At 44.6% G+C, this 288,358-nt stretch overlaps 4 protein-coding genes across 4 annotated transcripts; 3 read left to right on the forward strand and 1 right to left on the reverse strand.

Moving 5' to 3' along the window:
- The first annotated feature begins 36,102 nt into the window (after positions 1–36,102).
- On the forward strand, positions 36,103–227,515 carry nlgn3a (neuroligin 3a). Its single transcript, XM_083785889.1, has 8 exons — positions 36,103–36,254; positions 69,467–69,616; positions 138,312–138,497; positions 205,309–205,484; positions 205,746–205,919; positions 206,251–206,690; positions 224,453–224,743; positions 225,135–227,515. The coding sequence occupies exons 1-8, from the start codon at positions 36,149–36,151 to the stop codon at positions 225,739–225,741; spliced, it is 2,130 nt and encodes a 709-aa protein (XP_083642015.1). The 5' UTR covers positions 36,103–36,148; the 3' UTR covers positions 225,742–227,515.
- Positions 227,516–257,514: 29,999 nt separating this feature from the next.
- LOC310873537 (regulator of cell cycle RGCC) lies at positions 257,515–262,804 on the reverse strand. Its single transcript, XM_083785985.1, has 5 exons — positions 262,615–262,804; positions 261,308–261,478; positions 260,188–260,268; positions 259,259–259,321; positions 257,515–258,248 (listed from the first exon to the last, which is right to left on the reverse strand). Exons 1-5 carry the CDS (start codon positions 262,757–262,759, stop codon positions 258,241–258,243), a joined length of 468 nt encoding a protein of 155 aa, XP_083642111.1. The 5' UTR covers positions 262,760–262,804; the 3' UTR covers positions 257,515–258,240.
- Positions 262,805–266,676: 3,872 nt separating this feature from the next.
- pcdh20l (protocadherin 20-like) lies at positions 266,677–270,402 on the forward strand (the record flags this gene model as incomplete). Its single annotated transcript, XM_083786203.1, has 2 exons — positions 266,677–266,730; positions 267,871–270,402. The coding sequence occupies 2 exons, from the start codon at positions 266,677–266,679 to the stop codon at positions 270,400–270,402; spliced, it is 2,586 nt and encodes an 861-aa protein (XP_083642329.1).
- A 7,658-nt stretch (positions 270,403–278,060) lies between these two features.
- plp1a (proteolipid protein 1a) lies at positions 278,061–287,610 on the forward strand. The gene is made up of 7 exons (XM_083785316.1): positions 278,061–278,165; positions 282,668–282,854; positions 283,998–284,154; positions 284,518–284,686; positions 285,697–285,770; positions 285,864–285,929; positions 287,079–287,610. Exons 1-7 carry the CDS (start codon positions 278,162–278,164, stop codon positions 287,157–287,159), a joined length of 738 nt encoding a protein of 245 aa, XP_083641442.1. The 5' UTR covers positions 278,061–278,161; the 3' UTR covers positions 287,160–287,610.
- The last annotated feature ends 748 nt before the right edge of the window (positions 287,611–288,358 follow it).

Genomic DNA, 288,358 nt, shown 5'->3' on the forward strand with positions numbered 1-288,358 from the left:
GAGTAGCCTACTTTTTTTCCACCACCACTGGCAGAATGAAAAGAGAACTAAGAGTTGTGTGTAGCTCGCCAACTCTATTTGAGTTCCTTGGCCATCTCACACGCTTCATCGAGGCCTTACCAATTTCAGTTTCGGTTTCACAGGAGTTTGGCGATGTGGGCGAACACACAACGCCCGAGGCTAGCCATGCAGGGCGCTCTCGTAATCCTTTAAGTAGCATCGACTTGAGTGCTCTGCCACATGGTGTGTACCGAAATCCATAATCACTTGCATAATATCGGTAGGATAAGCTTTGGAAAATAAATAATGAAGTGCTATAGGTAGGTAGATATAAAAAGTGATTCATTGTCTCCACCAGGCCGAAGGCATGGGAAGAGAGTATGTTTTGCCCTCCGTGTCCGTCCATTAACAGCTAATCTCCGGCACCGTTAACCCGGTCGATGCCAAACTTTGCACACACACTCCCTGGATGCAAATGACAAACCTCTGCCCCACATTTTCCAGGGCGGCCTGTTAAGCGCCACCATGAGGCAGACTTTCACATTTTTACCTGTAACTGCACCGATCTGCATGAAATGTTGCATGCACACTCCCTAGAGGCCAAGGACAAACCTTTGACCTGCATTTTTCACATCTGCCTAATGCCTATTATAGTGCCACCAGGAAGCCGACTTTTGTAAAACACTTTTTTTTATATTACACCTTCAGAAACTGTCCAAAAATCCTGCAAATCGTTACACATTATCTCTATAGGCATGTGCTCAAGACACATCTGTCTGACATTTCATATTCCATCCTTCCTGACGAAGACCTACAAGGGGTCGAAACGTTGTCATCCTTTATTAAATAAAAATTCCAGTGGGAGCTACTCAACAGTGTGCGGACATTCTCTCCTTCTCCTGTACGTATCTTTTTGTTCAGCACCTGAACGTTTTTTTTTAAGAGATGTGCGTACTTTCCTTTGGATTCGTTGGATCCATTTTGAAAATAAAAAAGCCTCCAATCATGAACGCAGTGTGCAATTTGCGTGACATTTTTCACGCATCTTCCTACTAGGCTGAGGAACAAATCCCACCCTTTTCACATTGGCGCCACCAACAGGTGAATCTTTGCAAAACACATTTTTGTAGCAAAATGCCTCAAATCATCCAATTGCCATCAAAGGTGTAAGAAGAAATGGCACCCTTTTCACATTGGCCTAATTTAGCGCCACCAGGAGGCCACAACCTGACCTGGCCTGGTGGAGACCTACGTAGTTCTACATGTGATGGAAGTCAGGACTGACTGACAGGACAGCTGGGTCATACGCTTAGGCCGCATATTTATTCATACATACAGTATCCTTGCAGCAGGCAGGATGGTTTCAATGTAGCTGTCTAGTCACTCGATACAGTGGCCCCTTTGGACTCCAAATTTCATCCAGGATGGTGAAGCTGAAGAATTGAAATATATATACGTTGGATAGAGAGACGCTTTTGTGGAAAGTAGCTGGAACACGGAGAGGATCAGAGAGGATAAGAGCAAGGATGGAATGACGAGAGGAGGAGGAAAAAAAGAAACAAGAGGAAAATGGTCTGGGTGGAGAATAGGTAAGCCAGGATGAGCCAGTTGACAGTGAAGAACCACTATGGAGAAAGCCTGTCAAACACAATGTTTTTCTCATGTTTCTTTCTCATGGTTTTGGTATTTTTACAAAATAACAAGGAGAATACAAATGCTACTGAGCTCTAAAATGTGAAAATGTTTCCTCTCGTGCATTTGGGTCTTTTCATCGGAATGTTTCTGATTTGACTGTGTGTCTCCGTGCCTTGTTGAAAATTGCTAAACGATTCATCATTTTCTGGCACGCTCCAAATTACTGACAATCTCATCTCCCATTCTCTTTAATCAGAAGCTCTTTCATAATCAACCTGCTTTAGACAAATTTGGTGCATTGTTAACACCTCGCAGTATCCAAGCTTCAAAGCAAGAAAAGGTTGACAATAACCATTTGTCGTTGAATATTTTTGAAAGCCTGATTCTTGATAATATGCAGACTAATGTGCAGATCCAACGGAGATATTTGCTCTTCTTGTCAGTGTAGATTCAAATAATAATTTGTCAAATAGGATACAGAATTCTTTAGCATCATATTATTGAGTATGTGATACTATCAGTATCAAGTCTACACATTGCAATAGTACATCTGTAGTGAACTATTCTGACTATATCATTGATTTGACACTGTGTGTGTGTGTGTGTGTGTGTGTGTGTGTGTGTGTGTGTGTGTGTGTGTGTGTGTGTGTGTGTGTGTGTCGGGGAGGGGGTTATTCTCGTCCTCCTCTGGGTTGATTCTAATGACTCACTGTGGATGTTTTCCAACTGACCTGCTCTGGACAGTGTGTGAAAAAGGAATAAATACATAACTGCTGTTTGTTTCCTGCTGGGCATTTTGAGACAGGAGGAAGAAGCACAAATTGTGAACGTTATCACCACACGTAGATGCCTAATAACATGACACATTTCCTGGCGGATGATTGGGCTGCACTTTGTGGCCCACTTTTCTCATTGTGCACAACATTGAACAAAACACACAGACTTCCGTCCACTCAAATGTATTAGCAAAGGTTTGGGCCGGAGGACTTTGGTGACTGAAAAATCCCCCATTGAGGCCTGTTGAGTGTTTTCGTATTGAATTGTTCAACACAGTGTGAAAGAACCCGTCAAACTGAGCTCTCTGTTTCCACTTTAATCTGAGAGTTGCACCCCAAACACCCACAAAACAATACAGCAGCTGAAAGATAAAAGGCAGCCAAAGCAGTGGGGTATTGATACAGTGCCGGATGGCTCATAGAGGGATATTTATGTAATCTTGGGGCACCAGGGCTGCCTCAATCCCGGACTCAGAGTGGCTGTTTCGTAGCATGGGCCCAAGGACAGTAGCACATTTTCTAAATCCCTGGTAGGCGCTGAAAGTTAAGACAAGCAATGCAGCAATAAAACAAAGCCCATCGCATTTATCTGGGCAGCCCACACAACCTCTGGCCGAGATTTACGGCCCCGCGCGCCCAGTGCTACCAAATCTTCGAGCAGCCGTCGCTACGGATATTGATAGAGAGTGAAAATCCCACCCCGGTGGGGTTGGGGCGTGAGATGTGGGATTCCGACGACTCCAAAAATGTCCTTCCCATATTAAGCCATGGGATCTCTCGCCCGCACACACAGCGTAAAATATCGTAACTGTGAAGTGGTGATGAGACTGTCAAATGATTAACCACTTGACCCCAGCATGCCTATTCTGGGGGGAACATTCGCCCAAACTAGCTGATCTACAAGCTTAGCTCAGCTTGTAAATCGGCTGATTTGTGGCCCTATATTTTTGTCAGTGCCTTACGCCTTCTTATCCCTGAACTTCATTTTACGATTTTGAAAAACATTTGAAAATTAGCCGATCTACATTGACACATTGTGAGTGTGTAGATGGGCTATTTGAACTATTCAAACATGTTTATCAAAATGGTAAAAAGAAAAAAGAAATCCTGTGTGAACTGGTGCAACTATACATGTATTGTTATAGTTACTGTATTGTAGTGTACTGTACGTGTGGGAGTCCCCGGAACATCCAGACCCCCAGGAACGCACCAAGGGCTCGTACTGTAGTGTACTCTGTGCCACTTTACTCTGTGCTGTACTCTACTGGCCAGTGGCCACTTTAGGTGTTGCAGCTATCCATGCTCAGACATACATACAGACACAGAGACAGACGTATACATACATGTATACACACATTGCTGCGTAATGGAGTGGTTAGGCACCCCTCAAAAAGGCAAAGACGTTTAGGGATAAGGGGTAAGGCACTGGCGAAAATAAGGCCATTGGTGTAGATGGGGCGGAAAAAAACGTTATCCAAGTGTTCAGGGGCATAGCACCAAAGTCTGGGCCCTCGGAAAAGCATTCACTGTGGGCCCCACACACTTTATTGTCTCCACCAGGCCGAAGGCATGGGGAGAGAGTATGTTTTGCACTCCGTCCGTCCGTCCGTGTGTCCGTCTGTGAACAGCTAATCTCCGGCACCGCTAACCCGGTCGATGCCAAAAGTCAATTTTGCACACACACTCCCTGGATGCCAACGATGAACCTCTGCCCCAACATTTCCAGAGCGACCTGTTATAGCGCCACCAGGGGGCCGACTTTTGAAAAACACATTTTTTGATATTACTCCTCCAGATTCTGTCCAAAAATCCCGCAAATCGTTACACACTATCTCTATAGTCATGTGTTCAAGATGGATCTGTCCGATATTTCATATTCCATCCTAATTGGCTTTCAAAGTTTGCAGGATTGGACCTTTTGAAACAAAATGCATCAAATCATGAACGCAGCGTGCAATTTACGTGAAATCTTTCACAGACTTTCCTACTAGGCTGAGGAATATATCCCACCCTTTCCACATTGGTCTGTTATAGCGCCACCAACAGATGGATTTTTACAAAACACTTTTTTGGATCAAAATGCCTTAAATAATCCAATTGCCATCATAGCGCCACCATGAGGCCACAACCTGGCCTGGTGGAGACCTGTGCCCCGAGGGGCTCTTTTTCTAGTTTTTTAGTGTTTTTTATGTGTAATCCAGGCTTTTGAGACCCGCACACCCTGAGGCCCTAGTAAGTGTGTCCCACTTTTCCCCGAAGAGTGACGCCCGTGCAAGTGTTGTAAGTAACTCAGGTCAGTTTTTACTAAGAGGGTTTATGTGGTGACGTGGAAATCCTTGCATAATTTATGGTCTCCAGTCTAAAAGACTAGCGGTGCTGAAACTCTCAAAAGATCAGAAAAACCTTGACTCAGATACTAAGTTAAAGGACGACTTCACCACTTTTCATATACTGTAATTGGTCCTCACTAATGTTCATGATAAAATAGCAAAAAAATTTGAATCTACTCGGCATGTGTCTCATAGGAGGGCTGTGGGCAGTTTCGAAACCCATCTTCCAGTGACATCATCGTTAGGCAGAAGATTTTTTTTTAAGCCTGCCGTTTCTATTAGCTTGGATTCCCCATCGATGATGTCACTGGTGGACGGATTTCTGAACTACCCACAGCCCTCCTATGAGACACAGACCGAGTAGAATAATAAATTGTGCCATTTTATCATGAACCAATTATATGAAGATAGGTTGAAAAGTGGTGAAGTCATCCTTTAACTGATAATAGAAAGATTTATTTACACAGCATACAAATATCTCCGGCACCAGCAAAGCACGCAGACAATAACTGACTCCATCTTCCCCGACTTCCCTGATTATAATTGGCTACAGAAAAACACTAAACCACTTGATATCTTCTACTGAGCTGTGTGAGTCGTTAGACAAGGGCTCACTCTGCTGCCGGCAGCTGTGTGACCTGTGACTGTGAGGCTGTGACCTGTACTCCTTAAATCCCGGAGCTATCTGAGTAGATAGCAGACTGTTGCTGCGTTCACGCGGGCATGACGCACAGATGCACAGATGCAAAGATCACAGCACAATTTGTCGTATAAATCGTCGCATAAATCTGTTACTCACACGTCGTGGATGTCATCAAGCGTGCGTCCGTAGTGACGTGTGTCATTGCAGCTACAGTTGTAGCTTTGCATCTGGAAGTTGAACTCAGCTCGGCTTCAATGTGTAGCTTTGTGGCTTTTGCAGCAGCTACAAATGTTGGATGCGTATCTTTGCAACTTCATGTCGCTGGCTTCCATTGACAATGAATGGTCGACTGTACAGTATCTTTGCATCTTCATGTCGCTGGCTTCCATTGACAATGAATGGTCGACTGTATCTTTGCATCTTCATGTCGCTGGCTTCCATTGACAATGAATGGGCGACTGTACCTTTGCATCTGCCCGTGTGAACGAACGCAGCATAAATCTGTGTTTCTCAGCTCACAGCATTTTAACAAAACAAGTTCAATAATATAAATGTGCTTCATCAGTGGTTACATTGATTATAACTCCTCCTTAACTGTGCTTAGTATATCTACCTTTAGTGTGTGTACTTGGTATCTATTCTAGTGTATGGCGGGACTCGGGAGCAGCAGTTGTGTGTGAGGAAGCCAGGTCTTTGATGAGCACTCAGGAGGCTCAACATGGCTGCAGTTCCATCAAAAGGGGGGTGGGGGTGGGGGGGGGAGACTGTTTGAAAACAATAGATACAAGCCCTCTCTCATCATCGGATCTAAAGCACTTAAGCCTGCACACAGGCAGATCTTCCCCCTCACACACTGACTGAAAAGCTTTTATTTGTATCCAATACGCATGGATTTTTCTTTGTGCGGTCCAGTATGTATGTCTGCATACCAAGTCGAGGAGGCTATGACCTCAGGATACAGCCAGCTGATAGCACGGTATACATTTGTAGATCGGTGATTCTCAGTCTCTCAAGGGACCCTCAGATTGATAATTATGCATTAATTAGGCCAGCGGTTATCAAGCGTTTCATCAAGGATATCCAAAATGAATATGTATTTGTTCCCCCATTTGATTGTCAAGCTGACAAATCTGTCAGTTTGACAAGCTGTTCAAATAGCAGATCTACAGTTGGTTTAAAACTGTTTTTGATGCAATATTAACTAATTTAGGTGGGGGCCCCTAGATCCCCCTCAGGGAACCTTGGGGATCCCCCTGGGAAACCATTTGATACAATTTGTTTCATCTCTGTTACCCCAATCCACACTGTAATATCCTCAGTGCTATTTAAAGTTTGAGAGTGTTTAAATGAAACCCACTATAGCAGAATCAGAATACGGTCTGTTTGCTATAGGATCGAGCTTACCAGCACTCCACTTGCCTCCCAACTTGCCCCAGACTATTCATAAGTACTATGCCTTGGGTTTAGGCTTATTATCCCGCCCTCAATGTCTTCACATATGGTACAGTTAATATAAAACACATTATTCAGGCACATTAACTATACTGTAACTAGTCAAGGACACATCTCCAGGCGATCTGAGAGCGGAAAATATACAAACCCGGGATGTTATCAAGGTGCCATATTTGAGAAACAGTGTGATAGATAATAGCTATTAAGACAAATGTAGCCTTTTCTGTCACTGGGATATTGTCAGGGTGCAGGGATGTATGAACCTATAGTTATTAAAAATATATATATACTAGGGCAATATTTGTTCTGCCATTGAAAAGGCGTCAAGTTGCGGAACAGTGCATTAGTAGTAGTAATAATAACCAAAAGATGCTTTTTGTTGTCACTATAAACCTAAAGCGTTTTGCAGTTTGATACTGTTGCCTTGAATAAAAAACTCAATTTCGCTGTGCAGAGTGAAAAGGTCTTCCTTGATTTATCTCAGCATCGTGCATCTCCCTGAACTCATAAAACATGCAAAAGACAAGTGTGCGCACATGCACGCAAATGTTAGTGCACGCACGCACGCACACACACACGTGCACATACACCCACACACACCCACACACACCCACCCACACACCCACACACACACACACACACACACACACACACACACACACACACACACACACACACACACACACAGAGCTACAGCACACAGACAGGTGGACTTTATGTACACTGTGGGGTAAATAATGATAATAGGTGACATGGCATTTTGACATTGGAGGTTATTATATGCCTCTGCGGTGCCTATGAGAATAGTAGACCTTGTAATGTAGGCACATCATCATGCATTGTTTACAGAGGGTCTACGGTGACATGTTCATTGCAGCGCTTGTTCCAAAAACAACAATAGCAGCAACAGACTCATTATTTTGGTGTTGTTTCTTTTATCTCGTCTTGTGTATTCAAACCTGCTAACAGCGGCGTAACAACAGTGGTGGAAGGTAACTAAGTACGTTTACTTAAGTACTGTACTGAATTTTGAGGAATTTGTTGTGACCACTATGAAAACCTGAAAAACCCGTCCTTCCTCTTCGATGTCTCCCTTTTGACAGATTTATTAAGCAGGGACGCCCGCACGACTCCAATCTGTCTTAGTTTCTCTGAACATTCTTACTGGAGTGCGCGGTCGAGGAAAGTTAACTTTACAAGAAATTCTCTAAGGAGAGAATACCAGCACTCACGGACATGTCATTTGGTTTAAGGCACTTTTTATTCTTTTATAATATGCACAGTATGCTGCAGAGCAGACAGCACAGCGTACGTGTTTCTGCGTATAGCCTTCGTCAGCGTTTGACTGATACCTGTTTCTAGACGGGCCTGTATAGTTCTCTACAGGCCCGGCCCTACCTGGGCCCTCATCAAGCCCTGTACACTCAAGACACTGCCCCCTCTGCCACCCTTAGATCTCCATATATGGAGCTAACCTGTTCTGACATTCCATATGTTGATCTGACCTCATCAAACCCTGTACACTCAAGACACTGCCCACGCTGCCACCCTGGATCTGCTATGTGTTTTGCTATTTCAAAAGATTTGAAGACTTGTAATGGGACATTCTGCTCAACGAGTATTGATACTTTTTACTTTTGGGGCGGGAACCCCTTTTGGTGTTTATGTTATGCTTTAGCTATTGAAAAATAGCAGATCTACAAGCTCATAGCGCGCCACTACGAGCTTGTACCTGTAGGTCTGCTATTTTTGAAGAATCGTGAAAAGTGACATGAAAGTGTTTGAGAACGACTGACATAGAAACATAGCTTTTTCAAGAAAACAGTCAGAAGACTGAGTACTTTTTCCACCACTGAATAGCGGCGACAACAACAGCCTCATTCCTTTATTGGTTGTTTTTCCCTCTTGTTTTGTGTATTCCATTAGCTGCAATCATATCAGCTGCGGTTCAGGCAGCAACAGAGGAGCCCTTTTCACAATGTCACCGTTTACTTTAAATGCTTCGTTTGGATGTCGACGACAACAATAAATGGATAAATAATATGTTACCCCTCGGGTTCCATTTCCTTTCATGCCACTGCGGAACGCACCGTCAGATGATGCTGATGATGATGTTAAGTTACGGCTGGCACGATAGTGAGAAATGTCACTTGACGTTTAATTGTCACACAAATAATTAGCGATTAACGATTTAATTGTGTTTTGGGCATTCAACGTTGGAATAAAGAATACATACACGTTTGACTTTTAGGCTTCGGAAACTTTGGAAATTGCACAGGGCAGATATAACAACTGAATTCTTGGTATAGTCCAATAAAGGACAAAAATTTGGCCTGTCACAATTATTAATGTCAACGACAAAGATGAATAAATAATATTCCCCCTCAAGTTACATTTGATGCTGCAGAATGTCATCCGATGTGACATTTGGAGCGCGAGCCTCCAGATGTTAGACACATTTTCTGAAATGAACACACGTTAGATAGATGCCTCTGAGAAGACTGCCTGGGAACAAAATATATCTATTTGGGGGAGGGGGGGGGGGGAGCTAGTGCTCCCACAAATATGCTTTTAAATGGAAAAGAGAATAATCAGAAGAGTAGCTTTGTCATAGGTCAGCGGTTTTCAACCCTTTTCATATCAAGATCCATTATTTATTTGGCATTTGAGCCACAGACTAGAGCCACAGACTAGAGCCCTGCGCGGGAGTGATTTATTGACCCCGTTCCCGCCCGCTCCCGTTGGATTTCAGACCAATCCCACCCGCGCCCGCAATGATCTTATTTTTGACCTCCCGCGGTGACTGCCTGTCCGCCGCTCCCGCCCACAACAAAAAAATAAGTCCCATTTAGTCCCGCAATTGTATCGTTTCGTCCCACTAAACCAGAAATATTTCCACTGGGATTGGGGGAAAAAGAGAGAGAGAGACTGCAGGTGCGGCCGCTTTGGGAGCATGCCTGATGATGTCTGTTGGAGAAAGTGAGACTGACTCCACGGTGCTTGTCCAGTGCATGGAAATTATACGTTCTCATCAGACATTCATATTTTGCTAAATTGTAGGCTATATAAGCACTGTATTCTGGTTAATTGCGGGATTCGCTGGTTTTATCTTGACCGCTCGTGCCCGCCCGCAAGCATTTTAATACCGCCCACACCGCCAACATTTACGCTGGGTCCCGCAGGCCCGTGGGCTCCCGTTCCCGTTGCAGCGCTCTACCACAGACTACCATTTGATGGGATTTAGCCTCGCAGACCAAAGGCTTGGAATATTTTTGTTATTGTTGCTGGAAAAGATTTTGTCCACAATTCCATGCTCTAATTGTGTAGACTTCTTGTAATTGAAGTGATGCAGATGTTTAACAATACTTTAACTCTTGATAGTGTACAATGAAACCAAAGGGGCAGTAAGAGTCTATTTGGTTACCAACTCTCCATCATATAGTTGAGGACCACCTGGAATCGCCCTCAAGGACAACTGGTGGTCCCCGGACCATTGGTTGAGAAGCACTGGTACAGGTGACCGGTGCAAGATAAAGTGCTTTTGCTTTGTATTCATATTTTCTAGCAGTGGCCAAATATTGTAGGTTGTTCGGAATATGTTGTGCATTATCATCATTTTATGTGTGTGTGTGTGTGTGTAACAGAGACAAATAGTGAGTGCATAATCAGAATTACAGAATGAATAAGTGAATGCACATTGTACGGTAAGAGTACTGGCCTCCGTCCCTGTGGGCGATGTTGTTGCTGTGCAGAGAGATTGAGAGAGAGAGAGAGAGAGAGAGAGAGAGACAGAGAGAGAGAGCGCGATATGGAGGGGGGAAGGAGAGAGTGAGAGAGGGAAAGACAAACTAAAAGAGAATGTGGGGAGATGAGAGAGAGAGAGAGAGCATCTCTTAGTGCATCTCTTTGTGTGTAGTCTTTTAAGACGTGGAGATGGGCAACCGTAATGTGCCTGTAGTGTTTTCTCTCCAACGTGCATGGCCTACTTTTTCAGTGTCCAATCATTAACGTGGTCTTCCTGTACTCTTCTCTCTCTCCCTAAGTAAACACGTGCTATTTGAAGTTATTCCATTCCCGCCATGTCCTGCTACGCTACTGTACTGCACTGCACTGTATACCGTATGCCAAAACCAGTGGCGTCATATATGTATATATATATATATATATATATATATATATATATATATATCCCACAATTTTGTAACCCACCTGGCACCAATGCCTAAGCTGTAATCCTGGGTGCTACTCTCTCTCTCTGCCAACCTGGGGAGAGCCCCGAACTAAACGAATGCTTCCTTCAATGCAGTCCAAGACACTTCTTTTCACCTGACAAGAGGGAGTTTCACCAGTAGGACGTAAATTAGTGCGTGGACGGAAAATGTCATTTTCACCGGTTCCATTCCCCTCCATCAGGCGCCGTGACTGGCCAGGGGGAGGCGGTTTAGAGACCAGGATTACTGTATATTTTTGTGAGGGTATACCAACCCTATAGGGGACACGGGGAGAACATGCAAACACCACACAGAAAGACCCTTTTGCCAACCCCACCTATAGGGTATGGGCGCTGATGGATGCATTGGAGGGAACACGCCCACAGCGTCACCGGTGGAAATCAAACCCGGGACCTTCTATAGCTGTGAGGCAGCCGCCGGGCCTCCGTTAATTCATCCATTTGTTTTCCACTTTTGAGAGTGTGCACGTTGGAGGGTGCGCTTGTTTCCACTGTGTGCACTCTCAGAGTGAAATGAGCACTCAGGATATTAACCGTGCATAAAGGTTTACGGGGCCCAGCAGTGCACGTGGGGGACCGCTGACGCCTTTCCAGTTTGACCTTGAGTGCCCTCGTTAAAGGTCGCATCATCCGAGTAAATCTGTACGCTCGCTACCGTAGTATAGTGGACGGCTCCTGTACACACAGTGCCTGCACACGTGAGTGCATGCGTGTCTGCGTGTCTCTGTGTGTGTGTGTGTGTGTGTGTGTGTGTGTGTGTGTGTGTGTGTGTGTGTGTTTGTGAGTGAATAATGTCCTGCAGGAGACACTGTAAGTGCAATGTCTAGGACTCAGGCGTCAGCAATAATACCAGGGCAGCCTCTCCTCTCCTCTCTCTCTCCCTCCCAGTGCACACAGCGGGCCGGCGTGAGCGATATCACAGCATTAGAACGCATGCATTATAGGTGTGCCATTAGCTCAATGTCAGGATGTGTGATGGACAGATGACACACTCCTGATATACCGGAGTTCCATCCGTCCGTACCTGGAAGACAGACAGAACCGGGGCAGCGACGAGCGAGGACAACAGGATTTGTTTTTTAAGCACCCCCCCGTTTCGTGCATACTGTTGGATTTGACTGATACCTTTAAGCCGCCACCATTTTTTTTTACCCACACAGAATAACAGCCAGATTGAATTAGGAACACAACATTTTTTTGCCGGGAAGTGCTGTAAAAAAAAGCTTAAGGCTGTGTCACTGTTGTGTGATGTGCAGGGGCAGCTCATGCTGTCACATGCAGGTATTGGAGATAAGAGCCACACACGCACGCACGCACAGTCGCACACACACACGCTCGCACACACACGCACGCACGCACGCGCACACAAAGGAAATGTTAAGTTTAGAGAGAAAGGATATAGGGGGAAGGGCAAAACGACCAACTGGTGTGCCGATGACAAAGGAATGCATTACCTAATAGATTTGGCAGAAATACAGGGTCCAGGGGCGGTCCGATAAAGCCGGGTTACACTACTTTAATCAATCAACCGGGAGGAACACCAGCCAATTCAAGGAGAGGCCCGTGACATCCCAGATAGGGCTCTCAGACGGGATTAGAAATAGTGAATGGAGAGTCGACACATCTGCCAAAAGAAAGCTCGCCACCGCCGAGGAGAGAGGAACCAATGTCAGGTCACAATGCCCCTGCTCCCCCCCCCCCCCCCCCCCGTTCCTTCCCATGTGTGATGTTGAGGCACGGCCGGTGCAGTACTACCCCACACACACACACACACACACACGCACGCATGCGCGCACACACACACACACACACACCGTCGCCACCATCAGCTGCAGCTGCCCGGTGCATTACTAAACCATTCTTCCCAGTCTCTTTAATTTGTCCCCTCAGCTACGGCCGTCTCAATGAATGCTGATGAGATGTTAGTAACACAACAACAAGGCACTCTGTCGTCATTCGTCCACCGCTGTTTGCTCTCCCCCCGTGGAGAGAAGGCCACGGTCGTTTGAGGATGTCCCTTGGAGCTCATCATCGTCGTCTGGACTCTCGGCATGGGCCTGCTGCTGCTGCTGGGTAATAAGATCCACAGCAACAACAGCAGCAGCAGCGGTGCTAGACTGTCTGTGATGGAAATAGGCAACACAAGGGGGGGGGGGGGAGAGAGGAGGTTGTTGTCTGTCTCACCCCCCTCCCTAAAACTGGCAGGATGATAGAGGGAGCCGCGGGTTTAAACATTCTATTTTCCTTCCTCATTAAATCCACCGTTTCTGGTTTCTGTCTCTTCCGCTTCCCCTTCCACCCCACCCCACGCAGCCTCGTAGCTGAATGAACACCAGACAGACGTCGTTGCTGGATGTATTCATTTCAGATTAGCGGTTTTCTCGTGCCACTCGTTCCCCTCCGCAGATACGGAGGCCGAGCCGCCGCAGAGCCCCGCACTTTGCTCTGCTCTATAGTCCTTGTCTGGCTGCGGCGGGGATCAATGAGGAAGGCGGCCAGGGCTCGCGATGGCGGCGGATAAGGCCTCGGTTCAACAGCGAGGGTGATTGATATCAGCCCACTAATCCCCCGTACATCTCCTCTAAATCCACCTGGCTGCCGCTTCCAACAGGGCTTTAATGGGATGAATTAAGATTGAGATCCACAACCCGCCACACACATTTACATTTCAGATGCTTTTCTCTTCAACCCCCCCCCCCCCCCCCCCCCCTCCCTCCTCGTCCGGTCTATTGGTAATTCTTCGGTGGTGGACTTTACAGGGCGAGTAAGTTGACATTTAAGATGTTTATGGTCGCAGGTCTATTCACATTCGCCCCGCGACGCCGTCACTGTGCTCGCTTGGAGAGTAAAGGTTCCCCCCGTTGCAGTAATCAAAGCACAACACATCTCCTCTGAGTTCAAGACCGCCGGGAATACGTCTCGACCAAATTGCACAGATGTCAGGGAGCGAGGGCCAGAGGGCCCCTCTGTAATGTTGAAGGACTCTTCATGATGTCATTGGGAATATACTGCTCATTAACGTTTGATCCATGCGAACGTGTTGTTAGAGCGAGTGCGTTCAGTTGTTGTCGCTAGAAGACGAAGGTCACAGCCTCATTAGCAGCATGCGTCGTGGCGTTGTTGTGATATACATAGTAATCACGCCGGGGCGCGCCATTTTGCTGAAAGGGCCATATTAACATTGAAACCCCTTGATCACTGGGTGACCTTTAGTTAAAAGCATTCCAGCGTCTGGCCTCGTGGGTTCTAAACTTAATTATGCTCCCATGAAACTCCGGGGCATCAAATGCAGTGGACAGAGCTCATTTTCAATCTGCTGTCATTAGCGTGGCCGTAACCCCCCCGTCCGTTGTACGAGTGGAACCCGCGCCACAATGATGCATGATTCAATTATACGTTTGTTACATTTATGCATGTACAACATACAGTACTGTATGCCATGGGTCTTTCGTTGTGTCAAATGCACTCATGTACACATCTCATCTTGCAGTTGTGTTTCTATGATAAAAAAGAACCGTGTTTGTCACACAACGATACTCTTTGGCAGCAGCACTCACTTCTCACCTCTCTGCAACGACACCGGGCATTTGCATGTAAATAGCATCATTCTGCCGTCGTGCTTTTGTGGCTATTCTGAAAGGGGAAGGCCAGCAGAGTCGTGTACTGTGGAAAATGGAAATATCAAATAGCAGGGTTCTAGGGGGTTTGACAATACCACTGCAGGTTAACTCATTATCGCCAAAATTGCCTTTTGAAGCCTGTTTTCCAAAGGCCCCGGGCGTAGAAATAGCCTTTGGACGACTATTTCAATATCAATTGATTACAGTGATCAACTGTGTCCTGTATGCGGTCATGACACTCCGAAAGAAACGAAAGAAAAAAAGTTTCGCTGGCTTAGGCTGTCTATGGGGACGCAGCGACTTAGGCTGTCTATGGGGACGCAGCGACTTAGGCTGTCTATGGGGACGCAGCGACGACAACATCTCTGAATCTTATTTTAGGGTCAAAACAAGCTAGATCCATCCATCCATCCATCCATCCATCCAGTGCACGCATGGCGAGGAAACGACAAGGCAATAAAAAGAAAGTACTCACATTTGTTAAAAGTAAAAGTTAAAAGTATCAATTCGGTAACTAGTAAAGTTTTCAAATAATTGTAGTGGAGTACAATATCTGTCTCTGTGCTGATGGAGGAAAGCGGAGCCAAGGTTTGGAATGGTTTTGGAATCGGAATGAGTGAAATTAGGGCTCTCTTAACACACGGCATGAACATCATGCTGGTCACTGAAAAAACTGAAAGAACAGGATAGTGTTACTGCAACTGTGTGGATGGCTGCAAATGCCAAGGATCCTCATCGCTATAATTAGCTTCATAATTTTACTGTTAACATCTGGGTCATGGTTCTGTTTTTTTCCCTTCTCTCCCCCCAGAAACAATTATTCAAATGTGTCAGTACTCTTGCGGTTACGTTTTTCAGGGGGCTAGTTTCTCACAAATTTCACTGGGCACTGCAACCCACTTACCTGAAATTATAGCTGTCATTTGGCTTATTAAACCGTGGAAATCTCCCCAGCACACTTTCATACTGTACACAGTCAGCCAAAGTATGAGCACAATGCATGTCATTGTGGTCGCCCCCAAGGCCTTACATGTTATTGTAAAATAATTACATTCATTTCATATTCTTCTGGGCAAAATTATATACATTCATTCAATTATATATTCATCTTTGTCTGTAGGAAATACAATTCAAAAGGCAGCGGATAAAAGTGGTGAATTATATTCACTCAGCTGAAACATGAATGCATTTTGAAATGGTGGTTAGCTACAGTAAGCGTTGTCCTTAGAGCAATCAGGACTTCAAAAGGCCTGGCTTTGCATGTTTTACCAGAGGACAAGGCAACAGAAAATAATTTACACCAGCGCAGCGCCTTCGGTTTCATCGTCAGATTCGTCGGTTCAAATGTTTAACTTTAATATACCGTGGAATTATTGCGCACATTATAATTTAGCCACATATAGCAGAATCTGCAAAATAGAAAATGCATGCTCAATGCTCTTTACGGAACATAATTTTGTCATAATCGTGCATAATCAGTTCATAATTTCAGCTCGGCTGACTGAAAGAAACCTAATTGAAATTGTATCGCTCACCAATGAGTCACAGTAGGGTTGTAATAGGTCATCAGAGATTCTCAACCAGGCCCGGGCCCACTGGTGGGCCATGACGAAACTACAAGTGGGCCCCCAAATAATTGGCAAAAAAACACTTGTAACAACAACAATGTAACTGCACATATTTTATATTTCAGTAAAACCTTGATACATGCGTTTTCATTGTGACACCCATAAAAGGTAACTCAATGTACACGACAGCTCCATTGATCCAGCTCCCACAATCGATCGATCGATTCATCATTGTAAATAAACATGCTCTGAACATGCTGGCCATTTGGCCTCTGTTAGTGTTGTGTGGGCCCTGGTCCAGAAAAGAAAAGGTCGAGAACCACTACTGAATACATACAGTAGCCTATAGGTCTACATCTGCATATTGTGTACCTGTTTTAGAAATGCTTCTATTTAGGCCAAGGACGGCTGTCTGTTGTGTTTAACCTACAGCTCCAGTAGAGTCAGTCGTAGCTGGAGGAGACGATGCTTCTGTTAGTTTACTGTGCAGAGCTCACAACTCCCTGGTATAATTACATCAGCCAGACCTCAATTAACTCACAGCAAAGCGGAAGTTCAACCATATAAGCCTACTGTATAATATTATGCTGTACATCAAGTGGTGGTGAAAGTGCTCACATTTGTTATACTTAAGTAAAAGTATCAATACTGCAATGTGGAACTACACTCCGATACAACAAGTACAAGTCCGGAATTAGTAGAGTAGAAAGTAGAAAGTATTGTGAGCTTGTAGATCGGTTATTTTCAAAGGGTCTAAAGTGTTTAATTTATGTTTTAGTACAATATTTGGACTAGAATTAAAAGTATTGGAAATTGTATTGGAAGTAAAATGTACTTAGTTACTTTCCACCACCACTGCAGTGTGCACGCGCAAATGCACAGTATATCATATATCATGTACATATAAGAAGTATGAACAAAAAAACACTGCAAGGATGCAACTGGGACGTATCCTCAGTGATGTATCCCAAGGTCATCACCTGGGACGTATCCTCAGTGATGTATCCCAAGGTCATCACCTGGGACGTATCCTCAGTGATGTATCCCAAGGTCATCACCTGGGATGTATCCTCAGTGATGTACCCCAAGGTCATCACCTGGGACGTATCCTCATTGATGTATCCCAAGGTCATCACCTGGGACGTATCCTCAGTGATGTATCCCAAGGTCATCACCTGGGACGTGTCCTCAGTGATGTATCCCAAGGTCATCACCTGGGACGTATCATCAGTGATGTTTCCCAAGGTCATCACCTGGGACGTATCCTCAGTGATGTATCCCAAGGTCATCACCTGGGACGTGTCCTCAGTGATGTATCCCAAGGTCATCACCTGGGACGTATCCTCAGTGATGTATCCCAAGGTCATCACCTGGGACGTATCCTCAGTGATGTATCCCAAGGTCATCACCTGGGATGTATCCTCAGTGATGTATCCCAAGGTCATCACCTGGGACGTATCCTCATTGATGTATCCCAAGGTCATCACCTGGGACGTATCCTCAGTGATGTATCCCAAGGTCATCACCTGGGACGTGTCCTCAGTGATGTATCCCAAGGTCATCACCTGGGACCTGTCCTCAGTGATGTATCCCAAGGTCATCACCTGGGACGTATCCTCAGTGATGTATCCCAAGGTCATCACCTGGGACGTGTCCTCAGTGATGTATCCCAAGGTCATCACCTGGGACGTGTCCTCAGTGATGTATCCCAAGGACATCACCTGGGACGTATCCTCAGTGATGTATCCCAAGGTCATCACCTGGGACGTATCCTCAGTGTTGTATCCCAAGGTCATCACCTGGGACGTATCCTCAGTGATGTATCCCAAGGTCATCACCTGGGACGTATATTTGTGATGGTATTTCGGTACCCCTCCTCTTGTCTGTCATCCTAATTAAAAAACAGTTCCAAAGGGGACGGCGACTGTTTCAAAATCTCCCAGTCTTTGTGAGTGTGACAATAAGTAACTTCTCAACTGTTAATATTTATAAAAGTCCTTTGAATCGAATCCAAATCTATCTTGTAATTGAATAGAGAGAAGATGAGAAGGGCTGAGTGGTGCATAGTTATCAGTAACTGAAAACAGTTGTTCATTGGAGAGGGTTGAATAGTAATAGGTAGGTAAACATATTTAACCCATTTTGGGCAGGAACCCCTTTTGGTGTTAGCATTATGTCATGCTTTAGCCATTGACAAATAGCAGATCTACTAACGATACCCATTCCTAATCACGACGCCTTTTGCGAGCTTGTAGATCTGCTATTTTCGCTGTTATTATAAAAATGATAACGGCATGGCCAAATTAGGCACACACAAATATATAAGGGACGCCAGGTTGAACATGGGTTAATGAACATTGTAATTAGTATAATTAGAACATCAATCAATGTTAATTTAATGTTAGTATAATCACTGGAGTCAAAACGGTGTCACACGCCACTTCGCTGGCTTTCTTGTTGCCGACTGCTTCTGCCAAGTTGGGTTGACGTTATGTCTGCTGTGTGGCTTAAGAAGCCAAGAAAACTGCTATGGCAAATTGAGAAGTTACAGTAGTGCCTCACAATGGGATTTCCTGGCAGAGTGTGTGTGTGTGTGTGTGTGTGTGTGTGTGTGTGTGTGTGTGTGTGTGTGTGTGTGTGTGCGCCCGCGTGCGTGCGTGCGCGTGCATGTGTTGGGGACTGGAGGGTTGTTTCCCTGGCATTGTGTGTGGTGGAGGTTGTTTCGCAGACCTCAATCAACCTTCAAAGGATACACATTCTCACTCCCAACTGCACATTGTTGTTGGATCAGCATTAGCCTCGGTACCCATGCAGGCTTTTATTTGTCTTCGAAACTTTGGCATAGGAAGTGGGAGTCAACCTGTATATTTAGCTAACGGTTAGCGAAATATATGATGTATGATTTGGGGCCCTAAAGATGAATACAAAATCAATATCAAAACATCTTAATACTGTCCAATACTTAGATAGGGAGGGGGTGAAATTTTGACAGGCAGTTGCTGTCAAAATATGACAAACAAAAAACACTTTGTGTTTGAAATAGACACTACGTGCTTTCTAAGGTGTGATTTGGGGCCCTAAGGATGAATACAAAATGAATATGGACATCCTACTGTCCAATACTTAGATAGGGAGGTGGTGAAATGAATTATGACAGGCAGTTTCTGCTGTCAAAATATGACTCCCCAGTCAAAAACTCAATGTGTTTTAAATAGACACTAGTGCTTTCTAAGTGGCTAACCAATAACAGTGCAGAAGCGCGTCGCTCCAAATGTGGTGACGTAAGTGTCCGGGCGCTCAGATCGGTGAACCAATAGGGATCCACGGCTTGTTTTAGACCCGCCCCTCTAGACCAGAAATGGAACAGGCTGGGCCGGGATAGATCAGCATTGCTGCGAGCTCAGTGCAGACACTGCTGCTTGTTGCAGGGTTGCCCTCTCTGTGTAGGAGGCACGGCACTTGATCCGAGCAAAGAAAAATAAGAAAATGTTTAGTGTTGTTGGTTCCTCTGTGTCCATACATACTGCCTACTCTGATGAGTATTATAAAACAGGTAGTTTCGAGGAAGCAATCTGATTTGTTTTAATAGCCTATATACCCGTGCTTCAAGCGATCATGACCTAATGAAAACGTAAAAATCACACCCATGTTAAGTGACACTCTTATCATCCTGCATCATCCATTCATGGTCAATGGGAATTTAATGTTTGTGTAAGACTAAAATCTACAATATAGCTGAATATAGGAGGGGCTAGCGGCCCTCAAAAATCAGCTGTGCTGATGAGATGGAGACTCGCAGAGAAAAGCCAACCAAGAGGCTATAGGCTAGGTCGTAGTGGCAAAATGGGGCGGCTGTGGCTCAGGAGGTAGAGCAGGTCGTCCAATGATCCATGGGTCGGCGGTTCGAATCCCGGCTCCTCCTGTCTACATGTCGAAGTGTCCTTGGGCAAGACACTGAACCCCAAATTGCTCCCGATGTGCTGGTTGGTACCTTGCATGGCTTCCGCCACAATCGGTGCATGAATGTGTGTGTGAATGGGTGAACGTAATGCACAATCTATGTAAAGCGCCTTGGATAAAGGCGCTATATAAATGCACCATTTACCATTTACCAAAATCTTGCATTAAAACATATGAATTTCTATCAAATATTTACAATGAAATTGAGTTGGCGTGGTTTTTTTAGGGTAACTGTTGAATAATGGAAATGTACTCGAGGGTGTGCTTTATCTAGATTATTGGCACTTCAGTGACGATTGCGGAACTCGGCTAACACTGTAGTACCAATAATCATGGTAAAACACACCCTCTCTTGCAATATTGCTGAATTCTACCACACTATCTGAAGCAACGTACGGTGATCCCTGAAGCGGAGCCATGGCTCATGTTGCCAGTTCAGTGCACAGAGCCACTGATTGGTCCACATAACTCCAAGGGAAGATACAGTGGCTGACCAATCAGTGCTGCAAGCTTATCTCCCACCTTGCATATTACTTCCCTCACCGAGGGCTGATGAAGTCATATCATTCCTCTATTAAAACCTATTACTCCAAGCATTGCCCATCTGGATTCCTGCCTCGTGTTTATGGATTGATGACTAAATTCATATGGCAAAAGAGGAAACCCAGGCCAGGATTAAATGGAAAGTGTTAATTTATCAAAATAAAAAAGTCAGGGGGGGCTTAATCTTCCAAATGTAATACCAGCTCAGCCGAATGGATTGACTGAATGGATAAAACAAGATACAGATGCCCAGAACGGAGATCTCTACTCTGTCTGTTAATTTTATATTTGTTTGATATCGGCGAGCGACACATTACATTCTGTGAGCAACTCTAAATCAGCATGTTCGAACTCCATGGAGTACAAGTGAGTTTTCAAACGTGATTTAAACCCTCTAACATGAGGTGGAAGTTCATTCCACAGTGTGGGTGGGCACTACAACGGAAAATGATCTACAGTATCCCCCCGGGATTTCAGCTTTGAGTTAGGGACCTTAAGAAGTGACTGGTCAGTCGACCTCAGGAACCTTGTTGATTCTTTGGGAGCTATACAAGTCCGATATGTAGACTGGTGCCAACCCATTTACAGACTTAAACATGAACATTAAAATGTAAAACTGGATCCTGTAGCGCACAGGGAGCCAGTGTAGGGAGAATCGGGGAGATGTGGTCAAACTTCCGTGTCCCTGTTATGAGGTGAGCGTTCACGTTTTGGACTAACCGTAGTCGACCCAGGCAGGCTTGGGTAACGACAACATGATGTCAGCCCACTACCACAAGGATTTAAGGAACTTAAATATGTTTACCTACCTATTACTATTCAACCCTCTCCAATGAACAACTGTTTTCAGTTACTGATAACTATGGACCACGCAGCCCTTCTCATCTTCTCTCTATTCCATTACAAGATAGATTTGGATTCGATTCAAAGGACTTTTATAAATATTTACAGTTGAGAATTTACTTATTGTCACACTCACAAAGACTGGGAGATTTTGAAACAGTCGCCGTCCCCTTTGGAACTGTTTTTAATCAGGATGACAGACGAGAGGAGGGGTACCGAAATACCATCACAAATATACAGCTGCTTGCAGAAATACAGAAATACTAGTAGATGAGGTATGGGAGGAGGTATGTGAAGGGAGACACAAAATGACTAACAGACCAGAAATGGAAACGCTTTATGACTTTATAGGAGGAAATACAAAATGTGATATTTTAGAATACCTTTTCGTTGTGTCCAAATGTATACAGTAAACCCCCAAGGCACACAACAAATGCCTTGATAGGAGCTTTCTCCACTCTGCTATAACAATATGGAACAGCCTCCCCCTGCAGTTGATGGAGACATTACACCAAGTACAGTAGTGTTCATGTCCTCAAGAAGAGTCTGAAAAAATACCTCCTCAGTATGTGACAGTAATCCTACGATGCTCAAGGACTTTTAATCATCCAACATTCAGTTTATATACAGCTATACTGTACATAAACTATATATATACTGTACTGACTGAGTAGCTGCAGATCACTGATAGGCTATATTTTTCTCAGAGCCTGTATCTGCCAATACAAAATAACATAAAATACACAGGATACAACATTTGTGCTGGAGGCACTGCAAGCTGAGATTATACTGACATTTCTGTGCATTATTAGAAAAGTTATTAGAATACGTACAGAACTATTGGCTATTCTAAACTTAGATTTACCCTTTAGAGCCAAGAGTGTATATTATTGGAGCGGTTCCAGAGAGGTTGGCAAATAAGCAAGTAGTCTATTATTATGTTAGCATATTCTTCTTTTGGTGGAAAATTTACTTTATTCTGGCTTTTAGCGCTATTGTAGCGCAAGGCCTACAATAGTCAATAGCATGAGGGGTTGCTGTAATGTGTAATATTTCATTTAGATTTTCCGATGAGAATGTGTTTTTTTTTGTTTTAGTTGTTTGACCTATTCTCTTTTTGTATGATAATGAGGGTGGTGTGAGGTTACTTATGTAAACATAATTGCCATGCAAATGTATGTATTTTTTTGAGCCTGCATACATTTACATTATTTAATTTGATCTTTTGAAGTTGTAAATTGTAAATCATTTTGTTTTGATTATATATTTAATTGTATTTGCTGATACAAAGACGTTGAATGTTTATTGATGCAGAAAGGCACATAAACATAACATATATATATATATATATATATATATATATATATATATATATAAATGAATTAGATCTGTTTTATGTCAAATATACAAGTTTATATACCACAGACCAGTGGTTCCCAACCCTTTGTGGATCAGGGCCCACTTGAAAATCTCAAAACCCAGTCATGTGACCACTTCAGATAAGTGTAAGTATTTTCAGACCATGCTTATTTTAATGATCATGATCAATTGTGACCGTTTCTGCTTGAGGCTAAGTCATCACAGGGAATCATAGCTTCAAATTGACATATTGGTTGTTCAGTTTGACCCACCAGTTTTAGAGATATGGCTTATAGAGTAATGTCTTGAAGAAAACGGCGAGTTGAGAAAACAGGCTTGAAAGGTTCACTTCTGTGGACTCTAACATTACACCTAGCTACATGTTTAAGCATTTATTTCATATTTACATGTTGATTTCAGCTCTTACATTTATTTTTGTGAAGAGTCTACCTGTGCTATTAACTCATTTTGGATAAAAATGAATAAAAATCTGTTTTTCTCCTCTCCTGAACGGTTAGTCATGCCGCCATGACTGTCTCTGTATCAAAAAGAGTCACAATGAATCGATCATGTTCTGGCTTGGACTAATGTAGTATACTTTAAGTTTACTACATTAGTTTTATATTAGTTTCTTTAATTTCTTTAGGCCTACATGTATTTTGGCAATTATTTGGGGACCCACTTGCAATATCCTCACAGCCCCCCAGTGGGCTCCCTGCACACAGGTTGGGAATCGCTGCTCTATTAAAAGCCATTACAATTTGCACAGGATTTGGTTTCTGTCAAACGTGCCACAGACAAGACAGTTAAACAGAGATCCGTCCAACGGTCACTCTTCTGCTCGTATATGCAGAGGTTATTGTAGCAGTGTGTGTGTGTGTGCGTGCGTGTGCGTGTGTGTGTGTGTGTGTGTGTGTGTGTGTGTGTGTTGCTCGTATGCAGAGGTTATTGTATAGCAGTTTTGTTGGTTCCTCTAAAACATCTTTGATGAATAACAGCGGGCTCACGTACACGCCGATAATAAACACGTCAATCAGCGCGTGCGGCAGGAGCATGGTAGTCAACAGTGGTGGGAAAAAAAGTCCTCACATTTTGTACGCGGGTAAAAGTAGAAACACAAAGTAAAAGTCCGGAAATTCAACATTTAGTTGAGTAAAGGTATTAAAGTATTGGCATCAAAATGTACTTAAAGGGCCCAGGCCGTAGCGTAACGGTCTGGGCACCGGACTGGTAATCCAGTCGCAGTGTGCCGCGGGTTCGACTCCCGGACCCGACACGGCCTTTACTGCATGTCATCCCCCCATCTCTCTCCCGTTTCCTGTCAGCCTACTGTCTGTCCCTTCAAAAATCAATAAAAGGCGTAAGCCGCAAAAAAATCTATCTTTAAAAAAAAAAAAAATTTACTTAAAGTACCCAACGTAGAAAGTACTCGTTTCTGCAGAATGTCTCATTTGTATGAAAATCTTTAGATTTTTTTTCAGATCTACAAGCTCACAATGCGTCGCGATGCGATGCATTGTGAGCTTGTAGATCTGCTATGTTCAAGTGGTCAAAATGTATATAGGGCTGAAGTGGGTAATGCATGTCTTGTAATAATAATAATCACAATCTGCAAAGTAACTAGTTACTAGCTATACTAACTAAAGTTACCAAATAGATGTAGTGTTGTACAAGTACAATATTTGCCTCTGAGATGTAAAAAATATTGGAAATTGGAAATGCTCAAGTAAAGTACAAATAACAAAAAAATTGTACTTAAGTACAGTACATGTACATATTTACTTTCCAGTTTCCACCATAGTCAACAGTGAAATTGATAGGTGTGTAGAAGACAGTAAATTGATAGGTGTGTAGAAGATAGTAAACTTTGATTCCCCATGAATGCAGCATCACGGAGGCAACCTTCATTTGCATGCACTGCAGGAATTTTACTAGGGACGCAGTGACAAGGGAAAGAGAGAGAGAGAGAGAGAGAGAGAGAGAGAGAGAAAAGATCACTGCCTCAGTCTCTCTCTCGCTCTCTCTACTGCGAGCCAGAAATTTTCATCTCACGGCGCTATGTTCCCTGCAGTCCCAGTAATGCCGAAATGAGAGGAGCCGTACTTAAAAAACATCACCCCGAGTCACCCTGTCCCGCTGTAGCAGTGTGTGCATGTATATCTCTGCAGGAATTCAATAATATTTGATGAGGGCACAGCGGAGTCCAATCCAATGCCTCGCTACCGCTCTAATATATATGAGATGACTGGTCAATCGACAGGGATGGAAGACAAACAAGAGCCATGTATAAAATAATAACTTCTTCTACAAACATTCAAAATTCAAATAGGCTGCTGGGTGACTATAATAATGCATAGTGGCCTGGCCACACCTAGGCTACAATGTATAGCCTGACAGCGCGTCGCAGGTTCGAGTCTCGATCGCGACGGCCTTTGCTCCATCTCTCTCACCATTTCCTGTCAGCCTATATTGTCCTTTCTAATAAAAGGCATAAAATCCCAAAAATAAATATTTAAAAAAAGAATGCATACTGAGTGCCGAGAACTGAAACATGTCACCACTGTTTCCCAAACGAACGCCGTCCTCTCTCTCTTCCCTGCTTCATCTTTCTCTTTCTTGTGGGTTGTTTTCCAACAGGGACCCCCATAGCAGCAGTGTTAGAGAAGGGAAGTTAACAGTAAAGTGTTTTACGAGGGGGCCCCACCCCATGGTTTATACTAGGCTGTCAACTGTATAACTGTAATGTTGTGGCTTTAGTGTTATATGACCTTTTAATACAGAGACCTTGCACTGTTTTGATCAGGACAGACATGCAGTGGGAACTGGGAACCCATAATCAATGATGTAAAATGATAGCCTAATGTGAAAAGAAAATGCCCAAAGGAGTGGGTACTATTCTAACCACTTAAACCGCTTCACCGGAGTCCCGAGGGGTCTATGCAAGGCTGCCTTCTGTTATACCCTCTAGAGCTTGCCTTGTACAGTATAAAGGTTCACTCAAGAAATAAATCATTGATCTCAAGTGACTACCTGGTAAATTTAAGTTTAACCGAATCTGTTCCAAAATGAGATAATCTTGTGAATAGCTATTGTATCCAACTGTGCCAACCTCGAGATTACGACATTTGATTCAAAATGATTTAGCATCTGTTAGCTTCCGCCTCTAGCATCCATAGGCCTCTCATTGTAGAAACAGCCTATGTGATAATCTGCGGTACACGTGCATGGGGTTATTAGTGTTACTTATGCTTAGAATGGCATAAAATGCCATGTTTATAGCCTGAGCTCGTTGGTCATCATGGCTGCTCTGGGGGGCCTGGCCCGTCCGTTCCATAGGCTTACACTACAGAAACAACACTATACATCACTTCCAGCACGGGCAGAAGTGACCCGTCATACTTATTTCACAGATTTATCTGGCACTATAGCGCCACACTCTGGCCTGGAGGGCTGGGAGGGAATGTGTTAAACAAAAACAAATAAAATAGAAGCCACTTTCCATGCCACTTCCCTAGCATCACACCTCTTTTTTGTTTGCAGTCTTCGTTTAAGACCACACCGGCGCGCTTTGTCGAGATAACGACGGGGCCCATGCACGTGCACGCTGCGAACGAAATCAACAAACGCATGAGGGGACCTGGTTAATAAGTATGCCACAAGTAAAGCTTTAATGTGTTTACATACGGCTAGATTAGAGACGTATCCAATACTGGCCCCTGTGGTTTTCCCTGTGCGTCCCTGTGGGGCTACATGAGTGATTAGCTACTTTGAATATTCTTTAGGAGTGTCTTGTGGGAGCCACTCTGCCACGGATCAATAGCCGTCAGGATGATGAGCTGCTGTGGAGGAATTTTTCTATTTTGTAAATCGTCGCCGCGGGCTGGGAAACTTGTATGTCTAAAACCGCTATACCCATTTACAGTAGACCTGAGGCCGATTAAAAAAACATATGGCTTCTAAATCATGTTTCTATATCAGTGGTGCTCAAACTATTTCATGTCAAGGACCCCCACAATTATCTGTGTTTGGCCGCTGACCCCCATCTGAAAATATGTTGTTGTCCCGTCCCGTCCCGTCCCCAGATGCAAAGATTTGAGTTCAAAACGCTTGCTGTGATTAAGGATATATATTCAAAGATTTGCACACATTTCCAAGATTTTTCAAAAATAGCAGATCTACAAGCTTGTATAGCGCGACAGATCTTTTTGATGTATAAATAGTAAAGTTTTATGGCAGTTTGATAGGCTACTTTTGATGGTCTGTAATCTGTATTGTCATTTACAGTATGTAACTCAATTGTATTTTGTACATTTTACTGTGTTACAGTTTCACAGATCAGTAAAAAGGAGCAAGACGCCTCATTATCTTTTTTGTATGAAGTTTGGCTGGCTGCCTAATTGTCGTTACAACACCTCAGTGAGGGCAGTACAGTACAGTTCCCGTCCTGAATGGGTTAAAGGAAATTTCGGTGGTCCTGTGTACCAATGGAACCACTGTGGTTATTATTTACTCACAAGCTGTTGTTGATACTTTCATTGATTTAAATGTATAAATCACAAAGACACTATACGCCGCGATGTGACCCATTGTGAGCTTGTAGGATAGTTTTGCTATTCTATGGGACACCCCTGCATGAATAGGGCATTAAGAAGCTATAGAAGGTCCTGGGTTCGATTCTCGCTGGGGATGCTGTGGGCGCTGGCGGCGTGTTCTCATCAGTCATCAGTGCCCATGCCCGAGGCGGGGTTGGCGAAAGGGCCTTTCTGTGTGGAGTTTGCATGTTCTCCCCGTGTCCCCTAGGGTAGGTACCCTCACAAAAAACATGCAGTAATCTTGGTCTCTAAACTACCTCCCCTTGGCCAGCCGGGGCCAGGGGGACGGGCCTGATTGAGGGGAAAGGAACTGCATGGTCAGAATAACGTGTTCCTTCCACACGCTACGTCCGGCCGGGGAAACTTCCCTGTCAGGTGAAAAGAAGCAGCTTGGACTCCTCATGCATAGAAGGAAGTATGAGGTCAGTCTGCTGCCCCCCCCCCCCCAGGATGGCAAAGGAAGTGTAGCGCCCAGGATTACTATTATATTATATTATATATACGATTATATTAGATAATTGACACTGGGTGAAAAAAATAGGCTGCAAAATCGTGGGATAAAAATGATAGAAATGAATCCTTGGATCCTTGTCTTCCCCGTATAGTGCAGGCAGTGAACTTTGATGAATTTTCCAGCATGTTCCTATACTGTACCTCTACGCCGTTTCATTCAGTATACCATTATTATGACAGAGTTGGTGTCAGTGTGGAAGACCACAGACCCAAGATCAACACGCCTACTGTCTACCGACCACACACTGGAGGCAGAGATAGAATGGCAGTGGTGGGAAAAGCACTCAAATGTTTTACTTATGTAAAAGTATCAATACAGCATTGTATAAATACACACAATACAAGTAAAAGTCCGGAACTCAAAAGTACAAAAGTATTGACATGAAAATGTACTTAAAGTACTCACTATGCAGAAGGTTTCTTTTGAAAATCTATTTTCAAATGGCCGTGATGACGTGATAAACGTATGTTTTCTCGTAAAAATCTAAATATACAAAGTAACTAATAATAAAGTTTCAATATAATTGTAGTGGAGTAAAAGTACAATATTCGCCTTATAGATATGGAGTAGAAGTAAAGGTACTGAATAGGGGTGTAACGACACGTATCACGATATACATGGACGATATTGGTTCACTATGGCGATACCATACGATACGATTCAATGATTTAAAATCGATACAGTAACTATTTAGCAAATACATTAAATATGTGTGAATAGTGCAAACACACAGTGATTCTCTGGCAAATCGATGGACATTGTATTTGAACACAAATGGACAAACCCACGCCTTGACACGAACACAGAGAATACCCACATTTTATCGATTGACCAATTGTAGCTATATGGAATGGAAAAGTAATTAAACCCATCTTTTTCTTCTTTTCCTTCTTAAAATTGCTAAATACAATACATTATTGTTACTATATCGTTACACGCCTAGTACTGATTCTACTGAACATTGGAAATACTCCAGCAAAGTAAAAGTACCTCAACATTGTACAGTACTTACGTAAAAATATGCTTACTTTCCACCACTGCTGGACTGTCAGAACCCCTCCACCGTGTCAGAACCCCTCCACCGTGTCAGAACCCCTCCACCGTGTCAGAACCCCTCCATTGTCAGAACCCCTCCACCGTGTCAGAACCCCTCCACAGTGTCAGAACCCCTCCACCGTGTCAGAACCCCTCCACAGTGTCAGAACCCCTCCACAGTGTCAGAACCCCTCCACAGTGTCAGAACCCCTCCAGTGTCAGAACCCCTCCACCGTGTCAGAACCCCTCCACCGTGTCAGAACCCCTCCACAGTGTCAGAACCCCTCCACCGTGTCAGAACCCCTCCACAGTGTCAGAACCCCTCCACAGTGTCAGAACCCCTCCACAGTGTCAGAACCCCTCCACAGTGTCAGAACCCCTCCACAGTGTCAGAACCCCTCCAGTGTCAGAACCCCTCCACCGTGTCAGAACCCCTCCACCGTGTCAGAACCCCTCCAGTGTCAGAACCCCTCCAGTGTCAGAACCCCTCCACAGTGTCAGAACCCCTCCACCGGGTCAGAACCCCTCCAGTGTCAGAACCCCTCCACAGAGTCAGAACCCCTCCACAGACAGTATACTATACACACCAATTCTGCTCCCATCACTTCAGTCAGGAAACACAACAGCAGTTGTTGATCCGAGCGAGCCCAGTCAGCAGTTAGAACTATTTATGCCGCACAGTGGTTATCGGGTCCGGCTCAGCAAGGGGCCTTCTGTTGGAATCTGTCTTTATTTGGAACGGTGTCTGGCTTGGCCTTGGCGGATCATGGCAGCGTCTATCCACTGGCCCAGGCCGGGGGTGTGTTGGGGGGCATAAGCAGCTATATAAGAGGCAGCTGCGACATCATCTCTCCTCTGCTTCTTAAAAAAAAAGAAAAAAACGTGTCAGCATGGCGGTGAGGTGATTAGCAGCCAGACTGCATTGCCTCTCGTTGTCCTTGTTAAGATGCCAGATCTCCTAAAGTAATAATGACTGAATGGGCTCTGTGTCTGACGAGACGATCCAGAGGAGAAGAGGAAGGGGAATGGGAGGGGGGGTGGATCCTCTTCGCTTCTGTCACAGTCGCACAGACGCCCAGCAGGATCTTTTTATACCAAACCTCCATTTGGTTTTGACATTTCCTTGAATGTTGTCTCTGAAGCGTGCCCGTCTGCCCGTGATTTAATACGCCGTGCCGTTGCTCGTCAATCCCATCAGCGGCTTATGTAAAGGGCACGCCGAGAAAGGCAAGTGTTGTGTACTCGTGCACATTCCTTATTATTGATTCTGCCGCAATGAAATCCTTGTTTGCCCGTTTGTGGGGGAAAAGAAACAAGCCTGTGCATTACTGTCATATACTGTAACTACAAGCTCAGAATGCGGTCCGGTGGCCGAGCGCTGCAATAAATCTGTAGCTTTCTGCAACACAAAAATGGGGAGGGCTGCCAACACTCCTGGATCCTGCAGGTGTCCCCTGTATTTGACCACATCTCCTGTATGACTCCTGCATTGGTTTCTCCTGGATTTGTTATCAAACTCCCCAAACTCACCAGAGGGGGGGGGGGTTCTGAGGCTACAATTTCCGTAGGCCTACCTTTTGCGTTTTAATGGCTGAAACTGTATACCCATCATTGCCCAATGCTAGTAAAGCAAGCACGATAACTCCCCAAAAATCACCAGAACACAGGAAATTACATCTACTCTGTTAAAAGGAGTGTGAGGAGATTTTTCCGGGGGTGGGGGGGAACAATCTCCATGGATTCTCACAGTCCAGTGTCTGGCTGCCCTGAAAATGTGAGGTGAAGCTAAATTAACTTTCTTTTTTTACAAGTTGGTCCATGGCATTTTAACGAGGCCAGTGCGTGTAACCCCCGAAGACCTGCGTCTTTTTCTTCCCGTCTTGTTACTCGGCCCCTTTTATTATGTAACAGCAAATTCCACCTCGACCCAGAGCAACTGCACAAAGCGGCATTTGTAATCAGAGATTATACGCTCTCTCCCAGGTTGAGGATGACTCACTCCATTTGAAGTCAGATGTTCCAGAGCATACATGGGCAACTGGCGCCCCGGGAGCCACGTTCAAAAAGTCAACTATAACCATAACTAAATTAAATTAAATGTTACTTTTCAGGATTCCAATTAAAAAATAGCGAAAATGAATTCAGGATTTAAATTAAAATATAGCAACAACAAAAAGAATTGCTACGACAGTAATATGCAATGTGGCTCTCTGGAGTGAGTGTGCATGGAAATATAGTGGCTCTCTCCATGGTCAAAGTTGCCCACCCCTGTTCCAGAGGACGATTGTTATAGCGTTTGCGATGGGCCTTTTGTTGCAGGCCAGCTACTGTAATAACACAGCTGGGTTTGGAGAGGGTTCAGAAGCTCTGTGTCCTGCGCTGCAACAACCTCCTAACTGCTTCCTTTTCATGCAAGTCCATTCAGCCCTCTCTCTCTAAGGAACGATGAGTAGGTGTATATTTGACATCGTATTATTGCGATGCAGAGATCACCCGCACAGGGAGGGCAGTCAAGCAGACACGCAGCTGCGGGGCCAAGGGGCCGAAAACCGAGAGGGGTTGTATTTCCTCCTCGCTCGCGTACAGCACCTGGCCTTTTTTTTGGCCTGTATGATGCTACTGTACGGCACGGCTGCTGCCCACTGCTGCTGCGAGTCCTTTCGAATGGCTGATGAGCACTGGGTGCACATGGGATGAAGCAGAATTCCTAGCGTGGGTCCTATTCTGAATCATGAACCAAAAGGGAGATTTTGGGTATAGGAGGGCATTTAACGGGTTTGTACACGGAGGACTGGCCATCCCCGCATTAAGGACTAATAGCCACCCTTATACAACAGCCCGCCCCCCGTCCCCCTCCTCCTATATTTATTACAGTCTGCAAGGCCACCGTGATGAGACGATCGATATTTCTGGGATGATGGCGGAGAACTCTTGCAGTCCGCCTCTCTCCACCCGACCTCTTTCACCCCCGCCCGCCTATTCTCTTCTCTGTTCTTTTCTTCTCTCTTCTCTTCTCTCTCCAGCCAAATGAGTTGGAGATCTATGAGGGTCCATTTGGTAACCAAATGGACCCTCATAGATCTTTAACTCTTGAGCGCATTTCATCGTACGCTCTCAAGAGTTCAATTATTGTTAAACGTCTGCATTACTTCATTTACAAGAAGTCTACGCAATTAGTAGAATAATTGTTATTTTTGATCAACGTTGGCCTGTTATATCTTTCCTAATGGTACCACATCAATACAGCATGGATGGAAATACAGACAAACTCCTATCCAACGACAACAGCAGCATATTCTAACTATAAGTCTTGGGTCTGAGAGGCTAGATGTCATAAATGCCAAATAAATAATGGAGCTTTGATATGAATATTTGAAAACCACTGCTCTCTATAGTATATCCTCCTCTTTCACTGCCCCCCCCCCCACACACACACACACACACCTCCCTCGGCGGCGCTTGGGCAGGTGGAGTGGACATCAAAGCGGAGAGAGGACCTCGTTGGAAGGGGGGGTGGGTGGGGGGGTGGGTGTGAGACTGATGAAGTCCTCTGTGCCGCATGATGTCCTCTAAACACACACACACACACACTCCATCACCGTGTTGTCCCGTGGTGTCCTTGCCGTGTCCTGATTAAAAAAATAAGTTTGACCCGATATTGTCTAGTCTGTCTCAAACAAGAATTAGTGTGATCACGCGGTGGCTCACAGTCAGTGTTGCTGCTCCCCATGCACCCCCCCCCCCCCCCCCCCCCACCTATTAGTAGGCCTACAGTCTTGCAGCAAAGGCTTGTCAATATCTGAAAACACAAACATAAAAGGGAAGAACCCTTTTCTTGTACAATTTGTGAAAAAAGCTAAAAATTATAATAAAATAAAGTTGTACGGTTTTGTATCAATATTTGAACCCACACAGGAGAAACCCTTTACCTGTACTATGTTTGTGTGTGTGTGTGGTTAAAGCGCTCAAACTTTCTTTTTTTCCTGCCTTGATCTCATTATCCCCCCCAAATAAAATAACACTATGGGAACTATGCACAAAAACAAATGTCACCCACTTTTTACCTGTAAAACTGTGATGTGACAATGAAGCCGATTCTGATTCACACACAGTTTTATTCAAAAAGCCATTTCGGACAAAGTAATGTTCCTTTCAGATGGGGAGCGATCCGCGCGGCTAGTAGATGCGCTGAGAAGTTCAGGGGGCGATTAGGCAAACGTATTTTCGTTGGCGGGGTCCCGTGAAATTGACACACGCGTTTTGTGCACACGCCCATAGGCGACTATAGACTTGGATTGTGAGCTTATTTTTTACATTACGGGTCCCGCGGCCCTCATGAGCAGATCTGTGTCTGATCCAGATCTGTCTCTGATCCAGATCTGTCTCTGATCCAGGCGACAACTCCTGCATCACACACTCTCCGTCTGAAAGGACACTAGGAGTTTTGCGAGTCCGGTACCGATTCCGGTTCTGCTTATCTACATATACTATATATACTATAGTGATCTGCATGTTCGGTTCGGTGCCTGATTGGTCCAGAGGTTCAGAACCAACCCCTACTTGACACTGAACGCTGCATGTCAGAATTTCAACTCCCTGCTGCTGGTTGTGGTGGTGTTGGGTGGGTGTCATTATTAGAAATAGCCACCAGTTGCTCACTTGCAGCCAGACAGAACTGCTGACGGTGGAAGGAAATGTGACATTATCTATCTGTCACTTTCGGTGGTAATAACTATGATTCTGTGAAACTTTGACTCACTGGTGGCCACCACCGTTGACTGAGGTTGGGCGATTTTCATGCAGTATTGCTGAGCAAGTGCAATGGCGTGTCACTTCCAACACCCAACACGCACCGACTCAGCTGTCCACCACCACCACACAAATGCCATTGGTATTAATTCCACATGGTGTATGGGGCTTATCTACCGCATATTCATGACAGGGGAGCAACTTCCACAGTGTGGGTACGTTTGAGCGAGTGGGTGAGGTGGGGAGAGGATGGGGGGTGGGGGGGGCACGGCGGTTCACCCAAAGGCTTTGGGGCTGAGCCTCGCCATGCCTTGCGATAACGGCACCTCCAGGAAATGTCAGGATTGCTCGGTGCCTCCAATGGCATGCTGATACATTATAAATAATTTACGCAGTCATTTTCCGAGCGCAATATCCCTGCTTGCAAAACGTCACCCTTTTTTTTCTCCCCACCCCCCCCTCCCCCCTCTTCTTCTCCATTGTTATTGGAGTGAGCGTGGCGCGGTGAGCCCGAGAGAGAGGGCTGAGGAGGGGGGACCCTCTAAGCCTCCGAAATTGAAAATTGATCAGGCTGCGAGGGGAGGTGTTGCAGCCGTGATGTGGCTCCCACTGGGGACTGTAGATTAGCATTTACAGTGCTGTTACTGTGGGAAGCTCCCACGCTGCTGCCTCTATACCTATAGTATCTCCACCCCTCCCTCCCTCCCTCGTCCATTTGCCTCTCAAAATGTGATCTATTCAGACCGCCAACGAGGGAGATGTAATTGAAAATACGTACATTTCACACCCGCGCCCTTATCTGTAGCGTAGGGGGGGGGGTCTGACATATGTGACATGACAAGAAAAACGTTATCGTGATTTTTAAATGCTCCTTGAGAGTAACTGTGTTTTGTGTCATTGGACTTTTTTGCAGGCGTTCTCCCCCCGTAAACAGGAAGGGCTTGACAACATGCATTGTTAATGTTAAACATCTCTTTGATATAGAGAGGCTATGTTTATATATATCGACATCCGCTGCAAGCTGCGTTTCACTTATTCCGCAGCCCTCATTAGCATGATAGGAGGCACGGCGACTGCAAAGTTGTTCGACAGTCGAGTTAGGGCCACAGTCCTTGATTATGTGGATTGATGATAGCATTAAGAGCTGTGTCATGTTTATGCGAGCTATTTTATGTCACGACAGAAAAAGGACTCCACGAGTCAATAAAAAATGAGAGGATAAAAAAACGGTAGCAAACCGGGGGGGGGGGAGGGGGGGAGGGGGTGTGGAGTGGGGGTGCTGTCAGGGAATTGCCATTAATCCATTAACACCAGGAACGCATCGGTGTCACCATAGCGTTGAACTACTTTATCCATTATTTTAAACTTTTGCTGTTGAAAAATAAATAGCAGATCTACAAGCTTGTAGCATGGCACTGAGTGCCGTGCTACGAGTTTGTATTTGCATCTGGGGGGGGGGGGTCCCTGGTACAAAACATTTTGAGATGGGGGTTGGCGGCATAGTTTATTCCAGAAAACCGCCAGGATTTAGAAGTCATATTTGTATAATCTGCAGGTCTCAGATATTAATGGCTTAATCTTCCTGTCCTCTCTCCCCCCCCTCATACAGAACGGGATAGAAGAACCTGACGAGCCCAGAGCGAGAGGACAGTGAAGGAAGACCCAGCCCGGACCGGACCGGCTCTGGGGGAGCTCGCACGACCGACCGACTGCGTCACGTTTCTCTTCATCTTCCTCTCCGCGCGGCCGCTGTGCTCCAGTGTGGCGGCTGATGACTGCCTCCCGGGGGGCCGGACTGCAGGGCTGAGCGAAGGAGGGAAGGCGGCGGCGGCTGTGCTTGCGGGGAGGAGGGGGGCGGGGAGCCCCGGCGTGCACGCTGCAGGTCACTCGCGGTCCCCGCACTCGCTCACAAGGACCATGTGGTTTTCTTCGCCGAGGAGAAGCCGAAGTCTCCCGTCGCAGAGCTGGCGCAGCAGCGCTGCCGCCAACCTCGGCGACGTGTCCTCGTTGTGGATATCGTTGAGCTTTTGTTGGTGCTTTGCGGCCGTGGCGCGGGGCCAGCATTACCACCCCACTGTGAACACGCAGTACGGGAAGCTCCGGGGGGTGCGCGTGCCCCTGCCCAGCGAGATCCTGGGGCCCGTGGACCAGTACCTGGGCGTGCCCTACGCCGCCTCCCCAGTGGGGGAGAAGCGCTTCATGCCCCCGGAGCCGCCGTCCTCCTGGTCGGGCATCAAGAACGCCACGCACTTCTCCCCCGTCTGCCCGCAAAACATCCACAACGCTGTGCCGGAGATCATGATGCCCATATGGTTCACCTACAACCTGGATATAGTGGCCACTTACATACAGGACCAACATGAGGATTGTCTCTATCTGAACATCTACGTTCCCACAGAGGATGGTGAGTGTGTCGGGTAGACAAAGACAACAAGGATGAGTCCTCTCTTCTTCTTTTTCTTCCTTTCCCTTCTGTCTTTCTCTCTCTCCCTCTCTCTCTGACTTTGTGTGACCTCTGTGTCGTGTGCGGAGCATGACCTGTTGTCTGGCGCATGCCGTGTCCGTGTCCACCATCTCTCCACCTTTCCATCTTGACTTGATCCATTCCACACAAAGGTCTTTTCATCAACTCTCCCCCCTTTCCATGCCACTTGTTAGAGGTTCCTCTTTTGTGTTTACGCAAAGCAAAAAAGAAAGAAAGAAACTAACAAAAACTAAACTAAAGTAACCCCGAAAAAACCCACACAATTGACTAATCAATCAATCAGGAAATGAGTCTGAAATCAAACCCAATCAGGCCAGGAACGGATTGGAACAGGTAGTACTGTACTGTAAGCCATCTCGGAGCACTTCCGCTTCCCTCACTGTCTTGACTGTTCTGGGGGTATTATTATTAGCCATCATAGTGATTGACTATCCTGATTCATGATAGTGAATGATCTTCCATAGGGTTGGTGAAATTCGATCTGGTACACAAGAGGCCTGTGGCATCCGCCTGACCTATGTAAGACCCGTTACTCTCCTTGGCTCAGGCAGAGCTCGTCTGTCTGTGTACACAAAGAGATATGAAAGAACGTTGTCTGACGCCTTTCACCGCAAAGGCAAACATAGCATAGATTACCATTTTTATTAAATTGAGAGACTAAAATGTTTCGCAGGCAACGGCTCGACTCTTTGAAGAGTCACTCCCAATGTTATGTTACCACTGCAAGGAGACCCACACAGCAAAACGAGATGAAAATACCTAAATTGCTTTCTAAAAAATGTGGGAAAAACGCTAACACTTCCGGTTATTTGATCTCGTCCGGACATACATGACACAGACCTAGGCAAGCTAGCTGTGTGGCTGTTAACGGGTCTTATATAGACGTGCATGTGAGTATGGGCTTCCTGTGGCCCAGAATGCAATGCAGCAAATTCATTCCACCATTATGGAATAATTCTGCAGCAACACACCCCAGCTACCCTTTTCTCAATAGGGTCTCTGATATTATGTTCCGTTGTTAATGACCCTGGGATGGGTAAAGGGAGGGGGGAGGGGTGTTAATAGGAGGGTTATACTCAGATTATTGAGTTTGTTGCATGTCACCTACGGTCCTTTGCAGAGCCTACTGTTATTTCGTAGTTTTTTTTTTATTCATTTCACAGTCAAAAGAATATCCAAGGAATGTGCCAGGAAACCCAACAAGAAAATATGTAGAAAAGGAGGTATGTAAAAAAAAAATGAAAAGAAAAGAAAATGAAAATGAAAATGAAAAGAAAAGAAAAGAAAAGAAAGAAAGCCGACATGGAACATACTGTGAGAGAGAAACTGAAAGAGAGAAGAGAGCGAGTCGTGGTGGGGTCGGGTGGGGGGGAGGTGGGATCTCCCCCCCCCCCCCACACACACACACACACAGGACCCCAGCCTGCAACTATACCAACCCTCACAATCAGAGCACTAATTGGAGTGAACGTGAAACTTACGATTAACGCTGAAACACAAGGAGCTGTATGAGACGGGCGATTGAGAGTGACGGCTGTGTATGTGTGTGAGTGCGTGCATGCGTACGTGCGTGCGTGCGTGCGTGTGTGCGTGCATGCCTGCGTGCCTGCGTGCAGAGCAGTGGTGGAAGACATGCTCCGATTCTGGATTTAAGTAAAAGTAGCAAGACCACAATGTAGAAATAAACAGAAGAAAAATAAGTAAAAGTCCAAAATCTTACTGAAGTCAAAAAGTAGAGATGTAGACTAGATTCTAGACTGAGCATCAACAAGCAGAACTCCTCAACATTGTACTGAAGTAACAGTTCCATTCCTCCACAGGTCTGGAGTGTCATTCTGGAGTACTTGATGCCAACACTTTTGTACTTTTACTCGCCAAAAAATTGGAATTACGGACTTTCTGCTTGTATTTCTGCATTGCAGTATTGATACTTTTACTTAAGTAAAACATTTGAGTACTTTTCCCGCCACTGTAAGAGTGCATGGTGAGGAGCAGGAGTCAAGGAGATGTCTGCCCCCAGTAAATCAGGTTCCTGAATAATTAATGAGATTTTGTCAAATGACAGACAGTGCTGTGTAAGACTATAAGAACTGTGATTACTCTTTTTTACGACAGCATTGCATCCAGGCTATACAGTATATCTTATGTGTACACAGTTTTATTTTTATTATTTGTTACTAAATTAGATAAATGTTTGCATGATGTTTAGATTGTGGATTGACCCAGAAGCAAAATTGCTCTAAAGTGCTAGAATATAAAATTGGAGGCGAAATGTTCGCTGAAATTTTGGTAATGTTTCAACTTGCTTTGACGGCACTTAAGACAACCCGGGCTTATTGGAAGAATTTGTCACGCACGACATCTGAAAGCATCGCGGCCTCCGTTGATTACATTTGCGCTGAAAAAGTGGAAGGTCTTCTCTACTCCCCTGAAATGTAATATTCACAATTGTTCAGATGGGGACAACTATTTGACTGGCATGACAGCTTTCATCCATCCAAGGAGATGATGATCTGAAACCCTGTGCCATAATAAAAGTGCAGTGCAATTTTCTATTACCGACAGGTGAAATCTGAATGCTATTAAGAGACAATTCTTAACTTGTCTAAATCCACCAGAAAACTGGGCAAGGAGCTTTAAAGGGAGAAGTGTTTTTCTCTATCCGGGCAGCACTATATCCCATCGTTATTTCCATCACACAGATCGGCCAGAAAAATGTTCCACCTATTTTTATGTTCAATGTTGAACTTTTAATGCTGAATCACCACATTGCACCACATTGCCTTATAGACGTAGTCCTTTTTAACAATGTTTTTTTCCCCCACGGCGTGGTTTCCATTAAATAACTTACAGTAGTTCCCCGGTCCCCGTCAAATACCTAATAACAGCCAATGCTCAAATGTAACTTAATGGATAATTGGAAGTGGCATTACCTCTGTAAGGTGTGTGTACTGTTACTGTATGTTTCCCCAGAGGATTGTACAGTATTTGACAGATGCACCGAACACTATTTCATATAGGTAAAACAAATTCAACATTACAAGGAAACGACCAGGAAGAAAATGGTTTCTCAGGTTGACTTATCCTTTAAGACTCTGAACATTTGTAATTCCACAGAAAGCATTCCGTTTCAGCTCGGAGGCCCTATGCTGCCCAATTCCACAGAGGCACGAGGCCACCATTGGCCTCTCTCTGGCGTGTACACTCAAATGCTTTGGTAAACCAATTTTTTATTGAAGTCTGACTAGCCCTCCGGGCACTTCTGCTTCTGAATAAGTCCCTGATTGTGGAATGTACGTGTGGACATATCTCTTTAATATTCCCCTCCGCTTGGAGTTTTTCAATTATCTTTCACATGTTTCGTAATGAGAAAAATGGGTTCTATCTGTACTGTACGTTGGTTTTTACTGACACTCTGTCGTGCTGAGTGGTGATTGTTGCGATGCTAGTTATTTCCTGTAAGCATAAAGGCTGCATGTGATTTTCAATCTCACAATGTGGTCAGGTGTAAACCTTGCATACAAACTTTCTTTTATGGATATAGAAGATCCAACGGATCCAGTGTAGTAATTATTTAGCCGATGTACAATCTCACAACACGTTGCGTTGTGACGAACTGTGAGCTTGTAGATCGTAAAGTGAGCTTGTAGATCGTAAATTTGTGTTACTTTTGTGCGACAACAAAATAGGGCATTCATTTATATATATACACAGTATATTATATACCGGTATACGCTTTACATAAACATAAAGTATATAATGTTTATATTTATTTATTTTAATCTACTGCAGCATCATATATGTTGAAAGTTAAAAACAGGAAACATAATTCATTCATTCCAAGGCTATGTAGAGATTATACTCGTGTTTTATTTTGGATAAGAGGCTATATATCACACCAGAAAGTTCATGGTATCTTGTTTGACAACTTCAAAGTGAATCAAAGAACTCTTAAACAGTTTAACAGTTCATCGGTTTCCTCGTTAAGGGAGTGGAAGTGGCTGTATTTCTGTCTGTCATTTTCTCACGTCTTCCATAGAAATGCTTGTTCATTAATAGAGTGATCTGTTTCCTATTATGCGTTCTGAGGAGCCTCTAATGGAGGAAGGCTACACGACAGAGTAGAGTCATACACACTGGGAATACTGGATGTCATGTCGCTGTTCAGCTGTTCAACGTCTAAGCTAAGCATAGACCATGCACTAAAACACTTTCAATTTTAGAACAGTTATATAACCCATTTTTAGACAGACGTCTAATAGCCGAATATTGCTCATTGGGTGTGGCACCTCCAACGGTGCCCATGGTGGGTGGACTATGCCTGGCCTCTTTCCCTGAGCCAGGCCTAAACCTGACCGCATACCAAACACGGAGCTATTATTTAGTCACAAGCTCTTCTTAATACTTTTCATTGATTCAATATATATATATATATATATTAATATATATTATACATATACATACATACATATATATATATATATATATATATATAATCAATGAAAAGTATTATGAAGAGCTTGTGGCTAAATAACAGTAGACACACCTTCACTTTCAAATGTTTTTCAAAAATATCAAAAGAAAAAACTGTCAGGTGAAAAGAAGCGACTTGGACTCCTCATGCATGGAAGGAAGCATGCATTGTTGGAATAACGTGTTCCTTCCACACGCTACGTCCAACCTGGGAAACTCCCCACCCTGTCAGCGGAAAAGAAGCGGCTTGGATTCCTCATGCATTGAAGGAAGAATGAGGTCAGTCCGTTGCTCTCCCCAGGTTTGCAGAGGGAGTGTAGCGCCCAGGATTACATTAGATAATTGACACTGGGTGGAAAAAATGGGCTACAAAAATTGTGGGATAAAAAATGTAAGAAACGTCATTGTGAATGTGACGATGCGTGGTGAGATTGTAGATCGGTTAGTTTAGCTACTTTAATTTACATAAAAAACCTTAAAAATAATAGAGAATTGGATATAAAAGGTTTCAGCCCCCCTCCAGTGACGATATCTACCACATCTCCATTTACGGTTTTATAAAGTCTGTATTCTCGGTGAGCACGGTTCCTCTGGAGGAAAAGGGCTGATTAATTTTCAGAAAGAAGTGCGCCTTTTGACTCTTGATGAAATTGTTTTATGACTGTTGCCAAGCAACTGTATGTGGTCATGACAGGAGAGCGCAGTGAATGGTCCCCCCTTAGCTCTCACAGAGCACTTGTGTCAGGCCCACCGCATGAATACAATAACAATGAAGCTTGTTATATACTGTATGTACAATGTGTACATCCCACTCTGTACGGAGGGAGCAAAATGTAAATCTATTATGATAATATGCACAGGAGTATAGGCTTGTAAGAATAAAGAATATAATATGTGACCAGCTCCAATGTTTTAAGACACTAGTCGGCGCTAATGGAACTCTTGGAACAATTGACCAATACATTTGATTTCGTTTTTAGCCATATGAACACAGTTCGAATGTTAAAGAAGGTTTTTATTCCAACAGACGTTTTAGAGTCATTAAATCATTACTATTACATTGCAAAAATGCCTCTGTTTTTACAGTTTATTTCCGTATTTTGGGGGTGTGAACATTCCTGCACGTATTTACATAGTATGGTTTTGATTGGCCATAGCTATTGTTCTCCAGTTTCACGCAGCCGATCACTGCCCAAAGGTAGCAACGTGTTTCAGGCTGTGAGTAAACACAACATCATTCTTGTTGTGATGGCTAGTAACTTTGAATCAGCATGCTTGCTTAACACTTTGAATGGAGGAACACAAGACAGTCTCCTGGAAGGATTTATTTTGGAATTCATACACGGTGGCAGTGACTTGGATTTAATCCCAAACCACACCAAAGGGTCGAGACGGTTTTTATGCGTTGTCTCTGCGGTGTGATATGTCCTGTTGTGCGTTGACGCGTTTGGACCCAAGGAGTTGCATGGTGACCCTTTGGTGTGGTTAGGGCTTTAGAGCTCACGGACAAATCTGACGATGATGATGAAGACCATGGCATTGTTTTTGATCAAATCAACAGCAGTTTGTGTTGTGATAACGAGGAGGACAAATCTGGTGGGACAGCTGGCCCGGGTGGCGTAAAGGCCGGCATCGCCTCGCTTTTACTTTTACCAAATTGATAATGGTATCAATTTGAAGAGTGCAAGAATATGTATAGTGTAACAGAAATGGATACAAAATACAATATATAGTTTTACTAAAGCCCACCGTGTAGATACTGAGATTACTTTAACCCATATTTAGACCTGATACCGGTTCTAAAAACGTCTTCTACAACCTACTGTAACCTAACCTAATAAGGTTTTCTGAAAAACCTTCAAATTATTTTCTAAAAAATTCTTAGAAATGCATTTCTGCTTTATTTATGATGTTGACAGTAACAGAGAGGAAGGGCAGGTCGTATTTAAACCCAGTTTTATGTACGTAGTATATGTGCACGCTTATCAAAAATTGGTGGTCTGTGGCTCAAATGCTGAATAAATAATGGACCTTGATATGAAAGGGGTTGAAAACCCTCTGACTGTACTGTATGCTATTGCACGCAGGCAGCGTGTGGTACATTTGCATCAGAGATGTACACAACAGCTCACGTTCCTCCTGGAAATGACAGGAAAGCTCTCCGACCATGAGCTGTAGCTGTGTTGTCCCCGCAAAAAGATCAAAGACTGATTGACTCTCATGAGCCACTGCCGGTCAGACAGCTCAAGACTTAAATCTGCTTGCTCTCCGGGCCAGACAGATGTGCAGATGTTAGTCAGTACAGCTGCTTGTTATTCAACGGATGGCCAAGTGCCATGGGGAGACAGCAGTGAGCAGTGACTTGCAATCAGGTCACTGGAATATCTTTCACCGTCTTCTGCATCTTCCATCATACTATTTCGTTATTTTGACGCAACCATTTACATATAATGTTGGGGGTCCTTGACATGAAATAGTTTGAGCACCACTGATATAGACAACTCATGATTTAGAAGACTCAATGGGTTTAAGTCAGCGTTGCCTAACTTGCCTATGTAATTCTAATTCACGAGAGCGGCTCCGTCCGTGTCTGTGGTGGTCACACAAGTTGTCATTGAGTGAGCACCAGACTCGACCTTCCCCTTGTTATTCCGGTCACACCGCAAAGTCCAAAGCGGGGCGAGCGGCGGAGGTCGCGTGGAGGTGGCCCAAACCTGCAACATCAGCACGGTAAACCACAAACAGCCACCGCTGGCCCGGCCGTGAAGGAGCATTATTGTCCCGCCACAGGACACGCAGTAGAGTGGCAGGGAGCCCCGAGATGCCATGGCCTCGGTCGCGTCGCTCACGTTCAGTGCTGTTAAGTAACTAAGTACATTTACTTTAAAGGACGGCTTCACCCATTTTCAACCTATATCTTGTGCTCATTAATGCTTTAATTAATGCTCTCATAGGAGAGCTGTGGACACCCGCCTTACCAGTGACATCTTTTGACATATATATTTTTTTGATAGCCCCTCCTATATCCATTCATAGTGTATGTTCACAAACTATAAATTCCCATTGACAATTGAACGATCATAATGTCTGAGCAAATAGGCATATTTTCTATTTTACGTCATGATGATGTACGATAATAAGAGAGTACCCCTTTTTTTATTTGTATTACAGTGAGAACAATGGCTTCCATTATAGCATGCTAACTTTCCAGGAATAGAAAAGCTGCAGTTTTGCTTGGATCCCCATCGATGATGTCATTTGTAGGCGGGTTTCTGATCTGTCCACTCCACAGCCCTCCTGTGAAACAGATCGTTACTGTCCGGGAGGAAACCACCTAACTTATTTTTTAGGTTTCCGAGGTATTTTTTTCATAAATCAGTGCTATTGAACACCCGTTCTGTTTGTGTGTTGGTTAAAAAAATATTGAACCAATGCAAATTATTAAAAGGCGCTTCGGACAAAACCTCTTAACTCCATCGGACCCTTGTCTAAAGAAACTAACTCCACCACCTTTCCCCCTCTCATGTAAGTAATTGACAATACGTAAAGTCACAACACCAACTTTGATGAGGCAGTATTGCATTGTTTTCAGAATATAAGGTTTTCTTCATTTCACGAAAAACAAATTTTTCATTTTCTGAAAAATGAACATTTTGGAGTTGGTGCAGTAGGTGGTTTCTCGGTTTCTTCCCGACAGCAGAGATATTATATAATCAGCGTTAGTGAGGACCAATTATATGAAGATAGGTTGAAAATGTGAGCAGTGCAGAGATGATTTGAATCCAATATTTAGGAAAAGGCATGGAAGGGGAACCTTCTGAGAGCTTCGCGGGCAAAGACAATCAACTTCAAAACCTCAAAATGGGTCAGAAAGACCCATTTTGAGGGGGGGGGGGGGGGGGGGGGTAATTATGTGCGGGGCGACACAGCTAAGCACTATTCTGTCCCTCGGCAATAGATTGGCTCCGCGACGGCGGGTCAATTTCAGTGGTGGAGGGAAACCCTGATGAGGTCAATCCTTATCTTCCCCCAAAAAGTTTATACCTCCTTTAATTGATTTCTTGAACTTTAATAGAGATCAGTAAACTCGGAGATGGGCTTTGATGAGCTCCTCCTTTGTGGTGAAAAGAGTTTGGGGTGGTCATGATAAGGTGCAGGCTACCATGCTGCTTAAGTTTATCTTTTCACATTATCTTTGGGCTGGCCTGGGTTTACTCTATATGTCCCTTTTTTATAATGCACCTAATGTCCTCAAAGCACCTCACGGCGCTTTCCCTTCTCTCGTTTCTGAGAGACAGCGGGGAATCGACTGTAAACACAGCGCTCATCACTGGAAGTGCGGGAAAAATCTATGGAGGTACATAAATCCATGTACCTCTTGGCTTGATTGTGGTGGATGTGCGGGAATATACACAGAGGCGGCCATGCTGCTGCGTGTAATAATGCTGCAGCCACACAAGGTGCCAAACCTGTAGATTAACGACCCCAGCAGAAAAAAATGGGACAACGTTTTTTTTCTTTTCCTATCCTATACCCGGAGGCTGACCTCCCGTTACTGGAGAGCTCTGAAAACTGCAGAAAGATGCCCGTTCCCTGTTTAGACTGTGTCCCGGCCATGGCACGCTATAACACACTGTGCTAATCCTTTTGGATGGCAAAACTCAACCCTGCCTGGGGGAAGAGAGAGGGCTGTGGGGGTGGGGGGGCGTTGGCACCTGCGTGCCAACCCCAGGGCAGAATCCCGTTTTCCTCTTTTTCCCCACCATTTTCTCTCATCAATGAAAAGCAGTGTAACTAAAAAGAGTAACTAAGTACATTTGCTTTACTACTGTACTTAGTACACTTTTGACCTGATTTTTTATACATTTGAAATCATGAAATGGAACATTCTGCATAACGAGTGCTTTCTACTAATGGTACTTTATGTACATTTTGATGCCAATACTTTTGTGGTTTTATACATGTAGTACATTTTACATTCTGGTCTTTTACTTGTAACGGAGCATTTCTACATTGCAGCAGGCTATACTTTTACTTAGGCTAATGCAACAAAAAAAACAAGAATTGATTAAATCAATGAATTACCAGCTGCATTATTATTATCTGCGGGGGTCCGCTATAACTGTCTCTGTGTCAGTTTCAGCGCAGTAGTTTAGGTAGGAACCAAAATTCTCTATTGGCATCTGACATTTCATTTCCGCCCGGACATATTTGCTGTGCGCACAGAAACAGTGCATCGGTTTAGCCAATGAGAAAGCCAACTGGACTAGCACAGCGACGTCAGCCAATGAGAAAACCAGCTGGACTAGACTACTAGCTTGCACATCGATGATAGACTGAGCTTGCTATTGCATAGCAGCTGGTATAAATTGAGTACTTTTTCCACCAGTGATGAAAAGCCAAACTAATGTGATTGTCCAAATAAGCGAGGATGTCCCTGTTGGCCTGTTCCATTTGATAAATCATCATCACCTTTATTTATACTCGGAATACAGTTGAGGGCAAGCCCTCATTTTCAATGTAGCCGAGGTTACAATACACAAAATACAGTAAAAAAAAAATACAGTACATAAATCAGGATAAATTACAAAGGAACTTTATACAGAACAACCATCAGTATAAATAGATCAATTGAAGCAGGAGCAATCATGGTGAAAAATGTTCTGGAGCATTCCTTTGAACTGACCGAAGGATGGCAGGGAGCTCAGTTTTAAAGAGTTTGGAGTTCATAAATGAGTGCCGACCGTCGTTGTGAAGTGAAGTGGATCTTCACACACACGGGGCCGACGAGCCAGAGTTGGCCCCAGCCAAGCAGACAGCCAGGGCTCCGTTTATGACAACTTAAGATGCAAGACGCGGCTTAAGCAGGAAGTTCCCATTCAGCCACAACCTCCCCTGCGGCTGCTCTCTGGCCAACTCTCTCACTGTCCGCCCCGAGACAACCCTCGTTGTTATCCCCCAGCCAAGGATGAATAAGAGAACATGTTGGTGCACAGCCCGGAAAGTCTTACAAAATAAAGCCAGCCATCTTCATGTTAAAAAGATGCAAACATTTTGTTTTGGGGGATGAAATGCAAAACCTTCTGGTAAAGTGGCAGAGACACAAATTTGTTTTTGTACTAGTGACAAAGGCGACCCCCCCCCCCCCCCCCCAAAAAAGAAATACAGTTTATGTCTGCATGTTTTCTCGCTTTGAAATTGAACTCCTTAACTAAAATAATTCTCCTGCTTTTAAGCGTTTATTATAGCATCATTGTAGGCGTTACGACCGGCGTGAATGGGTCTGAAATAAACCTTTACAAAATGCAGAACATTATTTTGTGTGAAAGAGACTTAAATTAAGGAGCTTATAAACGTTGGTGGCTCATGAGTGGGTTTTCAGAAACATACCAGTGCACTGTGTCTATATTATATTCCCTTAATATGCGGAATCTAGTAAATATCACCAGGGTTAAAGAACAACACGCATCCACGCTGCCATGATTACTGGAAATGAATCCATATTTACACTAAATATCTTCACTGAAAATCACACGACGCGTCTGGTTGACAGACGGCAGATCTATCTATTTCCACCGAACGCTCATGCTAGGGTTCACAAGGTTGAAATCTAAAGGAGCCTCTCTCTCTCTCTCTCTGCACAGCAACAACATCGCCCACAGGGACGGAGGCCAGTACAATGTGCATTCACATATTCATTCATCTATTATTTTCACTCTCTATTTCTCTCTCACACATGCACACGTCACACACACACACACATACAGAGACTGAAATGACAATGTACTCTTCCCAGTTGTGGTATAGCAGTAAGGGGGAGTGAGGTACAGCTCGACTTTTTCTCTCCTGTCTCCTGTATGTGTTGGAGGAGCATGCATGGTCGCAGATGGACACCTTGGCTATAGCCTTTTATGGGGCGTGTGTATATTTCGGGAGCAGCTGAGGCGCAGTGTGAGTTTTGGCTGTCCTTTACGGCGGGATTACTGCCTCCTTAACCTTTTAGCTGCATTCTCCATCATTCTCTCTTATGTGCGTCCCTCCCCAAGCTGTTCCATAACCTCTAGAAGGCATACTGACAGGACGACAGGAGAGAGGAGGAGACTGCAACACTGTGTAAATATGCAGTGGTGGAAAAAGTAACTCGATTTTGTAAAAGTATCAATGCTGCAATGTAGAAATACCTCTGTTAAAAGTAAAAGTCCGGAATTCAAAATGTGCTTGAGTAGACGTACATAATTATTGCTGTCGAAATGTAGTTTGACGAAACCGGAAATCAACACAGGCTGTGGGCTGCTAGGGCTTCTGGGAAATTGAGGCCAATGCAAATGAACGGGGTACAACGCCTAATGGAGGAGGGTCTTGTGGTGCGGTCTTGTGGCGCACCAAGATGGCGGGTGGTGCGATTGTTCATAACAAACGGACAAAAAGATTTCGCCGGATTTTCATGGATCAAAAGCCCAAATACTTCAGCGTATGCTCTAAAGGTAATAAAACAATCTCGGCAGCGTAGCATATTCGATTAAATGGGGGTAAAGCGTGATTCGCAGTAGAACTGTTAAAGTACCAAAAGTAAAAGTACTCAATATGCAGAAATGTTCCATTTCACCTTTTCAATGTATAAAAAAAATGTAGGCTATATACAGTTGAATATACAGGCTGAAGTGGTTAATGTATGTTAGTAACTAAAGTTTTCAAATAAATGTAGCGAAGCAAAAGTGCAATACTTGGATTTGAGATGTAGCGGAGCAGAATTACTCATGTACAGTATAAATACCTCTACATTTAGGTAGGGTAATGATATTATAGTAACTGCATTTCAAGAATCGAACATTGATTAAGCAGATAATCGATTGTACTATTAATACTACATTTATGTGCGTGGTATTTAGCAATTTTTAGAGGAAAAAAGAAAAAGAGGGGTTTAATTACTTAGTTTAAAATAATGTCATGTTAAATAGTTACTAATAGATCGATTTCAAATCATTGAATCGTATCGGATCGTATCGCCATAATGAACCAATATCGTCCATGTATCGTATCGTCAACCATGTATCGTGATACGTATCGTATCGCTGTTAAAATGTATTATTACACCCCTAGTTAAAGGTATATTCAGTGATTTCACTAAATTCAAATATCACTTTTTTTTTTGGTGGGTGATGATCCTCGATCCCTACTATAGAGTGTGCTGACCATATAAGGAGTTCATCTCCATACCCAGTTAACCGTAGGTTTCGTTTTTGGCCAGAGGGCCCATCCAACCAGGATGAGAGGGGCCTTCCTCCAATCATGATTGAGTGGGGGCGGGCCTTGGTGCAAAGGCTGTTGGCCTGTTGCACGTCCCCCCACAGTAGAGCGTGTGCATGTGCACATCTTGTTACCAGGGCGGGCCGAGGGTTTTCCAAATCACCCAAATCACTGAATACTCCTTTAAGAAAAGTCTCCACTGGAAATATGATCACCTGAGGATTACACATGCTGAATAGAACGGCTCCAAATTGTCAAGGTTGGAACGTTTCACATTTCACCGCGAGTCCCTTTCCACACGTTGACCTTTCTCCTGTTTAACTCCAAGGCCCATCTATTGTCTGTGAACTTCTTATTTATTATTTATTTAATTTTCTTCAAAAGGACAGACAGGCAGTTAACATTCAGGCCCTCCGCGACGTATCGAGTGAATTGTAGATTCAGTCAAGAAGACTCTGGAGTATTACAGCTGTGTGTGTGTGTGTGTGTGTGTGTGTGTGTGTGTGTGTGTGTGTGTGTGTGTGTGTTCGTGTGTGTGTGCGCGTGCGTGCGTGCGTGTGAGTGCGTGCGTGCGTGACATCAATTCACAATTTAGGCATTTAGCAGACGCTCTTAATCCAGAGTGATTTACATAATCTACATAATCTTACATAGCAAGAACAACACCTGGTAATACAAGTGCATAGAAATAGTCAACTAGTAAACTATAGAAGCTATCATCCGTCTGACAGTAAAATATCCATACATTGAAATTATAAACACTATAGCATGCTATAGAATGCCAGATACATAACGACCATTCGTCTACATTGTTGTTGTTGTTGTTGTTGTCGAACATGCGACACTGTAATTGACATGCACAAGTCCAAGGCATGCTCTTCCTTCCAACTGTCCCATTATTCACAGTTTCCTGCTATTGAAATGTTAATTTTCCTTTTTCCGAACCGACCGCCGTCGCAGGTGAGCCCCTCACACGTGGCGTCTTCCAAAACGGAGCTGATGAATAGAGCCATTTGCTAGAGTTTGTTTATCAGGGCTGCATCAATAATCGCTGTTATGCTGATGGGGGCTACGGGCCATTATGAAGCGCTGTTAATTATCACGTTTGGAAGGCCTCGTGGGAATAATAACAGTGATGTTTTTCTTTCTTTTTTAACATGCTCGTTTGCTGTGTCCGCCGCTCAGCTAGCAGCTCAGCTTGTTTAAATGTTACTTTAATACACTACCTTTAAGTAAATGTACTGCATGTACTTAGTTACTTTCCACCACGTCTGCCATTTCTATTTCAGCTCCCAGATGTGACGCAGACAGCCAGACGGGGTGATTCAAAGTGACATAGTATCCTGTTGACATATGCCATGTAATTCATACCTGTCTGAAGTACTATCGCTCAATACTGTACTTAATCTGGCCCTCGCTCTTTCACAGCATTACCGCACAACCCATTTCAGAGCCAACACTCGCTTAATAAATCATATTGATTTTTCCCAAAGCACATTGACTTAGCTCAGTAACGGTTAAAATTTGTATGAAACGTATTTTATTTATTAGACATTCAGAGATGGAAGGGCAGGCCTGCATGGAGTTTAAAGTCAAGTAGCCTCGGTACCAGGCTTTCATTTTTGTTGGTGCAAAAATTGAAAGCCTGGAGGAACGCATTGGCCGCTCTGGTCTAAAAGTGGGAGTCAACCCTTCCGGGTGGGCGTCGCTCCAAATGATGTGACGTAGCGCTGCACTAGGGGGGAGAGGAGGGGCCGGGGGTGACGGACAGATCGATGAGATCCAATCAGGGTGTGCGCAAATCTGAGCCGCGACCCGCCCCTCTAGACCAGAAACCTAACACGTTAGCTCAGGCTAAAAGTCAAGTTGAAAACATGAATTTGAAATGTCTTATTTCCTCCCGTGCCCATGATCTGTGAATAAAAACACAAATATTGAGTGTAAAAAAATACTGCTTAATGCTTATGTTTCGCACCCAGCGATTTGTTAGACCAACATTCAGAGATGGAAGGGCAGGCCTGCATGGATTTTGAAGTCAAGCTGAAAGCATTATTTTTAATTTTCTTCTTCCCGTGTCCATGATCTGTAAATAAAAACACACCACTATTGCGTGTAAAAAAATCTTCTTAATGCTTATGTTTCACATCCAGCGATGTGTTAGACATGGTGCAATTAACACTCAAATTGCCCGGGGTTATTTAATCCATTAAATTATAGCGTCCAATCGATTTATAGCAACGGAGCACTTTTACCAACGGACCGGATGTTATGCCGGAAGTGGCTTTAGCAGCTAAATGTAGCCAAAACACTCTCGATGCGATCGACAACAACGGGAGATAAATCTATCGCTACTAGCGACTGGACAGCGGGGGCCCATCTAACATATGATCTTTTCTTAGACTTGGACGGGATGATTTAGATCGCGAGTTATTAACGTTTTAAGATTTTCATTGTCGTCGGCTAAACAGGGGGGGGGGGGATTTTCGATGACGTCTCACTGTTGCGCAACATCGAGGATTGCGCAACAGGCGCTCCTAAGCTGTGGAGCGATCCGTTTTCAATCAATAAACTTCGTCTTTTGGATAAAACTTCGTCTTGGGCAGAAAGGACAGTGAACTTCGTCCTGGGCGATTGGGGTGTTAACATGTGCCTTGTACTCCATATCTGGTACTGTTTTGTATAATCTGACACTTTTGCATTAAGATGCATCTCAAGTATCCTCATAAATTGGATTGCTCTTTCATTTGCAAAGTACTGTAAATAGAAATCAGAAGCATGACAACTTCCCTCTGCAATTTAATGCAAATTCCCTAGAGAACACAAATCAGTCGAAATGCCTTTAATTACCAAGCAAATATACAGCAACCTGCGTTTGGTGACACTGCTGCAGAGATAAATTGAAAATGTACCAAATTAATTAAAGATTCAATTCACTCAGCGCTAATCTTTTGGCCACAGCATATTTATTGTAGTCAGGTGTGCCTCTGTCAGAGCCTATAGCCTATAGTCTAGAACAGGGTCGCTGTTTCTGTGGGCGTGTCCGGAGTTAAGCTCTCCAACCGCTGCACATTGTGCACACTGCCTACCGTGAACCATGGGTGCACCTTGTGCACACTGCCTACCGTGAACCATGGGTGCACCTTGTGCACACTGCCTACCGTGAACCATGGGTGCACCTTGTGCACACTGCCTACCGTGAACCATGGGTGCACCTTGTGCACACTGCCTACCGTGAACCATGGGTGCACCTTGTGCACACTGCCTACCGTGAACCATGGGTGCACCTTGTGCACACTGCCTACCGTGAACCATGGGTGCACCTTGTGCACACTGCCTACCGTGAACCATGGGTGCACCTTGTGCACACTGCCTACCGTGAACCATGGGTGCGTTCGGAAATGCGCACCGGGAATGTGCTCAGTTTTTGGAGTGCACTGGGCAGTGACGTCATAGAGCGCACTGAGTGTGGCTTATTTTCGAATGACCAGTAAAAACAACACACCTTCCTGTAACATTGAAAGGTAAATCATACCATTCGCCTACCTGCTGTTGGTCTACAAGTTGATGTGTGTGTAATAATAAAGCTCAAAGGACCAATTTCCCGCCATATCCAAGTCATACAGTCATACAGCATAGATACAGTATGCCATTGATGACTGACGTCATAGATAAGGCTATAGCCACGTGAATCTGAGATCCATATCGTCTCTGTTTGGATGGAAACCGAGTCGTATGTCCAAAACTGGTACTTTTCAGGATTGTAACGTAAAAGTAGAAAAAGGAGCAGACCCACAAGCTCAAAATGTGTCGCTTCACACCGTGTTCCGAGGTTGTGGATCTTCTACTTATAGGCATGCTGTAGTACGATCAAGTAGGGCATTCATTTATGAAAACTCCAACTTGTGTGAAGTAAGGGGCGCCCACTGTATGTATATCGGCCACATGACGTCTTATGTCGACATTTAGTGCCATAAACAAAGTCCATAGACTTGAGTGGCAAACGATTGACGGCATAAGTGCTCTAAAGAAATCCCATAGACTTGGCTGCCATATGACATAATCTTCAAATGCCCCTCAGAAAACATAATTGGAGCTATGCCATTCCCATTTAAATCCAAAGATCCACATGATTTTTGTACATAATGTAGCCTACAATAGATGGGACGAATGTAAGTTCAAGAGAAAACGTCACTTGTCTTCTGTGTAGTTCTCAGAAAAATGTTGATGCATTTGTTTCACGTAATCGGGCACACAATCTGTATGCCGGATAACGTGAAACAAGTAACACCGTGTCTGAAGTCATCGTTTCACAACATCAACATTTCGTGGAGCAATACGCAGAAGACAGGGTACTTTCTTTGCCACACCAATACAATATTGATCTTCCCACATCAGAACAACACGATTTAGATTAGAAATTGGCAGCGTGTTTACCTTTAAGGACAGGTGGGGAATACAACACAAGTCTCTAGATGGAATTAAATGTGCGATGGTGTGATACACACAGCCCAGGAAAAGTGTGGATAGTCTTCTCTGGGTTCAGCTTGAGGTGGTGGGAAGACATTCCACTGTGAGATATCAGCCACACAGTACTTGAGGTGGTGGGAAGACATTCCACTGTGAGATGTCAGCCACACAGTACTTGAGGTGGTGGGAAGACATTCCACTGTGAGATGTCAGCCACACAGTACTTGAGGTGGTGGGAAGACATTCCACTGTGAGATGTCAGCCACACAGTACTTGAGGTGGTGGGAAGACATTCCACTGTGAGATGTCAGCCAGACAGTATGCAGCCTGATGCTCTTCAACCTGAGTGCTAGAGGGAGGGGAGGAGAGAGGAGGTTGAGTGTACTCAGCATAACAGTGATAGCAGGAGAGCAACACTGCACTAAACAATCACAAGCTATAACACTACAATCATATAAACTGACAAGAGTAACATTTGATTTGATTTATTGTCTTTTAGTATGATTGGCCATAAGAGCCCATAGTCTCTAGAGGAGGGAAAATACGTCTGAACCTGAACGTACAGTATGTGAGCATTTACTTTGAGCTTTTTACGTGGATTGAAAACACAATAGGTTTGGCGATGCCCCTGTGAGGCTTTGGGTGATTGCAGTTCTATTCATCTTTTATGTATTTATACATGAATGTAAATACGGATTAGCTCTATCCCACTGCCAGACGAACCTTAAAGGTGCCAGTTGAACCGTGCCCATACAAAAAGGTCAAAAAGCCCTTTGGGAATCCAGTTGTCTTAGATCCGATCGGAATCACACGGTCAGACTCCTCTTGTGAAGCTCATCATATTGGAGTCTATCGTTAAGGCAGGACCAATCGTATATTGTTTAGACCTTTGTAAGATGGAGGTAGAAACAATTGGATCTGAAGGGTTTTCCCGTTGAATTCCCAAAGGACTTTTATGCAAGGATAAGCCAGTGATGTATGACTCTGTTCTCAGACATGGACGCTGCTGCCTGGGTAAATTATTATTCTGTTTTGTTTTTTTCCTCTGTCCTTTTTCTTTTTTTTCCACAATAAATGTTAAGATTTAGTGCATCTGCTATATACTGTACACTTATATGGTTATTGTTAGGTGTGTTGATGTGCACACTCTGTGCAGTTCTCTCAGATCCTATTTGGGTGATGTTTATTTATTTATTTGTTTATTTATTAATTTCTTGCGTTCAATTCTGCCCATGTTTCTTTCTCTGGTGTACCTGCTCTGTATGTTAACGCATTTAGGACTGAGAACGGGTTCTACAAAATGTAGTTTCTGAAAAACCTATGTTTCTATATATCAGTGGTGCTCAAAATTTATATGTAATTGGCCGCAGACCCACATCTGAAAAAATGGTGTTCCAGGGAGGCCACCCCCCCCCCCCCCCCAAGAGCAAAGATTTGAGTAAAAACCTCGAATTGCGCCACATTTTCAAGTTTTTAGTAGATCTGCTATTTTTCAATTAAGTAGCCTATAACATAATGCTTAAAACACCAAAAGGTGTTCCCGTCCTGAATGGGTTAATGGGAAATGTCCTTTTATTTAAAAAAAATCATAATGGGATTCATGTATTCAAAACCAGCAGCACAATTGCTATTCACATGGCGGTGTGTGGTAATGTTGTATAGCCTCTCTTCCCGACCCCTGTGCCGCCAAACATGCTATTTTGAATGTTCCTCTGTGCCTCTCTGTGTCTCTCCCATGCTTCAACATTAGGGGCCAACGCAAAAAAACAGGGCGAAGATTTTTCGGATAACGACGGTGACGAAGATGAAGGTATTTTCCATGGTGAACGACGACAGTGCATGCTTTTTGGTTTTTCCTTTTTACTCCGTTGTTTCTCTGATCATGTTGTATTGTTGACTTTTATTTTTTTATTTTTTTCATTCTTATGTCATCCAACCATGATGGATATTTTGTGAGCTTGTGTGTGTGTGTGGGGGGGATGGGGGGGGGGCAGTACGTTTCCAGGTACTGCACAAACCTGGGGCTCGCAACTCACTTTTGAATGCTCCAAAAATAGCAGCAAAAAATATACAACGTTTCGACCACAAGGTCAAATCAGTAATCATAAATTCATAAAGACCTCACGGTCGAAACGTTCTTTTGACATTTATTTTGCTGCTGTGTCGCTAAATACAGATTTTTGGAGCATTCAAAAGTGATTTGTGAGCTTCTGATATATATATATATTTTTTACAGTTTGGCTCAGCACCAAATATTGGAGCGTGCGTGTTATATTTCTCTCTTAACCCTAACCCGGGCACTAGGCTAGCTTTGCAGATTCTGATGGATCCGGCAAAGTGTCTGATATAACCAGCCCCCGAGGTTTAACCACTTTAATAACCTGCACGTCGGCTGAAGAAACTGTTATTACAAGGGCAACGGCAGGGAGAGAGATCCCTCTCTTTAACGTGCGGCTGGCAGCCGAATTTGGGCCGATAATGGGAATGTGAGGTGGTGGTGTAATATCAGAAGGAGGGAATGTGAGGTGGTGGTGTAATATCAGAAGGAGGGAATGTGAGGTGGTGGTGTAATATCAGAAGGAGGGAATGTGAGGTGGTGGTGTAATATCAGAAGGAGGGAATGTGAGGTGGTGGTGTAATATCACAAACGTTCAGCGGGTCTTGGAGGAGGGAATGTGAGGTGGTGGTGTAATATCACAAACGTTCAGCGGGTCTTGATGGCGAGGTCTTAATGGCGAGGAGGGAGTGTGAGGTGGTGGTGTAATATCAGAAACGTTCAGCGGGTCTTGATGGCGAGGTCTTAATGGCGAGGAGGGAGTGTGAGGTGGTGATGGTGTAATATCAGAAACGTTCAGCGGGTCTTGGAGGAGGGAGTGTGAGGTGGTGATGGTGCAATATCACAAACGTTCAGCGGGTCTTGCCAGCCGATTTAGAGAAGAGGAGGCCCGCCGGTTCAGGAGGCGTGCTGCTGGAGAGGATTAGAGGAGAGAGAGGGGGGGGTGGGGGGGAAATTGCTGCTCAGCAAATCGCATTGTTCACTTTCCATATTTATCTTGGGATATTCCTGGCTCAGGCTGGATCGCTTGCTGAGATTATAGAAACCAAAGAGACGATTCTGTCGCTGTAACAGAAACAGCTTAAGTCTCCCCTTCGAATCCAAATATCAAGCTCTCTATGCCCCCCCCCCCCCCCCCCCCCCTTCAAAGCACTTCAAAGCAGGTGACACTGCAGACGGAATGTCAGACGACAACCTACTGTAAAGATCCCACCCTATACGGCAAGTGTTTATCTGGCGTAGACATGGATTTGTGTGTATTATGTGCGATGGTGCCAAACAGCATGCGTGAGCAGAACGTGCTTGCGTTCGAGTTTTGTCAACACATGTTGCAGGCATATGGATCCTGCCGCGATGCCTTTTGGCATCCTTTCTGTGTGCCTTAGCCACGTTAGGTATAGGACTAATCCTATATCACGTAATCATTGCTGTCGGGCTGCAGAAACCTTGCATCTCCCTATATTTCAACATTTTTGAAGCCTTTTTTTCCATAAATTTAGTGAGTGTCACGCAAAAAGTGGCGGAAATAGCCGATCTACACGTTATTTTGCCCCCCCAATTCATGAAAAGCAACAGATGTGGGTTTTTATGCCCTTCAGACTATCATTGGCTTAGGAGGCAGCCAATCATGACTATAGGTCGCTATAGTAAGGTCGTCTTACAGTCGAATAGTAGTGGTGGGTGGGTGCAAATGTAGTCCAGGCGCTTTCCAAGCACCTGGCAAAAAATCCCACCACTGTGTGTGTGAGTGGTCCTTCTCTCAGTGGAACAGACCAGAGGCCAATTGTGCTGGAGGTCCTGCTTGGAGTATACGGTGTTTGGTGCCCACACTGTGAGAGGCCGGCTGGCCACAGTGGCCAGGGGAACAGCAGGGTTGTTAAACAGCCTGCAGTGTGCTTCCAGTTCCAGCCTCTTGCCAGTGGTCGGTCTCTCTCTCTCTCTCTCTCTGTCTGTCTCTTTCTCTGTCTCTCTCTCTGAAGCACCATGCTGGCCTCGACAGGAAGTGTTTCCATGGCACCACTTTGACACGCAGGTGTTTTCTTCCATTTAAGCCCAACGGCAAGCTGTTGCCTCTGAAGCCAAATCGCATTCAGTCGATATGCCTTGACGATGTTTGTGTGTGTGTGTGTGTGTGTGTGTGTGTGTGTGTGTGTGTGTAACTTTGTTAGGTTACTGGATTACTGCCATTACAAATAATCCGTTAAGATTATCCACTGAGAAACTCGCTAGATTATTTTTTTATTACTTTTACGTTACCGGACTATTAAAACCCATTTTCAAATGTTGTGCAAGTTGGTTACGTTGTATTACTGCCTACCGTCATTGCGCCGCCTGATCACGGCCCTGTTGGCCCACATTAATTAACTCTATGGTTAAAAACAAGAATGATAGCCTATAAGTACACACCATAGACAATATCCTTTTTATAGCTCTTTCTTTATTAACGAATATAATTTGCCACAATCGCCAGCCTATATACACGTATGACTGGACAGAGTACAGACAATATGCCATGTAATGAGGCCAATCAAGCCATATAAGCTACAACAAATGCAACGCGTACGCCTATTTCAATGTAACGGTAAAATACAAATAAATTAAAGTTAATTATAGGCTTATAGCCGACAGAAACCGAGGGTAGGCCTCTCTCGACATTCAACAGCACTCTTGTGCACGATCTGAGCGCAATCAGTGCAGACTCAGAAATGTTAACAGCTGCCTTTAGTCTATGAAAATACAATAAAATGTCGACAATGAGGACATTTCCACATTGGTGACAGTCACAAATTAAACGCACAGAACCACAATGTAAACTAAATATAAAGGCTTAGGCTTACAATAAAATAAGTAGCCTGACTTCTCAACGTGCCTATAAATAAAATGCACAGCTCAACAGCATACATACTGTAAGGCTGTAGGCTGTGCAGAGGCTTCAAACTTCACAGCATGCATAACAACAAGTAGGTGCATATGGTTTTCAAAACTATTAAAGTGTATAGGCTTCTCAAAGCATTCTCAAATCAAGGCGCAGCAATACTTGTTTAATCCAATGTATCCAAAGTGGTGATTGCAACGGAGGAGAACAAGTTTTCAAATCAAAGTAATGCCTAAATATTACTTTTAATACTTTTAGATGTGTATACAAATATTAACCAAAATGAGCCATATAAAACCAGAACTATTCACTATTAAATTAGCAAGTAAATTGAAACTTTATTGAAAGTAAGTACGCCATGCAGGGTTTATGTGTGGTTAATACATTCATAGGCACCCACAGAGGGTTACACCAAGCCTGTTCAAACACTCAATGACACAGAGAGAGAGAGAGAGATAGAGAGATGCATGACAGCTAAGTGTACTTCATTGCAGTGTCGAACGAGGACACACAACCAAAGTGCTCCCGTAAACTAATTTCAATCTCCTGTCCCCTCCCGCTCATCACGTTGTCCCAAAGGCCCCAAAAGCCTGGTGTTTTGGGATGTCTATAGCCGTGCCAATTATTCCCCGGCCGTCACTGCAGGGCAAAAAGGGCAAAAAAGAAAAGAAAGAGACAAAAGAAAAAGAAAAAAAAAGAAAAGCCGCACTCTGCTTTGAAAGGCTCAAATGATGCCCTTGTGGAATCGGCCATTAGCAGCAATGCTTATCTTAGGAAGGAAGCCGAGCCGCGGCGGCGCTCCAAATATCTCTCCTTCATAAAAATGTGCTTCAAGGGGGCAACGATTCCTCCTCCGCCACCACATTAGAGAGAATGGCATAGTGGCAGAATGGGGAAGAGGAGCAGTCAGTGTGTGAATTGCCCCCATTGTGGATTCATTTCACTTCTCTCTCTCCAGGCCTATAGCCTGAGCCGCTGCATGCACTGGATGGATGGATGGAGGGATGGATGGATGGATGGATGGATGGATGGATGGATGGAGGGATGGAGGGATGGATGGATGGATGGAGGGATGGAGGGATGGATGGATGGATGGATGGATGGAGGGATGGAGGAATGGATGGATGGATGGAGGGATGGAGGGATGGATGGATGGATGGATGGATGGAGGGATGGATGGATGGATGGAGGGATGGATGGATGGATGGATGGATGGATGGATGGAGGGATGGAGGGATGGATGGATGGATGGAGGGATGGAGGGATGGATGGAACCAGTGGAATTAATACCCGGACAGGTGGAGCTCAGCTCACAGAACTGGCAACGGCACCTCTCAGAGGGTGCAGCGGGCTAGTGTGTGTGGGTATGCGTATAGATGTGTGGTATACAGGGGGATTGGGGGATGGTTAGAGCTGGAGTCTCAGAATGCCAAATGGCACACACACACACACATACGTATTCATCAGCTGTCAGAGAGGGCTGAGGCTGTCTAGGCCCGTGAGACTCTAGATTCTGTAATTCATGAAATATCTGCAATATTCAAGGCAATGTGTGTGTGTGCGTGCATGCGATTATATGTGTGTGTGTTGTGGGGTGGGGTGGGGGTGTCTGCCTCGCTCCCAACTCTGGGCACAGCACATCGGTGCCGCTGCCATTGCCCATTCGGCAGACGTGGCGGAGAACACAGACCCAACTGCTGTATTTACATGTTGGCGTTTATCTAGCGGCTACAGGAGGCTCTCTCTCTCTTTCTGCTACAACGCCGTTAACACAAAAACGTGAGCCTCGATTGTGATGCTGTGGGTGAATCACTGCAACCCCCCGGCCGGCCCAGAGTGTTCGGACGGAACCAGAAGGGTCCACTCGTTTTTCTTCTACTTTTTACTGTGTAACCGGGAGAGAGGGGCAGCTGAAATATGGCGGTGCTAGGAGCAAAATCAGCCCAGGACGGCCCGTCTGCCAACAGAGACAGCATGGTAATGCTGGGCTGAACAGACCGGGGAGATGGAGGGCGATCAGACGCGAGACGAGACAGGAGTCCGCTAGCCTGGAGGGGAATAATGTGGGCATAATATAGGAGAGAGAGAGAGACGGTTTGGCTAAAGGGACGGGCGGAGAGATAGTGGAGGGGAAATTGCATATGCTACCGTTCCATTTGCCCTTTATACCTTTGGAACACAAACGTTGGATTTACCCCGGTAATGCATGAGGACGTTTATACGGCAGACAAGAATCACATTTGCCTAGTAGAGAACGCTGTTATTTTCTGCTATGTTATATGATCACTGGGTTGTTGCAGCGCAGGAGGGAAGAGAGACAGCTTAGTGGGGACTTTATGTTGTGCTCCGTGAACACTGAACACCATCCATTCTTTTATGGCTGATATTTCTCCTCATTGCGGTTCAGTGGTTATCTTTGTGTCGTGTGTCGTTTGCGTGTCTGTGTGCGTGTGTGTGTGCGCGTGCGTGTGTGTGTGTGTGTGAGTGTGGGTGTGTTTACGGGGGGAGGGGGCCCTGGATGACTTCCATGCTGGCTGTGATATTCCAATAAAGACACGTTCTCCAGAACAATGGGAGTCCTCTGGATCGCGGTCGACGGTGGACGGCCAACAGTGTCTGTCACACATGCATTAGGCACGGTGCGGTGGCAGAGATTTGGCACCGCGAACCGCATCCATCGTGCTTCTGTGCCGATGCTCGTCGGTAAATGGCATTAGTTTCGCTCGGTAAAGAATAGACTCGTCCCGTTTTCTTTCCCTGGGGCCAGCCTTGCACAGCGGCTTGGAGCGCGAGCCACTGGGTCTGCGTGCAGAAGGCCCGGCAGACAAAGGGATGGGAACGTATTGTCAGTGGTTCTGAATGGACTTATAGGGGCTGCACTCTGTGACCCTGGCTGTGTGTGTGTGTGTGTGTGTGTGTGTACACACACACACACACACACACACACACACACACAGCCAGGGTCTTTCTATACTCCAGTGTTGGAAGAAATACCGGTACTCACATTTGTTGGTTAGGTAAAAGTATCAATACTGCAATGCAAACTACTCCGATACAAGCAGAAACACCTTACCAATACCAACTGTACCAATGGATTCTCCCAGTGTTTGGTAATGCGTTCTAATCATAGACTGTAAAAAATATGGACAAAGCGTTCTCCGGGTCTAACATGAACGTAAAATGAAGCCTGAAATCGCTTCATTGTAAATCGCCATCTTTCTAGATCCGTTTGGTACCAGCTGGCCATTGGCTGGCTCCGTTTTGGACCAGCTGGCCATTGGCTGCCCAGACAACGAGGCGGGACTTCCCCCCTTCTTCTCCGTTGGTTTTTATTTTGACTCGAGTGGGAGGGGAATCCCGATCATAGACTGTAACGGTAGCCACGCCCCTCAGAACATACGCGATGTTTTTTTTTCTTTATGGTCATTTTTTTAATTAATGGGACCATAATTTTCCAAAAAGAATATTATGACATTAGAAATGAGACTTTAAACTAGTGACTGGAAGAAGAAAGTATTCATGACCATGTTTATTAAGGTAATACAGTCTAGGTGAAGTTGGGCCAAAATACATGGGCCTCTATGGAGCTATGGGGCTTTTTGGGTCCAGTCCAGCGCCACAACAGGCCATTATTATGAACTACCGATTTCAAATGAGGCTTCACGAAATATCTGGCTGACTGCCCCCCTGGTTCTAATCCGAAGTAACTTCGTTAGGTTACTGGATTACTGCCATTAAAAATAATCCCATTACGTTCCAAGATTTCCCACTGAGAAGTAAGTCGTTAGAAATACCTTTGGATTACTTTTACGTTACCCGTATTAATGAACCCTACGGTTCAAAACAAGAATGATCCTCACTCGACATTCAACAACACTCTCCTGCGCGTGATCTGAGCACGGTCAGCGCAGACTCAGAAGTATATTTGAAAGCTGCCTCTAGGGAAATAAAACACAGACTCATACAGTGGGCCAGTGGTTCCCAAACTACTACCAGACCACCATAAGAGAAGCTGTTTACGGCTCTAGCAGTGATTGTCAACCATTCAAGGGCACCCGGTTTGACCATTAGTCTATGGACCCCCATTTAATTTCTATCTCTGGGACCCCAATCTATATTGTGGAATCAATGTTAATTTAACTTTGAGAGTGTACAAATGGAACCGTTAGGGTCCAGCATTTGGTTCAATAACTCTCTGAGTTATAGACCCATAAGGCTCCATTTGGTTACAAACTATCATTTAGCTGGGTACCTCCTGGAACTCCCTCAAGGATACCTAGGGGTCCCCTGACCCCACTTTGGGAACCCATGCAGTAGGCTGTCGCTGGTCTCGTGTTCGCCGTTTCGCTTGAATGAATGAACTACATGTATAGCCGGGGCTTCATTATTTTTTATCTTGCCAACAGAATGAACAGGGACACATCACATTAGTAACGGTTGACCTTTTTTGGAAACGTAACTAATTAACTATAACTACTAAATTCCTCGGTAGGTTATTCCCTTACCACAAAAAGTATTCTCGTTATATAACGGCGGTATTTTTAACGCCGTTACCCGAACACTGGTTTTTCCCATCACAGTAACGTCATTGAACCAAACAATAAATACATACTGAAATCACTACTTTTACGGTCGAGCATCAGTCGCTTTGTCGACAAATTGTATGTTCACATGGACAGTACACAGTGCAGTGCATACTTACTGTAGCCTATATACAGTACAGTATATAAGAGAGTGTGTGTGTATGTGCGTGTGTGCACGCGCATACAACAGGATCCCTTACGACTCACAGCAACGTCTGCAGGTTGAGCCTGCAGGCGTAAAGGGCTAGCCTCTCGCTCTAGGGGGGGAAACAACTGTCTCTGGGTCTTAAGGAGAGTGACAGCATCTCTACAACCACGTCCTCTCGTCTAGATCCACTGCAGCTCCGGGGAGGCTTTGTCTAATGGCCCTGCAGGCTTCTATAGCCTTGTGTTCTCTTTCATTTTTGCTTAGCCTATATCTATCCCTATCTCTCTTTCCTTACACCCCCCCCCCTCCCTCTCTCTCTCTCTCCCTCTCCCTCTCCCTCTCCCTCTCTCCACTATCTCCCTTTCATGTCGACTCCCTTTGTGGAGGTGTAGCACATCTTTGCGGTGCAACGTCAAATCTTCCGTCCGCTGTGCACTGCTACCTATACCAACATCACATTTAATGCAACCAACAACATTACGGACAGCGAACAGCAAGGTGTCACCTTCACACAAAGGTCATTGCTGGCATTGCATTTACTGCAGAGATGTCAAGCGCCCCGCGCGAGCACACAACACACTCGCGAGCCGTGATTGCAAACGCGCTCGCTGCACCCGTCTCTCATGGGCGGCTCCCGGAATGCTGCGGTTTTTAGATTTATTTTTCAGAAGGCGCGCATCTGTTTCTTTCAGAAATGTCAAGTGTTGTAAGGGGAGGGGGGAGGGGGGGCGGGAGGTTGAGATGTGACATGGTTGAAATAGATCCGCTGTAAGATGTTCTTTTCCTGCCCGGCCCCATCACTCCTGCTGATATGTGCTGGCGGCAATGAAGGTCCGCAAGGCTTAAAATAGCAACAGCCGAGCGGCAACAGCTACTTTTTTTAAGGCCTTTGCCTCGCACTGTCTTCCCTGGGTCTGAAATAGGATTTTTTTTTTGTTATCCTGTGTGAGTGTTGTTCCTTCAGATCAGCCGTTTCTTTCTTTAAGCAACCGGTAGTATAGTTGTTGTCGGCCTAAATCACGCACGGCGCTAGTTCAGTGGGGGTTTTCGCCGCAGGGTTTTATCACGTAGGATAGGATCACTTGTGATTTGTGTCCTGTGTGAAATTCCGCGCGTGATCGTAGAGTCAGGTGTTCTTGTGGTTTTCTTGTTCGTTTATTGGGGGGGGGGGGTTACGCATGGATGTCCAAAGGTAAATCAGTTGTCATTGTCTGGAAATGGAGCCATGAGTCCAAGAGCACACCCTGAAGCCAAACGACAGTATGGGTACATTTCATGTCCTATTACAGACCCCCCTCCCCCTCCAAAATACCCCCACCCAACTCAGACCACGCTGACCGCCACTGACATGGGCGTCTTTAGCCAAGTGGTGACAGGGTGAATGTCGGATGGCACTTATGTCCAATTGGCTCTCTGCTACCAGAGTGACAGTCAGTGGCGGTCCCGGAGCTGACATCAGATTTATGACTGACTGCTTTCAGCCGAGGCAGAGCGACCATGACAGCGGACAGAACGACATGAGGACAAAAATGTGGAGAGAGAGAGAGAGAGAGAGAGAGAGAGAGAGAGAGAGAGAGAGAGAGAGAGAGAGAGAGAGAGAGAGAGAGATGAGAGAGAGAGAGGAGAGAGGTAAAAGGGGATAGAGAGCTGTCAGCTAGCCAAGACCACCTGCTGCAGCTCCTTGATGAGTTACACCTCCCACCGACACTGCAATCACTCCATGGCCTCTGTGATGGGACCAGGACATTAAGGACCTATAGCTGCCCCTCCCAGTCGTGTTGATTATGTATAGGCAGCAGCAGGACACCATTCTCCAACCCCGTCCACTTGGAGACAACCTAGACACCTATGTTGTTGTCACCTCTGCCAGACGACCGGAAGGCCTGGAAGTATAGAATAAAGCAATATGCCACAGGAGGTGTGAGGTCAACCTTTTATAATGGGTAATGAGAGGCGTGGGCGTCGAGTGCCTCGTTTCCATTGCATAAGTAACCTATAGTGGTGATTATGGGTTGATAACATTGGAAGCGGGTGACCCCCCACCTATTGGTATATGGCACTGCTTTATGGAGTTCTGATGGCTGCATCTGCTCGACTTACGCATTACACACTACAGTATATTGTAGGCAACAAAGCCTGGCAGAGATATGCGCTCCTCAGAGCACGCCTGATCTATTTGCCGTGGTTGCTTCTCTTTGTGTGTTCTCTACTTCTATTCTTCGCCGTCGCTCTGCTTTAGTTCACAGCGAGGCTGACAGCGTACAAGTTGTACTAGGGCGGTCGTGGTTCGCTGTACTGTGTAAGGTGGTGCATGATCTCGTGTCAGGGTGAATTATGTGGGAACGGGATGCATTATGTATAACCGTACATGCATTATGGATGTTTGAACCATCATGCCATTTCCCTCTTAAGTTTTATTTGTGTGCGTGCACATGTTCATTTGTGTTTATTTTTTTGTTTGTGGACGGGGAAACTAATTTTCAAATTCCTTTGCTTCCATTTTTTTAGGGGGGGGGGGGGGGGGTGGGGGGGGTGTAAATCATATCATACCATGCATGTCGGGAGTTCTATTGCAGATGTGATTCTTTGCCATAACCAATGTATGTCTCTGTTTCTCTTTCCAGCACTGGGCTCTCTGTGTGTGCACTCCGTTTCGGAGCAGTTTCTTATGCGTTTATTTATTAAATTCTTTACATAATGATGTTTGCCTTGGAGAGAGAGAGAGAGATAAACGAATCGATGCTCGGCTTCTCAAGGTAGATTCTTAGTCACCCGTTTCACTGGAGTCGCTCAGCCACGACAACCTGAAGCTTCGATCTGATTGGTTCGCGACGACGCTCGCATCGTGACCTCCGAGGCGCGCTGCGCTGCAGGGTGGCCAATAGAAGACCACCCTTTCCCAAACAGTGGGTCGGGACCCGTTTGTGGGTCGCAGACACAGTTTTATGGGTCCCTTTATTTTTGGTTTCCTACATTTTGTTTTTAATTACTGTATTATTTCTAAACAACAATCAGAAAATTTCATGAAATAACAAAAATCCTTCAAATTCATTTTTTTCAGAAATGAAATAAAAATCTAAGAACTTTCATGAATTAGAACAAATATTTAAGAAGTAGTAAAAATAGCTGATCTACAAGCTCACAACATGGCGCGAAGCGACACGCTGTGAGCTTGTAGATCTGCTATTTCCACTAGTTTGGTTCCCGGGAGAATGTCTAATGTCGGTTTTGGGTCACGGGCTAAAACGTTTGGAAACAACGTGGCTTCGACGACACGGATGACAAAATAATGATGCAGTGAAGAGATGCTCAGTCGCACAGCAGGGTTACTTTAAGTGTGAAAATTGAGTCCATTTTATTTTTGTTTAATTCTCAGAGTTAAATGATTGAACACCAAGGGTTTGGCTGAGTCTGTGCTTAAAGACTAAAGATTTGGCAGCATTGAGCATCACATGCAGAATCAGAGTCGGCTGAATCAATGAATAGATTAACAACAGGTGTGTAGATTCGGTGTTTTGTATATCGCTCTCCCTAAGGGACGTATATAACCGTTGCCATGGAGACAACATTATGTGAAGCTAAACAAAAGAGGTAGCTGATAACATTAACATGACTAATCGCTTCTTTTTTATTCATATTCTTCTCCTTCGTCGTCGTTGCCATTCTCTCTCTTTGTGTCCGTGGACCATTTGTTTGAGTGTTTTGTGTCGGCTCACGATGAAGGGTCACTCTCTCTCTCTCTCTCTTCCTCTCATGTTCTCTCACCACATTCACCACCCGCCCCCCCTCTCTCCTCCTCCTCCTCCTCCTCCTCCTCCTCCTCCTCCTCCTCCTCCTCCTCTGGTGTGAGATAAGTGTGTGTGCCGAGTGAAGTGCCCGGGTTATAAATCACGTGTCGGCGTTGTATCGCCAACCCTCTCAGATACCAGCGCGAGATAAAGAAAACCATAAATAAGGCGCATCATATGCAAGTTATTGCTCCGCTTCTAACGGTAACCGAGCCATGAATAACCAGGGGAATCACGAATAAAGGGCCGTAAATCAAAGCGCTTCGCGGCGCTACGCTGAACGCTATAGGCGCTAGTATACGTAGAGGAAGCCTTGGCTCTTACAAAATGCATTTAAGTCTTGGTCTCTGTGGAGCATGCTAATGCGGTGTGGGGTTGGGGGGGGGTTCTAACCATGAGCAGAGCAGGCAGATGGATGCAGATTGTGGCTGCTACGCGGGACGCTAGTCCACGATTAGCCGGTTTCTTGAGGATTCAAGAATTTTGGCTCTCTGTCGCTATAGCAACCACAGAATACAATACGGCAGTTTTGAATCCGAGCCTGGCCCGTGCTTCTCTCACCTCTCTCTCTCTCTCTCTCTCTCTCTCTCTCTCTCTCTCTCTGCCCCTCATTCTCACCACTTTCAAGGCTTAGGGAGAAGGGGAAAAAAACGTGTTTGGGAAGAGGAACATGGACAGACAGGGGAGAGTCTGTGAGTGAAAGAGATACAACATGAAGGAGGGGAGAGCCACCATGAGCGAGAGAGAGAGAGAGAGAGAGAGAGAGAGAGAGAGAGAGAGAGAGGAGGGGGGAGGCTTAAGAGTGAAAATAAGAGAGTTTCTTGTCTTGTCTCCCACAGCTCAACCGCTAGCCTGTCAGTAATTCAGTGTGTTCCTCCTCACAGGGGATTTTAACACACAGGCGCGCACACACACACACGCACACACACACACACACACACACCTATCACCACCCTGTGCACCCCCACCGCCTCTGGACACACTTTATCTGGCTATAGAGTGTCACACCAGCTGGGTATCAAACCTTGGTCCAGGGGGATAAAATAAATACCCCCTTTTTTCTTTTTTACAAAAGCTAATGCGCAAAATTTCACTGCCTTCAGCAGTGCCAAGCAAGCGGCTATAGTGCAAACAAATGGCTGCCCAAAGACAGGCCTGTGTAAAGAAAGGACGGGGGAGAAAGCATGGAAGCATTGTGTAATTAGCTGGTGCGTTTTCCCCCTATCACTGTCAGAGCGGATTAGCCTGCTGCCTCTCGTTCCCAGATATGTCAGAGTACCTCTCTCTTTATCCTGCCTAATGGCTTCCTGCGGGTCTGTATTGGTGAAATGGGACCGCCTATCTAGGAGGAACAAAAAAAAACACAAACGGCAAATTGAATCCTAATAGTTTAGCTCGCGCGAGGTAAATAACGGCGACGATTTCAGCGCGGCGATGCCCAATTACCATAATACATTTCAGCTTGTTGCGTCGCTCACCGTGATGAGTGGACATTCATTTGTTGCCTATCGAGCAGATGCGATGTGTAAAGTACATTATTCTCCCTCTCCGCGTGTCCGTGTGTGCGCGCGGCTAGCGGGCTGTATCCCCGCAAGCTGGTATCTGGGGAGGTGATCGTCTGTCTGTCTGTCTGTCTGTCTGTCTGTCTGTCTGTCTGTGCATCTTTCTTTCTGTCTGTCTGTCTGTCTGTCTGTCTGTCTGTGGTGCGTCTGAAGTGTGCAGTGGTGGAAAGTACTGTATACTTAAGTACAATTTTGAGTTTTTCCGATTTCCAATACATTGCAGATCCAAATATTGTACATTTACTTATTTACTTACTTACTTATTTGAAAATGTTAGTTACTAGTAGTTAGTAGTTACTTTGTAGATTTAATTATTACTGAGACATGCAGCATTACCCACTTAGGCCGAATATAGATTTCGGCCATTTGAAAACAGCCGACCTAGACGCTTTTGCGACACATTGTGAGCTTGTAGATCGGCTATTTTCAAAAGAAATTGAAATGTTGAAGCGGGACATTCTGCACAACAACCACTTTGCAATTTTTTTTTTACTATTTTGATTATTATTTTTCAATAGTTCATCTAGCCAATACATCAACACTTTGTTAGCTTGTAGATTGGTCTATTTTAACAATAAAAAAATGTAAAAAGAAGGTAAAAAAAAGGCAAAGAAGTTTAGGGATAAGGGGTTTAGCATGGACGAAAATAGGGCCTTTAGTACTTTAAACACATCTCCATAGCAGCACTTTTGCACTTTTTAACGAATCCCGGAACATTCCCTCAGTATAGTAACAGTGTTTATTTCTACGGTGCTGCCGCAGTTTTGGTATACTTTCACTTAAGTAAAAGACTCGTACTGTTTCCACCACCGTCTGTCTGCGGTATACGTGCCACCATACGTCTGCTGCTGTGTGTGTATGTGCGTGTGCGTGTGTGTGCTGACGGGCCAATGTGGATGTGTTAACAACATGGATGGCCACTCTTCTCTCAGACATCCGCGACAGCGGCGCCAAGCCGGTGATGGTGTACATCCACGGAGGATCCTACATGGAGGGCACCGGCAACATGATTGACGGCAGCGTGCTCGCCAGCTACGGCAACGTCATCGTCATCACCATCAACTACCGCGTCGGAGTCCTTGGTAAGTGCAGTCTATAGCAGTCTATAGTCTCTCTCTCTCTCTCTCTCTCTCCCCACACTAGAGCATGTTTGAGCGGTGCCGAACTGCTCCGATGAACGGCTATGTGTGTCCCTATGTACAGTATATGTATGTCTCCATGTCTCTATGTACAGTAGCTATACAGTATGTCTGTTTGAGTGCGGACAGCTGAAATACGGCTGGAAGACTAAAGTGGCAGTGTTGAGCAGCGTGGCCGTGCGTCTCCATGTATGTCCCAATGTATGTATGTCTGTTTAGCTATAGCACTTACACACATGCGCGCGCACGCACACACACAGCACCGCTCAGTTCAAATGTCGGTGTGAATTTCTCAGGCTTTTAGACGTCTAAAATACGTCTAAATGTTCCTTTCCCCTCCATCAGGCGCCCCGGCCTGCCAGGGGGAGGCAGTATAGAGACCAAGATTACTACATGTTTTTTTTGTGAGGGAACCTACCCTATAGGGACACAGGGAGAACATGCAAACTCCACAAAGACAGAAAGGCCCTTTCAGTGCTCCATCTCTCTCTCTCTCTCTCTCTCTCTCTCCCCCCCCCCCCCCCCCCCCCCCACCCCCCCTTGTCATTTCCTTTTGTCAAGGACATTTTTCTGGGGCGTTTTTGTAGGGCAGCTCACTGTGACAGACAGGCCCTATCGATTGCTGTGTTCTTCAAACAGAAGTACAGAAGGCATACAGTTGTACAGCGAATACACTCCAGGGGTGACTTGCACACTAGTGTCTCTATATATTCTGGGGGTGAGCTTTGGGGGTGAGCTTTGACATAATAGTGGGTTGACAAACTTGCCATGCATTTGAACACTCTGGATGTTGTTGTGTACCAGGGTTGAGGGTTCTCAGGTGAAGAGGATTCGGTCGCTGATGTGGAAGTGAATAAACACTGGTGTACTGTCTGGAACCAGACCAACATCTTATGGTTGGTTGTTCAGATAGTTTCAGAAGTGGGAAACTGCTAAGTTTCCAAATTCAGTACGGACATTCGCCTCAACAGTCATTCCATCATCAAAAGCCTAGGTCCCTATTCTGGACACGTCACAATAGGCAAACATCCTGCCAAAAATAGCAGGCAGTTCGTTCGTTCGTGTAGGGCTACACAGGCAATTTGGACATCAGCCAAGAAGTGGCATCATCGTCCAGTTCAATTAGGCGACTGACTCCATGTGGTGACTTGAAGATTGGGCATTCATTGATGATGTGTTCAACAGTCTGTGGTTTTCCGCATTCGCAGAGATCAGTGGCAGACCCTCCAATCATGTGCAGGTAGAGTTCGGTCTTAGCTACTCCAGAACCTCTGTTGAGGTTGACCCAGGCATTCCGTGGCAAGTCGCACCCAGGAGGGTTGGTTGAAGGAGAGTTGATGAACTTCCTCAACGTAGATTTGGACCATTGGTTGTTCCAGCAGTCAAGGATCCATCCAGGGTGTGGAGGGCTCGTGGTATAGAGTCTCCTATAGCCTCGGTGGAGAAGTGTTTGCGTTTTAGTCTCTGGTTGGCATATTCAGAAGGCGGGGGGGGGGGGGGGGGGGGGGAATCAGGCGTGTTGGCTCATCTGCACTCTTGCAGGCCAGTTTCAAGGTCAAGACGTTTTGACGGAGCTCTGGAGGTGGGATGCCACTCATGCCAGACAGCATGGGGAGAAGCTCGACAGGGGTTGATGGCAAGGCACCACTGATTAGCCTCATGGCGGTGTTGAGAACAACATCAATAGAGGCTGTATGTGGCTGCTGTGCAGGCAGCGACAGTAACAGAATGAGTAACCTGTTCATTTTGGGGGGGATCAACAACAGCCTGTTGTTGATGATGAATGATACTATGAAACCAAAGTGTTTAGCCTACATTGTTTAAGTCAAAGACGCATATATGCGGTTTTTATGAACTTTGGCTAAAAGCATGTTGTCATTATCATTCCACCCAGCACTTCTAGTCAGCGAGACATGACTGTCATGGCAGCTGGCTACAACCGAAACAACTTCCTCTTCCTCTTCAAAATAAAAGCTACTTAACAATACTTTTATTTCTTAAGTGAACTTAATCACAATAGACTCCGCGGGCAGTCGGGGCTTTATTTATTTTTAATCTTGCCAACAAAATGAACAGGGACACATTATAGTAACGGGATAACTTTTTTGGAAATGTAACTAAGTAACGAACTACTAAATTGCAAAACTAACTAGTTAGGTTGCCGTTACACCCAACACTGCTGTTATGTCTCCTAACATTACCAACATCAAGACAGCATGGAATTGTGGCCAAAATCTTATCCAATGACAAAAACATATTCTAAGTCTTGGGTCTGAGAGGCTAAATGTCATCAAATGGTGGTCCGTGGCTATAGGCGAATTCATAATAAAATAATAAAAATAATCATTTTGGATGTGAAAATGGTTGAAAACCACTGGTTTAATGCAAACGTCCACTTCTACTCATCGCTGTTGTGAAAGCAAGCCGAGCAAACGACCAAATAAAAACCGTTTCTTTCAGGACATCCATTTTGTCCTGACCTCCTCCTCCATGCCCACGTTGAGCGCTCTGGGGTACAACTTGAGAAGCGGGACGTTTCCAAGACACACAAACTTCCCGGTCTGTTCCCACTTGGCCACACTGCACCACCACCAGCCCCTGTGGCTGCATGCGCAGGACATTACCAAGTGTTGTTGTCAAGGAAACATCGTTACCGTCTTGACCTCATTAGCTAAAGACCTTGAGCAAATAATACACGGCGCTGTTTTCCCCAGTGTTACAGTATACTTGGCGGTGTGTGTGTGTGTGTGTGTGTGTGTACAGTACAGCAGCATCACCGGCAGTAAATGCCAGATGTGTAGTGTTTGTCGTGACTGACTGGGGTTTGGAATAAATGGAGGAATTATTGTAATGAGGGTTGACAAAACACCACCACAAAGTGAGATACTAGAGACAGGCTGATGGAGAGGGGGAGCGTGCGTGCATGCGCGTGTGTGTGCGCACACACGTGTGCGTGTGTGTGTGTGTGTGTGTGTGTGTGTGTGTGAGTGAGAGAGAGATGTGATGTGAAATAGAGGAGAGGGGATGCCGAGTATCTGTTGGTTGAGGATTGGCTCACAGTTGACTCTGTGTGCGTGTGCGTGTGCATGTGTGTGTGTGTGTGTGTGTGTGTGTGTGCGTGTGTCTGTGCGTGTGCGCGTGTATGTCAGAGAGAGAGAGAGAGACAGAGATCGCTCCATAGTAACAGCTGCGGCAAAACAGTTTGTTAGCACACTAGCCAATTTGTACCTTTTGCGGTTGATACAGTTGAATCGTCCCTCACACATATTTACATTTAGAGTGATTGCATATAGCCTACAAACAGCATGAGCGTGAAATGATATATGGAGTTTGGTATTTGGAGTAGGATATTGCCTCACAAAAGCACACTTTTTTCACATTTCATGGAGTAAATGGTTGGCAACTATGTTTGCTCTACATTGGTGACTGCTTTTCGGGGCAGTTTTGTTTCTCAACATGGAGTCTTAATATAGCTTCAAAATCTGCGTGGTATCACAATGCGACACATCGAGAGCCCGCTCTTTAAAAAGAAAAAAATCTTGAAAAGATCTTTTGAAAGAAATCGAGTTATTTTGAAACATTTTAACAACACAACTCTTTCATGGAGGTCCCCGCTACACAAAATATTTTCTGATGTTTGTTCTGTGGGCAAAATAAGTATATGAATTGACACTGGAAAAGTTTGAGAGCTCAACAGCTCAGGATACACCGACGAGACCCAGAGGAGCGGCGCATCCATTGTATCCTCCCGGGGATGTATTGAGATGACTGAATGTCTCGGGTGCGACTCGCTTCATCCCCCCAAGATGTGCACTTGATGGAGACGGGAACGCTATGGCCTATTGATTTTGTCATCAGGACTGTTCTCTCTCTCTCTCTCTCTCTCTCTCTCTCCCCGATTGTGCTGTGTCTCCCTCCTGTCATATTGTTTTTGGGGGTGTATTATTCACTGTGTTGCAGTGGTTGGGGGGAGGGAGGGAGGGAGGGGGCTGATGAGCATCCCTCTTGGCGGCGCCTCGGGGGTTAATGAGGGGTGTGTGCACATTGCACGGATTCACCGTCATATATCTTTCATAGCACTCCACTTGTGAGTCAGATGTTTTCACGTCTCGCTGCGGCGCTTCTCGCTAAATGTCATTCCGTATGCACGCACGCCAACGCCGTGTCCGCGCGTACAGTATGTGCCACACTGGAAGAATACACACTATACACAATGGCGAAACACACACATTCGTAAACACGCACGCACACATTCGCAAGCACGCACGCATGCACGCACGCATGCAGGCACGCGCGCACGCACTTTCACAAAGCAGCTCCCCCTGTGAGCTCTCTAAAAGCTATTCAGAGCGACGAGCAGACAGGATGTGATGCATGTAGTTCGGCGATAATGTCCATCGCCGCTGCTGCGCCATGATCTGATAATCTCCCCGCGGTAAAGGCTTTCAGACGTTATTATAGAGGCACTCATATAAAGCAAATAAAAACCACAAGACCAGAGAGAAATTAAAACCATGATGGGCCAATTAACGCTAAGCCGTTTTTTTATGTCGTCGAAATGGGAATTGCCGTTGCTTTTGAACGTGCAACAGTATGGCTGCCATATCTTCATGTTTCATCGGAGTGCCTTGAATGAACATGGCGTCAGCCTTAATCGTGTCTTATCAGGATTAAGTTGAGTAGCAACATAAACCATATAATAAAATATATTACACACAACACATGGCACTACAATCCCGATATCCACGTGCATCGGTATATAGCCTCGATACCCAGGCTTTCATTTCGTCTGCGCGAAAGATGAAAGCCTGGAAAAAGCCGTGGGCTGAACCAGTCTAAAAGTGGGAGTCAACCCTTCCGCGTAGGCGTCGCTCTAAATGATGTGACGTAGCGCTGCACTAGGGGGGAGAGGAGGGGCCGGGGGTGACGGACAGATCGATGAGATCCAATCAGGGTGCGCGCTTTTCTGAGACGCGACCCTCCCATCTAGGCCAGAAATGTCTCTGCTTAGGTCAGGCTAATCGGTATATAGCGCTGACACAGTGCAGTAGTAGCGCACAGCGAAATCCCACAGGTCCATTGTTACACCGAAAAGTTAAACTGACACTCTGGAGAGTACTCAAGCACCTGAAAGGCCCGAGGCTCGGCCTGGCCCTAACAATTACCATATACTTTTAGGCCAGAAAACCTGAAAAGGTGTAATTATGCGCTTATGTCCTCAATGTCACACATCCAACTGAGCAGATTGGACCTTCCGTTCCAGAGATGATGGCCAAATCATCTTGAAAACACTTTTGCTGATTATCGAATTGAGTTTTGGCCATTGTCGCACGTTTTTCTTTAATAACACAGGCCAGGAACGTCGGACCGCGACCTGGCCCGATCCGTTATATTACTGTAGCTACTTTTTGAGCAGTGCCTAACCGCTCCAATGAACAGCTATGTGTGTCTGTCCGCATGTCTATTTGAGTATGGACAGCTGCTGTACCGCTGGGTGACCTAAAGTGGCACTGCTGCACTGCTCAGTTCACACGTTGGTGTGATTTTTTAATAGGTGGTTAAACACCTTATAGACGGTTAAACTGCTCCTCATTTCGCTGCATAGGACCCCATGGGACCCCCTCAAGGACACCTAGGGGTCCCTGGACCCCACTTTGAGAACCCCTCGTGTAGGGTTCTGCGCTTGCTTATTGTACTTGGGTTATTGTACAGTATGGTTTTTTATTTGTATTCACTCTAAACTGAATCTATATATCTATTGTTTAGCCCCTCTGAGTGAGAAACTAACAATCAACAAAAAGACAATCCTAGACTTACAGATCTCACCCCCAAGGACCACAAACTCCCTCATTCCAATACTGGCACAACAAGCAGAAGAAAAAGAAAACTATAACAAACTGCAAAAAAAAAGAGTCGCTTATAGATTCAAACGTGCAATGAAACAGATTCAAATGGAAATGGCAGAAATAAATAAATAAATACATAAATATTAATGAAAAAATGAGCGCTCTTTTAATTAGGCTGCTTAAAGGGATGAGGGAATAATGGAGGCTGAGAGAATTAGACAAGATAATGAGTTTAAAGTGAAAACAGACAAGGCAACTCAAGCTATGCTTTCTCATGCTAATAGCTCTGCCGACGTCCCTGGGCAATCTGAATATGGTATTAATAATGGAGCAAACACCTTTGACTTACACGCGCACACGCATGCACGCGCACGTGGGCGCGCGCACACACACACACACACACACAGTGACACACACACACGTAAATATTTAACTGTTTGCATGATGACAATGGTTGCAATCTATTAAACAATGCAGGCGTTGCAAAGAAATTGTAACAAGGCTTTTAGCTTTTAGCCATTTAAACATTTGAAGCCTTAAGTTAAAACACTTCTGTGATGAATGTTTCAGTTAATACCTTTAAAAATATATACTGATATTTAAACATTTTAGACCAAGAAGTACTGCTACAAAATGTCTGTTTAGCATTCATTGTAAAGACAAAAGATATATATGCTTTTGGAGAGGAGAGGATAAAGCAGGAGAGAGAAGAGGAGAGGAGATGAACTGTAGAAAGGTTGGCACAAGAGAGAAGGGGGGGGGGGGGGGGGGGTTGGATAAATTCTATTTTAAGACCTCCTCCCCGTTCCAATTAAGGCAGAGTCCACTCTGTTTCTAGCCGTGTTCTATCATCTTCGTGCAACTCATTGCCCCCCCCCCCCCGCCCCCCGCAACCGTAATTATTGCTTCAATGTCTGGACCACAAATCTCTCCGGGGCCGCACCGAGAAAACTTTCATATCTCAACCTTTCACTATTTAGATGAATGGGAATTCATTACACGTTTAATCTTTAATTACTTATTGAACAAGTATGATTATCCGGTGATAAAATATATCTCTTGCGCAGATGGCGGTACGCATGCCATGATGTCACCCCCGCTCATGTCACGCACCCGCCAATCACAGTTTCCATATGCGTGCGTGACTGTGTTTGCGCATGTGGTGCGTGCAGTGTTGATTTTGTCGACTAAAACTATGACGAAAAATGTTCGTCGACTACCTTTTTTTCACGGACTAAATGGACTAAATGGAAACTAAATGAAAACTAAGCCATGAGGACTAAAAGTAAAACTAAATATTTTGGCAATTTCGGCAATTTCATCAAGGCCCGCCAAAATACATTTTCGTCGACTGAATCAACTGTAGATTTAGTCGGCTAAAATCTTATAATAATAATAATAAATCTTTATTTGTATAGCACCTTTCATGACATGAAATGCAGATCAAAGTGCTTTACAGAACAATGGAGAATAAAAGAAAAGCAAGGCAACAACAGTAATGCAATACAGTGAGGACATGAATAACAAAAACTAAAAAAACAACAAATAAAAGATCAATTAAAAGCAATGTTATAGAAGTGGGTCTTGAGCTGAGCTTTAAAAATGTCTACAGAGGCTGCCTGACGAAGGTACAGAGGGAGCTTGTTCCATGCCGACGGCCCGTAGAAGCAAAAAGCTGCTTCCCCGTATTTTTTAGTTGCCATTTTTTTAGGCAAAGCGAGCAGGCCAGCAGTGGAAGACCTTAGGGGGCGGTTTGGGATATTTAGTTGACTAAATCTAGACTGACACAAACATTTCAGGTGTCTACAAATGTGACTAAAGCTAAATGAAAACTATTCAAGAGACTGAGTAAAACAAAAATCTAAATTTGCTGTCAAAATCAACACTGCGTGCGTGCCGGTTTTTGAGCGAGCATCTTAGCGTGCATGCATATTATGTGCGGCACGCGCGCACGTGTAGCCGCGCCTCTCTAATGAAGCGTAATGAGTCTCAGTCAGGGGGGAGTATCTTGTATCACTGCTCTTTACAAATATAATTACTCACTGGCTCTCCAGAGCATGTCAATTTCCTGCTCTGTTGGGGGAGGCGATGGTGGGGGGGGGGGACTTAATTACAAGTTTTCAAAATGCTATTAAAATTTAACAAAGGGCTGCCTTTCTTGGCCAAAACTTCAAGGTGAGACTCTTGGGTCGCGGCTGGCCGGCGAGCGTTGACGAGGTGAATGGCAGTGGTGTAAAGTAAGTTAACTTAAGAGCAATGTTGAGCGAATTTGTGCTTTACTTCATTCTTTATTTATTGTTTCCAATTTCCAATACTTTTACTTCACTATATCTCGGATGGAAATACAGTATTATACTTTTCCTCAAGGGCCTCACTCACACCTTCGCAACAGACTGATGTATGCTTGTTGTATACAAAGGGTGTGATACATCTTGCCCCAATGCATTTCCAATGGGAGTCACATGGTTTGACACAACATTTGTGTTGTATGAGGGGGAGGGGGGCAGTCGAAACACAGCCGAAAGCCATACAACAGCTTGTAGTCCAAAATGTATCAAACCATGTGACTTCCATTGGAAATGCATTGGGGCGGCCATGACACTTACATCTTGCTTACATCTAGCATGCATCAATCTTGTATGCTAGATCGAAAGGTGTGAGTGAGGCCAAGAACATTTTTAATTCCGGCCATTTACTTGTAACGGAGTAGTTCTACATTGCAGTATTGATACTTTTTACCCCCAGTGTAGAATGGGCGGAGTGCAGTCTGCTGCACAGCGGCACAGAGGTTAGAACGTTGGTTCTCCTCCACTGGAGTTTATTTGTGCTCCATAGATGTCTATCTCTCGTATCTGATCGCGGCCGCTTTGTGATGGAACCGGCTGCATCCGTCCCCCCCGGAGGTCAGACGGATAACTGGGCCTTTTTAACAGCGTACATTTTTTTTTAACCTCTGCTCGAGAACGTCACTGTACTGTACTAGTGACAGGTTATGTCAGGTTATGTCCATTGGTGGGAAAACTTTACTTAAGTAAAAGTATCAATATTGCAATTTTGAAATCCTCCCTTACAAGTAAAAGTCCCAAATTCAAAATGCACTTCCACAGAGTATTGGCGTCAAAATGTCCTATTATATGTCCTATATATTCTTTTTATCATCATTTCCACACAACAACTAAAATAGTTGAATGTTGAAAATTCCCCTTTAAGTAGCCTACATTATACTTAAATATACTTAAGTAAATGTACTTAGTTAATAGTTACAGTACCTTCCACCACAGGCTATGTCCACACGTATTTACTGCACAAGTGTGTCTGTGACTAATACTGTACATTATGATGTTCTGTTGGGGCCACCATGTGCCAATATGCTAATGTTTATGCTTATGCAACGCCTGTGCAGGAGGGCACATGATGTCCCTGTTCCTGAGATCCCCAGCATCGTGCATCTATTCATTTCAAATAGAAGCCTGAGTAAAAAAAACTCCTCGTGTCAATATTGTTTATCAGTCCATCAAAGGCTAAAAATTGGAAATGTGTCTTGTTGTGTTTATAGCTGACTGTACCAGAGAGAGGGACTGTATGACAGAATTATTTATCATACATCAATTATGTACCAATTTGCCCGTCTGTCTCATTATAAACCTACCTCTTTCAGAATAGAACAGGAGGCCAATTTATCCGGGTTTAAAACTTGCATTGTGTGAGTTTTATGAGAGCCATGGTTATATGGTTTGTTTAGTTTGTTATTGTCAAGTGGGTGGGGGGGTTGTGTCACCCAACTCATCCTACGTACATGCCTGTCTACAGAGGTGTAAAGGTCCTCTGTTCAGTACTTGACATTAATCATTTTTCTGCCATCTACAAACATATTCGGACCCCCTAGGCAAGGGTACGGCATCAGCCATCTACGAACATGTTCCCCGTATACTCCATATATGAAAGCGGTGACCATCAATTTACCTATTCGGTCCATCGCGCATCCGATGATCGGATTTCATTTGTGACTTTGTCTCGCATCGCTCTGGACCGTTTCTGACGAGAGGTAAGGAATATGCGCTAATGCTAACGATCACTGCTCAACAACAACAGCCCCCACCTCCCTGATAACCCGGAAATGAAACGGAGGCTCATAGAATGGGACTCAATGGCTGGCAAGGCTTAGCTGTGCTTATTCTATACACCTAGCGGGCAATAAAAGAGTTAATGCGGACCGTTTAATAAACCATACTGTGGTGTTTTTGTTGTTTTTTGTCGAAGCCACTGTGGATTCATTCATTTCAGTACGATATGAAAGTCAACTTGAAAAGACTTGAATCGTGTTTGACATACTGTACTTGCCATAATCATTTCGGTTATCATTTAAGATTGATTTGAAGTCCAGTCAAAGGAAGTCCCTGGAGAAGAAAAGATCAATTTACAAACCAATTAAAATGTGTTTGGGCCAACACTGACTCAAATATTCAGTTATGTTCTTCGATAGCAATTGACAAAAAGTAACCTGCTGTGTCCGCGAGCGTTTCTGCTGAATTAATAATGTTGCAGAGGAGGCTCATCTGGTCATGGGGTGGCAGGATGTTAAAGCTACAATCCGTAAATGTTGTCGTAAACTGAAACATGGGACCAAACCGGGGGTGGCTCAGGGGTAGAGTGGCCGCATATACGGTAGGAACCCAAAGATTCCCAGTTCGATCCCGGGCCGGCAAGTTAGTGTCCAAGTTTCCTTGAGCAAGACTCTGAACCCCCAAGTGCTACCGATGTGCAGGTTGGTGCCTTGCATGGTTTCCTCCACCTTGGGTGTATAATATACACCCATATTCACACACACATTAATATACACTGTATTAATATAATATACACTGTATATTAATGTGTGTGTGAATGGGTGCATGTAATGCACAATCTACGTAAAGTGCCTTGGAAGAAAGGCGCTTCATGACATTGGGCTTATATGAGCTTTGAGCAGGGCTATACTAATCAACCAGTGACCACATTTCTCAAAGAAAGAGAGCGGGAGATCACCTCCGACCACTGCACATGTACTAGTTGCATTGATTCACGTAATACTCTAAGGCTCTACAAAGGGCTTGAGTTGTGCGTAGGTAGCCTCTCTTATTGAAAATACAATAAGACAGTCAGTGCTATTGTAACTCTGATAAAATGTCAAATTGGACTCAGATAGATCCTTTGGGTTCCAATTTGACAGTTGTGCCGAGTAAAAAAAACCCCACAGAGGATTTATCTGTGTAAGACGCTGCAACAGCTTCCCAAAGCTTGATCACCTTCTTGAGCAGCCATTATTTATAAAATGATTTCGTTCTATTTTTCTCTTATTATTTAAATTTGAGCACAGGACTTAATCCCTTTGCGTTGGTACATCCTTGTTGTTATGGAGGAGGAGGAGGTGTTGGTTGAGGAAAACAAATGGCTCTGTAAGTAACTACACAGTGTCAAATCCTGCATGACAGCCCTGTGTGTGTGCGTGTGTGTGTGTGTGTGTGTGTGTGTGTGTGTGTGTGTGTGTGTGTGTGTGTGTGTGTGTGTGTGTGCGTGCGTGCGTGCGTGTGTGTGGCGAGGCTGAACAGAGTTTAAAGAATAATCCGTCCTATAAGACACCAGACAGCCTCTGCGTTCTTATACGCTCAGCCGTGGCAGCAACAAACAAACATCTGATACGAGCACGGCCAGGCCACTGATAAGACCAGCGCTTCCTAAACTGTGGGTCGGGGGCCCACTATACTTCTACTACTACTACTAATACTACTACTTAGATTTCTCAAACTCTACCCGAACCCGACCGGGTCATTGAAATGTTTCCGCTCCATATACTTCTGTGATAAGTGCGATCTTTGGCCGTGTTTTTCTCGGAATTGAGGCTCCGATTGGTTACTGCCACTTCCGCCATTAGACTGCGCATGCGCCCGGCAGCCAATGTGTAATGATAATATAATAACATTACAGTAAAACCCTGCCTGCCTCCAATCATCAGCAGGCGGAGAGCTGAGGCGTATTTATGATACTAAATGTTTTGGAGGAATTCATCCAAATTAAGCAGAGAACAAAAACATGTATTCATCCTATTAATGTCAAGAGTGTGAGGGATGTGAAGTAATGGCGTTCATGCTCCAGTCTGCTGCCGCTTGTTGTTGACGACGAACCCCCCCCCCCCCAACCCCCAACACACCCGACGTCCCCCCAACACATCGCTGCCAGGAAATTAACTCTTGAAGCCGCTCTCTCTCTCTCTTTCTCGTCAGACGCACAGCGCCTGATGTCTGGCGCTGCGAGGCAGCAGGGATGAGGAGATGGATTATTTGGCATTCGTCAGCCTTTTCACTATGGCATCGTGTACCCCACACCCCCACCCACCTTGCAGCGAGAAACTGTTTCCATTCTTAGTTGAAAGTGTTTGGAAGGTGCCGATTAAAAGCGAGACGACATCGTGTCCTTAGAAACAATAGACCAGTTTCTTTCAAACGGGGTTAGAAACAATAGACCAGTAGCTTTCAGACAGGGGCTTATAGAATTGCTAACATCCTGTTCACACTTTGCTTCACACGGTAGCATGTTGCAGGGTGAAAATATAATGTGCCTCATCATGTAAATATAGTTTACTGTAGCTAACGGGTTGCTTTTTTTTTGCCCGGTGGATTTGGAGAATACGTTTCCCAGTACACTGAATACGCAAATGTGGCTCAGTGAGGCCTGACGGCAGATAGTAGCTCCCCTGACTCAAATTATTCCAATGCACAGGCAGAGGTGGTCCTGAGGGGGTGTCGATAAGCTGCAAACGTGTCTGATTGGATGAATTTAATCAGTGGTTTGGGAATGCCTACCAATTGTTTCTGAATCCAATATGTGTCACCTTTACTCGCGCTAACGTGAAAATGCCTGGATGCCTAATTTCCAAAAAATATTTTTAAATCAGCTCCCTGTTGCAGATTTGATTAAAGCATCTAGGACTAAATTATATGAAAAGTTATGAATTGCAGTTTGTTGTTTGAAATCTTGCATGTATTCTCTTCTGTTCATAATATTTGATTGTCTAGCCAGCGGCTTCGGCATCTGCCAAGATGATGATGTTTTTTTTGGGACGTGCATATGATGACTTTGTCTTCACGTCTTTGTTGAAAATCCAAAATGTTGATTGTGCCTTCAGTAAACATAGGAAATGTCTGAATTTAATAGGGTTTTCTCATGTTCCACTGTCCTAATCGTGCAGCTGTTTGAATCAGCACCCTGCTTGGGAGTGCCACCTGGCGTGGCTGGTGTTATTGCTAATGAGAATGGGTCCCACACTCATTCATCTCACAACAAAGACAAACAAGAACAGTAGTGCTCATTATGTTTCATAAGCACATTTCGGAGAGAGCGTGACATTAAGGAATCAATTTCTATGATAACGGCAGAGCTTTCCACGCCGTACAGAACAACAGTCTTTCCTGGAGTGCTGGCTCGAGATGAAAGCGTGTGCGGTATTGAAACGTTCACAAACACCAACGGTGAAACATGGGCTCCCGAAAGACATCAAAGAGGAAAAACACTTGACGACTGCTTACATTATTTTGGGTCAAGGGCCTCTGCAGAACCCCCACGTAACAAATAGTGTTTGGCGGTAAGACGGCTATGTGAGAGGGGGCATAGTCTGAGCCGCGGTTCGGTAAAGGAAAAGTTTGAACCTATACAGTACCGTGTCAGATTTGGTTTGTCAGCCGCCTTGTTGTTTCGTTGTGTCGAGTGTTTGCTGTACGTGTATTTTTGTGCATTTCCTTCTTTATGTATGGTTACGGTGCTAGAGGGGAATGAATAGCTCTTCAGACAGCGAGAGGCAGGCAGGTGTGAACTGGCATGTCACAATGCCACCACCAAAATAAATAGCTTTATATTTACACTTGCACTCATATTCACGGCGACAAACTTTAGTCTTCTGTTCGAGTGGCCCTTACATTGAGTATCTTTGAGACTCAAAGGTGTATCTTATTAACATGTTCCACGACATTTATTCCGTTTCCACACATAATACGCTAAACCCGCTATTTGTTTAATTTGCCGTTGTTAGATGGTTATTATGAAAATCCGCTTTTGTCACAGACAGAGTTGGGGTCCATTATTCAAAAAAGTAATACACTAAACTTTTTTTTCTCTTTTTCTTTTCAGTTTACCAAACTATAATCCACAAGTTAGTGACGGTGTGAGTGCTATGGTGAATACCCTTGCGCAGCCCGAGGTAATTAACGCCAGCTGCAAACGATCTTTCATTGTGTGAATAATGGATTATATAAAAAAAAAATTGGGCCAAATAACCAATACAATACTGGGCGTTGGGGGTGTGTCAGCTTGGTCAACGTCAAAGTCCTCCACATCCCCAAAATAATCATTCGTGCCATACTCAGCCTATATGCACAACCGATTGTTTTAATTCAAAGTGGTATATTCTGTGAAATGTGTATTGTCATCCCGTGTTAATTAAGTGTTAAGTGTTAATTGCGTCCACATGCATGTGAGATTGTGAGCTTAGTAAGCAGAGGTCCTCACTCCTCACAAGTATAGGTAAAACATTGCCACCACAAAGTCCACAGTGCAACATCCCGTAACTCGTGACATACTCAGCCAATCCTCAACCGATTGTTATAATTCCAAGTGGTCTATACTCCGTGAAGTGTATATTTTCATTGGGTGTATAAGTCATGTTTTTATATGCCATTATCAAACGATATGGAGAGAGATGGTATAGGGTAAGCACTAAGCCTATTTCATGAGCTGTGGTGGCTTGTTAGGCCTGCACTCTCTCAATTTGGGATTTTCCCAGCGGTTAATTTCACTGATGTGTACAACCTTTATTCAAATAGTTGAAAATGTATTCATTAAAAAAAACTGAGCACATGTATTTTTTATGTACCGGTATTAGGCCAAACCTCATTTGAAAGAATATATTCAGAGTAAATGACAGCCTTTTAAAATGTTTATAATATTATAATCGTACACAGCTGTGCTACCAAACTAATTACATCATGTCAGTCTGTTTGCACAAATCTGGGTCAAATCAAAAGACTTTGCCTGCTATATGTATGTTTATCATACCTTTTAATTTTGCACAAAAAAAAAACATGGGAACTGTAACCAAATAATGGCCTGGTGCAGGCTGGTGCAAAAATAAATAACAGCCTACTGCAAATAGCAGCCTAGTTCCTTATAAACGCCCGGGGTCCAAATCGATTTAGCATTAACAACCAGGGTTATACTATTTGGAAAAATACGGTATATATACAAACATCGTTATTGGCTATCGGCTAGATTCTTTTTTTAACATCGGTATCCGTATCGGCCAAGAATTTCCACATCGGTGCACCCCTAATTAGTACTGGATTAAGAACCAGAAACTAGGCCCATGTGGCTGACTGAGGAGTAGGCGATTAGAGATTTAAGGTCTGTTTGACGTAGACAGATTACCTGCCACGCATGTCGGGAGCCACGGGTTAATTGTAACCGGCCGTGCATGTCGGGAGCGACGGTGTTGTCGGACTAATGCCTGTCTAATCTCTAACCAACGTATTCATCACATCACTAAGGTATTTGGCAGATTCGGCCACGAATGTGCCACGCGTATACAGTGAGTAAAAATTACAATGAGCGCAGCGACAGCCCGATTTCCACCTTTAATAATGTACAGTAGCATTGGACAGAAGAGGGATTTCCCAGCATGCCTCTGGGCGTGCACACATTCTTGTTATTGTTTTATTGTCATTTAATCAAGTTATTATTTGCCATGGAAATGCATTGGGAGGGGAATGAACGTGTCGTATTGTGTTATCATTTATTTTGTATAATGTAATTGCAGGGAGCACCATCTCCATTCTATTCTCAACATACGGTATGAGTGAGTTGCTTGGAGACACATTTCCGTGTGATGTTACAACTGGAAGAGTGTTCCTATCAAAGGTCAATGCCATTGCCTTTACAAAAACATCAAATCAATAAACTAGATTTGACATCCAAATAATGAGCCACACTCCGACCGTCCCTCCAGACGACAGGGTCGGAACTTAAAATGTTGAGGTGATCACACATCAAATTTAATTGCCATTATGTTTCATCAGTTGTGCCATCATTGCGCTTGAACTTTGAACGAATTTTTGAAAGCGTGGGTGGACTTGAAAAGTCTAGCTGAAGGTGTAGTGCCAATGGAGAAAAGATTAATTCACAAACTAATTTCAAAACCCACGTCGTACTTTGCATTCAAAATGCTGAATTTGTCAAACAGGGTTTATGGGTCGTTACTGGAACTAAAAGGCTGAGAAATACGGGAAAGGGGGCTTTCTTTGTTCACCTTTGTTTTGGTATACTGTAGCTATTAACGCCGGCTCCAAGCCATGTGTGGACTTGTTTGGCCTGCTTCTCTAATATAAGCCATTAAGACCCGAGACCGATTCTAAGAAAAATAAAATTCGACATCCTAACAGTTTGGTTCTATGTCAGTGGTTCTCAAACTATTTCATGTCAGGGAACGCCAAAATGATATACAGTATATTATATATATATGAATGCTACAATATTTAGTTCCACAGAAGCAAATATTTGAGTTAAAAACGTTCGCTGGGAAAGATTTGAATATTCAAACATTTTCACAAATTTTTACAATGTAAAAAAAAAACAGATCTACAAGCTCATAGCACGGCACTCGGTGCCACGCTATGAGCTTGTAGGTCTGCTGTTTTTGAACAGCTAAATTTTAAAAATAACTGTTAAAGTCGTTAAAAGCCAAGGCGACACAGGTGTGTTCCCGATCTTGATGGGATAAAGCCAGTGGTCTTTTCTTTAATAGCTGCACCTATAAAAGGTAATATAAGCACTAGTGGAGGGGCTTCGGCTCACAGCTGTGTTTGGATTGGTTTATTGCCAGCCGGCAGCTAAATGACCTTGGACTGCATGGGATGAATTACACATCCTTCCCACCTTTACCGTGTTGTTATATGCATATGCTAATGTTTTACATTACATATTATAATGATTATATTTGGTGTGTGTGTGCGTGCATGCGTGCGTGCGTGCGACCGTGCGTGCGTGTGATATTTGGCTTGTGCTCTCTGTGGTTCATATTGCACTAGGTCTATATCAAGGCTATTATAATGAACTAAACAAACTAAAACTAATAATTACTGAAATAATATGTCACTATGTTAGTTTGTCATACATACTGTATGCCTACAGGGTTTTTGGGTGGATATGAAAGTTTAAACCATGTTGTAAAATGAAATCTACAATCTCAACTCCTGTGAGTTTGTAGATCTGCAATTTTCAACAGCTTGTTAAACCTTGCCCCTGACTAAAGTACATTACAAAGATAATCTAAAACTAACACTATAAGTCAAAATGTAATTATGAACAATGAAAAACTATAATATCTTCTTAATGACAGCAAAGCAATGAATGATGAAGACATCTGTTATCATTAGCAAGCACAATGTAAACAAAGAAAAGAAAGTATTACACTGAGAGGAGTGTTACGTAACGTCACAAACGTCTGTTCTTAGTCAGTGGTGTAAAGTAACTACGTACATTTACTTAAGTACTTAAATTAAGTACACTTTTGAGGGATTTTTACTTTACTTGAGTATTTTCTAATTTCCAGTACCTTTACTTCTACTCCACTACATCTCAAGAGGTAAATAATGTACTTTTGCTCCCCTACATATATTTGAAAAGGTTAGATACCATTTACTTTGTAGATTTTGATCATACATTAAACTTCAGCCCTGTATACATTTCGGCCATTTGAAATTACACAATCTACAAGCTCACAATGTGTCGAGGAGTTTGTGAGCCTGGTACCGACTTGTTTGCTCCGCTACTGGTGAAAATACTTTGGTACTTTTACTCAAGTACATTTTGAATTCCGGGTTTTTACTTGTAACAGAGTAGTTCTATATTGCAGTATTGATACTTTTACTAAAAAACTTTTTCCACTATACTGTTCATATTGAAACTGTTAGATTATTATTAATGACGCGAAGAGTGAAATCAACTAAATGACAACAATATAAATCATCGTAGGATGTGTTGTGGATATGTCTCTGCCTTCGAGATAAAACGTACAAACCCACAGATTCATATTTATTATCTGGAAGCCTTTTTTAAACATCGCTCCGTTCCCAACACAATATTGAACTTTCTTTGTTGTTTTTTGTTTGAGGAACAAAGAAAAGAAGATGTGTGAGAGGTGATTCATCGCCTGAACACTTTACTTTGTCTTGCCTCACACTAGTGCTTGAGGACAGAATACAGTGTCTCTCTCTCTCTCTGTGCCTGTCCTTGAGGGATTTTCAACTTCACAACCAACACCCCCCCACACACACACACACGCACGCACGCACGCACGCACGCTCTTTCTTCCTCAGGGCCAGACGCATACAGGTAGCATCCTTATCGACTGGAAGCCAGCCAGCATGTGTACCCCCTCGCTCCCTCCCGCCCTCCCCAGGTGAGGAAGTGGCGAAGGAGACACAGTGTGTGTGTGTGTGTGTGTGTGTGTGTGTGTGTGTAAAGACCACCGCCACTAGGTTTGTTTGTTCCCAGGCAGGAGTGATGTGTGTAAGCACAATACTGTATATATACCAGGCCAGGCAGGTGGAGATACTTGCCTCCTGTCTTGTAAAGACATTAATCACGGGGGGGAAGGGGAGGGGGGGGGGGGGGACTCCCCCCTCCAGTCGCCAAGGTCAGCAGTTCTCACATCATGTGTGGGAGCCAATGACCCCCCCCCACACACACACACACACACACACACACAAACACACACACTATTGGTGGGCATTGTCTGAAACCTCACGATAGATACAGAAGCCACGATACGATGCATGTCCATATATGATGCATATGCTACTTAATACAAAAATCTATAAATTGACCCAAAACACAACACAACGAGGTATTTCCTGGTAATGAGAAAAGTATTCTATAAGTTTCGTGCTGGCCAGCGTCCGCCCAGTTGCAGCACAGTCAGAAAACAAGGAAGTGAGAATCCATTTTCAGGTCTATTTTTCTAAGAAACGTTTGAGAGCAATGTTTAGCTGTAAATGACATTGTGTGTGTGTTCACATGGCTGTCATGTTGGAGACAGCAGTAAATCAGCAGGTGCTCTGAGGCTTTGATTAGACATCGACCTCTTATAGAGCGGAGCGGTCATTATCAAGAATTGTGATGATTATCTCAAATAACTGCGATTAGGCGATCATGTAATAAAGGCCTATAAGCTCAGTCCCATACTGTACATACTGTACATCCACTCGGTGATGCTGCATGAGCCCGTCGTCACCAAGGAATCCACACGTCCTCTCTGATCCCTGTCAAGCGTGAACCCGTTTACTCCTGTATTAATGACCAACTGATAGGCAGCGTCTGTGAGACGCATTTAGCCCGCGGCAATTTAGTTCAAATGAGAGCTATAGGCACGTCGTCGCTGTCTAACAGGAATGGCAGATTGGAGACGACGTGCCATGCTGACTTTACCAGTGGTGGAAAGGAACCAAGTACATTGTATTTTTGAGATATATTTGTACTTTTTTTCCAATACTTTTACATCTACTCCACTACCTCACATCTCAGAGGCAAATATTGTACTTTTACAATTACTTAAAAACTTTAGTTATCTACTTTGTAGATTTTGCGACTCATTGTGAGCTTGTAGATCGGCTATTTTCAATATGTTATTGTATTTGAAGAAATTTCTTTCCTTTTTTTTTACCCAGGGTATAGTAGCTGAGCACAAGTGCTCATTTTCAGCAACGCCCTGCACGAAATGAGACATTCTGCACAAAGAGTACATTCTACTTTTGATACTTTAAGTACATTTTCATGCCAATACTTTTGTAATGAAAGCATTCTATATTGCAGTATTGATACTTTTACTAGTAAAACAATTGAGTACATTTTCCACCACTGCTGACTTTTCATTACAGACCGCATATGCGGAGGCGCTGGCAGTGTTTACACTGGGCTTTGTTCGCAGCGCAGCTCACGTACAGTATATTATTGCTGACATGTTGGTTGTACTAGCGCCTGTAACGCCCGTGTCAAGCTGGGAGAACAGCATGCCAGAGTGTTGACTTACGACTTTACCGGTGAGCCGAAATGATAAGCACTTGAACCCTATACTAGCGGCCCCTATTCTGAGGTGCGAAGAGAACTGGGCCAGTCAAATACGTAAGCATTAAGGGCCCTGTTTTCATCAGTTCTAAACCCCTTATCCCTAAGGGGATTCCGGCTGTTTCTTATATGGACGTTAGCGGTTGCTATAGCGACAAGGCTAAAATATGGTAAATACAATTTTTTTAAACTCTGGATTAAGGCTAATTGATCAAATCTCGGGATCTCGTCCCCGGCGACCTGTGCATTATTAATTTAATATCAGGGTCTCGGCTACAAAGGAGTAAATTTTGATTAGAAAACATACATTAACCACCAACTAAGACTTATTATGTTGACAATTTCGCCAACAAATAACTAGACTAAAACATTAGGAAGGGACTAGTGGACAACAGATACAGTATAAGTTAAAATTGCATGCTGATCTGCTATTTTCAGCAAGTGTAAAATCAGCCATTACGACACCCTCCATTATCAAGGCCCGCCAAAATACATGTTAGTTGACAAAATCAACTGTAGATTTAGTTGACTAAAATCTTATGATATTTAGTCCGACTAAAACTGGAGTTAACATTTCAGATGACTAAAATGTGACTAAAACTAAATTAAGTTTCATTCAAAAGATTATGACTAAAATTAAGCTGTCAAGATCAACACTAGCATCTGACTCCTAACTCCACCTATAGCTATCAGCAGATGGACAACACACGCGCACGCGCGCACGCGCACGCACACACACACACACACACACACAAACCCTGAAGTCAAACGCCCTTAGACAGCTGTATTTGTTATCCCCCCGCCTCTCTTGAAAGGGCAGCGGCCATCCAGAGGCGCGATGGACTGCGTATGTATGCCGTCTCAACCTTTTCGCCTGGGCTGGCCAATCTAATAATGCCAGGTGGCTGTGATGTGCCCCCCTGTGTGTCACAACCCACCCCCCCGGTCCAAGGTCACTCCTCTCCTCCGTACCGTAACGTGGCTTGCTTATAGGGAGAGGGGAGAGTGAGTACAGAGGGCAGCAGAGAGAGAGAGGGAGAGAGGGAGAGAGAGATCTGATCCTAGAATCGCCGAGCTCATCGATGGCCGCATAATGCAATTATGATCGAGAGCGCGATAAGATCTGTGTCATTTACACAAGTTGCCAGCGTGCAGGTGACACAGCACTCTTGCTTAAAGCACGCTGCAAAGGGCTTGGACGGCGTTCGCGTTCCATATCGCGCTTACGCCGACACAACGAAATGACCGCCAAAGAGTCGAAAGAGATGAAGAATTACCTACTTATCGGCCCCGATCTTATCGGCGTGCATGGTGACGCGAGGACGCCGGTCTCAACTTTCTTCTGCATGCCGACGTTCTCTCTCTCAACGCGAAACGATAATCACGGCCGGCACTCGGTGGAAAATATTATCCAGTACCCGAGTCCTCTCTATCTGTTTTCTGGGGGACATGTCAGAGGCTAATTGTTAGGAATTGAGTTATTGAGCCGCATGCCCTTCCACAGCCCCTGAAGGTCTCGCTGCCATACAAATAGCTTTACAAACTCCATTGGAATTCCACGGGAGTGCTCCCCGACTTTACCCCAGCCATAATATTGTTCTAATAATTGGGAGCTCACAGGCCATCAAATATCATGCCAGTTTGTTCAATTGATTCGGACAGGCTAAAGGATGGGGGTGGGGGGAGGGGGGACACATGCATTTTCAATCTTCCTATTTTGTAATCGGAACGGCATTCCTCAGCTCCATTTTTAATGAGGGAGAATTCTGCAGGGGGAAAGCGTTTTATAATTTTCGTCCTCCGACTAACTACCGGTAAGCTATATGTAATATGTAATGTGGCGGTGTGTGCGCACACACACACACACACACACACACACACACACACACACACACACACACACACACACACACACACACACACACACACACACACACACACACACACACACACACACACACACACACACACACACACACACACACACACACACACACACACACACACACACTGCTGGGGCTTGGACAGGGAGACTCACTATACAAGCGCAAATGCATAAACCGCCTGCACAACAACAAAGCTGTATCATTTAGCTGCAAGTGCACAAAAACGTAATGCATTTAATTTCCATGACAAATGTGGAAATGCTCTGGCAATGCAGTGGCACGCGTTGTTTACGACTTAAAGCCTGCAAACACTGCATCCGTATGGTGTAAAACGTGGCGGCTGCATTCTGATAAGATTCGCTTCAAAGGCGCAGTAATATGCAATATTGGACGCGGCAGCGCAGTGTCAACAGCCTCGCATGGTAAAAATCCTCAGTGCTCGTTCAATTCTGACAGTGTAACAATTTAACCAAACGGAACCCTTACGGGTCTGTTCTTTTTATTAGCACTCAGAGTTCAACAGCATGCAGGTTGCCGCGCACATATCCTGCACAGCTGCTGCAGCATTGAAATGATGAGGGCTGATATCACCGTCCATCAGGAGAGGAACCGGATTACTTTTTTTTTTCCCTTTTTGGGTGAGAGAGAGACTGCTGACTTGGCACGCACGTTTGACTGAGGCTGACTGAAGGGGGAACGGTGGAGCCGGCTGATAATGAGAATAGTTGTGATAAAGACGTAATGGATGTGAGTGAGAGACGGCTGGAATACACTCATGAATAATATCAGGGGGAGATATGCGGAGGCAGACGGGGATTGTGTGTGTGTGTGTGTGTGTGGGGGGGGGGGGTTGAGGCTCTTTAAAATACATCCCAGCAGAGTTCTCTTCAATAGGACCCTCTCTTATCACCTACTTACAGGGCGGAGGCGACAATGTAACCTATCAAACACACGTGTCACTCTCACGGTGTCTGCAACACATCTTAGAGCGTTCCTAATGCACCGACCCTTTAATTGAGAATCGATTAACATGGCGCCCGCTGGCCGAGTGGTCCAGGCGCAACGCCACATGCTTTGGCCTGACAGCAAGTCCCGTTCATGACGACCTTTGCTGCATGTCTCTACCCTTCTCTCTCCCTCTTTTCTGTCTATACCTTCACTTGATACTATCAGTAAAGGCAGAAAAGCCCAAAACTAATCTCAGCCCACAACGACGGGGTCTGTCCCGTGATATATAGGAAGCCGTAGGTGGAGGGGGGCAGTGTTGGGGCGGGGGGAGATAAACCCAGGAAGAAGTCTAAAGGCCTTTTCAGAAGGAACAGACGAACAGCAACAGAGTACAGTCAAACACTCGGTCCAAAAGGGGATAGCACCAAAAAAAGTCCTTGCAGTCTTGTTTCCATTTTGGCCCTATATATACAGTACACAATCAATTCATAGACATGTCAAGTTTTCAAGAAATACAAATCCGTCGTGCCGACGAGAAGAGGGCGATAACGAAACCAAACTATATGCAGTCTATGGATCCACGCCGGTGTTCCTTCTATTGTCAGTCAGAGTCTAACATTCTACCCCACAGTGATAGATGAGAGCCTGTTAAAGGCAAAGCGATGAGACTTCGGGGCCCCACACGCCACCACCACCACCTGATTAATTACCACTGAAAACACAGCGCTCAAGTGAAACGCGATTTATTAAACCTGATGAGGGCCAAAGCATGGGGAGGAGGAGGAAACTAGCTTTACTCACACATCAGTTACACCCCCGACAGGAACGAGCGAATAATGAAGACTTCAAAATGACATCGACATACGTAGCACGGGGTTAATAGGAAAGGTCAGGGTCGCGGACGGGCAGGCGAGTGTAAGGGACGGGAGGGGTCAGGGGGGGTCACCCGTCATCAGTGTTGCAAAAAGTACTCAATTGTTTTACTTACGTTAAAAAGCATCAATACTGCAATGTAAAACTATACTCCCGTTACAAGTAAAAGTCCGGAATTCAAAAAGCACAAAAGTATTGGCATCAAAATTGAATTAAAAGTATACCAAAAGTAGAATGTACTCATTATGCAGAATGTTCCATATTTCAAGTTTTCAAATGTATACAAATCTTTTGAAAACAGCAGATCTACAAGCTCACATGCGTCGCAGTGCGACACATTGTGAGCTTGTAGATCTGCTGTTTTTCACTATAGTTTGGGTCCCGGGGCAAACATCTCATTTCTCTTTTGGGTCATGCAGACTAAAACGTTTGGGAACTGAAGTATATTTGTTACATAAATGAACCAGCCAACAGTCTAAACTATAATATTAAGTTGTCTCCCCTAAAACTTCTGCTCTGACAAACAGAGTTTGGGCAGCTGCAGGGGTTCTCAGCTGGCATTATATGCTAAATAGATCTAGCTTTCTGATAGTGAGCAAATGGCCAGGGGGCTTAAACCGTAGGGGGTCTGTTTGAGCCTATTCATGTGTATTGTGATTGACTATCTATAGCAGGGGTTTTCAACTGGTTTTGACCCGGGGACCACCATTCTGACTAGCAGCAGCCTGGGGACCACCACTGTTGTGTCGGGTGGGTTCATCGTAGATCTATGATGGACCCACCCGACACAATAGTGGTGGGGCATTCATGCACTATGGGTTAAGATTGTTTTTGTTTTCTTCTTAATTGTTACTCACTAATCACACTATCACAGGCTACATTCATGAGCTGGACAAAATAAACTATGTTTCAAAGTATTTTATTATCAAAAGTTTTACTAAAGTGTTTTTTACTTGTACTAAGCAGGACTCAAAATAAGTCTCAAAATAATAATCCATTTCAGTTAATCACCCAAACACTGAAGACACATTTGACACTTGGGTGCATTTGACAGTCACAGTAGGTTTGTTTCTGACAACCCCCCCCCCCCCCCCCCCACACACACACACACACACACACACACACACAAACAGAATATATATTTTTTATCTTATTCTATTTTAATAATCTTCTCTTTATTTTAACCAACCTACAACCTGCATTACATTTTACTATAGGCCTTATACAGTACCTTTCTAACATACAGAGGGAACTGTTCATTGTGTACCGTCACTTTAAAAGCGTAATGTATACATCATCGTACGACGGTGTCACGCACCAAAAATAGCCAATCTACAAGCTCACACCGGGGCTCCACCGGGCGCGTTGCGCCTCCGTCGTGTGCGTCAAAAAACGAACCAGCCAACCGGGGCAATTTTAATGCAGTCACGCAACGCAACACAACGTGGGCAGTGAAGCCACCCTTCATTGATTAAAACGGGAACATTCCCTGACGGAGACGCGACGCTGACGGGCCCGGTGGAGCCCGCACCTGGTTGCATCGCGTTGTGAGCTTGTAGCTCTGCCTTTTTGGCAACGATAGACTGAGAAGTTGCACGTTGAATAGTGAATACGTCACGTATTATGTGAGACTATTCAATCGATCCGTGGCAGATATTATAACTCTATGGCAGGGAGATTTGACTTTCCCAAACGTATTATTATGAATTGAATTAATAATTTATGATACCGACTTACCGTGCTTGCCTTGGGCAGCAAGCATGGTAAGGTTGTTGGGTGGAAGAGCAGGATGGTTGTTCCGCTGGCAGCTGATGACTCCGTCAGCTTTTCTTTTGGTTTATTTGACACCTTGAGCACTTGACTTTTTGAAATGTTAGATTTGACTTAAGTTATTAAGAAAAAAAAGGCAAAAATATAACTTTTCTGAATGCCATATGCCATATATAATGCCAACAATCCTTCCGCCCGGCCTCTCCCTCCGAGATGGCAGCTGCCAGTCTCATAGAGATATCTCCAAGAACGGCAATGAGCCGACTGCCGAGCCATGTGACTGCTGCACCGGGTATGTGAACAGTATACTGTATAGCTATACACTTTTATTAGCCGCGCTGCCTCGTGTTGTAACGGATGACAGAAAGTAATACGCTTTGATATGGAGATCTATACGCCGCGCGCCGCCCCTCGTATCTAAACAGATGTAGAGCAGACGAATCCCGACGCGAGAATAAGGAGGCGGAGAAATCGAGGTGCAGCAACAGTACAGTATGCGTTACACAGAGGTGGTGGGAATTTCAGCGAGGCACTTGTATAGCGTTCGAGCGAAGTGAGATATTAGAGTGTAGCAACCGTGCTATTGTAAATAATGAGGAGAGAGGGGTGGAGAGAGAGAGAGAGAGAGAGAGAGAGATGCACTCGGCTCTAGAGGCCCAGCGTTGGTTGACAGGCAGCTCCTTGCGACAGAATGTCATCCAGTACCTGAAGCCATGCGGCTCCAACAAGACATTCAGGATATATGTACACGTTTCAACGCTATTATTCACCAGAGACTGGCATTCAGCCTAGCATCAATCCCTGGCGCCACATTTAGCCCATTGAAACCCGAGAACAGATCTTCTAAATCATGACAGTTTAATGAAAAACCAGTGGTGCTCAAACTATCTCATGTCACGGACCCTGACATTATTTTGAAATGGTTGCCCACCGCCATCTGAAAATAATGTTGTTCCAGGGACCTCCCAGAAGTAAAGATTCACACATGTTTTTGCGATTTTTCAAAACTAGCAGTTATACAAGCTCATAGCGCAGCACTCGGTGCCGCGCTATATGAGCTTGTAGATCTTAAAGTAAACTTTTAAATAATGGTTAAAGTGGTTAAAAAGCTATACGGCGACACAGATGCGTTCCAGGTCTCAATGAGTTAGGGCAAAAAAATGCCTTGAACTTCTTTCCACCTCCGAGGAACACACCAAGCCCTTTTTTTTTTTTTTTCTACCATGAAATCTCAATCTCTGGCCTTATTGTTGAGCCGGAGGAGTGTTTATTGGGTATATAACTATACACCGCCATGCATGACCGCAGACACACGCAGGCCAGAGTGGACACACTTGAAATGGTGGAAACGGGAGAGACATCTGTCGCAAGTAATTGAAAACCCCCGACTTTTTCATCTTTGCTCGATCTGCACAATAGATCAATGAAAGTGCAGACCTCAGTGAGAGGAGAGTAAAACCGATATAATATTTCCTTTAGCAATTGTCAGATACACACAAGCGCATGTATTGCATGCACGCACAAGCGAGGGCGCGCACACACGCGCATATGCACACACACACACACACACACACACACACACACACCATAACACAGCTCCACTCGCTTTGAACCTAACAATGCTGTTTTAATTAGGTTCATTTTTTCCCCTCCTCTCCATTTTTTAATTAAAAGTTACACAGGTATGATATTTTCCTTCTTAAAATGAACGGCTAGACATCGATCATCTCTGCGTTTTGTCTGCAACAGATTGCGGGCATGGCAAATTTTATATTTTTCATCGCCCGGCTTTTGACGCGTCCTCTTGTTACGCCCTATTGGAACAGAAGTGGAATGAAAAAGTCATCCAATACAATTTCTAACTAACGGTACATTTTATTTTTTTACTCACTATAATATTATTGCATTATGACCATTTTACACATTTTAATCCAGTCCCATGGGTTCTGTTAAGACAACCCATGCCAGTACACTACAATAGAAACGCAGACCAGTGGCCAGCGTTTCTATTATTATTAATTATAAAAAAAACTCGGGCAACATTCAATGTTATTTTCGGTTGGGACGTCATCCAAAATGTCCCCCCCCATTTTAGTGGATGAGAAAACGTGAATAACTCTTGATCTAAAGCAATCCGTCCAATTCTAACCAGAGATTATGTTTTTGACAGCCTATCGCGGTCCCGGCGCTAGTCATGTTAGAAATCATCATACTTCCCTTGCTCTCGTTTACATTATATTGCTAAATATTCGTATTTTGAACGAGAGGCAGATGAGAAGTCAGAAATGAAGCTCTTATTATATCCATCAGATCATAACCACGGAGAGCGCCCTGGATTAGCAGATATGAGGCATTCTTTCTGCCGCGCTAACAGCTAAGTGAACGGGACGCTGATATGAACGTACGGTGGCCTTAGAGTCTCACAAAATAAACCCGGGGCAGACCAAGGCGCAGTTGGAGGAAATACATCGACTCTCTGGCCTTGGAACGTCTCGGAATCCCCCAGGAGGAAGTCACTAATGTTGCTCGGGAGAGGGAAGTCTGGAGCTCTCTGGTGGAGCTGTTGCCCCCGCGACCCGACTACGGATAAGCGGTTGAAGATGGATGGATGGATGGATGGATCTTTCTCTCGTCTGATATCATTGAAGATGCGCTAGGACGTGTAACCCGTGGGTTGGATTCCCTAGGACGTGTGGACACGTCGGATTTTGTACTTTCCAATATCCAATATGTTTACTTCTACTCCACTACGGATCGAAATATTGTACTTTTACTACACTATATTTATTTGAAAACTATAGTTACTAGTTACTTTATTTGGATTATTATTACAAAACATATCTACATTAACCACTTCAGCCATATATATATGAATATAGCAGATCTACAAGCTCACAATGTGTCACATTGTGAGAATGTGACACTGAACTAAAATGTTATACTGTATGGCACGGCGGCAGTTCCAATACATCCTTGCAGGCAGTGACAGTGAGTAACAGTACTGTACTGTAGCCTGCTTGCCTACCTGTTAATGTTTTGGGCAGCTGCTGCTGCTGATGATTTCACCAGCGTGATACTTTTGCAAATTAATTATTGCCGCCGCCGTAGAGGTTCCACTTCCATAAACTTTGGCTAAAAGCATGTGTTTAATCCACCACCACCATCACTTCTAATGTTTACAGTGCCAGTCTGTCAGTCCCTCCCTCCCGGCATCATAATCTGAAACACAACTGTCTGTCATGGATGTAGGCTACAACCGAAACAGACTTCCTCTTCCTCTTCAAAATAAGAGTAATACTTGTAATGATTAGTCAACACTAGTTTTATTTCTTAAGTGAACTTACAGGATGTGTAGATAGATGTGTAGCGCCCTGAGAGATAATGCTTTGAATGGGTATCTGTCGTGAGGCCCCTGGACACGGGCCAATTTGACACCAATCGCGGCTCCTAAATACAGAACGAGATGAAGTTGGAGCGCAGCCACGACTGCCTTCATTGTGAAGTATGAGGATATATTGCACCTCTGTTCATAACCACTGTAGAAAAATGATTATTATTACACACACACACACACACACACACACACCAGTGCTGGACCACGGGCCTGATATAATACCACACACACCTCAGGGTTTACGATGTATTCAAAACCACTTATGACCCGCAAATTAGCTCCCGGAGGAGAAATATGCGATGCCCGCTACCACGATGTAATACAATCTGTCAAGGTCTCTAATACAAGCAAGTCTGTGCTTACTGTGTGCGTACGTTCGTGCGTGCGTGCGTGCGTGCGTGCGTGCGTGCGTGCGTGCGTATACAGGGTTTTAAACACTGAATACGAGAAAAATGAGCGGCTCCGTAGCTCATCCTGGACTGCTACTGTATGTGTCTCATTGTCATCTGTCTCAACCACTCACACCACACCACTAGTCTTCTTGATCTGAATAATCACAATTCACACAACTCCCACACAGTGTGTGCCGTTAATGGGAATATTTTTTATTTAAAATAAATACAAAACATTACCTCCCCCCACTCCACAACAAACACCCCAGGTTCCTACGGCAGCTCTGTGTTCCGCCCACCGCTGTCACCCGACGTCCCACTCTGTCCCTCTTCAACCGCTCTGATCTAATCCATTATCCTAAAAACGTCCTCCTACATGCCTAGGCTGCCTCACTCACGTCCCGAGGACAGCTCTCTCTCTCTCTCTCTCACACACAACAATCTAACACACACCTTGACCGCCCTCGCCCCTCGCCCCCCCCCCCCTCCCCCCCTCCCCCCCTTAGTCTTCAATCGTCACGTTTTTGTCCTCCTCTCCTTGACTCCCACACACATGCACTTCAGCAGCAGTATACGTACAGTACACTCCAGTGGTGGAAAGCGACTGAGTACATTTACTCATGTACTGTAACTTCTGTACAATCTTGAGGTGCTTGTAGTGTACTTGACTCGGCCATATACTTTTATATATACTCATCCAAATATTGTAAACGTTAAAACGTTATTTGAAAACTTTCAGTATAGTTACTTTGTAGATTGTGATAATTTATCATTACAAAACATACATGAACCACTTCAGCCTATAGGCCTATAGATTTTGTCCCTCTTCGTCCCTCACCTCACATCACGTCACGTCGATCTGAGCCTCAATTCAGAGAAAAACGCTGCTAAAGATCCCGCTTGTAATGCACTCAGGTCTCAACGGGTTAAACATATTTTGTATATTCATGTTCTCTCCTGGAATACATCCTTCATGCTGTATCATGGCTCCGGCGGAATAAGCTGCATGTTGTGACGGAGGAATCGCGCTCACGCACTACATCAGTACTATACGCCATTAGGCCTGTGATTGCGTCCTTGATGTATGGTGCCTGAGAAGGGACATGAATCCACTAGGTCGGATGGCGGGGTCGCACCTCTGCAGCTCAGCTAAGGCCTGTCGCGATTAGACATTTAACACAATACCGCCCAGCCCTCTAGGGGGAAGTGTTGCGCCGGTGCCAGAGAAATGCGCAAAAAAAGCTGTGCACGCGCTTATTAGACCTTTTTCTGCTCAAAATGAGACAAACTAGGATCTTGGAGCTTATAAAACATGAAAAAAAGCTAAGTTAATGATGATAATGCTGCCGGACGATTGTCCCCCTCCTAGAGCAACATCACATTACAGCTGTGGAGGCCTACACTTCCTGGTTGGTCAGAGGGCTCTTCTTCTACTTTTTTTACGCTTTTTGGCACCGGTGCAACACTTCCCCCTAGAGGGCTGGACAGTATTGTGTTAAATGTCTAATCGCGACAGGCCTTAGCTGAGCTGCAGAGGTGCGACACCCCCACCCCCCCACCCCCCCGCCATCCGACCTAGTGGATTCATGTCCCTTCTCAGGCACCATACATCAAGGACGCAATCACAGGCCTAATGGCTAGTACTGATGTAGTGCGCGAGCGCGATTCCTCCGTCACAACACTTATTCTGCCCTCCGCCGGAGCCATGATACAGCATGAAGGATGTATTCCAGGAGAGAACATAATGTACAAAATATATTCCTTTTTAAATTAATAAGTCTGTTTTCTCCCATTTTAGATTTATGGGTGCATGTGAAATATGAGAGGTGGCAGAGGGGAGATGAGTCTCACAACGCTTATGATCAGCATATATATAATATATATATATATACGGTGGGGATATGAATTATCGTAAAGGGTTTAAGAGCAGGCGGCATGCAGCATCCCAACAGATTATCCGCGGACTCAATAATTTTAGAAGGTTGTGTCACCCCGATTGGGTCCAATTCGATCACGGACCACCGGCGGCATTTTAAGCATGAATTATGCATCAGCCATCATCACCATACACCGGTGACAAATGACCGACTGCATGGCTAGCGACCCGGGAAGTTTTGAACTCTCGTTTTGGCATCTAAACGGCGACGCTATACCTATAAAGTAACATTTTTCATGCCGGGATTATAAAACGCTTTCATAGCGGCTGCATTTGCATTTCAATGTAAACCCCTCTCTAATTACAGTACATGGACTAAGACCAGCGCTTGAAATTGGAATGCTATCAGCAATGGAATGTATTGTTTCAAGATGATTTGAAGAAACACTGTAGGGGGGGGGGGGGGGGGGGGGGTGAGCTTGTAGATCGGCTCTTTTAGATTTTTAATTTAACATATTTACAAAAAGAACATAAATTAACAGAAATTACAGATATTAACATTTTTATTTTCTTTCTTTTTCCTCGCCTTTCCAATTGGCCTCCCTGGTGGCTTCCACTTTGAAAAGTTTCTTAGGTAATTTACTATTTGCACTGTGCCACCCTCCACTCACCCCCCTGCCTCATGCTAAAAGACTAAATTATCCTCCTCAGCAGCCACATTAGCAGCGTTACACAGCTTGCAAAGGCCATGCTTACATTTCCCATGAAACACATAGTCAGTACAATTTAAGGGTCTGATTTTCCATGTCTCACAGTATTAAAACGTAATCTTAGATAGATAGATAGATAGATAGATAGATAGATAGATAGATAGATAGATAGATAGATAGATAGATAGATAGATAGATAGAGTATTCACTTTGTGTTTTGCTGGCTCTTTGGGCCCACATTGGGCGCTATAATACCTTCAGTGAGATTGACAAAACACTTTCGGAGATACGATCGGCGAGCCAATTTGCACTTCAAGACCACTTTGACCCGGCGGGCGGGGCGACGCTATACACCCCCGGGGTCTTTTGTTTACCTGCTCGTTGGCAGAGAGAGGGGAAAACAAAGAAAGGGAATCAACACGGGGGGCTCTGGTGGTGCAGAAACCCTACCCCAGACAAAGACCCTGGCCCCTGCTCTGCATTCTGCGGGCAAAATGTTCAGCCTCCGGAAAATAAGCGAGACGAGTTGTGCGCACGGATTAAACACCAAAGGGACATTAGGTGTCTGCTGTGTTCTGGCCGTTCGCTGAGACCTACGCGGCTGGAGACCAGCGTGCATCAGACTGTCGCCGTCACTCGGTGCGCAGGCTTTTTTCTGTCCAAATCTAAATGTACTGGAGTATTTGTTTTTACAATATTTACCTTTGATATGTAACCGGTAGAAGATAAAGTACTGGAAATTGGAATTGCTCAAATACAAATATACTTAAGTAATTGTACTTTGTTACTTTACACCAGTAAAAGGAACCTGTTACAACTAAACTATATATGGTTATGTCAGGCTACTGTCAGTCATATACAATTTTGTTTTTATATTTTATATAATCACACCTAGGCTTCAATGAAGCAGTCGGGTTCGAGTCCCGATCTGGACAGCCTTTGCTGCGTGTCACTCCCCATCTCTCTCTCCCCGTTTCCTGTCTGGCTTCACTTCACTATCAATAAAATGGCATGAAAAGCAAAACATACAATAAAAATAAACAATGGAGAAAATCGACTTACCCATTCCACATAACTGCTGCAGAGATTAAACCCTACTATACCCTATACCCTATACTACAGTATATACTTTGTTGGCCAGAGTCCCTCAGGGCTCTACAATAGATCCTCATAGCATTTGACTACACTAATAATCTTCCCCCGAAAATAGCCGATCTACAAGCTCAGCGAGACAAGTGACAGCTAAACAGATAGTCTAATTTCTGTGTTGGGACACTAGGGTCAAAGTGACCTAGCAGTGCATCAAAGTGAGACCTTTCTATTGTACATCCCCAGGCCCAGAGAGCTCAGCTCGGTCCTCTCTCCAAGGGGTTTACGACCCGTCCCCCCAAAGGGAGGACCATACATTCAGGAGGAACGAACTGGAGAACTCACGCTGGAACTGATCATACCATTCTTGAGATTCAAATGCCGAAATATAACAAACTAATCCTAAACCTTTCAAACCTTCGGGGTCAGTGCTATAGTTTTCCACGGCACATACGTAGCTCTGTCAGAGCGAGGCATGCAGCAACCGCGTATAGACAGAGACACAGACAGACGGACGGACTTCTCTTGGCAACCGACGCGCCGCGACACGGGAAGCGAAGTTACACCATTCACATCCACAGGAAGTGATGTTACTGACAGTGAGCACACATGTAGCCCACAGCCTGCTGGCCACTTATACAGGAAGCAGAACAGCGGCTATGTGCACCTGTTCTCCATTGTGGGGAACTATGTATTGTGCTGAGCTGCCAGATATAGCTACCCTGTCAAAGAGACAAGAGATTGTCGTTGGCATATGGCTTAATAGCACCACGGAGAGCATTAATGGACATTAGGGAGCATTAGCCACAGCTCAGACAGTTAGTGGACTCTCAAGTGAAGGGGTGGGTGGGTGGAGGGGGGGCTGGTTAGCGTGGGGGCATGATTCAATCAACCGTTATTGGCTTTATTTCGACACCGCACCTGCTAGCTGTTAGCTACGTGCTGATGCTCAGATGATCAGTAAACCACAACCCTCCCCCCTAGAGACTTGACTCAAACAAGATGCCCCTGTAATGAAAATCTGGGTTTTTCTCTTTCTATTACGTGACCAGAAATGTCTGCCTGTTCATTTCCTATTGTGGCAACTATATGATTCCTCCCACAGACCTTTACGCCTAATGAACATCTGCAGTTGGCTGATCTACAAGCTCACAACCATTCACTCTCTACAAGCCCATCTACAAGCTTGTATAGATCGGCTATTTTTAACCTTTTAATGACATGGCCAGAATAGGTACATGTATGCCAAGTAGAAAGTGTTTTCTCTGAAGTCTGAACCTCATGGGTTCTTTTCTACACTAATGGAGTTGAATTAACACTCAGGGTGTTGTTGTCTGTATTGTCATTGGCTTACTGTTTCATCATTGCTTTTTCTGTCTGGTGGACACATTTCCTATTAATAAAGCCAGCCAGCCAGCCAGCCAGCCAGCCAACCAACCAACCAACCAACCAACCAACCAACCATCCAGCCAGCCAACCAACCAACCAACCAACCAACCAACCATCCAGCCAGCCAACCAACCAACCAACCAACAGCCCAGAAATGGCAACCTGGCTTTGACAGACTGCACATACTATACAGTAACTGCTGAGACATTGGTCTCTCTGTACTGATCAAGCTGAGGTGACAACACTGGAACCAAATGCTGCTAGAGCAACACAACACATAAGCCCTATTTTATACTTTCAAAGGCCCTTTCCGTATCCGCCCTATACCGGATCTGCCACCTGCAAGTGCAAAGTGAACTGAGCCTCAGTCTGGTTTGTTGCGCACTCATGCATGCGCTGACACGACTCACGCGAGTGGACTAAACTTTTAAAAAGTACCACCGAACACAGCACGGATTACGCAGACTGACACAAACTCACAATTCAGAAGCACTTTATTAGGACTTTTAACTAATAACACTTGTGTGTGTTAATCTGATGTTAGTAGATTATGTGTTCTTGTTGGACATGCGTTTGTGGTTATTTAATATGGGATATGGGACAGCTGTCGTCCCCCTTTCTTAACGGCAACAGTGTTCTAGCCGCTGAATATTTTACCGGAACGTCACTGCCCACTCATGTACATGGAGTGGGCGGTGCCCAGGATGGACCCCAGACCCTTGCCTTTTAAGAGCCAGTGAGATGTGAGCGTTGGGGGGATCGGGGTGCCATTAAGGACAATGTCAGACTCCGTTTTCAGTGGCCAGGCGTTTGACCTCTTTCTGCCGAGGACGACGAGAGCTTCGTTAAGCGATTCCCTCTTCCCTGGAACAAGCTCTGCTGAGGCTGCACAACATCCGAGAGCATCTAAGGTCTTTGTGGCGCCGAATAGTCCGCTCGCCATCCGTCTCTTCTCGTGTCTCTCATTAGTGGCCGACGACTTCACAGGGCCTCACCTTTGTGGTCTCTGCACTTTTGCTCAGTGGTGGAAAAAGTATACTCAAAATGTAATGTTTTACTTAAGTAAAAGTATAAATACTGCAACGTAGATGTGTCATTTTGTTCACATTGTGAGGTTGTAGAATAGCAATTTTCAAATGGCCGAAATGTATGTATAGGGTTGAAGTCGTTAATGTATGGTTTCTAATAAAATCACCAAAGTAACTAGTAATTCAAGTTTTAAAATAATTGTAGTGGAGTAAAAGTACACCTTTTAACTCTGAGAAGTAGAAGTAAAAGTATTGGAAATTTGAAATACTCAAGTAAAGTACAAATACCTCAAAATTGTACTTAAGTACAGTACTTTATGTACTTAGTTACTTTACACCACTGCTTCCGCTTACATGGTAGCCTATACTTAAATTCCATAAAAACGTATATACTGTATGTTAATGTCCGCGAGTGAAACGAGCCGTGGAATATGTGCTGCTAATTAGCATACGCTCACACACAATGGATGCATCTGAAACCAAGTGCATATGAATGTTTGATAAATGCAGCAGTTGTGGTTTTTGTAATGAAAAGAAACGTGCGTGTTTATGAAATTATTGATGAATACCGCCTCGTCGAACATACTGTCGGCGGCGGGATCGTCTTTAGCCCATTCAGGACGGGAACCCCTTTTGGTGTTTAAAGCATTATGTTATAGCTTGAGCTATTGAAAAAATAGCAGATCTACAACTCATAGCTCGGCACTCTTGAAAAATCGTGAAAATGAGGCGCAAATATTTGAATATATATTCTTTCAGAGGAGGGGAGGGGAACTACATATTCTTTCCCTGGAACTACATATTTTCAGATGGGGGTCGGTGGCCAAGGGGGTCCTTGACATGAAATAGTTTGAGCACCACTGACATAGAAACAGTTTTTTTTTTCAGAAAACTCATGATTTAGAAGATATTTGTATAATCTTGTCTCAGATCTAAATGGGTTAGGTTGCACGGATACTGCGTAGGAAGCCACAGGATGTATGTGTGTATGTATTTGTACATGCCCACAGTTCTGTTATCTTCTATACCAAGTCACTAGGTTGCGTGGCATTATTTTCTGCTTGGCAGATTCCTTTGTTGATGAAAACATGGCTGTTTTCTCACCCCGGTTGAAAACGCACGGAAATGAAACGTAGATGAAAAGCCTTTGATACGGAGCGTTTGATCAAACAGAACAGGAAGTGCATCTGTCGAGCATCGTCAGCCATAACGAGGAGGGCTGCCCGTGACAAAGAAATCACTTGGAAGCAGTGATGGAAAGTAACTAAGTGCATTTCCTCAAGTACTCTAATTAAAGATGGAGTGCCGTGATTTTTTCCCACCCTAAAACATGATCCTCAGGTTTTATTGTTATATAAGGAGGTATAATTTTTTCAAAAAAGTGTACAGTATTTGTTAAAATGTTGTTTTTATGTGGGCACACCCACCAGTTCATTAAGTATGCCTGGTTTGCCTGGTGGGTGGTGATGGGTGGTGATCCACCTGAACTGAAGCCGCACCCACAGCTGTAGTTGTATGATAAAGGGGGAGAGGTTAGGGGAGGGGCTGATAATGTGATGTCACTATATTACTTTTTATTTCATTGGCCCGTTTGACTCTCAAGGGTTCAACCTCCAGGAAGAAACCCTAAATACAAAGCTAATACACCATTGCACATAAAAACAACTCCAGGGTGTCTAATGAAGTACTGTCACCTCAGACACATGAAAAACTGGAAAAATACAAAAATTGTGGCACTCCATCTTTAAGTACAATATTGAGGTACTTGAAAATACAAGCCTACAATGAGTCAACTTTTATACATTTGACTAAACAACTGGTACTTTTAGTTGCGTAAAACATGTGAGTACTTTTTTCCACCATTGCTTGTAACCATGGAGTCGTAACAGTATGGCTACAAGCCAGCGAAAAGGAAATATTATCCTTTTATTGTCCTCCTTTTCAGTCGACATTGAAGTCCCATCTCCACTGAGGGTGTTCCCTTTTTATTTCACTTCGCAACGCCTCCTTTTAATCTAGCAACCACTCGCTTCAGATCTGGCTTTCTGTTTTCATCTTCTTGGTCTCCTCCGATCCCCAAGGACGTCTCTCTCTCTCTATGCTCGTCTGTGCCGGCCGGCCAGCTGGATGGGCGATGGGAGATTGTGCCAGGGCTGTTTGTTTGGCTTTGTGTGCACGCACGCACGCACGCACGCACGCAGTTGTGGAAAAGTACTCAATTGTTTTACTTAGGTAAAAGTATCCTTACAGCAATGTAGATGTACTTCGTTATTCAAAATGTACTCAGGTAAAAGTACAAAAGTATCGGCATCAAAATGTACTTCCAAATGTGTACAAAATCTTTTGAATATAGCAGATCTACAAGGTCACAATGTGTTGCATCTATTTTCAAATGGCCGAAATGGACAGTATATAGGGTTTAAGTGGTTAATCAAATTTAAAATCTCCAAAGTAACTGTAGTAACATAAAGATAATAATCAAAGTACGAGTAGTGGAGTAGAAGTAAAAGTATTGGAAATTGGAAATACTCAAGTAAAGTACAAATACCTCAAAACCGTACTTAAGTACAGTACTCAAGTAAACGTACGTAGTACCTTTCCACCACTGCACGCACACACACATGCACACGCGCACCCGACACCACCCCTCCTCTCCTCCCCCTCCTCTCCTCCCCCTCCCCCTCCCCCACATTGCACTGAAATGTGTTTGACAGTTGGGCAGCGTAGCTCAGGCCCCACGGGAGCTACCGTCAGATAAAATGTCACCGTGTCTTTGTTCCACGCGTGCCCTATAGCCTGGCCAGACACAGCGTATACGCCTAAGAGTCACCACGAGGTCACACCACACAGAGGGGAGAGAGAGGCTATACAGACAGAGAGAGAGAGAGAGAGAGAGCAAGCAACGGACGTTATCGGCAGGATGGAGGGATGTCAGTCTTGTGAATCATATTGTCGGTTCCACGTTTTTGCCCGCTAGCCGCTAGGGATGCTCTGACCGGGGTTTTTGGGACCGATCTCGATCACCGATTGTTTTTTCACACGATCGGCCGATACCGATCTTGTGCGTAAGGGACAATTTGAATATTTCCAAAATCATTATTATAATTATGCCAACACCCACGTCAAATACTTATTATTATACTACAGTAAATTGACTTTCATACCACTTCATGGTATTAAAAATCGATTTCTCCATGGGTAATATGTAGTGAATATCGGTGAATATCGGCCGATCAACGATGCGTGGCCGATCGATCGGAGCACCTCTACTAGCCGCCTCCATTGTATCTTTATCGACGCATAGATTAGAGCAGAGGATTTAACCTTTTACCGCATTATACCCCCAAATTGTGGTGAGACGGTATAATAGCTGCATGAGAGCGCACTGCTGATCCCTTTTGCCACCACTTGACTACTTTGCTGCTCCTCGGCAGCCAAACGACAGCACCACTTCTGTGCCGTGCCAGTATTGTTTGTCATTCTCCTCGCGGCAGCCCTTGAACAACCCGAACCCCGCCCCTCGTCTCAGAGCCGCCCGCATACAATTGTCCTCGACTCTCGTCTCACCTGCGAGGCCCCCGGGGCTGAGTGAGTGATGGCCCGGTCCCCTCCTCGCAAGCCAAGCGCTATAGGGCGGTGTGCCGCTGTCATCTTCTGTTAGCTTATAGCCGCCGTCGTCCGTCGGTGCAGCGTTTCAGTGAACTTAAACACGCTCCCCGGAGGAGCACAAGCACCCCCACCTCTCCCCCTTCCAATAAATGAATAAAAGTCGGATCGGGGCTTTCACAGGTAATTTCATTAAACACGACAACCCCGCTTCAAAGCGTGCGGCTGACGAAGCAAAAATAAGACAAGACGTTGTCGGGTAGAAATTGTCACTGTGCTCATACATGACCTGAAACCCCAGCAGCTCCTCCCCCTCCCCCTCCCCCTCCTCCTCCCCCCCCCCCTCCTCCTCCCCCTCCTCCTGCTCCCCCCCCTCCTCCTCCCCCTCCTCCTCCTCCTCCCCATCCTCTATCATCAGCAGCATCACCGCTGGGCTCCATCTTTCAAGGGCATCTCTCAATGTGATTAGACGAACCGCACTACAGTAGTATATATATATATATATATATATATGCTCCTCCACACACTACTGCGCTTGTCAGTCAGCTCATTTCGACGCAATCCCCGGCAGATCTCTCCTCCTTAATTGACTTCCTTTTGAGTATGGAAGTTCGTACGCTTGTGTTTGATCCCAATATGATTTAAAGATGGTATACGGTATGAGCTCAGAGGACGCAAATCAATTTAGCGGCAGAGGGGGGGGAGGGGGTTCTGTTTTTCTTGTTAGAATAAAAAATGTCCGCACGCGCGCGCGCGCACACACACACACACACACACACACACACACACACACACACACACACACACACACACACACACACACACACACACACACACACACACACACACACACACACACACACACACACACACACACACACACACACACACACACACACACACACACACACACACACACACACACACTCCCTCTTCTATTTAGCTATGTGAGTTATATAGGAACGATAAATAAATAAGCGGGCAGATCATTGCGATCTATCTCTGAATTGCATTCGATGAGCTTTCTGAATATAAGGCAGAGAGCCTCAGGACTCATGAGTCAGTCAGTCACGAATGACTGACTGTGCCTGAGGAAAATGCTCCACTCTCTCTCTCTCTTCAACTCCATGTCATCTCTTCTGTCTCTGCTCTCCCGTCAGGCGTGACAGACCTGGCTGCAGATGGTAGGGTATAGGAGTTATTTGGACTGCGATGTGTGAGCAGGACGATGGGGAAAGCTCTCATTACACAGATTACTTTGAGACATTTCCGGTGCAGTCGAGACTGAAACAGGCGATAAGGGTTGCCCAAAAAATAAAACACTTTCGGGCAGGTGCGGCATTTGCTTTCAGGTTGCCCGACCGTCTATAAACACAACACGCGATGTCTGTCTAAAAACCAGAGCGCTCTGTCTGCTGGTCTGTGGAATGTAACATAAGAGCACCGTTTACCTATAATGTGCCATTTTCACTGTTATTAATACACTTACAAAATAAAATAACAAGTGCGAACCGCATAGTCATGGGCGATGCAGCTCAAAGTGAACTTTACTCAGGTATGAACCTGTCAAATACATTGTGCCGTATACAGCACGCTTAGGTTTTATAGTTGAAAAGAGCCATAAGATGGGGATCAAGTACTGGGTGGGAGCTGACGTTATAGATGGGCACAAATCCCTGGGATCTGGGATTCACATTTCAGATTGTTATTCTATCCCCTATAATTATAGTGCATTAAACGCCCTCATTGTTCGGTTCGACAATAAGACTTTATTTTTAGATGTTGCAACGTTTACGTTTTTTGTCCATAGCCATTTAAACATCATTGTGTGGTTAATAAGTCAGGGATGTTTTAATGTCCTCTATAAATCATTAATTTCTCCCGGGATGTTTCTTTTGGCACAATTAGTAACACTTAAAAATGCATTAAAATTCAACAATTATGTGACATGGACAAGAAATAACTACACTGTGATATTTAGTGTGTTAGTTCCAAGTATCTTCAAGTTGGTTTTTCAAACTGTACAGAAGTGAATTGTGAATACAATGGCTTCTCGTAACATTAAACAACCCATGGTATGCCATTGGAAACTTGGAAAAAGCACTACAAATACTTTACCTACATAGCTTAAGTAAAACTATTATTACTGCAATGTTCCAATGTAGAAATACTGAAAGACTGAAAGACTGTTGCAAGTAAAAGTCCAGAATTCAAAATGTACTTGTGTAAGTACAGTAAGTAAGTACAGTACTTAAGTACATTTACTCAGTTACTGTCCACCTCTGCTATTTATGCACACCACAGTACACTGAGTATGAGTAATGCAGTAAAATAAATTCAAAAATGAGGCCATTAGCAAGATTTGAAATCTACAAACATTCACACTCAAGCACAAACCACAGAGTAAACATGTGGGCCAGTACGCACTGGCAGGACTGTTTTAATGTCTCCCTAATTACCTCTTGACAATGCATTCATTTTTACTTTCTGCATCAGCTGAAGAGTTTCTAACGTAACATGTAGCATCGCAGTTTGAAAACGTCGGGCTGTAGCTCACACGACTCGAGCTGTCATCTCACATCTCCGCGGCACTTTTGCAATCGTAGACCTTAATTGGCTCATGATAGATGGTAAAAATAAAAATAACATGGGCACAGCAGTGTTGATTTAGAACAACTAAGCTATGGTGACTAAAACTAAGACTAAATATATTGACAATTCCGTCAAATAAATAAAAGCTAGACTAAAATGCTAGTGGAGAAGAGATCCAGTAGAACTAAAAGACATTATGTTTGGTTGCGCTCCGGTGTTGCAAGCTCATACGAATTGTGAGCTTGTGGTTCGCGTATTTTCAGAATGCAACCAAGTGTAAAATCTGTCATTATGATGCCATCAAGGCCTGCCAAAATACCTTTTACTCAACTATTTTTTTTTATGTCACAATCAACAGTGGGGCGCAGTGTCTCATTGAGACTGTGCTGCCGGGGTAGTTGTGTGTGGGTGTGCACTGTGCTGCCGGGGTAGTTGTGTGTGGGTGTGCACTGTGCTGCCGGGGTAGTTGTGTGTGGGTGTGCACTGTGCTGCCGGGGTAGTTGTGTGTGGGTGTGCACTGTGCTGCCGGGGTAGTTGTGTGTGGGTGTGCACTGTGCTGCCGGGGTAGTTGTGTGTGGGTGTGCACTGTGCTGCCGGGGTAGTTGTGTGTGGGTGTGCACTGTAGTCGAGTGTTTAGTTGGCCAAAAGCGATGGTGGAACTCTTTTAATTAATGCAGTTACACACAATGGCGTCTCTTGGTCTCTCCCCGCTCCCCATTGTGAGCGTATTAACCTCCATGCTACTTCCACAGTCAGATGAAGAGCTGCGGAGCGTCTGCGTTAAATTGGAGCCCAATCCCTGAGCGGTTCTGCGTAAATCCCCCCGGCTCACATCGCTTTCTCTCTGTGATGCATAGTTTAACCTGGAGCCCGGCCAGCTTTTTTACAGCAAAATGGGGTTGAAGAAAGAGGAGAATGGGCGAGAGAGGAGCGGCGAGAGAGCAAAAAGATGGAAGGGGGAGGGGAGGGAGGACGGACGGACGGACAGATGGACAGACGGACAGACGGACAGACAGACTGAGACAGGAATGCCATTAGAGGTCAGTGTGTCGAAACAACAGTCTATACCGGGTGAAGTTATCGGGGACACAGTTAAGCACAGGAAGAGGAGATCTGAAGAAAAGAAGAATAGAAGAGGTGATTGGTGGCTAACTTGGGGTCTGTCATATGCCCGTGTAGCGCGTCGAAAATAGCAGATCTACAAGCTCACGGCTCATTGTCGCGAGCTTGCAAATCTGCCGTTTTCGTCTATAAATCGTGCTTTAAAAAGCTGGAGCAGATGAGGAATGGTGACGTAATATGACAGGTATAATTTAGTCATCCACGCACGGTGGAAAGTTCACTACCTGACAGAGAGACAGGAGCTTTGACACGGCTTAGCGTATAGCGTTTCGCCTGAGGGTGACGGACACTTCGGAACGGCGTTCTCGCTTCCTATCTTTAGCAGCCTTTTGAGGCGGGGATGTAAACAGTGAGTGAGAGGGTTAGACCGTGTATACCTCAGCTCTATACGGTATGGTGTCAGGAGAAGGACCACAGGCGGCGCTGAGCAGCTCTGTCTTTCAACAGCAAATTCCTATTGTAGCCTCTTTTGAACACACACAAAAACCTTAGTATTTTAGTCCTAGTCTTAGTCAACAAATATTAACACTGCCATAAAGAAAGTAACCTTAACCTGAGTAAACTATACCAAAACCTAACCTTAACCTCAGTAAACTATACCAAAACCTAACCCTAACCTCACTGTAAAACTATACCAAAACCTAACATTAACCTCAGTAAAACTATATCTAACCCTAACCTCACTGTAAAACTATACCAAAACCTAACCCTAACCTCAGTAAAACTATGCCTTCCCGGGAGCCAATCAGACACATGGTTATTAAGGCGGGTCTATCCTGGAACATCGGTGGGATTCATAATCGCCCGTCTGTGGCATCATACTGTACCACGCTCTCATCGTCCTTGTTTTGTTTACCCTCTAGTCTCCACGTCCGTATCCCAGAGCAAATGCGCGCTACTTCCATTAGTCCAAATTACCGCTATAATAATGCTATCTTTACTGCACTCCATCAAATTGATATTGCCGGAGGAGGAGAGGGGGGGGGGGGAAGGGGGGGCACATTGGACAGTGTCCGGTACCGAGAACATAAACACAGCTGAACTCGCTGCCAGCTCCCGCTGGCGCATAGACCTAGCCGGGGCTGGGGTTATGTCTTTTTTTGGCTGTTATAATGAACGGTAATGAGTGACTGTGGCTGCTGGGCTGGAGAGAGAGAGCGCGATGCTGTCATAATTGAGGTAGATTAATTCCGGGAGGTCTACAGTACCGTTCTATTCCCACGGATCAGCTGTGTCTCGTTAGAGGGGGCTCCGCCGCGGGGTTGGTTAGGAGGACGTGGGGCGGGAGGAGGAGGAGGAGGCGGAGAGAGAGGGAGGGGTGGGTGTGGCTGGAGGAGTGCGTTGCGTTTGCTGCACGTACGAGTGTAACCTGCAGGGGGGGGGGGGGGAGAGAGGTGGGGGGGGATGTGGGGTTGTGTATAGTGTGAGGAACTAATTGAAATGAGAGGCGAGATGTGCGAGGTAGTCTCAGCCCAACATGGCCGGCCCCCATTTGTCAGGGTGACATCACTGCACTCACACCTCATCCATCTCCGCTCGGCGCCACATAGCGCCCCATGCTCCTCCTCGTGATTAATATCCATACCTCCCTCGCCGTGGTGTTGTGCGTGCGCGCGCCCGCCCGCCGCACCACAGCACAGCGGCCCTGCCCGAGCATGCACACACACACATGTGCTTGCGCTAGTGCATTCACGCAGTCAGATGCGCACACACACAGCTGGATGCACTCCTCCTACTGTGAGCCTTTATATTATGCACACACAGTGACACACACACACACACTCCACTCATCCACACTCTGGAACATGTGTGATTGACATGTGCTTTCTGTAGAGCTGGAGGGGGATGGCTGTGATTGGAGTGGTGCACGTTGGTGGCACCCTACTGTATGTACTCACACACACACACACTTTCTTTTCCGATACATTATATATATATATATATATATATATATATATATATATATATATATTTTTTTTTTTTTTTTAACAATGAAAATTTTATGAATGTTATAAGAAAACAAACAAACAAATGTAAGAAATTCCATGAATAAAAAAAGAATAATAATTGAGACGTAGTGAAAACCTCAAAACTGTACTTAAGTACAGTACTTAAATAAATGTACTTAGTTACTTTAGTCCTCTGCCCATCCCCATGTGTCCATTGCCTCTCTCGTGGACGCGTACTCCAGAGAAGCCTGGCTAAAGTGCAGCGAGAGTAGATTTAAAGTACTGGATTACACAAACTCGCCATGAGCGCCATTGCACTTCCTGTCAAGCAAGTTCAAGTGGAAACGTTTATTCTCACCGTTGGAACGACCTTTGAATATTAAACAATAGGACTGGAGGCATGCCTTAGACTATGCATGTCTGTCAAACTTCCCAAGATAATGCGACACCCAACAAACACAAAGTGCAAACACAGTGATTTTCAACCATAAACAATGGGAGGTTTAAAAGTAATGCTAGGCTTAACGAAGGCATATTGTTTTTAATGGCTTCTTAGTTCTTCAACATGCATTTGTGTTTCGATTTGAGAGTAAAAACAATACATATGAACACATCTGAAGATTCTGAGCAGGTGTACTGCAGCTTCACCCCTTCCCCTAATTCTTTGTCTGTCTGGCATACATTTTATCATTTGCGTTATCAGCGGTATACACAAAATGACTATCACATGTGCATGGACGAGTTTGGAGCGTAATGCATACAGTATCGTCATAACCGGTTTAGAAACGTTACGTTGCCAGTGGAACGCACCAATCAGAAACGTTAAATTATTGTCTCTGTGTACGGAACGAACCGATTGAAAAGAATATATACGTTCATGTTTTAAGCCCTGGCCTCGGGAAAAGCGGATATTCATCTAAATTGCTGCTGCAGCTGCTATTTATAATTAACACTGGTTGAGAGTTTTGCATAATGTGGGAAAAGCCAGGATTAAAACAAGGCACAGCATTAGGCATGGCTGAGCCCGAGCCGGGATATTTTCACAAGTTCTCTCGTGGGCAGGGAGTCAGAGGGAGAGATAGATATAGGCCCCCCCAAATAAGCTCATTAGGGCTGTGCAGGGTAAGAGAGTATATACTGTAGCTCAAACCTGGGGTGCAACCAGAGAGTCTTTGTGGAGTCTTTGAAGATGCTCTAAATGATGACCTTACGCTCCACTACTCTGCTGATGTGCTTTGATAAGCCCCTCTCTGATCTCATTCTGAGGGTACCAGAGAATCATCATAGCCCCCCCCCGACCCCCCCCCCCCCCCCCCCCCCCCTCCGATCCACCGAGCACACAGGGTGGCACTGCACGGCGTTAAACTTTCTCACCGCGCCCAACACATTACATCACCCGCTTCTTCAATGTGCTTCTTCACACTATACGCCTTTGAACTCCACGCGCTGGCGCCCACTGAGAAATGCCATGCCACAAGGCAGCCGGGGGGGGGGGGGGGGGGGGGATGGGGGAATTGGGGAGAACGTGACATCTGAGCTGCTACACACGCTTTTTGTTCTTTTCTTTTTAAACATGTAATCATAGAAGCTAAAAACTAACGAGTCACACGACCGTTTTGAAGTTGAGGAACTGAAATGGAGAAAAAAATGATATTCTCCCAGTGGATCATTCTATAGAATGATCCACTGGGAGAATATCATTTTCATATGATGAATTTGGTCTCCGTGTGCAGGTGGAACCCAACGCGCTGCTTCATGCTTAACCCTCACAGTTGTGACGCTCTCCGACACCCGTCCTATAACCCCCGTCCCTCTTCCTCCTCCTCTGTGGGTGCGTGAATGCATAACGACCGCCTCCGTGCCAGCTGCGAGATGCAAACCGCCGCCACTCAAAGCAGTAAAAGCATTTCCCTGTCTTCCACAAGCCCACTGTCTCCACCACTCCACAGAGAGAGAGGGGGAGAGACATAGAAAAAAGAAGAGGAGACGGTGAGAGGAAGCGAGAAGACAGAGTATACAAATAGAAAGAGAGAGAGAGAGAGAGAGAGAGAGAGAGAGAGAGAGAGATTATTCCTGTATACTATCTGCAGTGAGTGACCTCAGTCTAGAGTCGGTACATATAAATTGATTTATAAATGGTAAATGGTGCATTTATATATAGCGCCTTTACCCATTCACACACACATTCATACACCGATGGCGGCGGAAACCATGCAAGGCACCAACCTGCATGGCACATCAGGAGCAATTAGGGGTTTAGTGTCTTGCTCAAGGACACTTCGACACTAGCCTCGGTACCAGGCTTTCATTTTTGTTGGTGCAAAAATTGAAAGCCTGGAGGAACGCATTGGCCGCTCTGGTCTAAAAGTGGGAGTCAACCCTTCCGGGTGGGCGTCGCTCCAAATGATGTGACGTAGCGCTGCACTAGGGGGGAGAGGAGGGGCCGGGGGTGACGGACAGATCGATGAGATCCAATCAGGGCGTGCGCAAATCTCAGCCGCGACCCGCCCCTCTAGACCAGAAACCTAACACGTTAGCTCAGGCTACTTCGACACTAACTCTGGGGGAGCCCGGGTTCGAACTGGCAACCTTGCAGTTACCAAACGTTTACATTTGGCAATGTAAACGTATGTATTCTCATGCCAATAACAAAGCCCATTGACTTGAAATGGAGTTTTTTTTATCCCACGATTTTGTAACCCATTTTTCTTTCAACCAGTGTCAATTATCTAATGTAATTCCGGGGCGCTACACTTCCTCTGCCAACCTGGGGGGGCAGCGGGCTGACATCATGCTTCCTTCTATGCACGAGGAGTCCAAGCTGCTTCTTTTCACCTGACAGGGGAGAGTAGAGAGTTTCCCCTGAAATGGAATTGAGAGAAATAGCTTCAAGGCAAATGGAGGCGTGGAAGGGGCGGGGGGGAGCGAGGAGGGGGAGGAGAGAGGTGGGAGGGAGACGAAGGCCAACGGACGCGGACAAGGTGTGATTGATTGAGAGGCTTTCACTCACCTCTGGGGTCATGCATATGCAAACGGCTCATTTGTAGTTGCTCGGCAGCGCTGCGCTGCTGCCGAGCGCCACGAGAGCACCTCGTGGCGCTCGGCACCTGCCTGACCAAAGGCGCGCGCACATCCTCGCACAATCACATTAAAGCAGCCCCAAAGTCACGGGCAGGACAACCAACAGCTGGCGTCAGCCGCCGCCGCCACACACTCGTGTGACTTATGGTACCTCTTTTTCATCTGCTTTCTCTGAAAGGGCCCTCACTATCTGTCCACAAGAGGTCTGCAAATTATGGGTTTTTACAAGGCTCCATCGCACGCGCGCACACGCACACGCACACACACACACTTTTCCACAGAGGTGGTTCAGAGTCAGACCGTGTAGCCCTGTGTCTTCAGCACTGCTATGGCTAGCTAACAGGCTACAGCTAACAGTTAACAAACCGTAGAATGGCATTGGCTGACGTGCATGCTTAGGCTACTTTGTATCATAGCCTCTTTGAGGCACTACATTGTTCTCTCTGCATACACTCTACTCATGTAGTGAGTGCATAGAGTATATATGAATAGAGAAGACACCCGAGTTCTCCTCCCATCCACTTGCATTAAGTTGCTCAAAAGCGCATGAGGCGACTTCACTCCTCCTTCCTGGTAGGAACAGAGTGCATTCTGGGATGGATTTGCCTCAAACACATGAACGCGCTGCCGTTGACTATCATTGTGCCGTTTGTGCGCGTTCACGTATGAAACATTCGTTCACGTGTCATGGCCTCAATCACATGAACGTGCGCAATGATAGTCAACGGAGCAGCGCTGGCTCGAGCTGCAATGACAAATTCGGCCACTATGTCAATTTCGCCTCAGGGTTTCCTCTGGGTGCCTTCTCTATTCATATATACTCTAAGAGTGAGTGCAGCAAGCTCTTCAGCTCGTTGTTTATTGATTAGAGTTCATGCCAGTGGTGGCAATTTGGCAAAAGTAGGCAAATGTTTACTTAAAGGGAATACCGGCCAAAACCTTTTTTTTCCCCTACCATTTTCTGAGGTTATTATATCCCCTACAGCAGTGGTTCCCAAAGTGGTGTCCGGGGACCCCCACGGGTCCTTGATGGAGTTCCAGGGGGTCCCCAGCTAAATGATAGTTTGGAACAAAATGGACCTTTGCGGGTCTGTAACTCTGAGAGTGTACAAATGGAACCAAATGGATCGCAACGGGGCCATTTGGTTCCATTTGTACACTCTCAGAGTTAAATTAACATTGATTTTACAATATAAATTGGGGGTCCCAGAGATAGAAATGCCATTAATGAAATGGGGGTCCGTAGCCCAATAAACAATGTAGTGTAAAGTAAAATCTTTACTTTACACTAAGTTGTTTAACTTGTTTATTGACTAGAGTTCCTGCTTACTCTGTTTATTCCAATCTTGCGAATCGCTCTGGATGAGTCGAATGCCAAAATATTATATTGTGTGCTGCCGAAGTATTTATCCAAGAGAAGCTGTGTGTGTAGGTTTCAGAAAGCAACCCATTCCCTCCAGCTTTTCAACCAAGGCCTCGCTGCCACCTTTGCCAGCCCGTTGTTATTCAGCGTGAACTGCCGGACCATTCTCGAGGCGAGTCCTTGAAACATCAATAGTGAACTTCTGTTCACCTGTCGAGGGCGGCGTGTTTAATTATTGATTTGTAACAAGCCTGGCGGGAATCAGGATTTCATGCATGAATTCTCTTTTCAGCTGGTTCTAGGCCAGACTTTGAGGTTATATTATGTTAAATTTGTGTTGAAGATGCTGTGTCGACAACGCAGTCAGAGGAGGAGAGAGACCTGAAGGCACTTAGCAGCTATTTGTTAGCTTTTTTATGTTGTACTGTGTTTCACTATGTGACTTCAAGCCTTTATTTTCTCCTCTCCACCGGAAACAAGGATGAGTGAATGGCCTTCACTGTTCAGGCGCTCATAAAGAGGCTCTCTTGTGCCTGCCTGAGCCCACCCCCCCCCCCCCCCCTCTTTCTCTCTCTCTCTCTGACTCTCTCTTTCTCTTTGACTCTCTCTCTCTCTCTCTTTGCGTCATGCCCCTCGCGGCTTGTGAGCTTGACAACCACCCTTACACTGTGGTAATCTTTTGCATATAATTATACAGTCTTAGTAATAGATATGAATTATTTTGCATAGCTTGAGATGACATCATCATATATCATATTCATAACAGCATAATAGCTGTTGTTTCGATTGAGTACAAAATTGAGTACAATTGATTACAAAATGGAATGGAAAAGCCTTAATAGGCTTTCTTGGGTTTAAATCCTCCTCAATCAATAGCTTATGTTTATAAGTGAGCTTCCATTTCATATTTCATAGGACTGGCTTCCATATGGGTATATGATGACTTGAGCGATCAACAGAAATGGACCATGCACAGAGCATTTAGCGCTATACTTTACGGGAAGAGAAGGGGGGGGGGGGGCGTTGGCTTTTGTCGCTGTGGATTCTTAGGGGAGGCTGTCATTGCTGTGACTGTGTGGCCCTTTCTTTTCTCCCCAGAGGAGGGGGGGGGGGGGAGAGAGAGAGAGAGAGAGAGAGAGAGAGAGAGAGAGAGAGGAGGGAGGAGGGAAGGGGGAGGGAGAGGGCAAGACGGAGTTGGGGGTGGAGGGGTGGGGAAGTTGAACCCAAGGAGAGTTTTTGGACACAGACAGCCTTGTTACCCGGCTACCCCAGAAAGAGGATGAGAGACACAGAGAAAAAGAGAGAGAGAGAGAGAGGGGGGGGGGGGGGGGGGGTTCCCAACAAACTTTCCCTCCTCCTGTTGCGTCATTGCTGTTGTTGTCGTCTTCCTCATCCTCTTCCTCCCTCCCTCTGCACTCCCCAGTGGTGGAAAAGGAAGGACATTTTTTTTACTTAAGTAAAAGTATCAATACTGCTAAAAGGCTCTGTTACAAGTCTGGAATTCAAAATGTACTTGAGTAAAAGTACAAAAATATCGGTGTCAAAATGTTCTTAAAGTACAGAATGTCCCCATGAAAAATGTCTTGCGGCCCAGCGGCCTTGTATGCAACACATACACACATTTGACACATAGATGACGATATTCTTTAAAGAAAAATAGCAGATAATCAGCAAGCTCACAATGTGTGAGCTATAGATCAGCTATTTTCAAACAGCCAAAATATATATAAGACCGAAGTGGTTAGTGTATGTTTTGTAGTAATAATCAAAATGTATACAAAGTAACTTAACGTTTTCACATAAATGTGATGTAATGGAGTAAAAGTACAATATTTTGGATCAGAGATGTAGTGGAGTAGAAGTGAAAGTATTGGAAATTGGACATGCAAAGTACAAATACCTCCAAAATATACTTAAGTACAGTACGTACAGTATAAGTAAAAATGTGCTTCGTTACTTAAGTTTACACCATGACTGATCCTCTTCCTCCCTCCCGTCTGTCCCTGTGTGACATGGTTCTTCTGCTCAATAATAAGCTCTCTCTCTCTCTCTCTCTCTCTCTCTCTCTCTCTCTCTCTCTCCCTCTCCCCCCCCCCCCCCCTCTCCCTCCCCCCCCCCCCCCCCCTCCCTCCTCCTCCTCCCCCTCCCTCCTCCTCCTCCCCCCTCCCTCCCACTCTCCCCCCCCCACCCCACTCCGCTCCTCTCCTCTCCCACCACCCCTCTCTCTCTCTCTCTCTCTCTCTCTCTCTCTCTCTCTGCTGGTTCTTTACACACATTCCATTAACCAGGAGGCCGGCGGGGCTTAAGAGAGATGTCCAGGGCCGCGGCGATCATTATCGTCACCTCCTCGGCGCGCCGCCATGAGTTATAGCTCGCCGTATTGGAAACAGACATTTAAATCATAATCAATAGCGGAATATCAATGCCCTGCAGAGGCATGGCCTGAGAGAGAGAGGTAATGACCGCTATACAGCTCAGCTGAGCCATGTGGGGGGGGGGGGTGGCGTGGGGGGGGGCCATGCAGAGAAATAACCACACTCATTTATTCATTAAAGGATATTTTAGCCTAAAGAAAAAAAGGCTGCGCTTTCAACAGCAGACATTTTTGGGGCAAGATAATATGGTAGATAAACTGCTTGTGAAATGGCACATCACTATTTGATGTTTTGCACCATGCATGGCATCGCGACCGGCGGATATTTTCCCACGATGCACACTTTATTCTTTCCGTATACCCTTCAGAGAAAGCCTGCCGGGAAACCAATAGGAAACATCCGGAGGTGTAAGCGATTTAAATGCTTGTTTCAACCCGCCAGTTAGAGAGCAGGTATAGCCTTTACTTCTTGGATACGATGTGCGGAAAAAGGTAAGAATTGTGCTCCGTGGAAAATATCCGCCTGGCGTGACCGGTGCCGGTACCCGGCTGTGTGGGACCGCATCTCGGAGCTATACATAGCGGAGGGAGAAGTTCCATATGGGGCGATAGGGCCGCTCCCGCGTATATACCCACACTTAATGAGCGCTTACCGTTTATTCTGTGTTGTGCATAGCGGAAAACAATGTGAGGTAATGGAGAGAGAGAGAGAGAGAGAGGGTGCTGGGCGTCGGGGGCACGTGTTTGGTCCGACGTACTAACTGTCCGAGTCCGACAGGCATTAGTCCGACACCCTACCCAAAACCTTAACCTAACCCTATAACCTCACAGGAAGCCACGGGTTAGTTTTAATTGGCCACACATGTCAAGAGCCACGGGTTAGTTTTAACCGTCCACGCATGTCGGGAGAGACAGTGTTGTCACACTAATGCCTGTCGGACTGTTCATAATGTCTAACGTACGTACGTATATGCATTATGCACCCCCCCCCCCCGGGGGGGCTGTCCACTTGCCCCGAGGCATGAAGGGTAAACTCGCGTACATTCTGTGATCCTTTATGCACGCTGCTGAATGTGACCGTGGCCCTGATGCATGCTGGGACAGGGTGGGACCTGACCCGTCGCTGACCGATGACAATGTCATAGCAGCACGTCTGCTGTGATCAATACCGCACTGACAGGTAGACACAGTGGTAACGTGAGATATGGAGATGCATTGTGCGCGCGCGTGTGTGTGTGTGTAGGGGGGACACAGCGTGATGCATTGTGAGCTTGTAGATCTGCTATTTTCAGTGTAAAGTGTAAAATCAGCCATTACGACGGCATCAAGCCCCGCCAAAATAAAATTTAACTGTAGATTTAGTTGACTAAACTCGTATATTCAGTCGACTAAAACTAGACTGATACTAAAACATTCCAGGTGACTAAAATCTGACTAAAACTAAATGCAAACTATTCAAAAGACTATGACTAAAAACAAAAAATTGCTGTCAACACTGCTCTATTGGCATGAGAAAACACGTACATGTATAAACATACGTTTACATTGCCAAAGCAAAAAGTGGAACAATACACCGACTGATCTTGCTGTCTTTCAATACAATCAAAACAATACAATCAATTCCGTTGCTCTCCCCAGGTTGGCAGCGGGAGTGTAGAGCCCAGGATTACATTAGATAATTGACACTGGTTGAAAAAATCAGTAATCCTAACTCCTATCACAGCAGCTCATGAATCTTGCTGCTGTGTTTGCACATGTTCTTGTTCTTCTCCCAGCAGATGGGAGTTTCTTTAGTCATGTTTTCAAACTCTCCCCATGGTAATCTCCCTGGTAATCTTTGCGAGTCTGATGTCTTAGTACAGTGGACAGACGGTTAGGAAAAGTAGCTCAGTTTCCACTTCATTTTGTGTGCAGTTGGTGCATATAGTCTGTCTTCTTTATAGGGAGACAGGTCTGCCTATAACGGCCGTTCTCAATCACAAGACTGTGCTCACTGAGTCTGCACCTAGTCAATTTCTTTTTTGTCGATTTTTGTGTTGGTCACAGTGCTCAGATATTCTGCCACAGTGTTTAGGGCCAGATAGCATTACTCATAGTTTACTCTGCTTTTTGGGTGCTTCTTTCACGTGGCTTTCCTTTTGTTGTTTTATGGTTTGGTTTCGTCCAGTGAGTTTTCTATCTATCTGGTGGCTCTTTGTGTTAGTGAGCGTCAACCAGCTACATCATCGCAATGTCCCTGATTTGCTACCGGCTGAAGGTCTGTGTGTGTGTGTGTGTGTGTGTGTGTGTGTGTGTGTGTGTGTGTGTGTGTGTGTGTGTGTGCCCGCCCCTTCAGTTCCCTGTCATTCTCTGTAATCACTCAGTAAAACTACATGTGCAAAGCACGTTTATTTTATTTGCAATAGCACATTTCTGCAACCAGGCAATTCAAGTATAGTTGAGCCGTGTAAAGCTTATCGTCTTTCATTCGGGATAAGGTTGTTTTTATTGCTTATTCTTTGGTAATAATCGTTCAGCCGTGCTACATTTGAATTTAATTGGAAACGACTTGAAAGACTGTGTGGGGACGTTTCTTTAGAGTGCCGTTAACAGCATTAAAGCTGCATTCCAGAACTTATTCTGAATTAAATGTTTGTTTTTAACCAATCTGTATGTTAATACAAAATAACTAGTACATCTGTGTGGTAGAGTATGTTAATACAATATAACTAGTACATTTGTATGGTAGAGTATGATAATACAATATACTGTAACTAGTACATCTGTATGGTAGAGTATGTACCAGTGGTGTAAAGTAACTAGGTACATTTACTGTACTTAAGTTGTACTTTACTTGATTATTTCCAATTTCCAATACGTTTTACTTCTACTCCACTACATCTGGGATGCAAATATTATAGGCTACTTTTACTCTTTACTCTACTTTTACATTACATTTATTGCGACCATACTAGGTCGCAGTTTACTATGAAAACCGGTCGGTCACGCCTCCATATATGGTCACGCCTCGTGACATCACGCCTTGTGACACATCACGCCACGATATATGCCGTCTCCATGTATGAAGACACTGACCTCATCAAACCCTGGATAACCATACATGGAGAAGACTGGATTATCACCTACGTAGATCTGCATATATGGAGCCGGCCGCCAGAAACTCCACCTCAAACCCTTAGATCTCCATATATGGAGCTGACCTGTTCTGACATTCCATATGTTGATCCATCCCCACCCGTCCTTCCTCTTCAATGTCTCCCTTTTGACTACCTGAGCATGCATTCAAACTCTAGATGTTTGAACCCTAAAGTTATTGTGCAGCCGGCGAAAACTAGAGTTCTCAACAGGCCCAAAGATTAAAGCAGCTATAACATGAATTTTAAAACAGTTTTTCATATTTAATATCATATTGTCTGTGTCCCTCAATTTTATTTCTAATGGTTTGAGCCTCAATCACCACTCTGATATAACCATGTCCATGGCATCTCCTTTTTGCTTCTGAAGCTGTTTTAGCTGCAGTACCACAATGTGGTGGGGGTGCTGATGCAACTTATTTAATATTGGAGTCATTATAATAGAGCACCGAAGTCCTGACGTAACTCCCTGGTTCGCGGAAGTAATTTCTCTATGGAGAATAACATGGGGTGATCTTAATATCGTCTACTATAAGCGTTGTGGTCCAAAAATAAACAAGCTGTCTCGGCGTTATTGTTAGGGAGGTGTCTCTGTATCGTTTGCAACAGTCAGTCACTCATATATGATACAGTCTGCTTCTAGCGAAAAATCTAACTAATTCAGCAGCAGTAACATTAGCGTTTCCTCTCAGTCAGTTGATTCTTCATATCCATATGAGTGAAGCGGCCGGGGTGACATATTTTTCAAACACAGTTGTTATAGGAGGCGATCTAAAATTGCCTCAATGGGGATTTCAATGCAACTAAACAAATACATGAACCTGGTGACTGACGCCCTCTACTGAAAGTGACTTCAGACTTCGGTGCTCTATACTGATGCTAGATAAACACAGGCTTGTTTCCATTCCATGCCAGCTTGGAAAATCAACAATGGCGGAAATGCATTTCCACTTTGTTTACAGTGTCCGCCATTGTTGATTTGGAACTGAAGACTGAAGAGAGGGAAGAATTATACAAAGTAGGGTGACATTGATGACATCACAAATACGACCAAATCAGTTGAGCTGTTCCTCAGAGCAATTTCCATAAAATGTGATGAGATTGTTCACAATTGCATAATTGTTGGGATAGAAAATACAGAAAGTACATCTGTATGGTAGAGTATGTTAATATAACTAGTACATCTGTATGGTATGTTAACACAACTAGTACATATGTATGGTATAGTATGTGTTAATACAACTAGTAAATCTGTATGGTAGTATGTTAGTACAACTAGTGCATGTGTATGGTAGTATTTACTATGAAAACCTGAACCGTCAGTTAGTTAGTCACCCAGGCCTCCGTATATGGTCACCCCTCGTGACATCATGAAGACCCTTAGATCTCCATATATGGTTGTCAGTCCATCACGCCTCGTGACACGCTCCAAATGTCAATCTGACATCATCAAACCCTCTACTGGATAACCATACATGGAGAAGACTGGATCATCACCTAGATCTGCATATATATGGAGCCGGCCAGCAACTCTACATCTGACCTCAAACCCATAGATCCCCATATATGGAGCTGACCTGCTCTGACATTCCATATGCAGTCTGCCATCTGCCGCCCGTCACCCAGGCGGATGCGTGCACGCAACCTCGCCCGCTTCCCGGCCTCAGGGCGTCTTATTGGTATAACTAGTGCATTGGATGGAGGTGGTCCCTCTCTACTCTTCCATTGAGACATTTAGTCTGGTGTGTCAGGTGCTACACCACCCAGATATACTCTTCCATTGAGACATTTAGACTGGTGTGTCAGGTGCTACACCACCCAGATATACTCTTCTATTGAGACATTTAGACCCTGGTGTGTCAGGTGCTACACCACCCAGATATACTCTTCTATTGAGACATTTAGACCCTGGTGTGTCAGGTGCTACACCACCCAGATATACTCTTCTATTGAGACATTTAGACCCTGGTGTGTCAGGTGCTACACCACCCAGATATACTCTTCCATTGAGACATTTAGTCTGGTGTGTCAGGTGCTACACCACCCAGATATACTCTTCTATTGAGACATTTAGACCCTGGTGTGTCAGGTGCTACACCACCCAGATATACTCTTCTATTGAGACATTTAGAGCCTGGTGTGTCAGGTGCTACAACACCCAGATATACTCTTCTATTGAGACATTTAGACCCTGGTGTGTCAGGTGCTACACCACCCAGATATACTCTTCCATTGAGACATTTAGTCTGGTGTGTCAGGTGCTACACCACCCAGATATACTCTTCTATTGAGACATTTAGACCCTGGTGTGTCAGGTGCTACACCACCCAGATATACTCTTCTATTGAGACATTTAGAGCCTGGTGTGTCAGGTGCTACAACACCCAGATATACTCTTCTATTGAGACATTTAGACCCTGGTGTGTCAGGTGCTACACCACCCAGATATACTCTTCCATTGAGACATTTAGTCTGGTGTGTCAGGTGCTACACCACCCAGATATACTCTTCTATTGAGACATTTAGACCCTGGTGTGTCAGGTGCTACAACACCCAGATATACTCTTCTATTGAGACATTTAGACCCTGGTGTGTCAGGTGCTACACCACCCAGATATACTCTTCCATTGAGACATTTAGTCTGGTGTGTCAGGTGCTACACCACCCAGATATACTCTTCTATTGAGACATTTAGACCCTGGTGTGTCAGGTGCTACACCACCCAGATATACTCTTCTATTGAGACATTTAGACCCTGGTGTGTCAGGTGCTACACCACCCAGATAATTCTGCAATGGATTTTTATTAATACCCCAATCACTGAATTTGACTCTGCATATATCAGGGCCGACTCATGACCAGGGTCATACTTGGATCTGGTTTTCACGCTGGGTCTGAACATCAATGCGTGATGTATAGATGATTTATTTGTTTCTGACCATAAATACATTACTTTTAACTTAGATTTTATCCCCGAGACCCTGCCCATACACGGCCAATCCGTTCCCGATCACGGCTCTACCGACAGATTTTCTTGTCTTTGCAGACCTCAGTAAGGATGGGCCAATTCTAATTCCAACTGATATCAACAACCTGGTCAGCTATTTTAATCATCTCTGTCGGTCCGCCCTTGATTTAGTTTCCCCCTCAAAACGAAAAAGATAACTGATATTTCATCCCCCTGGATTAATGATGACATTCGGTCACTGAAGAGGGAGTGCAGAAAAGTTGAGCGCGGTTGGAAAAAGTCCAAATTATCAGTACACTTCAATCAAAAAAGAACTGCATATTTTTCCAATCTGATAGACAAAAAAATAAATAAGCCAAAAGTTAATGTAATTAACACCCTGGTTAATCCAGCTGCACCTCCTATTCCCATTTACTCTGACAACGACTGTGAGCTATTTTTTATCATTTTTCCTTGACAAAGTAAATAATATTCGATCCAACATCTTCCACCATAGCTGTTCATCCTCCACTAGTTCCTCCTCCAGTTCCCGCACTGTCTCTCAACTAAATACAATCTCCTTAGAATAACTCATACTGAATGTTTTACACATGCATCCATCCTCTAGTCCAGTTGACATTATCCCCACTTCACTTTCACTTAGCCCTTTCATTCTGTACATCATTAACAGTTCTATTTCCTCTGGCTGCGTTCCTGATTATTTCAAACATGCAACTATTCAACCTCTCTTAAAAAAACCTAGCCTTGACCCACTAGTCCACAGTAACTACAGACCAATCTCCAAACTCCCGTTCATCTCCAAGGATTTGGAAAAGGTTGTCTGTAACCAATTTTGCACTTTCTCAATCAAAATAATATAGTTGACAAGTTTCAGTCCGTCTTCCGCCTAAAACATAGTACTGAAACTCTAGTCTCTAGTGTATAGTGACATCATTATGAAAGCCGATGTCGGAGAATGTTCAGTGCTGCTACTGCTCGATCTAAGTGCAGCGTTCGACATGGTCGATCAGACTATCCTTCCTAACAGGCTCCAACAGTGGGTCATGGGGTTAAGTGGACTGGCCCTGAAGTGGTTCTCCTCCTATTTGTCGGGGAGAAGCGTTGCTGTAGTTGTCAACAGCTTTGTCTGCTCCTCTGCTCCTTTGACATGTGGGGTCCCCCAGGGGTCCATCTTAGGTCCAATGGGACGGTAGCTATAAAGCTACACACAGGACGCATAGTGTGTTTGTTTACAAGTCAGATAGTCGGCCAGCTGTACCAGTTTACTGCTATGTGGCTTATTTCTACCCTATAATGTTTTCAGATACATATTTTAGCGTGATGATTAAGTTTAAACTGAGTAATACACTGTCTGGATGTTATCTTGAATGGGAATAAAAACAGAAGATTTCTAAATTCTGTAATCAGTAGCAGCTGTGTTGGACGGACGAGCAGATATGGGGAATCAAACGGGTGAGCTTCATTTTTATTGGCTTTTATTGGGCCTCGACACGTCATCACGCAATACGTTTTAGATTTCAGGAAGTAATGATTGTTATGGACTTTTGATATAAAAATACACACAAATTTAAATGTACCCATTTTTTTGGCATCCATTGTTAGGTATGGTCATAATGATGACCAAGGATGTGGTATAAAAGTGTGAAAAACATATTTTTCATTTCACTACACCTTTAATATCATTGGCCCCGAAAGTATCTCTAATGCTATTCGGCTTTCCTTGGGCCCATTGGCATCTAATATTAAAGATTCTGCTAGAAATCTGGGTGTCTTCTTTGATAGTCGCATGAACTCTGAGTTTCATGTAAAGAAGGTCCCCCAGTCTTGTTTTTACCACCTACGCAATATCTCTAAAATCAAACCACTCCTCACTTCTCAAAATTATTCATGCTTTTATTTATTCCCGCCTCGTCTACTGTAATGGACTCTATACTTCCCTCACCGCTTCTTCTATTCATCAATTATAGTTAATATACAGAACACGAAGCGCAGATCACATATCACACCGCTGCATGCTGCACTTCATTGGTTACCCGTTAAATACAGAATCAACTTCAAAATTATTTTAACCACATATGACAAGGCATTACATGGGCTGGCCCCACTCTATATCTCAAGCGCAAAGCCTAATGTAAGTTAGATCACCCCGATCTTCAGATAAGGGCTTTCTGAAAACTCCTGCTACTAAACTGGTAACTAAGGGTGACCGGGCATTTGCAGTAGCTGCTCCCACACTGTGGATTGCCCACTTACTTAATTACTTACTTACTTACTCACTCCTACAGTACACCTAGTGTACTGCCTGAAACTCATATGGAGAATATCTCCCCTGGACAAGCAGGGATTGCCTCTGGTTGAGCGGTAGATGTGGGAGACGAGACCCAGGTTTAAATGCCGTTACAGTTGCAGTCTCTCTCTCTCTCTCTCTGCCGGGGAGTGAGTATAAAATGAACAGATTGCAGCTTTAACGCTACATAATGATCACTTTTTTAGGTCAAATTGAACAAAATGTTTAATTTGGCACCCGTTACTTCAGATCCAGTCATTTAAAGAAAAAATAGCTTATTTGCATATTTCCTACGGTACATTATTGCACTTCATTTCAGAACACTATTATTCTTTGATCCACTATTTGTCTTTGATCGTGTCTGTTAAGTTTAATAGATGATAAAATGGCTCATTTATCAAGGGAAAGGGAAACCAGTAGCAACACTATAACTTTAAGACATTAACAGTATGTTGCCTGTATTGGAGATAGTCTTCCCCAAAGAGATTCCAGAGGGATTTAACCGTATGATATTAAAATTAATTAACGGCAGTATAACGATTATATGCCGATTGCATTATATAAACATAATGCTTAGACTAGAGTACAAAATGTGGAGAAATTAAGAGGTAGGTCGGGAGTGGCTTATTGCCGGTAACACGCAGTAGTCTGTCCCCGTTACAATGCGCATGGGAGATGGATTGCTGAGGTGTAGCGCCCAACACCTACCATCAGCTCCCAGTACTCCCGCACGACTTGCCACACCCAAGCCGTGCTACTCATACGCCGAGTTGGCGGTGCCCGGAATCGAACCCATGAACTTGTGGTCCGAAGGAGAGCGCTCTACCGACCGAGCTACCTGGACTATAAAGCAACGGGCACTTAGTCATGTCTCTTGATTAAATAATCAGAAAAAATAAGATGTCTTACTGCGGGTAAATCCTTCTACAGTGAAGTGTTTTGTTCGACATATTACAGTGAATTGAATTATCCATTACGTTTATTGATGAGTTATTAATAAGATAATTGTTATTGTGAGCTGTGGGTGCAGGTGTTTTTGATTTTTCTTTGTTATATTCAACAGAACATACATTATTGACAAAAACTAAACGACGCAGTGCACTACCATTTGCCAAACATCAAGTTTGTTGAAATCTTGATATTGATTAATTGCCCAAGGAAGTAAGCCCGGAATTATGCAGCATGTTTTCACAAGCGAATTCAATCAAATATTTATACAGCTCGGTACACTGTATAAATTAAAGAAAGAAAGAGTTCTCAATATTAGGGAGATTTGCCGTGATTTGTAGTGCAGTCAACTGAGTCAAGCACCAATACTTCCACTCTGGAACACAGTTCTGTGAAGAAAGAAGGACAAGGATAAAACCAGGGTCAGACCAGAATCAGAAGGTCCAGCGTAGGTATAAGTTGTGAACAGAGAGTGAAACGCCTCTGAACTATGTTTGAGATACAACGCACAAGATCATAAAGCACTCACATGAGCAAAAGTACCAATACAGCATTTCAAAATTCAAAATGTACTTGAGTAAAAGTGTATTGGCATCAACATGTACTTAAAGTACCAAACGTAAATGTAAATAATTATACAGAATATCCCATTGCTAGTTTTCAAATGCATAAAAGTAAAATAGCTGACCCCCAACGTTGCGATGCGACGCATTGTGAGCTTGTAGATCGGCTATTTTCATTGGCCTAAATGTATAGGGCTGAAGTGGTTACTGTACGTTTTGTAATAATAATCTAAATCTACAAAGTAACTAAAGTTTTCAAATAAAATGTAGTGGAGTATAGAAGTATAGAAGTAAAAGTATTGAAAATTGGACATTTTACTCAAGTAAAGTTCGCATACCTCAAAATTGTACTTAGGGATAGTTCACAATTTCTTAATTTAAGTTGTATGAAATACTAGCCATTGATATAGTGGTTGCAACTGTATTAATTGATTGCCAGAGTCCCGTGGTGGGAGTTCTGCTCTGGTTTTGAATATTAACAAATCCACAAAACTAGCATCATTTGTATTGTTGACTTATTTCTTCCATATAGTGCAACTTTCGTTCAACTTTGACCCCTTTATCACATGGAACTATTTTTTGGGCGTAGTGATATGGACACAAAAAACATAATTCCGTGTGATAGAGGGGTAAAAAATGAACGAAAGTTGCACTATATGGAAGAAATAGGTCAACAATACAAATGATGCTAGTTTTGTGAATTAATTTACTTTTAATGCGTGGTCCCCTGTGTCCCCCACAAAATGAACGGAACTACTTAATATTCACCAAAGAGCAGAACTCCCACCACGGGACTCAGGCAATCAATTAATACAGTTTCCAACCACTACATTAATTCCATACAGCTTAAGTTCCAAAATTCGGAACTCTCTCTTTACGTGAATGTACTTTACACCAGTGCCGACACCAACACGTTGCTGCTCAGAGTGGAATCATCTCCTGAACGTGGAAGGCTGTGCATAGCACACACAGCTCAGCCTCCGTGGGGAGAATACACGTCCAACAAGCAGACACGGGGTCAAGCTATAGCAGTGCAGAGTGTAGTTGATGTTGACCGCGCGTCCTGCCACATTAATGCAGGGTCATGGTCTGTGGGAGGCAGCACTTGCACGTCCGCTTGATATTTACATTAGCCCGGCGGTTACAGTACGTTGTAATTCCAGTGGCATATATATATATATAGAGAGAGAGAGAGAGAGAGAGAGAGAGAGAGAGAGAGACCAGAGGTGAACAATGCACTGGCAGCGCGGGCATAAAGAACTCGCCCTTAAAACAAAAGGGAGACAAAATGCCTCTTAAGCGCCAGTGTAAACACAACGGCGTGCCGTAAATGTAAATTCCAAAATAGCCACGTGCATACAAAACAATTACCCCCCCGTTATCTTAATTGCATTCTAAAGAAAACACTCGCTGCCACCTTTCCAATTAAAACATAACCGGTGGCTATATTAAAATGTATTTTTAAATGGTGCCTGCAGCACGGTCTCGTTGTCTAAAAAATGCGTTAGATTCCAGCTCCACACTTTAATGACCGGCTTGGCTTCTCGACGCGGAGGCATCGACGGCGGGTATGTCACCCGCATGTGCAATGCTCATCCCACCAGCCGCGGTTATCCAACTCTCAGTGATTTGTGTTTTGTCATTCAACACAGTATAGACTGCATAGCACGCTCCCCCGCCATGCCATCGCTCATGGCATTCGATGTAATCTTTTGATGGGGTTAACCGTTGCGGAGCGGCCTCCTATACATGCCAGGCCTCTTTTTTTTTTTTTTACATATACGCTGTTATTGGTCGAGTGCGAACCCTCTTCCATAAATCAGGGTTATTCTGGGAGAGTCACATCTGCTCTCAATCCCCCAGCACCCCAGAGGATCAAGGAAGCTGTTGTCCTTTGGTTATTATGGGGCTACACGCCAGGATGAGAGAGAGGAGAGAGAGAGAGAGAGAGGAGAGAGAGGAAAAGAAAAAGCCCTTCAACTGAAATTCCCTCTTGTTCGCTTGTTGTGCCCCCCACCTCTCTCTCTCTCTGTCTCTGTCTCTCTCTCCCTCTCCGCATGCGTCCTGCTGCTCTGTCATCCGCAGGGATGCGTGTGAAGGGGACCATCTGTTGATCCATTTGTTTCTTGCTCTGCTTCCTGTGTCGCCAGCGCCACCGCCTCCCTGCTCCTATTGGTGATCAGCGTGCCCTTTCGCCTGCCCCCGCGCCCCATGTGGCTGCAAACAGGCAGAGGGCGCGGCATGGGGGGGGAGGTGTCTCGGGGGGCGAGGCGCGAGATGGCCGTTGTGTGCCTATACCTCTGGCACACAGCATGCTGCTCGACGAGTGAATCGGAGGACGCGCACACGGACGGACGTGAGCGCGTGGCGCACTCTTCGAAAACAGCCGCCGTATAAAGCGGCTAATTTGCCAGCTGATTTCTAATCAGGGTTTATCTAAGCCGAGAGTGTCGCCACGCTGACCTTAATCAAAAGCTCATTGCGGGGAGAGAGTCTGCCTCCGTCTCTCTTTGCATTGTTGATATCCCCAAAAGCATGCGTGGTCCTCCCCAGGGACGGATACACTCACATCGCTTCTCATTACGCAGCGCCGCAGACCATGAAATGGACGAGGGGGGAAACGATGGGGAGAGACAGTGAGCAAGCGTGGCATTATTGAACAGGCAGCTATACTACACAGACACAGCCACGTATACGGCCTCTGAAATGTCAGGCTGCTAAAGAGAAGGGAGGACGGGAGGAGGGGGGGGAAGGGGAGGGGAGTTCTTGGATTGAAGGCGCGTGTCTCCGAGGTGTCACCTCGTGTCCACATTCAAGGGTTTGATGGACACCGAGTCCGCCGTGGGGACCCCTCATGGGTTTTTCGCCTTTGATCTATTTGTGTGACTCCGACGATTCAGCCATCATTCAGTGCTGGGGCTGGCGTGTTAACATCATGAGCCCTGATGTCCCCAAGAGAGGCTCTGTACTGTCCAAGGCACAGACGTCAACTAGACGGAGATTACACAGGCGAGTGTGTGGATCCATGGGAGATGGCATTGCGTGTACAGCTGGGAGAATGCATGGCGGATGTACAGTCCTGTATTATGTTCAGAGCGAGAGACCCTATGACGTACAGCAGTGGTGTCAGAGAGGGACGCGGGGAATTGTAACATGATCCACCTTGCGGAGTCACACTGATAGGACATGTAATGAGATAGGACATAAGAAGGCCATGATTCCCCACATTGTATTAATCCCTTGAATCTCTCCCTCTCTGTCTCTCTAACTGGTTCTCAAGTTGGGGTCCAGGGAACCCCATGGGGAGTTAATGGCTCTGTAACTCATTCTGTACACATGCACTGAGTTACAGAGCCATTTGAGTCACTGTCACTGTGGACGTAATAGCATAGATTTCAGTATCAAAAGGAGGGCCTAATGGATGTCAAACCGGGAGTCCTTGAATGAAATGAATAAGGTTCAGACACCGCTCTCTCTCTCTGACTAGCTGTCTGCCTGACTACTATAGCTCACTGCCTTGGTCACAAATATTACATCGTCGTCTAATCGCAATTATTTCAGATAATAGATTTGTAGATAATAGCCATTTCCAGTTTTTATAAAGTTATTAAACACAACAGTAATTTTTTCGCAACTACTTGAGCGACAGTTAGTCGTTTTGACAGTTAGTCAAATTTCATAATCGCTGACAGCCCTGTCTCTCATCTCTCTCTCTCTCTCTCCCTCCCCCCTCTCATAGCGTTTTCATAGTGCATGGCGCTCAGCATCATGACGGCGGCGGGCAGGTCAATACACCTGATGATGTGTGATCACCTGGGGAGGCTGCGGCGCATTGATTTCCCATAAGGGTTCAGATGACATGTGGTCACACGCACACCCTCTATTTTACCAACAACCGCCGCGTGCTGTCCTCCAATACGTTAGGAATTTACCGACGCTGTCCCCGGCTGGCCTGATTGTTCTGCGGCTGTAAAGAAGGTTGCCTCGAAAGCCATTTACGTTACAGATAACATAAATATAAATTACGCCGGCCTGCAGGTAATATGTGGGAGGGGAGAAAAACCGAATCGAAAATAGAACTGCGGTGACTCCGGCAGGCTGTGTATTGACAATATAATACGTGGATGCGTGTGTGCGTATGTTTCTATGTTTTTGTGTGTGCGTGTGCGTGTGCGTGTGTGTGCGTGCGTGTGGTCAAGAGGTGCATGTATATCCACAAGTGGGCTATTTGGATTTGTTCTGGAGCAGAATAGATAATACTGTAAAGAGTCAGAAGGTTCCCACGCCATCTTAATGCTCCCCAAAATATTAATTAATTTAGCTGTAAACAAACAACATCTCTGCGGCCTTCGTCAGGTCACCAGTCGGTCGGTGGTGAATGAAGTAAATCTCGTTTTCAAAACCTTTTACGTGAGTAATCTGCAAAAGTACTCCGTATGCAGGAATATCATTTTAATAATCATATTGGATTGTACTCAGTAATGCATTCATGTGTTCATCATTTTAACCTTGCACCTGGAAAGGTCGAGGGATGATTTTAATTAATTGATGTGTTGCTGGGTAGCTTAACATATAATAATAATAATAATAATACTCAAGTACAGTACTTGAGCAATGAGTTCACTTCCACCAACGGTATTGCATTGACGATGATATAATAAGGTATACTTGACATTACTGCAGAGTGCCAACAATTTCCAAAGCCAGACAGACAACTTGCTACTAACTGATGCTTTAATCTTCAGGAGAGAGAGAACGCCGGTACTACAGAGCAATGCTCCTTAAATGTTAAAAAATATAATTTTGTGACATTTCTTGTTATTTTAAAATGTCACAATGACATTCCCATGCGTCAATAATGACACTAGGGTTTTTTAGCTGGTTTTTGGGTGTCAAATGCAAAGAGATTGCCATTCTCTCTCTGGGCCCCCAATGACATGCATGTCAGAAATACACTTCACCAAGGTGTCAACGCAGCTGAAAAACCATCTGGGGATACAGGAATCTATAAGTGGGTGTCATCAGCATAACTATATGAAAATCAATTTTGTGATTTCTGATGACACAGCTGAGTGCTAACGCATAAACGTTGAAAAGAATATGGCCCAAGATGGAGCCTTGGGGAATGGCCTACTTAACAAAAAGAGAGAGAGAGAGAGAAAAGAAACATGGTATGCTTTAGAAAATGGCTCCGTGAGCTGTAGTCAATGGGCTAAACATGCCAGACCACCGATTCCGATAAAGTCCTTTATCCACTTAAGGCATTAAAGCTGGGAAAGCAACTGTATTATTTTCGATTTTTCGCTCTACATCATCATCATTTTTAGAATCTGCCTCATGTCTTAAACCCTTATACTGCTCTTTTCCTCTCTATAAGATACATCTTTGCCGAAAATCTACTCATAAACTTGTAGATTTTCACCGAATGTTCGACCCAGAATAGGGAGACTATGGGTTCATGTGGCCAATGCAGCACTTTACAGCAACACTTTACAGCACCATCAATAGATTAATGATAAAGAAGTGGAGTTACGGTAACAAGCTGTTTTTTTAACACTTCCTGGCATGTTATTATCATCATTATTAGCTGTTGTGTTTCTAAACAAGGCAGCTCTTGTTCCTCCTCCCATGTCAAGCTCATCCCTTTTGTCTATCAAAAAAAATTCACACTCACACACACCTGACAGACACTACTATACACTACAGCAAGCTTAAAGTGAGACAAACTGCCGGCAGACTTGTCAGCTGAGGTAGTTTAAATGGATCTAGCAATTAAATAGGCTATTCCTTTCCTGCACAGATACAGATCTTAGTAACAGCCATTCAGCCCCGAAATGTGGTTAGAAGTAATCATCGTGCACTGGAAACACTGCTGTTGCAGGGAGGAAGTGTGGGAGTCTGGGTGAGAGGATTTTTAGAAGGTGCAAAGATGTTTTTTATAGACGATGCCGAGGTGTTTCAGTAAAACCTGTCAGGAGATGGTGATGAGGCTATTTGTCACAGATACACGACGACGTCTATAGGAGTGATAATACTGCTTGTCAATCAGCGACTGCCTCGGCCTGCTTTTTGAAATGTCTCTGTCCGTGGTCCTGAAGAGCTCTGGTCTCTGTAAACCGTACTGAAGAGCTCTGTCCATGGTGCTGAAGTGGAGTGCCCTGCTTCCAGGTGCACTCTAACATAAAGCCATTGCTTGTATGCTCCCTGAATATATTTGTTCCATGATGGAACTGAACAATAGAACCTATCAGACCCGCTCTAGTGATGTCTTAAGGCTCAAGGTTCCTCAGGCCCAGACGGAGTTGGGCAAGACAGCCTTTCCTGTCAATGGCCCAACTTCGTGGAATGAACTCCAAAACTCTTTCAAACTGAGCTCCATGCCATCCTTCGGTCAGTTCAAAGGAATGCTCCAGAACATTTTTCACTGTGATTGCTCCTGCTTCTTGCATGCTGATCTATTTTACTGGTGGTTGTTCTGTATAAAGTTCCTTTGTTATTTATCCTGATTCATAATGTTGTTTGATGTATTGTTTTGTGACTGTATTTTGTGTATTGTAACCTCGGCTACATTGAAAATGACGGCTTGCCCTCAACTGTATTTCTTAGTATAAATAAAAGGTGATGATGATGAACATGCAGTGGTGGAAAAAGTACACACTTTGTACCAGAATGGAAAGAAACTAAATACATTTACTTAAGTAATATGTACTAAAGTAAAACTTTGAGGTATTTGTACTTTACTTGAGTATTTACAATACTTTTACTTCTACTCCACTACATCTCGGATTCAAATATTGTACTATAACTCTGCTACATTTATTTGAAATTTGTAGTTACTAGTTACTCTGTAGATTTTGATTATCCATTTGAAGATAGCCGATCTACAAGCTCACAATGCATCGCCACACATTGTGGGCTTGTTTTCAAAAGATTGGGGACATTCTGCATAATGGTACATTTTGATGCAAATACCTCTGTACAGAGTACTTCTAAATTGCAGTATTGATACTTGTACTTAAGTCAAATATTTGAGTAATTTATCCCCCACCGCTCCCGTTAATAAGAATAATAATATACATGCTCCTGCTAGGGCTTTAAGGAACTAGAATAATAGAATAATAATATACATGCTCCTGCTAGGGCTTTAAGGAACTAGTCCAGGGGTTCTCAACCTGGGGGCCGCGACCCATCGGGGGGGTCACCAAATTATTTTATTAAGGTATTTTTTTTTTATGGCTGGAAAATGGAAATTAAGAGTACATGCATAAACTTTCCTCAATGATTTGTGTTTGTGTGTGTGTCATATAGGGTTTCTGAGTACGGGCGACCAGGCCGCCAAGGGGAACTATGGGCTCCTGGACCAGATCCAGGCCCTGCGCTGGATCAGCGAGAACATCGGCTTCTTCGGAGGAGACTCCAACCGCATCACTGTGTTCGGCTCGGGCATCGGAGCATCCTGCGTCAGCCTGCTCACCCTCTCCCACCACTCTGAAGGTAAATGACACCCCATGCACCTACAGTAGGGTTGCCAACTAACAGCCATGACACACCACCTAGGGCTGCCAACTATCGATGGGTCGTCTTAGCCAGTATTCCAGTGTGATTTTTGGCAAATATTTCTTTTTCATAATTATTGATCGGTTGATCAATGAATGATGAATCACTTCTGGATTTACTAGCCGGAATTAATGCATTGTCTCACAAGGATATTGTGTAAAAATAGTTGATTTACAAGCACGCCACCGGGTACAGGTTTAATGATTTGTTGTTGTTGCAGCCCTTACAGCCACCCCAGAGCATTGCTATTGTACAGTATGTGCGTAGCCGATGGAGAGGGATATCGGATGATTCATGCTATTGTATAGCACGCCATGCAGGATGATTTAAGAACAGGTGTTGCAAATTAAATGGCCATGATTGCCTGCTCCCGTAACTAACTTGAGAGTATCTGCGGCAACTTTTAAGGCTGTGTGTGTGTGTGTGTGTGTGTGTGTGTGTGTGTGTGTGTGTGTGTGTGTGTGTGTGTGTGTGTGTGTGTGTGTGTGTGTGTGTGTGTGTGTGTGTGTGTGTGCGCGTGTGCGTGTAGCTGTACGTGGCATTGGCACATATACTGCATTAAGCATGGCGAATGTTGCTGTGCCAAAAGCTTTTGTTTCTGCGGCAACTTTTAAGGCTGTGTGTGTGTGTGTGTGTGTGTGTGTGTGTGTGTGTGTGTGTGTGTGTGTGTGTGTGTGCGTGTCGCTGTACGTGGCATTGGCACATATACTGCATTAAGCATGGCGAATGTTGCTGTGCCAAAAGCTTTTGTTTTGTAAGGATGATAAAAGAGGACATGCTGTACCTGGGGAACGTTTTAGTAGCATCCACTGTCATGCTTAATGGAACATATCCCCCCCCCCCCCCCACACACACACCCACACACACGCACACACACCCATCATGAGCAATGTTGTTTATCCTCCGGCTAGCCTAATGCCACTCCATGATGATTTACTGCCCACGACGGCCATGTCCTTAATACTAAATACAGCAATGCGGGTTTAACCTGGACATGCAGGCATTCATCCCTCATGCTCATGTCCCTCCTTAATGCGTGGCGGGCATTAAGAAGACGGAGCCCTGCCGCTCCCGCGTGTGTGTGAGAGCTCTGAGAGGATATGTCTATACTGATGCCCAAACACACGGAGGAGACGGCCATTTGCCGCGCGGCTCCAATAAACCATCGTCAGGTTTCCAAACTGCACCCCACGGAGCCAAATGGACACGGCATCATCATTTACTGAGAAGTATTACAGGCGCTCGTATATTCATCCATCCGTTTTAAGGCCGGCAATCCGTTTTTGCCTCTAATTGATAGTGTCGCATACATGGCAGGATATCGGATATTAGGATATGGGGAGGGGGGAGGGGGACTCCTGTTAGATACCCTGCCTGGTTTCTACAATGTTCATGTGGTGCTAATGCTCCAAATGAGGAATATTTACACAGATCCAGACTTGTCCACCATATAAACTGTGATTGTTAACGAGCCGCCAACATGTTGATTTGGACGCACATGTTTGGCGTTAAGGCAACAGCAGTTGGCATGGCTGGAATTGCATTAAGGGAATCACTCTCGCATTAGAGGGTTAGTCATGTAGGCGACACCGCAGTCAGGAAACTATTAACAGGGATAATTGTACCCCACCCCCCCCACCCCACCCTCGTCTCTAGGCGAACTAGAATCCCCTGGATTCTGGGAATTTTGATTAGGAGACCACCATGCATTTGAAAGAGGTCATTTGAGCTCCTCGGTGTTGATTCCCATTACAATTCTGTGGATTTGCCAAGTGCTGGCGTCCTCCAATTTGCATTAAAGTGTTACTAATTGCCTTGATTTCCTCTGATGACTGATGACTGCTTTTGGATTGATTTTTTTTTTTACACAAATGCCTTTTTTATTCACACTCCATAATGCCACGCTTCACGTAGCATGTTAGTATACTGCCAGTGAAACCATCGCTTCTCCCTCCCAGTAAATTGGATATTACCGAGGGTGTGTGTTTTTTTTCCCCCCCTGAATGGAAATGTATGCCCCGCTGATGGGATGAAAAAAGATCCCTTGTAAAACTTGCAGCATCCTAGGAAATTGAAACAGGAAGCCTTCTATCACACCGGGACTCTCGCTGTGAACATAACCAATGGCAGTCTGATTTCAACACACACGGTACTCTCTCTCTCTCCGAGTACAGATTCTGGTAATTATGAAATTTAGGACTGAAGTGGGCCACAGGCGACCGGAGAGGAAATGTCTCTCTGATTTTTTTCTTCCTCCTCTCGCACACCATGCCTTTGCAACCTTGAATCTGCCGCTCCCTCCCCTATGCCGTCTCAGCAGCGAGACTTGAAATCTGCTGTTGCCAAGACAACACTCTCTAAACAAGGTAGAGAAATCAAAAGTGCCCCGAATCCGATGGAGAGGTGAAGATTGAAGTAAAAATCCATAATCAAATGAATTATAAACCGTGGCACGGCACACCTGGTTTCGGTGCGGTGTGTAATCATGGATTTCTGTAGCGATTTCCTATCCGTGTAAAGCTGTTGCATCCAAGGAAATCGCCTTTTATTGACTTTCCTACTTTGCACTCCGAATGGAAATCAAGGCAGGAAACAAGAGTGTCAACAATGCGGCTTTTGTTTTCGACCAACGTCGAAAACAACCGTTTCTGATTTTGCCTATGAATATAAATGGAACAGCAGCAGTGGGGGGGGGGATAGACAGACAAGCAGCGGTGTCACACGGAATGCAGTCTGTTCCAATTCATGGGATTAGATATGATGCAGACGAAAAATGTGCACACGCGCATACTGTATACATTGCCTTTCACCCTGCATGCCGCTCAAGACGCGGGGATAATGAGGTCCAGGTGCAAGATAATGGGAGTCGTCATTGACACACTGTTCCGGAGCTCCCCTGGTGTGTCTGTGTATTTAATGAGTGTACTCGTACTGCCACTGTACACACACTGTCATCATCACCACACACACACTGCACTGCCTGCAGTCAGTATCTAGACTCTCTCCATCTGACGGAGGCTCCCCTTTCAAGACGCTTTGGTGGCGGAGTGGCAACAACTCTTCACAGAGCTCCAAGAAAGTATCTATAAGTACATGTATTTAAGTACAATGTTGAGGTATTTGTACTTTGAGTATTTCCAATTTCCAATAGACCTAGTTCTCCACTATACATCTCAGAGGCAGATATCATACTTTTACGCTACTGCAATTATTTGACAACTTCAGTTACTATAGCTACTTTGTAGATTCTGATTGTGGTATTACAAAACATACATTGATCACTGCAGCCCTATACACGTTTCGACTACCATCACAGTGTCAGCTATGGGCCTTGGAATAAACCTTGTTTTGACAAGAAATGCCATCTGGGAAACGGATAGAGTGGGTGCAGGTGCGTGCAGCGATCAAGATGGCGTGCTCCAGTGTTATTGACAACACCAGCTAGCAAGCCAATGCTAACGTGGGTAGCATTACGACTTGATCGAGCATTATATGAATTGCCGTTGATCTAAGCGTGGTATTCATTAATTGCCGATCTACGGTAATGGCAGGAAGCGTGTTAACTCATTCAGCACCTCCTGCTTGACACCAAAGTGTAGAGGTTGTGCTTTTTATTTTTTATAAAGTATTTACATTTCATAGCACAATTCTGGAGATATAAGGCAGCCACTGGTAATTAACTGATAATTGATCAGTTCTTGTTTTTAACTTAACAGGATGTGTCGAGGTGACTCTGTAACTGACAGTGTAGCCTTAGCCTACTACAAATGGAACCAAAGGACCCTTTTATAACAAGAAACTCTGATGGAAATACAAATGGGTGGGGTTCCGAATGTGTATACTGTTCTGTAAATCAGCGGGTGTGCTCCGGTGTGCTCTGCTGCTCTGCTTTGCTGTGACCGTTTCGACTATGGCATTAAACATCTGGTTGCATCCCCCCCTATGGGTTTCGTAGGAAGGCAGCCAATCAGAACTACGCGTCAGTATGACGATATGTCAACTCCCGTGACGAAGTTGTCATGCATGGGTAATCCATGGGTAAGACCAGTGCTTTTCAAGCCACTGGTAAAAATGTGAGTAACCAGTTTGGTGGCAGAGTGACGACAACCTCCTCCTGAAGCAATAAGCTGAGACCTCCTATGTCATCCCTGCCCCACAGCAAGAACCACCCCCCCCCCCCCTCCCCAACCCCCCCCGCTCTTCCCTGATTGCCTGCTTCTGGCCTGGCCTTGGCGGCGTGTCCTGTGTGGGCGGTGCCACGGGCCTTCCAGTCTCACAGGTATCCCATTAAGTCCTGGAACGCATCCGTGTCACCTTATGAAGAGCTTTGAAACACTTTCAACCATTATTTTAAACTTTAGACGTTGAAAATCTAGCTTGTAGATCTGCCATTTTTGAAAGATTGTGGAAAATGCGCCGCAAATCTTTGAATATATTTAATTTCCCGGCGAACGTTTTCAACTCAAATCTTTGCTTCTGAGGGGGGGGGGGGGGGGGGGGGGGGGGGTCAACTGGAACAACATATTTTGAGATGGAGGTCAAATACGTATCATTCTGGTGGGGGGGGGGGTGACATGAAAAGGTTTGAGCAACCACTGATTTAGAATATGTAGAAGACATTTAGTAGAATCTGCATGGTCTCGGGTCTTCATGGGTTATATCCATCAAAGTAGCCCTCCCGTCCGCCCGGGCAGGTATTCTTCTGTGGCGTGGGCAAGATCTGAGAGAACGCCTGGCCCCGTGCTCTGCCCCCTCTCCATCTAATCTCACCCTGCTGCATATCCATCTGTCTGCTGCCTTCACAGACAACAAGACTCTCGTCTCTCTCTCTCTCTCTCTCTCTCTCTCTCTCTCTCTCTCTCTCTCTCTCTCTCTCTCTCTCTCTCTCTCTCTCTCTCTCTCTCTCTCTCTCTCTCTCCTCTCTCTCTCTCTCTCTCTCTCTCTCTCTCTCTCCCCACCCTCCTCTCTCTCTCTCTCTCTCTCTCTCTCTCCCTCATAACCCTCTGCAGCGTGCAGTGTGCTGTGCTGCTGTTAATAAAATGGCCGACTTGTCTGCTGGGTGACGCAGCAAGTCATCTATAGCGGCACATCCAAGACTTTGAAAAGCAGAAAATGGTCATTAAAGCGTAGTCTCTCCCAGCAGCACATCCAGCCTATTAACTGGGTTTCAACAGTTGTGTGAGGGAACATCTCTCTCTCTCTCTCTCTCTCTCTCTGGCTTCAAATGGGTAAAGAAGGTCAGAAGCGAGGACATTAGACAACCGCGTGCATATAATCATCTATCTGGCATCGCCCATGCAGGCACTAACTTAACATGCAGATCTGCATTGCTTTTCACTCTCCTAATAATCGTTATGACGTGAAACAAAGAGAAGGTCTTTGAATATTAAAGAAACCGATAAGGCCATGGCAAGACACTGATTTCTCTTTACGTTGTCAGTTTACTGTCTGTTTGCCTATATGGGGCGGCGGTGGCTCAAGGTTAGAGTGGCTGGATGGTAACCGCAAGGTTGCCAGTTCGAACACGGGCTCCCCCAGAGTCAGTGTCAAAGTGTCCTTGAGCAAGACACTGAACCCCTAATTGCTCCTGATGTGCTGGTTGGTGCCTTGCATGGTTTCTGCCGTCATCGGTGTATGAATGTGTGTCTGCGAATGGTTGAATGTAATGCACAATCTATGTAAAGCGCTTTGGATAAAGGCCCTATATAAATGCACCATTTATACAGTATGTGGTGTTTGTCTTGGCACGGTTGGTGCATTATAGTGACAGTATAAAAATATATTTACACAGTTAAGTTCTACAAAAATGTACAGCATAGCCAAATATAGTAAGGCAGAGTAAACAAAGCCCAGAGAAAAGCACTGCATGCAAATACCTTGGCAGCCATTGTGTGTGCATGTCAGATACTGTGTGTGTGTGCACAGCATTCATATACTATGTTTGCATATGTGTTCTGCATATACTGTTTGTTTGCTAGTGTCTGTCACTATGTGGGCGCGCACACACACACACACACACACACACACACACACACACACACACACACACACACACACACACACACACACACACACACACACACACACACAGCTAGTCGGGAAGGCTGTGAAGGTCGTTTGGTTTCTTTCTCTTTTTTCCGCTCTCTCTCTCCCTCTCTTCCTGTAAGTAATCAAGCTAAAAGCTCTCCTTCTGAGGAAGTGCCCCCCTTTTAATGGAACGGCTCGGACATTAAAGACAGCCACTGTGGAAGATCCCTCATGCTCATGTCAGCTTTCATTTTTATTAAGACTTCTGGGTTATTGAGGACCGTAAATGTGCATGCTAAATGCCTGGGTTTTATTACAGAAAAAGCAATGAGGAACCCGAGGCTGTTGTAATGCGAGGCACTCGCTGCCTCGCAAAAACACAAGACACCCCGAGCACAATGGAGGGCAATCTGACAAAGCCCTGTCGATTTTGAACCTGCGCTAACCATTTTAAGCCCTGTGTACCGCATCGCTGCTGTATTTTAGCAATTCTTTAACAAAATATCATAATCTGGGACACCGGGGTTTATCACATGAACTATTCATAATAATAATAATAATAAAACTTTATTTGTATAGCACCTTTCATGACATGAAATGCAGCTCAATTTGCTCAAAGTGCTTTACAGAGAAATGGCGAAAAAAAGAAAGCCAAGGCATAAAACATTAAAATAATAGCAGTAATGCAATACAGTGAGGACATGAATAACAAGGAATTTAAAAGAAGTATAGGTCTTGAGCTGCGCTTTAAAAATGTCTACAGAGGCTGCCTGTCAAAGGTACAGTGGAAGTTTGTTCCACGCCGTCGGGCCGTATTAACGGCCCCTATTCCAGCCCAAACATTCTGCCAAAAGCAGTAGGGTTGGGACCCGGAAATGGTTCTTCAGGTTCTTCTTCTTTCTGGGAGCGGTGTTTATCACACCGTCAGAGCTGGTACAGATGTGCCATTATATAAAACGTGGATTTTCAGAAAACCTTCAGGAAAAGATCCTATAGTAATGTTTTTTCAATGGCAGTGCAGGGAATGAGGATGGCAAAAGAGCTCACGGCCACTGACTAAGAAGAAGAAAGTGGAGGCATTATTACTGTTTGGCAAAAACACACAATGTACAAATCAGACCTCACGGCCTCGGGCATCACACTGCTTGATTTCCTGCCCCCGGCTTGACTGATGACGCATGGCGTCTTAGAAAAGGATGTGATTTCAGTATAGTGCGATCGGATGTACACAGTAGTGCCTTTTCTAAAGTTGATTGTCATGTCCTGTCCTGCCATTGGCAATAGGCTCTATGCACACATGCCATTTTGGAAAGAACTTGGGCCTCTTCCCTACTTCCTTCACAGGTGTTACAGATGATACTAATGAAGGCTCTGTTCCATTCTGGTCAAACACAGTCAGGATGCTGCATGTTGGCTCACTGGAAACACCAGTGGGTTTCACAGTGTCCTTGAGTGGGTTCCAAATGGCCCCGTACGGGTGTGTAACTCTGAGAGTGTACAGTTTTGGGGGTTATGGGGGTCTACAGTTATGGGGGTCCTAGAAAATAAAACATTTGAGAACCACACTAAATCGAACAGAGCCTTAATTAGTATCATCGGTATTTGGTAACACCTGAGTAGGGAATGAAGCTCGGAAGTAGGAAGCTAAGAGTTATTCTGTCTGCATATATCCCATTCAGTGCATTGTCAGAAACAGACAATTTGCCAAGGTGTTATATGTGACAAGATTTGACTGAGGGACTGCCATCGGATTTTTTTGAAATTTCGTTTCTTCATGTCATATGAAAGCAGAGAATCATAGCTTCAAATAGAGATATTGGTTGTTCAGTTTGACCACCAGTTTTGGTGATATTGTAGCCCGGGTTCCCCATTCCAAACGCACAGTACGTTACCAGTCAACTAAAGAGCTATGGCCCGATAGGCAAATAGTAACGCCGTGGCTTACAATATGGCTTATAGAGTAATGTCTTGCAGAAAACAGGCTTGAAAGGTTCACTTCTGTGGTCTCTAACATTACACCTAGCTACATGTTTAAGCATTTATTTCATATTTCATACATGTCGATTCCAGATCTGATATTTATTTCAGACATGCTCTAGTTTGTGAAGTGGTTGTGAAGAGGTGTTGGCTGCCCATGCTATTAACTAATTTTGGATATAAAATGTATCATTTCAGTTATCTGTTGAAAAGCTGGAGGTTGTACAATGGCAGGCTCTCAGTCAAATCTGGTCACATATGTTCATTCTGTTCAGATTCCCTGAATAGAATGAGTTCCTCTGCTGGACACTTCTTTTCAGTAGCAAAGCAGTAGAATTAGCAAGGCTAATCACTGTAATCAGTGAATAAAACCTGCCGGGAAAACCTTTTCAAAAAACCTTCAGGAAAATAACCTAGTAATACTGACGACGGTGGGAAGGACCCCGGTCAGTATTCAAATGGTTAAAGATGTTTTTTCAATGGCAGTGCAGGGAATGAGGACGTCAAAAGAGCTCATGGCCAGTGAATAAGAAGAAGAAAGTGAGGCATTGTTACTGTAATGTACAAATCAGACCTCACGGCCTCGGGCGTCACACTGCTTGATTTCCTGCCCCCGGCTTGACTGATGACGCATGCCGTCTTGTGATTTCAGTATAGTGCGAGCGGATGTACACAGTAGTGCCTTTTCTAAAGTTGATTGGGTCAGAAACGGCATCCGACCGTGTAATGTCATTATTGCCACAATCAGTGTCCCTCATAGCAGGCCACATAACCTGTACGGCCCACTTGGTGGATGCAAGGGTATTGCAAGTGGGTCCCCAAATAATTGGCTAAACACTATGGGCTCTATTTTCGTCCATGCTAAACCCCTTATCCCTAAACTACTTTGCCTTAAATAGCCAATCTACATCGACACGTTGTGAGCTTGTAGATTGGCTAATGTTTTTCAAAATAGTAAAAAAAAAAAGGCAAAATAGTTGAGGGATCAGGGGTTTAGCATGGACGAAAATAGAGGCCTATGGGCCCTAATTTCGTCAGTGCCGTACCCGCTGCCATTAGCCGGTGCCCGCAAATTACGGGCAGGGCAGCTTGCACTGTCCCTAAATGGTATTTTGGGGTCGCACTACAACTACATGCATTATACCGACTCCGTTATTTGTGCCTGGTGGTGCGGCCGTGGGCGCGTTGGCACGCTTTCCCCCCAAATTGCTATTTTGGCCACACACATTTGGGAAAGAGCATAGCGATTTCTAAAAGCACCCATAAGCTGTAATGCCAAATTCGTTTGGTAGAGTGCTTTTCTAACGCTACTCAAAGACACTTTAGCCTACATGTGTGGAGGCCAGGGGATGTTATATGGACAATGAACCTCTTGTAATTTACATTCGAGCCGGGACAAAAATGTGTGCCAAAAAAAATCACCACCTTCAATGTGATTGCATTCTTTTATTTACTTTAATTTCGCCAATAGTACCCCTCCCCTATAGCAAATAGTCTAACATTTAGACTATTTAATAGTCTATTTCTCTTCAGAAGCGTTAATATGGCTATGGCCGATCACGTGACACGCGCGTCAACACAGTGCAAGGCATGTTGGGATACAGGCGCATGATGGGAAGCCGTGTTATTATTATTATTATTGTTAAGATTATTAATATTATTTTTATTTAAGCTAGATGTGAGCGTGCCGAAGGCACGTGAACTGCTATTTATAAGTGTAGCGACAATGAAAACTAAACATTATAATCGGTTTCACTAATATTTTGAATTTCTCTGACCGAAAGTGAAAGGCTTCCTTTCCTAGGACCCACACTCTGCTGATCATTGGGAAGTCAAGTGTTTACTGTGGTTTGACTTGACACAGACTGGCTTGACGAACATGCCAAGTCAAAGTCACGGAAAATCACTGAGTTCAACAAAAACGAGCGTTAATCTGACGAATGGACATAATCAGTCAAGCTTTTCATACGGAAGGCTTTAGGCAGCATGCTACATTAAGGACATTTCAGACCACGCTGAGTAATTTATTTCAATGAAATAGAATGAATAATGGCGAGTGCAGATCTAAATCTATTTATTGAAATTTACTGAATGTTCTGGCACAGGATACAATCCTCTACGCCAGACTCAATTGCGACATTCACATTACACAATTCATAACGTATACTACCCAGCAACCCACCCACCATTAAAATGTGAATATTCGTATTCGTTGGGATGGAGCATTACACCATTGAAAACACTGACCTTTATTGCGCAATTTTAGTTATTTTGTATTTATTGTTTTTAGAACATGCCATCCTAAAAACAGTTGGATAATGGTATTATTACTGATTGTTTAATAATCCCATTGGCGCTGTGTGACATTTAGTGATGCGATGGCCTTTAGTGGTCCTCTCCTTTGACACACAGACGTACTTATCAACAGTGGTGGAAAGTACATTTACTTAAAAGTACTGTACTTAAGTACACTTTTGAGGTATTTGTACTTTACACAAGTATTTCTAATTTCCAATGCTTTTACTTCTACTCCACTACATCTAAGATCCAAATATTGTACTTTTTACTCCACTACATTTATTTGAAAACTTTAGTTACTAGTTATTTCTTCGTTTTTTTAAATATTATTACAAAACGTACATTAACCACTCTTTATACATTCCGGCCATTTGAAAATAGCCGATCTACAAGCTCATCACAATACGTCGCGTTGTGAGCTTGTGAATCGGCTATTTTCAAAAGATATTTTTTTATACATGTGAAAACTTGAAATGGAGTAAGAAAGTACTGCCGAAGCAGACAACCCGCAGCACTCCAGGTTAGAATAAAGTCCTTACGGTGCAAGGCTCGAATATACAAGTAGAAATGAAGAAAATGCCAGCACTCATTGTATGTCCTTTTCATATGAATTTATTTACCTCTGCGTGTTTCAGCCTGTGTGGCCTTCGTCAGCGTTCATTATCAACTTCAGTGGTAAATAAATTAATATGAAAAGGACATTTTGATGCTAATACGTTTGCACTTTTACTCAAGTACATGTTGATTGATATACTTTTACTTAAGTAAAACGTCTTAGTACTTTTTCCACCACTGCTTATGGTCAGTGTTTTTTGGACGCACCAGTCCAGTCCCATCGGGTAAAATGTCTGCCTTGCCTTGTCTTTAACTCCCGACATGAAGAGGAGGAGTAGTAAGACTGACAACACCGTTTATTAGGCCTTGAATCAATCTGCCTCCGTCAATCACTCTGATACCATCATCGTTACAGGTCTGGACGCAGCCGTGTTGCCAGAAGCCGCTCACCTCTGCTCTGACAATCATTTATCATAATATATACCTTACATATATAACTGTATATATATATGCAGAAGCTGTGGGGGGAAAGACAAGCAGATACTACAGCACGGCTCTTAGGATGCTGTTAAGCCTTCAGCATGTGTGGCACACATTAGCTCCCCCTGCAGCATGTTGACATACCGGCTAACCCTAATAAAGGCGGGCTCTTTAAACGTTGCCCCATTTCACAGAGTAGAGAAGGAGGACATAAGGGCCACGTGGATGAAGGCTGTGCGAGCGTACAGTACATTACTGCCTCAACTGTAATGTTACGTCTGGCTTTGACCTTTGAAAATGACACACGTGTACGCGCGTGCGAGTTGTGTTTCCTCGCCGCAGCGAGCGAGTCCCAGGGGAATCCCTCTCCTCATAGCCTGAAGGCTTCGCACTCTCACTCCATAATGTCACGGATACTCAGCGTTCGCAATACAGAAATCGAGATGCATATCTATCTGCAGCAGCAGCAGCCGGCGTCAATTTCATTTCATTGAGTTCAGGCTTCTGGCCTCGGCATCACACACCCATCCATCGTCTGTGAAGCACACACATCAAATAAAGCCTCACAGCATTGCTAGTCTGAAGGAGGCCCGAGGAGGCGATAGCCGTGGTACACAGCAGCCCCAGGGTTGTGATTTATACACGGCATTGTTGTGCAAATGGTCCGTGATGGAGAAAGACGGGGGACAATTGTGGGAACTGAACAGCCCCCATTTCTGAGGTGTCAAAGGCATTCAGCCACTCGACACTGTAAACTTACCTGGCGCGTTTGAGGGTAACAGAATGTCTGCATCGGGAGGTTTGATGTGGTTGTTTGCTGGAGGGTGTCTGAGCGTTTCTCTGGGTGTGAAAGCAGTCTATGAGCGATGAGAGAATAGGGACCGCTGCTCGTCAGGTGCTATATTCTTCCACCTCAATTGACAACAGCGATAATTAAACCAGGGGGTGGGGGGGTGGGCGGAAGGGAACAACAATGCTCCTATAGAGTGTGTTTACGCTGACTAGTTATTTTGTTACCAGCTATACTGTAGCGCCTATTGTAAAGGGAAAAAGAGAAAACCACTTTTCACAAGTGGCCAACAATATGGCAATATGTTTTTGCATATAGTACTGTATATTCGTATGTCATTGACTGTTCTGATGAATTGAAAATGGAGGACCCCATAATTGTAAACAAGCCATTGTGCTATTCTGGGTATCTCAATCCTCTTAGCAGACCTTGTGCTTTCCTCGAACTGTGCTTACTCTAACAAACTGTTAATAACATTTTCAATCATTCAATCAATCTCCTCTGTTTGAATAGCCTTCCCTCGGACCAGTGCCGGCCCCAGATTTCCCGGGGCCCCCATAACCGCATGCTATCGCTTCTCTCCAGAACTATGTCATTTGCTAACAGCAACCAGCATGTATAGCAAGACAGTGTGCTTTACTTCCCAACTGTCAATACCAGTCCACTACATTCAATACTGCCTTAGTCCAGAATTGGATGCATGATATGATATTGGTCGTCATATCGATAATTACTTTTTATCTGTATGTGTTAAATGTGTTATCAGTATTGGAACATCCTCATATCAGTTCAGGTGGGGGTGAAAGCCTTACCTACAAGCGGCAATGTCTGCCATGTGGAATTATTTCAATGGCTCCGAAAGTGACAGTTGCAAATGACCCGTGAGTCTTGCTAGGAGGGAGCAAGACAATTATTGTTTAATACCGATATCGTAATAAGCCATCTGCAGATCTGACATCTCGAATTATAGCATTCCTCTGCACCATGCACCATGGTGCGGAGGTGCAAATTTGCGGAAAAGCGTTGCCTTCATATTCCACAGAGAATTACTGTAAAAAGCAATACATATTGCAATCACAGACCTGACAACCTTTCTCTTTGAACGCCACTCTCACCTCCACAGAATCGCATATAAACATACAAACAGCTTTTTATTCTGAGCAATATTGTGTGTGCGTGTTATTTTCATATCAAGGTCCATTATATATTCAGCATTCGAGCCACAGACCACCATTTAACCTCTCAGACCCAAAACTAAATAATATTTTGTCCACAATTCCATTCTGTATTGACGTTGGTACCATAGGAGAGATAAAAGGCAAATGTTGATCAAAATAACAATTCTTCTACATTCTCTAAATGTGTATAGACTTCTTGAAAATTAAGTAATGCAGATTTGGTTACAAACTCTTATTAGCACAAATTTCAATGTTGTGCATCACCAGCTGTAACTAGATCTTGACTGAGAGATGAGCTAATCGTTGTTTTTGTGTGAGCCTATGATGAGTCCAGCATTGCACCCATTTATATATAGTCTGGACTGGTCCTGCTGCAAAATCGCAGTTGATCTATTCAACGCTGTTGCCGGTCGGCATTTATCATTTTTATCGTTTTTTCATGTCACGTGAAAGAAGGGAACCATAGCTTCAAATTGACATATTGGTTGTTCAGTTTGACCCACCAGTTTTAGAGATATGGCTTCTGTGGACTCTATAACATTACACCTAGCTACATGTTTAAGCATCTATTTCATACATTTTTCATTCAATTTCAGCTCTGACATTTATTTCAGACATGCTCTAGTATGTGAAGAGTCTGCCTGTGCCATTACCTCATTTTGACTGCCTCTGTATCAAAAAGAGTCACAAATAGTCGTATTTCACTCTCACGTTTGTCAGACACACAGAACACAGTGGCTGGCAAGCGAGACACAGACCAAAGAGAGATTCACTAGTATGAGCTATAGCACATCAATTTAGCGTTCCTGTTATTCGCCGACATCAAATTCGGAGAGAACACAATTAGTTCACCTGATTATTGTTCCTGCAATTAACTCTCAAGTTGTTTTTCCTCTCTTCATGAGCAGAAGGATAGTTTCGCTTCATCCTCCCGTCCAAGTTGTAAACATTTAACATGGGCTTTGATAGCGACTGCTCCGGCCCCTCCACTAACACATGTTTACTCTGTTTATTGGGTCAGCAGTGGGCAAAGCCCTTCCTTTGACTTTGGAGAGCAGAACACATTTTGCAACTTGAAAGAAATTGTAAATCATCTGATACAATAGTGGTTGTTTTTTGAGGAGCACTAGCCTCTCCAATGGCACACAACTGTGATTTTTTTGCCACTCCCTATTGTTAAATGGAAAAAGGATAAATGATGCCCAAGCTACGGTATTGGAAGTATAATAGAGATGGGGGGACTGAAGGAGGTGAAAAGCAGGAACGAAGGCCCCACAAGGCAAAACAAAAGGGACGGCGGCGAGGGGACTATATAATATACCGCAAGGATGGATGGGTAGTTGGAAAAATAGAAAATAATATCCAGCCGGGGTGTCCGTCAGAGGTAACCAGCCCCACCTCTCCTCTGGCGGCACCAAGAGTGGAGGAATGAAGAATTGACGAATGGCTCGACGACAGCAACGGCAGTTCATTCAAAGAGTACAGCCATCAGTCTGTCTCTAGCGTGCAGCAGCAGCAGCAGCCAGTCGAGTCCATAAAGCGTGAAGCTCTGGGTTTAAGAGAACAGATCACAGAGCGAGAGAGATAGAGAGAGGGAGGGAAAGAGAGAGAGGCCTTGTTTATACTTTGTCGCGCGACGGTGACATGCGCCAAAAATAGCCAATCCACAAGGTCATAACTCGCCACAGATGAGACACGTTGTGAGCTTGTGGATCGGCTATATCGGAGAGAGAGAGTAATAGCTCAGAGAGTTGCATATACAGTAGTACCTGTAGTTACAGTACAAACACACACAGCTGTATGAATGCATGGGCCTCGCCCGCTCCAGTGACATGTGCTGCACGGGAGCTGTCGCAGCGCTATTTCCCGGAGACAAAACAATAAGAGACACATCTGGTGATGTATCGCCGAGATTACCGTTGCAATCTAATCGCGCTTGATGAACGACGTGACTACGAAATGTGTCATCCGGACGATGGCCCAGAATCCCCGACGTATAGGAGCCCGCCACTCATTAGTTCAGGTAGATGCACGTCGATGAATCATTGTTTATAAATCATTGTCGAGGAGGGCCCATTCATACGCTTCCTATAACCACGGTTGACAGTGACAGTGGTGATGGAGGGAAAGGCCAGCGACTGCAGCTCCCGTGCGCACACAAACCGCCTGCCTGCACCCCCCTTGTGTTCCATAATGCAATTAGCCTGGCAATCAATTAAGCCAATCACTGCATCATATTGCTCCCAGACCGTCTTGTCTGCTTCCTCCCCCTGAATGGACAAAAATATATTTTGTGGCGCAGTCTGTCTGCCTGTCCGTTCATCCGTCCGTCCGTCTGGCTGGCTGCCTGCATTGACTCCAATGCACTCCTCCGCGGTACTTTTTGTAGCTTCCATCCCGCTTTCCCCTCAGTTATTTTCCCAAAACCCCTTGCTCCCCCCCCCCCCCCCCCCCCTCTCTCTCTGGCACTAGAGTAAAGCATCCATTATGGAGGGATGCAAGGGTGTCTGTGTGAGAGAGGGCGACTTGGCACACATCCTGCCCCACCTGCAGAGGAAGCGCTGACAGCTGAGAGCACTGGGGGCTTCATCTCTCCTCCTCCTCCTCCTCCTCCTCCACCCATCTCCACGTTTCTGCTGACCTCCCCTCCCTCTCACACCTTCCCTCTCCCCCTCCCCCTCCCACTCTCTCTCTCTCTCCTGCCTGTTATTCCTTGTTGTTCCACTGTGGATTGGCCCAATTTTCATCCAAGCTCCTTTTCCCCCGACCTCCTCCTCCCTCCGTCCACCTCTCGGGTCGTTGTTGTTTTTGTTGCATTTTATTCCATGTTTCTATATCATTCCGTCAGCGCATCCGGGGGGGCCTGTCCCTGCTTCATCCTATACTATATATGCACACGTTTGTTCTTCTTTGCTTCACATCAGACCTTGAAAGCAGACCGTTCCACCCCCGTCCCGTCCCCCCCTTCTCTTTCCCTTCGTCGTCAATGAATCGTTTGTTCGTGTATAGGATCAAGAGGAGAGATTAACTCTGAGACAAAAAAGAAATCCAGTAAGGAAAACTTTGATTTCTTCTACAGCATATTTCAATATATTCTATATCATTGTTCTATGTCCAACTAAAGGGTCTATGAATCCCAAGAGAAGGGACCGATTTAATATTTATGTTAAGAGTTATGTTAGAGAAATCTCTACTAAGGCCCCCATGTTGGCCATGCTGCTCCGTACCTCCAACTAGACCACAGTGTTTGTGTTTTGAACTGACCAGTGTTGCATTGGTCATTGCACACGCAGTGCCACGCCGGCTCAGGAGCACGCATGCGCGCACATGCATCGATCAAAAACAACCCTAAATAAAAGGGGAATACCACTCATTTTCAACATTTTACTATCATAAGGCGTCATGCGGCATGTGAGTTAATATACCTTAGAGTTGTGTGGAAATAATAAAAAAAAAGTCCCCCCCATTCTGTGTTGCCTAGAACTGGAGGTCTGGAATGTGATCAGTATATCTTTGTGATGTCACTGAGATGTACTTCATAATGTTACTTCTAGGCAACCTTAGAGTTGTTATTATTTCCACACAACAACTCTAAGGTATATTAATGACATAGTTCAATGTTGAAAATGAGTGGTTTCCCCCTTTAAGTTCAAGTGTCCAGTGTCACACCTAGTGTGAATTAGCACATTACTGCCCAGCCCTCTAGGGGAGATTGTGGCTCCAGTGCCAGAGAAATGCTCCAAAAACCAAAGAAGAAGAAGAGCCCACTGACAATCCAAGGTTAATTAAATAAGGTTAGGAAGCGAAGACCGTACGGTGGACTCCATGTTGCTCCATGGAAGGAAAGAAACATGCGCAATTAAGACAAAGGAAGCTGAACGCGGAAGTGTTGGCTGCATATAGCCCATTGCGCATGTTTCTTTCTTTCCATGGAGCAACATGGAGTCCACCGTACGGTCTTTGCTTCCTAAACTTATTTAATTAACCTTGTGACCAACCAGGAAGTGTATCCCTCCACAGATGTAGTGTAGCCATACTTTAGGAGGGGGGCGATCGCCTGGGAGCAGCAGCAAAACATTAGCTTAGCTTGTTTTCATGCTTTCTAAGCTCCTAAACCTCGTAGTTTGTCGCATTTTAAGCAGAAAAAGGACGTTATTAACATAGCGTCCCCCAAAAGATAAAACCACCAATGCAACACTGAAACTGACATGGCCGTCTTCAAAACCCTTGTCGTCTCGTGACGGGGATTAAAAACGGGGAAAGAAACTCAAATGTAAAGCTATTGTTGGTGGCAGAATTAGGGTAGGGTAATGCATGTTCTCTGAATGGCAGCAGCAAAATGCTTTACAGTGAAATAACATAAAGGACCAATTAAGTAGACCTCTGTTCATAACAAGAGTACCCTCTAGTGAGGTGGTGGCTGGTCATTCAGTTGAATTAACCTTCTGTACGAAAGCACAGACCCTGAGAACAAAACGACACTATATCACTGAATGTTCTGAAGTTTGTTGACACAAAGATAATATATACACATTTGTAGAGGGTCACATGCAAGCAGCCGGAGGATATGACTCATATCTGATATAGAGCCCTAAATTAGCCGAATAAATTAGGCTTCAAAGTCCCACGCAGGCTCCATTTATACAGATTTCAGAGTTGGATTAACACTGACTCACTGAGGGTTGTAGTACAAGAACAGACAGACTCTATGCTGGGCATATACAGTTATGTGATAAAGACAAAAGTACATACGCAAGCACATTATCGATGATTACACAGCTTAAGAGTATTTACTGTAAGTATAGTTCTAAAATTATGTGCAGAGATAGTGGGACAGGTCAAACCTCAAATATATGCCCCATAGAGCAAGGAGGCATTTGGGACTGAAATGTTGAACGGATGGGCCAGCCAACGGCAGTGGCTCAGGGGTACAGTGGCCGGTAGAGCAGCCGGTTGGGAACAGCAAGGTTCCCAGTTCGATCCCAGGCTCCCCCAGAGTTAGTGTCCTTGAGCAAGACTCTAGACTGAACCCCTAGTTGCTCTCGATGTGCAGGTTGGTGCCTTGCATGGTTTTCTCCTTCCATCGGTGTATGAATATGTGTGTGTGAACTGTGAATGGGTCAATGCACAATCTTGGTAAAGAGCTTTGGATAAAAGCGCTATATACTGAAAATGCACCAACCAACCAACCAATATCCTCTAATTTGAGCCAACACGTTTGTTCATTAAGCATTCCATGCTGGCTGAGAGGCTCTGCCATGTTGAATGGTGTTAAACGAGCCATAATTGCTCGACCTTTGGCCATGGGAGATGGTCATGAGCTGACCGACCGGCCACACGCTCTGGGCGAGCACAGTGTTTGCTTGTTGCTGTTGACAGCCGGCCTCTGCGGCACGCGAGGTCACTCTTTTGGTGTTCATACATCTGTTTAACAGCGCTTGAAGAAGACCACGGTCTGCTGTTGTGTAAATAACAGCAGGGTTGATGGTTCAGAACTACTGTGGTCGTGTGAGAGCACTGCTTTATTCCTCTGGCAGTTTTACAGGTTTGCATTAAGTGTGAATTATAATAAACATGTAGGGCAAAGGGAACGGACGGTGCCTGCTTGATGTTTACAACTCGTTTGAATAAAGCACTGAAAACACAATATACAATCCCACATCAAAACTATGTTGATGAGGAGGTCATGCGTGATCTCTAAGCGCCACACAAAGGGTGGCTGACGCTTGCTTGTCGTTTTGTTTTCTGGCCTGCTGTGAGCGTGTGCGGTTGTAGCCGTGTATCGACAGTCTGTTTGCAACTATCTGAGCTCACAGACAGGATGAAGAATGATTCAGAGAGAAAAGAGAGGGCTCATTTTCTTTATCACCCGCGTGATAAGGCGCCGAGCACAGGAAACAAATAAGTCCAATTACCGTGCCGCAGGAATGGAGTGGGTGGTTCGCTGGGCAAGCGCCTATAACTGTGTGATAGAGAGAATAATGTAGGATGCATGTGTTAGACCCCAAACATGCCATCTGGATCGCTATCAACAATGGTGTGCTGTGCGTGCGTGCGTGCGTGTGCTTGCCTTGTACAGTATGTGTGTACAGCATGTGTGCCCAAACGCCTTACAGTATACCCTGCCTACTAAGACACTCAATTCTGGGCAGCGTGAATGCATTAGCCTTAGCTGTGAAATTTGCATAGTCTGAGCACAATGAAATCCCCAATGAGTGGAACTTCAGCAAACATGCTGACGAGCCGAAAGCTCTACTATAAAGGGCTAACGCTGTGCAGCCTGACAAAAAAAAGAAAAAAAAAACTAAATCTTTAGCTCTCAAGCCTGCGAGGCTGCAATAGATTTTTAGCTTAGAGGAGTAACATAAGCTATAGATCCTTTTCAATGGTAAGAGAGAGTGACTCACCAAATCGAATACCTCTGCGAAGAACAATATTGCCAGTGTGGTATTTCACCACTTTAAAAGAGCTTTTACTTTCCCCTGTATAAGGAAGTGGAAGTTACGGCGGCCTGCATGCTCGGTTAACCCATTTTTGGCGGGAACCCCTTGTGGTGTTTTAAACATTATGTTATAATTTAGCTATTGAAAAATAGCAGATCTACAAGCTCATAGCGCGGCACCGAGTGGCGCGCTATGAACTTGTAGGTCTGCTATTTTTGAAAAATCGTTAAAATGTGCCTCAAATCTTTCAGAAAATTGTCATGATTTTTTGACGTCAGGCCTGAATGGGTACCTATAGAGGCTGTCCCAGGTGGTTGACCACAGAACGTCACAGTTCTACACTCTGTGGAACTGATGGGATGCTGTTTATGTTACCAATGAAGATATGCCCGGCTTTGAAAGCACTCATTTGGCAGAATGACATGCGTGACGACGTCACATCACGGCGTCTCATCGCCTTATTATAAACCGTCAAACCACAAAGTAAATCGCAGTAGAGAGAACTCATAAGTTTGGAATCACGTTACCAGAGATAAATGAACCTCATGATACCATCCACAGCCGAGACTCACTGCCGCGGGGTAATAATAATAAATATAGCTGCAGGGGTCAAGCAATGTAATAAGTATACAAATATATCAACATTTCTGGAGAAAAAAAGCATGCTAAAAAAACTAAAACAAGACATCATGCTTTTCTCTAGAAAATAGTTCAGGTCACATACTGTAAGTCTAGGATGTCGTCAGTGACCCACGGATTGTTTTTCTTCCTATATTAACCCCAATACTTCAGTTGCTATTTCTAAGAGTGTGTCCTCCATATTGTCTATCAATGGGTCTATGTCTTGTAGTAAGTTAAGTGTTTCAAATGTTCCTCCTATGCTTGCCTCAAATGCGGTACCTCATAATTTGCCATAATTTCTAATCTCTAATGAATACATTATTTAAACTAAACTATAAAAATAAAGAATAATTAAACAAAAAAAGGTTTATGTTAGGTTGTGACGTGTCCCTGACATGGCATGATACTTGATGAAAGCTGCAATCAGGTGCCGTGTTCCGGACTAGTGTTACCAGAGTCCACTCGCATGAATGGAAATACGATTTCAAGGGGAGTGGTTACCTCCTAGGCTATGCCTATATAAGGCTATATCGAGCAAATCATAAAATTGACTCATTGAGAGATGTAAGAGGTCTTTTGTCAAATGACTGAGCTTCAGCTCCTGAGCGATTCTCACGGCCCTCTACCATATTGCAGAATTTTGTGGAAACCGACAGCAGAGAACTGCCAAAATTGCAAAAAAAAAATGGTGGAAGACGTACGGAAACAATAATACAAAAACTCGGCTCGTTAAACCTTGAGTCTCCCCGATAACTTCCACCCTAAACCACCACAAGCGGGGCACAAGCGTGATCTGCTCGACCTCCCGTAACCCGCTACCTGTAAATACTAATGGAGAATGCTTCATAACAGATTAACCTTACCACTCAGACACACGTGAACATTTCCAGCAAAACCTCTCAGTTGTCAGTTGAAAATTAAACTCAACTAGGATTTAAAAAAAAAGGAAAAAAGGAAATATTAATATATTAATAGAAGTTCAAATTACACTTACTGTGTCCGCTGCTTAGTCCGCTGACGAGGGTTCGCTAACGTCATGTTCATCGGCTCGCGTCCACAGGGACATCCGTCCTCATGCGTCCCAGTGCACCGACTGCAGAAAAACAAAGACAAACTTACTCCTCAGCATCTTTTTCAGGAGACAGTGAGAGGAGATCCCTCGTTGCACGCTGTATGTAAAAATAAAGGACATGAACTTGAAGCGATGTCCGTTGGCAGGTTTGTTAAATCGCATGAGCAGAACAGAAAAAAAGACATCTCGGAGCTTAAAGAATCTGAGGTCTTCGGAGGATAACATTAATGCAGAGGAACAATTGATGGGTTTAGAGTTAAGGATTGGCCTCTTGCTACAATATCACACAAGTTCATCAATTTAAAAGCCTTTTAGAATCTAAAGTTCCCAAACTTTTCTCCTCTCACTGTCGAGATCCAGAAGATAGATTAGATTGCCCGTCCAGGACCCAAACTAGTGAAAATAGAAGATCTACAAGTGCACAACGCACCACTTCGCACTGCGTTGCGCCACGTAGATCGGGATAGGATAGATAGGGATAGATCGCCACATAGATAGAGCTTGTAGATCGGCCATTTTCACTACTTTTTTAAATGTAAACATTTGTTTTCTAATTATTTTTTATTTCTTTTCATTCATGAAATTCTATTGAAAAATAAGTGAATTTGTTTTTTAATTCATTCAATATTTTACATTTGTTTTTGGACCCGACTTTTTTTAATGTTTTGAAATCTACTCGTGAGTGACCCATACAAATTGGTCCGTAACCCAAAGATGGGTCCCACTCCCAACCCAGTGTTTTGGAACCAGTGCCTTGTATTGAGCGTAGCTCATGTTGCTCTTGAACATGTGCACTTCTGCAGACACTAAATTGTGGTATAGAAACCAGAACAACGTTGCAGACCCTCATGGTATACGGCCGCTTTCACAGCAAGTATATGAGCAGGCCTTGAGGCTAAATCCGGAGCAGGCCTGGATTAGAATCTGACTCAGGGCTATTTGCTGCAAGTCATGCTCTCTCTCTCTCTCTCTAATAAAAAATCACATCCGTGTGAACTGAGTGGTGCAACTCCCCTCTCCTCCCCCCCTCTCCTCTCTCTCTCTCTCATTAGCAGGCAAGTGCAGCACTAATACTATCTCTCTCTCTCCGTTTCTGGCACAACAGCGCCCCTACTGGTACTCATAGTCATATACTGGTGCTCATGGCCACATAGGTACATAGGTGACATTGCTGTTCCTTATATTTAAAATAAATAAATAAAAATAGCATCACTGGGAATTATTCTCCCATGAAGCTTGACCGTTGCACCTTCAGCCTTCCCCTCACTTACTCACTCTTCATGTCACATGTATGAATTGAATACATAGGACCTGAATGGAAACAAGACCGCACAGACCTTTTTGGGTGCTCACTCTGTGCACTGTTTACATGTCTGTCTAATAAAGTATTCAATCAATCATAAAGAACATGGGATGTCACCTCTACAATAAAACGAGACAGCAGGACAGTCGCTGAAACATTCCTCCCAGTTCAAATTAATCCCGTTAGTAGCGCTCGCGTCTTCCGCAGTGCTTCAGATGCTGGGCCCATATGGCACGCCACTAATCTTGATCGATGCCTACCACTGTGAGCACTACTCACAACGCAGAGGGTAATGAAATGTAGCAGTGCCGTATTTCACAGACATCATCGCAGGGGATTTTATACGTTATGAGGGATTTCATGGATTCTGTGTCGTTTTCCGGGCCGCAATAACGCCGCTGGGAGAGTCCCTTCTAAACTGGGAGGCGCACAAAAAAAAAGTCGATAGTCTAATATTGAGGTGACCAAATTCCCTCTGCAATCTGTAGCTATGAAAAACAAGTTGCTATGTGAAGTTGTGAATGACGCAAGTCTGTATGTCTTGGAACAATCAGTGCCTGGGGGAAAGTCTGGAGCTGTGTGGAACGAGAAAAAAACAAACAGTGGTTCTCAACCTGTGGGGTTCCCCACATGATTTTGGAGGGGTGACGGGGGTCCCCAGATGACAGTGAAGTAACAATTTAAGGACTTAAGGGGAAATTTCACTTAAAATTACACTCTAATGACCAGAACAATGATGTAGTCAGTGTGTTTGACTAGGATTTGACTGGATTGCTGAATTCCTACAATGCCCATAATGCTTTGTTGCACTCAACCCACCTTGTGGAGAGGGGGAGGGCTGTTGAACGACGTGAGATATGTGACATCACAGACACTTTGAAATAGTAAAATAACTAAAAACATATTACCCACATATACAAACCCCAGGAAAGTGTTTCATGTCTAAATTAAAATAAGATCTGGTTGCAAAAGGGGTGAAGTGCTATGGCCCTTTAAGTGGCTTGATTCAGTATTTAGATATTTCATATTCATTTTAGCTTCCCCGCCCATGTACAAACCCATAGTAACTTCAACCTCCAATTGAATCATGCTAGATTCATCAAAAACTGCACCCATCTTTTTTTCTAGTGACTCATACTGCCCTCCTAATGCGTGAGGTGCCTGTGTTTTTTTAATTACTTTTTTCCATTATTCTTTTTATAAATTTGTAGATTTTCTTATGAAGCCTTATTCTTTGCGGGGGGATTTCTTCATGGCCGTTATAGGTGTAGATGTTTGGATCTCTCTCGTGGGAGACGCCGCCGGGTTCGACTCCCGGGCATGCACGTGAAAAGCCTTGGATGGATCGTGGCTTTAAATTAAACACAGAGGATTTGACTGTAGCAATTCATGTGTACCAATTAACGTTCCGAGGCTGTGGAGCCCGGTGAGGTCCTTTACACAGTACCCCCCCCCCCCCCCCGGCGTTCCCTCTGGAGAGTTATGGGGTCAGGCGTCAGGATAGGGGGCTCCTCGGAGGGGAAGTGTGTGCTGTTGCAGCTCTTTAATAGAGACCAGAGGGAGACGGTTTCCTGATAGCCGGTTTGGATTCCACAGCACAGCACAGCACAGCGCAGCGCCACCACTGCTGCCGTTTCGCAATCCTGTCTCCTTCTCCTAATGAGCATTCTATTAGCGTCTCGGGGACCAGGTTTAAGCTGTTAGGCATACGAGGAGGCCGGCTAACAACGCTATAGCGGTTAGCTAAACAGCTGCTCTGTATCTGCCGCCACCTCCCATCTCTGGCTAATGAAGCCCTCACCGATGAGCAGGAGTCCCAGGACATGTCGGGGAACGGGCACAGCCGCACAGGCGTGCATACGCGGCCACACACACACACAAATTGGAGCAATATGAGCCACTCGCGCTGCTTCATGAAGAAGTGCTGTACTGTATATGTGGAGGATATGGCTAGCAAGAGTCTCATTAGATACATGGCTCCGAGGAGACTCTTAACCCATTCTGATCTGAGATCAGATTCATACGAGGTTTTCCCACTGGACACACACTGGTCTGATTAACCCATTCTGACCTGAGATCAGATTCTAGAAATGTCAGTCGCTGTTCGATTTTTCAAAAATAGCAGACCTACAAGCTCGTATCACGCCACTCGGTGGCGCGATATGAGCTTGTAGATCTGCTATTTTTCAATAGCTAAAGCATAACATGATGCTGACACCAAAATGGGTGCCCGTTCAGAATGGGTTAAAGCGCCAGGGGGGGCGGGCTGAATTTGCAACATGAGTCCTGTTGTTATGGTCTACGCTCAAATCATTTCAAGAAGATTGTAGCTATGTACTGTATCTGTAGACATCAATTAACCACTTAACCACCACCCCATGCCATGGTTTCCAAAATATGTGTCGTTTTGTTTTTTGCCTACATTGTCATGCCCAAAATAGGGATGGCATGTTGAAATTGGTTAACACCAAACCAGGCAATGTTATTGAGTTTGTCATTTTAACTTAAACTGTATAATGTTTGTTCAACCCCTACAGTAACAAAAGTGATGTTCATGTACAATTCACCAGTGAACTAGAAAAGAGAACTAAAGTATAGTCCACTTGCTTCAAAGGCTGTTTATAAAGTAAAACATGAGACCTTTTGACCCGGATCCACTGACAGCAGTTCTGGGGGTCAGGGGGCCCGGGGTCAAACGGTCTACTTTCCAATATAACATGGTAAAATATGTGACTCTACTGGCTCGCAGACTGATACTGTTGAATTGGAAACAAGCACAGGTTCCCACTCACACTACACTTATGAAAGATGTTATGCACTACTTGCAATTGGAAAAGATAAAGTTTGAATTGAGAGGGAGTGAAGATAGATTTTACCAGACATTGCAACCCTTCATTGACCATTTCAATAGGTGCACGCTAACCCCTCCTACACAATAGATAACATATTAGAAATTTGGAAAGAAAAAAAAAAAAAAGGAACTGAGTATTTTTTCTTTATTAAATTTTTTCTCATTTAAAAATAAATGTCTGTAATTCAGTTAATTTACAACAACGTGTTGGGAAAGTTTGAGAGCAAGAGTGTCTGTATTGTTGTCTTTGTTTTGTTTGTCTGTTCACATTTGTCATTGTTTAACTGTTTTTAGTTTTTTTGTGTTTATCACATTTATATATCTTTTTTATTATGTATTGTATGTGGAATTTACATTACATTATCATTATCTTTCATTTTATATAACTGAATAACTCATTATCATTGTCAAGGATATTCTGAAGTTGTCATATACAAAAAATGCCTAATAAAAACAGTAGGCTATTAAAAAAAAAAAAAAAAGTAAAACATGCATGTCCACATGTTAACAAATAATTATAAATACTGAATATGTATAGGCATACTCATTATTTCACCGTAATGGATTGGAAAAACATGTACTGTAGGGGTCCGGGGAGTAGAAGTAAAAGTATTGGAAATTTGAAATACCCCAGTACAAATACCTCAAAAGTAAATGTTACTTTCCACCACTGGAATTAGCCCTTCACTAAGTCCCTCCCCAACCCGTCCTTATCCAATAGGTACGTTAGCAGCGAAGAGACAGGTCAAGCTGTCCTTCTCACCCATTTGAGATGCATGTTAAATGATGGGATTGATCTCCTCATAAATAATGGATCATTTCAGAATCAAAATGTCTTCTAAATCTAGTCAACCAGGCCTGCAGTAGGCAAATGTGCATGACATTATTTAAATAAACTAGAAATATTTATATTTATATAACAACCGCCAGAGTTTTCATGTTGCACAGTAAGACTACGATCATTATTGCCATCACCTGGGTAAGTCAGTCGAACTTTCCCCGACGTTAAGCTGTGTATAATTATGTTTAACAACACAGCCATGCAAAATAACATTGACAGCTATGAGGTGGCGAAAGCTTGACCTGCATACAGTAGCAACAGTTGCTAAACTATTTGGATTGGCATTGGACAATCGCTTTTTGGGGTGGGATACTGGGATTTAGCAAAGGGCTAATTGGTTCAAGTTAAAAGTCAACGGTCTGGAAACATAATATATTTTTTCTAGGCTACATGCTGCGTTCACAGGCAGATGCAAAGATCGCAGGATAATTGTCGTTTTGTATATCTGCTGCTCACACGGTCGCGTGTCGTTGCAGCTACAGTTGTAGCTTTGTAACTTTGCATCTGGAAGTTGAACCCAGCTCAGCTTCAATTTGTAGCTGTCGTAGTGTAGCCCCTTTTACCCCTCATGAATTATGGGCAGGGCCCCCAAGTTCTTTTAATTTAAAAGTACCTAGCTGTTTTAATCTTTTAAATATAAACTTGAGTTCCCTTATTAACAAATTACTCGAAATCACTCGTCTTTAACCTTTTTAGCTTAAACCCTTTTAAACCTTTTTAAATGCACACCTTATCATGAAATCCTTATCTAAGCAAATAGAAAAAAAGAACCAATGTCTTTTATAATTTTACTTAAAAATATGAATTCAAATACAATGAAATAAAAATGTTCAAAAGTTATCAATTGTGCATTTTGATCAATACAGAAACACTTTCAGGAAAATGCACTGTTCACTTACAATACAATAACCTCTGTGTGAATACTAAATTATTGAAACCTTAAACCTTAGAATCCTATATCTAAGCCGGCATTTCAAAATAACACAAAATTAAAATGAGTACTCAAAACCCCTGTTGCAGGCCTGTGTCTTCACACTGAGTCAAAGGGCAACTTACAGTTCAGAAGAATGGTGATGGTGTTGTTGTGAGAGCACTGTGTCTTTGATGCATGTGCGGCCGGTGGATGGTGAACAATGGATTTAGCTGGGCAGAGTCTGTCAGAAGAGATGAGGGGCAGGGGAAGGTTAGAGCGTTGCCTGGTAGCTCAACCCGCTATCTGGGATGTCTTGCTTCAGGCGACGTCTTCAGGAAGGTTTAGTAGCTTAGGAGTTGACTGCTTTAGCTAAACCTCCTCCTCCCACTATCATGATACACTGTCCAACTAGCTTAGCCAACTAGCATGCTAACAGCATACACATGCAGTCACAGTGAAGCTGGAAAACGTCCTTGTAACTCCTTGTTGAAATCACTCTCCATCAACCAGTCCAACACTTGAAACTCAAATCTACAGATTACTTGTTCACTAATCTGGTCAATATTTATGAAACAACATGTGTTACATTCATTTCTCTTCACAAACATTTCTCCTCTCTTCACTCTGTCCTTCTGTGCTGCTCTGCTCTCTCTCCACTCCTAATTACTCAATGCCCCACACCTGTGCCCAATCTACTCACTCACTCACACACTCCTTCAAGTAAAAAAAATAAAAGGTAAAATAAAACATTACAGATAAATACATGGTAGGTATACATTTATTTATTTTTAAACAGTAAACATGAAAACAAAACATATTATTTACCCAACCGGGTTACAGTATCTTTTGCAGCAGCTACAAATGTCATCTTTGTATAACTTCATGTCACTGGCTTCCATTGTCAATTAATGGTAGACTATATCTTTGCATCTGCCTCGTGTGAACGCAGCAACAGTCTTTTTACCCGAGTCTATCATTGAGTCTATCATTGATGTGCAAGCTAGTCCTCTAGTTGTCTATAGAAGTCTAGTCCAGCTGGTTTTCTCATTGGCTAAACCGCAATGCGCTGTTTCTGTGTCTGTGTGTGTGTGTGTGTGTGTGTGTGTGTGCGTGCGTGCACATGTGCATGTGCACAACGCAAATATGTCCGGAAACGAACGACTCAGAATACACCATGTTCCACCATGGAGAATTTTGGAGAAAATGAAATCAAATGGACACGTACGGGTCCATTTGGTTTCATTTTACGCTCTCAAGAATTAAAGATCTATAAGGGTCCATTTGGTTACCAACTCTCCATCATTTAGCTGTGGACCACCTGGAACTGCCTCAAGGACCACTGGTGGCCCCGCACCAGTGGTTGAAAACAACCAGCAGCAGTGGTTCCCAAACCTTTTAGCTCATAAGACACCCCCCCCCCCCCCCAAAAAACAAAAAAACAAAAAAAAGAGATGTTTGTCCGTGAAAATAGCCTTAGAGAACCTCTCACAACATCACGGCTCACCTGATCTGATCCCTTCATGACCAGACAGAGTCAGAGGTACACAGACACAGAGAGCTTTAAAAAATACACCATGGTAAAGCCCCAGAGTGCAGAGAGACACCTTCTGCATGAGAGAGAGAGAGAGAGAGAGAGAGAGGGAGAGAGGGAGAGAGGGAGAGGGAGGGTTGGGATACTTCATTTGTGGGCTAGTTTCTTTCATTCCCTCCATGCGACTCGGTTGTTCAATTATTCATGCGACGTAGAACACACTGCTTTGATTTGACGGAAACCCAAATGCACGAGTGTGTTTTACTTACTCACATTTTTTTAATTTAGAAGTACAAGTAAAAGTCTGCTATTCAAAATGGGTAAAGTATTGATATCAAAATGTAATTAAAGTACCAAAAGTAAAAGTACTCATCATGCAGAATGTCCCATTTGAAATTGTGTAACAATCTTTTGAAAATAGCAAGCTCGGCTATTTACAAATGTGACCAGATTTTGTACATATGAAATAAATGCTTAAAAAAAACTTTCGTTTTTTTCAACCAAGGTTCATGTTTTAGGTTGTTATTAGAGAAACTAAAAGATGAGTGTTCTTTTTTTTCATTTGCTGCTTTCTTTCGTTTTAGGGATTTCAGCTGTTTTTGACAGGGGGGTGGGGGCATTCGAGCATGGGGCTAAATATGTATTTTTTTACAACATTTTATAGCGATTTATTTTTTAATTATTTACTATAGTCCTAATAAACCCCTGGAAATTTCATCTGGCCACAAAACATCACGAGATCTACTGAATGTGTCAAACTGACATTGAGCCTATGACACACAGTGTGGCTTCCCCCCAGTAGGCTACCTTCACATTCAGTAGATCCTGTGATTTATTTGTGGCCAGATGTAATTTCCTGGGGTTTATTAGATTAAATTCAATAATAATAAAAAAAAATCTCCATAATATTTTGTAAAGAAATACATATTTAGCACCATGCTCGAATGCCCCCGCCCCCCTGTACAAAACAGCTAAAATCCCTAAAACGAAAGAAAGCAGCAAATGGAAAAAGAAATAACACTCATCTTTTACTTTCTCTATAACAACCTACAACATGAACCTTGGTTGAAAAAAACTAAAGTTGTCCTATAAACTTGTAGCTAGGTGTAATGTTAGAGACCACAGAAGGGAAACTTTCAAGCCTCTTTTCTCAACTCGCTGTTTTCTGCAAGACATTACGCTATAAGCCATTATCTCCAAAACTGGTGGGTCAAAAAATCCAATGGCAGACTCTCAGTCAGATTTGGTCACAAATAGTCGAAATGCATATAGAGCTGAAGTGTATGTTTTGCAATAGGCCTAATAAATCAAAATGAAAATATACAAAGTAAGTTGTCAAATAATTGTAGTGTAGTCAAAGTACAATATTTGCCTCTGAGATGTAGTGAAGTAGGAGTATGAAAGTAAAGTACAAATACGTCAAAAGTACAGTACTTAAGAAGCAGTAAACCTGCTGCTTAAACACTTTTCGTGCCGGCATGTTTCCGAGCACCTCGGTAGACCTTTCCAGGCAAAAACTACAAAATGACGTAATTTCACGTGTCCTTCGTCGGCCATTTTAAATCCGGAAGCAACCTGTCTGTAGCTCGATCGGGTGCCAACTAGCATGCAAGATCATAACATGCTAACCGGAGCTTTGCGCCAGCCTTTTAGTGGCATCCTAAGATCATACTTTTTCTCATGTCACCAGACGACTTCATGGGTACGACCTGAGTCCGCCTGGGTGACGGCAGACTGTTGGGCGAGCGCTGTCGCTTTGGCATGGGGGGTCAGATCAACATATGGAATGAATTCTGTACTGGCCATATATGGAGCATGTCTTGAGTGTACAAGGTTTGAGGAGGTCAGATCAACATATGGAATGTCAGAACAGGTCATCTCCATATATGGAGACCTATAAGGATAAGGATATACAGTATATCCATATGGAGATCTAAGGGTTTGAGGTTTGAGGTCAGATAGAGTTGCTGGCCGGCTGCATATATGCAGATCTAGGTGATGATCCAGTCTTGTCCATGTACAGTATGGCTATGCAGGGTTTGATGAGGTCAGTGTCGGGATCATCATATATGGAGAGTTGGAGGCGGCCATATATGGTGGCATGACATGTCACGAGGCGTGACCATATAGGAGGCGTGACACGACCACCACGTTCGCAATAATTATTCTATTCTAGAATAATAGTACAGTCCCCATTCCTTTGGGGTATTTTCTGTCACATTATACCAGTAAGACGCCTAAGGGCGAGGTCGCGTGCACGCATCCGCCTGGGTGACAGCAGACTGCTGGGCGGGTGCTGGTGCTTTGGAATGTGGGGTCAGATCAACATATCTGAATGGGTGACAGCAGACTGCTGGGCGAGCGCTGGCGCTTTGGCATGGGGGATAACATCTTAATTTTCAGGCCTGTGAAGAACTCGGCTGCTGGGCTTTGGGGCAGGCCCGTCTAGAGTTTAAATGGACAGGTATCAGTCAAAGGGGAGACCTCGAAGAGGGAGTTGCTGGCCAATATTGATGACATCAGGGATCTCCATATATGGGCTTAATATTGATGATGTCATGTGATGACACGTGCTCCATTCCTGATGTCATGTGATGTCATGTGCTCTCTCACCGTGAACGGTCTGGTTTGCGTTGGAGAAGAATGTCTACTGCACTGCATTCCACTGTGTGCTAGACTGACACTGAACAAGTGTGGCCTGCCCGAGTCCCTAAATGTGCACACACATACACACACACACACACACACACACACACACACACACACACACACACACACACACACACACACACACATGCACTCATAGATTTGCATTTGTGTACATGTATGCACACAAAAACAAATATGCATTATGTACATGTCGTGAGTGCGGGCAGGCACACACACAAACAGACACACACACACACACACACGCACACAGCTCTCAAACCCCAAACACACAGCTCTGGCTATGGCAGGTGTATCCCTGTGGGACAGGTTTTCATTAGAGGTAGGCCTGAATAAATATTCCCCCATGCTCTACTCACCTCAGCTCAGCTCTGCACATATAGGCACGCAAAGACACTTAAACACACACACACACACACACACACACACACACACACACACACACGCAGTCACACGAGTCTATGTGTTCATATAAGTCCACGTACACTCCAGGGGATTGCACATGGCTACAGCTGTGTGCCTACTGGCAGCAGCAGAGAGAGAGAGAGAGAGAGAGAGAGAGAGAGAGAGAGAGAGAGAGAGAAGGGGGGAGAGAAGAGGGAGAAGGGGGGAGAGAAGAGGGAGAAGGGTGAGAGATGGTGAGAGAGAGAGAGAGAGAGAGAGAGAGAGAGGGAGAAGGTTGAGAGATGGTGAGGCAGACGGAGAGAGAGTTGAGAGATGGTGAGGCAGAGAGAGAGAGAGAGAGAGAGAGAGAGAGAGAGGGAGAGAGGAGAGGGAGAAGGTTGAGAGATGGTGAGGCAGAGAGGGAGAGAGGAGAGGGAGAAGGTTGAGAGATGGTGCGGCAGACAGAGAGAGAGAGAGAGAGAGAGAGAGAGGAGAGGGAGAAGGTTGAGAGATGGTGAGGCAGACGGGGAGAGAGAGAGAGAGAGAGAGAGAGAGAGAGAGAGAGAGAGAGGAGAGGGAGAAGGTTGAGAGATGGTGAGGCAGACGGAGAGAGAGAGAGAGAGAGAGAGGAGAGGGAGAAGGTTGAGAGATGGTGAGGCAGACAGAGAGAGAGAGAGAGAGAGAGAGAGAGAGAGGAGAGGGAGAAGGTTGAGAGATGGTGAGGCAGACAGGTTGCAGTGGAAGAGGTGTGCTGGAGCAGACGTGAGGAAAAAGGGGAGGCTGTGGACTCTCTTAGAGTGGGTGATTGTTTTTTCTCCGCTGCCTAAAGCCTGGTTTGAATGTATAAGACTTATAATCGGAGATGTGTTCGCTGAGGCAGAACGGCAACTATTGAACTATCTCCACCTTTCTCTGGCTTCAGTCAGCCAGTCTGTGATGCCCAGAGTAAAGTCCAGTGGAGATGCACACAGGTGCACGCACACGCACACACACACACACACACACCTGCTCTGCTATTGAGACATGCACGTGTTTGTGTGGTCAAGCACGACCGCTACCGTTTGACAAGTGGTATATATTGCACGAAGCTCAAAGCGTAATATATCCTCCGCCCAAACAGTATAGTATATAGCAGTATATAAAGGAATCCCAGGAGGTGTATATATATACAGTAGGATATGAAAGCTGTGGATTGACCTTTTAATTTATCCTCGGCACCGCACGACGCCAAAAATAGTCAATGTGCTATTTTTCATCGTGAGATTCCGTCGTAGGACAAAGTATAAATCTGTGTTCAGTCGATCCATGCTCCCCCTCCCCCCCCCCCCCCCTTCCACATTAAAGAGTGAGAGTGGAAGTCAGGCCCGGACCGAGCGGCCGAGGCTCTGAACGTGATCCCATCACCCCACTGTGGAATTACCTTCCTGGTAGAAACAGACTGGAGGTGTGTGTGCGACCGTGCATGTGCGTGCATATCACGGCTTACGTGCGTGTTCGCTTGTTTGTGTGTGTGTGTGTGTGTGTGTGTGTGTCTGTGTGTGTGTGTGTGCGTGTGTCTGTGCGTGAGCGTGCATGTGTGTTTGTGCCTAAACGTATCAGTCTTGGTGTGATTGGAATTCGCATGAGTGTGCTGCTGCATGACTGCGAGATCCATGTGCGTCTGTTCCTGTGTCGATGCATGCATGGGCGTGTGTGTGTGTGTGTGTGTGTGTGTGTGTGTGTGTGTGTGTGTGTGTGTGTGTGTGTGTGTGTGTGTGTGTGCACAAGCTGTGTGCCCAGCGAAGCACGGAGGACATGCTAGCAGAGCTGTGACAACAGTCTGTCCCTATACAGTACGTGTGGTGCAGTGTGTCTGCCTCCCATATGCTGCACACGCACACACAGTCACACATAAAGTATTTTACTGTAGCGCGCCATGACCACTTACTGTAAATGCAAGGTTGAGACACGTTACGCAATGGTCTGCTGTAAAGAACGGTTGGGAAATTATGCAATGGTGAAAGGACTCGCCGGGCTAAACCATTCGAACAAATCAAGGCTGCTTGAAATCATAACAATCGAGAGAACCTTTCTAGATGTTGCATTTTGGTAACGGAGAGTAAAAAGTGTGTAGTTGACCAAAGTATTTATCGATCTGGGACCTTGTATTTCTGCCCCCTTCTTGAACCGCAGCATCGTGGGAAGTGCAGGGTCCATCTCCTTAGCAGCATCTCTGCTGCTAAGGAGAAAAACAAACAGACATATGGTCGGGTCGAGCTGCAGGCATCAATTTTCATTGTGCCAGACTAGTAAAGGAGGGAGAGGAGTGGCGAGGGGAGGGGAGGGGGAGGAAAGAGGAGGACAAGAGGAGGACAAGAGAATGACGAGAACGAGAAGACTGTTAACATTCCTCGCAGGGTGCCATTGTCCCCGGAGAGTATTCACGGCAGGCCAAGGCTCTCTGCATGGGAACAAGTCGCTAACTCTGCATGCTAACTCTGACTTTGCATCAATTGTGGGGGGGATACACAAGCATCTTAATGCCTTTAGTGACTCATGCAACTGTTTAATCTCCGAGCAGTATGGGGACAGGGTTTCCATATCGCAGGCTAAGCATAATGGCTCCAAGATGTTTCCAAACATCACTTTGTTATTAATCTCCTCCTCGCAGCCAATGTGTTTGCTGGAATACCTAACTTGGAAAAGCAAAACGAGTGAGCGTCTGAGACACAGTGAGAACCGAAATGCCTGGAGGCGATGGCTCAGAAATGTGTGTGTAAAATGCAGATGATACTTTTCTCTGGAAATGTTGAGTGTTTGCAGTGTTACTGTCGCCCTCCTTTACACAAATTGGTGCTAAATTCTCTGATCCTTTTCACAGAAAGTTGTAATTGTATTTTTTATTTTATTGAACCTATAATACAAACAGCAGCGTATAAGTAGGCGTCACTAGGCCCCCACGCAGGCTGGCCAGCGTGGACAGCACCCAAATGCCCATGGGCCCAACGCAATCGCATTGTCTGTGTCACGCTAGTTACGCCCCTGAATACAAAGTAGAGCCCTAAAGGTTCTATTCTAAGCTATTATTTTGTGTTTCTTTCAAGTGGTTTGTGAAATGTTTAGTGTGACCGAGGTGCCCCACAAACAGCCAAGTTTCCATGGTGTTATGCCAAAAAATAAATAAAATAAAATAAAAAGATCCATTTAACCCTATTCTACACAGCACCATAGCGCCTCTATACTGTAGGGTCGTATTGGCTCACAATGCTCTGCAACTGTGAGTAAATATAAGCCAGTGTATTAGATTTGGGGCCTGAGATAAAATCTAATTTCAGTGTACTGCTCAGAGAGAGAGAGAGAGAGAGAGAGAGAGAGAGCTAGCCCAGACACCAGCCCCAGAACCAGGCACACATCTGCCGGCGACTATCAAATATACATGAAGATTATGAGGCGCATGTGCCTCGCATATACGCCTGCAACACACTGACATGGAGAATGTGGGGCGGCAACTATCGATTATCGTCTTACGATTGCTCTATTGATTACTTTATTGATTAACCAATTCATCGAGAAGGACTTATTATTTTATTGACGTGAAAAACTAAAATAAATATATATTTTTGTAAATTAAATTCAATTAACCGCCATGACCTTCATTGGAGTATTTACTAGGGTAAGTAGGCGTAGATGAGACCTGTGTTGACATGGGCGTTGCGTATCCATGGTTTTGTCAGCCCTCGGTTAGTGGATGATCTAATCAGGGTGTCGTTTAGAGGCCCAAGCGTCGTAATGAAGACCTCTCAGGCAATATAAAACCATGAGAGAACTTGGCTGATATTGAGAAGTGACAGTTAATTCCAGTCACGGGCGTAGTCTGCCGGCCTGATAACAGATTGATAGTGTCACAAACCATAATAGACAAGTAATTAATATCTATTTCACCGCCTCCATTTGGAGGACTAGGCATGATGTCCCAGAAGGCGTGGGGTGGGTGGAGGTGGTGGTGGGGGGGGGTTATGCAGAGTGACAGAAAACATCTCAACGTCTGGCGCGGTGTCAACCTAATTTCTGATTGGTCGGCCAAAATAACGAGGACTATTCGTTTGGTTCCCTCCTGTTCCTAGCAGCGGCGGCGGCGCTGCTCCCCAGCTGTTTTGGTTTGTGCCAGAACAGAATGCATGTTTATACTGCCGCAGCAGCAGCATGCTTCCAGCCCTTTGACGTGTCAGAGCGCTGGAAAAAAAGGGCCAAATGAAGGTGGACAGTTCCTTTCAGCGTTTTTAACACCAATGATTGGTGACGGCTGGTGGCTGCTAGCTAGCGTACGTACCGACGCCGCCGGCGCACATGAACCTTGTATGCCGTGGCGGAAAGTAACGAAGTACATTTACTACTGCACCTATAATTAAGTACAATTTTGAGGTATTTGCACTTACACTTGAGTATTTTCAATTTCCAGTACTTCTACTCCACGACAATTTTACTCCACTACAATTATTTGAAAACTTTAGTTACTAGTGACTTTGTATAGATTTTGATTTAAAACATATACATTCACCACTTCGGCCCTATATACATTTACATTTATATACATTTGAAAATAGCCGATCTACAAGCTCAATGTAGCGATGGGACGCATTGTGAGCTTGCATGTAGATCTGCCTTTTTTTTTTTTTTTTACATTTGAAAACCTGAAATGAGACATTCCGCATAGTGAGTATACTTTCTACTTTTTGTACTACATTTTGATGCCAATACCTTTGTACTTTTACTCAAGTACATTTTGAATTGAAACAGTAGTTCTTACATTGCAGTATTTATATATAATAAGCAAAACAATCGCGTATACTTTTTCCCACCACTGACAGAGTGACACGGGGCACAGACAGCAGGAATATGTGGTGCTCTCTGCTGGAGCCCCAGCCCGGCCGGCACGCGTTCACGCCTGGTTACCACAGCTAATAAAGTGGTATACAGCAACGCATGGTGTGACCGCTGGCCTAAAAGGCTGTGCTAATAGCGGGAGCAGCACGGTTTGGTGCCGCGGCGCGGACACACGGATTACACTGCCATGCCGTGCACGGGAACACTGCTTTCTGCTAATGTTCTCCCGTTCAGCTTCATTACCCCAGGCTTAGATTAACAGAGCTGTTTATGTTGTCGGTCCAGACCGCCTATATGCTCTCTGTGTGCGTGCATGCGTGCGAGCGTGTCAAATCAATGCATATGTGTTTGTGCGTACATGTGAGCCCATGAGTACATGTGACTGTGTGCGTGTGCGTGTGCGTGTGTGTGCGCGCGTGTGTTTACGTGGGCGGGAGTTCTAGTATCGTATATTACACTTTGGCCCTTAGGTATTTTTCTGGCGTATAGGCTTTGGAGTTTGAGTGGGAGTTCACTCGCCTGGTGAGCAGATTGATGCTTACAACGTGCAGATTGTGCAGCTAGGGCGGTTTGTTTGTGTCCACAACATGCCGCATGAAGGAAAATGTGCTTTTCGTGCACCGTATATACGGCACTGTGCATGCTCTATTACCAGATGTAATGGCGTTTAATGGCGTTCCCCGTCATGGCGGGGACACATGGTTGCTGTTGTTGTGTTTTTCTCTCTTTGACGCGGTTCAAAGGCTGCATGGTTAACAATGGACTGAGAGCCATGCTAGCCCATTGAGAATGGAGAGCAGATTATACACGTATACACGTGTATTCTAAATCATGACAGTTTTCAGAAAAAAAGCTATGTTTCTATGTCAGTGGTTCTCAAACTATTTCATGCAAAGGATCCCAAACATTCTATGTAATTGGCCGCCGACCCCCGTCTGATAATAATTATGTTGTTCCAGGGACCCCCCCTACCTGCTGTTTTTCAATAGCTAAAGTTTTAAAAGTGGTAAAAAGCTAAGGTGACACGGATGCGTTCCAGGTCTTGATGGGCTAGAATGGCTGAGGCCCCTGCAGTGAGCTTACGCCCACCTCGTGCTTTTCGCTCGGATGTACGAGTATCACCTCCCTCGCCCCCCCCCCCCCCCCCCCACCACTCCAGAGCTAATTCCTTTCTGCGAGACTTAAGCCTGATGTATTCGTCGCCTGCACGCCAGTGTCGCACCTCCATCAGCCGGCGTCGCAACGGCTAATTTTGGCGCACGAGACAAGAGTATAAATTCTGCATTCGACTTTTTTTTTAAGCCTATAGGTCTCCCTCTCTCGGCATCTCACTCTCTCTCTCTCTTTCAATCTGTCTCCACGCACTTGAATCCGTCTAGGGCAGCGGGTTCTTAAAGTGGGGATCCGAGGACCTCCAGGGGTCCTTGAGGAGGCTCTCAGGGGGGTCCCCCAGCTAAAAGTTTGATAGTTAGGAACCTAATGAACCCTTATGGCTCCGTAATTGAGAGTGTAAAAAAATTAACCAAATGCGGGTATAGCTGGCCTATAAAGTGCATACCAAACTGAGGGTCCTTGAAATGAAAACGTTTGGGGGTGGGTGGGTGTTTTGGGGTCGGGTATACCCAGGTCATAATTTGTCAGTATGTAACTATACAGTATGTAGACTGCTAGCCTCTACTTGCCCAACTATCCCGCCCCCGTCTCCTAAATAAAATCCCATCCCATCTTACTGTCGAGGGTAAGATGGCACCACGAATAGAAGCTTTCAGCATTCAGTACATGTCATGGGTGAATGTCTTTGTTGACCCCTCCACACTATAGCCACACAGTAGTCTCTGATGTGATTCATACTCTGGAGAGCCTCTCTCTCTCCCCCATATATTTGTCTCCAAGTGTCACCGCTTGCCGAATACCTCAAAATCCTCCCCTTTTTCCATATCGGAGGAGCAGCCGTGAACTTTGGATGCCGGGGCGTAATGAAAAGACAGCAGGCGTATATATTTAGAAGGAGCAGGAGGAGTCAGATGTGTTTCTGTAACCGTGCACTGTGTGGCAGCTTGGCAAACCTTATCGGTGGGACTTTAGCTGTCCCCCCCCCCCCCCCCCCCCCGTCCGCCTCTTAAAACTAGTTTCGGTCGGAGCCAAAGGCGCTAATCATTTCCTCTCAGCACGCTGATGCAAAATCTATTTGTGGTTGCCGTATGAGAGTGAGAGAGAGAGACTGTATGAGTGTAGAGAGAGAAAGATAGAGAGAGGGAGAGGGAATCAGAAAACATCTTTAACGACTTGCTTCATCTAATGAGATTAGCAGAGCTGCTTACACAGTGGTGACTTGGAGGTACACACAGATAACCCTGTAATAACTCCTCATTATTCCTCCCGTTTCCACCTCCACCCGAGAGCTCTGTTGGGCCCAACGACGAGTCTACTACCAATGTGTGTCGTTGGGCATAATACGCACTGCTATCTGCTATCTAGACACTGTGGTGGCATGGAGCAAACATGGTGAATGCAGCACCGCATGCCATAGACACTATGGTGGCATGGAGCAAACATGGTGAATGCAGCACCGCATGCCATAGACACTATGGTGGCATGGAGCAAACATGGTGAATGCAGCACCGCATGCCATAGACACTATGGTGGCATGGAGCAAACATGGTGAATGCAGCACCGCATGCCATAGACACTGTGGTGGCATGGAGCAAACATGGTGAATGCAGCACCGCATGCCATAGACACTGTGGTGGCATGGAGAAAACATGGTGAATGCAGCACCGCATGCCATAGACACTATGGTGGCATGGAGCAAACATGGTGAATGCAGCACCGCATGCCATAGACACTATGGTGGCATGGAGCAAACATGGTGAATGCAGCACCGCATGCCATAGACACTGTGGTGGCATGGAGAAAACATGGTGAATGCAGCACCGCATGCCATAGACACTGTGGTGGCATGGAGAAAACATGGTGAATGCAGCATCGCATGCTATAGACACTGTGGTGGCATGGAGCAAACATGGTGAATGCAGCACCGCATGCCATAGACACTGTGGTGGCATGGAGAAAACATGGTGAATGCAGCACCGCATGCCATAGACACTGTGGTGGCATGGAGCAAACATGGTGAATGCAGCACCGCATGCCATAGACACTGTGGTGGCATGGAGAAAACATGGTGAATGCAGCATCGCATGCTATAGACACTGTGGTGGCATGGAGAAAACATGGTGAATGCAGCACCGCATGCCATATTGTGGTGGCATGGAGCAAACATGGTGAATGCAGCATCGCATGCCATATAGACACTGTGGTGGCATGGAGCAAACATGGTGAATGCAGCACCGCATGCCATGTAGACACTGTGGTAGCATGAAGCAAACATGGTGAATGCAGCACCGCATGCCATAGACACTATGGTGGCATGGAGCAAACATGGTGAATGCAGCACCGCATGCCATAGACACTATGGTGGCATGGAGCAAACATGGTGAATGCAGCACCGCATGCCATAGACACTGTGGTGGCATGGAGCAAACATGGTGAATGCAGCACCGCATGCCATAGACACTGTGGTGGCATGGAGAAAACATGGTGAATGCAGCACCGCATGCCATAGACACTGTGGTGGCATGGAGAAAACATGGTGAATGCAGCATCGCATGCTATAGACACTGTGGTGGCATGGAGCAAACATGGTGAATGCAGCACCGCATGCCATAGACACTGTGGTGGCATGGAGAAAACATGGTGAATGCAGCACCGCATGCCATAGACACTGTGGTGGCATGGAGCAAACATGGTGAATGCAGCACCGCATGCCATAGACACTGTGGTGGCATGGAGAAAACATGGTGAATGCAGCATCGCATGCTATAGACACTGTGGTGGCATGGAGAAAACATGGTGAATGCAGCACCGCATGCCATATTGTGGTGGCATGGAGCAAACATGGTGAATGCAGCATCGCATGCCATATAGACACTGTGGTGGCATGGAGCAAACATGGTGAATGCAGCACCGCATGCCATGTAGACACTGTGGTAGCATGAAGCAAACATGGTGAATGCAGCACCGCATGCCATGGCATGCGCGCACACACAATTTACAATTTAGGCAATTAGCAGACACTTTTAATCCAGAGCGACTTAAAATAAGCAAGAACAACACAAGGTAATACATCAAATATATAGAAATAGCCATCTAGGATGATAGATTATAAGTAAACTAAGAACCTAACATTCGTCTAACAGTACAATATCTGTGCAATGAATGAGTATACACTAGATGTCTAAATCTAAATTATATATTTTAGCCTTTCCATACGCCTGTAAGGTCGTCGAGGCTAGTGCATGCGCTAGGGCAAGTGCTATGGGCTAAGGTGGAGTCTGAAGAGGTGAGTATTCAGACTATGGCAGAAGAATGGGAGTGAGTCTGCAGACGCGAACACGCACACACACAGTCACACACACACACACACACGCACACGCGCGCTACAACGATAGCAGGACAAGTCTGCTGTGCTCTTTTGCTCTCAAGAGGCTGCAGCATTAGTGCCACATGCATGAGTAGGAATGGAGTAAAATGCACTGTGCAGTGTGCACACGTACTGGTTGCCAGGGCTGCTGTGAGCAGAATGGATAAAGGGAGTCAGTGCGCAGTGTGAGCGTGCGCCGCGCGATTGCGTTTGTGTGCGTGTACGCGCGTATGTGTGAAACACCTTCAGTAGCATACCAAAAGAAAAAATTGCGAAAGCATGTAGAGGCATGCTGTAAGAAACGGCAGTCTGAATGAAAATGCATCCCTGCGTGCAGTGCTCTTGCAATTAGCAGTGAGATTGATGAATCGAAGGTGGCGTACTGTCTTGCTGTGCAAGTGTGTGCAGCAGGCAGAGGCAGGTCAGCATGTGCGCGCGCGTGCGTGTGTGTTTGTGTGTGTGTGTGTGTGTGTGTGTGATGATGAGGCCTGGAGTGTGCGGTACTGCGGTATTGACCGGTGAATGTCATGATTAGCAGGAGATATCACACTCACTGGGCACTCGGATGCATATTGATCCCAACAAACCTGGGCAACACCGGCTGCCAATGGGGTCAATATAGCGTCTATACCTCCCTCCCCCTCTCCCTCTTTCTCTCTCTCCCTCTCTCTCTCTCTCTCTCTACTTCTAGCCCACCTCACCTCCTCTCCTCTCGATGTCTTCTTCTGTTCCTTCTCGTCTCCTTATACCTCTCCTCTCAAACGTCTGACTCACCTCTTTAAAGGCCCGTCATCCTCTAGTATCATTACCACTCCTCCTCTACCTCCTGTTACCTCCCCTTCTCCTCCTATAGTATCATTACCCCTCCTCCTCTACACCTCCTGTTACCTCCCCTTCTCCTCCTATAGTATCATTACCCCTCCTCCTCTACCTCCTGTTACCTCCCCTTCTCCTCCTATAGTATCATTACCCCTCCTCCTCTACACCTCCTGTTACCTCCCCTTCTCCTCCTATAGTATCATTACCCCTCCTCCTCTACCTCCTGTTACCTCCCCTTCTCCTCCTATAGTATCATTACCCCTCCTCCTCTACACCTCCTGTTACCTCCCCTTCTCCTCCTATAGTATCATTACCCCTCCTCCTCTACCTCCTGTTACCTCCCCTTCTCCTCCTATAGTATCATTACCCCTCCTCCTCTACACCTCCTGTTACCTCCCCTTCTCCTCCTATAGTATCATTACCCCTCCTCCTCTACACCTCCTGTTACCTCCCCTTCTCCTCCTATAGTATCATTACCCCTCCTCCTCTACACCTCCTGTTACCTCCCCTTCTCCTCCTCTAGTATCATTACCACTCCTCCTCTACCTCCTGTTACCTCCCCTTCTCCTCCTATAGTATCATTACCCCTCCTCCTCTACCTCCTGTTACCTCCCCTTCTCCTCCTATAGTATCATTACCCCTCCTCCTCTACCTCCTGTTACCTCCCCTTCTCCTCCTATAGTATCATTACCCCTCCTCCTCTACCTCCTGTTACCTCCCCTTCTCCTCCTCTAGTATCATTACCACTCCTCCTCTACCTCCTGTTACCTCCCCTTCTCCTCCTATAGTATCATTACCCCTCCTCCTCTACCTCCTGTTACCTCCCCTTCTCCTCCTATAGTATCATTACCCCTCCTCCTCTACCTCCTGTTACCTCCCCTTCTCCTCCTATAGTATCATTACCCCTCCTCCTCTACCTCCTGTTACCTCCCCTTCTCCTCCTATAGTATCATTACCACTCCTCCTCTACCTCCTGTTACCTCCCCTTCTCCTCCTATAGTATCATTACCACTCCTCCTCTACCTCCTGTTACCTCCCCTTCTCCTCCTATAGTATCATTACCACTCCTCCTCTACCTCCTGTTACCTCCCCTTCTCCTCCTCTAGTATCATTACCACTCCTCCTCTACCTCCTGTTACCTCCCCTTCTCCTCCTATAGTATCATTACCCCTCCTCCTCTACCTCCTGTTACCTCCCCTTCTCCTCCTATAGTATCATTACCCCTCCTCCTCTACCTCCTGTTACCTCCCCTTCTCCTCCTATAGTATCATTACCCCTCCTCCTCTACCTCCTGTTACCTCCCCTTCTCCTCCTATAGTATCATTACCACTCCTCCTCTACCTCCTGTTACCTCCCCTTCTCCTCCTATAGTATCATTACCACTCCTCCTCTACCTCCTGTTACCTCCCCTTCTCCTCCTATAGTATCATTACCCCTCCTCCTCTACACCTCCTGTTACCTCCCCTTCTCCTCCTATAGTATCATTACCCCTCCTCCTCTACCTCCTGTTACCTCCCCTTCTCCTCCTATAGTATCATTACCCCTCCTCCTCTACACCTCCTGTTACCTCCCCTTCTCCTCCTATAGTATCATTACCCCTCCTCCTCTACACCTCCTGTTACCTCCCCTTCTCCTCCTATAGTATCATTACCACTCCTCCTCTACCTCCTGTTACCTCCCCTTCTCCTCCTATAGTATCATTACCCCTCCTCCTCTACACCTCCTGTTACCTCCCCTTCTCCTCCTATAGTATCATTACCCCTCCTCCTCTACACCTCCTGTTACCTCCCCTTCTCCTCCTATAGTATCATTACCCCTCCTCCTCTACCTCCTGTTACCTCCCCTTCTCCTCCTCTAGTATCATTACCACTCCTCCTCTACCTCCTGTTACCTCCCCTTCTCCTCCTATAGTATCATTACCCCTCCTCCTCTACCTCCTGTTACCTCCCCTTCTCCTCCTATAGTATCATTACCCCTCCTCCTCTACCTCCTGTTACCTCCCCTTCTCCTCCTATAGTATCATTACCCCTCCTCCTCTACCTCCTGTTACCTCCCCTTCTCCTCCTATAGTATCATTACCACTCCTCCTCTACCTCCTGTTACCTCCCCTTCTCCTCCTATAGTATCATTACCCCTCCTCCTCTACACCTCCTGTTACCTCCCCTTCTCCTCCTATAGTATCATTACCCCTCCTCCTCTACCTCCTGTTACCTCCCCTTCTCCTCCTCTAGTATCATTACCACTCCTCCTCTACCTCCTGTTACCTCCCCTTCTCCTCCTATAGTATCATTACCCCTCCTCCTCTACACCTCCTGTTACCTCCCCTTCTCCTCCTATAGTATCATTACCCCTCCTCCTCTACACCTCCTGTTACCTCCCCTTCTCCTCCTATAGTATCATTACCACTCCTCCTCTACCTCCTGTTACCTCCCCTTCTCCTCCTATAGTATCATTACCCCTCCTCCTCTACACCTCCTGTTACCTCCCCTTCTCCTCCTATAGTATCATTACCCCTCCTCCTCTACACCTCCTGTTACCTCCCCTTCTCCTCCTATAGTATCATTACCCCTCCTCCTCTACCTCCTGTTACCTCCCCTTCTCCTCCTATAGTATCATTACCCCTCCTCCTCTACACCTCCTGTTACCTCCCCTTCTCCTCCTATAGTATCATTACCACTCCTCCTCTACCTCCTGTTACCTCCCCTTCTCCTCCTATAGTATCATTACCCCTCCTCCTCTACCTCCTGTTACCTCCCCTTCTCCTCCTATAGTATCATTACCCCTCCTCCTCTACCTCCTGTTACCTCCCCTTCTCCTCCTATAGTATCATTACCCCTCCTCCTCTACCTCCTGTTACCTCCCCTTCTCCTCCTATAGTATCATTACCCCTCCTCCTCTACACCTCCTGTTACCTCCCCTTCTCCTCCTATAGTATCATTGCCCCTCCTCCTCTACACCTCCTGTTACCTCCCCTTCTCCTCCTATAGTATCATTACCCCTCCTCCTCTACACCTCCTGTTACCTCCCCTTCTCCTCCTCTAGTATCATTACCCCTCCTCCTCCTCCTGCTCCCTTGTTACCCCCTCCCCTTCGTCTGTTCAGCCTGTCTGTTACGTATCTCTTTCTTCATTGCTCCTCGTTGGTGCTCTGCTCTCCTCCACCCCCTCCCTCCCCCTGCCTCCCTCTCCACCCTCATGGATCAAACTCTTTATCTGGCCTCAGCCGCAGCCTGCAGGCATAGCTTGGGCTGTAGCTCTCATCTCAGAGGCTGCAGTAGAGGAGTGATGGCTTCAAACAGCATCAACGCAGGGCCGACACAAGGCACGTCTCTCACGCGGATAAAGAAGCCAACATATACTGGCCCCCGAGACGCCGCCTCTGTCTGGAGAGAATGGCTGTCCCTTTCAAAGCCCCACCAACACTTGACTTGAACAAAGTCATACAGCCGGGTATGAAAGGAGATACACCACAAGACATTGTTTTGCGTTCCATTACTACCATTGTTGTGTGTGTGTGTGTGTGTGTGTGTGTGGGTGTGTGTGCGTGTGTGTGTGGGGGGGGGAGCACATTTTTCCACTGCAGCAATTTTATGTTATAGCGAGGTCAACTATTATCAGTGGTTGAAAAAGTACTCAAATGTGAAATTACTTAAGTAAAAGTATCAATACTGCAATGGGGAAAAACTGTAAATTCTAAACGTACTTGAGTACACGTACACAAGAATATCAAAATGTACTCATAGTACTGTGGAATGTCCCATTTCACAAGTTTTTAGATCGGCTATTTTCAAATGGACGAAATGTATATATGAATGAAGTGGTTAATAATGTATATGTTTTTGTTATATAATCAAAATATATACAAAGAAACTAGTAACTAATGCTTTCATATAAAAGTAGTGGAGTAAAAGTACAATACGTGCCTCTAAGATGTAGTGGAGTATAGAAGTAAAAGTACTGAAAATTGGAAATACTCCAGTAAAGTAAAACAATACCTCAACATTGTACTTAAGGAGCCTACTTTAGTACATGTACTTAGTTCTTATCACCACTGGGGGAGGGGCACATTTTCTGCTGCAGCAATTTCATATTACAGCGAGCGAGGTCAACTATTATGAAATCAATCCAAATGGGATGAGTCTGCGAAGGAAGATAAATGCAAAGGCAGGTATGTGAGAGATGCAGTCGGCAGCCGTTTAAAGAGCACGAGAGAGCCAGAGCAAACCATGCGCAGGATGAATCATAAGTGGTGAGATCTATTTGGGCCATCGCATGTCATGTTGCATTGTTAATGTTGAGAGAGAGACACACACACACACACACACACACAAAGAAGAGGAGCACTCTGAATGGTGCGTGCGAGTATGAGTATGAGTGTGCATGTGTGTGTGTGCAGTTGTGCATGGATGGATGGTTATGTGCAGACACGCACGAACACCAAGCACATACTGTATGTGTATACCATTAACACAAACACACAAGGACCAACGAATGGCATGCATGCACCATGCGATTATTAGACACAAAAGCACATAGACCATGCACAACAACACGCAGGAGAACATTAACAGCCCATGCATGGACCAAACACACACACACACACACACACACACACACACACACAGCGCATATATTCTCTGCCTGCCTTGCTTTTATCAGCCAGGTCCTTGTAGCCCGAGGGAGGCCAGGAAGCAGATTCAATGGCACTGTACCACCACCACCCCTCTCTCAAGTAAACGCCACTTGCCCTTTTCCTGATAGCGTCAGCATCGATTTGATGTTGGCGCTGGCTGGCGGAGTCCCCGATGTCGAGCGGAAGTTTTTAATGGAACGGAAAGACATTGTAGGTATTGTTTCGTGGGACCGCCAGTCCAGCCCGGCTAGGGCCCAATTATCCATGGATTAATGCATGATCAGGCCAGCAGCACTTTGTGGTTAACGTGTTACGACCGGGAAAGCTTCAGTAATTCTGGTCACAGGCTAGGGTTTTGGCAAAAAAAAGAAAAAGCATTATTTTACTTTGGCTATTAAAAAAAAACAGATCTTCAAGCTCGATACGAGCTCGTAGATCTACTATTTTAGAAAAATCGTGAAATGTTTGAATGTTTGTTTTTTTAAAAGCGAACATTTTGAACTCAAGTCTTTTGTGGGTTTGAGATGGGAGTCCGCAGTTTGAGAACCACCGACATAGAAACAGGTTTTTCAGAAAACTTTTCTAGGGTTTATAGAAGACATTTGTAGAATGGGCCCCCGGGTCTTAATGGGTTAAGTGGATGCAGCGCGCAGTGGGTTGTAACCATGGCGACGACAGCGTTAACCCCGTGTTGGGGATGTGAGAGGCCCAGGCTTCACAATTAGGCCAGTTTTCTTTTTTTAAAGAAGCCTCCATCTCCCCCAGGCTGGCATTTAATGCTTCAGGTGGCATTAAAGCTTTTTCAGCTGCATGGCATTCTGTTGTTGGAAAGTAAGAAGGCAGAGAGTGGTCTGTGCTGGGGGGGGGGGGGGGGTCTTAAGAAAGCCCACGCACACCGGGGGCGGTGGGTGGGTGGGCGGGATTTTGAGAAGGCGAAGTGTACAGTGGAGATACAGCCAGAAACACATTTGAGTGCGTCCAACTGAGTGTTAGCCTAGTTTGAATACAGAGCAAGAGAAACGCTTGCAACAGGGTTGTGTGTGTGCGTGTGCATGTGCGTGTGCGTGTGCGCGTGTGCGTGTGCGTGTGCGTGTGCGCGTGTGCGTGTGCGTGTGCGTGTGCGTGTGTGTGTGTGTGTGCAGGGGGAGGGGTGATGTGGATAGTTGCCGTGTCTGTGGAGATTTGCCTACAGTGAGTGGAGATGGTGGAGGTGCTCTGGCTCAGGGAGGATTCAGGCTCCACTGAACGTGGGCTTATGTCTAATGATCAGCGGGGAGGGTCCCAGCAGGGGAGAGAGACACACAGAGACACAGCGAGAGAGAGAGAGAGACAGAGAGAGACAGAGAGAGAGAGAGAGAGACAGAGAGAGACAGAGAGACAGAGAGAGACAGAGAGAGACAGAGAGAGAGAGGGAGAGAGAGAGACAGAGAGAGTGAGAGACAGAGAGAGAGAGACAGAGAGAGAGAGAGACAGAGAGAGAGTGAGAGACAGAGAGACAGAGAGAGACGGAGCGAGAGAGTTAAGAGTAGAGGGAGGGGGGAAGTCACAAAAACAGAGCAAAAGAGGAGGGGAAGAGGATGAGAGAGAGAGAGAGAGAGAGTCCCTGTGGCAACATTATTGGTCTGGCGAAGCATAGCTTTGATGTGCGCGAGAAGAATTTTTATAAGATTGTGCTGCTTTTACACAGATTCACCTCTATTATCTCCTAACTTTGCATGTGGAATATTGTGGCGGTAAAAATATATATATAAGTAAAGAAGAAGAAAGTTAACTTTCAAGGTCAAGCGACCAGCCATTACAATAGAGTCGTGTAACATTGCTACGGTTGTATGCGTTTTGTAGGGTGGGTTTTACAGTCACATATATCACGGAGCCCGACTGATAAAACTCAAAATGTTGACGCGTCAGTGATTTTTGCCAGCTGTTCCAGATTACAAAGTATATGTGTGGCATTCATAGCGACGTCGTCATCATCCTCATCGATAAACCCAAAAATAACACGACACGTGCACGCACGTCACGCGCACATATAGTGCAGGTGCGAACTTGCACAGTACGTATAGGCTACACAGTACACACACACACGCACACACGCACACACACACACACACACACACACACACACACACACACACACACACACACACACACACACACACACACACACACACACACACACACACACACACACAAAAATACACATTATAATGTTTCCAAACACACAGCCACTTCTTTTACACTCTCTGCTGTGAGAGATAAGCAAATTGTTGCAGCATCTTCATAATATGTTTATTTCATCCACATTTGCCTGGATGCCCAGAGCCCAAGAATAATAATAATAATAATAATAATAATAATGGATGCCCAGAGCCCAAGAAAGACATCTGATTACCCAACAGGAGCTCAGGATGGAGGGCTCCTTGCCAGCATGTAGTGGATGATTAAAGCTGCAATAAGGAATCATTCTTTTAATTAATGAAATATAATTATAACCAATCTGTCAGAAATACTCTGTTAAGTACGGAATTAAAAACGTACTTGAGTAAAAGCACAAAAGAATTGGCATCAAAATGTACTTGAAGTGCCAAAAGTAGAAAGTACACATTGTGCACAATGTCCCATTTCAAGTTTTCATTTCAAATGAATTAATAATCTTTTGAAAATAGCAGATCTACAAGCTCACAATGGATTGCGATGCGACGCGCGTTGTGAGCTTGTAGATCGGCTATTTTCAAATGGCAGAAATAGGGCTGAAGTGGTAAATGTATGTTTTGTGATAATAATAATCAAAATCTAGAAAGTAACTATAGTAACTAAAGATTTAAAATAAATGTAGTGGAATACAAATACAATATTTGGATCCGAGATGTATTAAAGTAGAAGTAAAAGTACTGGAAATTGGAAATACCTCAAAATTGTAAGTAACTTAAGTAAATGTACTTAGTTTCTCTACACCATTGATGACCTCATGATTCAATTTGTTTTCACGATTGTTTGGGGGATGATTCAATGCATCATGAAGTCTCTTATTTCAATCAATTACAATTTTAGTTTAACAATTATTCAATCTCACTCTTATCCAGAGTGTCTTTTAAAGTGCAATATTGGAGTAAGTGGCATGAACTCTGACACATGACAGTGTAATGGTTATGAAAACAGAGTGCCAAGAATACAATCAAGTGTGGCAAGATAGCAGGCAAACATCAAACCGTGCATCTAAATGGTAAGTGGTGCATTTATATAGCGCCTTTATCCAAGGCGCTTTACATAGATTGTGCATTACATTGACCCATTCACACACACACATTCATACACCGATGGTGGCGGAAAGTGGAAACCATGTGAGGCACCAACCAGCACGTCAGGAGCAATTAGGGGTTCAGTGTCTTGCTCAAGGACACTTCGATACCAACTCTGGGGGAGCCCGGGTTCGAGCTGGCAACCTTGCGGTTACCATCCAGCCACTCTACCCCTGAACCACCACTTCCCCCTGTCTAGACATCTGTCTAGACATTTTACTTGATAGGATGAATCCATTTCAATGCACACTAGTTCTCAGTTCTCGGCACATTTGTTTTTGAAGATGTTATGGCCAAAAGGTGTAATTATATACAAGAGGTTATGCATCACAAAGCATCAATGCTTTATTACCACAAGTTTCATACTGCCTGTTTGTGTACGTGTGCAATATGAGCTGTGTTGTCGAGGGTGTGCAGACCGTGAAAGGCGATACAGTGGTCGTCAAGCCCCGAGGCTGATTTGTTTCTTTTCTCTCTTTTTTTTCCCTCCGATGTGCGGTGAATTATCTCCAGGACGCTACACCAATTTGGCCAGGGCCCGGGCCGAGATGCCGTTTAGCGGGTGCCTGCGGGGGGGGGGGGGGGGGCGTGGCAGAGCAGTCGAGGTCGGCAAACGGCGGTGCATGAGGCTGCCGCAACGCCGGCACACCGCCCGGCACTTTTAGCGGGGGCCCGGTGAATGATTACCTCATGGCTCACAGTCATAATTCAGTGTGACCTCAATCTGCCAGCGGGGCTGTGGTGTGATGGATCTGCTCACGGTTTGGGTGTCGGGGCTCTTGCATGTCAAACACAAGATAGATAAAGAAGGGGCTATCTGTTGCCTTTACCGAACCAAAACACGACAAACACAAAAGCCTGACACACGGCGAGACGACTCACGAGCACGTTGTTGACAAATGTCTGTCTGTCTCCCCTCTGCTCGTCACAAGTCATGTTGTGGTCTGAATCTGAAAGTGCATTCCATATTCCACACACTGAATTAAGTCAATTAAACAGTGTCACGGATGGTTAACCACATGTACCCTAGCATCTCCATTTGGGTGGTGAACATTCTGTGGAAATATCCGATCTACAAGCTCACAGTGCATCGCATTTGTGATGTGGTGGTGCTGTGAGCTTATAGGCTATTTCCGGCGATTTGGTGTCAATCAGTGGTTTTCAACCAGTGATCTGGGGACCACAAGTGGTCCTTGAGGGTGTTCCATATGGACCCTTATTAGATCTTTAACAATTTAACTATCGAGAGCATTTGAGAAGTATTGAATCCATTAGGGTCCATTTGGTTTCATTTCATGCTCTCAAGAGTAAAATTATTGTTAAACATCTGCTTTACTAAATTTACAAGAAGTCCAAACAATTAGAGAATGTAGAATAATTGTTATTTTGATCAACGTCTGCCTGTTATCTCTCCTAAATGGTACCAACATCAGTACAGCTTGGAGAATCATCAAAAAATGTTGAGTCTGCGAGGCTAAATCTCATGAAATGGTGGTCCAGAATAAACTAGAAAAAGTGCCCTTCTGGGCACAGGTCTCCACCAGGTTATCCACAGATCCGTGCAGTTAGAGGTAAAAACACTTTTCGGCCAGTTATAGCGCCACCTTGAGGCTGAGTTGAAATTGTTCATGTGGCATTTCGTCCTCGGCCTAGTGGGAATGTGCGTGCACAATTTCACGGAAATCACGCGATGTGTTCATGATTTGCAGCATTTTGTTTGAAACTGAGCACTCCTGTGAACTTTGGAAGCCAATCTTAACCAATCAGGATGGAGTCTGATAAATCTGAAAGACCCGTTTCGTTGAATGGCTCTAGAGAGACTGTGTACCAATTTGCGTGATGTTTGGACAAAATGTGTAGGTGTACTGTGCAAAAACTTGTTTTGCACAAAGCGGCCTCCTGGTGGCGCTATAACAGGCCGTTCTGGAAAGTTTGGGGCAGAGGTTCATGGTTGGCATCCAGGGAGTGTGTGTGCAAAATATGGCATCGACCGGGTTAACGGTGGCCGAGATTAGCTGTTCACGGACACACGGACACACGGACACACGGACGGACACACGGACACGCGGACGGACGGAGTGCAAAACATACTCTCCCCACATGCCTTCGGCCTGGTGGAGACAATAATGAGCCTTGATAATATGAAACTGGTTGAAAAGCACTGATGTAGATGGAAATACTAGCAGCCGTACTGCCATATCATAGATTCCTGGGGGACAAAATACTGTCGAGTTTAAGTGGTTACATCCACACCATATATATATCTGATGAAGAAAATAAGGTCACAAATGGCTAACCAACATCAGAGTGTGGTGCACGCCATCTGTCAGTCGATTCATTACCATTGTAGCCCGTCAGTCAAAGCTAGGCCCACACACACACAATGCCTCCCGGTGTGGATAATTAGTGGACCCCCTCAGCAGGTGAGGAGCCGATGCTCCGCTCGCCTCCCTCTCTGTGACCTTCTCCTGTGAGCTTCCTGCCGTGCACAGTGGGACTCATATCACATGCACTCACATGCGCGCACACACACACACACACACACACACACTCCAATACATATTTATTGGCACGGTGACAGCTTGTGTGCGCTGGATTTATCGGTTTCCCCCGTAAACAATAAACTGCATTCCTCTTCTTCCCCCTCTCATCGTCCCTCAAAGCCTGAGATAAATCCTCATGTGTCAACTGACCTCCCCTATAGGACTCCAGCCGTGTGGGCATCTGGCCATGATCTGAGGGACGCGTCAGCCCGTCCGTCCGTCCGTCCATCCACGGAAAGAGGACCTCTCGCGGGGGTGTGTGTGTGTGTGGAAGGGGCTTGGCTGCAATCCCTATATCCTTCATGTCGATTACAGCCAAAATGATTTGACATATCCGTCCCTCAAAATAGCTTCGGTGGGTGACAGCGGACAAATGTTTTCCTTCTACAGCGCCTTCTGATAAAAAAACATTTGGAAAGTAGCTGTCTGTGGCCTGGGCAAGCAGCATTGGAATTCAAGACAGACTCTTATACCCCATAACCCCCCCCCCCCCCCGGGAAACACACACACGTGCACATACAGAGACACACATGCACCATGACTCGGTCGCAATCTGATCCCGACAAGGAGCAACAGCACTAAAAGAAGAAGGAGGTGAGGGGAGGGGAGGGGAAGGAGGAGGAGAAAGGGGGCAGAGAGGGATGGATGGGAGGATTATGCCCCTCTCTGCCTCCGGGGTACATCTTTCATCTCTCAGCCGCCCCTCTAATGCTTTTCAAGTGGGTTGAAATCCTTGACATCTGCTGCCTCTCCCCGGGACGAGGCACAGGCCACCGTCCTGCAGAGACGGACAACCACAGGGACGGCTCAGCTCTGCTGACCCCACTGCTCCCCGACTTATGCTGTCTGTATGAGGACACCATCCATGCATGACTGTCGGTGGCACACCACGGAAGCTAGCATACAGCTGTCTGTGGCACACATACAGTACACCACGAAAGCTATAGCATACTGTCTGTGGCACACATTATACACCACGAAAGCTAGCATACTGTCTGTGGCACACATTATACACCACGAAAGCTAGCATACTGTCTGTGGCACACATTATACACCACGAAAGCTAGCATACTGTCTGTGGCACACATTATACACCACGAAAGCTAGCATACTGTCTGTGGCACACATTATACACCACGAAAGCTAGCATACTGTCTGTGGCACACATTATACACCACGAAAGCTAGCATACTGTCTGTGGCACACATTATACACCACAAAAGCTAGCATACTGTCTGTGGCACTCACACACCACGAAAGCTAGCATCCAGCTGTCTGTGGCACACACACACACCATGCACGAAAGCTAGCATACAGCTGTCTGTGGCACACACACACCATGCACTGAAGCTAGCATACAGCCGTCTGTGGCACACATACACCACTGAAGCTAGCATACAGCAATGCTTTTCACATGTTCATGGTCCTCCGGCTTAGTTTTAGATTTTAGTTTTATTAATCTGCACAATAAAAACAGTAGCATTATTAAAAGACATAAAATAAGTGCAGGTGATAAAGGATACCCATAAAGGGCTTATGCAAGGTTCTCACCTAAAATAACAAACACCAAATACACTTGTGTGCAGTTTAATTTGTGGGTGCGTGAGTCTGTGTGTGAGTGTGCGTATATGCGTATCTGTGTATGCAGACTAGTAAGGCTACAAGGTACAGTAGAAGCAAGTGGAGAGGCTTGATTCATCAGGCTGGCCCTCAATCTGTCTTTAATGGAGAACTGGCTATGAGTAGTACGGCTGAAGGGAGGATGGAGATTGTCGGATTGTCTAGTATTATAATAATCATGAAATTGAGTTTGGTATGCATTAGGCCATGTGATTCTCAACCTGTGGTACAGTACATGTACCACAGCCCCCCTCTGGTGGTACGCAGCAGTCTGACCAAGCACATTATCAGGCCATCGACCCTCATGACAAATGAGTGTACATGGAACCGAATGCTATCAAGGGTCCATGTGTACACTCTCCGATTTACAGACTAGGCATACTGGTAAAAAGTTAACTTTTAGTCTGCTCTGAAGAAGGCTCTGCCAAAACGCGTCAGCGTTCGCAAATAAACATGAGAAATTGCATCTGAGCCAGTCTTGCATCTTTTATTTTAGAGTGCCGCTTTTTCCATTTAGTTGGTTTATGAGTTAAGTTATTTTCAAAGCTCATCACCCACTGCCTCAACCAAGGGCAGTTTCCAGAGGAAGCACACCTGATTTTCTTTCTTGTAACGGTCCGTTTGCCTCCTGACGACCGCATGGATTTGACTGGGGATCTCATGGGAAACCGATGGAATACAGTATACGTGAACACACACACACACACACACGTAAGTACACACAACGGCATGTGTACACACATTAAAAATGTAACATTATACACATCACGGAACATATACTCACAATATACACATACAGTGCTCACATTTACATGTGTGAATGCACAAAAGCGTGGCAGATACCAGTGAACGCACTCACTATACACGTTTCACAGTTCACTCCCCCAGACGCATTTATCCCACTTACTACTCGCAAACAAATAACTGTAAATGGCTCCGTAAATAAGCACTTCATCTTCGCCAGGGAAAAATAAGCACCCCGTTGCCTCTGATTAAGACTATCGAAGTGATATATCTGGCACTTAAGTTGGCTTTTTACCTCATAAACACAAAGACATAAACACAGCCACCCACTTTTCCACGTAAATACCACAAGCCAAGTCTAGGTTCTGCTGTACTCTGTATCTACAGTATAGAGCTGTATGGATCAGGGCTAGTGTATTGACGCTCACAAATATTAATTACATGATCGCCTAATCGCAATTATTTGAGAAAATTCCAATTATTAATTTGCCTAATTGTCAGTTGTTTCCATGTTGAAAAATGTCCATACATTTTCAAACATAAAAATAAAAAAACACACCCGTGTGAAGTGAGTGGTGCAACTCCGTGTGGGGGTATCTGGGGGTCCCCGGAAGTTCCAGACCCACAGGACCACGGCCAGGGTTCCGGCCTGGTTCCGGCAAGCTGCCCCACAGGCTGCCCCACGTCCAAAACGAAATGAGGGAGTTAACATGGGGGGGGGGGGGGGGGGGGGGTCTCCGGGGGTCCCCGGGGAGTCCTCTGGGGGGTCCCCGGAACATCCAGACCCCCAGGAACGTGCCCAGGGGGGGCGGGCCGAATCCGGCGAGCCACCCCATATGCAAAACGGTTGAGAAATGACAGTTACCGTGTGGGGGTCCCTCTACTGTACTGTACTGTCACTGTACTGTACTGTACTGTTAGGTTGCGCACAGTTGGTGAAAAACAGCCAAGCTGTTTTCGTGCTCAGGACAATAATCGTCAGCTTAAATGTGTAATTGTGACAGCCCTACTAGGCCTGTCACAATTATTACATAATTAATCGTAATTGTTTCCATGTTGAAACATTTTCATACATTAAAAAAGTGAAATACTGTATAGCAGAAATAGATATACAAGCTTAGAACGATAACAATGGATGTCAGTAGTTATTTGTCATCTGTACCTGTGCATGTCTTAATCGTTAAACGCAATTATTTGAGTGATTATTTAATAGTCAAGTACATTTTCATAATCGTGACAGCCCTAAACATGCCATCCCAGCTAAACTGCCTTGAAGTACTGTGTCTGTATACATTTTCAGTATTTCTAAACTGCCTTGAAGTACTGTGTCTGTATACATTTTCAGTATTTCTAAACTGCCTTGAAGTACTGTGTCTGTATACATTTTCAGTCGAGCTCCTGCATGACTCTGCCAGGGTTAGTTACAGTAAGTAAAAGTAGCCTTGGGAACCAACAGTTCCCGAGACACGTGACCCATGGGTCAGGAAATCTATGGTCCATTTCCGTGGTGGGGCAGCCTGATGTACAAGTATACCCCCATGGGCATGACGGTAGTATGTTTCACAGACTTATCTTTAATCCAAGCCTCACGGTAGTGATTGATCCAATGATCCCTGACCTCCCGATCTCAGGGCAGACACTCTTAACCACCAGGCCAATGAGCTGGCTGCAATGGCCCAGTGTTCCATCCCTCTGAGCTACTTACTAACACAGTCGATAGTAGACTATTATAAATAGGCTCTGTGCCCATATGACACCTTCATTGTAGACCAATGGTTTTCAACCTTTTTCATATCAAGGCCCATTATTTATTTGGCATTTGAGCCCAAGGACCATCATTTGATGAGATTTAGCCTTGCAGACCCAAAACTAAAGAATAGTTTCTCATCGTTGGATAAGTTTGTCCACAATTCCATGCTGTATTGATGTGGTACCATAGGAGAGATAACAATAATTTAACTCTTGAGAGCGTAAAATGAAACCAAATGGACCTGTATGGGTCCACTTGGTTTCATTTTACACTTTCAAGAGTTAAAGATCTATAAGAGTCCATTTGGTTATCAACTCTCCATCATTTAGCCTTTAGGGGACCACCTGGAACCCCATCAAGGACCACTGTTGGTCCCCGGACCATGGGTTGAAAACCACTGATATGGACCATTTATTTGTTTACAAACATTGAGACTGGACGCACGGGTCACTGTCTCATGTAATCAATTCCCAACAAACAAAAAAAACCTGTGTTGTTTTGGGGAGCGCTGGTTTCACTTCATTCAACCTCCTCTTGTGTGTTGGCTATAGTGAGGCGCACCATAGCGAGACAGACATACTTGTGTATATTATCGCACAGCAGTATTGGGCGCCGAGAACAGCTGATATACAGTACAAGCTCACATCGCGTTGCGGATGCGACCGGTGTGAGCTTAGAGGTCTGCTACTCTTGGCCGTCCTCTGCGCGCACGACACCTTCGCGGGATGGAGCATAAATTTGACATGAGGGGGACGCAGATGCTGGAGCAGTTCTGGTAGCGCTCCCTCCGTTCTCATGACAGCGACGGTAGCTGTGGTTTTGAGGACAACCACTTTGAATTGCTATCACAACAGCACAACAGAAACCAAGGTTTATATATTTCAAGGGCGAGAGATCAAAATACAAAATCATAAGCGTTCTTCCTCCACACTGGGAGAAAAACAACATTCTGAAAATCCGACGGTTTTTACATGTGAATGCAGTCACCACTTTTCCATTTGCATCTTACAGTGCCGTGAGTTTTGATCGTAAAATGGGCTTCACTGATGGAGTAGCTAACCTTTGAAGAATCACCCTGTCGTTAACGTAGCTCCATTTCGCGATCGTCCACTATAAATTGCGCGTTAGTTTCTCAAAAAATGGGGGAATGTTCCAATCCCACCATCCAAAACAAGGAAGAAGAAAAATGCGACCGCCTCGCTGCCATGACTCCTCATAGACAATGCATTGATCCTCGATTACCCAGAAGCCCAGCGTCAGTACCCAGCGTCAGTGATTTATTTTTTCCGGTCACGTGATCCAAACGTGTGACGTATCACAGAGTGTCTGAGGAAAACCACATATGTCTTAAAGATTATCAAAAATGGCAAATAAACCATATAAAACAAAAGTCGGGTTTAGCGTGTTTAGCAGGGACAGAGGCCTTTATCAATTAGGTCAAAATGAGCGATGGGGTTGATGTGCTGTTGGCCTGCGCGCACATACTGTGCTTCCAGTGTGACGTCGTTTGTTAGGGCGTCTATGTGTTTCTGATTCAAACCTGCTTCCAAGCCGATCAAACAAAGCCAGAGGGAAAGCAGGAACCGGAAACAGTAAACAGGTACACCAGCTGTTGACACACAGAGCATATACTGTACTGTCCATAATAAAATTGAAAACATGAATTGGAGGAGGGCAGATAATTTTAGTAATGCAGTCGACTACTGTAGACCAAGAGAGCAAGCCAGAGGCGTACCTCCACCCACGATAGAATTACTTCACGTCGAGGACCTCTTTTCTACTTGGATACAGGGAGCTGTATTGCAATTATTCTACAGGAGATAGTGTTCATTATTCTGGATCCACTTCCTTGTGGCGAAAAGTCATTGTGAATTTCCCTCATACTGTGCTTCTGCAAGCCGAATATAATCTACTTGGGATAGAGTACCGTTGAGAGAGACGACATTTATTCATAATAACCCCCCACCCCCGCAAAACACACAACACACACACACACAACACACACACGTGCGTGCACGGCTGCACGCACACACACACACACACGCTCACACACTAAATTCTCATGGAGATGTTTTCAGGTAGTGTAGCCGGTCTGTCATAATGCATCATTTTCTGTTTATTACAAACAGGATGCGGTATCGTATTGCTCTGTTTAATTCTCATCTTTGTGAAAGCTTCTGAGCGAGCAGTGCTTCATCACACATGCAGCTACAATCTGCCTTGGGAATGTTAATAGGTGCACGGCCCTGCCTGCAGTGTTGAATTTGACAGCAACTTTGTTTTTTTGTTTTAGTCATTTGAATAACGTTTTTGTCATATTTTAGTCATCTGAAAAGTTTTAGTCTAGTTTTAGTCAACTAAATCTACAGTATATTTGTCGACAAAAAATATATATTTTGAGTCCTTGATGGCATCGTAATGACTGATTTTACACTTGGTTGCATGCTGAGAATTGCAGATCTACAAGCTCACCCGAGCACAACCAAACATAAAATGTCGTCTTTTAGTTCTACTGGATCTCCGCTCCACTAGTTCCTGCCTAACATTTTAGTCTAGTTTTTATCCGTTGACAAAATTGTCGATACATTTAGTCTTAGTTTTAGTCATCATAGCTTAATTTCAACACTAGGAAATCAACACTGCGGTGGAAGGAAATATACGTACGTACGTAGATATATGTTTTTCCTTATACATCAACCAGACATAAAACCGGCTGTTACCATAGGTTTGATGTCTGCCTGCTATACTAGTTAGTTAATTTTGATACAGTACTTGTTTTTAATTGTCTCTCTGATTGCTCAGCCACTTACTCTGTCGGTTGGCTAGGACTCCTGGCGTGTACCCTGACCTTGCACTTTGTAATGCTGTGTTTATGCCAAGTGCAAACTGGGAAGTTTCCCAGGGGTTGCAAGACATCAGGTTTTATGGGGGGGGGGGGGTTGCAGAGGGAAATTTACAGTATGCTTTTGATATGGTTTAGAACTGCCAGTGCCTAGTCAAATGTGTCTACTACCCTTGTAGAATGTATAAGCTCACCACCTCGTGACAGTAGGGCAAACAAGGGCTGTCACGATTACAACATTTAAGTTGAGGATTAATTGTCATACAAATAATTCAGATTGAATTGTGTTTGACATTGGAAGTGGAACATATGAATAGAAATTGCATTTATTTTTGGCTTCGCAAACAAAAGTTGCAAAGGCAGATATGTCAAATATCATCATACATAATTGTATTACTTTTATAGTTCAAAACAATACATATAGTGGAATAGTGGAATTAACTGAGTGGAAATAGCCGATCTACAAGCATCAGTTTTCAATGTTCCTGTATTACTATTAGTACACAAAGTTGCATTTGTTGTGCAGATGGAGATACTGTACATCAAAACAATAATTAAACAATAAACAATATTTACAGAATTTAAATTCTCACTTTGATTTACATACACGCAAAATGGTAAATGGTGCATTTATATAGCGCCTTTATCCAAGGCACTTTACATAGATTGTACATTACATTCACCCATACACATTCATACACCGAAGGTGCATGAATGCAAGGCACCAACCAGCACATCAGGAGCAATTAGGGGTTCAGTGTCTTGCTCAAAGGTATCATATGGCCACGGTTCTGTGGTTCCAGTTTGTATTTTAAGATCCACTCAGTCATTCCACCTTGTCACGCAAGTGTGTATATAAAGTATGTGTATATAAGTGTACTGTATATCTCCTACTTGAGTCAAGTGGGCTTGGTGTACCTACAGTACGTAGTATGAAACTATACTACTGAGCAAAGCAAATAAACCCAGTGCGTGGTCTACAATGGTAAACAATGATGTATTATTACCTTTGGATTTAATGGCCTTCTACTGTGGATAATGAAAAATCTCTGGAAAATAACAAGCAACCATTTCCATTTCACTCATGCTCATAAGTTTGTGAACTGGAATAAGCTTCTTTCACCCCATTCTCCTACTTTGTATGTGAATTGTGAACCCAGCACTGCCTTTTTTATTTACTGACAATGTCTTCAAACAATAGGCAAGAGAAAGGCATTTCTAATATTTGCTAGCCTGTATGAAAATAGAGCACTGCTCTCATTTAAATAGATTCAGGGAAAATATGATGTACCTAGCTCACAGGTGTTGCAGATTTTTGCAATTAATAAGTTTTGTTCGGTTGACACAGCAAACACTGGAGGAACGTCTTGTAATAAAGGGGACAAAATCCAGACAATCAGAAAGCAACCAAATGACTGTCTGAACTTTATCAAGGTCTGATGGAGGCTTTTCTTTTTCTACCGAGGGAAAATAGGACCTTGAGGAAAACATTGGAGTAGTGCTTACAGATTTGTTCAAATTGGACACATACTGACTCCTATATGAGAAGCCCAGTTCTCCATTCAAACACGTAAATAAAGTAGACATTTTTGACCACAGGAACGTGTGCATAATGCATGTTATGTTCTTGATATAAGTTATATATTGGCATGTGTTGTATCGTATGCCAACGCGATGTCGACGCCAGCGTCCTCACTTCCCACATTCACACACCAATGGTGGCAAGCTCACACCGACCTACTCATTGGAGGCAATAGAGATGCTTTGGTGGTCTTCACAGAGTAAAGATAAGTACTGTAATTTTAGCCTAACCCTTCAAAGGATGAGGGGGAATTGCCTCAGTACAAGCGGACCGTTTTGTGACAGTACAATTCCACCTCCTCTTTTGTCCTGACCAACTGATGGAAGGAAGCTGTCATTTGGAGGGCACGTCTTAGTTCAACACCATTGCCAAGCCTGGTTTCACTTCAAAAACAAAAAATGCAGCTTTTTCCCACCAGATATAAAATCATTCATGAAAAATAAACAAAGCATGTGAGTGATAACACGTCTCTAATAGTGACAACATGATTGTTGCTACTTGACTACAGAAGTCCTTTATTTTCTTCTTTGAAGAAATGCTCTAATCATACTCTAATCATGCATGGTTTGGAAGATAACGTCATTATGACAGCCACGTCTATGGGATGTTTAATGATTGTTTAGAGCACTTATGACGTAAATCGTTTGCCAGCCAAGTGTATGGAGCCTGAGGCTGACTCTAAAAACGTCTTCTTAATCCTGACCTGAGTTTCCTGAAAAACTTCAAATATTTATTCAAAAAAGACGTTGCTTTATACTGTAGATAGCAACAACAACCCCGTTCTGAATGGGTTCATGTTTGTTTAGGGCACTAAATGAAACGTACGACGCCATGTAGCCAATAAACATCTTGTAACAAATTTTGTTTCATACAAGAAACCAAGTCAGTGTGGATAAAAGAACGAAACAATACAACTGTAACCAATGTGGAAAAAACGTCAGAAGAAACAGTTAATTGATGTATAATGTAATAGCAAAAAAGAAACCCCTCACTTCACATGAGTGTGATTTCTTCTTTTTTACATACCCACTGTACTTTTCTAAGGAAAATGTGATGAGTGAACACCATGCATTTCTGTGTTGGAGGTACAAGAGGCATGCAGGAAGGGTATATTGTTTATTACATATTGCGGCTACGGTCATGTAAACACGACACACTCCCTTTGGGACTGAAATATGTATAATTTCATCAAGCATAGTCTGATACAGAGTCCTTTAAGGTAGCTGGTGATTGTTAAAATGTCTGTCAACTACATTCTAGCCCGTAGAAAACCCCCTCCCTCCCCAACAAGCTCTCAGTGTAAAAGGCAGAGCTTTCCAGCTAGGCTATATATCACACTTGATCACAGGTATTACCCAATTAAAGGAAACCTTATGTGACCTTTATCAATAACCTTTAATTAACTGCTTACACTTCGAGGGAGATCTATACCTGGCCCCTTCTTTTCCCCCTCCACACCGCATCTCTTCGGCAAAAATAGATGAACTACAGGCTCACAACGTGAGCTTGTAGATCGGCTGTTTTCATGGAAATTTTGCCTATTGAGACATGACCAGTATTATAGCCGGGACACTACGGTTTGTGTGGTTAATTATCTTTGAGGTTATCTGCTAATGCTGCGGAGCTGTATACAGGGAATTGTTATGTTGTTATTATGTTTGGGCATAGACTCGGGCGGCATGTGGCTCAGGGGTATAGAGTAGCCTCGGAAACGGACGTTTTTATTTCCAGGAAGAAAAAAAAGTCTGGGCCCGAGTCCACTTCAATTTGGCATACAGTAGCACAAACGTTGGTCTCTCTCTGCTGATTTCTGATCTTCTGCACCATTGTTAAATTGACGCAGACACGCACACACGTACACACACTCCTCTCTCTCTAATTAATTAGTCTCATGTTCTGCAGCTGTGTCTAGTTTCTCCCGGCGGATCCTGCCGATAGCTTCCTATGCCATAGAAAGCATATAGGTGAGTTCCAGTCTAGCGGTAGAGTGTAGAGTTCGGCTGGATGGGAACTGTGGGCTTCCCAGTTCGATCCCGGGCTCCCCCAGAGTTAGTGTTGAAGTGTCCTTGAGCAAGACTCTGAACCCCTAATTGCTCTCGATGTGCAGGTTGGTGGCTTGCATGGTTTTCTCCGCCAGGCATTGGTATGTGAATGTGTGCGTGTATGGGTGAATGTAAAGCACAATCTATATGTAAAGCGCTTTGGATAAAAGCGCTACAGTATATTAACCATTTACCATTCAGACTTGCTTGTGGAGTGGGATGGGATGGTTCTGGGCCCTATCAGTAGCATCCAGTTGGAATGGGTATAGGGGTACTAGGGGTACTATGGATTGTTGTTGGGTGTTAAGGATCACCCTAGATATTTGGAAGGAATATGATCTGTCTATCTTTTGTACTCATTTACATTGATTTCTTTTTTTGCTGTAGCTGGTGTTTTTGTGTTGTAGTTGCTATTTTGTCCTGCTCGTCTTGCCTTGCATGTCCAAGGGCAACCAATATACATGTAAATAGCATTCACGTCGTGCTCACAGCATCCCATCTCTTCCAGAGGAGGGAGCTAATAATGCTTGTAATGTGTTGCAGCGTCCCAAACATAGGGTCCTGACCCGTTTTTAAAGGTTGTGAGTTAATGTCCCATTATTATTATTATTATTCATAAGGAATTCTGAGATTTTGCAGAAATGTACAAAAAGTGAAAATAGCTGATCAAAATAATCATGGTCATCACACTCTATAGTAGGGGAGGATTATCACAACAAAACAAAATAAAGTGATATTTGAATTAAGTGAAATCACTGAATATACCTTTAAATGCAAATAGCAGATGTGAAGTGAAAAGACAGCCGAGAAGTGGAGACATTTTATTTGGCTATTACATTAATGTCGCTGGCCTATTTACCGTGTTGTGGTGTGTCCTCCTGTCAACAGAGTTCCCACAGAGAGAGCTACTGCTCGTTAGAGTTGCCCACTCGCGTGACAGGTGGAATGACTAGACTCGTACAAAGAAAACGGAAGCACAGAGCCGTGGCCGTGATAACTTTCACAGCATATAGTGGTCATTACTCATTAGGGTGCTTCTTCTGAGCAGACTGGACTAGAGACGCCCGTTGGCGTATACTGCCTGCCACCGTCTTCGGCCCACTGCCCACTGTTTGTATACTCTGTGACCTTATAGCACAAGGTGCAGGCGCAGGCCTGCAGAGAAGAGGAAATCAATCACAAAGGAAAACAGAGCACTTCAGTCTCTCCAGCGGTGTGCTCAGGACAGCTCACCTGCTGTTGTTTCTTTCCCGCCACATTCGACACCACAGAGTCTATCCTGGTGTTTCACAATGTGTAATCTCTCAGGACATTAATTATCCTTATGCTCGGGTGGAATGGTTCAAGGGGGTGTGTCGGATTATTGGGATGGCGGATGTTAATCTGACATCCCAATAATCCGACAACCATAAATCCGACTACCCAATATTCCGACAATAGAGTCCCATACGAACCCTATCCCCAAAACCTTATCCTAACCGCACGCAGAAGCCACATGTGAGTCTTAACCGGCCACGTAGTCGGACTAACAGCATGCTGGACTAACCCGTGACACCCGGTTCAAGGTACAGGAGAGTACAGCAACTTGCAATGGGTTCTGGTCTTCAAGATACTCAACAGTACAGGGACACCTGTGTACCTGTCAAACCACTTCAATAATGTACAAGACAATCACAAAATATTAGCATCATTAAAATGTGTCGCCAGTTTGTGCCGCAAGGAAAGGTACGAAAAATAATAATAATCTAACTACCTATTTAACTATAAAATGTGACAGGAGTCTGCCAGGAGTCATCCGCAGGTCGGGGATAGAGTAAAGTAAAAAGCTACTTTTTTTTAGTCCTGCAGGGGTCCATGGAACCAGCTGTGAAAATGTGCAAGTTGATTGGCCCAGTTCTCCTGCATCCTCTGGGTCTCTTGGCTACCCTCCTCCTCCTCCTCCTCCTCCTCCTCCTCCTCCTCCTCCTCCTCCTCCTCCTCCGTATACACTGAAACTTCTACCTCCAGGTTCGGTAGGAGCCATGTGGGAACAGGAAGCCCCCCTTTACTCTTACTTTGATAAAAAAACATCCCTCTTCTCCCTCTACTTCCTCCCCATGCAGTCCCAGATCTCCTCTAGCAGATGTGAGCCTGGGTGAACATGTACATCATGGCCATACGTTTTGTCGAGGCAATACTGTAGTTTCCTTCTTCTAAATAGACTTAGCTGTGTCTCTCTCGTCTCTCCCGTCTCCACCAGCCGGGCTGAATGCCTCGATGCACACCCCTTAACGCCTAATGTTCGCACAACATCCACTTTTCATTCCTTAGGGTAGAAGTGACTCGTGGTCTTTTAAGCGTACACGAGGCAGTCGAGGCAGAAGTACTCCTGCAAATTTGCGTGTGTGCGTGTGTGTGTGTGTGTGTGTGTGAGGGTGTGTGTGTGTGTATGCGTGCATTAACACTTTTTTTGCCGGGGAATTCTTCAAAATAAAGAGTGCCAACAGATATGGCAGATTTTACTCTGAGAAGCTCCTCCCTTCAGTTCCCCCCCCAAAACCCGGGAGGCATAATCTTCCATTCTTACCTCACGCTGGTCACGCTAAAGTCGTTCTAGAAGTGTTAATATTCCAAACGAGAGGCATGCTGAGGTCAGAAATGAAGACAGAACATTAATTGTCCTTTTGGTCAAAACCATGGAGAGTTCCCTAGATTAGGAGTTACGAGCCATTCTTTTGGAGCCGTAAACAAGGAAGTGAACGGCAGTGTGCATGTGCGAAACAGCAAGGATAGTACACTTCATTATCAAGGGCCTAATATCGACGGATATCATATCGTGAGGACGGTACCCATATCGTTCCACCCCTAACATGCGTGCGTGCATGCATGTGTGTGCATGTGTGAGTGAGCGTCTGAGCGAGCCTGTCGGTGTATGCGTCCTCGCGTTTGCACGTGTGCTCTTTGAATTGCACTATGGCAGGTGCAAGCCACTGAAAATAACTGGCGCTGCAGGATATATACTGGCGGTGTTGTTTGAGGTTAGGCCAATTCAAGCTGCTTTGGCTGATGCAAATCAACAGGGTTGTGAGCAGAGCTGCTATTCGTTCCTCCATCGGCACGACTAAGACAAACACAGCTCTGCTGCATTTTGTACTAAGACACGGGGGTCCCTTTTTATCTGAACACACACACACACACACACACACACACACACACACACACACACACACACACAACTGAGAAAAGGGTACAGAGCTGGATGGAGCAACACAAGATGTGAGCCCAAAACAAGCTCTCTGCTGGATAGACCGAACCATCTGCCCAGTGCACATTCATGATCAGTCCTGATTATTTCCTCATTGAACTGCCTGACAACAACAAGGGCTCCCTCTCTCATGTCCTTTGTTATTCTTATCCCCCCCCCTTTGATTACGATGACAATGGCGTGTCCCGGCATAATGAGAAACGGTCATTATTGTGTATAGTATCTAATAGAGCTGTTCAGAATAATGTCATCCCTAAACGCCGCCGCGCAGCTGCCGCCGATGCCCCGGTGTTGTCTTATCTCGATACACGTTGATATTAATAAGATACACCTGCTCTCTCTGTCTCTCTGTCCCAGGTCTGTTCCACAGAGCCATCATCCAGAGTGGCTCAGCGCTGTCCAGCTGGGCCGTCAACTACCAGCCCGTCAAGTACACGCGCCTGCTGGCCGAGAAGGTGGGCTGCAACGTGCTGGACACGATGGACATGGTGGACTGCCTGCGCAAGAAGAGCTCCCGCGAGCTGGTGGAGCAGGTATAGAATGACCTATCTTGAGCCTATCTTGTGAGCTGCTATTTTCACTACTTTTCTTCTAATGTATTTCTTAGATTTTCCTTTCATTTCATGAAGATACTGGAAAAAGTTTTTGTTTAATTCATGAAAGGTTTAGCGTTTTTGTGTGTGGGGGGGGGGGTGTTGTTTTTTGAAAATGTTTTGAAATAATAAACCACATTTCCCACCACGACCCAGCTGTGTGAGGAACCGCAGTGTAAATCTAACACGTTCCGCCGCCAGGACATCCAGCCGGCCCGCTACCACGTGGCGTTCGGGCCCGTGATCGACGGCGACGTCATCCCCGACGACCCCGAGATCCTGATGGAGCAGGGCGAGTTCCTCAACTATGACATCATGCTTGGCGTCAACCAGGGCGAGGGCCTGCGCTTCGTGGAGAACGTGGTGGACTCCGAGGTCTGAAAACCCTCTTCAGACATCTTAGCCCGTAGCACTTGCCCTAGCCTTGGCGACCGTACAACCGTTTGCAAAGGCTCAACTTTATGTGACTTAGATAGCATTTTATGTATAGACATACTGTAGCACTCTATAGTCAGGGTATACGCATAGTTTCATTATATAGATTTTCCACTGTTAGGTTCTTAGCTTACGTATGATTCTTTCTTGATGACTATTTTCATGTATTTGACGCATTAGCAATTTACCATGTTCTGTTCTTGATTACTGTATTTGGCTCTGGATTAAGAGCGTCTGCCAAATGCCTGAATTGTACATTTTTAAATTGTAGGACGGCGTCTCGGGCAACGACTTCGACTTCTCCGTGTCCGACTTCGTGGACAGCCTGTACGGCTACCCGGAGGGCAAGGACACGCTGCGCGAGACCATCAAGTTCATGTACACGGACTGGGCCGACCGCGACAACCCGGAGACGCGGCGCAAGACCCTGGTGGCGCTGTTCACCGACCACCAGTGGGTGGAGCCCTCCGTGGTGACGGCCGACCTGCACGCGCGATACGGCTCGCCCACGTACTTCTACGCCTTCTACCACCACTGCCAGAGCCTGATGAAGCCCGCCTGGTCCGACGCGGCGCACGGCGACGAGGTCCCGTACGTGTTCGGCATCCCCATGATCGGCCCCACCGACCTGTTCCCCTGCAACTTCTCCAAGAACGACGTCATGCTCAGCGCCGTCGTCATGACCTACTGGACCAACTTCGCCAAGACCGGGTGAGTGGCATGAATGTTTTGGACCGGTGCCTAACCGAGAAAATGAGTGGCCGCGTGTGTCTCTATGTCTCCATGTGTCCATGTCTCCATGTCTGTCTGTCTGTCTGTGTGTCTCTATGTCTCCATGTGTCCATGTCTCCATGTCTGTCTGTCTGTCTGTGTGTCTCTATGTCTCCATGTGTCTATGTCTCCATGTCTGTCTGTCTGTCTGTGTGTCTCTATGTCTCCATGTGTCCATGTCTCAATGTCGGTCTGTCTGCAATACCACTGGGTGACCTAAAGTGACTTGAGAAGCCTAAAAGGGCCATTCACACTGAGCACTATAACTATAACAATACAAGTATAACTATTAACTAACAATAAAACGGTACAGTACAGTACAGTACAGTACAGTACAGTACAGTACAGTACAGTACAGTACAGTACAGTACAGTACAGTACAGTACAGTACAGTACAGTACACCAATCACACGGGTCACAGGTGTGAGTTTTATATCCAATGGAAATGAAGTACTAGGAATATCGTTGAGGCGCTGATCATAGAGTAAAAGCTTTAAGAATAGGGGAAAGAATGTGTCCAGGTGTAGCCGGTGTAGTGAGTTCCTGCCCACCACTGCGTAGTAGTAGACTAGGGATTTGAATCTTCGGCGGTGCCTCTGGCTTGGCCCGGGAGCTCCAAAGGACATCAAATTTATGGCCATTTACTGTAGGAAGCTGGCAGGGAGGTTTCTGTCACTGCACTAGCCACTGAAATAGGTTCGTGTTCCTCTGCATGCATGCGTCACGTCCTCCGGGAGAAACTCAATAAAACTCAAGGAGACACGACGTGCAGAGAGAAAGTATCTGCAAAGGCACAAGGTCATGCAGCACACTCCAGATCTTAACATTTATTTATGGTTATTTATCTCTCACGGACAAGCAATGGGCAATTGCTTGTCCGTGCAATGGACCCTCCCCAGCATTGAGAGAATAATAAAATAAAACGTGTTTGAAAAGGATGCATGTATTGTGTGCTGGTTATTTCAGAAATCCAACAACTAATGGATCCTTTGTCCGGCATCAAAGATCAGATGGAATTATTTGACGCACATCAAGAGGGTTTGCGAGTAGAGCTTCAAGTGCACTCGAAACACAGCACTGCAGAAACGACGGTGGTTGCTTTTTATCTAGGGGATGATGGCAGGGCTTTCTTTCTTCGTTCGAGCAATTCATGTGCCTTTGCTACAAGGCCTGTAGAACTACTCTACAGCATCGGCTCCTGGCACACATGTAAACACACACACACACACACACACACACACACACACACACGCACACGCACATTGAACACACGGTTCATTACTGCGAGAGCATATACTGTAGAGCTGGTTGGAGCAACACAAGATGGAAGCACTAAATGTGAGAGTCCCTCTTCTGTCTGACAGGCTGAACCATCATCTGCACATTCATTATCACAGTCATCATGATTTCATCATCGTACTGCATGGCAACAAGGGCTCTCTCTCTCTATCCTTCGCTATGCGCGTTCCAGTTCCATATATGTGTTTTTCAGATTGAAATTCTCTGATCTCGAGTCGAATTAAGGCCAGGCAGATGGCCAAAATGTTATCGAATAAAGAAGAATGCATAAAGACCTGGAGTCAAAGACACAGTATTTTCTCTGTTTATGAATGTTTATCAAGTCAATAATCACAATGTTTCCATCAGGCAAGTCTTTGTATTATGGGCATAATAGCTGCAACACCATCACGCTTCAACAGCCACTGTTAATCGACAAATAAGAGTAAAATAAATATTATCTTGGCTCTACTGAGAGAACTCCTGTGCTCTGTGCAAATACTGGAGGGAAAAAAAGAGCTCCCACAGTGAATTGTTCAGCACACATTTCTTTCCAGCTGTGTTTTTACGCCTATAGCCTTCCTGGGACTCAGCCTGAAAACCTGAGACCTATCGAATCGGAGGAAAATTAAATGTTCCCCTATGCAACGTGCACACGGCCGGCACCGTGCACTCGGCCGACTGTTTAGGGCCGGGTACGTGTGTGACCGCCTGTGACATGTCGACTTGTGTATGTGTATGTGCACATGCACTTGTGTATGTGCACATGCACTTGTGTATGTGCACATGCACTTGTGTGTGTGTGACTGCACGTGTTTGGCTGGAAACACCTTCTACGCTCCATTATACCGAAGCCCAAAAGACACAGGGGCTTATCAGCGAGGCATATCACACTCCTGCACACGGCCGCATCCATCTCCCTCTGCCCTGGCCGAGTCGATCACTTCTGCCCCCGGTGACTTCCGCTATGCCCGCACCGTTCAATTCCCACCCCCACCTCGCACAATGCAGCTCCATTTGTATGAGGACTACTAGTAATCACTGCTAACAGCTGAAATTTTATGTGACAATCCCCGTTACCAGAGACATATTGATCACGCAGTTATCTTACATCTCTGTTTCCTATCCGTCTCTATATCATTTGCTGTCCGATCAGCTATATAGTTTACATTCAGTTGTCTGGCCGCTATTGGCTGACCTCCGGGGCCACAGGGTCTTCAGGGGTCTTGAACCGCTAATGTGGTTTGTCTATGTTTTGTAATAATAAGCAAAATCTACAAAGTAACTAGTAACCAAAGGTTTCACATAAATGTAGTGGAGTAAAAGTACAATATCGTGATCTGAGATGTAGTAGAAGTAAAAAATATTGGAAATTTAATTAAATGTAATCCCACCACCACTGCCGATCAGCTATCGTTTACATTCAGCTGTCTGGCCGCTAGGCTGACCTCCGAGGCTACAGGGTCTTCAGGGGTCTTGAACCGCTTAATGTCAGACGAGAACAGATAGACTGATATATCCGCTCCTCCAGGACAGTGCAGGCGCCACCTCTGTGACCCTGCGCTCTAAATAGCTGTCCCTCCCGCCCACCTGGCTATGCTGTCTTATATGCAGAACTCCATCGAGTTTCTTTTTAGAAATGCTACGCTAGAGGTTTTCCACATACAAAAAAAAAAGCAGAGAAATGCGGTGTGATTTTGAGGTGCCCGGCGGAGGTAATGACGCAGCGCGCTAATGCGACGAATCCCCCCGTAACCTTGGACGTCACATTTGTCAGTGCGTTTCATTCTGATGGATTGTGACAGCCTGCCCACATTTTACCCATAACCGCACCGCTCGGATTCCCTGCAGTGCTGCGGACAGCTACTGGGCTATCTGTTCCTCTGAACTAACCTGGCTTTCACCCCAGCCTGGCAGGACAATTCATGACAAAAAAACTGCAGTTTTTTTTGGGGGGGGGGTGGGAAGCTGGGATATCCACCCCAGCTGATTGCAATTAGAATCTGTGGGATGGTAAACTGGTCCTAGATGTCCGCCCTGCGGCGTGTTGCCTTGGCGTCTCTCCAAACGGCAGGATTAGGCTCAGGCCAGAAGCATGAGCCACTGAGCTGCTAAAGAGCCTGGGATTTAGATGCCAGGATAATAGAAAACCCAGAGTGGTGCTCAGAGGGTCGTTTTGTTCAGGCCCAAGTAAAGGTTTCTAGCACCAAGCCCACAGGGGCAAGGACACCAAGCCCACAGGGGCAAGTAAAGGTTTCTAGCACCAAGCCCACAGGGGCAAGTAAAGGTTTCTAGCACCAAGCCCACAGGGGCAAGTAAAGGTTTCTAGCACCAAGCCCACAGGGGCAAGGAAGTGGGTACAATTCAAACCCTAAAAAGGTAGGCTACTGTATACATCCCTTCCAAATAACCCCGGTGGCTATAATTTTCAATTTCTTCAGCCCAATTGGAATTGCAAAATAATGGCCCGGTGCAGGCCAGTGCAAAAATAAATAAAAGCCCTACTGCAAATAGCCCCCTGGTTCCACCTGGTTCCTTTTAAACACCCCGAGCCCAAGCCGGTTTTGCATATTAAACACCCGGGCTATACTATTTGGAAATATGCAGGTATCTCTCCTCATATAGGCTTTGTTTTTAAGTTCATCCTCTCCATTCAGAGCACACAGGGGAGCCTTGGATGCCACTGCCCGTCCCATTTGCTTCTGGTAGACCTCATTATAATTAAGACCCAGCTGAATTAACCCCCTCCCTCCCCCCATGCTTGAGTGGCCCGTCCAAGCCAGCCAGCCAGCCACCCTGCCTGTATCTCCATCAGCCCCCCAGATGTTCATAATGACTTGACCCAGATTGCGCCTCCTGCCCTCCTCGTCTGTAAATAGGCTGTTGAAATGTGCGTGACACCATGTTGAGACACACTTGACGGCTGCATGTCAACAGTGCTCTCTCCGGTAGTGGTACTATATAAACATAGAAAATAATCGATTCAGAAATGCGTCGCGTTTTCGGGCAGTGCACAATTCTGCATCGATGCAGCAACGTGACATAAACAAAGCCTAAATGTAATTATAGATCATTTTAATACTGCATGTATTATATAATTCTAAATAAAATGTGTGGTTCAGTATATATCTGACTGCTTGTATTGACAATGCATTGTAGAATCCTGCAGACATATAAAAACATGCACACACTCACATCTTCTTACAGTGCAGATTTGTGTGTGTGGGTGCGTGCATGCGTGCGCAATTGTGCATGCATGCATGTACACATTGCATTGTGAGGCTGTGGTTGTCCTGGTCAGAAGTGTTTCTTGCCTCTGAGAGTTATTATTTTCCTCCCACCTGGCTTGTTTTACTAACCTCCACTGTCCACTAGCACAGTTACAGGACCACATGCTGCACACACACACACACACACACACACACACACTGAGCACTGGCGTCACCTCAGAAAAGACAGCACGATGAAAGGCTGTACAAGATCAATCAAAATAGATCATTAGTGCTGGTGCATCAACAGTTTCCACACTTCCTGTGTGTTTTGCATGTTAGAAGGCCCCCTATCGTGTGCGTGTGCGTGTGTGCGTGTGTGTGTGTGTGTGTGTGTGTGTGTGTGTGTGTGTGTGTGTGTGTGTGTGTGTGTGTGTGTGTGTGTGTGTGACTGTGAGAGAGCCCTGCCAGTTAGTTAAACAGCAGAGTGCTGTCATGTATTGGATTTCTCTCTCTCAAGCCCACTCTCTCTTGCTATCACTCGCCTGTTATTCTGCATGAAAACAGCCTGGTTTACATTTCTTACATGGTCTAAAACATGCAGTATTGATTGCGCGGTGTGCACAGGGACAGCGGTTGGCTAACTAAACAAATGCAGACAGAGAGCACTTGTGTCTCGACGGTGCACACACGATACCGCCACAATGCTTTGATTTACAATGCGGCGAGTTGATTACAGTTTCTTTTGTTTTCCGTTGAACGTGTTAAATCGAACGGCCCACCCCTTGCAGGGTTAACGACGCGTATTCATCAACCATTACTCCCCCGGCACTCTGTTTGACCCCCGCGCACACACCGCCGCGACCTCTTCACCCCTGCTTTCCACTAATTACATCACTCATCCCACTCTCCCCCACTCCCTCGCTCTCCCCCTACCTCCATCATCAACATTTCTCTGGATGCTTTCTCACCTCCCACCCAACATCCCCCAACGCGGCTGGCTCCCCTCACCCGTCCTCCTCATTAAGGCCGACTCCACAGAGCCGCTTTTCGACCGGTGGCATGACCTGGCCTGGCCTGGCCCGGCCTGGCCAAAAGTATCAATACTGCAGTGTAGAAATACTCTGTTACAAGTAAAGTATTGGTATCAAAATGCACTTAAGTACCAAAAGTATACTCTTTATGCAGAATGTCTCATTTCAAGTTTTCAAATGTATAAACATCTTTTGAAAATAGCATATCTACAAGCTCACAATGTGTCGCGTATAGCGACGGATTGTGAGCTTGTAGATCGGCTATTTTCAAATGGCCGAAATGTATTATGTACATGAAGTGGTTAATGTATGTTTTTTTTATAATAATCAAAATGTACAAAGTCACTAGTAACTAATGTTTTAAAATGAACGCAGTGTAGTAAAAGTACAACATTTGGATCATAGATGTAGTGGAGTAGAAGTAAAAGTATTGGTCTTTATGTGTGTAATATGTGTTTTTAGATATTTTAGATTTTAGCAGTGAGCCCAGTATCTATGATGTCATGGACACTGGGCTCACTTACTTCTCCTACTAGGACAGGTGCGTAGAGAAAAGGCCTTGTGCACTCCTACTAGGACAGGTGGGTAGAGAAAAGGCCTTGTGCACTCCTACTAGGACAGGTGGGTAGAGAAAAGGCCTTGTGCACTCCTACTAGGACAGGTGGGTAGAGAAAAGGCCTTGTGCACTCCTACTAGGACAGGTGGGTAGAGAAAAGGCCTTGTGCACTCCTACTAGGACAGGTGGGTAGAGAAAAGGCCTTGTGCACTCCTACTAGGACAGGTGGGTAGAGAAAAGGCCTTGTGCACTCCTACTAGGACAGGTGGGTAGAGAAAAGGCCTTGTGCACTCCTACTAGGACAGGTGCGTAGAGAAAAGGCCTTGTGCACTCCTACTAGGACAGGTGGGTAGAGAAAAGGCCTTGTGCACTCCTACTAGGACAGGTGGGTAGAGAAAAGGCCTTGTGCACTCCTACTAGGACAGGTGGGTAGAGAAAAGGCCTTATGCACTCCTACTAGGACAGGTGCGTAGAGAAAAGGCCTTGTGCACTCCTACTAGGACAGGTGGGTAGAGAAAAGGCCTTGTGCACTCCTACTAGGACAGGTGGGTAGAGAAAAGGCCTTGTGCACTCCTACTAGGACAGGTGGGTAGAGAAAAAGCCTTGTGCACTCCTACTAGGACAGGTGGGTAGAGAAAAGGCCTTGTGCACTCCTACTAGGACAGGTGCGTATAGGAGCCGGCGGCCTTAATGCGAATCATGAGAAGAAAAGAGTCCCGCACACTTCACTTCACTTATAGAGCAGCAGTTTTATTCAGATGACAACGTTTCGGTCTAAACGACCTTCATCAGGCATGATGAAGGTCTGTAAGTGCTCTATAAGTGTGTGGGACCCTTGATCACCATGCAGGCAAACAGAAATGTATTCTTTATTCATACGTTCCAATCCCAAAACACAGTTAAATCCTTGATCGTAATTGTTTCTTTGACAATTCATCGTCAACTTAAATTTGTAATCGTGACAGCCGTACCAAATCCATTGACCATCCGCCTATCAACTGTACTCCATTGATACATCGGCACTCACTTGATAGGACGTTTGTAGCCAATAGAGGGTATGCGCGTGACATCATCATCAAACCCGGAAGTTATGCAGGAACAAAAGAAAATACTTTCTGGCCTTGACAGCCCATACATCCAACAGAAAGGTCCTATCTGATTGCATTAGACAACGTTGAACAATGTTAAACTTTGCCTCTCACTTTGCCACTCGATTTGCCACTCGATTTGCTATTCACTTCATGCATGCGCATACCCTCTATACGCTGATTAGCATTAGAGCAGCGTACGGAGGTCATATGGCTTGTTAGGAAGCTGTATGTCATTGATCGGTATCCCTGCTGTGGCCATGAATGCAATAAGAAGGGCAGACATGAGTGGCGGGTGGGTGGGGGGACGGACGGTGGGCGACAGATGGCGTTTGAGTGTGGCGTGCATGTGTGCAGCTCTGTGAGTGTCTGCCACTCATCTGATCCAATGTTGTCCATACAAAACACAGTCGCTCAGCCTGTTCAACCGATGGCACAGCGGCCGCACGATGCCATGCAGCACTGTTCATACAGATTGATGAAAGAGCTCAGGCCCAGTGATCTGCCAAAATAGAGAGAGATGGCAAAATGGTCTCCCTGCGGCCCGCGGCAAACAGAATTCGACTTGGTAGCGAGGGATATTAATTATGAATAAAGAATGAGGCACTTTGGGTAGCGATGGAGTACCTGTCCACCACCGTGGGACCTAGAGGTTTGGTGCTTGGTGCTTGGTGAAGTCTACATGAACACAACTGGTCAGAGTTTGGAAGTGCTCGCTTTCAGTAAAGCAACGTGCTGCTGTCGCTTTGAACACTTAACATGTTTACGGTGGATTTTTATGAAACAAACTTTGCAGATAGAAAGAGGATAATTCAAGCTTTTTGTACAGCTGCTGTTGGTGAGTTTGACATCGTTTAATACAATCAGATTTTCTGTTTTGATGTATGGGCTGTCAATTGCAAATTGCAGCTAGTTGCCACCCTGCCATTAACTTAATGTCAAGATGGCTGCCGTGGGCCCAGGCCGTAGTGTAACGGTCTGGGCACCGGACTGGTGATCCAGTCGCGGTGTGCCGCGGGTTCGACTCCCGAACCCGACACGGCCTTTACCGCATGTCATCCCCCCATCTCTCTCCCGTTTCCTGTCAGCCTACTATCTGTCCCTTAAAAAATCAATAAAAGATAAAAAAAATATCTTAAAAAAAAAAAGAATGGCTGCCGTGTGCATATGGTCTATGGCATGTGAGGTATGGTAAAACGAATTGGCTACTCTAAATAGAGATGTGTGAAAATCCAATGCACTGTACCCTTCTGTTATAACGGAAATTACAAATAGGTGTGCGCCTTAAGTTGTGTTACCTGGTAAGTAGATAAACATCTGCAGGGGATGAATTTGTTACACATGAACAACCGCAGCAACAAAAGAAAGTTAAAAAACAGGTTCCAAATTTGCATATTTTAAAGGCTTAACTAAGTGAACATCGGTGCCGCCACCACATTAATGTTCCTTCAATGTATATACAGAGCTTTACGCTGCTCGGATATATTCACCGACCTGGAGTGGAGTGAAAATAGATTCTTGTCGCCTGCCTCGGGGCACCTAAACGTGTCTTTTCAGATGTGGTGATGGCTCGCTCTATGATCACTCAAGCGCTTCAAATTACACCAGGATGAAAAGGGGAAGGGAGGTACATGGAAAGAAAAAAGAAAGAAATTTATATTCATTCTTTCTCCCGTATCTACCGGTATATCTATATCTTTTACATCAGCCGCAGCTCGCAGTGAGCCAGGAATAGTATAATCAGTTCAGGTCTCACAGGGGAATGTTTGAGCTGTGTCATTCCGCTAGCGCAGAGAGACGGTGACAGACGTTATAGAAAAGGTGTTTATCATTGGTACAAGGGTTTCAGATGGACAGCCGTGTCTAGTAGACTAGTCCCAGAGGTCATCTTACAGGCACACAACACACACACACACACACACCAGAAAAAAACACAGTCAATCACAGATACAAACACAACGCACTAACCCGGGCCGGTCAAGGTCAGCGTGGGCTCTGCGGGGTCACACAGGGCGGGGGGGGGGGGGGGGGTGCAGGGTGGCTCTGGGGAGATGAAGGAGCGGTTTTATAGCGCCATGGCGTGCCCAAGTGGCCCCGGCCATATGAACACATCAGAGGAAATCAGAAAGGCCATTAAAACGCCTGTTTTTATGGGTGTAATAATCCCCCCCTCAGCCTGGGAGGCAGGCCACGGTTCCCCTACTTGCCTATACTACAACCATCCGGATTAAGTGGGGCAGCCTGACAGGAGGCAGGCTATCAGCTAATGCAGTGAGGGGAGCACAGAGAGCGCCCAACAGGGCCACAAACATGGCATTATGACGGGGTGGCGCATATGCTACACCGAGCCCAAAGCACACAGCGCGCTCGGTGGGTGTTTGAACAGCGGCAAGCTGTGTGGTGATTTAACCCGTGACGCTTCGGATGTGTGAAACGACCAAAGTGAGCGTCGGGGTTTTTTTTCTTTTAAGTGCAGATGTCGGCTTTGAATTGAGGTCGTCTCGGGGCAAATAAAACGGACAGACAGGTGAGGAACTGCTTACCCTTTTAGCAGTCGTTCCCCTGCACACACCTCAGGTATTTTGGAACGATTCATATTCTAAAGTAGACTTTAAACTCTGCGACCTATCGATGTGCAATATTCATTACACATTTGCATATTTTTGCTCCTGGCTTTTCTGTATTTCAGTGCCTTCTATATTAGGATATATTCAGCTGTGACTGTGACTCAGCTGACATCACAGACATTGTGTGTGTCACTTCACTTCCAAAAGCAATGAGAACATCAAAGAGTGCCACTGTCCAAACATTTAGCCAGTCTCCTTCCTGCATGTCTAGTGATACACAAGTCTTAGGGCTTCCCCCCAGCTTAGCAGAATGGCTTATAATGTTGTTGTCGCATTTCATAGCTGGCGTGTGGCATTTACACAGATTGTTGTCAGCAGGATATTATGGCGCTGTGTAAATAAGGCCACCATTGAGCCAAATGCTGCAGGAAAAATAAGAAGTGCAGCACTAAGGCGGATCCGACAACGTTGTACAGTAAGCAAGCCTAGTTCAGACCAAAGATTTGCGATGAGACTAAACCGGTTTAAGCCGGATTTATGCTTCGTCACACAACGGCACCAGGTGCCGAAAAATAGACGATCTACAAGCTCACCGCATTGTAACTTGTAGTCTTGTAGATCTGCCATTTCGGGCACACAACACCACCATACGACGGAGAATAAATGCAAGCATGTTCAGACCAAAGATTTGCGATGAGACTAAAGCGGTATAAGCCGGATTTATGCTTCGTCACACGACAGCGTCAGGTGCCGAAAAATAGACAGTCTACAGTACAAGCTCAACGCATTGTTGTAGTCTTGTAGATCTGCTATTTCCGGCACACGTACACCACCCCCATATGACGGAGCATATATGTAAGCATTATAACGTTTTTTTAATCACAGCGTTCTCTCGTGTTACGCATATTGCTTTAAAGTTGAATTCAAACGCTGCAGGGTAGCCTATACAGTGTTGATTTTGACAGCAAATTTAGATTTTAGTTTGAATAGTTTTCATTTATATTTAGTCACATTTTAGTCACCACACTGGACGCGTTTTCAGATTTTTAGCTGCGTTTTTCCGTCGGTTTTCCGAAAAACACGTCCAGTGTTCAAACCACCTTTAGTCTATAGTTTTAGTCGACTAAATATCACAATATTTTAGTCGACTAAAGCTACAGTTGATTTAGTCGACTAAAATGTATTTTGGTGGGCCTTGATGCCATCGGTTCCAAACTATCATTTACCTGGGGACCCCCTGGAACTCCGTCAAGGACACCTTGGGGTCCCCGGACCCAGCTTTGGGAACCACTGGCCAATATAACCCTCAGCATTACCCAACCTGTCCAACAACAAAGACCAATATAACCCTCAGCAGCACCCAACCTGTCCAACAACAAAGACCAATATAACCCTCAGCAGCACCCAACCTGTCCAACAACACAGACCAATATAACCCTCAGCAGCACCCAACCTGTCCAACAACAAAGACCAATATAACCCTCAGCATTACCCAACCTGTCCAACAACACAGACCAATATAACCCTCAGCAGCACCCAACCTGTCCAACAACAAAGACCAATATAACCCTCAGCAGCACCCAACCTGTCCAACAACACAGACCAATATAACCCTCAGCAGCACCCAACCTGTCCAACAACACAGACCAATATAACCCTCAGCAGCACCCAACCTGTCCAACATAAAGACCAATATAACCCTCAGCAGCACCCAACCTGTCCAACAACACAGACCAATATAACCCTCAGCAGCACCCAACCTGTCCAACATAAAGACCAATATAACCCTCAGCAGCACCCAACCTGTCCAACAACACAGACCAATATAACCCTCAGCAGCACCCAACCTGTCCAACATAAAGACCAATATAACCCTCAGCAGCACCCAACCTGTCCAACAACACAGACCAATATAACCCTCAGCAGCACCCAACCTGTCCAACAACACAGACCAATATAACCCTCAGCAGCACCCAACCTGTCCAAACAACAAAGACCAATATAACCCTCAGCAGCACCCAACCTGTCCAACACCAAACACCAATATAACCCTCAGCAGCACCCAACCTGCCCAACACCAAACACCAATATAACCCTCAGTAGCACCCAACCTGCCCAACAACACAGACCAATATAACCCTCAGCAGCACCCAACCTGTCCAACAACACAGACCAATATAACCCTCAGCAGCACCCAACCTGCCCAACAACACAGACCAATATAACCCTCAGCAGCACCCAACCTGTCCAACAACACAGACCAATATAACCCTCAGCAGCACCCAACCTGTCCAACATAAAGACCAATATAACCCTCAGCAGCACCCAACCTGTCCAACAACAAAGACCAATATAACCCTCAGCAGCACCCAACCTGTCCAAACAACAAAGACCAATATAACCCTCAGCAGCACCCAACCTGCCCAACAACACAGACCAATATAACCCTCAGCAGCACCCAACCTGTCCAACATAAAGACCAATATAACCCTCAGCAGCACCCAACCTGTCCAACAACAAAGACCAATATAACCCTCAGCAGCACCCAACCTGTCCAACAACAAAGACCAATATAACCCTAAGCAGCACCCAACCTGTCCAACAACAAAGACCAATATAACCCTCAGCAGCACCCAACCTGTCCAAACAACAAAGACCAATATAACCCTCAGCAGCACCCAACCTGTCCAACAACACAGACCAATATAACCCTCAGCAGCACCCAACCTGTCCAACAACAAAGACCAATATAACCCTCAGCAGCACCCAACCTGTCCAACAACAAAGACCAATATAACCCTCAGCAGCACCCAACCTGTCCAAACAACAAAGACCAATATAACCCTCAGCAGCACCCAACCTGTCCAAACAACAAAGACCAATATAACCCTCAGCAGCACCCAACCTGCCCAACAACAAAGGCCGAGCTCAGATCTCTACCTCAAAAGCTTATCGCGTGACTTCAAGGTTTTACCTTCAGAAGCCTAAAGTTGTTCAGAGGGACGTACCCCGTTTGCTATCGACATTGCAACAATTACCGGAGCATATGTGTGTGTAATTAGATAAGGCAGCCAGTTGTTCTCTAATGCGGCAAATCAAATTAACTAAAGATGCCACATTGATTTCTTTGTGTTCCCTAAATTATTCATCTTCTCCTGCACACGGAACCAGCCAGCCAGCCACCGCCACACGGCGTGTTGAAACCCCTGCTGCTCCCAATAGGCATCTGATTTGTTCCGTGAGATCTACCGCAGATACTTTGTACATATTTTTGCCATCACAATTTTACAGATTGATCCCCATGAGAAGAAAGCATTTACGGTGTTATGGAGGCGCCAGGAATTCCCATTAACTGAAATTGCTCTGACCCACCAATGTGATTGGTTGTCATCCGTTCATGTGGGTGTGTGACTGTGTGTGTGTGTGTGTGTGTGTGTCTCCATGTCTAGGGAGAGAGGGAGAGAGAGCAGAGGTGGAAAAAGTACTCAAATTTTTTACTTGAGCAAAAGTATCAATACTGTAATGTAGAGATACTGTACATACTGTACAAGTAAAAGTCCGGAATTCAAAATGTACTAAAAGTACTCAAGTAAAGTACAAATACCTCAAAATTGTACAAGTAGTAAATGTACTTATAGTTACTTTCCAGTTTCCACCACTAGAGACAGAGACACAGAGAGACAGAGAGAGAGAGACAGAGACAGAGAGAATCCTGTGAATTGCGTGTGAATTGCGTGCGTGCGTGCGCAGGTCTCTGCTGCTACATTGACGTGCTGCTACACTGTGGCATGTTGTTGCGTCGCGCGGGGAGATCAATATGACCTTACCTCTGCCGCACGCTCCTTTGAAACTTAATTACTGATATGCAGCTACAAAGTCATCATAGCCCCGGCTGTCAATATTCATCGGGGATCATTACAGGCCTAATAAAGGAGGTTATTTACGGGCCGCTCCACTGACATGGCCCGTGCCCAGGGACTCGGATTCAGCCGTCTCAATTTGCTCTCCCATTCCATCCCATCTCTCTCTCTCCCCAATCCCCCCTTCCCTTCTCTCTCTATCCCATATCCCTCTCCCTCTGCCCCCCTCCACCTCTCTCTCTCTCTCTCTCCCCAATCCCTTCTCTCTCTATCCCATATCCCTCTCCCCCCCTCCACCTCTCTCTCTCTCTCTCTCTCTCCCCAATCCCTTCTCTCTCTATCCCATATCCCTCTCCCTCTGCCCCCCTCCACCTCTCTCTCTCTCTCTCTCTCTCTCTCTCTCTGCCCCCCTCCACCTCTCTCTCTCTCTCTCTCTCTCTCTCTCTCTCTCTACCCAATCCCTTCTCTCTCTATCCCATATCCCTCTGCCCCCCCCCCTGCCTCCCTCTCTCTCTCTGCCTCCCACCTTCTCAATATCAGCCTCTTTCTCTTCCTCCCTCTCACGTCTCCCAGAAGCACTGACCTGAAAAAGAAAAATTGACAGCAGCAAAAAAAAAGCAAGCAGGAGGGTGGATGGAGGGTGAATTTTTCTAGCGTGATCTTTTAATTCACTTGGCGGTGTTCGGAGCGTTGCAGCCAGCGCCAAAAAAATGGAGCTGCCACATCCCCAAATCCCAAAGTAAATTTGAACTTTGTTCGCCTCTGACTTCGCTCTCAGACCCGCACAGGGATATTTGGTGACATTTACAGAAAATGTCTCACAGATTCCTCGCCCTTACACAACAAAACAGCCCATTGACATCGACTATTGTGTTTTCGAGGCCACAGCACAATCGTTTTGCATTCTTCAGCACAAGAGAAGTATATGTTTTTCCATTACATTTGAAGCAATAACACGCACGTACACATACACACACACACACACACACACACACACACACACACACACACACACACACACACACACACACACACACACACACACACACACACACACACACACACACACACACACACACACACACACACACACACACACACACACACACACACACACACACACACACACACACACGGATTGACACCAACAGTTGCCTGATTGCCCGTGGCAAGTAAATAAAAAGGTTCGGGTAAGTGGAGTTTGCGTTCTGGTTGGCCGAAGGGCAAGCGTGTTTGAAAGAGGAAGCAACAGTCTTCATTAAATATCATTGGTTATTCATGAACAAATAATGCTACCTTTTTACAAACTACTGTAGCAGTTGAGCTCAATTCAGATTTTCAGAATGACTGTCGCCACTTGGCAGTTATCGATTGGATTAAGAATGAATTTGATTTACTTTTCAGGCAAGTGGGCATGACCTTTGGGCAAGTAGAACTTGACCTGTACTTGCCAAACGGGCAAGTGTCTCTGTGGCCATAGTGTCAGCGTGCACGCACGCACGCACGCACGCACGCACGCACGCACGCACGCACGCACGCACGCACGCACGCACGCACGCACACACGCACCCACACACACCTCTCCTTCACGAGCATCCATGTCTGACAGTATAGCAACCATGGTCACATGGCAGGGTGTGACTGTAAGAGCATATTATGTTAATGAATTCACTCAATACATCAATAGCTTCAGTGGAATGGCTGCATGGCCATGACGGATGCTGAGAAGTGAAAAGTCAAACAGTGTCCTCTCTAGATCAAAGCTGGTACTGCATCTTGGCACTCACTCCTATCCCTATTCCTCCCCATCCCTGTCTGTGCGTTGCACACGGTGCACACCGTCTCCCTATTCCTCCCCATCCCTGTCTGTGCGTTGTACACAGTGCACACCGTCTCCCTATTCCTCCCTATCCCTGTCTGTGCGTTGCACACGGTGCACACCGTCTCCCTATTCCTCCCTATCCCTGTCTGTGCGTTGCACACGGTGCACACCGTCTCCATATTCCTCCCTATCCCTGTCTGTGCGTTGCACACGGTGCACACCGTCTCCATATTCCTCCCTATCCCTGTCTGTGCGTTGCACACGGTGCACACCGTCTCCCTATTCCTTCCTATCCCCGTCTGTGCGTTGCACACGGTGCATACATTAGCTTCCGCTGCAGCGGTCACTATAGTCTTCCTGGGGTCCACATAAAACATCACAGCATAAAAACAACATACAATAGGCCTATACATGTACAAACAACTGACACTTGTCAGTCTAAATCAAAATTACAATTACATTAAAATGCCAAAGATATATATAGATAATATAGGTGTACAAAAGCAGTCAATTCCAATTGTGTGATCTCTCCCAATTATATTTTTTAAGAGATTAAAAAAAAAGAGTATTCACTTTTTATTTATTTATTTACAGATAATTCACTGTTGGGATTGATTCCCCTGTTGACATTGATTCCCCACGTCTTGTATACACATGCACACACAGGCATGTGTGTAGGATACAGATACAGACAGATATACACCCACGCACAGCTGATCTGCAGCTCCCTCTTGGCACCTTGATTAATATGGTCCACTTTCCATCAGTACACTGGAAGTAAAGCTAATGCACACAGCGTTGCCTTCCCCAAGCAATTAGCAGAGGGGGGCCCCACTGGCGTCACATTATCAACAACTAAATGCCTCCTGACGTGAGCCCTGGAGCCTGCTGACTTATTCATATGTGTTTACATAAAAATAAAAATAAAGCCCCATCCTGGTTCTTTGATTGGAGGGGGGCTGCGTCAGACCGAAAGACGCGATACCTACCTTCAGTGGTGGAAAAAAGTGGAAAAACATGTTTTACTTAAGTAAAGATCAATGCTGCAATATATAGAACAACTATGTAAGTAAAACTCCGGAATTAAATATTTACCTGAGTAAAAGTACATTATTGGTTTCAAAATAAGTACCAAAAGTCGAAAGTACTCATTGTGCAGAATGTCCCTTTTCAAATTTTCAAATGTATAGGCTATAAAAATCTTAGCAGATCTACAATCTCACAATGTGTCGCATCGCGACGCATCGTGAGCTTTATAGATCGGCTATTTTCAAATAGTCTAAAGTTATATAGGGCTGAAGTGGTTGATGTATGTTTTGTAATAATAATTGAAATCTCCAAACTAACTAGTAACTCAAGTTTTCAAATAATTGTAAGAGCAGTAAAAGTACAATATTTGGATCCGAGGTGTAGTGGAGTAGAAGTAAAAGTATCTCAAAATTGTACTTACATACAGTACTTGAGTAAAGGTACTTAGTTACTTTCCACCACTGTCAGTATCCTAGTAAAAAAGGAACTAAAAACTTGTAGGTTCGTTGTTAAAACATAAATGGGATGTTGGGAGACAGACAGGCATGCTATGCTGACAGGCGACAAAGACTAAAAGGGAAAGCCACGCTTCAAACATGGCAGATTATCAGATTATGGCGATAGAAGTGATTTGGGCCGGAACAAATGAATGAGCAGACACCATTTGGTCTGCCATGCACTGTATCACTTCAAGACAGATAATAGAAAGGTCTGTAGTAATACAGTCCTCAACCACAGACACCTGGATCTATTATTAATAGCCATCCCCTTGTATTCAGAGTGTTTGCTTTTGTCTGGTTGGAGGAGTGCACCGTGGGCCGGGCTTTGTGCCAGACCAGATCAATACATCTGACAGTCGTAACCGAGCTGACCTTTCACGCTGTGACTCAAACTATATCCGATGCCGTGTACCATTGTTTAATTGATACATATCTTCCGCAGCATGTTAGGGGATGTCTCAATGTCTCCGGCTGACACTGCCTCGCAATCTCTCTCCCCCTCTCTCTCTCTCTCTCTCCCCCTCTCTCTCTCTCTCTCTCTCCCCCTCTCCCCCTCTCTCCCTCTCTCTCTCTCTCTCTCTCTCCCTCTCTCTCTCTCTAAACAAAATACATGTGGTTTAACGTTTTGAAGCAAAGGCTTCGATATCTGCCGTGAGGGGAACCTCTTTACTTGTACGATTTGTGGTAAAACTGTGATGTGACAATAAAGCTGACTCTCTCTCTCTCTCTCTCTCTCTCTCTCTCCCCCCCCTCCCCCAGGGACCCCAACAAGCCGGTGCCGCAGGACACCAAGTTCATCCACACCAAGGCGAACCGCTTTGAGGAGGTGGCGTGGTCCAAGTACAACCCGCAGGACCAGCTCTACCTGCACATCGGCCTGAAGCCGCGCGTGCGCGACCACTACCGCGCCACCAAGGTGGCCTTCTGGAAGCACCTGGTGCCCCACCTGTACAACCTGCACGACATGTTCCACTACACGTCCACCACCACCAAAGTGCCACCGCCGGAGAGCACGCAGAACACGCTGTCCACCAAGAGGCCCAGTGGAAAGTAGGGCCCGACGTCGCACATTATTACGCGATAATCATTTTTACGTGACCGTCTAATCGCAGTTTGTCATGATCGTTTCCATGTTGAAAGAAATACGTAATACGTAAAAAAAAGCTGAAATAGCAGATCTACAAGCTTGTAGATATACTATTGCACATTCTATGATTTGCAGTTCTAATCTATACTTTAATGTATACTCCATTTTCTTTTCATTTGTGTTACCTTGTACTGTAGGTGGTTGTACTGTTAAGTAACTTGAAAATGTACCATGAAAACCACATGACAAAACATTGTGAAAATACTGTGTGTCGTGATACAGCTTGAAAAGATATGGTGGTATCGTAATGTTCCAAATGGCCCGTCCCTAACTTACATCTTGTGCCCGTGACAGCCCCAGTGGAAAGACGTCGTGGCCGCTCAACACCAAGCGTCCGCCCATGTCGCCGGCCTACAACAGCGACGACAAGGAGTCGTGGGAGGACGACGAGGAGTCGGGCCCCCTGGTGGTGGAGAACCCGCGCGACTACTCCACGGAGCTGAGCGTCACCATCGCCGTGGGCGCCTCGCTGCTCTTCCTCAACGTGCTGGCGTTCGCCGCGCTCTACTACCGCAAGGACAAGCGGGGGCGCCAGGACTCCAACCACCACCACCACGGGGTGGCCAGCCCGCAACGCGGCCAGGCCACCTCCAACGACATCGGCCACCACGGCGCCACCACGCCCGAGGAGGAGATCATGTCGCTGCAGATGAACCAGACGCACCACGAGTGCGAGGTTGCAAGCAACTCGAACGAGGGCGCCCTGCGGCTGGCCTCACTGCCCGACTACACGCTCACGCTGCGGCGCTCGCCGGACGACATCCCACTGATGACGCCCAACACCATCACCATGATCCCCAACTCGCTGGTGGGCATGCCCAACCTGCACCCATACAACACCTTCACGGCCGGCTTCAACTCCACCGGCCTGCCGCACTCGCACTCCACTACTCGCGTATAGCTTTATGGGAGGAGGCCCGGAGGTTAGCCCAGCCTAGTGCGCGAGAGGCGGAGGTGGCGGGCTAGCCGCGTCGGTGTTGTAGGCGGACGGACGGAGGACGAAAAAAAAAGAGAGCAGAGAGAATTGTGTTTTATAAATACCACGGGGAGGGTGAGGGGGGGGGTTTGGCGATGGGGGAGAGCAGGAGGAGTCGGATTAAACGCGAAGAGATATAAATAGACTTTTACTACGAGGAGAGTCACTGAAACGCTCTCCGTGGATGTCAAGTTGTGCAGAGCTGCCAAAATAAAACTGCTTGCCCCCCCCCCCTCGTCCCAACCAATGGAGAGGTGGACCTTTCTGCAGTGTTTGTCTGTTGTTTTCTTTTCTAAATAATCATTTTAAAAGCCTTTTTAAGCAGACTGAGGAGAATATATCTACACGTTTGGAGGTTTTTTTCTTGTTCTTGAATTCATACCGAAAACAAAGAAAAGTGCTTTTTATTTCCCATTCCCTCACTCCTCCTGCCGGAGACATACCAATAACAATGGCCTCTATACGTGAATACTCTCGCGCAATGTTTTTAATTGCTTTTTTCTGGGGAGGGTTTTTGTTTTACGGTTCTATGCCTTACAGAAGCTTGTTTTGTTTAGTTTTCCTATCACGATTTGTATTCTCTGAGACTATTCCGAGTGGAGTGTGTTATACGCCGACTTAGACTCAAAGATGAGAGACTGAATCCTGGTTGGGAACCTTGACGTGCAGACGTGGAGATTTTAAGCCCATTTTGGGCAACCCTATTTTTTGCGCTGCATAGCCACACAAATGGTGTCATCTTTTTTTCTTTTTCTTTTTTTTTGCTCGTATATAAATGATTTTGTTTGAGACCGACGACTCTTGCCACGAGGTCAGAAGGCAGAGATTAAAACAATGTTACTGTGATTGTTTTTGTTAAAGGAAAAAAAAAAGAAGTGCATCTTTTACAGTCAATTTATCTGTTAAAAGCTATCTGATATTATCTCCACAAAGTGTGCACGTACCACATGCTGCTTAGAGCACCTGTGTGTTTGTGTGCATGTGAAAATGGTTTCCGGCGCACCCACGTGGCATACGAGACTCCAGATAAAGGACGAGACAGATTGTCTAAACGTGAGACAGAAGAAGCAGTGTGGTTGTGTGCGCGCGTGCCTATGTGTGTGTGTGCGTGTGTGTGTGCGAGTGTGTGTGCGAGTGTGTGTGTGTCCGTGCACCCGTTTTGTTTTTGGTTTGTTCGCTGGGTGTATAATGTGGCCAGTTGGGGGCGGGCGGGGTTTATCTACTCATGTCGTTAATTTAGTTTCACCACCACCAGTGTATCTGCTGCGTCTCTGGGTGTCTGTCTTTGCGAAATAGCACTTTTGTTATTTTAAGAAAAAGTTATATATATATATGTCTAATTATTATTTTTTTGCTTAAAAGATTATAAAAATAAATTGATTATTTTACGTGTAAGAGATGAAAAAAATAGCTAAAGAGTCAAGCAAACTAACTGACATGATTCCATTGACTTTGTGTAAGAGTTCCTCTTAAGAAGCAGAGAGTGGCCTGTTTGCACTGAATCAACCTACATCAGTGCACACTTGTATTTCTTTGAATATATATATAAATATGGGCATACATACATATATGTATAGGGCTTCTATGGAGATATCGATCCGCTTGGCAGGTCGATTACTGTTGGGGGCACACACTGAAAAGCACCAACATATAAAATCAAGTCATTTCTATGTAATGTTGTCGCCATTCACAACAACGTTCCGACCCAAGACCACTCTAGGTGACTTTGTAAGAGCTCTATATGTATATTTATGTATAAATATATTTAATATTTATTTATGTATACCAGATGCATACATGCTGATTGTGCCATGTGCCAAATTAAAACTGTAAAAATGAAGAGGAGGGTTCTCTCAACTTTTTGTCCACCCTCTGGTGATCAGTTTGTTTTTCTACATATTTTACAGTTCCCCTTTCAAGAAAAGAAAGGAAAGGAAAAAAAGAAACTTGCAGCATGTTCATGTCTCCCTAAAGGATTTCCTTTCTGTACCCCTTTCTCTCTCTCTGTCTCTCCATCTGTCTGTGTGTCCGTCTCTCTCTCTGCGTCCCCGTCCCCCCCCTCCCCTTCTCTTTCACTCTCTAAAATAAGCTTTGAGAAGAACAGCCTTGGGGGTCTATCTGATTGCAACATTTCACTCTTTAATTCATGCAAAGTCGTGCATGCAGCGATGCCATGGACCGTGGTGGGACAAGTACTCAAATGTTTTACTTCAGTCAAAGTTTCAATACTTCAATGTAGAACTATACTCCGTTACGAGTAAAAGTCTAGCATTCAGAATGTACTTGCCTTTAAGTATACAAAAGTATAAGTAGAACTTAAATTTTAATGTATAAAACTCTTTTTGAAAATATATCTACAAGCTCACAATGGTGTGGCGCGTTGTGAGCTTGTAGATTGGCTATTTTCAAATGGCCGGAATGTATATAGGGCTGAAGTAGTTACAGTAATGTATGTTTTGTAATAATAATCAAAATAGTAACTAGTAATTAAAGTTTTCAAATAAAAGTGGAGTAAAAGTACAATGTTTGGATCCGAGATGTATGGTGGAGTAGAAGTACAGTAAAAGCATTGGAAATTGAAAATACTCAAGTACGGTCCTTAAGTAAATGTTACGTTTCACCACTGACAGCATCCTAGTAAAACACTTACAGAAGAGGCTCTGGGGTTATGGTGCAGTGTTATGATAGAACCTGACTACTGATCCAAACTCAGCACTCCATCTTTCTCTCTCTCAGACTCTTTTACTCACGAGGGCACCGAGTCATTTTCTTATGAAGTACCTAGTACCTACACTCCTACAGTATCTCTGGCACGTTTAATGACTGCAGACGCAGTCAAGCGGACGGTACACTGTCCGGTCAGCTCATCGCTCGTCCAGCCTGCCGCCAGCACAGTGTGAGAGAGAGAGAGGGTTATTTGAGGGGAAGTGCTGAGCGTTCCACGGTCATCTCTCGCTCATCCATGCCGTATATGGGCGGCACGTTCCTGATCAACCGCTCTCTCTCTCGACTTGAATCATCGTCTCTTAAAGTCCAATTCGTTACGGAATATAACCGATCTTCACCTAAATAACCCCAACGCGTTTGTTGGTGTATAAATTACTTGAAAATCTGTTATGTTGGGCTGCAGCAGTAATTTTCCCAGAGTTGATCATAAAAGGGTATTGACTGTCCTGTTTATGTCTGTGTGCCTAGAATATAAACATCCAGCGGTGGAAAAAGCACCACTAGTCCGGCAGCCGACAGACTTCTTTTGTTTAAAGGTATATTCAGTGATTTCACTTAATTCAAATATCACTTATTTTTTTGTTTTGTTGTGATAATCCTCCCTACTATAGAGTGTGCTGGCCATATAAGGAGTTCCTCCCTGTCCCCAGTTAACCCCTGGGGGTCAAAAAACCTTAGGTTTCGTTTTTGACTCTCTATCCTGATTGGACGAAAGGCTGGGTCCCACAGCCAAAAACGAAACCTAAGGTTTTTTGAGTGAAATCACTGAATATACCTTTAAAGTGGGAAATTTGGTATATAGTCTTTATTGGCCAAAACTATTGTCTATATATATTTTAATAGGGGTTTATATGTGACCATACGGCAAGATTTTCACATTTTCATTATACTTTATGTAGCATGTGAGATGTGACATGTCAAACTAGGGGGTTTCCATGATTCTGAATCCATTTCAAGGTTTGCACAAAAAACATAACCTGACGCTGCCAGATCCAAGAAGCTTGCTACACAAATTTGTTTCACAGCTTATTGGGATCTCGGAAGCAAATTCGATGACGGGGCTGTTCCTTTTTTTCAAGATACTTGGTAGATGATTGGATGGGACCGTCTGTCTATCACCGTGTGGGCGTGCAAACACAACCAATCATATTGACGTGTCTATATAGCTTCACATCCGGTTTCGCACATATCCCGCCCTTAGCTCACGCTGATTGGTTCGAACCACGGAGCGGTTCGGTGTTAGCTCAATCCCCTGAGAGATTCCAGATGGTTGCTGTATTGGGGAACATGGTTACCCAATACCGCCCCCATCTGGCAGAGTCAGGTTACAAAAAACACTCCTTGAGCTAAAAACGGCCATAGCCACAAAATGTCCAATGGCCATTTTTAGCCCAAGGAGTGTTTTTTTTTTGCAAAACTAATGCTTGGAATGGATTCAGAATCATGAAAATCCCCTAGTTTGACATGTCACATGCTATACTAAGTTAAAGCATAATGAAATGTTGCCATTTTTGCCTTATATAGAATGACAATGGTATGGTCACATATAAACATAAACCCCTATAAAACAAATGGCTCAATACTGACAGCCAGCCAGCAAGTGGGCGTGCAAACACAACCAATCATATTGACGTGTCTATATAGCTTCACATCCGGTTTCGCACATATCCCGCCCTTAGCTCACGCTGATTGGTTCGAACCACGGAGCGGTTCGGTGTTAGCTCAATCCCCTGAGAGATTCCAGATGGTTGCTTTATTGGGGAACATGGTTACCCAATACCGCCCCCATCTGGCAGAGTCAGGTTACAAATAACACTCCTTGAGCTAAAAACGGCCATAGCCACAAAATGTCCAATGGCCATTTTTAGCCCAAGGAGTGTTTCTTGGAATGGATTCAGAATCATGAAAATCCCCTAGTTTGACATGTCACATGCTATACTAAGTTAAAGCATAATGAAATGTTGCCATTTTTGCCTTATATAGAATGACAATGGTATGGTCACATATAAACATAAACCCCTATAAAACAAATGGCTCAATACTGACAGCCGGCCAGCAAGTGGATTCATGAATGTATAGACAATATTTTAGGCCAATAAAAAAAAAAAATACTGTATATACCAAATTTCCCACACCACAACCCTGGCTGCCGGACTATTGCATGTTTTACTTGAGTAAAAGTATAATATTTGGCATTTTATATTTCTGCATGGATAGTTTTTTGTGAGGAATGCAGACCATGTCGGTTCAATAAACCAATGCAGCGGTTGAAGAGTTGCCCGAGCGAGCGGCGTTATCGCCATGGTGTTCACTCAGATCCATCTGAGTTGCATATACCAATGGGAATCACTTATACTTTAATATAGCTCCAAGTACTTCACGGCCGCTCAGTGTTCAAAGGCCAGTAGTTCCCAAACGTTTTAGTTCGAGACCCAAAAGAAAGATATGGGGCTCGTCAGTGCCTTACCCTTATCCCTAAACTTCATTGCCTTTTATTTGTAAACTTTTTTGAATAGTTCAAATGGCCCATCTACAAGCTCACAATGTGTTGATGTAGATCGGCCATTTTAAAATGTTTTTTTCAAATATAAAAAAGGGCAAAGACGTTGGGGTGCATACGTTGGTTAGACATACCAACAGTCCTACAGTCATTAGTCAGACAAACCCGGGATAAGGGGTAAGGCACTTCCGAAAATAGGGCCCTTGATGTCTCCCAGGGACGCAAACTAGTGAAAATAGACAATCTACAAGCTCACAACGCGGCGTGAAGCGACCCACTGGTGTTGAATATTTTCAGAGATGGGAAGTAACGAAGTACTGTACTTAACCCAATCCAAGCCAAGGAACGACAGGTTACGTTTTAAGCACTATAAACCCCTGTGCCAGAATGTAATTGTGCGTCTTATTTTTTTTTAGAAATGCTGGCACCTGGTCTGTGTTTCTATTGTAATGTACTGGCATGGATTGTGTTTTAAGCACAGTAATACAATGGTCAGCACACCAGTTACTAGTAGTTTTGGCACTGTGGGCAGGTGCCAAATCGAGCTGGACAGGAATATTAACAGTTTGTCAACACAATGTACTCTAAAAAGACGTAGTAGAGGCTCCAGGAGGGGTCCACGCGCACCCACCTCATTTTTCCACCTCTACTATCCAGATTTTGATGATCCCAAGAACAAAGCTTACCATAAGTGTGTTTTTTTTCAATGTTTTATTACCCCTATGAGACCTGCGGAAATGCTATCTGGAACACCGGTGAGGCTGTCTTTCGGAGACGGTGGCACGCTCAAATTTAGAGATAGACCTACCATTTGATAGTAGACAACCTCAGGTTTCCAATGGCATGCCACCTGGTCGGGAAGGGGGGTAAATACCTAATTGATTCATAGTTTGACTACATTTTGGCGTGTGAAAAACGGCAATGGCCATTTTCCAAAAGTTCCCTTTAGCTGTCACTTCAATATATGTGAATGGAAATGGGTTGCATGGATACCTACAAGCCTCCCCTGTACAGACATGCCACATTTATGCCAATATCATGTAGTTGTGGGCAAGAACCATGCAGTTTTATACATGCAGTACAAATGTGTAAGTTCCGCCTATTGAAAAAAGGAGACCAATTTACTGTATCTATAGCTCTGAGACCACTGTACTGTATCTATAGCTGTATGAGACCACTGCTCTGCATAGATACCACTGTACTGTATCTAGACCACTGTACTGTAAGTAGACCACTGTACTGCATCTATAGCTGCACAAGACCACTGTACTGTAAGTAGACCACTGTACTGTATCTATATCTGTATGAGACCACTGTACTGTAAGTAGACCACTGTACTGTATCTATAGCTGTATGAGACCACTGCTCTGCATAGATACCACTGTACTGTAAGTAGACCACTGTACTGTATATCTGTATGAGACCACTGTACTGCATCTATATCTGTATGAGACCACTGTACTGCATCTAGACTATACTGTGCTGCATCTATAGACATTTGTACTGTATCTATAAACAATACATAGTCCATTAGATGCAATATGCATCTATAGACCCCATACATTGACCACTGTACTGTGTATAGATCACTGTACTGCATCTTAAATAACAAATTATATTTATAAAGTACATTTAAAATGACCAGGTCACCCAAAGTGATGTACAGGTTGAAATACAAATGAAATAGAAAAAAAAAAAAAACATTAACATCTGTAAAGAAAGGTCTTTAATACAGATTGATAAATATCCATTGCCTGGGCAGCTCTGGTGTGTAGGGGGCTATGGGCAAGATATTTCACAGCCTGGGGGGCCGAGGCTCTGGAACAGCTTGCTCCCAGTGGGAGGCAGTCGCTGCGAAGGCTCAGTAGAGGCAGTACAGCGGTCTACAGATGCCTTACAGTTGTCTATAGATATAGTACAGTGGTCTGCAGATGCACTACAGTAGTCTACTGATATACTAGAGTGGTCTATAGATGTAGTACAGTGGTCTACAGATGCACTACACTACAGTAGTGTGTAGACCACTGAACTAAATCTGGAGACCACTGCATGATTTGTAGACCACTCTAGTGCATGTTTACACCACTCTAGTGCATCTGTAGACCACTGCACTGCCTCTACCGAGCCTTCGCAACGACTGTTCCAGAGCCTCAGCCCCCCAGGCTGTGAAGGTTTGTAAATACATAAAAAATGTGAATATAATCCATTTCTAATGGATGTCTTGGCCTGGAAGATAGGTCATCTGGTGGTCTCCAACCTTCTTAGAGTGTTTCAACCCTCAACCACTACACTCTCCAGTTGGCGGGTCAGCAGTGATTGGCCAAGTCACTGCCCCTCTCCTCCAGGCTTCCAGCTATAGACAAGTACACAAAGGGGCGCACCACGTGCAGCCATCACCGAGGCGTAACCAGCACCAGGAGAAAAGGCCTCACCCGGCCAACAGGCTGAGGTTCGAAACCAGCCAGGTGCAGCAAACCAGCCACACCCCAGCGACCGCCACGCCCAGGGCACCCTCCGCGGAGGAAGCTCTCTCTGCCTTGTGTGTTCTTGGGGGATAGCAGGCACTGGGAGGTCTCTAGGACTATGGTTTGCCTCCTGCCTAGTGTCCTCCTACGTCTGACCAGACTGTTCGTCCGTGCGGTGTGCATGTGTCCGTCCTTGTCCACATTTGGCCTTACTCTGGTGTATTTGAGTCAAGGGAGCCTTCTCTGCGTCTGTGTCACTGTCATAGTTGTCGTTGAATCTGTCCTATCGAGTCTCTCTTCCTCCCCTCCTCCCGGGAGACTCTTGCGAGTGCTGCAACAGAGGTTGCTAACCCCTGTTGCCCTGCCAGACTTTCCTGGAGGTCAGCTGTCTCTCCAGTGTCACGACCTTCCTCGGTTGCCATCCAGACTTTCCTGGAGGTCACTGGTTTCCCAGGGAGTTCAGTTCGTAAATACTATAGAATCAATTTCTAATGGATGCCTTGCCCTGGAAGAGAGGTCATATATTGCGGAAATATATTGCCCATAGCCCCCTACACACCAGAGTTGCCCAGGCAATGGATATTAGTCAATCTGCATTAAAGATTAATTCCTTCTGCCAGGTCTTTAGTGACAGCTGAGCCTGGCAGTCCATGATCTTCCTTTACAGATGTTAATGTTTTGTTTGTTTCTATTTAAATTGTATTTTAACCTGTACAGCACTTTGGGTGGCCTGGTCATTTTAAATGTGCTTTATAAATGTTGTGTTGAGTTTATTTAAGATGCAGTACAGTGATCAATATACAGTACAGTGGTCAATGTATGGGGTCTATATACGAGTACTGCATCTAATGGGCTATATATTGTATGCGGTGCAGCGGTTTATAGATACAGTACAAATCTCTATAGATGCAGCACAGTAGTCTAGATGCAGTACAGTGGTCTCATACAGATATAGATACAGTACAGTGGTCTCATACAGCTATAGATACAATACAGTGGTCTACTTACAGTACAGTGGTCTCATACAGATATAGATACAGTACAGTGGTCTACTTACAGTACAGTGGCCTTGTGCAGCTATAGATACAGTACCGTGGTCTCATACAGCTATAGATACAGTAAATTGGTCTCATTTTTACAATAGGCGGAAATGACACAGACAGCCTCTCCAGTGTTCCAGATAGCATTTCCGCAGGTCTGATAGGGGTAATAAAACATTGAAAAAAACACACTTATGGTAAGCTTTGTTCTTGGGATCATCAAAATCTGGATAGTAGAGGTCCTATGGATGCAAAAAATCCAAACTAGAAAAAAAGATGAGGTGGGTGTGCGACTGCGCGTGGACCCCTCCTGGAGCCTCTACTAATGCTGTTGAAACCAGTGTTGAGTTTTCAACACCAGCAGATAACATGGCCTAAATCATCACTGTTTTACCAAGTCCAGAGTCTCAACACAACCGTTATGTACATTGACAAGCTTTATGTTGATGCTGATCTTCCTTTTCCAACAGCACGTGGCACCTGCCTAGAGCCAAAACTAATCCTAACTGGTGTACTGACCATGGTATTACTGTGCTTACTGCTTAACTGACCAGCCAACTGGCCTGATCTGATTGTCAAGAGGAAGGTGTGAGACACTATATTAAACAATACACATTAACTTACGGCTGTTATCAAAGCAAACCTGGGCTTCCATAACACCTCAACAGTGAACAAAGGCTGATCACCTCCATGCCACACCCCATTGATGAAATAATGTGTTCAAAAGTAGCCCAGACCAAGTATTGACTGCATAGTGCATACATTAATATACTTGGTCAACAGTTCTCGTTTAAAAACGTTTTATTAGTGCTCTCGTAAAATATTATAATATAGGATTTTTTTATTTGCATGAGCTGTATGCCATAATCATCAAGATTAAAACAAACAAAAATGTTTTAAATACATAATATATGAAAGTTTAACTTTTTGAATTATATTTGGGAAGAAAAGTTTTTTGCTGTACGTGGTCATATGAAAGGTCCAGAAAAAGGCAATTTTAATGACTTCTTTTGAACTAAAACATGATACGTTGTCGAGTGTTGCATGAATAAAAATGTAGCTTGATTTCATTCACCCGTTTGATTCCCATCGCTGCGCGTTCATCCAAACACAGCTGTTGATTACAGAACTAGTCCGTTTTTGATCTCATTCCAGATGACATCCAGGCAGTGTATAGAGGGTATGCACGTGACATCATCATCATCATACCAGGAAGTTATGCGGGAACACTTACTAAGTGGCAAAAAAACTACTTTCTGGCCTTGACAACCCATACATCTAAACATAAAAGTCTTATTTGATTGCATTAAGTGATGTTAAACGACGTTAAACTGACTTTGTGACTCACTTTGCCACTCGATTCTCCACTCGATTTGCCATTCACTTCATGCATGCGCATACCCTCTATTACTCGTCTTTTTAATTATTAAAAAACGGCGAATTAAACACAAAACAAATAGCAGATTTAGCATATTACGCAGGGGGAGACAATGGATTAAATAGCGTGGAACGCGGGTTATGCAGTCAAACTGTGAAGGTGTCGCTGTTAAGTTACACCTACTTCCTGTTAATAATAACCGTTAACCAGTGTAAAATGTGTTGCAAAAGGAGGGGAAAGGGAAACACTTTATTGTGAAGGGACGACCACCAAAAGAGAGTTATACTGTGATGTTGTTGACGCTGCAGCTATAGCCTATGCACTACAGTAGAAATGGAAGGAGGCAAGTCTGCCGCCCGGTATTAAAATTAATGGTATTTAAAATTAATTAAAACAACTCGTATCATTACGAGCTAAAATACGCCACAGGCACTTTCAAATAGGAGGGCGATACACAAGCAAGATAGATCAAACTGAACTGAAAAGCTCAATGAGGAGACTGTAAAAGCATATCAACTTTCTGTCCCTGCCACCCATGCAGACAGTGTCCCACACAGACGCATGGACACGTCGCCCACCACAGTATAGAGCGTCACAGTCCCGCCACCCTTTCAGAACAACGAGTGGCCCAGGAAATAATTCTGCATTCATTTTCCCCATAGGCTTTTCAATAAGTATTTATTTAAAGACATTTACACCGCGCACAAAGCCAACTCGGCTCGTGACAAATCATGACAATAAAACACAATGTTTTGGGCCGATCAAATAATTAGTAAGAAGAATAACAAAACAAAAAGTGTTGTAGACCTATACCCTGCCTTTTTTTCTTCTTTCTAATTGTTTGATCTGCCCAAAACATTGTGTTTATTGTCATGACTTGTTACGAGCTGAGTTGGCTTTGTCCGCGGTGTAAACGTCTTTAAATAAATACTTTCTGAAAAGCCTGGGGAAAACGGGAATGCGACACTCTATAATCTGTGATTCCTATTTTGATTTGAATTACTGCCACAACAGGTCAGCTGAGCCACGTTGTGAAGGAGTCGGACTAGTCTGTACTCTGAAGTGGTCATTTTTGTGCAACCAATATAGTAGCCGTGCACAGAATGCACAAATTGTAATTTAGCTAATGAATGTATAACATGGATACACCATGGTTACACCTGTAGCCAATTAAAGTATAATGTGAGTGGCATAAACAATAAAAAATACTTTACTTTTACTCTAAAAGTACTTTTCAGAGCATGTACCTTTTTACTTATACTTGAGTAGTTATTTGAATGAGTACTTTTACTTTTACCAAATTCGTTTTTTACACAACTAACTGTACAGTACTTCTACTAACAAGTAACACTAGCTTGATAAAGGATTGCTTCACGTTGTGTTCACATTCATTAAAAAGGCATTATCCCCTCCCCGAGGAACGGTCAGTCTCAAGGTGCAAGATGACAGACACAAGTGTCTTTGTCTGATAACAGAGCACAGACATATTTTTCACTAGGGGAAGTTCAGTTGCCAGTGATTGTGCTTTTTTTTATCATGCTGAGTTTGCTTTATACAATTTGTCCCCTGACCTTTTTTCCTGATGTGAAACGAACTGGATTTGTTTAACAAAAAAGTGACTCTGTCTGCAGTATTTTGTTATACTTGTGTGCGGGTTTGGCTCGTATTGTATTGTGAGGGTTCAAGAAAGCACCTGCAGACACTTCATCAACAGGATTTACAGGACACAGCATTTACTATTTGCATGATATTGATTTGCATTTAAAAAAAAATCTCTACAATAAGTGCCAATAAGTCAAAAGGACGATGTGTGGCTTCTAGACTACACTACTGTAAATGTGTACACAAGACACAGCCATTACACCAAAAAGAGTGAGTGAGTGAGTGAGTGAGTGAGTGAGTGAGTGAGTGAGTGAGTGAGTGAGTGAGTGAGTGAGTGAGTGAGTGAGTGAGTGAGTGAGTGAGTGAGTGTGTGTGTGTGTGTGTGTGTGTGTGTGTGTGTGTGTGTGTGTGTGTGTGTGTGTGTGTGTGTGTGTGTGTGTGTGTGTGTGTGTGTGTGTGTGTGTGTGTGTGTGTGTGTGTGTGTGTGTGTGTGCGTGCGTGCGTGCGTGCGTGCGTGCGTGCGTGCGTGCGTGCGTGCGTGCGTGCGTGCGTGCGTGCGTGCATTCAAAGTCACATGAACTGAGTGTGGGGGTCCCCGGAACTTCCAGACCCACAGGAACGCGCCAGTGTTCGAAATGGTCGAGAAATGACAGTTACTGTGTGGGGGAATTAGCAGAAAACACAACTCTCTATCTCTCTCTCTCTCTCATGCACACTCCACATTGTAATTAGCAGGCAACAGTGCAGCACTATCTCTCTCTCTCTGATTCTAACAACAGCGCCACTTTTGCAGTGGTAGTCACATAAGGGACATACATGGGGATGGACATAGAGACATTGCTGTTCTTTGGAGTGGCTGCACCACTCAAAAACCATTGACAACGATAACAGGCTACATAACTGCTTGTGTCTATTGGTGAAAAGACACAAATGCACAAACCTAACCGATGTGCAAACGGACCATCTCCATTATCAGCAATAATGTGCACTGCATTCTATCACTGTAGTGTAGGCTATCACAACATAGTTGCTGCTGCCTGCTGCTGCTATTGTTAATTAGCAGGCTATCATATTGGTAACACCTGTATGCTTGTGTGCCTTTTTCACGGCAGCCATATGACAAAATAACAGGCTAAGCTACAGTAAGCACTGTTTGTTTACCCTGGTTATTATTCTGGCACAGGCCTGTATAGCTGCCGTGGACAGGGTGTACTGTAGGCTATATAGAAAAGTACAATTTCTGACTTTAGTTATAGGAGTCTCTCTCATCTTCTCTTCTCCGACATTTGAGCCTCCAAGTTGTGTCCAATGATGTCCACTGAGGGGCGTGGTCAGTGTCAAGGTTGGCAGGGTATTTAATCAGGTCTTAATCAACCAGCAGGTGTTGCTGACAAGAGGCAGTTTTCAGACTGTGTTTAGGAGGCTGTTGTCTTTATCATTTACGTTTATTGTATTTATTTAGATGTATGCTGTAGTGACTAGGCCTGCAGAGACAGAGAATAAATCTTCATTATACCAACTCTGTGCACTTTCTGGAGCACACGTCTTAACTACAACCCGACTGTCGGCAACCAGTAGTGCCACAAATATAGGATTTGGGTGCTACAATATATATATATATATATATATATATATATACATTACTGCTAGGCCGTTAACGGCGTTAACATGCTGCGTTATCTGCGTTAACTTGCTGCGTTAACGCAAGACTCTTTGTCACGCGATAAAAATAATATCAACCAACACACAGACGGTAAACGGTGTGCAATGGCATTGATTTATGGAGAAAAAAACAGAGAGGATATATAAATATATACCTAGAGATTCTGATGTAGGTAGAGCCTCTTTATATTATTGTTTTGAACTGATTTCAATCACTTGTGTGCACAGAGAGTAGCAATATTGTCCATCTGTGCCATGGTGCGAATGCATTCCTTCTTCTTTCGATAATATACATTTAGAACCCTTTCTCTTTTCTCCATTCCTATTGGATGTACAGTCACTGCAGTGCTGCCAATTAGTGGCCTAGTTGTGGTGTCCATTGTGCATTTCAATGTTGAAGTACATTTTTTTAGCTGCTTGCTTCAAAATACTTTTCCCATTTAAACTGAAATTATGCGTTTGATTAAATAAGTTTAGATGGTGGACCGTAACAAATTGCATTTAGCATACTTGAGTAGCCTTCTGTAGCCTACTTAAGTAAAGGCTAATTTTATATATTGTAGTACACTACACTGCATTTCTAGGAAGGGAAAAGGTAAATTTGTATTATTAATTAACCACTTGAGCCCTATTTCAAATATACTGTAGTGAAATAAAATAGCTGATACAAGTTCAAACACGCATGTACAAGCATTGTGAGCTTGTACATCTGCCACTATTATTGATATGTGTTTGTACTTTGTACAAAAACACAATGCAACACAACGTGGTGTGAAGCAACGCGTTGTGAGCTTGTAGATCTGCTATTGTCACTAGTTTGGGTCTCGGGCAAACATCTAATTTCTATTTTGGGTCTTGACAAAAAAGGTTTGGGAACAACTGTAGTAGATCCTCTAAAAACGTGTAGCCTACTTTACATTACTTACAACACTACAGTACTTGAGACTACACCTATAGTTGGTTACATGGACTGTAAAAACAAGAAATGTTGATATATGTTTCAGAAACATCAACATTCAACGTACGTATCCATGGCGAGACTTTAAATGCTGTTGATATACTTTTCTCCGTGACCATGCTGGAAATTTACACCCAGCACTGTGGAGAGGAAAGACTTGTTAGGGTCAGCCTTTGGGGCAGAAGAATAAATGTTTAAACTCTTCAGACTGCCAAATGTATATATGGGGAACTGATGCGAGGCACGCACAAGGAACTATAGGGCTGTTTTGTTACAGGAACAGGAAGAAGTTGTACCAAAGAGGTTGTGGGGGTCATGGCACTAGACCCCGTTATAGTTTACACAGAGAGTGGCACAGGTCTAAAATGGGTCACTGCTGAGAGACAACTATCAAAGGCATGCAGGGGGATGGGGGTGGGGGTTCCTGGTGGTAGCCATGGAGACGAGGTTGGGGATACACTGCCTCAAGAAGAACCGCCTAATTAGCACCGGTATTGTACCAAGATTTGACTCGCTGCCAGAATTCGACTTCGGCTCATATAGCTATACGGTGCACCATAGATTGGGTAGAGAGCCTGGTTTCTTCTCACAGAGCGCCATGATTAATTAAGGTAGAGATATGGTGTGGGGGTGGAGGTCAGTGTCAGCTAGTGGAGTGGATAGCGGGACTAGGGTGCACCGCAGGTGGTTAGAGGGGAGTTGGACGTATATAGGTGTCAGTGGGGAGGTCAGTGGTCTTGTCTGGGAGTTAATAGTGGGCCTAGGGTGCCCCTTAGGCATGGTTGGGTAGGGTGGGTGTGGGTGTCAGTGCGTATCTGTAAGAACATACGTAGGCGTCTATACCGATGCTGTATGCAGAGCTGCTGGAGGAGTGCAGCGGCGCTATGCGCTAAGCACCATGGAGACAGGGACGTGCACAGATAGACACCAAGTGGTGCTAAAGCACCTTAGCCTGGCTAATAAGCCAGGCTAATCACACTGTCGCATAATCCGCCTGAAAGCCGAAAATAATGCCCTTCTATAGTGTCAATGACCGAAACCGTACATACCGGTAATGAAGAAATCAATGTATTGGATTTGTTTTGCCCCAAATAACAAGTCGAGTTCTTTTTTTTTTTTATATATTTTTTATCCCACGATTTTGTAACCCATTTTTCACCCCTGTGTCAATCATCTAATGTGATCCTGGGCTCTACACACCCTCCGCCAACCTGGGGAGAGCAACGGACTTAACTCATGCTTCCTTCATGCTTGAGTGTCCAAGTTGCTCCTTTACACCTGACAGGGGGGAGTTTCCCTGGTTGGACGTAGCGCGTGGAAGGAACACGTTATTCCAACCAGTTCCTTTCCCCTCCATCAGGTGCCCCGGCTGGCCAGGAAGAGGCAGTTTAGAGACCAGGATTACTGCATGTTTTTGTGAGGGTACCTACCTTAGGGGACACGGGGAGAACATGCAAACTCCACACAGAAAGGCCCTTTCGCCAACCCCGCCTTCGGGTATGGGCACTGATGACGCGGAGGAGGAAACACGCCGCCAGCACCCACAGCGCCCCGAGCGGGAATCGAACCCAGGACCTTTTAGCTGTGAGGCAACAGCACTACCAACTGTGCCACCGTGCCCCCAACAAGTCGAGTTCTAACAAGAACAGTAGAGGAGGGGCGGGGTAGTCAAATTACAGCAGGGGAGTCACATCTCGGCACAACACCTGTTCTGAAAGAAGCGGCGAGTTTTACAGTGGCGACACGGCGGTACAGTAACAGAAAAACGGGGTCAGTCCATCAAGAAGTCACCTAAAGGCTTGATTACATCGGCACGGCGCTGCCTCCCATGATGCAACGGGACACAGGAGTTACGAGTGAAAGCACACCACCCTTCCCTACAGTTATTATGCCTTGTTGTTTTGCAGCTCGGTAATCGTGCTCGAAAGTGACATCATTCGTGTGGATTGGCTGAAATGCCCCTGTGGGGCGACGTGTGACTTCCTCGACAGCACTGAAGAGTGAAGACAAATCCCAGTCAAGGAAATGGATGTGCCAAATTACACAGTGCCCACCCGTAGGGAACACGTGCAGGCGCACAGGCACAGGTGTGTGGTGTGTGTGTGTGTGTGTGTGTACTGAGGCACTACTGAGAATTGTATTTCTACCAGTGCGCATGTTGTGATATATATTTTCCCTCTCAACCTCATTTCTCTTCTCCTGTCTCTTTAGTCCCGTTCCCTTTCATGTGCTGTTTTTTGTTGTGCTTCCTTCTTGCACACTACTCTATATCTCACCACACACCTATGCTTTCATCAACCGCCTCTTCCTCAACTCTACAACACTACAATCTAGAGCTGCAGGGCGTCAGTGGGCGATATGGGCAAAATCGAGCTTGTCTGCTTCTAAGCTATTTTTAGTGTTATCATCATCAGCTTGCAGAGCTGATCAATGATCGGACTTTCTAGTCTAGTCACGTGGTCTAGTGGCAAGATTTTCATGATTGGCTGGCCTCTAACTAAGCCAATGGGAGACCATCCATATACGGCCAATGGGACACTAAGCCTAGCCTCGGTCCCAGCCTTACTCATCTACGAAGAGAAAAGCCTGGTCACAACCTATGAACCTAAGGCAGAGAGTGCATAGCCGGAAGTGTCGGTTAGATCCATTTCCCCCGGATACTATATTTCCCGACCAAACACAGCACTTGTTTCATACACAGAGAATGTCAACAGATTTGTTAAGTGTCGACGTCATTTCCTTGAGCGGTACTTCCACCAAAATCCCACTACTGTACGTCCGCCAAATTCCATCAATGCTCTCTATAGGTCTTGCCCAGTGTGCACTAAGCCCCACAGCCAATGGGGTATTAAGCCTGCTCTCCACTCCCCCACCGCTTCATGACTAGAGAAACGTGACTACAGAAAGCCCCACTAAGGTACAATATGTATGAATGGAATGCAATACCAAAGTCTCTAAAAACGGGACCCAGTGCCTCCCTGCTTGACACTCAGCATCAAGGGTTGGATTGGGGGTAAGTCCCTGCGACATACTAGCGTCATGTCCAGGGGGTGTACTTGTGCATCAAGCTGACTCACACTACAGAAACAGGAGATAGGCTCCTGCCCTATGGGCCTCACGGCTCGGCAAGGCTACTTAAGCTGATATGTAATGACTTGAGTAAGTGATTAAATGAATACGTGATTAAAACCATATTCAAAGTCCCAGACGATAATATCTAGTCTCATATCATATGATATGGCCAGATGTGGTCAGATGGGGCTACAAAAGCGGCACAACCATCTGTGAATGTGGAGAAGAGGACCATACGATGGAGCACGGCCTTGTCTGCCCGCTACTATACCTAACCAGTGCAGCTTAAAAGATCTTGCAGAGTTCAATAATGATGGAAATGACTGAGTGAAGAAATGGGAAACTGTCATCTAACCACATGCTTCAAAGACACGCGGAAATAAGAAGCATGTCATGACATCAATATAATTTCGATATTGACAGATCCTTTTATAATCTGGAGCACTTACATTTTACTTTATACCAGTGGTTCTCAAACTGGGTCCTGGGACCCCCAGGTGTCCTTGAGGCGGTGCCAGAGGGTCCCAGGCAAAATGAGTTAATATAGCATACAAAACGGTTTAACCATTGGCTATCTGAAAAAAAAAAGCTGATCTACAAGCTGCGACGTGTCGTGAGCTTGTATATCTGATATTTTCACAAAATATTTTTCTCATGCTGCAAAATACATTGCATTTTATTTATTTATTTTTGAATAATATATATTTTTTATTCCAAAAGTACTTGAATAAAAATACAAAGGTATTGGCATCAAAATGTAGGCCTACTTAAAGTACCAACAGTAGAAAGTAGTCATTATGCAGAATGTCTCATTTAAAGTGTTCAAATGTTTAAACTAGCAGAACTACAAGCTCACCATGTGTCCTATTGAAGATCTGCTATTTTCAAATGGCCAAAGTTAATGTATACATATGTGTGTCGTAATCTTAATAATCACAATCTACAACATAACTATAGTAACTAAATAATTATAGTAGCTACAGTAAGAGTACAATAGATCTGTGATGTAGTGGAGTAAAAAAAGTATTGGAAATTGTACAAATACCTCAAATTTGTAAATTTACTTAGTTACCTTCCACCACTGGTCTTTGACAGGAAAATGTTTGAGAACCACTGCTTTATACACTGATGTATGAATGATAAAGTATAGATCAGGCTTTATTAATTTCCAATCACTTAGATCTTTTGTGTGTGAGTGTTTCTCTGCTGTGAGAAGAACAAGAAAAAACAAGTGAATAATGAATGTTTCTCATTGACCAGTGGAGTAGAACAGACACTCCTGTACTTTAAATTTAAATGGCCTGTTTTCTCTCAGAGGCACGCGCCCACACACCACACTCTGCCAAAACATCAATAATCTGTTATTACATTCTGGAAACTCCTTCTCTTTACCTTCACATGGAGCATAAACAAAAGCATATTTTTTTCCACTTTAAAAGAAAGGGGAGCATTAAGCACAGGAACTTGTTTATAAGCCAACAAAATTAGAACCCTACAGTTCATCTCTATAATTGTATAAAGAATTAACAAGACTATTAAATCTATATTTATAGAATGTATTTTATTTACAGTACATTGTGCACACTGGTAACACAATCAGACTAAAATATCTTATCTTCTTTCTATATTTTATCATAGCTTCCTAATGCTGGGAGAGACATCCAAATTCAATTGTTCTTGTGAGCAGGGAGCCTTACAAAGTCCCCTTTCTGTAAGTGACAGAAGTTTGATGTCTGCTTCTGTTTTTTCTACCCTAAAACGTTGACTCTGTGGGATATTTCTTTATTTTCTCTGCTCCTAAATTAATTTCGCTGCCTGCAGCAAAGCATGGCAGGATATTGACATCGGTGCCGTCTGTGTGCGTGTGTGTGTTTGTTTATTTTGTCTATCAGATTTTCATGAAACTTTAGAGATGCTGATCAGTGGACAGCCCTGGAGACAAGATCAGCGATTGGATTTTAAAGGTCAAAAGTCAAGGGAAAAACTGAGAACGGGTGTGTGGACTTTAAACAAACTTTATAGGGTTGAAGTGGTAAACAGACTTTGATGTTATATCATTAACTCATTTCTGCTGCAGCCGGGGACCTCCTGGAACCCTCTCAAGGACCCCTGGGGGTCCCCCGGACCCCACTTTGAGAACCACTGCGGTAAAAGAACAGTAGCAGCCTATAGTTCATGCGTGCAGCAGCAGCGGTCCCACCTGCCCCCCCCCCTGGACTAAAGTTGCCTGTCGCCTCCATAATAATCTGCCCTCTCTGTAAGATGGATGGCCTGATGATATGGCTGGGGCCGCAGAGACTAGAGCCAACGTCTCTCCCGGTGCGCGTGTGAGGCATGGTACACACACAGGTAACAAAATACGGGGCAAACGAGCACACTGGAAACCTCCACAGAGCATCACTCATGCAACTCGTCGTCCGGTAAAGCCTGTGCGCCAGGAGACACGCGGGCAAAGCCGTTTCAAGGCTGTTCATTTTCAGCTTTTTCTCCCCGCCGCCCGCCCTCAGCTGTGGAACAAGAAGGGAGGGGAGGACTCCACGTTAAAAACTCTCAGCTCTGCTGAATCCCTGAATCTTTCAGCGCTTTTCTAATTGCACTTGTCAATTGCAACATTAACCTGCAGAGTTAAGAGCCATGTTTATGAGATTATTCACAGCGAGCAGGTGGGCTACTTTTCTTTGTTTTGCATGGGATGTATTTCACCATCAGATGGCAGAGTCCACATGTGCTTTTCCTAGATGTGGGTTAATGATGGAGGAGGAGGAAGGTTACATGAACGGACCTTCACAAACTAGGTGGTGTGTAAACTGTAAACTAGGCTGTGATACTACAGTGGAGACCATGTTATTAAGTTCTTCCAGAAGGTTATTGAACGCCATCTCATTCTTTTTAGATAATTTGTGTTAACCTGGGAAACCAGGGCATACACACAAAAACATAAAACGTGCGTTTTTATGATCCACTCGTGACGCAGGGGTACATTTTCTTAAGTAGGCTACTGTACTTTCCAGACAGTGGCCTTGTGGTTACAGTGTACGCCCTGAAACTGGGAGGGTCAAATCAACTAATCAAATGATTCCCGAGCACCGCTCCTTGGCTGCAGCTCACCGCTCCAAGAGATGGGTCAAATGCGGATAACAAATTTCACTGCGGTAACGTGTGTGACAAATCGTACGTACGACTTTGTACTTAAATGCAATTTTGAGGTATTTGTACTTTAAAGTAAAAGTCCTGGCAATTGGAAATACTTAGTTACTAGTTACTTTGTAGATTTTGATTATTATTACAAAACATACACTATAACCATCAGCCCTACATTTCGGACATCTGAAAATAGCCGATCTACAAGCTAACAATGCATCGACGACGCATTATGAATTCCGGACTTGTACTTGTAGCCTTATGGACACTACAGTGACTTTACTAGCGTCAGAACGATGGCTTCCATTTTCGTATTGCAACTTTTCAGGACTGGAAATCCTGCAGTTTCTAATTGGATTCCCCATCATGAAGATAGATGGAAAAGTGGTGCAGTGGTCCTTTTAAGTAAACGTTTGAGCACTGGTTTTCCACCATGGTAAAGTCACTGTAGTCTGTAGTGTCCACCTTATGGGTAGGAGTTCAATCCCAGCATGATGCTTCCGGTAGTGCAGCATCTATTCTATATGATCACACTTGGCCGTATTGGGAGGATGAGGGAAGCCGTGTGGGGGACAGTGTTTTCTGCGCCCCAGCATATGGGCTTGGGTGGTGCCTGTCAATGGGCGGTGTTGAATGGGAGGAGTAGGACGAAGGAGCTACATCCTCCCGTGAGGGTTAATTGCCATAACGACTACATTTTGATTTAATTAATTTATGAATTTATTAAATACCCATTAGCTTACTATGCATCACAGCAGATACTCTTCCTGGGGTGTCAATCAAATCAAAGAAACAACATATTTCATATTTTTACATACAGTACACCATTTTTGAGTATCTGCCGATTTTTCCCGATCCGATATTTATATTTTATAGAACACGTTTATGCCATATCACAATAGTACAATATCCCAAATCACAGACAATTTCCAGTCTAATATCATGATATGGATATAATATTGATACTAGGGATGTCTCGATCACATTGTTTGGCTCCCGATCCGATTCCGATCATTTGAAAATGATGCGATCGGCCCTCGATTTCCGATCACCCGATCTGATCGGGACAACCCTACACCATTCATACAACGCAACACAAAACACTAACTCATGATCTGTCTAATACATTTGATAGCTCTACAGTACAATTTACAGTACAGTGAGTGTGTGTAGCTCATATCTCTTTTACACCTCCTGAGTGAACAAAAACCGTTTTTACTTTTTCTTAAACTCATGTAGTTACTTTCAGAGATTAAAAAGTTATTTGGGATGGAAAGAAGGGTAAAATACAATGGCTGCTCTTAATTTCATTATTTTAAACATTTTAAGTTAATTTTGAGCACTTAGAAAAGCGGTATAAAAATGCAATTAATTATTAAGTTGCATGAAGCTGGTCTGGACATGCAGAGGCCAAGGGATCCACTTGTCAAGAACATCTACAAGTCAGTTCTGTGCTCTGAATTCTTAAGAGGAATTAAATATCAAATGAGGTTTTTCTGAGGAACAAGCAGGATGGATGTGTTCAGAATTGTAACTTTTACCAAACCGACAAAGAAAGGCTCTTTTGGTTTTTCATTGTACAAGTTGAACCTGCATAAATCTTTTGCAAAGTGATTTTTAAAAGGTTTTTTTTTCCCTTTCTTCTCTGCAAAGAAACTTTCAGTTCCCACAGTAACTCAAATGTTTTGCTCCATTGTTCTCGGTTAATTTGCAAATCGAAACAAAACATTATTTTCTTCCCAATGCCCAAAATGCATGTGCAGCTGTATCTCACTGACACATATTGTGAGTTGTTGTTTAGAGGGCTCTCAGCTGAAAGAATGTTATTCAAGTGAAAGTTTGATAGCAGTCTTGGGGCACCATAGGTATCAATATTTCTAATTTATTTCCTTTTTAAGTTATTTCTTCTGCATTGTTATGCTTTAAAAAATAAAATAGCAAAAATAGCCGATCTACAAGATCACAAGTGGCCATGAGTACATAACCTAACATGGGTGCTATTTCACTACTCTGGCACAACACTGTCATATGGGCTGTGCACTAAGTGGCAACATTTAAATAGATTTTCTTTTGTTTAATTTGTTTCAGTTTAAGCATAACCTCTCACAGGAACATTTCTGGAGCTTAAGAAAGTAACAAGTTTGAGAATCCATTTTGCTTGCCTAGAACTAGATAAACCGCACTTCAATCAAGCCAGGGTGCCGCGGGCATACAAGGTTTCACACTCACATTCACCAGAGCCCTGTGCTCCTTCACCCCAATTTCTGTGGTATTGGTTCATGTGCGCTTGAGGTGCTGGAAAAACTTACGATACAGATCTTTAACTGGGCTGTTAAGCTCCGCTCACTTACCCAGACATAAAACACTGCTTAGAAGTTTCATTGGCATCATTAGACATCATGGGACATTCCATGACTGAGAGTAGAATTACAAATAATATGCCAAAGCTATTTAACATGTTTTTTCCCCACCTAACTTCTGCTTTTTGGAAGTGATTTAGGAAAGGAAATGTGGCAGATATAAAGAGGAGGGATGAATTCATGAGGATTTCCCAGTAAGCATGATGTAACTCTTACATTTGAAGTCTAAAGGTGGTTTGAAGAATGCCATTCCTTTGGAATGAGTATCTCCAAAAGGAATTCCAGTAGTTTCCTGTCCCACACAATGTGTGGAACTAAACAGGAAATAGCATTACGTAAATGGTCCTCTAATGTCTCTTTTGTGCTGATGGGATTGAAACAAAGGAATATTGTGTTTTTTCCTTACAAAGAGGGGGTTTCACATTGCATTTTTGACATATTTCAATTCAAAGTCATTATTTGGAAACAGTGAATTAGTCCTGTATCAACCAACCCCACAGCTGTTTCTATTGGTGCAAAGCAAAGCATGCAATATTATACAGTTATGAGAGAATTATTCTGCAATAAGTTACGTAGTTTCATGATTCATGAATAGCCCATGCAACTTTCAAAATGATGTCACATGAAACACAAGTTGCACAACATTGCATTGAGTCTTTTGATGATGGCCCACGCCCCTCGTTTGGCCTTTGGTGAACTGAGCTCAATAGCAAAGCAGAGTCCTTGATCCTGGCTCTGGGACCCGCTGGCTCGTTTATGCAAGTCCCAGTCTGGATCTGACAATTCAGAGTGGGGAGGTGGGGGTGTCTGTAGAGCCATAGAGCCAGCTAATTCCTTGGGAGAGCTTTGTTAGCCCGGACCATTTGGAGAGCTCTCGAGGGAGACACATAACTCTGGTCTCTCATCATGCAGATGACAGAGCGCTGCGTGCTTTGCATGCAGGACTCATCTTGTCCACGATAAGCTCCCTGCGCGGGGCCCTATCCCTGGTTCATTTACTCGTTGTTCTGATAATAACACGTGTCCCCTTTCTGCTATAGTCAATTATGTCTTCATTAGGATGCTAACTAGCGGGGAAAAACAAACGAGCATTGTGCAGCACGGAGAGATTAAGTCTGTGTGACATTTATTACTGAGACGCACAAGTCTATAGGTGAAAGCTGTAAAGGGCATAACGTGGTATTCATTGTCGCTCTGTCTGCCGAGACTGTATTCTCCTGTCTGATGGTGGTATCAATTTATCAGCTAATGAACTGAGTTAGTCCATAAATGTATCATCCTGTTTCCAAGAAACAAGGCACAAATGAGTGACATATCATTGGCCTTCTTACTTTTGTGTGCTGCCAATCAAATGACACTGCCTTAATTAGCAGGTGAAACGCAATACGGAGACTGTCCCACATGATAGATCTAATCCATTCTATCAAATCTATCCATGTAATCTATCAAATAAACATGTAGAGCAATTAGTCTGTGCTGGTAAACGCTTGGCGCCTACCCTTGATTTATCTGAACATAATGGACTTATGGACACGGCCCTGTGGCTCACCTGATAAAGTGCATACCATGTATGGCTCAGTTCTTACACAGCCATCCTGGTTTCAAATCTGACCCGAGGCCTTTTGCCGAATGACCTTCCCATATATCTCCTGCCATTTTCTGCCTATCTCCACTATCTCTATCACAGTTATAAATCCTTGAAAATGCCCCTCAGCCCCCACAAAACAATGAATAAATGAATGTGTTCATTTATCCATTTGTGACTATATTTGTATACACTCTCAAGAGTTAAATGCACAACACTGACGATTTGTATTGTGTAGGTAAAAAAACAACGGTAGATATTCATAGGAATGAAATACACCTTTGAACAGAACACAGGAATTTACATTAGTTCACATGATCATTGCGTTTCTTTCCTTACAGTATCTTTCCTTAGCATCTCGCACTCTCTCCTGTTCTCAAACTTTGGGGTAAATTCCCTTATGTCGAAGACAAGTTTGTTTTTCAGGTTCCTGAACGGCTGTGTCCTCAATCAGTCACCCTCTCTTTTGTCTGAGTGGACCAGATCGCCCAGGAGGATCAGGTTGCCCTCTATGCAGTATGATTACCCATGGTGTTTTAAACACTGCTTCTCTTTTTAGCCCCGCTAGTGGTGTGGCTCTAAGGATGTCTGTGTCAGTCGGTTCGTCGGTCCATCCGTCTACCTGTCCACACGTGTTTCATTGTTGAATATCTGACCTGTTTTCTTGTTCTTTCCTTCCAATTATAGTCTTCTTCCCCATCATAAAAGCTACAAATGATGGGAGTTTATACAAAAGATCACTTCACCCACTGTCACACCTAGGGTTGGGATCCTTTAGGATTTTAACCATTACGGATCTTTAACGCTTCCCTCTTCCCTCTCCCTCCAACAGTCCAATTCATTAACGCCCGGTTCCCTTTAACCATTCCAGGGGGTTCCAAATGGACACTAAAGGCTCATTTATAGTCTGTATTTTCGGTGGTGAGGTGACCACCGCTCCGGTGGTGAGCTGACCACCGGTTTGCTCTTCACCGCGGCTCGTGACGTCATGTTGTAGTTCGGTGGTCACCTCACCACCGAAGATCCAGACTATGAGCCTTTATACGTCTGTAACTCTGAGAGTGTATACTGTACATGGAACCAAATGGATCTGTAAAGGGTATTCCTGAACGGCATTGGAATTATATAACAGACGTGAAATGCGCATACCAGCTCTGTATGTGTAATAGAAGCGTTTCTAGAAATGCTTCCAGTCCCTCAATGTTGGAACGGTTCCTTCGGTTCCTCTGAAAATAGCAGATCTACAAGCTCACATATGCTATTTTCAGCATGTAACCATGTGGAATATATGCCATAATTAACGACGTCGCAGGCATCACATCACAAAATCAACTGTATATTTCATAGACTAAACTATGACTAAAACCAAATCAACAATAATGTGCCGTCAAATTCAATCAACTAATCTCCGATGTGTGCTTTGACATAATTTGTCCAAGCACACATAAAGTGTTGCCACTACTGGCAACACACAGTGTACGATGTGTGTGCAATCTGTCTCCAGGAATAAATTGCCATCAAGTTGTGTTTGTATATAGCTGACAGAGATAGATTACAGAGGAGGATGTTACCTTATGACAACCTCAGCCAACTTATTTTTTCTTCCAAAACTGCCCATGGCACGTTGCTGTCCTCTGTTGAGAGTGAGACCAGATTTTACTTTCATGGTGCATTTATATAGTGCTTTTATCCAAAGCGCTTTACATTGATTGTGCATTACATTCACACACACACACACACACACACACACACACACACACACACACACACACACACACACACACACACACACACACACACACACACACACACACACACACACACACACACACACACACACACACACACACACACACACACACACACACACACACACACACACACACACACACACACACACACACAGCGTAGGTCCAGGAAACCAACCGGGAGCAATTAGGGGTTCAGCGTCTTGCTCAAGGACACTTCGACAATTGACACCAACTCTGGGGAGCCTGGGATAGAACGGCCGCTCTACCATCCACTGCCGCCCGTGACTGGCCGTAATATAAATCATGAGCATCACGGGGTGTCTGACAAGTGACCAATCACACACAGTGTTTGGCGTTGGTGTCTCTGCAGTGGTGTTCACTGTTCAGCTAGTTCGGAAAAGTTGGTGCAAGAACTACAGAAATGAACTTGAATGAAGGAAATGCCTTTGTTTGCCTTTAGGCCTCTTGTTTGACGGCGGTAATGTTCATCTTTATCAGCAGCCGGAATTAATATATTTGCGACAGGTAGAGCGGATAACCAACGTACCTTAAATTACATTGGGTTTTTTTCTCCAACATTCTATTTTCAGTCTATGCACCATATTATCAGTCTACGACGTGGTTCTCAAAATAAAGCGGAAGAGGCACTGGTTAAATATGGCTGTCATTAATCACACTCGCATCAGGAATACCACATCCACGACGAGGATGGTTTCGTTTCCTAATACTCCCAATCTAGATTCATTAGAGCCTAAAACTGTTTACCTTAAAGGTCTTAATCTTGTTTCGCTTTCATTATCGTTTTCTCAACTTTTCAGTATGCCCGTTTTACTTTTCAGCTCATTGTTCTCACTTCCTCTCTCCACCTGGCCCCTTGTGCATTAAGCCCTCCTGTCTGTCTCTCCATCCACCCCCCCATCTTCGCCTCTCGTCACAGGCCATTGCCAAGAAGGCCCTGTTCTGGTCAGGAGGGGTTAAGCAGTTGGCCAGAGTTCAGAGGAGATGCAAAGCGTTCCATAATGAGACGTAAACAGAGCAGGAACAACATGTTTAAGGTTCAGCGTGGCTTCCCTTTGGACACGACCACTGACGCAATGACCGGAGTCGGGTCCATCAATCATGTTTACCCCGTAGATTTTCACAGAGGTGGATGGTATGGCTGGCATGTTACATAATCTTACTGCCGCATGACATTATGAGGGGGAAAAACAAGTCTAGTAAGCGACCGAAGACAGAATCAGACTTCTCTGACTGTCAGCAGCTAGGGTGAGGTTCCATCACCAATGCACTAGGGAACATTCCTGCCCACACATTGTTCGAGGCGAGGTGTGGCAACTAAGGGTTAGGCAGTGCCTGTACCACCTCAGAGAACTGAGAAAAAGTATAATGCTGCATTCACACAAGCAGATGCAAAGATACAGTCCACCTTTCATTTCCAATGGAAGCCAGTGACATGAAGATACAAACTTTTGTAGCTACTGCAAAAGCTACAACAGCTACAAAAAGGTTGAGCTGGTTTCAACTTCAGCTACAAAGATACAAAGCTACCAATACTGTACGTACGGTGTACGCTGTGTATAGCTTTGCAGCATAAGTCTCGCAGGTATGAACAGCTCCTCCCGGGACCAGCAATTAAGCACTGCCAAGGGTGGTGCCCTTGACCGCCCATGGGGACTTAAATCCCCGCCCCACAGGATTCATACACTGTGTTTGAGCTGAGGTCAAATGATTTTAAAGAACTCGCAGAGAACATCTGCAGTAAGGCAAGCTAGCGCCTGCATGGTCACAATGTTGCTGCAGAGAGACAAAGAGGTCTTTCACTCTATCAGAGTTATCAAACTGTAAATACTTGAGAGCACAGAGCACACACTGCATTTGTATTTTCTTCTCTTTTCTTTTCTCTTCTCTTAAATTCTCTGGCACATTTTTGGACTTTATCTTGCTCAGAATTACTACAATTCAGCACAAAAATGTTTTACTATGTATAAACTTTGGTCAGCCTTCATCTGCATTGTAACCGAGGCTCTATATCAAAGAGCCTGAGATCTGGTCTGGGAATTACAGCCGAGAGGTCGCACCTTAGTTAGTAAGGGATAGAAATGCGATCTCTTGAGGCAGGTGGGTTCAATAGTCAAAGGTGAGTAAAGCCCAACACACACCGGGTGCGCAGCGACGCGGCACCTGGAAAATAGAACGGTGGAGTATCGGAGCGTCAGGCGAGGCGTCTCCGCAGACGGTGTGGGAGGGAGCCTGGAGGCCTTTTAGTCACAACTAGAGATCCAAGCTTAATTCTACGGGTAAACCTGCTGAGGCCTTGTATTTATAATATCGTGATGTCATCTCTGACGCCATGCGTAACATTCGTAACATGCATGTATATCCAAAATAAATGTAGAACATTCTAAAGTGACTGATATTGATATTGCTTGCACACGCTTTAAGTTTATTAAAAATGTGCTACACTCTGGCACACACTTTACTTACAGTTTATCGTACCCAGTTTTATATTGTGTCTGGTGGTGCATGTCACACCAATATAGTATCACACATACTATATGATCGTGAGAAATAAATATTTCTCTAGATGTGACTCCTGAGGACCTCAGCTCTCACTTTTTTTTTAAAGAAGACATCACACGTCTGTCAGAAGAAAATGCTGTGATGACTATGCGATCACCATCCTCGCTCAGCTTTTTCATGTTCCACACCTCTCAGCAGTGCTGTTTACAGTCTTGTTTGGCATATTTTCCAGACAGATTACGCCGCTAATGTCAGCCACAGTAAAATCATGAGTCACGAGTAAAATATCACGCCTCCAACCACAGCTTTCATGTCTGCCTTGTCCTTTCTTTAAGCCGCGTTGCTTTGACGACAGGGTGGAGATACCTGTACACTCGAACAAAGGCTGACATCCGATACACCCAATGCTGTTGACGGAATGACAGCTGACTAACAGAAAGGCTCATATACCTCATATATGATGGATGAGCAACGACAGAAAAAATATTTAACTTGTTTTATCGCCAATTCAGTCTATACAAACGTATTTTGTAAATGATGCATTTATATAGCGTCTTTATCCAATGGGCTTTACATATATTGTGCATTACATTTTCACCCATTCATACTGGCTGCATGGGGAAACCATGCAATGCACCATCGGGAGCAATTAGGGATTCAGCGTCTTCGTCAAGGACACTTCGACAGCAACTCTGGGGGAGCCCGGGATCGAACTGGGAGCCTTGCGGTTCCCATCGGCTACTCTACCCTGGCCCTGAGCCACCATTTTCAAATCTGGGTTGCCTGTTGATGACTAACAATAGCGAAGTAAAATCCACTGAAAGGAATAACATTGTTTCCTTCTCAATGCAGCAATGACGCACTTCCAAAACAACCCAACAACCCTCACCATCAGTAGCATGTCATTTAATTTTCATTTCATTTCAACAACACTCAGCTCAGGGCATTTCCTGCTTCTATCCTGTAACAGGAACCAGTACAAGATTTGTGGCACGATCTCCTGTCCTTGCGGTAAAGTACTGTATACTGTATATATGTCACCACAGTCACCTACACAAGACTAGAATGGCAAACATCCATCCTGCTTTAGAAATGTAAAGAAAGACAATGCATGAATATCTTTACTGTGTGTCATACAGTGTCGATTTCGTCGACTAAAACTACCTTTTTTCACAGATGAAAACTAAATGAAAACTAAGCTATGATGACTAAAACTAAGACTAAATATACTGACAATGTCGTCAAAAAGAAAATAGACTAAAATGTTAGGAAGGGACTAGTGGACAAGAGATAAGAAGAGTGTAAAAACAGTCAGTCATTATACGACGGCATCAAGGCCCGCCAAAATACAGTTTAGTCGACAAAATCAACTGTAGATTTAGTCGACAAAAATCTTATATTTAGTATAACTAAAACTAAAAAAAAATTGCTGCAAAAAACAACACTGGTGTCATACAAGTATATTATGTGAAACAAACCCAACTACTGCCAAATCATTGAATAAACATTGTGCCTGCATTTTATATATTAAAAGAAAAAGGTTTTGCTGTTTTTTGTTATATTATGCTGGACTTATTTCAGGTCTTGTTTTGTGGGATTGTCAAGAATCAAGAAGGTTTATTTGCCACTACTCTGACTCATACAGGTACAAGAAGCAAAATGCAATTTTGTGAGGTCCTCAAAGTACTGTGCTATAAAATACAATGTAAATTAAATAGAATGGCTATAGAAAATGCAATGTCTCTACATCAGACAAATGTACTCATACTAGAGCGGTGCTCATTGGAGCCTCTACAGCGGTGCACGTTGGGCACTGGCCTACTTGGAACGATGCAAGTTGGAAATGAATGCCCCACCCAGATATTATGTCTGTGTCCTTTCCATGCCCATATATGGAGTTCTTTGTCAGGCATGCCCACATATGGAGTCTATGGGGATGTCAGAATGATGTCAGAACAGGCCAGGTCTATATATGGACACTGGGCAGAGGCCCTGTTCAGAGCCTGGGCAGGGGCCTTTTTGGGGGCGGTTCTGGACAACCATGGGTCCGACTGCCTCAACACCGGGCACTGCACTCCCTGTGGTGGTGTGGAACGTGCATGTCGAATTTGAGTTCTCGAGTTACGTGGATTAACAGTACACACACAAACACACACACACACACACACACACACACACACAGACAGAGACTTGGTGCATTTCTAGATATACAGCATCTCCTGCCCCTTATTAGATTTTTGATATAATTTATCTTGTTGAAAGTCAAACACCAGCACCAAATTTTTCATGACCTCCTAAAAATATGTATTTGATATCCATGTGTAGTTGAATTGGTCCCCATGGAACAGTATACTGTGTAGTTATGTCTTATAGTATGTACGGTATATACATTATTCCCGAAACATCAACCTTTTAAAAGAAATTATAATGCAGACAGTCTGCATGCAGTCACCTGAGCACCTCTTTAAATTCGAAATGACGCACTTCCCCATTTTAAGCTGTCTTCAGCCAGTGTCGGAGCTAAATTTATGGCTTTCCTGACGCGGTGGCAGAAGTGAAACTCAAGTCAACTCTAAGCATAATCAGGAAAGGCATGCGGAGGCACCGGCACAGGCAGAGAGAAGTGGGTGAAAGGCTCCACTGTCATGTGCTGTGACACTTCCAGCATCCCTGTTTTAGGCTCGGTGGCGGCGGAGTCACACGGACTGCCATTCTTCTTCAGCGTTAGTAGGAAGTATTTCAAGAAAATTTTAAATGCTTATTATAAAAACTGACAACCCAGGGATACACCAAATATAGTAGCATGAAGGATATGCGGCCCTGTGTGAAGTGTGCTAGATCAAATGACTAAGTGAAACATATGACGCCAAAGCCAAATATAATTTAAGCAAGAAAAGAAAACTTTATTGATATGTATTGTGAAGTCCTCTGTACAATATCAATGCTTAGTAAAAAAAAAGTCTTCTCATGTGCAGCTATACAAAATACTTTACAAAAAACAAATATTAACAATAACTGTACATTTCATACTGTATGTCTGGAATGTAAATTCCAGGGACCCAGATCGGCCATTTTCACTCCTTCTCAAACATTTGTTTTCCAATTGGAATTTCTTCGATTATTCTTAATGAAATGACTGAAAAAAAACAAAAAAAACATTGAATTGTGTTTTTAATTAATTAAAAATGTAGCTTTTTTTGGAATATATTTTTTAAATAATAACTAATTATAGGAAACCAAAGATAAAGGGAACCCATAAAAATGTGTCCGCGACCCACAAATGGGTCCCGAAGCAGTGCTCTCGCTGGTCGTCCTATGACGCAGCCTGACAGATGGAGAGGCTGTGTGGGTCTGGGTTCTTGAATATGTCACACATCTGGTTGGGCGCTGCGGGCCGCTGTGTTTCCCAGTGTCTCAGCGGAGTGTTGCAGCAGAGGGTACTACTGCTGTTATTCCACCGTCTGTTGGAGAGCCCAATGCCCTTTTAATTCCTGTTGTTAACCTTTTCCCTTGTAGTGGAGCGGACAGAGGAGAGAACAAGGGGAGGGGAGCGTTCGCTGTGGTTCAGATGTGAAGCGTTCAGCCCTGGCATGTCGCCTCTGGCCTCCTCTCCTCTCCCTGTCCTTCTGCTCTGCGTGGCTCTCTGTGCGTCTCTCTCTCTGCTCACATCTCTGTCCACAGCGTTGAGGAGACAGAATACAATGCATGCAGTCAGTCACACTGTATATACACACACACACACACACACACAAATGTCACGCATGCACTCATATAAACAAGCCAGCACTAATGCACACACATACTGTGTGTGTGTCACCAGTGGTGGAAATTAACCAAGTACATTTGCTTAAGTAATATTTACTTCTACTCCACTACATCTCAAATCCAAATGTTGTACTTATACTACACTACTTTTTATTTTTATTAATTTGATTATTATTAGAAAACATACATACAAACATACACTTCAGCCCATATTACATTTCAGCCATTTGAAAATAGTCAAAAGGTCAGTCTACAAGCTCGCGATGGGACCATTGTGAGCTTGTACCTATTTTCAAAAGATTTTTAAACATTTGAAAACTTGAAATGGGACATTCTGCATAATGAATACTTTTGTTACTTTATGTACCGGTACATTTTGAAGCCAGTACTTTTACTCAAGTAAATATTGAATTCTGGACCTTTACTAGATTATTTCTATATTGCAGTATTGAAACTTTTACATAAGCAAAACATGCGAGTACTTTTTTCCAGCACTGCCACTCACCAGCGTATACTTAGTTTAACCACTTAAGCCTTATACCGTTGCCGTCAGGCAGATATGAATGAATCGCATTATAATAATAATAATTACATAGAAGGATGCCAAGTTTAAAGTAACATTCTGCTGAATATTTACAAAGCATAAAGACAGGGAGGATATGAACATCCACATAATTACCGGTATACAGTACATGGTGCTGGACAACAAAAACCGGGGTAGATTTATTAAAGAGTTCTTTAACCGTCTATAGATAGGGAAATAACAGTAGATATACATTCATCCCTTATAAATAATTATACAACTGTTCCCTCATATTGCTGGGGACCCTCAGGAACCCGTTTGAGAACCACTGAACTAAAGGAATAAACGGAGCATGCCGCGATAGTGCCGTCATTCTTTCAAATAAGTACGTACCAGCGAGTTCCCGGTCCAGACTGTCAATGAAACTCTCAAGTTCCCTAGTGTCTCCCAGCTTAGCTGAAGGAAGAGAGGAGAGAATGTTAGAACGGGGGGGGGGGGGGGGGGGGGGAGGAAGAGAGAGAGAGAGAGAGAGAGAGAGAGAAAACACAGAATGGAACATTTCTGTGGAGAAACTCAGCTAAATTCAGTGGCATTTCCTTTGGACCTAAAGCGGTGAGCTAAAGTAACTCTCTGTGTTGCATAAGACCCCAAATGCTTTCATAATGGAAATAAAATGAATGTCCGCATAAAACTTGACGAAACCTCTTAACCGGCTTGATGCAACCACTCGGCAGTATTTGTCTGCATCTAATCGTGTCAGAAGCCTTGTATCTCCATTTTTTTAATTCATGGATTAATGCCATATTCTATGCTTCGACAATGTCATGCAAAAAAAGGTGATCTACAAGCTCACAACGCCAATTGCATGGTGATGGGTTGCAGCTTTTATTTTCTCTGAAAGAAATGTTCGCCAAAAATAACATGGCAGGTTGAATGTGTTTACTTAAGTCGGTCTGTGTGGGCGTTATAAATAGGCCTATTTAAACAATGATAAAAGAGTATGAATATACATGAATATTTAACCCAACAGTAATGACATAAAGTCTGTGCTGACTTACAAAGACAGGCTGGCACTCACTAATCACCTTCCGAATGTTTTCATCCATGGAGATTGCACACACAGTGTTAATCCCACCCGTCCCAGCTCCTGCAGAGACCTTTAACAGTTGGAGATGCTACTAAGCATTGTTTTGTAAAGAAGACACAGGACAATCCCTATGCAAATGTCTGTGTGCAGTTTGTGTGCATAACAGTGAGCGTGGACACACAGTCAGTCAGATAGCCATCGCTGAAGACAACACAGTCAGTTGTTGTTGTTCTACCTTTTGGTGCCAGCGTTATGCCTGCTGTGTGAAGCTCCTCCTCGCTGGCATTCAGACTGTTAGCAAGGGAAGCCTCGCTGCCTGGGGGGGGGGGGGGGGGGGGGGAGACAGGCATTGTGTTTATGTTTCAGACACTTGCATTGGGCCATGGAAACCTATAATTTCGTATGCCAATATCTTTGCCTTTATTGAAATGAACTGACTAAATTGACAGACAGACAGACAGACAGACAGACGCCCACTGTGGCTGCCACATGACGTCACTGCATAAAAGAAAACATTAAAAGTCCATAGACTTGTTTTTTGGGAGGGTGCTGTTTGTTAAGAAATTACATTAAAACGTTAAAAGTAGACTTGGCTAATTTCTGAAAGCCAGACTCTCAAAAAGAGTGAGTAAGCGAGAGAGACAGAGAGAGGGGGGGGGGCAAGAAGAAACAATAAAGACAAAAAGAGGTCAGACCGTAGAAATGATAAAAAGCAATAATCTTCTATAATAGTCCATGGGCTGCCCATAATTGTACACGATTAAACGCAAACAATGGTTCACGGGCGGTGACGTGCTCCAAGCGTGCGACTTACTGATGCTGAGCTTGCATGATGCAATGTAGTGGGGTACTGGGGTTTCATCATGGCAGCAAACACAGCCAAAACACTTCTATCTCCTAACTATAGACAAACCAAAAGATAGGCTATAAAGTCCATGCAATAATTACAGTTCATTGCATAGTGCGCCAAAGCCATTGTTGCCGGCGAACTGATGATTCTAATAAAATGTGTCCTGTTTTGGGTCTCATTTCATGTTACCCATGCATAATTAATGTCAATGGCGTCACGTCTGACTCATGCAAATAACGCACATGACAGCATGTCCCCTTCGTACTCGCCTCATTGTAGCCCAGTGGTTCTCAAAGTGGGGTCATGGGACCCCCACGGGTCCTTGAGGGGGTTTCAGGGAGTCCCCAGCTAAATCGGTTTAACCATATTAACCCTATATCCATCGGCCATTTGAAAATAGCAAATATACAAGCTCAAATGCATAATTCTATTTTTTAACTGGTTCATCATCATCACAGAAGGATTGGGCATTATTATTTATTCTAATTGTCGTTTAGTTACTCACTGTAATCGGAGTCTTCAACTCCACTGTCGTCCCCTCCCCCTCCTAAGCGACTCTTGGCGTCCTTCAGCAGACGTTGGTATGTGAGAGGGTTGCTCTGGGAGGAGGGCGCCTTCAGCTCCTCCACCACATCCTGGAACTCCTGCAGCAGTTCCCCCAGCTCCAGGTCCAAATCTGACCATTTTCAATTCAAAGGAGCTTTATTGGCATGAGAAAACATACATTTACATTGCCAAAGCATGTGTCAAACTATAATAAAAACTGTTGAAAATGGTACAATGCCGTACACCAGTTGGAGGGTGTACAGCATTCTGTACACAGAGCTATGCACTATACGTATACTATGCATTATATACACAGGGTATTAACCTTTTTGAAACAAATAGCTGCAATGTTGTCAGCAGGATATTTTTCTCAATACTATTTAAATAGTAGGCTATACCAGAAAAACCTCAGACACCAGTGTTTGCAAGATTAGAGGGAAACATCTGAAATAACTCTCCGATATGGTCGAGTGCAGCCGATCAATGAGAGTGGTGGAAAGTTAACACGTATAATAAAAGTTTTTGCACAGTACAATATTAAAATATATATAGGCCTACATGGAAATAGAAAGAAATAACAGATAACAAGTATACAAAACAAGAAAATAATATCTACAAAGTAACATAATTAAAGTTAAATGAAATAATAGTAGGCTACAATTTTTCAATTGGCCTCTATGGAAAACTCTTTCAAATGTGCCTATACTTTACTAGGATATGCTAATGCCAATATATGTTGTACTTTCAGCTGACTTTCCTCTAAAGTAGTCTATGTAACATTTTTAATACAGGCCTTTTACTTGTAATAGAGTATACATTGCTAACGTACAAAATAAATGTGAATAGGCATCTTCTCCGCCAATCAATGATGTAGCCTGCTGGAACAGTGACATGCACCGCAGTGAGCCAATACAAGTATAATCCCAGCGGTTGCGTTTGTTTATTTATTTTTTACAGTTATAGCCTATTCTCAAAACGGCTGGTATATCAACAAGGGAAAATACGTGTCTAGTTGAATTATAGGCTATTTTAGAAATAACATTGGGGATTAAGCTGCAAACTGCTGCATAGCCTATAGGCCGTTTGAAACTATTCAATTATTTAATCCCACTGACTCTGATTAATGCGATTTACAACAAACTGACATGAAAATGAGCTCATTCAAACTCTAACACGCTCTACAAGTTTCAGGCTCAAACTAAATCAGTGGGCTATTAAATGCAATTGTAGTTAGAGCAAACACTCAAGCAGAACCTTAGGACTCACCTGCAATTTTCTCCGTGGACATTGTTGAAGAAATAAATGTATTAATGGCTGCAGTGCTAAGTGCTAATAGAAGAACACAGCTGCTCTGTCTGAACGCACACGGGGCTTTGAAGATGACAGGTCGAGGTCGGGCGTCACGTAGCATGGAGTAACGGAATGAGCGGTGAAAACAAGCAACCAATCATTGAACAGAACAGCCTCTGATGACGGGAGGAAGTTAATAGAACGGTGCGGAAAGTTTAGGCTACTGTAAATGGGGGCGGGGGGCGCGTAATGGTTACAGTACTGTGGGACAGGAATAGAAACTTATGCAACATGGGTGGGAGAGAGGGAGAAGAAAGGAAGAGAAGAGAAGAGAAGAGAAGAGAAAGAGAGAGAAAAAGAAAAGAAAATAAAAGAAAAGAAAAGAAAAAAACTTAAAGTACACATACTTTAAAAAAAAACTTGCTTGCTTAAATGCAGTACTCAACTAGAAAAAGTGCCCTTCTGGGCACAGGTCTCCACCAGGAGGATAGGAGTGTGTGTTTGATGTTTGGCAAAATGTTTAGGAGCAATATAAACGTGTGTGACGCGGCTTGGCCTGTTGTAGCGCCACCATGAGGCTGATTTGAAAACTGTCAAGTGGCATTTCTTCCAAAGCCTAGTGGGAATATGCATGCACAGTTTCACTACAATCGGACGCTTCGTTGAGTAGTTGAGTAGTACAAAGCGGGCTACTCCTGAAAGGTTTAGAAGCCAATTGTAGCTAATGAGGGTGGATTATGAGAAATCAAACAAACCTGGCTTGATCACATGACTATGGAGAGCATGTGTACCGATTTGCGTGAAATTTTGATAAAATCTGAAGGAGTAATATTAGAAAATGTGTTTTACATATGTCGGCCTCCTGGTGGCGCTATAAAGAGCAGATGTGAAAAATTCCAGGCAAAGGTTTTTCCTTGGCCACTAGGGAGTTGGCATACAAAGTTATCCACAGTTATAGGTAAAAACACTTTTTGGCCAGTTATGGCGCCTCCATGAGGCTGAGTTGAAAATGTTCATGTGGCATTTCTTCCTCGGCCTAGTGGGGAATGTGCGTGCACAATTTCACGGAAATCACACTCACATGATCACATGATTTGCAGCATTTTGTTTGAAACTGAGCACTCCTGCGAACCAATCTTAGTCAATCAGGATGGAGTCTGAGAAATCTGAAAGACACGTTTTGTTGAATGGTTCTAGAGAGACTGTGTACCAATTTGCGTGATGTTTGGACAAAATCTGTAGGTGTACTGTCCAAAAACTTGTTTTGCACAAAGCGGCCTCCTGGTGGCGCTATAACAGGCCGTTCTGGAAATTTTGGGGCAGAGGTTCATCGTTGGCATCCAGGGAGTGTGTGTGCAAAATGTGGCATCGACCGGGTTAACGGTGCCGGAGATTAGCTGTTCACAGACGGCCGGACGGACACACACACGGAAGGACGGCGTGCAAAACATAACTCTCTCCCCATGCCTTCGGCCTGGTGGTGACAATTAAGTACATTCAGTGATGATTTAAAATAAGTGATAGTGTTGCTGTATGTCTCCTTCACAAACACATTTAGGCATTCAGCACAGCAGACAGACACCCTTATCCATGAGAGAGACTTAGAGAGTGCTAGTTCAGAGTGAATGGCATGATGAACCCTGGATAACAAACGACAGGGTAAATGGTCACGTAAATCGAGTGCAAAGAAAACAATTAAGTCGGATAAGATAAACCTCCATCGATCTGGGACCCTGTGGGGAAATTCAGGTGTCTTGGCAGCCAACATGCAGCACTAAAGCATGAAACCCACACAGGATAGATAGATGCAGGCATTACCTCCTCGTTTGTCTTTGATCTCATTCTTATCGCCCTACTCTTACCCGCCAGGGTAAGAGTCTAAGAGAGATGTGAGCAAGATAAAATTCAATCTAGATAAATACAAATACATGGACTAATAGTCTGACAAGACAGTTAACAGTCTATAAAACAAAATGCACAATCTAATTTATAACCAGAACAGGGCGAGAGAGGGAAAGGTATATGATACAGTCTCATATTCGCTGTTGTCCGTCCAATATATGTACAGTGTCAACTGGCCTTCAAAAGTGATCTGGATATGGATAATATGTACATAGTCTATCTAGTATCAACAGGGAATATGATGATATACCGTCAACAAAAAGTGAATGCATGAGTGAATATGAATGTGCAGGCCGATGGCCTGGAATAAACTCCCACTATACCCTAGACAGGCAGCCTCTAGAGCACGGCTCAAGACCTACTTCTACACACTCTTGCTTTAGTTGAGATTTTTAAATCTTTTTTTTTCTTTTGTACTGTATTCACTGTTTTATACCTGATTTGCTGCCATTTTATGTTCTTTGCTATTATTTAGTGTTACTGTTTTTGCCTTTGTTCTAATGCTAACTATACTTTTCTGCTTTTCTCTTTTCACTGCTCTGTAAAGGCATGAAAGGCAAGGTGTAAATAAAGTTTATTATTATTACAGTATGAGTGAATATAAGTGAGTGAAATATTTAAATTCAGAAACGTTGAAATGTTTTGTGGTAGTCTCTTGGATTTCCTGATGGCTTTGAAAAGTGCAGTTTAGAACAAAGAAATGAGAGTACAGGAGGTAACCATGGAGTTAATAATAGGCTACTAATACACTTTAATTTTAAAACTTTTAGAAAAATGTGCTCGACCTTCCGTCTAAGAGTAGCTATGGGCACGCACAATGTTCTGCTCTGCAAGTCCCCAGAGATAATAATACTAATTCCGTTCTTTAGGCTCCTCCAAAGCCTTCCCTCTCATCTCAATAAAAGAAAAGAAAAGGAAATACAAAGGGCACAAGGTCTGACCACTTCTCCTACTGTAAAAATACAGCATGCGTTCTCCTTGATGCCTAGGGTCACACTCACAGTAGGGTGCCATATTATGTATATCTGACCATTATAGCAGCCAGCCAACAATGCCACTGTTAATAACATACGTGTGTTACATATGTGTTAACAAGTATAGCCAACGTACACACATCTACATAGACCAACAAGAATCAAGAAGAAAGAGACAAGAAAGCAAACAAATCAACTTTCCAAATTCGGCAATATTCGGTCACTCAACTGCAAATCGCAGGTCCTACCCCACCTTCTAGAGGTTAATATGCAACTAAACAAACCTAAACATTATTGAGCATTTCTTGTTGTAATGCATACAGAATTATAGACATAACATTGCTGTGAAAGACAGCAGAGCGTTTTAACAGCATTATGAAGACCTGCAGTGCATATTATGGAAGCGTAAACTTGCACAGCCTTACTTTTGTGGAAGTGCAGATTGTGATGAGACAAATACATTGCTTCAAAGGACAAATAAAAAAAGGTAAACAAAGCCAAAGCTATATTATCATACAGAGGACAGAACCAAGCTGTGAATACCTAACGTTTTCCTGTTGGTTTTCGCAACACTTCGGAATAAACATAATTGGTCACATCACAGGTATACAGGGTGAAATGATTATTATGTTGATTATTATTCATTTATTTATTTCTCAGAAAGAGAGTTTTAAGCAACGTGGCATCCCTATTTATTTAGGACATATTAGGCAAAGAACTTGCCATTTGTGACAAGTAGGGCTCAAGTGGTGCCCAGGGATTCCATTCCCTTAGTAATCAGTAATCCTCCTAATGAATAATTGCGAACGCGCACACACACACACACACACACAGTTTAAACAATCACAGTGTCTCAGTTTACTCTTTCCTATATTTAAAAAAAGAACCAGAAGAACCTGCTGTATGTTTTGCCGCACAGTGGTGTTACGTGCCCAAAAACACCCGATCTACAAGGTCACAGCGCGTTGTGACCTTGTAGATCGGGTGTTTTTGGCACGCGACACCATCGTAGGATGAAGTATGAATCAGCCTTAAGCCGTTGTAAGCCCATGTAAGGTGTTATAGGGGAGGGGCCTCAGCCAGGTACAGGAGGCATGCCTACCTGGCTGATCTCGGCACTCACACTCTCTGGCAAACGACTCCGGTACCATGAATGAGGACTATGGGCCATCATGGGTCTCCAGATAATATGAACCGCCGGGCGGGACTACTGCAGGTTAGTGAATCCAAAATAACACTTTTAATCTGGGAGAAAAACAAAATGTTTTGACACATGCTTAAACGCCTTTTGATTAGGTTTAGGTTTGATTTGATGCAACTGCAAAAGAAAAGATGCCATCGTCTGGTTACCTAATCTTAGGGCGAAGGTATAGTAAAATATTTGAAGTGGCATGGCAAAGTGTCCTTGAGTGGCTGCGTTAGGTTACATGGTCGCTTTCATGTCACGGACTGTATGGAAAGTGATACCCTTCGAATGCCTCTGTACTTAACGAGCAAACGGCTAATTAGAATATTTCTGTAAATCTAGAAGCCATGATGTCCGAACGTGAATATTCATTTGTAACAGCCAAGATTTGATTAGTCATTTGATAAGTCCTGCGGGTTTGAGTAATTGGTTCGTGGAGGCTGAGGGATATCACATTACCTTCAACACGTTAGTGCTTTTAAAAGGGCTCACTAAGGCATAAATGCCACCATATCATTATCTGGGGATATACAGGTCCATCCCAACGAATTAGAATAATCTGAAAAAGTTCATTATTTTCCATAATGTCATAAAAATAAATAAACTTTCATATATTTTAGATTCATTACACAACTGAAATAATTCAAGCCTTTTATTGTTTTAATATTGATGATTATGGCGTACTTTTAAACGAGAAATGTCGACCATCTGAAAAGTATATTAATGTATGCAGTTACTACTTGGTCTGGGCTACTTTTGAACAAATTATTTCATCAATGGGGTGTGGCATGGAGGTGATCAGCCATGTTGTTACATTTTCAGTCAATATCAGTGTATATTATAATTCACTGAGATATGATTTCTAGATTTTCATGAGCTGTACACCATAATCATCAATATTAAAACAATAAAAGGCTTGACTTATTTCAGTTGTTGTGTAATGAATCTAAAATATATGAAAGTTTATTTATTTGTATTACATAATTACAGATAATTACAGATTATTCTAATTCGTTGGGATGGACCTGTATATGCACGCACGCACGCACACAAACAAACACACACACACACACATACACACAGTAAATATGTAGACTGTAATCTGTCTATCATTTTCATTGTGCTGGTGTACTTTCCTGAAAGTTAACGCCCGTTTATTTTCTCCATTAGAGTGTGCTGGTCATTCTGCATCTCAGGCAGATTTTGTGTGGTTCTGATGTCCGGTTTTCCATTCCAGAGGAGAGGGAGGCTGGCATTCGAGTCGGGACCATCAGCAGAGACTTCCCCCCTCCATACCAGCTCCTGACCCAGGACTACCTGTGGATGGCTGGGAACACGGGGGAACTCTACACCACGGAGCGAAAGTTGGACCGCGAGGAGCTCTGCCCCGAGGAGACGCAAGCTAAGGAATGTGTCCTCCCACACAATGCCATCGTCGGGCCCTCCGGAGACCTCATACAGTTTCTCGTGGTGTTGGAGGACATAAACGACAACGCGCCTCGCTTCCAAAATGACATGATCCACCTGAGCGTGCCGGAGGACGTGGCGGTGGGGACCCGTTTTCTTTTGGACGAACAGGCCCAGGACAGAGACACCGGGCCTAACGGAGAAGTGCACTACCGCCTGGAAGGTTCCGACGGCCTGTTCACTTTAACAGTGGAAGAAGGCCACGTCATGATGTTAGTAGTGGAAAAACCCATAGACAGAGAGACCCGGGCTGAGCATCAGATGACCCTGGTGGCCTCCGACTGTGGCTTCCCTCCTCTAAGTGCCACGGCGAGTCTGACCGTCAGAGTGACTGACGTTAATGACAACTGTCCGAGCTTCACCTCCGACGGACCCCGCAGGGTCACCGTCCCAGGGGACGCCCCCCGGGGCACGGCAGTGACTCGGGTCGTCGCCACAGACCAAGACGTTGGCCCCAACGCCGCCGTCAGCTACTCTTTCAGTCCCAAAGTCTCTGAGCGGGCCAGGAAGCTGTTTAGCCTGGACAGTCGCACGGGGCACATCACACTCGCACAGGACCTGCAGAGTGACAGCTTCGAGGAGCTGGTGTTGAAAGTGTTAGCCAGCGGCTACCACTGCCCCCCAACAGACACTCGGGTAACCGTATCCGTGCTCCCTGCGGCAGGCCAAGTGCCGGCAATAAAGATCGGGTTCATAGCGGAGCATCAAAACGAGACTATAATGTTACCCGAGAACCAGCCCTCCACTGTCTTGGCTCTCTTGGAGCTGGGGGGGGACGGCCACTTGAAAGGCACGTCTCTGTCCATCGAAGGAGAGGGGCCTTTCACTTTAAACCTGCAGAATGGCAAGTATCTTCTGTCGACGGCGGAGCCCTTAGATTACGAGATGAAAAGGGAATATGATATTTCGGTGGTGGCGGTAGGGCAGAGTCGTGAAGGCGTCACGACTCCACACTCCAGGCGAGCGATAAGGGTCCTGGTGGTCGACGTCAACGACAACGCCCCTGGCTTCCCACGCTCTCACTACCAGCTGGAGGTGGAAGAGAACAACGAGCCCGGGGCGTCGCTGCTGAAGATCAGAGCGGCGGACGCGGACAGCGGCCACAACGGCAGGGTGACCTACAGGCTGGGCAAGCACACGGCCGCCATATTCAAGATGGACCGCGTGACGGGCCGGCTGTCCGTGTCCGTCCCGCTGGACAGGGAGCGGCAGGACGTGCATACGCTCACCGTGCTGGCGAGGGACGGAGGGTCTCCTCCGCTGGAGTCGGCGGCGACGGTGTGCATCCGGGTTCTGGACAAGAACGACAACGCACCCGCGTTCCTCACCCCGCACTTCGTCTTTTTTGTCCCCGAGAACGTGCCGGCGCTCGCCCCGGTGGGGAGGGTGGGCGTGACGGACCCGGACGAAGGGGAGAACGGGCGTGTAGAGGTGCGCGTCGTCAACGGCAGCGGAGCCTTCGTGGTGGACAATGCCCACGGGACGCTGCGGTGCACCGCCGGCATGGACAGAGAGACAGAGGACCGCTACGAGCTGTACCTCGTGGCCACCGACAACGGCCGTCCCTCCCCCTTGACCTCCGTCGCCAGGGTGACGGTCTTTGTGGAAGACGTCAATGACAACCAGCCAAAGGTCATCCTTCCCAACAGCAACCTGTCCTGTCTGACCGTCCCTACGTCGACGAGGGCGGGCGCCATGGTCGCAAAGATATACGCCGTGGACCAGGACTCTGGACTGAACTCGGACATCACGTACACCATGGCGGCACGGCAGCCAGCCCAGCACAGCAGCAGCCCCTTCCGGCTGGACTCAAGGTCCGGAAACATCACGCTGGCCCAGCATCTGACGGGGAAGGACCTGGGCATGCATCACCTGTTCGTCGTGGTCAGCGACGGGGGCAAGCCGTCCCCGCTCCACACCACCGTGTGGGTCAACTTGCTGGTCAACGAGTCCATAGGACCCTGTCGCCTGGACAGCGTTCCTCGCTCCCTGCCGTACCGGCTGGCTCAGACCCCCACCGAGGCGCCCGTCTGTGAGCTGCCGGAGGAGGGGACCGCCAACCAGGCGCAGCTGACGCTGCTGGTCGGGTCGGGTATGATGCTCGCATCCATCTGCCTGTGTGTGGTGACAGCTGTTTTATACCTGAAACAGAGGCGAAGACGTGCACAGTGGAGCAGGAGGGGACATAATGACATTCCACTCAGGCTGGAAGAGAAATACTGCTCTGATGAGTAATAGGGGGGTGGGGGAAGTAGGCAGTGTTTGTGTATACCGGTATATGCATATTTCTACACATACATACATACTGCATTTGAAATCTTTGTACATTAAGCCCAATAATAAAATCCATTTTCAAGTATTTATGTATGAGTATTTCCATTTGCATGACTAAATGCTGTTAATTATTCTGAATGGCGAGGTAATCATAGCTTTACAAAAATAAATAAAAAGTAGACTTGATTAAGCTGTAAGTAAACAAGCCCAGTAGTCAGAAAATCAAATACACATGGCACATGCCATATCTGTGCCAAAACAAGCAACAGGAGGTAATCTGACATTAGCTTTTAAATGTGTTTGCACTTGTGAGGTGTTAATATCAATTATAAAACTACAAGCTCAAGCTAAGACTGCAGAAGGAAGGAATAAACGTGAAGTACCCGTTGCAGAGATATAGAGCACAGCTGTGTCATCCAATACTCTGTAGATTAGAAAATATTGAAGCCCCAAAAAGTTGCCATAAGAGCAGTAACTTTAGTCCTTCTACCTGGGGATTAGCTACTACCCGTGACCCTGAGGAGGCTCAGGTCATTCTATTGTCTACCAAGTTGATCAGGGATTTCTCAGATTTCCCACTTTTAGTAATGTGGAGTCCCAGGTATTTAGACGCACAAAGGGGTTTAATGTTCCACTGGTGGGGAGGTGGTGAACGTCTCTCGTGGAGCAGCTCGGAGAGGTATATATCGAGCACTCGAGCAGGCCCGGGAGGCAGGCGCACACGCACACACATGCAGCCCCACACACACACGCAGCCCCACACACACACGCAGCCCCATGCACACGCACACGTACACGCACACACTCTCTCTCTCAAGTCCCTCCAGCAGTGCTCCTGTCATACGATAGCACCTCTTCTCGCCCAGCACTGAGCACACCTGTGCTGGATCGCAGCCAAAGCTACAACTTCAACCAGCTATACGTTGCTTTTTTCCTTTCTCTTTCTTTCTTTCCCTGCTTAGATGGACGAGTTTTGAAACGACATCACGCTGTGTTCAAAGGAACTACAAAAGAGTGCCTCTCGCGCTGACGTTCTTTGATAGTCAATTACGGGCAAACAGGATAATAAAGGGTTAAGTGCCTCATGCTGCTCCGTAAGACTCTAGATGAATCCTCTTGGCAGAATGCAGCTGAGACAAACAGCAGCAACACTTTACCCAGAGATAGGCCTCTCTGTTTTACAGACCCCTCTGTCTACCTTCCCTCAGATCCACGTACCCTGCTTTAAAAAAAAAGTCAAGTAATTGAATTTCTAAAATATCCCAGTGCAAGGTTATGAAACACCATGTGCAGCTTGCCAGTAACTGCATTCAACCCCTGGTGAACAATTACAACAGAATGAACAACCTAATGGTTTACTGAGATATTTCTATTTTAGGAGAAAGCCTGACTAGTACTTGCTTGCATAGGCAGGAGAAAGCCTGCCATCTACTGGGCAGATTGAGAACTTTCTTTTTTAGAACTTGCATAGTTGTAGTGGCATTTAGCCAGAGGAATCAGGATGGGTCTCTGTTTGGGCCTAGTGTCCATGCTACACACTCGCTGACTTTGATGCACATTCCGGTTAAATCCGCAAGGGTTCAGGTATGGCTGACAGCCTCTATTGAATGTTTGCCCTGATTAAGACCTGTTGTGGCTGCATGTCGGCATTTTAGCCATGTTTTAACATTAGGCCTTTTTCCTGCTTTTATTATTGAGTGACCCCCCCAGACCATCTGATTTTTCATGACCAAAAATATATCAAAACTGATATTCATAACCAATAACGGAATTCATCTTTCTCATGTAGGTTAATCGAATGATCGAGAGGCAGGTTTATAGTGTGTGTGTGTGTGTGTGTGTGTGTGTGTGTGTGTACTGTGTACTGCTTGAAATAATCGTGATATTAATTTGAAGTCATATATCGCCCTCGGTTCAGGGCTGTCCTGTCCCACTATAAAATCGTGGGACTGAGAGCCCTTTCATATCATGCACGCAAGACAAATGTATGGGGGTTTCTCTCAGACTTTGTAAGTTTGCATGCAGACTTTGCCTTGGGCAAATGGTCCACAATTCATAGCGCTGTGATGTTAAAAACACCGGATGACAGCTGATGCCCAGAAGCAATAAAACAAAAACAAAAACAAAGGAATGAGCAGGCAAAACTAATTGTACACGCAGGTATAAACACATTCACATGATTCATAATGGCAGCACTGCAGTGGTGGAAGATGTAAAGGTAGCTTCTGAAACGTTCCTATTCTACCCCAGGTTTGAACTTGCGTCTCCTGCATCAAGTGCTGAAATTCTAATTCTTATTCCAACCATTGAGCTTTATTTGCACCTGCAGGCAATACCACTTGTGAACCAATCATGTCAAATCAAAGACAAATATCCCTTCGAGGACAATAAGATTATTATTATTATCGTCAGACGCAGAATGTGTCAATAGTGTCTCAAGTAAATAGTAACTGCTGTCAAATAATAGTGCGGTCATTTTGAATTACACAAGAGTATTGCAGTATTGATACTTTTACTCAAGTAAAACATTTGAGTACTTTTTCCACCACAGAGTAAATGCACTATACGAATACTGGCACCACTGACTGTGTGTAGCCAAGTTTCTACTATGATGGCACTTTCTAAATACGTTTTCATCCGATCTGATCCAACAATAGCCTACTACTATTCTATTGATAAACATGGTGCAAACATCAAACACTCCGGCTAATTAAATTATGTATGCAGTGAAAGATGAGCCTCACTTCATGTCCACGGATAGCGCCAACTGCCGTTGTGATGACAGTGTGATGTCACAATGTGTTGTGCCAGCCCTCATATTTATTAGAGCTAGTTCTCAATGCCAGTTTCGGGGGTCCAACAGGAGTCCAAATTAACTCTTAAAGGTATATTCAGTGATTTCACTTAATTCAAATATCACTTATTTTGTTGTTTTGTTGTGATAATCCTCCCTACTATAGAGTGTGCTGGCCATATAAGGAGTTCCTCCCTGTCCCCAGTTAACCCCTGGGGGTCAAAAAACCTTAGGTTTCGTTTTTGACTCTCTATCCTGATTGGACGAAAGGCTGGGTCCCACAGCCAAAAACGAAACCTAAGGTTTTTTTGACTGAAATCACTGAATATACCTTTAAGGTGCGTTCAGACTTGAATTTAAATATTCGCCTTGGTTTGTCCCGTTTGTGCTGCGCCAGGTCGCGCCGCACCCGCTCGCGCAACTTCTCGTCTTTGCATAGACTTTGTATGCAATCACGCCACTCTAACCATCCAAGACTGAACACACCTTTACGGGGCTGTGTAGCTCCGTGAGACACAGAGGTTTTTACAGTGTAGATTGGGGTCCCAGAGTAAAATACATAAATAAAACACCCGTGTGAACAGAGCGGTGCAACTATACATTTATTGTGATAGTTACTATACCGTACAGTTTTATTGTTAGTTAGATTTTTATTGTTAAAGTTATAGTGCTCAGTGTGAATGGGCCTGTCGGTTGCTCAACAGTGCCACCGCTCAAAAAAAGAACAAACACAATCAAATGGAGGTCTGTGTCGTAATCTTTCAGGGTCCTTGAAACTATAAAGCTTTAGAATCACTCAACTAAACTATAGGCCTACTGGAACCCCCATATACACCCCCCTATGCTCATACTTAATTTAAATCTGTACAAATCGGTTCCATTTGTACACTCTCAAGAGTTACAGACACATAAAAGGCTACATTCTTTGGACCCCTGGTGGTCCCCGGACCCGGCGTTGAGAACCAGCGCCCTATTGCACCTCTCTTGCATTCACGCATGGCCTGTAGGCTGAACATGCAGGTGACGTTAATTAAAATCTGTGAGGGTTCACCGGTCAGGGCAGTTTGCCTGCAACCAGTGATATGTTTCTGCTGGATAGCGTTTGAGCTGCTCTGTTCAACTTAATGTGAATTCACAACACGTCACTTTATCACATTATGCAGCTCAGGAACTGATGATGTTTTGGGGTATTGAGTTTACATTAATTGATATGGACATAAATTAAATTGGCCCTGGCCCAAATACTCAGCTAGTAGATGAGCATGGGTGGTCATCTTTTAGGCTTATATGATCATATTATTCACACACACACACACACACACACACACACACACACACACACACACACACACACACACACACACACACACACACACACACACACACACACACACACACTCTCTTAAAGATCATTCACGTGATTGATGCTCATGGAGGGAAGCCACACATGCATTGACAAAACTATACTTTTATGATGGCTATCAGTGAATAAGTTAACATTAGCCGTGGTCATATTTGAGATGCCATGTGCCCCTGGGGCTATACACCGCCCACTCCACCATTTTCGGATAATGCTGTATTGAATGTGGCTTATGAATATCAGCCAAATTTACATAGAAAATAGCAAATCATCATGAAACAGGACATTGTATTTTGAGAGATGAGGGAAAGCGGGAAATGAGAGCGATAAAGAGGGAAATGAGAGTGATACCACCCCGATCAATCGAATCAAATTCAACAGCCACCCCGTCACATCTGAAAGCCTTAATCAGCTGCCACAATAACACAACATACATTGATTCATATGTCAGTCTCCTTCCATCCAAATGATCCAATAGCCAAAAACAGTCAATGAACATGATTAATTAGCCTTGAGGTCACAATAAACCAGCAATAGACCGCAGGGTCAGGGCCCTCCCACCCGCCCGCACAGTGCAGTAAAGTATGTCCCTCTTTTATATCTTTTTGTCCTCAGCTTCGTCCCATAGGGTGTGGAAAACAAGCAAGTAGAGTCAAAATATGAGAGCCATAGACAGAGTAAGACAGAGGTACGACATTGAGGTGACAGAAAACTGAGCACTCGGGTGCTGTTCATGCAGCCTGGACAGTGACAAGCTGGAGTTTGAAATACATTGCTTTCAACGATTTTAGGCATGTGTGCAAAATGACAACTGTTTTAAAGTATTGTACAGTGACAACTAAAGTCTCTGTAATGTAATGTTGTACTATTACTAATTTACTAATAACAATCTAAAATAAATGGGATTTAAGATCATTAAAGCTGGGCTGTTGCCTGAGTCCAGTGCATTCTGCCAACGTCCGGTCCAGGACATTGTCACTCTTCTCAATGCTCTTTGCCAATAGAAGTCTATGTAGAAGAGCTGCCATTGGACTGGCCCTATGAAGTGAACAGAGTTGTCGTAACTTAAACTCTGTCTTACTCTATGGCTCTGCAAAATTAGCCTGTCTGAATTTTCATTTTGTTTCACTTAATGGTAGCTACTGCAAAATATGAGCCCACTGTGAATGAAAAAAGCAGCCTCCACACACCACGCTAATGTGCAAAAATCTGATTTTGATCCGATTTTTTGCAGTGTGTTGAATGTGCAGAGGCTGCTTCTTTTCATTCACTTGGTTCCCTTTGGCTCTACAGCCCCTCTCCTTAGTCCTGAGTTTACCTTTGGCTCTACAGCTGAGCCTGGGGAGGCTCAGCTTGGATTTCATTTCCAGGGGAGCGGGTTGAAACATTTTCTCTTTGACGCAATTGGTCAGAGCTACTGTCAGTCAAAGGTCTCAAGCATTGAAAGTCACTGTACCAAAGCCGGCCCATATTGCATACCGTGTCCCGATTGGCCGCCCCATTTCTCTGGTGTAGGAAATGGGCGTACAATTGAGCCTCTCCAGACCGTAATCCGCCGGCAGGCAATTTATTTTTGATTTTTGCCAACGGCTGATTCGGTCTGGTTTATTAACCAGGCTACTACAGCCCCTCTCCTTAGTCCTGAGTTTACTGCCAGTTTGCCAGATGAGCTGTGTTCCCCCCCCCCCCCCCCCCAAATCCACATCATCATAACACAATGACTGACAGGCAGCAAATAGCAGATCAGCAGGGTTCCTACCTTTTGCAGTGTGGATGTCTGTGCGATCCATGTCAAAGTCTTTGATCAGTTAGCTATTAAAATATAGAAAACAGATTAAATTGCGTTTGCGACAGCCAGGCAATACAAGGTAAAGCGGGTCTAAAGCAATATCCACGTTTGGGGAAATGAACTATATAGATGTATCTGTAGCAAAGTCTCTCCACAAAACCTCTACACTCAAAATACTACTGAACATCAGCAGCAGACAGTAGCCTTGTTGTGCTTGTGTAAAGGGATAATAATAGCCTAGATTATTCAGGAAAACCGAATAAATGAGTGTTTTGTAACATCATTTGAGAGAATTTACCTGCGAGCAATTCCCCAAAAAGCCACGGAGCTCGTATGTCCCACACTGGCAGATCGACATGGCATAACACTCCGTTGTAGATTCATCTGTCTGCGGTTTGTGCTTTTTCGATCCATGCCCACTTTATAAACTTCTGATAGCCTATGGAATTGGGTCCTGGGCAAGGGACATGCTTTTTGTTTGGCCTCAACATGATTAAATATAGATTCCGCAAGCAATGCCAAGTTGGCTTGATCTCTGGTCAAACAAACAGGCCCCATTTTGCCAGTCTGTCAAAACCATCAAAACGCAAGTTACGCAACATAACAGGCAGCTAGCCATGGTTTCACATGACGCTCGACAGTCACGTTTGGGGGCTACGCAATTTACACAACACTACAGCGTACAGCCTACTTTTTCGACAGACGAATATTATCCTCTCTGTCTCCCCCAAGATAATCTTGAACGCATAGCCTTATTTAGCCACACAAAGTGCATGATCTATTATTATAGGTTATGGTTACCCTAGTGTTCAATGAATTCGTCTTCCAGTTTCAGCCTAGATTTGTTTTCTCACGGCTGCGTGATTAGTCAGACCCACTGCGCAGCTGCACTCTAATCACCTGCCATCATAGATGTTTTTGATGAGCAATCCGTTCACATTATGTAGTGGTAGGCGTAGGCTGTGCCAGCTGGCCCTGAGAAGAAAATAGCCAGGCCATGTGTAGACTAGGCTATAGCTGGCCTACTATAGGCTACTGTCAAATCGGTAGCATAATTATTGTTTTTTTTTCTTTATGAAACGAACCCCTATACTTTGAAATCCACGACATCTCGTACTAGACTTCTACGTGATTATTCTCAATATCACATTTCATTCCTGCTTATTTGACCGATATTTCATTCTCTCACTGCGTCGCCCTGTGAGTGCATTCATCGATCAAAAGTGCAACAGGTCTTCGATCTCCTGGCTTTGTTCCTGAGATGTGGCTCTTCTCTACCATGCCTCAGTCAGTGTTCTCACTGTCCGTATAGGCGACACATATACGCAGGGAGGCATCTAAAACCAAAGGAAGACCAACAACATCATCGTTTTATTCTGATATTAAAGTGAGTGACGAACAAGAAGACACTGCGGAGGAGGCTCACAAATAAAAGACCAGAGTGACTGCATGTGTATAAATGACTGATGCTGCTGCACGCACGCCTACTCACAATAGACTATAAGTAAATTTCAGCAAGCCCACGAAACCTTGACCTCTTCATTATTGTCCGCCTTGAACCCGAGCCCGCAGTTCATTGAAAAGCAACATTGTTTCTTTAAGATTGGACTTGCAGTCATCAGCGAGTCTGTCCATTGTTGTTGGGGGAACAGAGACGGAGTTCACATTGATATACGGGGGCCGAAGACGACTTGCGCATATTATTTATCATCAGTGTGCGGAGCAGCTGCAGTTGGACGCAGCGGTATAACAAGAACCTGAACGCATACCTCCAGACATGGGTGAGTCCTCCTCTAATAAAAATCTACCTTTTAGTTTAATTGGCTTTCTGTTTAACTTGATTGCCCACTAAATAGGCTGCTCTGTTTGTAACGTTTTGCTCTGATGACACAGCGATATGAGTGTGCCACTGCCAGCTGAATCAAAAGTTATGTATTTGAGTTTGGACTGGAGAATGGAGATCGGCTATGCTCCTCCACCCGGCATTATGAGATTTATTTCATGCTTGAGATGGCAAGGGCCACTTTCAGAGGAGCCCTGTCGCATTTGCTTTCAGTCGCAATCTCTCTCAATTCCAAAGGGCAGCACTGACTCCGCTGTGCATTTTTGTTCGGAAAAGAAATGTGGCCTACATTTGTATTTGCCAGAGATAAAGCATGAGGCCGCTTTGAAAACTGATTTATTCTGCGGCTTCCAGGTCTTATTTGTCATTACATTGAGTTAATTGGTACTAGATTGGCATTGGCTGTATCTCAAGAGCATGAACAGTAGGCTACGTCAGAACTGAGTTTTATTTATTGTTTTATTTATTTTTGCATAATTGGCATGATTCACTAGCTTGTTTTGTCACATTTTCGTACAGCTAAATTAATATGAAATGGATGTCCTGCTCTGCCAACACTTTTTTACACCACCTCAGTTGGCATAAGCGATTCCGATCGTGTAATGTGATTATGTAATCTGGATGACAGCCTGATCATACATTGTTATATATATATATATATATATATATATATATATATATATATATATATATATATATATATATCAGCCCCCCCCCCCCTCTCAATCTCTCTCTCACACACACACACACACACACACACACACACACACACACACACACACACACACACACACACAATCTGTGGGTCAACTCAAAACTGTAGGCTAATGGTACCAGCCACTACCAGTCTACATGCCACTACTGTGTGTGTGTGTGTGTGTGTGTGTGTGTGTGTGTGTGTGTGTGTGTGTGGTGCACTGCACATGCATGTTGATGGAACACAATCACACTGTTTGTTTACATTGTTAGCTCTCCTCACCATAGTCCACCCTAATGTCACTTCTCCTGTTGCTCCCAAAAGGGTGTGTGTGTGTGTGTGTGTGTGTGTGTGTGTGTGTGTGTGTGTGTGTGTGTGTGTGTGTGTGTGTGTGTGTGTGTGTGTGTGTGTGTGTGTGTGTGTGTGTGTGTGTGTGTGTGTGTGTGTGTGTGTGTGTGTGTGTGTGTGTGTGTGTGTGTGTGTGTGTGTGTGTGTGTGTGTGTGTGTGTGTGTGTGTGTGTGTGTGCACAGCAGCATTGAGGTGCCAGATCTGGTCTTTGTGTGTGACATTGGTGGCCCTTGTATCCCCACGAAGCCTCCAGACAAAGACCGTTGTCTCCGCAGTCACAAAAGCAGCCTCTTTCTCTCTCTTTCTCTTTTTCACTGCGTCTCTCCTCCGTGACCTTCCCCCCTTTTCTCACACTCTGCTGCACGCTGGGCAGCCAGTGAATAGAGTCGGGGTCAGAACAGGCACATCCCCATGCCCTTGGCTCTTCTTGGCATCCATTCAAACAGCACATGACCGGGGCGAGGGGGGGGGGCACCAAGCACACAAGACAGCTCTACTCACAGCAGCCCGCCCGCTGGCTGACACACATTACTTGTAAAACGGGGGTTCTCAAAAGTTTTCATGTCAAGGATCCCCAAATCTCACTTGCCCTGATGAAGACTGAAACATGTTGGCGTTTTAAACTTTAAAGTACCCTGATTTCATATCTCTTTTTTCTTTTTTTACTTTTACTTTTTTTAGTGCTGGGATCGCTCCTCTTTCTTGTGCTATAGTCCCTTTGATCCTGGAAGCACCATCCGTAATGAGTTGATTTATTTTTTTCGACCTCAAAATGTATTTGGCCATGATGCCCCCCCCCCCCCCCCCCCCAATATGAATATATTTTGTGTAGCGAATGTTCCGCCCAGATGCTAGGGCTCAAGTGTTTCAAGTTCTGCAGCTGGTAGTATAGACTATAGAGGGTATGCGCATGCATAAAGTGAGTGGGAATGTGAGTGAAAGTGAGATTAACGTTGTTTAATTCAATCAAATTCTGTTTCGAAGGCCATAAAGTATTTTTTTTGCCACTTAGTAGGCATTCCCGCATAACTTCCGGGTATGATGATGTCACATGCATACCCTCTATTAGTACAGTAGTGGTTCCTTCACCTTTTAATGGTGTCCGGAATATGAGTGGTTCTCAAAGCGGGGTTCAAGGACTCCATGGGTCCTTGAGGGCTCCATGGGTTGAGGGGGTTCCAGGGAGTTCCCTGCAGCAAAATTAGGAATAGTTTTAATTTCACTAATATTTCACTGCAAAGTTAGCCCATTATTGGATAAGAAGAATTAATATTCATATCATAGGGTTACCACCTGTACTGTATTATCACCACTTTTTTGAGGGGCACTCACTAGCTCCTCCTATGTCCAGCTTTGAGGGTTTATGTAAACATTGAATGCCATTGATAATGAATGGCCAGTTTTGAGTGTTTGTGTAAACACAAACATTATGTAAACACAAACATTGAAGACAAAAGTGAGGACGTAAATTGTGATTGGCCGGAATGAGATGATGTATGATGATAAGAGCGGCCCTCACTTCACACAGGTGTGATTTTTGAGGGGCGCTAGCCCCTTCTATAAACGGCTTTTGTCTCCAGACGTCTCAAGATTTGACATTGACATTGACAATGAAAGGGGAATTCAGGTCAAATGTCCGCTAAATCTTTTCCCCACACGTCTCAAGATTTGCCATTGAGTAGGTCAAAATTCCGCTAATATGACGTAAATTAAACATCAAAACATTAAACGCCATTGACATTGAATGGAAAATTTACGTCATATGTAAACGAGCAAATCAGCTAACCAATCACAGGCAACAGGCATTCTGATTGGCCAGTATGAGATGATGCATGATGATGTATGCTGACAAGAGTGCCTCACTTCACACCACACAGGTGTGATTTATTTTTCCCTTTACATCAAGTAAAGCGTGAGAACTGATACTACGTGCGTCAGATTATTTGTGCTCACAGTTTTTTAAGGTGATCTATTTTTAAAAGTGAACAGAAAATAGACGCCTCTATACCTCCTAGTAGTGTAGAGATAATGTTTTAGAATTCAGTACAAAAATCTTTTTATTTTTTTATACATTTTTATCCCACGATTTTGTAACCCAGTTTTCTTTTCACCCAGTGCCAATTATCTAATGTAATCCTGGGCGCTACACTTCCTCTGCCAACCTGGGGGGGCAGCGGACTGACCTCATGCCTCCTTCTATGCATGAGGAGTCCAAGCTGCTTCTTTTCACCTGGCAGAGGGGAATTTCCCCGGCCGGACATAGCGTGGAAGGGACACGTTATTCCGACCAGTTCCTTTCCCCTCCACAAAAATCTAATCCAACAACAAAAATCCTAGCGATCCCTGAAACATGATCTATTCAAATGGTCTGGTCTGCGGCCTAATGCGTATCAATTTGCGAGACCTTAGTGTGAACATGTGTGAGACTACAGGCTGCGCCATGGTAAATGCTCCGCCAAATACTTGAAATGTCCTTGCAAAATCATCTCATCCCTTTCCTGTCTGTTGGATTCTGGCTGCCATCTATGCAAAGTCAAGTTTATTTCTATAAAGACAGTTTACCAAGTCGCCACGGCGAAACGTCTTCATCAATGTCTTCATCGTTATGCTAACATGCTGTCTTCATCAGTGTAGTATGTCAAACTCACAGATTTTATAGTTCATGTTAAAATAAAGAATAAGAAGGAGGTGCTTGGGGGAATTGGATAAAAGAGGCTTAGCAAAAACATATAAAGTTCAAAATGCTATTATAGTCTTACTTATTCTCACACTAGTATCTAATAATAAACTCATGCTGTAAGGAGTATTGTAGTGTCTTAGAGCATTATCCTTCTGTTGAATCTCTGTTGCTCAGTATAGGAACCAACCCACCTCTCTATGCATGAAACTGATTTCAACGCATGGGGCTCTAACCCAGAAAAAGAAATCCCTTTAAAATAAATCTATTTTTAAGCACTGCATAGGGAACAGGGCCAAGGCAGAGATATGAATTATCCATGTCCCCGTATAGTGTGTGTGTGTGTGTGTATGTGTGTGTGTTATCCATGACCCCGTATACACATGAATATATGAAAATGCTCCTCTGTGTGACTGTGTGCGCACATGACATTCCACAGGTTAACGGCGGTGTTGTCTAAAGTAATTAAGTACATTTACTTAAGTACAATGTTGAGGTATTTGTAATTTACTTGAGTATTTCCAATTTCCAATACTTTGACTTCTACGCCACTACCTTTCGGATCCAAATATATTTATTTGAAAACTTTAGTTACTACTTACTTTGTAGATTTTGATTATTTTTACAAAACACTAGACCGGTTCCCGGCTGTCGAGCACCGAGTCTATTTCTATTTTCTATATTATACCACTGGGCGTTAATTGTTTGTTCACGCAGGTTGCTATGACTGCTGCATGCGGTGCCTGGGCGGGGTGCCCTACTGCTCGCTGGTGGCCACCCTGCTGCTTTTCTCCGGCATCGCCCTGTTCTGCGGCTGCGCCCACCAGGCTCTCACGGAGACGGAGAGGCTGATCGAGAACAACTTCGCCCGCAACCAGCAGGACTACACCATGCTCGCCTACATGTAAGTGGATGTCGACTCGTCGCCCGCCGAGGAGACCCTGCCACGTTTTCACCCCCCCCCCCGGTGCCAGTCCCAGCGAAGGCTACGAGTACTACTACTAGCTTGTCAGTTAGTGTCTCAGGTGGTTTAGATTCTTTGCAACCCCCTCTATATGACCAAGGCCCCTTTTCCACCAGAATAACTTTGGTTCTAGAACTGGTTCCGGTCTAGCTTTTTGGAACCATGGTGCTTTCAAAGAACCGGCGGCCATCTTTTGGTTCCAGTTCCAACTTGAACCAATTCATTTTCAGTGGAAATACTCTGAACTGGTTCAATATTAGGCGGGAAAAAGTAACTGAACCGGTTCAACCCTGGTGGAAAGGGGGCCAAAGTGAGAACCCAATCTAAGGTCGCCGGTTCGGTTCAATTCCCCGGCACCGACAGCAGGAGGCCATGTATTCCAGTTGTTAACTGGTCAATGGAGGGTGGGTGGCTGGCGCTACATGCTACAGTGCTCCAATTCTGCCAAAGTGCCTTTGAGAACGAGCCACAAAGCCTCAGTGGTGCTGAGTTGTTGACCTCTGTGTAAAAGAGTATAAACCTAGCTGTAGTAAACTGTACCTATGATCAGGAGGGAAAAACTCTTCCTACTTCCGGGCCCCTTCCCTACTTTTTTCACAGGTGTTACTGATGATACTAATTATAATTAATAATAATAATACTAATAATGAAGCTTTATTTGTATAGCACCTTTTTAAGAGCAAGCCACAAAGTGCTTAACAGAAAATATATAAAAACAGCATGGATTAAAAAGTACAAAATACAAGATACAAGAAGTCAATAAAACAATTAAGGCTCTGTTCCATTTAGTGTAGTGGTTCTCAAACCTTTGAATTTCAAGGACCCCCATAACTCTGAGAGTGTAGGGTACATTTGGTTCCATTTGTACACTCAGAGTTACAGACCCGTACGGGGCCATTTGGAACGCCCTCAAGGTGTTTCCAGTGAGCATGCACCCTGACTCTGTTTGACCAGAATGGAACAGAGCCTTCATTAGTATCATCGGTAACACCTGCTGTGAAGGAAGTGTGCATTAGAGCCCATTGACAAATTATTTACTGTATTTGATCACGTTTGTTGTTCTTCCACCTACTCACTCACCAGCATCCAGTATTTCCAGTACATCATCTACGGCCTGGCGTCCTTCTTCTTCCTCTACTGCATCATGCTGCTGGCCGAGGGCTTCTACACCACCAGCGCCACCCGGCACACCTTCGGAGAGTTCCGGAGCACGGCATGTGGTCGCTGTCTCAGCTCCTCGGTAAGAAGAACGTGGGAGAAGTTGCTCCGTGTCGCGTTACTGTGGGCCGGTGCCGAGCTCCAACACTAACGAGGCATTTAGATACGATTAGGAATGCAGATTATATTTGGGGACAGCTGGCTCGCGCTCTCTATGACTCACGGGGGGAGAAAAGATGGGAGAAATTAAGGTTGAGTTTGATTGTTGGTGAAGATGTCGAAGCACAATTATTATCATCAAGAAGAGATTAGGGCAAAGAATGTGATTGTGACGGGCGGCGTGTGGGCCGTCAAGAGGGAGTGTGCTGGACTGAATAAAGGCTCCTACTATGTGAGTCAGAGCAGATGTGATGCCCTGGCATTTCATTGCTCTCTGTGTGTACAGTTCATCGTGGTGACGTACATACTGGCCGTACTGTGGCTGTTGGTGTTCGCCTTCGCCGCCCTGCCCGTCTACTTCTTCTACAACATGGACGCCACCTGCCGCACCGTCGACGACCTGACGGAGACGCCAGCCAGCATCAACCAGCTCTGTGTCGATGCCAGGCAATACGGTAAAAACTTTGATGATGGAGAAGGCCACTATATTTCCACACTCACTCCAGAGGGCCACTATATTTCCACACTCACTCCAGAGGGCCACTATATCTCCACACTCACTCCAGAGGGCCACTATATCGTCACACTCACTCCAGAGGGCCACTATATCGTCACACTCACTCCAGAGGGCCACTATATCGTCACACTCACTCCAGAGGGCCACTATATCGTCACACTCACTCCAGAGGGCCACTATATCGTCACACTCACTCCAGAGGGCCACTATATCGTCACACTCACTCCAGAGGGCCAATATATCTCCACACTCACTCCAGAGGGCCACATCGCATATAGTGTCTGGCAGAAACCTCTTATCATGCATATTTTTCTCTTTTCTCGTAAATGAATGCCCTACCTACCTCATCATGTCACACAAAAGACAAAAAAAGGCAATATCATTGTAATACTAGAAGTAATTTACACAGGGTCATGTTTCCATACTTGGAATTGTAATAGCTGAAATCAATAATATATCCGTATTCGGATATTGACTTGGGGGGCCGCATAAAGTGAAGGTGGGGGTCGCATGTGGCCCCCGGGCTGCCAGTTACCCATGTATGTGGTAAAGGATGAACTATTGTTTATTTTTATCCATGAATCAAACGGCATCTTTCTTCCTACATCAATGGGAAATGAGACGTGGTTCAATCATGTATGCCTCTAAAGGAACTAGCTGGTCTTTGTCATATCAAAAACGCAGCCTGCGCTCTCGAAGGAAAATGAAAGGGTTCGAGATCATCACATGAAGAAGCAAACAAGGCCATTACACAAAGGTCACGATGCAACATGTTTTGAGCTTGCAGATCAGCTATTCTGTGTTTAACACCAGCATAATATGTAGAAAATTGTTAGATGGGCTAATTTTGAGATCTTTCCCCCTTAATGACATGCCCAAAACGGGGATGCCAGAGTTCATGTTGTTAAGAGATGGAGATTATAAGTGGTGACTTTTTTTTATATACAGGACTACTGCCTTGGAAAGCAGTGCCAGGGAAAGCTTGTGGAATGGTCCTGTCTAAAATCTGCAAGACCAGAGAGGTGAGCAAGACGTTCTGACATCAACCTAACGTGACATAAAGCCAAGCGGTCGTCTTTGCCGTCACTGACCCTTGAATCTCTTTCCCCGTACAGTACCGAATGACCTACGACCTGTATGTTGCTGCGTTCGCCGGCGCGGGCGTCACTTTGCTGGCACTGGTGAGTGACTCTGGCTTTAGGCCCAGGGCCAGTGTGGCCACTGGCTCAGCAGCACCGGTCCCAGGGTACAATGGTGTTGTGGCCCGTGTGACCGAGTGACGTTCAATGTGTGGGCGGAGAGGCATCTCCGGCCTGCATTGCTGATGAGCTCCACACCATCGGTCTCTGTTCCTCATCTCAGCTGATGCAAACAGCTTAGGGGGCCGTGACCACAGAACGTTCTTTTTTTTTAGCTGCCAATGCCTGCTTGCCAGTGCCTTTCTATAATGCATATAGACTCAAGTCTGACGACAATATCGGTAGAGGGCGCGAATCAACGGGTTCATGTACTTTTTATTTGCATTGTAATCCCCATAGTGGGATTTTAACTGTGTTTGAAAAATAAACATGTCATCCCGGCCGTTTCACTCATATGGATATGAAGAATCAACTGACTGAGAGAGAACTCAATTTTTACTGCTGCTGAATTAGTTACATTTTCACTAGAAACAGACAGTCAGTCACTTATATATGAGTGACTGACTGTCGCAAACGATACAGACACCTCCCTGACAATAACGCAGAGACAGCTTGTTTATTTTTGGACCACAATGCTTATATGAAACGATTTTGAGATGACCCCATGTTATTCTCCATAGATAAATTACTTCCATTAAACAGGGGATGAGCGAGTGACGTCACGACTGCTGCGCTCTATAGGATAAAAAACGCAGGAGCGCTCCTCTTCCATGGTGTTTTTATAACGCTTCAAGCTGAAAATGGTTCAGGTTTTGGAGAGGAGCTGCTCATCGATGTCACATTTGATCCGCCTGACCTGTGTCTGTCAATGTGGTCATTTAGGTTTAGGGCCTGACTTTGAACTTTGAATAGCACAACCCTGAGAAGTCTGTATTTACCATCATTATAGCTAGGCGGTTTGCGCTAATAACGCAGGTGACATGAAACGCTTTCTCTGGACGAGCCCTATTATTAATAACTGCTGATGGTTCTCCAGCCAGGTGGATGTTGTGGCCATTAGACCTTCACGCTCTATTACAAAAGCCGTTGTATGGAAAGAATCTGATGTCTAAATTGATATTAGTGGACGAATTGTCTTATTTACTGTCTTGTTTTCTACATCTCTCTCTCTCTCTCTCTCTCTCTCCATAGCTGACCTATATCGTGTCGACCACCTATAACTTTGCAGTGCTGCGAATTCTGGGCAGAAAGGGCGTAGGGGCACGGTGTTAGGCTCAGCAGCTTCCTGTTCACTGCGTCCGTCACTACTGCACATCAAACACACAGGGACCCAAAGGGACAACAACACCACCACTTCCTGTTTACTGTCTTTCCTGTGCTGTTGACTTTCATCATCACCATGCTCTCCCTTTTCCCCACAAGATTGCCCTTTAACTTTCTATTTTCTTAGCACAGTTTGTTTAGTTTTTGTGGAACGATGTTGAAATGCCAAGATTACCACGTTTGTTTTTATTTTTACAGTATTTTCATGGTGTGCTGCTTTTGGGCCTTTGGCTTTTTTTTATTTCTTTTTTTTTTACCAAAATGTTTGTAAATATGAGGTTAGTATATATTTGAGCTTTCTGTCAGTCCAAACAAACATAACAGTCTCCTAACAAAATAACACAGGTGGGGCGTTAAAAGAACCAATTTATTTTTGAAACTCATGCACAGCTCGAGGCATTTGGGGGCGGATGCAGGGAGGGAGGGAGGGGGGGTTTGGGTGGGATTATGATCACCATGGCTACCATCCCTCACATCTGGTTGCTATGGTGGCAGACTGCCGTGCTTTTGCAGTGTCACTCTGACCTCAGGACTATTTCTCACGGGCATGAGAAAAGCCTCAACAATGGCCCGCTTTGAGGGGGAGCTGTCCCAGGGGTCATATCGCATGTCAAGGGAGAAGGACAAAGAGGGTGTTAAGTCTCAAGGTTCAATACAAACCTGTGACAGCAGCCCTCCCCCCAAATAAACAACAAACAAAACCATGCATACTGCTTCATGACAACTAAAACCACTTTCGCCTTGGTGTCCCTGTTTTGGGCATGTCATTCAATGCAAAAATTGGTTGAAAATAGAAGACCTGCAAGGCCATGACGCATCGCATCGACGCGTCACGCGAGTTTACCCATGAGCTAGATTCAGTGGTTAAAGTGAGCCTCGGATTGAGAGGAATGAATTTTTTATATTCGTTTCTAATTGGTTTCTTTCTGACAAAGGGGACTTCCTCGTTTAATTAGTTTATATTGATCTAGAATGGTCTGAAATTGGTTCTCTCATAATTCAGAGATGGCTAAAGTGGTCCTTATCTATCAGCCTTGTGTTAATTGACCTAAAAGCCACCAGTGCAATGTGACTCCCCCTGCTGTTGCATGCATGGCTGCGCTTTGCTGACAGAGATAGGGCTGCTCTGTTTAGTCTAATTCTCTTAG

Source organism: Protomyctophum parallelum (assembly GCF_964188405.1).
Source record: "Protomyctophum parallelum genome assembly, chromosome: 16".
Classification (NCBI taxonomy): domain Eukaryota; kingdom Metazoa; phylum Chordata; class Actinopteri; order Myctophiformes; family Myctophidae; genus Protomyctophum; species Protomyctophum parallelum.

What these genes read in the sequence shown, in the direction of transcription:
- nlgn3a (XM_083785889.1), top strand. Translation starts at nt 36,149, where the DNA reads ATGATGCCCATATGGTTCACCTACAACCTGGATATAGTGGCCACTTAC. An exon ending in CTACGTTCCCACAGAGGATG is followed by an intron (nt 36,255 to 69,466) that starts GTGAGTGTGTCG and finishes CTCTTCTCTCAG; the next exon opens with ACATCCGCGACAGCGGCGCC. An exon ending in CTACCGCGTCGGAGTCCTTG is followed by an intron (nt 69,617 to 138,311) that starts GTAAGTGCAGTC and finishes TGTGTCATATAG; the next exon opens with GGTTTCTGAGTACGGGCGAC.
- LOC310873537 (XM_083785985.1), bottom strand. Translation starts at nt 262,759, where the DNA reads ATGCTACGTGACGCCCGACCTCGACCTGTCATCTTCAAAGCCCCGTGT. An exon ending in AGTTGAAGACTCCGATTACA is followed by an intron (nt 260,269 to 261,307) that starts GTGAGTAACTAA and finishes CCCCCCCCCCAG; the next exon opens with GCAGCGAGGCTTCCCTTGCT. An exon ending in CATAACGCTGGCACCAAAAG is followed by an intron (nt 259,322 to 260,187) that starts GTAGAACAACAA and finishes CTCTTCCTTCAG; the next exon opens with CTAAGCTGGGAGACACTAGG.
- plp1a (XM_083785316.1), top strand. An exon ending in TACACCATGCTCGCCTACAT is followed by an intron (nt 282,855 to 283,997) that starts GTAAGTGGATGT and finishes CTCACTCACCAG; the next exon opens with CATCCAGTATTTCCAGTACA. An exon ending in TGTCGATGCCAGGCAATACG is followed by an intron (nt 284,687 to 285,696) that starts GTAAAAACTTTG and finishes TTTTATATACAG; the next exon opens with GACTACTGCCTTGGAAAGCA.